We start from the raw sequence: 251,904 nt of genomic DNA, 5'->3' as shown, positions 1-251,904 counted from the left end.
CCAACATATTCCGCAGCGCTGTACAATAAGTGGGTTTCATACATTGGACATACAGAGTAACATATAAAGCAATCATTAACCGATACAAGAGGTGAAGAGAGCCCTGCCCAAAAGAGCTTACAATCTACAAGGCATTTCATAATACAGAGTGGTAATAGCCCTTTATAACAGACACAATTTGCCCCCCAACATTTCATGATACAAAATGGCACTTGCATTTCATGACAGACACAGTGTGGAACCAGTGTATCATCTCTCTTGCTGTTTTTCTACACTTTTATATTTTTGTGCTGTCTTTTTTAGAAGCTCTTCTTCCTGTTTCTGTACTCAAAACTACACACAGTTCACACCTTATATGGACGGAGTTAGTGTGGGCTGGTGTAGATGGTGAAGAAAATAACGCTGTTGTACTAATGTACTTTTGCCCTGCACTGTGTTTTTGCTTCAGTAATACTATTATATTTTATGTAAACAAGCTGCTGTGTAGGGGCAGCCATTTAGTCTGAATAAAAGGAGAAAAGGCACAGGTTACTTAGTAGAAGAAAAGTTCTGTAGAATACAATGGGATTTTATCTGCTTATCTGTCTGCCCATGCCTTTTCTCCTTTTTTCCAGACTAAATAAAATACTTAAATTTTTTGATGATACTGTTCCTTTAAAATGCCAGAGCCTATTTTAAATCCCAGTCCAGATCTGAAAATGGGCTCACATCTCCCTTAAAGAGATACTGATTCAAATTAAACTTTTTAAAAAATATATCATAACATTGTCTTTGCATGTGAGTAATAATGTTTCCATAAAAATATTTGCCCGATGCTTTTACATTACCTATCTGATCCCCCATGTTCCTCTATGAGGGGGCAGCCATATTTGTGCAGCAGGAGTCTGTTAGTATTAGAAGCTATAACTGACAGGCTGAGAAGGGCCAGTCAGGTTGGCAAAACAATCAGGTTTAGGGACTTCAAGTAACAATTACTTAATACAATACAAATGCAGCCCTATCTGTGAAAAATAATTTTTATGTAGATTCATATTTTTTAAACTATTTTTTTTGTGTTAATATTACTTTAAGAGTGCACACTAAACTGATTCTCTATGGCTTCTGCAAACTATAAGCAGCAACCAGTGAAAGTCTCTGGGGCTTCTGGTAACCGTAGTTAGCAAGTAGTGAGAGTCTCCAGGGATGCTGGGCATTGGAGGCAGCAAGCAGCTAGGGCCACTGGGAAGCACTGGAAGTAGTATTCACTTGAAACAGTAGAGGATGAAGCAGAGAAGCCATAGCAGAAGAAATCATCAGTGATGATCCAGCAACTGAAAGCCAAACTGAACCTGCCATGAAGCAAGTTGAGAAACTCGCTTTTCTAGTGCAGAGAGTATTATTGCGCTCTCTGCACTAATGATATGGGGGCGACATCAACTTGGCTGGTAAGGACCCTTCAGGCAGCACTGCATCAGCAGTATGGTCATGTCACAAGCTGTCCCAGAAACCAAAAAGCAGGCAGATCTGATAACCAGTAGGTTCAGCAAAGAGCAAAATCACAAGGACCAAATGGACCATGCATGGGAATACAAGGCTTGAGCTTAGTCTGAAAACACTGAATACTCAATAACCAGGCAATTACCTGGGACGAGGCTGTTCTAGAAATAAAGTAGGAATAGAACCAGGTTAAAGTCCAGTGCTGTCCAACTTACATGTAGTGGGCCAATTATATCTCATACAGCATGTTGGAGGGCCAGATTCAATAAAAATGATGATGCCATATATAATAAAGTCAATGGAGCCTCTGGATAGCCCTGAACTAGACCATGCTAAGACCAGGTCACATTCCATGTGTGCCATTCTGTGCTGGCTTTCTGTTTTATACATTGGGGTTGACAGCCTGAACAGTTGGAACTGCAGGATGAAAAAAAATTATGTGGATCCCCTTCACTTCGTCATCTGCCCATGTACTGGCTGATAGGGTGCATCAGTAAATTGCATTTTCCAGCCTGCCTGATTGACAACTTATACAGATATATTTGTCAATACAGATAAAAATGCTGCACTGGGGACCTATTTGTCTCACTGTCACACTGACTGTCTAACCAGCACAGTCCTTTTAATATCACCTCCTGGTTATCTAGCAGCTTGGCAGGGAACAGAATGGACTCTCTCTGAACATTTGGGGCTCTAGGCCTGGGTCCTCCTGGCCCAGCTCCACACAGGATAAAGAGAAAACCTGTCTACAGTGGTGGTTCTGGCTGGATGCTACATCAGGGGTTCCTTTATAACCTCTGGTCCAATCCCTGATTTTTGCTCCAAACCCTGGCTTTTTCTGGGTCCTCCTCTTTTCCCAGATGTGCACTGGGGCTCCCAGAAAATTGGATTGTTCCTCTGCCTGTTCCATTGTTACAAAGGAAACAGCCTAATATTCACCTTAGCTCTAACTCTCTGTTAACTAATGTAAATATCAGAGGGAAAAGTAGTAATCTCCACTGCATGCTGGCTAATGCACGGAGCTTGTCAGATACATTAGGAGAGCTGGTGGCTATTGCATGTATTAAATTAAGAATTAATTGGTATCATGAGACCTGGTGGAATGAAACACTTGAACATGTAAAGGCAAATAAAGGTCCATGACCGGATGGTATTCATCCCAGGGTATTAAATGAGCTTAGCGCTGTGATTGCCAAACCTCTTCACTTAATTTCCCCGTTATTTAAATAATACAATGAGGGCAAAATTGGGTCATACCGATTAACGCCCAGGCACCCCCCACCCCGATCTTCCCAATCTCAATGTGGGATTGTTCTTCAATTATGGGACCACTGGGAACATAGAGTTGAATACAAAAATACAACTAAAGGTAGCCACACACGTGACAGCCCTGATGGCAGATTTTGCTCAGCGCCTTCTATGGCGCCCGATCAAAATCTTTAAACCTGGCCGATCGGCGAGTCGACCGATATCAGCAGCCTCCTGCGATATCGGTCGACTCGCCGGGTTGCCATACACGCACCGAATATCGTACGAAACGAGGTTTCGTACGATATTATCGGTGCGTGTATGGCCAGCTTTATACAAGAGGGCCTTTCTTAAAGGAAAAGTAACACTAAATTTTTTTAAGTAAAAAATCTATTGTACCCTGCTCCAATAATTGCCCTATCTTGCACACCGTCTATTATTTTGAATGCTTTATTAGAAAATATATAGTGGATTTTGCAGAGGGAAGATTGCCGTATCTCCATATTTGAAGTGACTGGAAGCCACATGATGGACATAATGAAAAACTGTGCGTACCATGATGGCAAAAACCATAAGCATGCCCAGTTTGCAGCACACAGGACCTTTTATTATTATTATTATTATTATTAACATTTATTTATAAAGCGCCAACATATTCTGCAGCGCTGTACAATAAGTGGGTTTCATACATTGGACATACAGAGTAACATATAAAGCAATCAATAACCGATACAAGAGGTGAAGAGAGCCCTGCCCAAAAGAGCTTACAATCTAATGAGGAGGTGAGCAGGAACCTCGATGCTGGAATGGCAGTTGATGTCATCTGCTTAGACTTTGCTAAAGCGTTTGATACAGTACCTCACAGAAAGTTAATGAAAAAATTGAGGAATATTGGCCTAGAACATAATATCAGTAATTGGATAAAGAACTGGCTGAAGGATAGATTACAAAATGGAAAATGAGGTTTAATGTGGACCAGTGCAAAGTTATGCACTTTAGTAGAAATAATATAAACGCAAGTTATCTACTAAATGGTAATGTGTTGCGGAGTATCCTTGGTATCCTTAATTGAGAAGGATCTGGGGATTTTTGTAGATAACAAGTTGTCTAATTCCAGGCAGTGTCATTTTGTGGCTACTAAAGCAAATAAAGTGCTTTAAAGGACATTGGGCCCGATTCACTAAAGTCCGAAATAAGGAGTGCTATTTATAGCATGCGTTAAAAACCTTATCACTTCTTATTTTTCGCTCGATTCACCAAAAGGACACTTGTCATAATTAAGAAGCGATGTTCTTGGCGTTATTTATTTTGCGACGACATATTTTCAAGCAATATATTATGCAGCACACAACATATTACGCAGCACGTTGCTTGAAAATATGTCGTCGCAAGATAAATAACACCAAGAACATCGCTTCTTAATTATGACAAGTGTCCTTTTAGTGAATCGAGCGAAAAATAAGAAGTGATAAGATTTTTAACGCATGCTATAAATAGCACTCCTTATTTCGGACTTTAGTGAATCGGGCCCATTGACTCTTTATAGGTCTCTGGTAAGGCCTCACCTTGAGTATGCAGTGCAGTTTTGGGCTCCAGTCCTTAAGAAGGATATTAATGAGCTGGAGAGAGTGCAGAGACTGCAACTAAACTGGTAAAGGGGATGGAAGATTTAAACTATGAGGTTAGACTGTCAGGGTTGAGGTTGTTTTCTCTGGAAAAGAGGCACTTGTGAGGGGACATGATTACTCTGTACAAGTACATTAGAGGGGATTATAGGCAGATAGGGGATGTTCTTTTTTTCCCATAAAAACAATCAGCGCCAGAGGTCACCCCTTTAGATTAGAGGAAAGGAACTTTCATTTGAAGCAGCGTAGGTGGTTTTTCACGGTGAGGGCAGTGAGGTTGGGAAATGCCCTTCCTAGTGATGTGGTAATGGCAGATTCTGTTAATGCCTTTAAGAGGGGCCTGGATGAGTTCCTGAACAAGCATAGTATCCAAGGCTATTGTGATACTAATATCTACAGTTAGTATTGATATTCATGTATATACGGTTTATGTATGCTAGTGTATAGATGTGAGTGTATAGATAGGTCGGTATGGGTCTGTATGTGAGTGTATAGATAGGTCAGTGTGGGTCTGTATGTGAGTGTATAGATAGGTCAGTAGGGATCTGTATGTGAGTATATAGATAGGTCAGTATGGGTCTGTATGTGAGTGTATAGATAGGTCAGTATGGGTCTGTATGTGAGTGTATAGATAGGTCAGTATGGGTCTGTATGTGAGTGTATAGATAGGTCAGTGTGGGTCTGTATGTGAGTGTATAGATAGGTCAGTAGGGATCTGTATGTGAGTATATAGATAGGTCAGTATGGGTCTGTATGTGAGTGTATAGATAGGTCAGTATGGGTCTGTATGTGAGTGGATAGATAGGTCAGTATGGGTCTGTATGTGAGTGTATAGATAGGTCAGTATGGGTCTGTATGTGAGTGGATAGATAGGTCAGTATGGGTCTGTATGTGAGTGTATAGATAGGTCAGTGTGGGTCTGTATGTGAGTGTATAGATAGGTCAGTATGGGTCTGTATGTGAGTGTATAGATAGGTCAGTGTGGGTCTGTATGTGAGTGTATAGATAGGTCAGTATGGGTCTGTATGTGAGTGTATAGATAGGTCAGTATGGGTCTGTATGTGAGTGTATAGATAGGTCAGTATGGGTCTGTATGTGAGTGTATAGATAGGTCAGTATGGGTCTGTATGTGAGTGTATAGATAGGTCAGTATGGGTCTGTATGTGAGTGTATAGATAGGTCAGTATGGGTCTGTATGTGAGTGTATAGATAGGTCAATATGGGTCTGTATGTGAGTCTTCCCTGTACCGGCGCTTACCTTCCTACGCCATGCGCGTCATTTGAACACAAGGCAGCCGGGGAACAGAAGGCGCTGGGGTGCGGCGGTGGGTAGTTGTCCTGTGAAAACCGTCGAGGCCTGAGGCTGAGTGAGCAGGACTGCTGGCCTGGCTGGGACCTGGGAGTTTGCTGAGACGCTGATAATAGCTGCTGCTGGCACAGGTACAGATGTGGGGCAATATGAGGGGTTGGCTGCTGCTGGCACAGGTACAGATGGGGGGCGCAATATGAGGGGTTGGCTTGGTTGCTGCTGGCACAGGTACAGATGGGGGGGCAATATGAGGGGTTGGCTTGGCTGCTGGCACAGGTACAGATGGGGGGGCAATGAGGGGTTGGCTTGGCTGCTGTTTTGTGTGATTTATTATAAAAAAATATAAAATATAATACTTTAAATGCTGAAAAAAAAGAGTTAGAAATATTTTTTTAAACCATATAATGGTAAGGTGGGAAATTGTAATGCGGGGGTGGGGGGCGCTGATTGAAGCCCTTGCCTAGGGTGCCAAAATACCTTGGCCCGGCCCTGATAGATATGTCAGTATGGGTCTGTATGTGAGTGTATAGATAGGTCAGTAGGGGTCTGTATGTGAGTGTATAGATAGGTCGGTATGGGTCTGTATGTGAGTGTATAGATAGGTCAGTATGGGTCTGTATGTGAGTGTATAGATAGGTCAGTATGGGTCTGTATGTGAGTGGATAGATAGGTCAGTAGGGATCTGTATGTGAGTATATAGATAGGTCAGTATGGGTCTGTATGTGAGTGTATAGATAGGTCAATATGGGTCTGTATGTGAGTGTATAGATAGGTCAGTATGGGTCTCTATGTGAGTGTATAGATAGGTCAATATGGGTCTGTATGTGAGTGTATAGATAGGTCAGTATGGGTCTCTATGTGAGTGTATAGATAGGTCGGTATGGGTCTGTATGTGAGTGTATAGATAGGTCAGTATGGGTCTGTATGTAAATGTATAGATAGGTCAGTATGGGTCTGTATGTAAGTGTATAGATAGGTCAGTATGGGTCTGTATGTAAGTGTATAGATAGGTCAGTAGGGGTCTGTATGTGAGTGTATAGATGGGTCTGTATGTGAGTGTATAGATAGGTCAGTATGGGTCTGTATGTGAGTGTATAGATAGGTCAGTATGGGTCTGTATGTGAGTGTATAGATAGGTCAGTATGGGTCTGTATGTGAGTGTATAGATAGGTCAGTAGGGGTCTGTAAGTGAGTGTATAGATAGGTCAGTATGGGTCTGTATGTGAGTGGATAGATAGGTCAATATGGGTCTGTATGTGAGTGTATAGATAGGTCAGTATGGGTCTGTATGTGAGTGGATAGATAGGTCAATATGGGTCTGTATGTGAGTGGATAGATAGGTCAGTATGGGTCTGTATGTGAGTGGATAGATAGGTCAGTAGGGGTCTGTATGTGAATGTATAGATGGGTCTGTATGTGAGTGTATAGATAGGTCAGTAGGGGTCTGTATGTGAGTGTATAGATGGGTCTGTATGTGAGTGGATAGATAGGTCAGTATGGGTCTGTATGTGAGTGTATAGATAGGTCAGTATGGGACTGTATGTGAGTGTATAGATAGGTCAGTGTGGGTCTGTATGTGAGTGGATAGATAGGTCAGTATGGGTCTGTATGTGAGTGGATAGATAGGTCAGTATGGGTCTGTATGTGAGTGTATAGATAGGTCAGTATGGATCTGTATGTGAGTGTATAGATAGGTCAGTATGGGTCTGTATGTGAGTGTATAGATAGGTCAGTATGGGTCTGTATGTGAGTGTATAGATAGGTCAGTATGGGTCTGTATGTGAGTGGATAGATAGGTCAGTATGGGTCTGTATGTGAGTGGATAGATAGGTCAGTGTGGGTCTGTATGTGAGTGGATAGATAGGTCAGTATGGGTCTGTATGTGAGTGGATAGATAGGTCAGTATGGGTCTGTATGTGAGTGGATAGATAGGTCAGTATGGGTCTGTATGTGAGTGTATAGATAGGTCAGTAGGGGTCTGTATGTGAGTGTATAGATAGGTCAGTAGGGGTCTGTATGTGAGTGTATAGATAGGTCAGTAGTGGTCTGTATGTGAGTGTATAGATAGGTCAGTATGGGTCTGTATGTGAGTGTATAGATAGGCCAGTATGGGTCTGTATGTAAGTGTATAGATAGGTCAGTAGGGGTCTGTATGTGAGTGTATAGATGGGTCTGTATGTAAGTGTATAGATAGGTCAGTAGGGGTCTGTATGTGAGTGTATAGATGGGTCTGTATGTGAGTGTATAGATAGGTCAGTATGGGTCTGTATGTGAGTGTATAGATAGGTCAGTATGGGTCTGTATGTGAGTGTATAGATAGGTCAGTATGGGTCTGTATGTGAGTGTATAGATAGGTCAGTAGGGGTCTGTATGTGAGTGTATAGATAGGTCAGTATGGGTCTGTATGTGAGTGGATAGATAGGTCAATATGGGTCTGTATGTGAGTGTATAGATAGGTCAGTATGGGTCTGTATGTGAGTGGATAGATAGGTCAATATGGGTCTGTATGTGAGTGGATAGATAGGTCAGTATGGGTCTGTATGTGAGTGGATAGATAGGTCAGTAGGGGTCTGTATGTGAGTGTATAGATGGGTCTGTATGTGAGTGTATAGATAGGTCAGTAGGGGTCTGTATGTGAGTGTATAGATGGGTCTGTATGTGAGTGGATAGATAGGTCAGTATGGGTCTGTATGTGAGTGTATAGATAGGTCAGTATGGGTCTGTATGTGAGTGGATAGATAGGTCAGTATGGGTCTGTATGTGAGTGGATAGATAGGTCAGTGTGGGTCTGTATGTGAGTGGATAGATAGGTCAGTATGGGTCTGTATGTGAGTGGATAGATAGGTCAGTATGGGTCTGTATGTGAGTGGATAGATAGGTCAGTATGGGTCTGTATGTGAGTGTATAGATAGGTCAGTAGGGGTCTGTATGTGAGTGTATAGATAGGTCAGTAGGGGTCTGTATGTGAGTGTATAGATAGGTCAGTAGTGGTCTGTATGTGAGTGTATAGATAGGTCAGTATGGGTCTGTATGTGAGTGTATAGATAGGCCAGTATGGGTCTGTATGTAAGTGTATAGATAGGTCAGTAGGGGTCTGTATGTGAGTGTATAGATGGGTCTGTATGTAAGTGTATAGATAGGTCAGTAGGGGTCTGTATGTGAGTGTATAGATGGGTCTGTATGTGAGTGTATAGATAGGTCAGTATGGGTCTGTATGTGAGTGTATAGATAGGTCAGTATGGGTCTGTATGTGAGTGTATAGATAGGTCAGTATGGGTCTGTATGTGAGTGTATAGATAGGTCAGTAGGGGTCTGTATGTGAGTGTATAGATAGGTCAGTATGGGTCTGTATGTGAGTGGATAGATAGGTCAATATGGGTCTGTATGTGAGTGTATAGATAGGTCAGTATGGGTCTGTATGAGAGTGGATAGATAGGTCAATATGGGTCTGTATGTGAGTGGATAGATAGGTCAGTATGGGTCTGTATGTGAGTGGATAGATAGGTCAGTAGGGGTCTGTATGTGAGTGTATAGATGGGTCTGTATGTGAGTGTATAGATAGGTCAGTAGGGGTCTGTATGTGAGTGTATAGATGGGTCTGTATGTGAGTGGATAGATAGGTCAGTATGGGTCTGTATGTGAGTGTATAGATAGGTCAGTATGGGACTGTATGTGAGTGTATAGATAGGTCAGTGTGGGTCTGTATGTGAGTGGATAGATAGGTCAGTATGGGTCTGTATGTGAGTGGATAGATAGGTCAGTATGGGTCTGTATGTGAGTGTATAGATAGGTCAGTATGGATCTGTATGTGAGTGTATAGATAGGTCAGTATGGGTCTGTATGTGAGTGTATAGATAGGTCAGTATGGGTCTGTATGTGAGTGTATAGATAGGTCAGTATGGGTCTGTATGTGAGTGGATAGATAGGTCAGTATGGGTCTGTATGTGAGTGGATAGATAGGTCAGTGTGGGTCTGTATGTGAGTGGATAGATAGGTCAGTATGGGTCTGTATGTGAGTGGATAGATAGGTCAGTATGGGTCTGTATGTGAGTGGATAGATAGGTCAGTATGGGTCTGTATGTGAGTGTATAGATAGGTCAGTAGGGGTCTGTATGTGAGTGTATAGATAGGTCAGTAGTGGTCTGTATGTGAGTGTATAGATAGGTCAGTATGGGTCTGTATGTGAGTGTATAGATAGGCCAGTATGGGTCTGTATGTGAGTGTATAGATAGGTCAGTATGGGTCTGTATGTGAGTGGATAGATAGGTCAGTATGGGTCTGTATGTGAGTGTGTAGATAGGTCAGTATGGGTTTGAGTATGATGGGTTTACTTGGAACGGTTGAACTTGGTGGTCTTTTTTCAACCCTATGTAACTATGTAACTATATGTAACGGGGCTGAATAATGTCACAGGCAGAACAGAGGAAAGGGTTACCTGATCACCTACATTAGTTAACTGATTTATTAAATAATGCAAGCTTTTGACATTACAAAAATTTACAACCAGAATCTCTCAGGGCAAATACACAGGTATAAATCATGTTATTATTCAGTGTCATTTTGGGCCTCTACATGCCAATGTAAACCCATGCATATGGTGTATCAAACTGTTCACAAAACACATGGCATTCATCTCAATGTACTCTTGTCAATGAAATACATCTAAGTATCACCTGAATTCTCAGAAACAGAGCACATACTGCTATCGGGGGCATGGCCTGGGACAAATGGGGTGTGGAAAAGGGTATTTCTAGGGTGGACCAATGTCACAAAACAGCACTATGTGTCAGAATACAGGGCATTGTGAGGCATGTGAAACATTAGGACACGCGCTTCTGTGTGGGTATGTGCATATGGACCCTGGGGACTGGCATGCCTAGGGGTAGAAATGCTCTCCAGTCTCCAAGGGCCCTGATATTTTCCATTTGAAGTATGTTTAATTCTGTTGCATATTGTAGACATGGGGTTTTCCAGATCAATTTTATATTCATATGCATAATTATACACAATATATATATCTATAGTATGAAAAATAAGTATTTACAGGCATATGACTTGTTACAAAAGGGAAATTACACAAACATTCACAGAGGTTTTTAACACGCAAAAAGCATTAAAGGTGTTCCCCTAAGCTTAACTTTTAGTATGATATAGAGATTGATATTTTGAGACAATTTGCAATTGGTCTTCATTTTTTATTGTTTGTGTTATTTTAATTATGTAGCTTTTTTAGCAGCTCTCCAGTTTGGAATCAACCTGGTTTCTAGGGTCAAAATAACCCTAGCAATCAGGCAGTAATTGAAAAAGAGACTGAAATATTAATAGTAGAGGACCTGAATAGAAAGATAAGTTATAATAAAACAACAATTGCAATACAATTTTAGCCTCACAGAGCAATTGTTTTTTGGTTACTGCGGTCAGTGACCCCCAACTGAAATATTAAAAGGGTCAGAATAATAAAAATAATTTGAAACCTATAAACAATACAAAATGAAAAGCAATTGAAACGTTGCTAAGAATTGGCCATTCTATAAAATACAAATTAACTTAAAAGTAAACAAACCTATTTAAATAGTAGTCCCAGTTAAACAAAAAGTTCTTCCCCATTAAATTGGAAAAACACAAAATGTTAACGCAAGCTATGAAAGGATTAAGTAACACATATTCAGCCATTTAATTTACTGTCTTTAAATGCTTTTCTAGTTTGCAATTTAGCTTTCTTTCCAATTTAGTATTTAACCGGCCTCCCTAACTCCCATCTTTCCCCCCTACAGTCTATATTAAATACTGCTGCCAGAATTCTCCTCCTCTCATCCAGGAGAGTTCAGGCCCCTGCTAAAGTCCTTATCGTGGCTTCCTATTAAACAAAGAATATCTTACAAACTCCTTCTCTTAACCTTCAAAGCCCTCCATTCCTCTGCTCCTCACTACATCTCTTCCCTTGTGTCTCCGTACATTCCTGGCCGACTCCTTCGTTCCTCTCAGAGCAACCGTTTGGTTGCGCCCCCCACTACTACTGCTGTTTCCCGCCTTAAACCTTTCTGCCTTGCTGCCCCTTACATTTGGAATGCCCTCCCTGATTTCCTCCGGAGAGAATCCTCCCTCAGTCTTTTTAAAACTAAACTAAAAGACTACCATTTGGAGCACTCGCCCAGCACCTGATCTGGGAACTAGCACTTATATTGTAGTGTCACTCACTGTGACCTACAGCACTTATATTTGCCTATTTGTGTCTGTAAGTTACCCTCCCATATAGATTGTAAGCTCTACGGGGCAGGGACCTCCTTCCTTTTGTGTCCTCGACTCTTAACTTATTGCAGCTGTATTTATCTTGTATCTATCTGTATTTATTGTTGTACTTTGTATTTACCTATTATTATCTTAACACCCTGTCTGTATTAATGAATTCTACTGTACAGCGCTGCGTACATAAGTAGCGCTTTATAAATAAAGATATACATACATACATTTAGTATATTATGCTCTCCTTACAGCAAATATATGCATATGATGAACCTTCTGCATGATGTCTGATGTCTTACTGGTTTTATGTGGTTTCCCTCTATGTGGTTATGGGTGTTGTCCATGTGCCTTAAATCTCCCTAGAATGGGGATTTTTTTCTTTTCATGAGGTTTATCACAGAGCTTATGGATAAAGGAGGAGGTTGCTTTTTCATTTAAGAAGTAAACAGTTTGCAGATGATGCTGCTTTGTATGTAGGCCTGGAAGATATAAGTTGCTTGTTTGACCTCAACAGAAACATTAACGTTTTCTCCTTTGGGAAATTTTTGGCCACATCTCTAATAAACCTGAACTACACTTTAGTGGACAAAGAAATTTAGTAGCAAATAATTGACCATTTATACAGCCACAAGGACACCGAAGGAGAATACAGACAGCGGCAAGACTTCAACACAGCATTTACATCCATGCAAAATTAACCAAAGACTTTTACTATTTTGCAATGTGCTGTGTAGAGTAGTCCAAGAATAAATATATGCTTTTTGGGGATTAACTTTGTGTTTAGGGGCTTTAAGGACAAATTAAGTGCAAGCAGTATGTTTTGTTGCAGAGGCTGATGTGCAATTAGTATGCACTATTTTTATTTGTGGGTTTCTATAAATGATAATACCCTATAAATATGTATTGATGAGTTATCAGATGTTCTCTTGACTTATTTTGGAATCTGGTCCTTGTGCCTGGTAGCATGTGGCTGATATTTTAGTGGTTCCTATCAGTCCTCGTTTCAGAGGAACAGGTCCAGTTTTAGAACCATAGTTCCCGTAGAAATGTGTCCCCATACAGAGTTCCCACCTGCCGCATTAACAAAAGAATGTCCCTGAATTTTAGCATACCTTGCAACTGTCCTGATTTTCGCGGAACAGTCCCGATTTTAAAAGCTTCAGTCTGCAGGCCTGGATTCTTACTGAAAAGTCGTTCATTTCCCTTTGATCTCCTGCACTGAAGGCTAAAAAAGGTACAATGCCCAGAAAAGTTAACAAGCTAAACCTGCACTTAGATACAATTGTAACTAATAAGCTAAACAGGTCTCTTGGGGGGAACTGAGACTTGCAGCTTAAAGGGCAATTTCACCTTTTTTTTTTTTTAGCAAAACTGTAATAACACATAAAACAAACCCCAAAACTCCCAGAAATGTGTTGTGAGAGATGCAGTCAGTAAGCTGTGACCAAGTGAGGAGTCACCCAGAGAAGGGGTGATTGTTGACTCACACAGTGTGTTCACTCTCAGAGCAGGGCACAGAGCAGGAAGGTTGCCTGCCTGTCTGAGGGGTGCTGAAACCAAGTGCCAGGAGTCACTGAGAAAAGGTCTCTCAGAGCAGGAAGGCTGCCTGTCTGAGTGAAAAGGGCTCTCAGAGCAGGAAGGCTGCCTGTCTGAGTGAAAAGGGCTCTCAGAGCAGGAAGGCTGCCTGCCTGTGTGAAAAGGGCTCTCAGAGCAGGAAGGCTGCCTGCCTGTGTGAAAAGGGCTCTCAGAGCAGGAAGGCTTCCTTCCTGCCTGTATGAGTCATTGAGAAAAGGTCCCACAGAGCAGGAAGGCAGCCTGCCTGTGTGAGGAACTCCCAGAGGGTGTAGGGGTGCTTCCTGCCACTGCAAAGAGCAGAGGTAGCCGTGACCATGTATATGAGTGCCAGAACGATAAGGCTTATAGAGAAGCCAACGTGTGCCAGAAGCTGGTGAGCTGGTATCCCAGGAGGGGAGAGACAGCAGAGCTGAGTGAATAACCCAAGTGTTTACGAGTGCGAGAGTCACCATGGATGTGTGAAGGTCATAAGGGATAGTGAGAAGCCCCAGAAAAGGTTCCAGAGTTACCCTGGCAAGTGAGAGTCCCAGAGAGGGGACAAATCATGAACATGTTTGATGAACTGTTTGCTAATGTTTATGTTGGGAAGAATTTGCTCCAAATAAATGTATTTTGGCCTAAAGAAGTGGTGTCTTGGTCTCTGTGCTCCTGGTCCTCCCTGCCTACCATAGCTAATTTCCCCCAAAAATTAAGTGTACAGGCAGCCAGCTCACAGTGTTCCAACTTTAATTAATTTGGGGTATTTAGGGGGTGTGGTCGCAAAAATGGACATGGTCAAAAAAATTTCGCTGTGCTACATGCAACATTTTTTTTGTCCCCCTTTACATTTTTCAAATGTTGGGAGGTATGCTTTAGCTCACCTGCCCCTTTATTCTGTTGTGGGGAGCTGCATTTGTGCTGACAGCAAAAGCAGTGTAACAGCAGCGCAAAGAACAACATTCTTACGTTTTTATTTTCTGTTTTTCAGTGTGGTCAGTGAACAGTTGTCAAAGGATAGGCATGGCCTAAATAAATATTCGTGTAACCCACTTTGCACACATGACTTTTGAAGGTGTCCCTGGATTTTATTGTGAAAATGTATTAACGTTATATTTCAGCCAGTTAACCCATCGGAATTGCTTGAGGAAGTACATGGGGCACATTTACTAATCCACGAATCCGAAAGGGAAAAATTTGGATTGGAAACAAACATTTTGCAACTTTTTCGAATTTTTTGCGATTTTTTTTTTTGTCGCCGTCACAACTTTTTCGTAAATTGTCATGCCTTTTTCGTAGCCGTTATGACTTGCGCGAATTGTCGCAACTTTTTAGTAGCCCTTACGATTTGCTCGTATATTGTCGCGACTTTTTCATATTGAACGCTCGTAAACGGCGGGCAAACCTTTCAGACTTTGCATGATTTTGGAAGCCTCCTATTGGACTCAATGGCACTCTGCAGCTCCAACCTGGCCCATGGAAAGTCACGATACTGAAGCTTGAATGAATCTGAAACTTTCGTACTCGGCACAACGGCTACGAAAAAGTCACGGCAATTTACAAAAAAATCGCAAAATACTGATCATTATGAAAAAAACGCATTCGGGCGCTTTTCGGACGTTCGTGGATTAGTAAATGTGCACCTATGTGTAAGTATATGACCAAGAATTCTAGAAATGCATTGCTGACCACTATAGTATGCAAGTGTCTTTATTCAGCCTAAAGCAAACAAAAGGAATTCTGAGAACGAATTCCAGACTCTTAAAAAAAATCCCATTTACATGGGTTTATCCTATAGGCTACAGCTCACCCACTGGGTTTGAAGCTGAAGCCAGGACAATAGCTGATCAGATTCCCAACTACAGACCGGTTTCACCCTTATTGGGAGCTCATCAGTGTAGTGTAGGGTTTTCTGATCAGCTTAGGTAGAGTCACCATGTGGTTCTACAAACAAATAAATAAGGTTGAGAAGACTGCCTCACACAGACAAAAGCAAACAAAAGGAATTCTGGGAACGAATTCCAGACTCTTAAAAAAAAATCCCATTTACATGGGTTTATCCTGTATCCTGAGCTGTAGCCTATAGGATAAACCCATGTAAATGGGATTTTTTTTAAGAGTCTGGAATTCGTTCCCAGAATTCCTTTTGTTTGCTTTTGTCTGTGTGAGGCAGTCTCCTCAACCTTATTTATTTGTTTATTCAGCCTAAAAAATAAAATGTAATTATACAATATTCGTGTTTCATATTCTATACTGCCACCTAGTGGTTCTCCAACTATTGTTAAGCTACAGTTCCCTACTTCTATACACTAGCATCTAGCCTGGAATTTAGAGAAGATTGTAAATTGTGGAATGTGTATTGTGTATTGTGGAACTGTAGCCTCGTAAACCAGTGCTGTTTTTTTATTTTATATACTGCACTTTCTGTACCAGCTCAGAGCAGCTTTATAACAGCTCTGAGCCATGCCTTTAGAATTTTCCCACAGCAGCTCCCCTTAATGGATATCATTAGGACAGATTTTTAATATTAGTGGATTAGGAGTCTAACAGAAATTGAAGCTACATCTGTCATAAAAGCTAATGCTAAAGACTGATTATGAATACATTCTGATCTGGAAATAATGTAAACATGAATTCATTACTAATCAGTCTTGTATTGTGAATTGTATATTGCATATATACGGTATATTGTGAGTCAGTCCCTTAGCTCACTAACTGACAGCAGTTACTGGGGTTGTGGTGGCACTGGGATGGTAAAGCAGCCCAAAACATAATGGGGGTCGTTTACAAGTATAGTTGAGGGTCTGTGGGTTGCATTGAAAATTGCACTTTGCGCCATACACTTGCAGTTGTAAATGTATGTATAGCTGAATCCAGTTATAAATAACTGTATACATGTATATCAGTGTATTGCCTAATTCTGTTTTACATTTAGTCCTCCTTTAACTGGTTCTTGGTAAAACTGACCATAATGTGTGTGAATGTGCAGTGTAGTAGGGGCCTTAAATTGTCAGCTCCTCTGCTGCTAGGACTGCTAAAAGAGAATAGAAACCAGATTGGGTGAACTCTGACATGTCATCTCAATCTATAATATAACAAAACACTGCATTGTTAGATCTTGCGTAAAAATAAAAATGGAATTATTAAAAGTATTATTATTAGGACATTTGTGAGAAAATGTGTATCTTTATCCCACTACCCCACATTTTCCCTGAATTCTGTTTATCATTGGCATGAATTTTGCATTCCAACCAACTTAAATGGAAGCATTTTTCAAGCAAAAAAAAGCATTATAATAATGAACACTAGAGGGAGTTATTATACAAGGAGAAAGATTTCATTTGCGCTGAAAAACAGTGTAGGGCAGGAATGTGCTGAACATAAATGCTTTTCTCATATAGCAATCCGATAAACATAAATACTACAAGGGGAACGTTACTAGCTGCACAGCACTATGAACAGGACAATGGGACTTATATACAAGGGGCCATATGTCACTTCCTTTTGGCCAACCAATGAAATTTTTTTTATCAGGATAGATAATCATTAAGCAACTAGAATTGCAGAATTATTTGTCTGTACTGACCGCTGGCTTGACTTATATGTTCAGATTATCAGCCAATATGGTAAAAATTGAACAAAATATTTGGCCAAATCTAGACAAGTATGGGCAGCTTTGGGCTGAGGACCTCACCCCATTTTCCATCCCAAGAGACATAATACCCACCCCCAAACCAAAGGCCAGTATTATGCATAAAAGGTAGCAACCCTATGAATTTTTTTATGTGTTTATAGGAGCTACAGGAGTTAATTTCAGCTGGCCAAAACACACCAGGCCCAGAAGCACTGAATGTCCCATAACCATAATATTATGTGAGCATCATAATTCATCCACAAAAAAAGCAAATGGCACTCAGGGCTACAAACAAGGATAAAACCCTTTAAAAGTTTATTGCGGAGGTGCAACGTTTCGGGGCGACGTTACCCCTTTATCAAGCATTACAAAATGCTTGATAAAGGGCTCACGTCGCCCCGAAACGTTGCACCTCCGCAATAAACTTTTAAAGGGTTTTACCCTTGTTTGTAGCCCTGAGTGCCATTTGCTTTTTTTGTGGTTGTACTGGTTTTGGAGGGTGCCGATCCCTCCAGCAGTGTGCACCGGGCATATAACTTTGGAGTGCTAGGGTGTGCGGATAAGGTCTCTGTGGTACTACTACAGCATCATAATTCATTCCATTAAGGGCCACTGAATATATATATGTGTATTCTGTAACAATTGGGGCCACAGTTCTGGTGTAAGGCCAGTCGAAACAGCAACTTTGAAATACTCCAGAACAGTGCTCAATGGCCTTCCAACAAATGAAAATGACTCCCTCCAAAAGCAAATATTCCTGGCAAAAGGAATGTTGAATTCACTGCACGTCAGTCTGTGGCTTAATGCCAGAAGTTTAAATTGCGTGCAGCTCCTGATTTTCCTAGTATACAGCACTGAAGATTGCATGAAATGGAATGCAGGTGAGAACCTATATCGATAAACCATAAAGAAAAAATATTGCGGTGATCTAATTGTTATAAAAGATGCGAGTCATTGTTATTTATTGTAGGTACTCCCGCAAATTTCCAAAGTAGATCGGAGGACTCTCGAAAATGACCAGGGGAGCAGGGCAGGTTGCAGATCCCCTTTGTTGTGGTGGCAACACATTACCTGGCTGCATACTGGTTTAGGGGCTAGTGCTACTCCAGTCCTTGGGTGATAAAACGTTAACTACAAGACTGTGTATGTAGGACATTATGTGGGACATATTATACATTGCACAGGCTATGGCATGAACTGAAAGAATTCTGGGGAAAATCCTGTGCGTGCATGAGGTTTCCCTGTGGTGTAGCTTTACTATGTGATAATCCGTGTGTTATAGTTTATGGTTAAATTGTGCTGTAGCCTGAGTGAATGTTCCTCAGCACCCACAACTGCCTGCACCCCTGCTGGCATTGCCTGAGGTGCAGACACTGCCCTGAAGTACCAAGTCCTCTCTCCACTACATCACAGAGATCTCAGGCCTGCTGGGAAATGTCTCGACAGTGATTGACACCCAGAGAACTGCATGACTCTGCCCTCACAGAAGGATGCCGCTAAGTGGTGCAGGCTTTTTGTTTCCATAATTCTCCTTGTCTGTACTCAACATTGTATGCTGCATTGTAAGTGCATAGTATGGAGAGGGGTTTAGAGAACTAGAGGGGTTTAAAGGACTGCAGATAGCCTAGTCTCTAAGACTTAAGTAATGCAAAAATAAGATGTTGGCCAAGGGAAATATTGGGATCCTACACAACCAGCATCAGTGCTACATTGATAGTAGTTTTGACTCCCTGCCAGCTGTTTGAACATGGATATCTCCTATCTTTTACTTCAATCTGGCCCAACCTGCCTATCCCTCGTTATCCAATAAAGGGGTCCAAGCATCTGCCAGGAAAGAATAATATATATAAGAGATGGATGTTTAAGTGTGTTTAAAATGAGCGCCTTTCTGCACCTTTCAGCTTTGTCCTGGCACTGAGCACAACAATCTGGGCACATATCCGATTGTTCATGCCCAATCTATTGTGTTCCACAATGGCTGTGCCCAAACTATCATTAGCTAATACAGTAACCTCAGAACTTTTTATCCCTAAATCAACAGATATCCTGTCACAGTTTTAAAGTGATTATTAAGAAATATGTCATGTATTTATCTATATTAGGGGTCTGTGCACATTTCAAGGCCAGTGGTAAGCAACCCACCATGATACTGCAAGCCCATGAGACGAGAGAGAAAGCAAATAAAATGCACATTTGTTTGGAACAGACCTCATTGTCAGTCCTTTAAGCCAACTATAATTACAGCAAAAATGATCAAAAGCCAATTCATTTCTCTGTACAAAATGGTTAGGAAACTGGATGTACAAGATAGAACAGGAATTAAATCAGTACAGTATTTTTATTGCCCAATAACGGTATAACTGTAAAATAAATAGCAACTGTTCATTTCTGTCTATCATAACAAAATCAATTTACTCTATATCGGTATGTACTTTAGGAATCCCACACAAGTATGTATTTATATTATACCAGATTTATTGCAGGGGAGGTAGACTGTAAAAATGTTATGGTTTGTGTAAAAAGGACAGCAATATACATAAACTGAATGCATACTATATTAACCATCTAGCCTATGTTGTTTATATGTTGTAGAATTTTTCTCAGTACATTTTATTATTATTTTACTTTTTCTCCTATGTCAGCAATAGTTTTTTGTTAACCACTCGCTTGCTAGGCCCTGTCCCTGGTGTCTTGTAGTAAAGCCACTACTGCTGGGTGGCTGTGACAGGTACTATAGAAAGCTGTTGCCTGTACCCATTTCCCATTAAAGCAGATCAGTACTGGTAGGGACAAAACTTCACAGATGCTTAGAAAAAAGGAAAAATTAATTTTAATTTTTTTACTTTTTATTGGATTTTTGTCATTTAAAAACTTAAAAAAAAAGTAACAAATATTCAGTTAGTCAGTCATGGTAAATGTACATAGGATATTATAATCATATATATAGTTTAGGATATATAAAAAATATTCCAAATAAACTATTTCAACAAAACTAACTGCCAATGTACATAGGGGCTACCAAACAGCCAATCACAGTCCATATCTGGCACCCCCAATACATTTTTGCATGCTTGTGTTGCTCTTGAACTTTTTTGTATTTGAATGTGGCTCATGGGTAAAAAGGTTTGGGATCCCTGGTCTATGGCAACTTACCCCCAAATACCCTTTGGTATTTGCCAAAATCCACAGATTGCCAGCCCGAGCCTGCCTAATCTGCACTGGCCGACATGGTACATCTGCATATGAAATCTTCTAACCCAGTGCTGTCCAACTTCTGTTGTACCGAGGGCCGGAATTTTTCCGACCTACGTGGTGGAGGGCCGATAATGGAAGCCAGTTTTGACCACTCCCCTTTTTGAAACTGCACCCACTTGAAACCACACCCATGTTATCACATGACCATACCCATATTAATGGTTGTAGTACAGCAAAAACCTGCCATACTCTGCCTGCCCTACCCTGCCTGTGTGTGCCATACTCTGCCTTCCCTACCCTGCCTGTGTGTGCCATACTCTGCCTTCCCTACCCTGCCTGTGTGTGCCATACTCTGCCTTCCCTACCCTGCCTGTGTGCCATACTTGGCTGGTTTGTGCAATACTTGGCCTGTGTGTGCCATACTCTGCCTGGCCTACCCTGCCTGCGTGTGCCATACTCTGCCTGCCCTACCCTGCCTGTGTGTGCCATACTCTGCCTTCCCTACCCTGCCTGTGTGTGCCATACTCTGCCTTCCCTACCCTGCCTGTGTGTGCCATACTCTGCCTTCCCTACCCTGCCTGTGTGCCATACTTGGCTGGTTTGTGCAATACTTGGCCTGTGTGTGCCATACTCTGCCTTCCCCTACCCTGTGTGTGTCATACTCTGCCTTCCCTAACTGTGTTTGCCATTCTTGGCTGGTTTGTGCCATACTTGGCCTGTGTGTGCCATACTCTGCCTGTATTTGCCATACTCTGCCTTCCCTACCCTGCCTGTGTGTGCCATACTCTGCTTGCCCTATGATGCCTGTGTGTATGGCACACACAGGCAGCCTACAGTGACACAATGCTGGCACTGCTCCTACAGTCTGCACAATAACTATATATTAAAAAACTTTTTAATTGCAGTACCACCTCAGTATATGTTCTTTTTGTAGTGTGCAGGGATTATTTGTGGGTTTCTACTGCTCCTGAGGTGTGAACAGGGGAACAATGGGGGTGATTACAGCCTGAGCCTGAGGTGTGAACACTGCAGGGGGTGAACAATGCAGAGATTAAAAGGTGTGAACAACACAGGGAATTACATATTTAAACAATACAGCCTGATTACAGCCTGAATCTGAGGTGAGAACCATGCAGGGGGGGGCAGTTAATCTCAGTACTGATACCATTTAAAGCTTACACAAGAGTAAGCCATCAAAGCAGCCAGACAGGTGGGGGGCCACACAGAGGGGGGTCGCGGGCCGCCAGTTGGACAGCACTGTTCTAACCTATTTGATCCCCAAACCAACTGGTATCCATTCTAGAGGAATACTGGTCAAAAATGGGGGACACCATACACAAACAGAAAAATGTACACACATTGTATAGCCACCTTTACTACTGAAATTAGATGAAGCTGCCATTTTCCCCTCCACACTGGCTTAAATTTATATAGGTAAAAAGTGTGAAGCTTTTCCTGATAAAAGGAACATTTTTTAGAACTCAAGTGGTCATGTTTGGGGGGGAGCCCCACTACCCAACCATTTAGGTGGTCTACAGCCACAGGCACTTTGCATGGGAACTGGAGTGCAGGACATTAAATTGTTTTTAAAAAATGATTATCCTTTTCAGCAGGGCCACCTCCTGGGGGTACACTTTGTGGTTAAAGTGACCTTACACGAAGGGTGGGCAGTGAATCAGATTGCATTAAATTTCCTACAGATCAGTGGGATCAGGGCTGCGGGTTGGGTGTGGCTTAGCTCACAAAGAAGTCTACTTGATAAAGTTCCAAGCTATTAAACTAACATTTTTCTCTCTTTATTCATGATGAATTACATCTAGCTTTTTAGGGTGATGGCACGAGGGGCATTTTTTTTACCTTAGCTAAATTCCCAACAGCACAGGCAACAAAACGTCTGGGATAACCTTTCCATTAATGTCAATCAGAATTGTCGCCGGTATAACATTTGAATTGCATAATCATGCATCGCCTGTGCTGTAGTTGATTTAGCGAGGACAACAAAAAGTCCCATCTCACATCGCCCTTTTTAAAGGCATTGCCTAAATAAAGTTTGCAGCCTTAAACGCTTAAAAAATTGCATATTAGCCTTCTCATGTGATCAATATTTAAAGGGCAAATAAAACCCATAGTTAGGTGGTTAGGCTAGGTGGTTAGGCTAGGAATAATGTACCTTACTCATAGATGCTGGACAGAGATCCTGCACCAGAGTAAAGAACTTATTTTTCTTCTTCTTTCATAAAAGAGCCCCAGTGCATAAGGAGGTGCTTAATCATATCATAACCAGCAGCTTTGATAACATAACTGTGTATATGTTAATAGGGTTTGTGCACTTTTAGGTTAGCCTTCACTTTGTATATGTGTTTAATCACACTATTACAGGGTTTTGAATAAATTCATTTTCATCCAACAAGCATGCAAACCCCTATGAGCCAGCCTCAGCACTTCCAGTTAAACTGAAGCAAATATTTTTCCCAAGAAAATTCTGAAGTTTGACATTAGCCAGTGATTGCTTAACATCCTGAATGTTAGACGTAGCACTAGAGAAACCCAGGCCAAACAAGAACACATAACAAGGAGAGCTGGTATTTTGTTAGGAATTCTGTTTAAACTTGCATTCCATGTGTGAGCTATATTTAATTCGGCTCGTTTTCCAGTTCCAGTAATATTCTTCAGATGAACTGGAACCAAAAATGGTACTATGTATTTCATGTGTGAACAGATAAAATTATAATCTGACCCTTGAGTGTAGAGATGTGTTTATATGTGATAATTTCTTGGTTTTATAGTACATATTCGCCCTGAATACTGTTAGAGTCTTCTTATACACTTTAGCCCAAAATTTTTCTAACCCCCCAAAAAAATTTTTGCACCATCATCTATACAGCTGAAACTGTTCTACAGGAAAATAGTTTTGTTATAATTCCTCTTTTCTCCTGTAAAGAATGCACAAGTATCTTCAGAAACAAAGCCTTACATTATGATCTATAGGAAAGCAGAAATACTTCACAGTAAGACTCAAAAATGAGCAGGGATGGATTTGTGCCGAGGACTACTAAATTGCATCCCTTTAGAGTCTGTGTACTTACCCACTTGTGCTTCTGCTCATCTGCACACTGCACTTTTAAATACAAGCTAAATACTACTACACTGTCAGGCACTAAGTATGCCAGCTATGGGCAAGTGGTAAATACAGGGCTTCCCATTCCTTGACTTGCACTTCTGAAAGGCACACAGATTATTGTGTTCCATGGGACATCCCATGTAATGCCACATACCACCTCCCTCAGGGAAAAAACCCTGCCTTGTAGGAAAAAAAAAATGGCAATTTTACTCAAAACTGAACTTTGCTCACAGTCTTTGCTGATGTAAATGAGCCCTGTGCTTTAGGGTTCAAAGGGCAAGATGTAAATTGCAAAAATATGGCTTTGCACATCTTGTTTTACTTTGAATCTTGTCCTCTGTATCGTAAATGAGCCAAAATATCTCTTTCCTATAACAATCCAGCGGTTAGCGCAAGTCACGACTAGTAACGAGTAGGAGAAACAATAGTTTATCTGAAAGCAGTTCTGATGTGTGGTGCCGGCTCCTTCTGAAATCTCAGAATCAGGCACAGTTATCTGAGATGGCTGCTTACACACCAATATTACAACTAAAAATACATTTATTGGTTCAAGAATAACATTTTAAATGCTAATTTAGGAATAAAAACAACATCATAAAAATTTCCACTCTTACCATTTGGTTCTCTCATTCCCCAGCTGCTGTTTTTTTATCTTTTTCCCTTTCTCTACTGTGCACATATTTACTTCCTTGTTGGCTAATTGCAATGTGTGGTGAATTTTGTCTCTGTTCTTTTACACAGCATAATAAACAGGCCCCTAAGTTTCTTAGCTTGCCTCATATGGTATTACATCTCCACATCTACAGAATTGGTCAATATTTTAGCTGTCCTTTTCTTTCAATGAGAGATCCATCACATCCTGACTTTATCAGCCCCTAGAATCCTGGTCTCACGAAAATATCATGGACTGTACTCCACAATTTCAGCAATTGGCCCAGCCCCAACCCCTGGCTTATAAGGAGTCACAGGCCAGGTGAAAAAGAGCTAATAAAACACAGCACCATAAATCCCTCCAATAACTGAAGGGGTTTTAAAGCCCTGATATGGGAAACCTTATCATCTGTCATGCTACATACACACAATTGGTAACCCCCAGCTCCCCTCAAGGAGCAACTGCAATGCAGGTCATTCAAGGCACTCAACCAGAAAAGACATTTAATAGGTCATCATAATGGTTCTTTCTATAAAGCAAAAGAGGAGTTATGAACATTACTACAGTCATAACTACATTGTAGCTGCAATTCCTTAGCACACAGATAAAACATGGATGCAATTAATATATTTTAGCATTGGCTACAATTAGAAATAGGTGTACATGTGCCTGCAATGTAAAGCAGCATTTACAGCCCACATTCTGTGCCAACATACTAAATTTTCCAGAGATTTTCCTACTGCAAGGATTACAGGTATGATGTTTTCTGTGCCTGGGTTTTTTAAATCTCACCGCACTCCTACTCAGAACTTTCCCACCAGATAGTCAAAGGCTTTCCTCTCTCATCTGGACACTTTGCAGTTTTATTTGCCAACTATTGGTAGGCAGTCTGGAAGCCAATGACTAATGTCCTCCTCTATCCTTCAGTTTCTAAAGCCAAGATAGAAGCAGAGAAATCTGGCATGAGGGGGCGAAAGTAAAATTGCTGTAGGAGAACCCATGCAAAAGAGAACGGTTTCTGAGAACACTGTGTGAGATAAAGAGAGTATGTACTAAGCAGGAGGGACTACATTTACCTTGAGATGTTGGCAGTGGGCGTGGGAGTTTTCAAATCCTCTATAAATCCATATAATCACCTGTCTCTATTATGTGATTTTTATTTTGTATATACAAGATCATTCAAACCCCATATGTAATCTGAAAGGAATGTTATAGTAAGTCAACAACTTGGTCAATTATGAGAGCTTATATATTATTAAACATGATTAGTAGTTTGAGGCTAAGTACATCATTTCTTATTTTTCAGAAATGTCATCCATCCCACAGCATTGGGGAGATAATGATCGAGTCCTGTATTTTTCAATACTCAAACATAATTCCTCTTAACTCTAAATGGTAACATCAAATGAGTAAAAAGTATAAGCTGTTTTGTAATGCCACAATCTCCAAGAAAACCCTTTAGTCTGTAAGAGGATGGCTACCTGCCCCCCCCCCCCCACACCAATATAGAGTTTAATAACGCAGTAAGCATTGTATTTGTGGGGGATACCACATGCAACACTGAGGTTCCTTTGGAAGGGTAGAACTTTATGGAGTTTGGTCTTATACTAGGAAAGCAGAATGCAGTGTACAAAATGCAAAAAAAGAGTACGGACTACAGAGCTTACTTTATATACATAAAGGCAGGGCCGCCATCAGGAGGGAGAGGTGGTACTTCTGTGCTGGGCCCAGTGAGATTTGCTTCAGAAAGGCCCGGCTATGTTGCTAAAGTTATGCAAATTGCGTAAGGTACTTGTAAAAAATCATAGCTGTCAATCATATATTGCCTTTCACCATTTAATTATGTAGCCAGTGCATGGGCATGGTTCCATTCTATCACATACACAAGATTTTGGGGTGATACAAAGCTTGCCTTAATAACAATGTCCATCAAAATTGCACCTGCCTGATCTCTGTGATTGTGTAATTTCAAGACTTAAGGAGACAAGATTTATTTATTTAGTGTAAGTAAAGTTTATTTTGCAAACAAACACAGTAGAAATACATTTGCCATTATTTCTAGTCCTCTTTAAGAAACTTATGAAACTTGCCTACAGACTTACGGAACTTGCATATCAAGCAAAAGACAATGCAGAGAAGTGTGACAGGGCAGAAAGGGGCAAACTTATGGTAAGTTATGGCAAACTGACTTAGCATATGAATTATTCAATTGAACTATTTATATGAACTGCTTATTATAGAGTATTGTAAGATGTTTATATTGGCTATTTACTGAATTATGTGAGCATTTTCTACATGAACTTTCAGCAGTGAATTGACTGGTTATTGGGCCTCCTTAGCAAGATCGCTTAACTTATGCAAAAACTTTCAAAGAAACTTATGTAACTTACTTATAAAATTCACTGACCCCCAATTACAACAGTAACTTATTAGCACATTATATTTACTGTGACAGCCAGACAGCCAGAGCAGGGGCAGGAAGGGGTGTATGGTTTAACCTTAGGGCAAACTCCACTGACTCCCTGTGAACTGACTATTAATTGGCATATTAATCAATGGAACTGTTTGTATAAACTACTTATGATACAGTAACATCAGCTGTTTATGTTGCACACACAAGGTATGTGGCCAAAATATTGGTACTGCACCCTTGTGTTAATGTGGGGAGCCCATATGAATAACTTGTAGGGGTCACAAAGTTTCTTATGATGGCCCTGCATGAAGAAACCCTGATGCCCAAAGTCTGATTTTACCCAGTCCTGAATCACAATAACTAGTACAGTTTTTTAAACAAGATAGAAATAGTTATATATTAAATTCAGTATGATTAATATGTCACAGCAAAAAAGAATAGAAGTCATGAATGCGGCTAAGGACATGTTTTGCTCATTAATACTGTTTCATCTTAGTGGGGCGAAAAGAAATGAAAATGACATGTGTAATAGCTGTCCAGAAAATAAGGGTGCAGCATGTAACTATGGGTATAGGTGTGGCCCAACAGCTGCTGGGATTTGGCCTGCTGAACTCCTTGTAGAATTTCACATTAATAAACATTTAATTTTGCACATTCCCTTCATGGGACTGGCCAACTGTGTATATTGAACAACAGCAGATTTAACCAAGGTTTAACCAAACCCATCATCTGTGCTATTGCAGGGCATAGGACTTTCTAAATGTTGGGATTTGTATTTACATGATTGAGTTGTGGCCCTCTTGTTGTGTCAACAGCTGATGGGTCTAAGACTGGAATATACCAATTTATAATTGTTGTTCTTATGGACAGGTTAATTTGTTTGTCTCAGTGGATAGCATTTCTTCATTGCAGCAAGGGGGGCCTGGGTACAGTTCCAATTTGGTCACTCTCTACAAGGAATTTCTATATTCTCGCTGTTTGTTTCTTCAAAAACATATAGGCAGCTTAATTGGCTCCTGATTAAACTGTGAGTGAATATTATAGGAACCTTAGATTGAAATAGTAAGTTCTAGTGTGGCAGGGACTTATTAATAATCTTTGTAAATGTGTTATAAGAATGCTCGGGACCTGGGGTGTTACAGATAAGGGATCTTTCCGTAATTTGAATCTCAAAAAATTTAAGTAAAATAGAGTATAGATAATAGATCCTATACCTGTATAAGTAATTTTTCCCACATCTATTTTCAAAGATTATGTGATTTATTACTGTTTCAAGTTTATCCTTATCCAGGGATAAACTTGAAACAGTAGTTTCAAGAGTAAGATCTCAGCCTGGCAATTATAGGCCTGTAAGTTTGACATCCGTGGTGGGAAAGTTATTTGAAAGCTTGTTAAGGGATCACATACAAAATTATGTACTGGAGAATGCCATTATGAGCAGTAATCAGCATGGCTTTATGAAGGACAGGTCATGTCAGACCAATTTAATTGCTTTTTATGATGAGGTAAGTAAGAAGCTGGACAGTGGGGATGCAGTAGATATAATCTATTTGGATTTTGCCAAAGCATTTGATACCGTTCCCCACAAACGACTGCTTTCTAAGCTAAGGTCTATTGGTCTTAGTGAAGTCGTTTGCACATGGATAGAAAACTGGCTACAGGATCGGGTACAGAGGGTGGTTGTTAATGGCACATTCTCTACTTGGAATAAGGTTCTCAGTGGGGTTCTGTACTGGGTCCACTTTTGTTTAACTTGTTCATAAATGACTTGGGGGAGGGTATTATGAGTAATGTATCGGTGTTTGCAGATGACACAAAACTCTGCAGACCAGTCAATTCTATCCAGGATGTGACATCCCTGCAGCAGGATCTTGACCAACTGGCAATCTGGGCAGCTAAGTGGCAGATGAGATTTAATGTGGATAAATGTAAGGTCATGCACCTGGGATGTAAAAATATGCTAGCCCCGTATACCCTTAATGGGACTGCACTAGGCAAATCCATAATGGAGAAGGACCTTGGAGTCCTTGTAGATAATAAACTTGGCTGTAGCAAGCAATGCCAGGCAGCAGCTGCAAGGGCAAACAAGGTTTTGAGCTGTATTAAAAGGGGTATAGATTCACGGTAGGAGGGGGTTATTCTTCCCCTTTACAGAGCGCTGGTAAGGCCCCATCTAGAATATGCTGTTCAGTTTTGGTCTCCAGTGCTCAAACGGGACATTATTGAGTTAGAGAGGGTCCAGAGAAGGGCAACTACACTGGTAAAGGGTATGGAAAGTCTCAGTTATGAAGAAAGACTGGCCAAGTTGGGTCTGTTTACACTGGAGAAGAGGCGCTTAAGAGGTGACATGATAACTATGTATAAATATATAAGGGGATCATATAATAACCTTTCTAATGTTTTATTTACCAGTAGGTCCTTCCAACGGACACGACGGCACCCACTCCGTTTAGAAGAAGGGAGGTTCCATTTAAATATTCGGAAAGGATTTTTTACTGTGAGAGCTGTGAAGTTCTGGAATTCCCTCCCCGAATCAGTCGTGCTGGCTGATACATTATATAGCTTTAAGAAGGGGCTGGATGGATTCTTAGCAAGTGAGGGAATACAGGGTTATGGAAGATAGCTCTTAGTACAAGTTGATCCAGGGACTAGTCCGATTGCCATCTTGGAGTCAGGAAGGAATTTTTTCCCCTCTGCGGCAAATTAGAGAGGCTTCAGATGGGGTTTTTTGCCTTCCTCTGGATCAACTTGTAGTTAGGCAGGTTATATATAGGCATTATGGTTGAACGTGATGGACGTATGTCTTTTTTCAACCCAACTTACTATGTATCCTTGTTTGAGTGCACTGTGAATCCTATGTTTCCAGGAGACGGCCCTTAATTCTTAAAATGGAAGTTTTCTATTCAGGATTACCTAATAGCACGTAAAAGTATGTTTTTATGAAAATGGTGTTGCTCACCGGCCTTTTGGATGTTGCTCCCGGTGTCCCCAAAGCAGGTAGTTATTTTTGAATTTCTGGTTTACAGGCAAGTTTTGGTTGCATAAAAACAAGTGTACTGCCAAACAGACCGTCTTGTAGGCTACCAGTTCTGATAGGGTCTACCAAATAGCCAACCACAGCTCTTATTTGCAACTAAAAATTTGCCTACCCTAGGCCGAGCCTTTATGGCCTTCCACACATTTGTGCCCAAGCTCCACTGACTTCTTTGTATGACATTAATAATTGGCCCACTAAATATCCTCTACTGTAGAAAGATCTAATTAATATATTTGTAAAATTTTAAGTCAGGGAAATAGCTTACTGCCCTCATTTACTGCTGTGCCTTCAACATACATTCCATTCAGTCTGGTAGTTACAGAAAAATTTGTACCTACACCTGTTGCAGGTCTTTAGCTGCCATACACATTGGGCTGCTGCTTTTAATTATTAATAAAACCACAGTATGATGTAACCGGTTTTGATACTAGTGGTGCCATTTGGAAAAAGGTATTGCCCTTTGTTAGGTCTTTATATAGCGTATAATTGTTACTTTAAATCCATTACTGGAGCATCTGGTGTTAAATAGCTTGGTTTCTGAAAGCTTTTTTTCATTTACTGTCTTAATAATTACTATTCACGTTAGCACTGCTAGCTTAGGGCTCCTGGTGTCCCAGTTTGCTAAGCTCTGATGGCATTAATAGCCCTCTATTGCAGTAGCTTGCAGATATCTTTGTAAGTTGTTCCATTGTTTGCACTTTCTATTTGCAATGCTGGAGAAACTATTGGACTTTAGAAATATGAAAAATGAAATTGTTATGTGGAAATGCATATTGTGGAGGCCCTTCTTCAATCTGTATACCCTCTGTGTTGTTGCAAGATCCCATGAACAAAGGCCACTTCTCCCTAGGTTGGTAACTTGGGGTATGCAACAAAGACACCAGCCTAGGGTGCAACCACGTAAGACACTTTTTATTTGAAAAAAATAAACAAAAAAAAAACAATAGTCAACAAAGCAGCAGCACCACTTTTTGACCATGTTGCTTGTCACATAATTGAGTTGCTCGGCATCTGCCATTTACTCTGCTATACAGGGGGTTACAGTGTGGTGCAACTGCCATATTCAGCAAGTTGCCACCCTTGTCTTTGCTACCAAAGCTATTGGTCCTAGATTTAACTGCTACTCCTTCAGTCTCCTGTTATTACAGGTGGTAAATTTGTTGCATGATGTCACTGTGTTTATAATGCTAACATCAATAGTTGCATAACTTGCTGTTTCTCTCTAGCAACATTATGGTTCTCAGTTTAAGTTAAGGCTTGTTTGTTAAACAGCCCCACACAGCACTGAAACCCCTAATTTACCTATCACTGTAATCTGTAAGAATAAATACCATTTTATATGCTGAAATCCAGCTGCAAAACAGTTCTCTTTCTGCATCATTTGAAATCCTGGCTGGGGTAAAGGACTAAAACATTGATATTACAAATTGTAACAACTTCTCCACAGCTTACAGACAGCATGCAGGAACTACATAAACCACAATGCATTGCACTGCGATTTTCCTTTCCTTACTGATATCAGGTGTGCAGGGAATTGTGGGATTTGGAGGATGCAGGCTGAAGGCAGGCTGAGGAGAGTCGACTACTGTTACATTTTTTTTTGAGACTCAAAAGGGGAGATTTGGGAGTGACAAATTTCCTGAACTACTTCTATGCTGCTGTATTAGCACAATTAACAAAATAGTACCTTAAGGTGGCCACACACGTGGCGATTTTTGATCTTTCCAATCTGCCATTAACGTTCAGGGCTGAAACGTCAGATATGGAGGTAGAAACAATAGGATTTCTACCTCCTTCTGCCGATTCAGCCCTGAAGGCAGATTTTGCTCAGGCGCCTTCTATGGCGCCAAATCAAAATCTTTTAACCCACCCGATCGGTGAGTCGACCGATATCAGCAGCCTCCTGAGATATCGGTCGCCTCACTGACTAATACTGAGTATTAGGCTACCTACAGAGAGTTTCTACCTGTTCAGAAGATAGGAAGTGAACTGCTTCTCTTATGACATCACATCCCTATCCTTCTCCGCCCCCAGCCCGGCTTTCCCCCTCCTTAACTTATTGCTTCTCACTCAATCACAGATGCATCTGATTTTGCCAATCTTTAAAAATAAACCAGTGTAATCTGGCTACTGGTCATTCGGATCCCTTGTCATGCAGCCCCTGCGTTTATAGCTTCAGGGCTTCCTTTATTAAATCTTTATGTACAGGATATTATACACTTTCCACATAATATGTATATTGGTATTGGTATTAAAATACCCATCTTTAAAACACCTCCCTAATGGAGCTTAAATATCTTCAGTTCTGGACAAGAGAACTCAGTTCAGATATGGAAGAAGCTGACTGGGTAAATGCAACAGAACTAACAAATCACTGTTCAATCAATATTTACCCATTGGAAACTTCATACAAAGTACTCAGCAGATGGTACATGATACCTGTTCATAAAGTATTATGGGATTACATTTTAATCAGGACTGTATAAAATACCTATAAATATATGAGCACCCAAGGAAGGAGAATAACCCCCTTGGGTTTGCACATGATTACTACAAGAAAAAATTACGATCAAAGTTAAACAAAATCAGACACCGAGATTACCTGTAGCATTTGCAATTTGTATTTACTTATCATTGTACAACAGCTTCCATGGGGAATTTCAAAAGAGGAATATTATTTATGTAAAATATTGAAAATATTTTAATAAAAACAAATGTTATAAAAAATGATGCATATTTCTGAATCGGTGTATATTGCAAAGTTGCTTGAAATTATTATTCTTTCCAAAAAGCTTGTTGTGTTTGGGTAGAGTTCCCTTAATTGCAACTGTGGCTCCTTTATGTCTATAACTCACAGTGCCCAATCCACATGCAAAGAAGGGGATTTAAAAAAAGATAGGTAAAATCCTGGTTGGTGGTGCTTGTTTTTTTGGTCCACTGCACTGATCCAACTATGGGGTTGATTCATTAAAGTGCGTTAAAACGATCGCTATTTATAGCATGCGTTAAAAATTGTATCGCTTCTTAATTTTTGCGACTTAACGCACGATTCACTAAAAGGATTCTTGCATTAATTTGGACACAATGTTGTTTGCGTTATTTAAGTCGCGCTGAGCGTCTTTCTTGCGTAATTTTCCCTGAAAACTGGAGGATGCATGATTCTAGGGCCAACACAGACTTGAATAAATCCCACTGCAAAGTCCATGTTGTGTTGCCAAAAGCTCACCAACCACAATTTACTGCCTGCCCCAAGTAGGTGTTAATCTTCGCACAGACTAATGCGATATTTAGTGCGTTTAACGCTTCATATTTATTTGTGAATCATGCGTTAGTATTATTTCTACGTGTGAATTAACGCATGCGTTAAAATTAACGCATAGCAGTAGCACGCAATTTAAGGCATGCAAAATTACTTTGATGAATCGGTCGTTATTTATCACGTCAATTTGAACGCAAAAAACCATGCAATACCGCTTATTGACCTAGTGAATCAACCCCTATATATCCTGTTCCATAGATAAATATTACTACTAGATTTTATGAAATATCAGGGACACTTGCGCTGCTGTGTGCATCCAGCATGTGTTTCAGGATTTGGCCGAATACTCACCACAAAGCTCCAGAAACCTGAACTAACAATTTAAGGTTCACAGTTTACGTAATTTTTAAAACTTCTATAATTTCAATATACAAATGAGGGCTTGTGTTCAGTAGGGGAATCAAGCCAATGTTTTTGTGGTGAATTTAGTATTTTGCAAATTCTATGTTTGGACTACTAAATACTAAATCAAATTAAATCCAGGCACAGGTGCCCTAAATTTTTGTGATAAATGTCATCTTTTGTTGATAAAAGTGTTTGTCTTCACTTGTTTTTGGGTTAAAGGAGAAGGAAAGTCAAAGTCACCTGGGGGTGCCAAAATGTTAGGCTCCCCCAAGTGACTTAAATCGCCTACCTTTTACCCCGGGCTGGTGCCCCTGTTAGGAGAGAACAGCACCAGCCCGGGGTAGCTGTAGCGCTTCCTCCTTCCTGTATCGCTGCGCGCGCATGAGCAGTAGAGTGAAAAGCTGAACTTTAACAGAGAAGTCGGCTTTTCACTCTACTGTGCATGTGCCTGTCCCGGACAAACAGCAGCAGCGCGAGTAGGAAGGAGGAAGCACATTGCCCCAGGTACCCCAGGCTGGTGCTGTTTTCTCCTAACAGGGGCACCAGCCCGGGGTACAAGGTAAGCAATTAAAGTCACTTGGGGTGCCTAACATTTTAGCACCCTCAAGTGACTTTGCCTTTCCTTCTCCTTTAAGCTCAGTGGTGGACTGGCCCACCAGGATACCAGGAAAACTCCCGGTGGGCCCAGGTGTCAGTGGGCTCTCTTGCTTCTAACTATTTGGCCTATTTCATGGTTATTCCCTATTTCTGTAAGGGAACATGGAAGCTTGATATATGGAAGAATAGAGTATAATATGTAGAGAAAAGAGACTAGAATACTAAAGGGTTTGAGGGAGGAGAGTTGGAATTAAAGTTTTGAAAGTGGGCCCTTGGTCCAGCATTTTCTAGTGGGCCCCTGCCATCTCAGTCCAACACTGGTTAAGCTTTTGGGTTAAAATGAACCTTGCAATACAGTATTAGAAACAGTGGCGCGGGTCAACCGAGTGCCCCCCCCCCCGATGGGCCCTTTAGAGAGGGAGCAGACCCAGGTCCCCCCACAGCTGCAGGTTCTGCTTCTTCTGTGGTTATGTCACTGATTAGAAAACCCCAAATTAGGCAAAAATAAAAAGTAAAAGCCCAATAAAATGATAGAGTGGCAAGCTCAGGGCAAGTGGCGAGTAATTAGTCAGGACACATTGAACTCACTCATGGAATTCTGTAAATGACTATTTTTTGCCTAAAACAATTCCTAAATGGGATAACAAATAATATCTATAGTACAGTATGCTGCTAGGGGGTTTATACAGATGTGATCACCACAAATTTCCATTTAAATAAAACAGCTATAGAATTCATGCCAGCTCTCGGGGATTGCTAAAATATTTCATGCTCTCTAAAAATAAACTAAGCCTCTTTAATAGTGTTACCATAGCAACTTCAACAAGTGATTTCAGTGTGTCACTGCAGTCGCTGCTGTATGTACTTGGCACTTTGCAGGGGAGTTATCAAAGTGCTGTTTTCAAGTACTGACTAAGTAAATCACTATACAAGTTTTACAGCGTATTCCTGTGTAGCAGTTATTGTTATTATTATTTGTGCCTGACAAGCCGCCACTTGCATTAACTTAATATCAACTGATTTTAAAGTGAGTGGAAATGTATTTGTGCTTTAATTATACTTGATGGCACTAACATAGCTCAAAATAAAACATTTTCTGACTTTTAATTATGGGATGCACCGAATCCTGATTTGGTTCGGGATTCGGGCAAGAGTCGGCCTTTTTCAGCAGGATTGGGACGAATCCATGCCTCTGGCCGAACCGAATCCAATACCTTAAAATCATGCGACTTTTTGTCAGATAAACATGGAAGTTGAAAATTTTTCTCTTTGACCCTTCCCTGTCCTAATTAGTATATGCAGATTCGGTTCGGTATTCGGCCAAATCTTTTGCAAATGATTCAGTGTTCGGCCAGATCCTAAAATAGTGCATTCCGTGCATACCTATGATATATTTTTTTGTTCAATTTTTTTTGGCAGGATCAATGTTCTCTCTTATGAAGATCCATAATAGAAGTACAGTTTATTTTTAATTTTATTCAACTAAATGTCCACCATATGTAATAAAAGGCACTAAGGTGTCTGTTTACTAAGGTGCAATAGACAGAGATAATAATCTGCACTTCTATTATTGCAAATTTTCTGGCACACTTACATATTATCACCTATTATTGCATTCATGCTATGTACCGTATTTTTCGCCGTATAAGACGCACTTTTTCTTCCCCAAAACTGGGGGAGAAAAGTTTGTGCGTCTTATACGGCGAATGCGCAGCTCTCTGCCGCATACTCGCTTTTATAAGGTTGCGCCCGCGCGTACTGACGTCACACACACAGGGAGCAACCTTATAAAAGCACAGAAGCTGCTGGGAGCCGCGGCACAGAGAGGAAGACATCACGGGAGCCGGAGGCCGCTGGGGGGAAATGGAAGGTGCTTGGGGGCCCTGGGGGGAAGCTGAAGTATGCTGTGGGTGCCGTGGGGGAGCTGGAGGATGCTTGGAGGCCCTGGGGGACGCTGAAGGATACCTGGGGGGGGGCCAGGGGGAAGCTGAAGGATACTTGGGGGGGCCCTGGGGGAAGCTGAAGGATACTTGCGGGGGCCCTGGGGGAAGCTGAAGATACTTGGGGGGGGCCTGGGGGAAGCTGAAGGATACTTGGGGGGGCCCTGGGGGAAGCTGAAGGATTCTTGGGGGGGCCCTGGGGGAAGCTGAAGGATACTTGGGGGGGGCCTGGGGGAAGCTGAAGGATACTTGGGGGGGCCCTGGGGGAAGCTGAAGGATGCTTGGGGGGCCCCTGGGGGAAGCCTCATTATGTGCGAGCCCAGAGACAATTAACTTTATACAGTTGATATAAAATATTTTACTACAGTATTTGCTTCAAAATAGGGCGAAAAATACGGTAAATTGTCTATCAAGGTTTAATAAAGATTATCTCCAGAATGGTTGCCAAAGTCGTACAAAATTATCGCCAATTTTATGGCCACCCAGAGAGTGGCATTGTGTGAAACAAAGCCAGAAATTGTATAGTGTGAGAGATGTACAGTTGTTTTTTAAAGATGAGAAGTGAAAATTAGTGATAGCAGTGGGAAAGAATGATACTTGGAAATGTTTGAGAATTAATTAAGAATAATTCATAAAATGCAAACATAATTGATTCCTGATATTACTTTATTGGCCATAATTATATTTCATATTACATTAATAAATGGATAATAAATCCTATTTTATATAAACTACTGTATTCATTAGTGTGGTCACTGGCAGAGGTGCCAAAAAAATCCTCAAGATTTACCATGTTTAAAGCGAGTAACTTGATGCTTATTAAAAGACAAATTTGTCTCATCAAATTTAGTAAATTCGCTAAAAATTTGTCTTAGTAAACCAGCGATGACATGGTAAATTATAATTTACCATGACATTTGCAATGACATTTTTCAAATTAGAACTTTTGCCTTTTAGTGGATAGGGCCTGGGTCAACCACCAGATCCTCTGATAGGCAAGCCTGACCCTGTAGAAAACCCCTGCATTTATCTGATCACAATGTATCAGACTAACCTCTGGCTTGTGACAGGGAGAGAGGGGCCATTTAGGGGTAATAGCAACTTAACCCTTACATGTACCCCAAACTCTCTATTCAAAAGTCAGGATGTTTGTGGCCATGTTCTGATCCTGGGTAGTTGGTACACATATGAATACTGTAGTATGTTCTGTTTTATGATATGTAGTGGGTTAATAGAACATGCTACAATCAAAAAAATAGATTAAAGGGAAAGTTTACAGTGAAACTGTATATTTAAAAAGATATAAATGCATGTATAGCAAATACATTTTTCACTCAGCATCAAGTTAATTGCTTTACATACATCCTTGTGGTCTGACTAACATAGGCAATACACAGCATTGCTTCTTTCGTAAGACTAGCTTGCAAGGTGCTTTTATTCCTTTAAAGTAAACAGGTATCAAGTGAGGAAAGTTGTGCCAAAGCACACTTAAAATTGGCATAAATGGCAGCTGGTTTGGCTCACTCTTTTCATATGCCATTAGGTTCTGCTTTTTGCATTTAAATGTGGTGATGCAGTAACTTATATCTTCTGCAAAAAAAGCATACTCACTAAAACCTAAATAGAGTTTGATGCAAAAAAGGGTCCTTTAGTAAGGGGAAGTCACTTCACCTGTATATGAGTCGTCCCCCCCCCCATTATGAGAATGAGACAGTCCACCTAATAATGCAGAAGAAATAGACCCACAATTTATAAAAATTGTTTTTATCCTTGACTAATTGGATAATCCAGAACAGTAATCACTTTCCCCAGTTTACTATTCCCAGTAACTGGTTTAGGCATGGAGTTGCTATTACTGGAGTTTATTTAACATGATATTAAAGTAGAGAGTGAATGAATATTAATTCTGTGCATTACCATCTTGTTTTTTAATTTCATTTTTCACTTTGCAAGACTGTCCTGTTTAACACATTACAATCCTGTTGCGGACCCTTACAGTGGAGGAAATAATTATTTGACCCCTCACTGATTTTGTAAGTTTGTCCAATGACAAAGAAATGAAAAGTCTCAGAACAGTATCATTTCAATGGTAGGTTTATTTTAACAGTGGCAGATAGCACATCAAAAGGAAAATCGAAAAAATAACTTTAAATAAAAGATAGCAACTGATTTGCATTTCATTGAGTGAAATAAGTTTTTGAACCCCTACCAACCATTAAGAGTTCTGGCTCCCACAGAGTGGTTAGACACTTCTACTCAATTAGTCAACCTCATTAAGGACACCTGTCTTAACTAGTCACCTGTATAAAAGACACCTGTCCACAGAATCAATCAATCAAGCAGACTCCAAACTCTCCAACATGGGAAAGACCAAAGAGCTGTCCAAGGATGTCAGAGACAAAATTGTAGACCTGCACAAGGCTGGAATGGGCTACAAAACCATTAGCAAGAAGCTGGGAGAGAAGGTGACAACTGTTGGTGCGATTGTTCGAAAATGGAAGGAGCACAAAATGACCATCAATCGACCTCGCTCTGGGGCTCCACGCAAGATCTCACCTCGTGGGGTGTCAATGATTCTGAGAAAGGTGAAAAAGCATCCTAGAACTACACGGGAGGAGTTAGTTAATGACCTCAAATTAGCAGGGACCACAGTCACCAAGAAAACCATTGGAAACACATTACACCGCAATGGATTAAAATCCTGCAGGGCTCGCAAGGTCCCCCTGCTCAAGAAGGCACATGTGCAGGCCCGTCTGAAGTTTGCCAATGAACACCTGAATGATTCTGTGAGTGACTGGGAGAAGGTGCTGTGGTCTGATGAGACCAAAATAGAGCTCTTTGGCATTAACTCAACTCGCTGTGTTTGGAGGAAGAAAAATGCTGCCTATGACCCCCAAAACACCATCCCCACCGTCAAGCATGGGGGTGGAAACATTTTGCTTTGGGGGTGTTTTTCTGCTAAGGGCACAGGACAACTTATTCGCATTAACGGGAAAATGGACGGAGCCATGTATCGTGAAATCCTGAACGACAACCTCCTTCCCTCTGCCAGGAAACTGAAAATGGGTCGTGGATGGGTGTTCCAGCACGACAATGACCCAAAACATACAGCAAAGGCAACAAAGGAGTGGCTCAAGAAGAAGCACATTAAGGTCATGGAGTGGCCTAGTCAGTCTCCGGACCTTAATCCAATAGAAAACCTATGGAGGGAGCTCAAGCTCAGAGTTGCACAGAGACAGCCTCGAAACCTTAGGGATTTAGAGATGATCTGCAAAGAGGAGTGGACCAACATTCCTCCTAAAATGTGCGCAAACTTGGTCATCAATTACAAGAAACTTTTGACCTCTGTGCTTGCAAACAAGGGTTTTTCCACTAAGTATTAAGTCTTTTTTTTGTTAGAGGGTTCAAAAACTTATTTCACTCAATGAAATGCAAATCAGTTGCTATCTTTTATTTAAAGTTATTTTTTCGATTTTCCTTTTGATGTGCTATCTGCCACTGTTAAAATAAACCTACCATTGAAATGATACTGTTCTGAGACTTTTCATTTCTTTGTCATTGGACAAACTTACAAAATCAGTGAGGGGTCAAATAATTATTTCCTCCACTGTATGTGATCTCTGCCTACTTGAGCACTCCTGCTGTCTTCCTGAAGATCCTCACCTTGCAGCGGGGTCAGTTTATCAATGATATGGAGATTTGTTCAGCCTGTATACATACTGTATTCAACTAGAGGAGCCCTTCAGGCTCCTATGTGCCCTTAATCAAGCCTTACACAGCTTCTATCATTGGGGTGCTACTGGATATTTTCTATATGCTACACATTTAAACATGAGTGTTTCAGATTTTGATATTTATAGGTTTAAAAAGGATATTACAGCATTTACAGCATTGCCTGTGCACTATAACACAGGCAATAATAAATTAAATCCAAACCAGGGAGTTTTATCTGATGAAAATGTCACAAACTATGCCTAACATTGCCATTTGTTTGGTGTTCAGATCCTTCTACTATCCTCAGCTGTATTGCGCTATTGTAAACTGTCTGTACAGAGCAGCCTTATTTGACTCTGTTTCCATCTTCTAGCATTAAAGTTTTATCCTGGCAAATAAGGATCTGTCAGAGGATAACACAGTGGAAAATCTAATTTCTGCCTGAATATTTACTGCAGCACTGCCTCTGAATATGAATGGTTGTTAGCAAGAGCCTTGGCACAGAGTCCTAGCCTTTAGCATCACAGTGAAACATCCTTTGTCACCAGTGCCGTACCTAGCTATTGAAGGAGTGCAGCTAGAAGGCAATGGGCCCACTCCAACATTCTGTGGAGGGACTCCTCCTTATAGCACCTAAACACCTATGTCTGAACAATTCCTTAATCACCTATATTCTTCTCCAGGGTCGGACTGGGGGGTGCAGGGCCAACAGGTGCTGCCGCCCCAGGGGCCCTGCAGGTGCCCCCGCTGGCTGCGTCCCCCGTACCCCCTAGGGGCCTCCCTAACCCCACCGCAGGGGCCCCTGCCAACAAGGGTCAGGTCTGCGCCGCCGGGGCCCCATCCTGTTCTTCTCTGCTTGCATTTGTGTACTGTACTGTGGATCCATATTATTACAATTAATTTCTTTTTTAAATATTTATTTGGGGCCTTATGCCTCCCTAAATCCCTATCCTGGTTGTAGTTGCAACACCTATACCTACATCCTTATAGCAGTCTCTCAAGCAGTTTGCCTATAACTCTATTGCAGTACTTCCCATGGCCTTTAACATATAGATACAGTGGTAGGACCCTGAAATCTTAAGAAAACACAATAATTGCTCCACACTCTGCTATAAAGGGCCCTGTAAATCGTATATGTTCCCTTTTCCTGCACTACTTTATACAGCTTTTTCTTGGCTTCTCAAACAGCCCTGGTCTCTCATAGAGATGGCAGAGCCTTTTCACACCTTGAAGGGGTAGTTTGATTTTTTTTAAATTAACTTTAAATTAAATTTAACTTTAATTTAAATTAACTTTTAGAATTTTCTCTAAATTATCTAAATTATTTATGGTTTTTCGGTTGTTAAGCTTTTGCTTAGCAGCTCTCCATTTCAGTATTTCAGTGGCTATATGGTTGCTAGGATCTTATTTCCCCTAGCAACTAGACACTGATTTGAATGAGAGACTGGAATATGAATTAGAGAGGGCCTAGATGGGTAGATAAGTATGAAAGGTAACAGTAACCATAAAATAGTAGCATCACATAGCCACAGTTTGGCTTTAGAACTGGAAAGAGGCAGAAGAAGAAATCAAATAACTTAAAAACTATATAAAATAAACAATGAAAACCAATAGCAAAGTTGCTAGGAACTGGACATTCTATAACATACAAAAGTTACCTTATTCGCGTCGTTCATTCATTTCACTTGCTCTCATGTGACACCTCTGATAAAGACACATGTAAACAAAGGGAAAACAGGTAAGAGTTAACCCTAAATAAGAGAAGGCCACTGTTATACTGGCAGCTGTTCTCAGGTCTCTAGCCATCTCCAAAACCATTCTGAATACACATATCTAATTTCAACACAGCCCTGCATGTAGCATTCTTATATAGATCCTTATTAAAGATAACACACTGGGAGATTAGTCATCTGTGATAAACTTGTAAATGTAAATCGCCGGTGGAATGGCATACGTAACACTTAAGGCGATTTACATTGTTGCCGGTGGGATAGCATTTTGGGGATGATTAGTCACCTGCAGTAGCGAATATTTATTGCGGATGACTAATCTGCCCATGTGCCACGTCCCTTAAAGGAGAACTATACCCCCCGGGCTATAAAAGCCCCCTAACTAGCACTGCCTTGACCCCCCTCACCTCTCCCTTATCGCATAGTTTCTAACTTTAGAAACAGTCCCTATCGCTAACCCCAACCTAAAAGAGCAGAGTTCCGCAGCTGCTTACCTGGCCGATATCTTCCCTGCAAGGGTCTCACTGCCGACACGGACCCTGCTTGTGCATGTGCAGTTTAATCAGATTTCCTGCTACCTCCAACTGTGCAAGCAGGGTTGTTATCGGCGGAGAGACCTGAAGACTGTTCACTTGCAGGGAAGATGTCGCCTAGGTACCCAGCTGCGCAACTCTGCTCTTTTAGGTTGGGGTTAGTGATAGGGACAGGTTTTAAAGTTAGAAACTATGCAATCAGGGAGGGGTGAGGGGGGTCAAGGCAGTGCTAGTTAAGGGGGCTTTTATAGCCCGAGGGGTATAGTTCTCCTTTAAGGCATGTTGCTCTCAAGCCACTGATTGGGGATCACTGACCTAGGGTCTTACTGGGCCCCCTAAACTTCTGGGCCTCCCTGCAACCACAGGGTCTGCTTCCACTGCAGTTACCTCCCTGCTTTCCTTTAGTGTGAAGACACATGGAGCTACTAGTAGCAGCTACTTGTTGTGCCTACTAAAATAGACAATGCTGATCATTTACTGATAATTTTCTCTACATGTGTTTTAGCAGAGGCAATTCTCAGTATTGTCTATGGCAGTGTATTTTCTGGCGTTTAGTAGCCGTGAAAAAGTAGCTGCTACTAGTAGCTCCATGTGTCTTCACCCCTATACTTTGCATGCAAGTCTCAAGGCAAATTAAAATTAAAACACCCAGTAAGGGCCGTGACAGACGGGGAGACTAGTCGCATGCGACAAATCTGCCTTGTCGCGGGTGACTAATCGCCCTGAAATGCCATCCCACCGGCTAGAATGTAAATCGCTGGTGGGATGGCATACGCGGCACCACAATTTGCCAAAATCTCTCAAGGCTACTTCGGCTATTTCAGCGCCACATATGCCATCCCACCGGCAATTTACATTCTCGCCCGTGGGATGGCATATTGGGAAGATTAGTCGCCCGTGACAAGGGAGATTTGTCGCGCACCGACTAATCTACCCGTTTGCCATGGCCTTAAGAGTGGCTTGGTTAGCTAGGTCAGAATAATTATAAATGCAAAGAATGGTAATAGGCATGTCTGTTTGCCTTCTGAATCAAACCTTAGTTAACTGCAGGATGTTCTGTTTGACATTGATAAGGTCCAGGTAACCTGTGGCCTCATATTAGTGTATGCTGATACAGGCTAGTTACAGAAAGAATAACCTCTGTGCTCAGTTGAATGCCTATAAAAATGACATATTCCTATCATCTATACAGCATTGTCCTGCTCGTTACAGAACAGCAGCAGCAGCAGCACACGCAGCGACTACCTCGCTACTGACTCCAGGCTGCAGCACTGAATAAAACCCCGCGCTTAACAGTGGACCATTCCAGATCCATTATAATGAGAAGGGAGGGGGCTCTTGTGATTGGCTGCAGGATGCTACTGGCTGAATGAAGACAGGGCATGGAGACATACACGGCAGAAGACGGCAGCGTGCAGGCACAGCAAGGGCACAGCATTGTGTGTGAGAGGTAAGTTTAACTTGGCTTTTGTTGCATCAGGGATCAGCAGCGATCTGCATGACATATTGTACCTCTTGTGCCTTCTTTAACCCTGCGTGTCTTTTCCTCTGCTAGAAAATGTTGTGCATCCCTCTGCAGCATATGCTGTTCTTTATATACAATACCTTATCATGAGCATACCATCTTCTGCAGTGTAAGTCATTACCTGTATCTATAGCACAGCCTGGTCCCTTTGGATTTAAAGTTATGCCTTCTGGGGAATGCGGTGTATTTAGTAGGTATAAAATATTAATAGATTTTAATATCCACACTGCTACAGATCAATATGCATTGCTGCTACTGAAAGTAAATAGTAGAAGGGGCATAGCTTTAGTAGGCATTCAGTTTACAAATAGTGCTGCTTCAGATTGCAGATAATGTAGTTACAAAGTCAGCAATGTATGCTCTGCATTGAACTGGACAATTTCCTGACAGCCAGGGAAAAACATATTTAGCTTAGTTAACCATAGACTGGATTACATTTAATACAGCAGGGATGTTAAATGTGCATCTTATAAGTACAACTCAACTTTCAGCATTCCCCATTAGCAGGTAAAAAAAAAAAAGCTGAAGGAGAACAATTTTACTGCCTCTGCATCATAATGTGTAAGTAAATACAATACAACATGTGCCAACTAAATAGATCAATTTAACTGCTTAGAAAAATTGTATGTGACAGCAGGCAGCATAGAAGTAACAAGCAGGGGGCCTAGTGTGTGTGTTTCAGTATTGTTTGGGGACTGCTATATATGATATGGTTTGGGGACTGCTATGTATTATATTATACTGCTTCTGCATCATGTAAGTGGCTCATCCTTTACTGACTTGTGCTCATCTGCAGTGCCAGTGTATATGCATTGCATGGCGTTCAGCAGTGTGACATAAAAATGATGTATCGCCTGGTGTAATGAAAACGAGAGACAGATAATGAGCCTCTTGCATGGTTTCATGAAATTAGATTTTGCGTAGCGCGTTTCATTGTATAGGCTGCTGATAAAGAACAGATCCTGCATCGGTTTGCAAGTCATTTTGTAGGTTGCTCCCTGAGCGTGTGCTAGGCTGCTGTTCAGATGGCCCGAGCACCATTTAAATAAAACAAGAGCAGCTTCTGTATTCTGGATACTGATCCTGTAACTTCAGTGCAGTGTTTATTCCGCATGCTTGCCCAGCACTCTATTTACTATTCACCTGTATGGTTGCATTTCCCAGAGCTCACCAAACAATGGTAGTTTCACCAGAATAAAAAATACATGTACATTTCATCAGGCATTGTTAATAATAATTCACTTGGCAGTTGAATGTGTGTTTATGGGGCCTTTTTTGTTGGTTTCTTGCTGATATTTATATACAATATGTTTATTTGATTTAGAATGACGGTGTACCAGTGGCCTGCTCTGTTTTTATTGCAGGGCTGTTTTTATTGGTGTTGGGGCCTGGAGTAAACCAGATGTTTAAAGGCCATAATGTGTGCTGGGAGTTGCACTTTGACAAAATTTGGGCCACATTTTAGGCAGCCCTGATATTATTCCCTTACTGTCACCCTGGCTGTTGGCTATACCTTTTGTCCCACAGCCACCATCCGTTCCCAGAGGCTGGTCTGCCCATGGCTAGAGTGCTGCCAAGAGGTGAATCTATAATGCATTATTAAGCTTTTGTATAGTCTTCCTTCCTGAAGCTGCTGTTCAGTCAGGCCTCACCATATGCAGGACAGGTTCTCCTGCTATTGCCCATTGGATTTAGAAGACAGGCAGCAAGTTGAATACATACTGTTTAGATTTGTATTAGGTATTTATAGTAGTTATAAAATGTCTTAGTCATCTCCCAGCACTCCAGGGGGTGTCAGCATTAATGCATATTGTCTTGATAAATACATCACCCCATCAGACACTGATTCCATTGTTCTGATTCCGATGTTCTGGTCCAGGCCCTAGCAGGTCTGGTTTCAGAGCATGGCAGCTCGTAGCCTTCAGATCCTATAGCCAAAGCATTGCCAAAATACAACTGTAGATTACAAATAATTTTAATAAAACATGACTGTTTAAGATGTTTTAGATATATTTAGTGTTTACTTTAATTTATGACTATGTAATTTATGACATGTTGCCCTCCGGCTGTTGTTCCATGACAACTGGCATCATCCTATTGACCAGATTGACCAGTGAAAGTTAGAATGCTGGGAGCTGGAAGCCTGCAACCTTGTGTAAGTTTGCATTCATTTAGTTTATTTCTCAAATTTGGGGCTCCAACCATCCTACATTGTCCTTGCCCCCCTCTTTTGTAACTCTTGCCCTGGTGCATGTCATGTTTGCCCTAATGGCAGACACCTAAATGCATTTATTGTGCAGATGAAGGACAGGGAATTCAGGGGGGCAGGCAATTAAAAGATGTGTTCATCAAATGGACCCTGAAGCAAATGTGACTGTAGTAGGATTACTAGGGGGTGCAAAGTAAAAAAAAAATGGGTGCAGTCTGCCATGTTATTGTACATTGTGCCCTGCTTGCATGGTCTTTGTTTTAAAAAACAGAGCAACGATTAACAACAGTAGAGAAAAATTAAGTGATACAAAAATAATTGATTAAAAAAAAAAAATGAATTGATTGAATTGGCAGATTACTTGGTGGCAGTATTCCTTTAATACTGAATTGCCTAAATATCTATTTCTGGACATAACCTATATTTGTAATGTTGATAAATTCGAATTTCCTTCCTGTTATTATTCCTGTTATGGTATTATATTCCTTTGAATATTGCAACATTCTATGGAAACAGTGTATGTGTATATATATATATAATGTTCCCTGAATGTAAACTATAGGAATATTAGTAGTCACCAGGGAATTTCATGACCATATTAATGTAGAAGTCAAAGTGCCTTTTTTTTAATATAAAAAAAAATAAAGCCCCATTCTACTACAGATGACACATTATTTATTTATTTTTTTAAATAAATGATTTTCACTAAGTACTGATTATTACTGATGACATCACTATGGACCTTTCATACGGATATATTTGGTCTCTTTTGTATTATGTATCCAAAGTGTACTGCGTTGCTAAAGACTGCCAAGCCTGCAGCACTGTACCAAATCTCATCTAACAGTTTCTTGTATTTGTTTTCTTTTTTCAAGTCCCTTCACTGATGGAAATGAACCTTCTGAGAATATTCATGGCAATTAGGGGCTAATTAACTAATTACATGGTGCAATGACAATCAGCTTTTCATCTCTGAGAAAAAGGCTACTAGCCTATATGTTACAATTATCTAGCTGAATAAATGTCACTTTTTAATTGAAGCGGGTAACAAAACAATTTACGGTAAATCGAAAACAAAAAAAAGTTTTATTTTGTCCTGAAAGCAGGTTGTAGAGAGAATGAAAGAAAGAAAGAGAGGTTGAAGAGTGTAAAAAACATGTTTTGCCTTAGGTTGAAAAGCTTATATTCATTATTTACTGTTTGAGTACAGTTTTTTATAGCTGCATTACTAGAGTTCTGCCTGTCTTAAGGTGGCTATACATGGGCAGATTTAAGCTGTCAATCTGGCCCCTTCAGACCGATTCAGAAGCTTATCTGCCCGCATATGGGGCCCACGAATGGGCCTACCCAACTGATATCTGGGCGAAAATCGGGCAGATATGTATTGAGCAGGTTTGATTTTCCGTCAGTTTGAGGGCCGCATCAACGAGCCAATGCAGTTTGAGATCTGAGGGAAAAGCAAACCTGCCAGATCAACATCTGCATGATTTTGGCCCTGATGGTCTTTTCCTTGTCATTGTGCTCAGACTGATATTGCCTATCTTAGGTGCGCATTTAAATTATTATTAAATTAAATATAAAATTATTATTAGAAATATCTTATAATGTATGGCCGACTTTAAAGGTTAAAGCAAAGAGTGCATTTTCTGGTATTTTATATTTGTATTGTTAGTGTCCTCAGAATCTCCCAAAAAATGTTTTAATGGCACTCACCAGGGATTACAGCCTCAAAATCGTCATTATTTTCTCTTTCTTCATTCCCTTTTTGTGTTGAGAAGCAGGTGCTGGATTCCAAAATGTACCTGTTTGGGTTGGGCTCATTACCTATATTTATACATAGTGGGAATTTCAATTTGCCTTTACTCATTTTCTTGGGTTGCTTTTAAGCCTGCAACTGCTATACACATGGTTGGTTTCTGAAGCTTGTGCATGGGCATGTTTGCCTTCTAGACCATCACTGGCATGAGGATGTTTTATTATTTCATTCCCTGCCTGTACACACAGTAACAAGTCAATACACATAGAAAAACAGTTTATTTGCCATGTTCCAGCCAGATGTGGTATAGATGATCAAGCTGCCACTGACATTGTTACGTCAACCCTAGGTCAAAAATTGCCTGTATATATATTGGACTTGTATGAAAATCCCTTTGTGCAAGAACTGCATCAGCATGTTGATATGATTGTTGGATCCTGATGGATCTTTGTAGGGCCCCTTAATGATCCAATCAATGGCTCATCCTGATTTGGTGAAGCATGTTGGTGGCCAAATCCAGTTAGGATGTGCTTCTTTGGCAACATATATGTCCAGCTTTAAATAAGCTAATACTCAGACAACACATATACAATCAGCTGTGGGTACATTCATGAAAGAACAAGGAGATAATGATATCTGTGATTAAGCATGAAACACTAGGTGAGCTTCAAGCCTGTTATTTATGTTATACATACTGTATCCTGGATAACTGTTATGCCGTTTGGTGTATATAATGAAATAACTGATTTGTCACTTGCTGAATTACAAGTGATCCTGATGTATGAATAGGCAGTTTTGTTAGCTGCTCAACATACAAGTGAGACAAGTTTCCAATCAATAAACAACTTCTATTCATAAATGTTTCAAGCCTTGCAGAAAATGAACCTGCCTTGCCTGGCTGTAAGACCCAAGAGATCTATTCTTACTCTGTCATAACATATGGTGTTACACTCTACAAACTCCATTCCTTAATCTGCTTATCCTGAAGTTTTCGAGCGCAAGTGACAAGTAAACTTGCCATTTACCTTTTCCAAAATAAATGGTTTTTGAAGCTCCCAGGGTCATTAATAATGAAACATAGTTGGTAAATATTTTACATCTTTTCTTTAATATCAGTTTACCGGCTGTCTGGGGAACCAACGTATTGCTGCTTCACTTGCCTTGCTTTTCAGGTTTGACACCTTATTGTACATTCATTTCGGTGGCTTTTAATTGTATTTACACATTTATTAACTTTTGAGAAAAAAGTGCAGGTAATTATATGAACACAGATCGGGATGTGTAGAAGCGGGCTAACCTTTACCACAGTTATTTAAAAGTCAATGTCCTCTAACAATACAGATTCTTTTCTAGGTTGAGGAACTGGTAGTGATGGGCTTGCGGTGGAAGTAATGCATATAAAATGTAGCTATTTTTATAGGGCCCTAACAAGATTCCAAGCCAGGTACTTAATGAGCACCAGCTGCACCTATTGTCTCTTCTCCGAAGGGCTCCATTGTCTTCTCTTTAACATGTTCGCTGCTAGACTGATCTCAGGACATTTCAGTGCCACGTGCCAGAGAGCCCTGGATTAATGAGAAAATACGTTTGACATTATTATTAAGATTATCATTAATATAAATGACACAACTCTTTTTTACTTGTTCTACAGATTATCATGCATTATGTTACTAGCAAATGCAGCAAAACATTTAATCTTATTTTCTAGAGCTGTTGCAATTTTATAGTTAATATCTATATTTATATCTATTTATATATGCAGTATATATCCTTTTCTCTTTTAAATTGTATAGTCAATTTTTAGAAATATATTAATTGCTGTGCATGATTAGACTTGAGGCTCACAATAGAATAGCAAAGAATGACCAGTCTTGTGTTTTGGTGAGTAGCATTAATCGGCATGCAATTATGGATCGAGGTGCCTGGCAGCTGTTCATGGCGATGCCGCAGGCAGGGCCTGTGGCTGTATTGCATAAGTAGAAATAGGAAACCCCCCAATTAAATAAATGATGAATCACATTATCAGATATTTACATTGATGAGCATAAAAGCTCTGGATGTCTTTAACCCTTAGTTAACGTTATTGTGTGGCAAACAGACCCTGAATATTAGCCAGGCAGAATGCTGCTGCCATGGGGAGAGTTGAGAAAATCGACTTAGGTCACAGTGCCCTGCAAGTTACCCGGGGAGGCAAAAAGCTTTTCAATCGAAATTTATGCTCTTCTAGTGCAGAGAGCCTATTTGCTCTCTATGCACTTTTGATGCGACCCCCCCTGGCAAAAGAAGGCCAGGTTGTGTATATTCTTATCTGTGTCTGTGTGTATATAGAGTGGTAATTCTACAGATTTGCACTTTTGGGTTCCTTGGGCTGCTGGATGTTACCTGGATCACTATTGGGGTCATAAATTGCATTGGGCAACTTGTACTTTTCTCCACAGTGAGTTGCAACTAAAACCCCTTTTATGAAAGGTATTTGCATCAAAATGCGCACTTCCTACTTTATAGTTGCATATAGCACTGTATGGTTTTCCTTGCTGCCGATTAGTCCTTTCTTCCTTCTGTTCCAAATAAGGTACTCATGCACCTATTGATATAGCAGAAGCCTGGAGCTACCGCCACCTTCTGACCAGGCAGTAGCTCCAGGGTTCCCACTTTGCCATGCGTCTATAGGCGTAGCACACTTGTGCCAAAAGAATAGGGCACACACTTACATGCCGAACACTGGAAATGATGCCAGGCAGTCTTAGAAAATAATTGGCACATGTGCACCCTATTAGCAGATGAAGCTCAAGTGCAGTTACATCCATTTTGGCAAAATCGGACACAACTGTGATAGGCACAGTGCCATAGCATCAACAGAAAGAGAATAACCCATTTTCATCTGCAATGACCATGGCATTGTGGGAAAATATAATGCATTGTAAAAAACTGTCCCATTGCGCTCAAAATTGCTTTATGCCTTATTCATTTCTGATGCTCTTTAGGGGCATTTTGTTGTTGTTGCTAAAATACATGAATATTTACAATAGTGAATAAGTAAGCAGTAACAGTAAGAGAGAAATTATTTGCGGGAAATGGAGTCCCCTTTGGAAGTTGAATTATACTACTTGCCCTGTGTTTCCTTTTTACTTTCCAATATTAATTTTGACCAATTTGGACGCTTTTTTGTTGCCTTAATATCAGATGAAAATAGATTGGTAACTAAACTAACAAAACCCATTATTAAACTTAGAAGAAGGTATTGATTCAGAATGCTGAGAATGTGTTCTTTACCATTCTCTTTTAGTGGATTTTCTTATTACGATCCAAGAGCTGATTATTGTTGTTTTATTTAATGAACACATTGAAAATTAAGAGTTCATTCACTGAGACTGATTTCTAACAGTAGCACTGACTCCTCACTGCATTGTGTGCATCATATCACATGCTGCCTATAGGCTGTGTGCCAGGCACATCATCCCTCCCGCAGTGCCAGTCTGTGCTGTCATATGTGCAGCATTTGTCATATCAAAGAGCACTGACAGCTTAAAGGGAAAGGGTACATCATCATGAGCACTGTTTAGTTTACTTTCTATTTTTTTTTTTTAATTTTAATCAAAGTTTAGTAAAGGATATGGCCATTCCTTCTGTAGTGATTATAGCTAGGAGCTACCATACTGATTGCTCTAAAAAATGGTAGAAGTCTTGCTTTAAAATTATCAAGCAGACATAGGGGAGTTTGCATTTAGTCATTATAATGCCCCTTTAATTAAGTGCTAAACTTTATAGGGGATGATTATGGGGGGGAGAGAACTAACCATGTATCTTTATTCTACATCATGTATAAAAAAATGTATTTATTAAAAACTTCACCCTAGTGATGTGCGGGTCGAGGATTTCTCACACCCAACCCTAATCCGCCCGCTACCCGACCCTAACCCGCCCGCTACCCGACCCTAACCCGCCCGCTACCCGACCCTAACCCGTATATAATGTCCTATTCCTACCTATTTTGCAGTTGGTCTTCATGATTTTTTTTCTAGAGTTTTGTAACTATTTAGCAGATAAAAACTATTGCTCTGAGAGCTTACAATGTTATTATTGTTAATTGTATTCCTTATTGCATTATTCATGCCTTCTTCTATTCATATTCCTGTCTTGCATTCAAAGCACTGGCTGTGTGCTAAGGTAACCAGGACCTTATCATTCAGATAGCTAGGGAAATTCCAAACTGCAGAGTAGTTGAACATAAAACTAAATAACTGAAAAACAACAAATAATAAAAATAAAAACCAACTGCAGATTGTCTCAGAATATCAATGGCTACATCATACTAACAATTTATTGGAAGGTGAACAAACCTTTTTAATTGACACACCAACTTTGCATCTAAAGAATTGGGTACAGATGTTGCATTGCTATTTTGAAATATTTTTAGCTCTCTGAGAGAAAAAGAGGCTTTGAAAAGATCAGCAACACAGGGGTTAAATCTTTATTTCATAACACCTCACTTCATAGGCTGCGCTCAGTGCTGGCTTATTCACTAGGTGGGAGAATTGACATTGACCCAAAACTCTCACTAGGGTACCTAGGGCAACTGTGTTTTTCCTGATGTGTTGGGTCCAGTCTCTCTGTTGCTGCTTGATGACGGTCAAGCAAACTGAGAGCTGTGGTGCACCCTAATTTCAGCGCCCATTCACTAGCTAATAAACTGACTCTCGAGTGCAGCCTGTGAATAGAAAATGCAGCCATCTCCACAGCAATCACTCCAGTTCCTGGCTTTTAAATCCCCATTTTCTCTGAAAATCTGATTAATTTTAGTTATGACTGGAGCTAATCAGACCAGAAGTAGCAGAAATCATTTGTGCAGGGGACAGGCGTGCTTTATAAGACCCTTATTACGAGTTATTGAGGTGGTTTACTCCACGCTATGCTATTGTTTCCTTTAGTCAGATTAGTAATCAGTTTGGATTTGCTTTTTATAAGCCAAGTACTACTCATCGGTACTTTCCAGTCCATTTCCAACCCTCTTGAAGGCACCAATCATTGTTACAGCTTTACAGAATAAGTAACCTTTTTTAAATCTCTAAAATTACTCTGTACAGCCCCCAGAATAACATACCTTTCTCCCTACATCCAGATTTACTTTGTTTCTCTATTACAGCAAGTTCAACTTCAGCTCTTTTGCTGACTTCCTGTCTAGCATGAAGCCTCGCTTTCTGAGCACTCCTTCACTCTCTGACTATGATGACCTCAAAGAGGTGCCTACTGTGCATGCCTGATTAATTTTAATTGGAGCAGAGCCAGTGAGCATGCCCACTAGGCACCTCTTTGAAGTCTTTATGGGCCGAGAGAGAAGGAGTGCTCAGAAAGCAAAAGGGGGGGGAGCTTAGCGCTAGACAAGGAAGTCAGTAAAAAGCTGCAGTTTAACTGCTTGTAATAAAGAAACAAAATAAATCTGCATGCAGGGAGAAAAGTATATTATTTTGGGGGCTGTTTAGGCTAATTTTAAGGGATTTTAAAATTTTACTTATCCTTTAATATTCTTATTAAAGGATAAGTCCCCTCCTCCATTCTGCCTTAGGTGCAATGGATCTTCTCACAGCCCTGTTATATGAGAATACACATGGCAGCTGTTTGGCCTTGTGCTGTTGTACTTGATATCCGGTTTCTGAGCTACAAATCAAATAAGTTCAGGTTACCTTAGGAAAGTAGGGGGGTTGCTAAATGACTTTTTATTGAAAATTCTGGTTATAGACAACCCTTTTATTTCTATAATGCTGGTTATAGACATATATATCTTGTGGTTCTATTTAAAAAAAAATAAAAATGAATGGAATCTTTCCTTTGCAATCTGGCTGATCCGAGCCAAACTTTGGGTAATCCATATTTCCTCTTTAGTGCTACTGAAAAAAGTTAAGTGTACTTATTTGGGCTGTTCTATTATTTATCATTGCGCATATCATTCTGAACAGTCTGCAGTAAATCAGGTGTAACTGAACTTTATATGCCACCATCATTTTCCCAGCCACCAATGGGTCGTTACCTTTGGTTCTGCGCTGATTCTTCACTGACCAGTATGTTCTGATCTAGCTTTTAACTAGAATCTGTGATGTTTTCAGGCAAGAATAGTGAGGACTTGGGTATTTATTTTCTTAGTCAGTATTTATCACAGGGGTGGCTGGCCCATTATTTAAATTATTTTGTTTCTCACTCTTCCTGTGTTCATTGGTTTTTCATTATTGAGTAAAGGTGGCTCTTCTCCAGAGAGAATGAGCATTTTATTTGGTCTGTGTGTGTGGGGCCCACCAATAGGCCTGCCCCACCAATATTTTGGCAGAAATATGGGGCAAGTCTGATTTTAATGTCCAGTGCCTGATTTGGCTCAGTGTGTGGGTGGCATAATCAGGCTGAGATCCTTTCCTTAGGCAACATCGGCAAAAGAGTGCACCTGTCAGTTTATGGCCAATCAAGTGAAAGTTGATAAGGTTTCATACGTACATGGTAAGGATACATACCATTAGGTTGGCTGACTAGTCAAATGTGACTGAAAGTGACAAGACTGTTAAAGCTTGTGTAAAAATGTAAGGGTTAGGGTGTTAAAAATATCGGAGGGGTTATTGGCTCAGTAGTTATATAGTGGGATCACAGCACTGCCTATTTATCTTATCTACTGAGGTGCCCTTAGATGTGAAAATCGGTTCATCTTTCCTGCTCCTGCTTTCTGCATCCCAGCTGTTATGGTATCATTTGGGTGGCCCCACTTACGTTTCTTATATCTGCTGTATACAGGATACATTACAGATGCCCTGTGTATTGATACCAACACAGAACAAAGATGGCTTTGCATCTATAGTTAAAACATTGGTTAAAAACAAGTCTTAGAAAGATATTTTGAAATATTTTGAATATTTAGCAAGATATTGATTTTCACATCAGTTCTACTTGTAAACACCTGTGCTGTTTTCTTTAAATATTTATTGATTTGTAAACCCTAATCGTTCAGAAGCTTTGAAAACATTCCATGCAGTCATAAATAAATATATACTTTCACCCTTGTTACTTCACTAGTTTTACACTGCCGTACTATTAATAAATGACATGCTCTGTGGCTGAATTTACTGGAGTACTCACTAGCTTCAAATAAAAGGTAAACCACAAAGAAGAGAGAAACCTTTTCTATTCATTATTAAAGACAATCTTCTTTATATCTCATTCTAATGAGGGCAAATGCAGTCTTTTATTTAAGTAAATGATTTACTATAAGCATCCTGAATACAAAGCATACAAAGTTGCTCAGTTTGTTGCTTGCATTTTCTTTCAATATGCAAAAAATAGTTTTTTTGGTGGAGATTCACTTTAAATGAACAAGACCTATGTCCCAAGCAATTGTTTTTAAAAACTGTAACACTAAATAGAGAGGTATTTGTGGACCATGAGATGCCGATGTGGTCTACTGGTTACAAGCTAAAGATCTACTGGTAGATCATGATCTAACTTTTGGACAGCCTTGCTTTAGGCCATGCCCTGTCCACTCAACTCATATTCATGAATTGCCAAAAAACACTATATGGTTTTGATACACCCCAGCCATTTTGGAGCGAACAACAACAGTCCAGCCTAAATAGGAACTGGAAATTAAAAAATTCTTCTGACACCACTACATAAATCAATGGCACTGTTTATTAAAATGTTTGCTCTCTTGAAGTTATGCAGACTATGGAGCACATTCTTTAAAGTATGACAGGTCCGAATACAAAAAAATCGTATTTTTTCTAAAGTTAACAATGTATTTTCTGCAATATTTTGATTCATTTGCGTGACTTTTTCGTACTTTGCGACAATTTGTGCGACAAAATCGTATTTGTCGCAACGAGTACGAAAGTTTCGGATTCATTCAAGCTTCGTTATTGTGACTTTCCTTGGGCCAGGTTGGAGCTGCAGAATGCCATTGAGTCCTATGGGAGGCTTCCAAAATCATGCACTGAAGGTTCAAAATCAGAACGGTTTTCCCCAGTTTACTATCGTTTGGATATGAAAATTTTGTGACTATCGGATCGCCATACACAAACGAGCATTTCAATATGAAAATTTTGGAAATCTTTGTATTCAAATGAACAGAATTCGCAATTGGACCGATATCGCAAAAGGCTGCGAATATCGGTTGACTCGTCGATTGGCTAGGTTAAAAGATTTTGGTCGGACGCTATTGATGGCAAAATCTACACTCAGGGCTGATTAGGCAGAAGGAGGTAGTATTTTTATTGTTTATACCTCCATATCTGACGATTCAACCCTGAATGTCAGTGGAGAGTGGGAATGATCTTGTGCGACCAATGATCGCACAAAAGATCAAAATTGCTACGTGTATCCGCTATCTCCACTTGGATGTCCCAACGTTACCTCAAATTAAACCTCTCTAAAACTGAACTGGTTCTCTTTCCCCCATCCAACGCCCACATTGTTCCCGAGGTATCTATAACGGTTAACAATTCTACCATCACCCCATCTTCCCAGGCCCGGTGCCTTGGGGTTGTCCTTGATTCTGCCCTGTCCTTCACCCCTCATATCCAATCACTTATCAAATCATGTCACTTTCACCTAAGAAATATCTCCAAAATCCGATCATTTATCACCCAAGATGCTGCCAAAATTCTTATTCACTCTCTTATAATATCTCGCCTGGACTACTGTAACTCCCTATTAATTGGCCTTCCCCTCCAAAGACTGTCCCCTCTCCAGTCCATAATGAATACTGCTGCCAGGCTCATACACCTCTCCAACTGCTCCTCCTCTGCCGTGCCACTCTGCCAATCCCTGCACTGGCTTCCCCTACCATCCAGGATAAAATTCAAGCTATTGACCCTCACATTTAAAGCAGTCCATAACTCTGCCCCACCCTACATCTCTGAACTCATCTCTAGGTACCATCCAACCCGCTTGTTACGCTCCTCTACTGACCTGCTCCTCAACTCCTCTCTCATTCCCTCCTCACACGCTCGCATTCAAGACTTTGCAAGGGCTGCCCCCCTTCTCTGGAATTCGCTCCCACAAACTGTCAGACTTTCTCCCAATCTCTCTGCCTTCAAGAAATCTCTAAAAACACATTTATTTAGAGAGGCTTACCCTAATCTAGTTTAGCAATACCCTGTGCCCCACCTCTCACAACTCTGGTCATGCCCATTCCCACACCTTGTGTCTCAACCCTTTCTCCTTGTAGATTGTAAGCTCTTTTGGGCAGGGCCCTCTTCACCTCTTGTATCGGTTATTGATTGCTTTATATGTTACTCTGTATGTCCAATGTATGTAACCCACTTATTGTACAGCGCTGCGGAATATGTTGGCGCTTTATAAATAAATGTTAATGTAATAAAATGTGTATGGCCACCTTTTAGAATGAATACAGAGTACAAACTCTCACCAAATGAGAAAGGCAAATATTCTTTATGAATGCTTCAGCTGCAAATGTTAAAGACTCAAAGATCTCAGTGTGACTGTCTGTACCTGCAGACCATACACGTTCAGATTTTAGTCTTCTTCCAATGAACGTTCGGATATCGGTTGTACATTTAAATGCAACAATTTAAAACTAACATTCAGACTGAAATTGTAGTTCTAAAAATACCAAATTGAGTATGTTCTGAACATGAAATAGTTGGCAGACACCAATCAAACGAAAGTGACTTCCTGGAAATGCAATGACTAAAGTTTTCTAACTAATCGACTAAACAACCAGTCGCCATGGTATGAAAATTGTCAGGACGATAATTTGGAGCCCACACAAGTGGCCTGAAACCAGTATAGAACTCTATTCTATAGAAGCCTGTTAGCAGCCATGTTCTACACCATTACTGATTACCTCAATAAGCACTTACCACTATATCTCTGCTGTGCTTCTCCCAGGAGTGATGTTGCAATGGGGTTGGAGTGATATTGAAACATTTTGACTCAGTTCTGTACCTTTTCTGCAACACTTTGTCTCCCTATCTCCAGTCTGTCTCTCTACATGCAGGAGTCGGAGGCAGATTTGATTGATAGTTAGGTCAAATAAATTGGTGACACATTGCTGAGTGGGGGAGAGCGAAGAATAACTTAATTTTTTTACAAACTGTACAGGATTCTGTTCTGAATGTTTAACTGCTTGAATGTTAAAATGAATGATTGTGCTTGTGGGCAGTGCTGTCAACAGGAGATGTTTGAACAAGCAGAAAAACCCAACTATTTTCATATAATACTGCAAAAAAGCAGCAGAGACATTCTGTGCCCCGAGAAACAGTTGAGCATTGTTTCCATGGAATGTAAAACAGGTTGTGAATGCTCGATGCAGAGGAAGATAAATCTGTAGGTTATGTTACATAAAATACATTTCCTTTTAAGCAGAAGCAGTATGAACATTGTAATTCAGCATGGGATTAATCTCGCTTTAGTACTTGAGGTTGTATAAAAAAGAGCTGCAGTGTTGTACATTTGCTTCTAACTGTTTATATTAGAGGAATATCTTTCCAGAATACAACTTGGCATCAGGCTGCTTCAAAGCCTTTTCAGTCCATGTATGGTCCGGTTTTGACGAAGGGTTTTCCTCCCGCGTAAAATTTTATTTTTGCCCATTTATTTCCCTTTCATACTTTATTCTGAAAGCTGTAAATCTTGGCAATCTGTTCTGTATTATGCATATAAAATACAGTTGGTAGATACAAAGGTAATCTCTTCATATCCAGCCTACAAATATTTCTAAAGCAGATGAGTCCTAGCAGATAACATATCTGACACAATAGGGGTCATTTATAAACATCAGGTCAGGGTTCAAAATGCAAATAAGGGGCACTAACTGCCATATTTCTGCACACCTGTGTTTTGCCCTGCACTTTTCTAAATTGCTTCTGGTAATGGAGTGGAGAGATCTGGGTGCAACCCATGAATACAATGCTGCTTATGTTTAGCAGCACTATATTCATGAGTGACCCCCAACAATCAGACTGAAAACATGCTAAGAATAGGACATTTGGAATTGGACATTCCTACACTGCCAACTTTCAGCATATGTGTTCTGCTGCATTATTGTCTAAATCCATTGGTAGGTTGCATGCTCACAGGCATACAGTCCAGCTGGGAATAATCAAATTGTATTATATGTGTATAACTTCAGTCATGTTTCTGGTTTCAATGGTTTCCATTTATTAGGGTAATGGTGTTGTGTACTTCCTGTAAGGAAGCTTTAGCAAAAAAATGCTGAACAGCGTTTATTCTACATACAGCTTTATATTTATAATAGATAAGTTAAATTGTGATTTTTTGGGGGAAATTCTAAAGCCGCAATACCAAATTTGCCAGCATTTTCTAGTGGCATATTTTTTTAGTTGACGGTCATGCTAGTTGTATATGCAGGGGGGGGGGCAATCAAAATTTGTTTCTGACACCTTCTGCAAAACTTCAGGTTGGTTGCTGCACCAAACAACAATCTTAGATATCATTTGTCTAAAGTGGGAAATTACATACAACATCTGCCATAGTTTGGGTGTATTTTTAAAGCATAGTAACATAGTAAGTTAGGTCGAAAAAAGACATACAGTATGTTGACACATTCTTTTACCATGTAATGTCTCTTCCAGAGAAAAAAAAAATACCACAATTTGCCACCAAATGGCGCATGGTTTATGGCTATTGTGTTTTACTGGCAAGTCTTTGCACTCTAGCGCCATCTAGATGCATGATTTAACATTCAAAAATGGTGCCTGGACATGGTGAGACAAAATGTGAAAACTTGCTGGCTCCATCTGTATGTAAAGGAGACAATATAAAGGTACCTGGGACATTTTCTCAAAGTGATATACCTACTCTTATGGAATTGCTGTATCTTCATGTAAAAGTTATGGCAAATATAATTGAGCAGATTTAACTTAGGCCTGTTTTAATATAATAAAACCATGACCTCTTATTTTGCAGAAAGTTATCCAAATATTTGAATCCTAAGAAATTAAATTAAGTTATTGAAAAAAATCTGCCTTTTGGTTTGACCTGTGACGGGTTTATGTTAAACAATGGCGAAATTGATTTAATTTCTCTCTGATGAGATTAGGGACTGATACCCAAAGGCTCCGACACATCTGCCCTGGCCTGATTGGAAACAATAGGCAGATAATCCAGTTACCCTGGCACCTATACGTCTCCCCACCCCTGCATAGAAACAATAGGGGTTTGCTGGGAGGATGGGCCAACAGGGACATATAAAGAGCCCCAAAGAGAGCTTGGAAGTCAGTCCTCAGAGAGAGAGAGAAAAGGATTCTTGCACTTCAGATTAACCGCTTCAGTTACTCTTTGGCCATTATTTTCTCCAGACTGTGGATATACTTCTGTGGGACTTTGGAACTGCCTCTTTGCTATTTTACTTCCTTAGAAGAATTTGTCACTGTGTGATGTCATTGGACTTTACAAAAATAAAGTGCTGGGATGCTACAAGGTTTTTCTCCAGTGTTTGAGCATACGGTTGTTAGGTCATTTTCATGACATGACCCTACCCCATTGAGTGTACAAAATTAACATGGTATTTGTGCTCTCTTGGGAAGCTATTTCAAAGACTCTAGTTCTATAAGAGAGTTCCTGAAAATCAAAATTTTAGGAACAGAAGTAGGCTTCTGTCCCAGGATTCATGATGAATTGCCATTTCAGATTGTCATATGTGTGACCATATCTGTTCTGCAGCTGACTCACTTTCATTGAGTAAATCTTGGAATTGACAAGTAAAGGAACCCAAACTTTTTAAGCCACAATGAAACTAAAAAACTAAATATAGCTTACATTATTGGCCATTATGAATACACTTGCTTACCAGCAGCCTGCCTTTCAGCATCTTCCTGCCTGTTTGTAATACACTATCCACTCAAAAAATATTGAAAAATGTTTGCAGAGATGAAAAAATCCCTTGACAAGAGGACTCCTCAATTGACCCTTCGCCTTGAGGCACCCCACTGAACCCCCTTGTTACATATCTCAATGAAACACCAGGAGACAGAGGTGGAGAAAATGGCCACAGCATTTATTCACATTTTATCAAATAAATAGGACCTTGCCAGCCTAACCCAAGGCAATATTCTAAAGCCATAATTCCATAAGAGGTCGCTACTATGCTCTGCCGTTCCTCGCTGAAGACTTGAATGAGTATTAGACTGCCTCTACCTACAGAGAGGATGGCCCCAAACTTTGCTACCAGCAGGAGCTGCATTACCAACCATGAGAGAAGTTCAGCAGCCCTGCTGCCGGTCCTGGATCTGCAGTGTCTCGATGATAGGAAATCCAAGCAGGCTGCCACCTAGCACAAGCAGTAGTAGCGTCTGTATCTATCAATCCACCGTGCAGTCACAGGAGAGAACCTCCTTTCTCCCTCTGCTAAAATGACCTGTGCAGTACTCTGGCAAGGTCCTACCGCCACAGCGAGCTCAACTGAAAACCTTCAGTTGGGCTCGTCCCCACCATACCTTTATAATTATTGCTTATTAGATAATAAAACATGGAAAATGTATAATATAGTCATAAAATACACAAAAACATGTTCTATGTAACAAACATACTGTACCCCAGGATGGAATAAAACTGGGCATTAGCCTGATAAAATGTTTTTTAACATTATATGTATGCAGGCATTAGCCTGGTAAAATATTCTTAACATTATATACGTGCAAAAAACAGAAATAGATTCCTTTATTGAAATACAGCTAAAATAATCGGTGACCATGTGTACTGACAGCAAATCCAGCCACCTTCCTGTGGCTGTATATCGGGTGGGCAAGTTAAAGCAAGGCAGACCTACCCCTAGGTTACCTGCCATGCCAAACCAAACAGTTCAGTGCTAGAGGACTGGATGGGTACCAAAAAACCAAAACAAGAATATTTAATAAAAACCAAAGCAACTAGCATATTACATTGGATGGTAGCATTATCTTGCAACAAATTACCATTTACTCTGCCTATGTGGTAAATTAGGATGCTTAAACAGACTTTTTGATTCCAATTTGATTCCATCCTGGATACTAAACTTACCATTCTTTTACTGATAATGGAGTGGAAGTCAACCTGCCCATCTGGTCTGAAGGACCTCAGCTGAACATGCCCAGCTCGGAGGGTAGAGTCACTCAACCACCTTGTTATGCTGCTTCCTTAGCAGCCCATCCACTCTGTAGAGACTTCCCTCTAGCCTCAGGTGCCTAGCTCAGATGGCACAGCATAGAGGGTAAGCGCAACCATTTTGCAATGCTGCCTCCATAGCAGCCCATCCACTCTGTAGAGACTTCCCTCCAGCCGCAGGTGCCTAGCTCAGATGGCACAGCATAGAGGAAAAAGTCAACCACTTTGCATGCTGCTTCCTTAGCAGCCCATCCACTTTGTAGATACCTCCTTCGAGATGCACATGGCCAGTTTCGGAGGGCCAAGCAAAGAGGGTAAGGTCAACCTTCCTCCAGCCGCACAAGCCCAGTTCAGAGAGCCAAGCAAAGAGGGTAGGTCAACCTCCCTCCAGCCGCAGGTGCCTAGTTTAGAGGGTCAAGCAAAGAGGGAAAGGTCAACATTCCTCCAGCCGCACATACCCAGTTCAGAGGGCCAAGCAAAGAGGGTAGGTCAACCTCCCTCCAGCCGCAGGTGCCTAGTTCAGAGGGTCAAGCAAAGAGGGTAAGGTCAACATTCCTCCAGCCACACATACCCAGTTCAGAGGGCCAAGCATAGATGGTAAGGTCAACCTCCCTCCAGCCGCAGGTGCCTAGTTCAGAGGGTCAAGCAAAGAGGGTAAGGTCAACATTCCTCCAGCCACACATACCCAGTTCAGAGGGCCAAGCATAGATGGTAAGGTCAACCTCCCTCCAGCCGCAGGTGCTTAGTTCAGAGGGCCAAGCAAAGAGTGTAAGGTCAGCCTCCCTCCAGCCGCACATGCCCAGTTCAGAGGGCCAAGCATAAAGGGTAAGGTCAACCTCCCTCCAGCCGCAGGTGCCTGGTTTTGACGGCCCAGCATAGAGGGTAGGATCAATCAACCACTTTGCCATGCTGCTTCCCAAGCAGTCCATTAACTCTGTAGAGATCTCCTTCCAGCTGCAGGTGCCTAGCTCAGAAGGCCACGTATAGAGGGTAATGTCAACCAGCTGCTTTGCCATGCTGCTTCCTTAGTAGTCCATCCACTCTGTACACAAAACTCCCCAGCTCAGAGGGTAAGCTTACCTGACCTTTCTGACGTGCTGCTATCACCGTAGCCGTTAAGGAAATGTTGTGGCCACCCACCTTGGGGGTTAGACCATCACACTGTGACAACCCCCCTTGGGGTTTGACCACCACACTGCGGCCACCCACTTTGGAGTTAGACCACCACACTGCGGCCACCCACCTTGGGGTTAGACCATCACACTGCGGCCACCAACCTTGGGGTTAGACCACCACACTGCGGCCACCCACCTTGGGGTTAGACCACCACACTGCGGCCACCAACCTTGGGGTTAGACCACCGCACTGCGGCCACCCACCTTGGGGTTAGACCACCACACTGCGGCCACCCACCTTGGGGTTAGACCACCACACTGCGGCCACCCACCTTGGGGTTAGACCACCACACTGCGGCCACCCACCTTGGGGTTAGACCACCACACTGCGGCCACCCACCTTGGGGTTAGACCACCACACTGCAGACACCCACTTCGGGGTCAGAGCAACATACAACACTTTTCGTGAGATTAAACATGCTCCTTCTAAAATCATTAGTGTTGGACTTTGATATTATGGCCACTGTAGTGACAAGTAGCCACAGAAAGAATTATTGTAACTGATAGCCTTGCCATGACTGGGATGGGGGCTATTCATTTCTCGATTGCTTGCACCTATAGACCTTGTTCGCCCCCCCCATGTAATCCAAGCTTTCTAAGTAAACTAAGAACTAAAAATCTATCTAGGCATTCAATACCCAGACAAGCACTAACCTTAAGTCTAAAAGCATTCATGCGAATTTTGTGATAACTTTAACAAGTTATAAGCTATGCATTAGCTTTACTTTCGATGCAGTCTCTGGATGTGTTAGCCGCCTTACTATGTTACCTTATTCTATTAAGGGTAACATTGCCAATATTGCCAAACAGTCCGTAGCAAAAAAAAAAAAAAAAAATGTTTCTAAAAAATAAACCAGTGTAATCTGGCTGCTGGTTATTCGGATCCCTTGTCATGCAGCCCCTACGCTTATATCTCCAGGGCTTTCCTTTCTTTATGAAATTTTTGATGAGGGCTTACACATGTACAGATCTTTTTCTGTATTGAGATGATGTTTGGGTCACACAACCGCCCCCCCCCCCCCACGTCATCGCTGACATTTGTTGCTCCATCTGCCCAATCCGCCTATAGAAATTGGCGCTTTTGGTTATCAGCGATTTAATAGTTTAATGAAGTTCTCCGCTCTCCCTTATCAGGGAGTACTTTGTGTGGAGCTTGCATATTCGGAAGTATCCCGGGTGGGGGGAAGTGATGCTCGGCTAGCCAACATGGCCACCGCAAGCACTGGTTCTCTGAAAAATAAACTTGCATCAGCACAGAGAAAGTAAAGGAATTATTGATTTTTCAATCCAGTCTTTCAGGAGAGGGGCAGGGGAGAAGATTGCTAAGATAAGTTTCGGCCTCCTTTAAAGAAACTCAAAAACCTTTTTTTGTATTGATTTTAGAGCTGTGGAGTCGGAGTTGGAAGCAATTTTGGGTACGTTGAGTCGGAGTCATCAAAAATGTACCAACTCCTAATAAATTTAAATTATAATGTTTGTAGGAATGTTTGTAGTTCCTTTAATAAATAAAATAAAAAGTCAACAATATCCTCATTGAGTTGAGTGACAGGCTTGAATGGCTAATAGGGTAGTGTGTCTGCTTTCAAACCAGTAGTTCTTTGCTTTGTTTCCAAAAGCAGACACCATCTTCATATAGCTTTAAAGGAGAAGTAATAACTAAGTAAGCATTATCTGAAAGGTCTGTGAAAATATAGCCATAGACACATAGGCCCAGAACTACTGCTCTCGAGTCCTCAGTGAAAATAAACATCACATTTTTTTCCTTTTGTTCTATATACATTATCTTCTGTGTCAGACTTCCTGCTCTCTGAAAAATACTTCAGGGCACGGCACAAGCCTGCTCAGTTTGCTCCTCTCACCCCCTCCATTCTCTGTCCTTCCATCCTTTCTCTGCTGTAATCTGAGATGAGAGCTGTTCCCTGCCTGCAAGCTACTGCCTATACTATTTTGACAAATCTATTGGCAATAAAATGTATACTATACATTTATATAATATAAGGTAAAATATCATGTACTCTTGCCCTGCGCTGGTAAAAATGTCATGTTTGCTTCAGAACAATTTCTATAGTTTATATAAATAAACTGCTTGGTAGCCATGGGAGCAGACATTCAAGCTGGAGAAAAGGCACAGGTTACAGAGCAGATATACTCAGCTTATCTGTTTTCTGCTATGTAACCTGCCCTCTTTATTTTATATTTATTTAGTTTTTAAAGACATTTTTCTCCTCTTTTCAATTTAAATAGCCACCCCCATGGCTATACAGCATCTTTATTTATATAAACTATAGTAGGGTGAAGCAAACACACAACTTTTACCAGTGCAGGACAAGTGCACGACTGAAAGAAGCATGTGTATACAATCTCTGCAGATTTTCTACATTCTCTCCTGAAACTTTGTTGCAAGCCAGCTGTTACAATTATATTTACAGATAATTTACTAAAAAATGTACAGTGGAAAGTTGCTTAGAATTATATCTGCTTTCACTATACAAAAAAGGTTTTGCCCTTTAAAGGAGAAGGAAAGGCTAATAAAGAGTTAATCTCAAGCTGCAGCCATACCTTCAGTTGTTTCAATAGTGCCCTTAAGTCTCCCCGTATTTACTTGTTCAGATGATCAGAAGCCAAACAGGAAGAAAAAATGCTGAGCTGTGTAAAGAAAGTTCCCATAATGCCTCACTCCTGCACAGACACCCAGACCAAGTGAACGTGCTCAGTTAGTTAGACTATGAGGAAGCTTCCTGCTGATTGGCTCAGATCTCAGTTCTTAGCATTCTTGTGGGAGGGGGGAGCAGGAGAGAGCAGAAAGCAGAAAGCTGTGTGTCTCTGGCACAGGAATTACAGACACAAGAAATCTTTTTTCAAAGAAGTCAGTGCAGCGTTTCTGTGAGTGCTTATGGCTGTATTTACATAGACCTTTCTGATAAAGCTTACTTAGTTTTTACCTTTCTTTCTCCTTTAAGCAAAAGTGGAACCACTGTTATCACCAACATTGACCAGGGCTTATCTGTAAACATGTGCTGAGTAGACTTACATATTGCAATCCCTTGCATGTTTTTGGTTAGCTTACGCCTGCATTTGCCTTTGTCTGAATTTTATCCGAAATATAGAAAATAGTGGAGAATCCCTCAGTAATGCTAAAGCCAAGCACACAAGGAGAGTGACAGGGAAAATCTCAAAAGTATTATGATTATATTGTAGAAATACAAATAAAGACTGTCACTAAAGGGCACAGGCCAACACTCTTAAACCAGCATTGACTTGGAGCACAGTGCAAAACAGCCAGTAATAATATAGCCCTGCAAGGGTATCTGCCAGTTGTGGCTGAAGGTACACATTAGCAAGGGCTACCTACTAACTGGGGGGTTATGATTGCAAGCAGTATTTACCCAATTTGGCTTAACCTACTGTTATTGCTATTGAACATTTACCTGCTGAGTGTGTGCTTTTTAACCCTGGTAATTGTAATGAAATGTATAATAAGTATCTTGGGCAAGCAATAGTAGCATTGAGTGGCATTTAGCAACACATTTGCTTATTTCTCACGTTATTACAGTTAGTAATATAGATGGGGACATTTTATAGAAAAAATGTGCTTGTTATTCTAAACCTGATTGTAAGATCTGCTTTGGGCTATCCATTAAGGCACAGAAAGGTAAAAGAAATGAGCCAGAAACATAGATTTGTAGACAGCTATTTTGCATCAGTAGAAAGCTGGCTCCTGGCTACTGCACTGTGAGATTGTTTCTCATATCAAAACTATTGCATTTTTTAAATATGAATACAGCATCACTGCCATATTAGTTGATAAAATACAACAGTGTTTTATTTATAGTAGCAGTCCATAAAGCCATGTTTGCCTGGCCCTGGCAGAGGATGCATTAACAAAAGGTTATACACATGACCTTCCTCATAAACAGACAGAGAGCTGTAACCAGTGTGGTTATGACTCCAAGCATCTGTAGTCTCCGTAGAGAGTGGATAACATCGCTCAGCCACCCCTCTTAATTACATTAGCAGTTCCCACCAATATCATTTTTGTAGTTTGTTAAATATACAGTAATGCAAAGTAAGCAAATAGAATGGGATCTATCGGTTTTTGGTTCTAGAGGTTAAATAGAGACAAATCTTGCCGCTACAAGGGAGAAACTGTTCTGTCTTCAAGAGCATAGTACAGGTATGGGATCCCTTATCCGGAAACCCGTTATCCAGGAAGTTCCAAATTATGGAAAGGCCATCTCCCATAGACTCCATTATAAGCAAATAATTCTAATTTTTAAAAATGATTCATTTTTCTCTGTAATAATAAAACAGTATCTTGTACCTGATCCCAACTAAGATGTAATTAATCCTTATTTGTGGCCAATCCTATTGGGTTTATTCAATATTTAAATTATTTTTGGCAGACTTAGGTTATGAAGATCCAAATTACACAAAGATTCCTTATCTGGAAAACCCCAGGTCCTGAGCATTCTGGATAATAGGTCCCATACCTGTACAGAAACAAAAGCAAACTATTCAACAAAAAGTATTATTTGTGTTTTTTGGGGCTGTAATTATACATGTGTGGAACTAGCTAATGTGTATAATAAGAGGCCAGTAGCTGAAACCATACGATGGGCCTTTATACATGAAATTAGTGATTTAAACCTAAAGGTTCACAGTGATTTATGCATGATATCCTACATTCCCTTGCATTTCTTTTTAGCTGTGTGCGAACAAATTATCATACCCATTTTAAAAACTGTGTGGTGTGGGAGGGTTAAATATGTATATTTTGTTAACATGAAATTTCTTGCACAATTTCTTATATGCATTGGCCTCAACATTTGTGAGTTTGTGTGAACAATGTAGCTACATTTGCTGATGAGTTGAGGATAGGGTTGCCACTTCTGCTGTCTTCTTTCTATGGGAAGGGGGCAGGCAGGGATGTCTCATAGGGAGGGGTGGCCAGTGTGGGGGGGGGGGGGGGTAAGGTGGCGGAAGGGGCGGTGCTATGACATGACAATCGGTGATTGGTTGATTGTGTAGTCAATCTCAGTGAGTCCTGCCCAGTATTCCTAATTTTTAAAAACAGGTAGCAACTCTAGTTTGGGATTAAAAGTTCAGGGCATGTCTGTACCCACTCATTCTCTTCTACAGGATGAAGCTACACTGGGAACTGGAGATTTTGACATCTGTTTGATCTGTTTGATCTCCTGTCCAGTCCCCAATGTAGATACAGCCTTTGGCAGCATAGTACCCCTAAAATCTTATTTCAAAATGGGAAGGGAAAGTTTAGCTCACCTCTAAATGTTTAATCTTTGGGTTGCTGTGAGGCTGTGACCACAGAAACCAAATAGACAAAGAGAAGAGGTCCTCTGCACTCATTATCAATATATAATACACAAGAGCCATGGACATCCTATTATATACTTATAAGTGGTACATAATGATGGCATCAGTTATTATCGGTGCTTAGTGATGCCCTTAAGTAATAAATAAAGTACCCCCTGTTTTAAAATATGACAATATTAAAAGTCATCTCAGAGTTCCATCACCTGTATAAAGGTCATGCCTGCAGCCTTGGGCTTAATATGACCATGAAACTGAAATTGATTATAACTGATTCCATCACTAAGCAAAATATATAAGGATATTACATACCTCCCAACATTTGAAAAGGAAGGTATGTAAGGAGGGACAAGAATATCTGCCACGCCCACTTTATGGTCATGCCCCCAAAACAGGTCCATTTTACAAAACCACACCTGAAAAGCATAACATACACAAAGTGCACCAGAAGACAGACACAGTGGCCCCAATCATTTTATGACATATTGTGGCCCTAAGGATTTCATTACGCACTGTGGCACCTGTATATAATGACAGACTCACAAGCATCCCATGCTACATATTGACCCTCAGCATCTCTAATACCCATTTCTAAACTATTCAAAACTCAGAAAATCACCAGAGCTGTCCCATCAGTAGAAAGGACACACATACATTGGTAGCCAGGCCCCCTAAAACATTGGTAGCCAGGGCCCCCTTAAAACATTGGTAGCCAGGGCCCCCCTAAAACATTGGTAACCAGGTGTTACGTTTTGCATTGGTGCCAGGGCAGGGCCCCCCTAAAACATTGCTAGCCAGTCCAGGGCCCCCTAAAACATTGCTAGTCCTCCCCCAGTGTCCCCATACTATGGGCCGCTCCCCACTGCAGCATCCTCCCCAACATCCTCCAGCTCCCTCCCAGTGTCCTCCCCAACATCCTCCAGCTCACTCCCAGCCTCCTCCCCAGCATCCTCCAACTCCCCCTTAGCATCCTCCAGCTCACCCCTAGTATCCTCCAGCTCCCCCCAGCATCCTCCCCAACATCCTCCAGCTTCCTCCCAGCGTCCTCCCCAGCATCCTCCAACTCCCCCTTAGCATCCTTCAGCTCCTCCCAGTATCCTCCAGCTCCCCCCAGCATCCTCCCCAACATCCTCCAGCTCCCTCCCAGCATCCTCCAGCTCCTCCTTAGCATCCTCCAGCTCCCCCCTAGTATGCCTCAGCTCCCTCCAGTATCCTTCAGCTCCCTCCTAGTATCCTCCAGCTCCCTCCCTGTGTCCTCCCCAGCATCCTCCAGCTCCCCCCCTAGTATCTTCCAGCTCCCACCTAGTATTCTCCAGCTCCCCCCAGCATCCTCCATCTCACCCCAGTATCCTCCAGCTCCAGCTGATATTATTTAGAGGCTCTTGTGTATTATATATTGATAATGGATGAGTGCAGAGGACTTCATGTCTTTGACCTTAAAATCCCTAGGCCTGGGCCATTGTGATCTTGTCGCAGATCCAGTCTGGGTGACGGTTTTGCCATAATGCCAGTGTAAGTTATGAGCTGTAATATTCCATGCTTTAATCACCTGAGAATTTGATTATTTAATGACTTAAATATGGGATAAGAAAAGTAAGGGACTGGGTAGGAGAAACGAGTTAACTATGTTTAAAAATACATAATATAACTGAAAAATCTCCTATGCAACCCACTGTCTAATTGACTTTTTGTCACTGACCCTAGCGAGTAAGTGCAGGTAAAGTGCCACGGGACAGAAGGAGAAGAGAAATATAAATAATTATTTGCTTATTAATATATGTAATGAAACTTAGTTGTAGATTTTGCTAGATTATTGCTGTTTGCATCATTTAAGCTGAAATGAGGTTGGGAGAATTCCCTTGATGATTAATTATTTCTATGAAGAAAAAAGGGTGGATTGTTGCTTTCAAATGAAAAGTGATTTATTCAGTTGTTTATTAGAAAATGATTTTTTTTGCACACACACAATATTTACTCCCAGAATTACCGTCTCCATGTAGCTAAAAAGGCAGCTGTGAAATCACTAATTTTCCATAGAAATTCTTGGGTAGGGCTGGGAAGAAAGGGCATTTGCATTGGGCTAAAGAAGTTCAAAATATCATTGATAAAATACACAGTGTTTATTGCTGTTGCTGTTTTTTGGATGTTAATTGGCAATATTGGCTGACTTTCTTAGTCCCAGTGGAGGAATGTTGCACCATATATCTTACTATATGCATAAAAATGTGTTGATGGGCATACATTTTTTTGTATTTTAGTCTCTTTGTAGTATATGGCACATGTAGTATAGAATTCCCCTTTTCATAGAAATTGAAATGATCTTTTCTGCAGAGATATATGCATGAACAATTCATCAGTTGGCAAGTGAAATGCTCTGCAGTGATAGAGTAGATTAGCTCTGCAAAGCAGTTTGATGATACCCACAGCCAGCGCCAAGGGTACAAGGGGTTTGAGTTTTCTGTTAAGGGATTGCATCTGTTTCTGTGTGCAGCAGTATTGATCGGCTTCTGCTGAACTGTGTAAATAATATTATTTATTGATACAACAAATTGTTTATTATAAGGTCCTGGAACAAATTTAACAAACCTGATTTAGTTTGTAGAAAATTAGCTGCTTTTAAAGGAATGATTGGAGGCACTATGTGCCCTTTGTGACATGAATCTTATTCTCTATATTCATTTTTTAAAAACTTGCAGGCTTGTGCCTGCACACGGAACAGCTGTAGCCAAATCATACTGTGCCTTATTAATTGTGCTTAGCATTCTCAGATTGCAATATTGCAGTTAGTTTGTTATAAATTGTATATTTTCCTTGCAGATTTGTAAACAACACATTTCTTATTAAGTGTTCACATTGTCTCAGGTTTAATTACTGTGTAGGCGTGTTTTATTATCATACCTCAACAAACCAAAATGATTTTGGAAAAAAGGAGAATGTTCACATACAGTAGATGAAAAAAAATTTGAAATCAGTTACAATTACAGGTATGGGACCTATTATCCAGAATCCTCGGGACCTGGGGTTTTCCGGATAAGGGATCTTTCCATAATTTGGATCTCCATACCTTTGGGGGCACATTTATCAAAGTACTATTGTTTCCGAATACAAAAAATCGTATTTTTTCTAAGTTTTCGTACTGTGCGACTTTTTCGTTCATTTTGCGACAATTTGTGCGACAAAATCATATTTGTCGCAAGAGTATGAAAGAGTCAGGTTGGAGCTGCAGAGTGCCATTGAGTCCTATGGGAAGCTTCCAAAAACATGCACAGAAAGATTAAAGTCAGAAAGGTTTTCCCGGTGTTAACAATCGTTCGGATACAAAAATTTTGTGACTTTCGGAACGCCATTATGATATTATCGTGACTATTGCAATTTTTTCGTAAGCATTTTTATGACATTTCCGATCATCAGAAATTCTACATTCTCGCCGGTGGGATAGCATTTCGGGGAGATTAGTCACCAGCGTCAAGGGAGATTTGTCGCGGGGCAATTAATCTCCCCGTCTGTCACAGCCCTAAAGGTCCCCATACACAGGCCGATTGTAGCTGCCGATAACGGTCCCTTGGACCGATTTGGCAGCTTATCGGCCCATGTAGGGGCTTAAACGAGGGGCCTGTCCGACTGATATCTGGCCTGAAATTGGCCAGATATCGAGCGGCCAGGTTAAAAGATTCAGTCAGATCGGGGACCGTATCAGCTCGTTGATGCGGTCCCCGAACCGACTGCCCCATTGCCGCCAATATAATTCGATTGTTTGGCCCCAGGGCCAAACAATCAAATTTAGCCTACACGTTCCCTGATAACGCCCACCCGATATCGGGTGAAGATCTGCTCGGTTGGCGATCTCGCCAAGCAAGCAAATCTTAACGTGTATGGGGACCTTAAGTGTTTACGGCTTGTATTTACATAGACCTTTCTGATAAAGCTTACTTAGTTTTTACCTTTCCTTCTCCTTTAAGGGTAGCATAGGCAGAATTGATGTTTGCCAAATTAAAGTATAGAATCTGATTCTATGTGACCCTCTATCTTCTATGTGTATTTTGTGAACAATAAGAATCCAGTAAGAGGCATTTCCATCTTTTAAACAGCTCTACACAATGTTTGATACTCCATTTTTCTTGTCCTTTGCATGCTTTTGCCCCCCACCCACATTCCCCTTATTATTGCTACAAATCTGGGTTCCCTACTTGTATTGTTTTTCACAAGCTTGTATTTAATAATAAGCTTTGTGCTCTAACTGTATGTGTTTAACTTGCAAAAAGAAATGACTGTCCATGTTATTTCACCCCAGAGAGACTGGAGACTTTAAACCCCAGAAGCCGATCCTAGCAGCAGTCTTAGCCCTCAACCTAATGCCACCCTCGCACCTCATTTAAGTGTGTCTCCCAGCTGGTGTTATACAGAGTACAGCATGTGTGAAATTTGGGTGAAGTATTTGCCCAGGATCATTATTTACTGCACTTTGGTTGCTTCTTGTTTCTCTAATCTGTTCTGAAAGTATTTGTGAAGCCTGGCTGTGTGCTAAGCATGATTGCTTCAGCTCCTCTAATATGCTTATAAGGACGTAAAAAGGTTTCTCTGGACCTCTGCCGAGTCTTAGCAGAGAGCAGCACAAAACAGACTATCATGCACCAGTTAATCACAGAAATTAGTCAGCTGCTCTGGATGTCAGCTGGAGTGAGCTTGGAACATTGCAGAGTAAATTGACTTTGAATGCAAATTGTCTGAGGCAGAGGTTTGCCATAATCATTAGCTTCATTTAGAATATTAGTGAAAATAGTAGTCAGTGTGAAGGGCAAATATCCCATGGTACCAGGTTCTCAGGTTCAAGAAGGAACTTGCAAAGGCATCAAACTGCTTGCATTCTTTAACTCTTGTCTAGTTGAAACTGTAGATGACCCTAGAGAGTTTGTGCAATTAAAAGAGTGAAAAAGACATAAGTAAATATGGTCCAACACCCAGACAAGCCAGACTAATTTAGTCGCCTTTTATAAGGAGGTGAGCAGGAACCTTAATGCTGGAATGGCAGTTGATGTGATCTGCTTGGACTTTGCAAAAGCGTTTGATACAGTCCTTTACAGAAGGTTAATGATCAAATTGAGGAATATTGGCCTAGAACAAAATATTTGTAATTGGATAGAGAACTGGCTGAAGGATAGATTACAAAGAGTGGTGGTACATGGAACATTTTCTAATTGGGCCAGTGTGGTTAGTGGAGTACCGCAGGGGTCAGTCCTTGGTCCTTTGCTTTTTAACTTGTTTATTAATGACCTGGAGGTGGGCATAGAAAGTACTAAATTGTGACATCACTAAATTGTGCAAAACTATAAGTTCCATGCAGGATGCTGCCGCTTTACCAGTCCCGGGAGATTGAAGAAAGAATAAGCAGAAGAATAGGATCACTCAGTGGTGCTTTCTGCTAACAGAAGCACTAGGCTCACCGTAAGGTAAAGAAAACAGGAATTCAGTGAGGTTGCCATTACATTAGGTACCCCCCTGGAACTTATTTTCCCAGGCTTCTTTTCAGAAAAAAATTTGCACCAACCTGGGGAACTTTCTGTATGCAGAAATGCTTCCATGTTTTCCATGAGTTCACTTCTTCTGTGTGCATGCTTCAGAAATACATTCAAATATATAATAAGGGGATGTATCTATTAGTATTATTAGTATGTATGAGTTTACATGTGACAATAATTGTGAAAATGGTTATATTGGGGAATGGGTGAGCCTGAAACATTGAATTGAATTAGCCTGAAATTGTATTAACTATCAAATAAGTGAGCTATTATATGGCAAGTGGGTTTTTAATTCTTAAACTCCTACCATATCACAGTGGGCACTCTTGCATTAACAGAAGCATGTCAGTCTGTCCAAATATGATGTACAGTATATATGTTTTCAGGTACATAAGTATTACAGGCGGCTATTCTATAATGCTTGCTGGTTGAAGGAGACATGCTGCATTAAGTAGAGAGAAATACTTTACACAATGCATGAATCTTTCTCTAGAGTAGATGCATAATTTAGTAGTGGACAACACATTGGTTAGATTGCAGTTATATGGGCATCCAATTGGAGGCTAGATATTCATTTAGTTTAGTGTCACACAATGAAGGCTAAACTGCAGTGACCCCACATGAAGGACCACAAGCTGTTTCAAAGAGATTTCTTCGGGGTAGAGAGTGGAGGGTTGGCTCCATGCAGTTCTGGGTCAGCCAAATCTGATCAAGAGGTGACATTATACTGAAGTTTGTTCATCCAAGATGAGCAGGAGGGTGAAAATGCATACCAGGTTTCATAATGTCAGAAAAACAATTCAACTGTGTGAAATGTGAGAGAGTGTGGCTAGCATCAGGCTGCAATTGGTACATTTTCAAGGCTGGCAAGTCTGAATATCTGCTTGATCACTAAGCTAGTCACGTAACATGTAGGATGATAAAGTTCTTAGAGCTCTCTCAAATCCCTGTTTACTTTCAGAGCTTGATGTTTTCCCCATATTTGTATTCTGATGACCTTCTAAGACCAGAACGCTGACACATTTCCTAGGCTGGCTACACAGGTTATTGATGGCCTATGCACTTTTCAGATTAGCAGGTTAATGCATTTTTACACTTCCTCAAGAAGAATAGCTAATACACTATTAACCTAAACCAGTAGATTATTGCAAATTTTAGTCCAAGTTTCAGCAGTCTGATAAAGTTCCTAAAAACTAAATGTATAAAAAGACCACTCTTAGGGCTACATTCATGAAATCACGAGTTCGAATCCTGAATGACAAAAATTCGGATTGGATACCATCATTTCTGCTGATCGCAAATATCACGAAAATGCTTACGAAAAAATTGTATTAGTCACAATAATATCATATTGGCGATCCGAAATTTTCGTACCGAACGATTGTAAACAGCAGGGAAACCTTTCCGACTTTGATCCTTCTGTGCATGATTTTGGAAGCCTCCCATAGCAATCAGTGGCACTCTGCAGCTCCAACCTCGCCCAAAGAAAGTCATGATAACAAAGCTTGAATGAATTTGAAACTTTCGTACTCGGCGCGACAATACAATTCTGTTGCACAAATTTTGTCGCAAAGTATGTAAAAGTCGCGCAAGGTACGAAAAAGTCGCCGAAAATACTCACGGAGCGTTCGTGGATTAATAATTGTCCCCCTTAGTCATGAACTTGGGTCAAATAGCAGATGGAGTCAATAAAGGAATTCAATATCCTGAAAATAAATTCACTTGGATTAATTGAAATTCATGCATGTGTGTGTGTCTGAATATATATATCTTGTCTAGTGATGAGCGAATCTGTCCCATTTCACTTCGCTGAAAAATTAGTGAAATGGCGAAAATAACGCACGTCAATAAAAATTGTTGTGCACGTCATAAAAAAAATGTTTGCGTAAGAAAATGCAAAAATGTAGCAATAAATAACTTCTTTTTTTAAAGTTTGTTCCTTCATTTATACAATTTTTAGTTTTATGCAGTCATGTGAATTATGATACATTACTTACATGATATTACCATATTTTACACCAAAACTTTGTACTAGTTTTCTAAAAACCTATTTGTCGGCAATGTGATTTGATCATTAACCCTCGCCAGCCTTGGCAAACAAGCAGATCTGTCAGCATAACGCATATTATTGGAGTTCTCCTATGATCCTGCCATTCAGCCAAACTTTCATGCCATTGTTGCCCATATGCCCCTAAATTCACAAAGGATTTGGAGAGAAGCAGGAAGAAATTAAATTCGCTGACGTGCTTCTTGTACCCACTGTAATTGAGTAGGAAACTAAGAACTAAAAATCCATTATCTGAATATAATGGCTACAGGCTATAAGAACCTAGATGTGTTATGCAGATCAAATAAAATAACACCAAGGAGCTGATCTCTTATTCATAACATATTCATTATTGGGATCAGGTAAAATGACATGAAAAAAAGGCAAAGTGCTTTCTTTATCTCACTTACCTTTTTTTATTTATTGCTTTTTTTTTCTTCAAAACCAGGTACCATGCTTTTTATTTTGATAAAGGAAAAACAGGCTATTGTTTTTACTAAGATAAAGATTATTTTGTACCTTGTTTTAGCTGATACAGGTATGGGACCTGTTATCCAGAATGCTCGGGACCTGGGGTTATCCAGATAAGGGATCTTTCCATAATTTGGATCTCCATAACTTAAGTCTGCTAAAAATAATTTATATATTGAATAAACCCAATAGGTTTGTTTTGCCTCCAATTATGATTAATTATATTTCAATTGGGATCAAGTACAAGGTACTGTATTATTATTACAGAGAAAAAGGAAATCATTTTTAAAAATTAGAATTATTTGCTTATAATGGAGTCTATGGGAGATGGCCTTTCCGTAATTCTGAACTTTCTGGATAAAGGGTTTCCGGATAAGGGATCCCATACCTGTAGTAAATATGGACTGATAATAAATCAGCCCCAAGTGTATGATATTTCTGTGGCAGCATGCTATGATAAAAACTAAAGTGCATGTATAGCAAATGTGGGTTTCTCCTGTGATACTCCTGTGTGCTATAAAATGTGGCTTTTTCATGTAGCAGCAATCCATGTTACACCTTACCACTAAAACTTATTAACCCTGGCTTCTACAGTAGATTAAAAAATATAAATTTGCTCACAGAACCAGTTATTCAGCAGTAAGGTCATATAGATAGATCCGGGTATGGGTGGCTTTACAATTATCTTTTTGTAGGTATTGGCTGTGCAAAAAATAAGACTGAGTTGGCCTAGAAACACTCTGGAGGTTTTAACACTGTGAAAGTGAAGTTTTTTTGTGCTGTTTCTGTTATGTGAGCTGGAATGTCTTTTGAGACTGAGTGCTAATGAATAATTTAGTTTTCTTCCTTCTCAGGTAGACAGCACAATATCGTCTTGTTATGTGGTAAAAATACATGAGGTGAAACTGCATATAGATTTGGAAAGGATTCTGTCTGCTTGCACCATTTACTGCTTGAATATTCAGGCTAATATCCAAAAGCAGAATATCCAGCGGCGCATTCAATTTGTACAGACACTTGTAGCTGATGGGATCATTTTTCTGTACATGACATAGAGACCTAGTCAATGCAAGTTGCTAAGCTGAAACGGAATTAAGAAATGATTAACTCCTAATTGCTCATTGGAACGTAATGTAAAAGCAATGACAACATAATAGTCCTGTATAATTGATATAAATAGTGTCAAGTGTACTCAGCACCCTACTGCATTGCAACACAATGAGCAGCTTGCAAACCCTTGATAAAGAAAATGTACTTTGCTAATAAACGGTAATTTGCACATTGTTCTCTGCGGCTGAAAATAATGATTTATAATCTTTGCTGAAGTGCTAGATAGAATATTTACCGTGGAAATGGCAGCTTGTACAATGTAATTAGGGTTGTATAAACGTCATCAGTATCTGTCAGCTAAAATAGTGCAACCCCACTAAGTGCCAAGTTATTACTGACGGGAAATTCTATCCGTATTGATATTGAATTTTTCTCCATAGCAGATGTACAAATATCTATATTTTATCTCATGCTAACGTGCTTATTCCTTATGTTTCTCCTTTTAGATTGTAAGCTCTTTTGTTCGGGGCACTATTTTACTTTTGTATCAGTTTTATTTTTGCATGTTTTATTCTATGTTGATTGTATACACCTATGTGCTCTTCTTTTCTTGTCATTTTGTTGCTCTCATCATGGACCAGGTTTGTGTGTGTCCATAGTTGTTACCTTGGGAAGTAAAAGAGATTATACAGTATAAAATGTAGAACTGTAATTTTATTTCTCTAACTTTTGTCCTGTTAAGTGGTATGTAGTGCAGTCACAAAATGGGATCCTTGATTAGTGTATGAGGAACAGGGGCATAAATACAGAGGAAGCAGGAAGCGGTTGCAGGGGCACAGTAATGTTTGAATGAAAAGGAAAAAAAAGCGTTTTGGTTGCCAGAGATGTGGGTTCATTTAGCAAATTTGCACATGGGCAGTAACCCATAGCAACCAATCAGCAAATGGCTTTTTTTCAGCTAGCTGCAGGTAGAACAATTAATGCAACAATTTGGTTGCCATGGGTTACTGCTCACAGGCAATTTTGCCTACTGTTTATAAATGGCCCCCAGTACAGTTTTTTTTATGTCTGGGTGACAGATGCCCTTTAACTTTGACTGGTGACAGTATTTAAGCATGATAATACATGATTTAAAGGGGTTGTTCACCTTTAAGTTAATGCTACGTTATAGAATGGCCAGTTTTAAGCAACTTTTCAATTGGTCCTCATTATTTATTTGTTATAGTTTTTGAATTATTTGCCTTCCTCTTCTGACTTTTTCTAGCATTCAGATGGGCTTCTGGCTTTTCAAAAAACAATTGCTCTGTGAAACTACAGTTTTATTGTTATTGTTACTTTTTATAACTTATTTTTCTGTCCAGGTCCTCTCCTATTCATATACCAATTGATCATTTTAGCGACTGCCTCGTTACTAAGGTAATTTGGACCCTAGCAACCAGATAACTGCTGGAATTCCAAGCTGGAGAGCTGCTGAACAAAAAGGGAAATAACTATAACACAAATAATAAAAAATGAAGACCAATTGCAAATTTTATCTGAATATTACTCTATACAGCATACTAATAGTTAACACAAAGGTTAACAACCCCTTTAAGCACAAAGCAAAAAGGTGCTTGATACTAAATTGAACTGTATAGTACTCAGTACAATAATGGAGATACTGGAAAGGGCAGGGCTGCTCCTGCAATGAGGCAAGTTGAGAACCATAGCTCCTGTTCTTAAACCTGAAATTTAGCTCTTCTAGTTCAGAGAGTGCACCTGTGCTCTGTGCCCCCCTTTCCCCTTAGAGCACAAAACAGGTAATCACAATGGGTGTAGGTGGGGAAAGCATTGGGAAAATTGTGGGCAACAGAATCACCCCTGGGAAGGGTTTTGTACTGTGTGGCTTATTTTGTATAGTTAGAAGTGATTATCTCACTATGACAGACGGTTTTTCACAGGAGTACTTTGGTTGTACTGTACAATGTCCAACTACAATGAAATCTTGTCTGTGCTAAAATGTTAACGGAAGATATTGGGCAAATTAGCATCTCCTGTTGCGCAGCATTTCCTGTCCCTATCCAACTGAATGAAACTTGAGTCATTAGAAGACAAGTATATCAGAGTACAATCAGAGTTCTCCAGATGTTTTCTCTTGGCTCCATAGATAACTACAGGTCCTGTTCATGTTTATTCCTGGGCACTTGTTCTAATTACATTAAACACCAAATGTTCCTTTGCAAGTGCAGGTACTTCCTCTTTATTTTGGGTTACAATCGTTAAAGGGGCAGTATACCCTTAAGTTCAACATGAGTGCAATGCATAGGGTTATGTGCATTTTTTTCGCCATTTTGCAAATTTTCCAGAAGTTTTGTTAATTTTTCGCCGAAGCGAAAGGGGACAGATTCGCTCATCACTACTTTACACTTTATCCAAAGAAATTAAGAAAGTTAAAGTCAAAAGTCGGCAGGCAGCAATAAATTGTAGCCAGAATCAAAGCAGGAAGTCAGGACACAGGATTGCAGTCAAAACAGCAATTAAGGCGCACCCTGGAACTTTACAAACTTCACCTACATTTGGGCATTAAACACAAGTCTTTAGCGTCTAGTTACATTGATTTTCACGCTTGGTGTGATGGTGTCATGTGCCTCCACACTGACGTCACTGCACTGCCCCATGGGTGCCGCAATTTTGGACATGGCGTTGGAGAAGAGAGGAGCGCAATTGCGTTCTCCTCACAAATCCATACCAATGTGTTGCAGTAGCTGCCCAGACATATGGACTGCCTGGTGTGTGACATCTTTGGCAACTATTTTGCCAGACTTCTTTGGGGGTGGTCAGATTTCTTACAGACATGTTTTATGTCTAGATTAATACAGGTATAGGACCCGTTATCCAGAATGTTCGGGACCAAGGGTTTGCCGCATAAGGGGTCTTTCTGTAATTTGGATCTTCATACCTACATAAATTAAACCCAATAGGATTGTTTTGCATCCAATAAGGATTAATTATACCTTAGTTGCGATCAAGTACAAGGTACTGTTTTGTTATTACAGAGAAAAAGGAAACCAATTTTACAAATCAGAATTATTTGATTAAAATGGAGTCTATGGGAGACGGGCCTTCCATAATTTGGAGCTTTCTGGATAACGGGTTTCCGGATAACGGATCCCATACCTGTAGTAGATTTGTTTAAAATAGCAGGAATGCAGACACAATGTTTTTTTCCTCTGTTTTGGCCCTGTTCTGGCCTACCTACATTCTTGGCCACACCTCCAAGCTCTTCTTATTTCATGTTCCTGAGGTCTCATGAGATATATTTAAGTGCTTTTAATGCTTTTCAGTGAAGGAGGTCACAGGGGAATTATAGCCCATTCTTTTAAATGAGCTCCTTTAGTTGGGCTTATGTAGATAAGGTTCATAAACACCATCTGAACTACCAAAGATAAACATAAATGTATTTTTTGTCTCAGTAAATTTTGGGACCAGTTTCCCACTCCAATTACTGTGTAATGCATCCCCTCTCTCCCCTTGTTCCACTGTGATAGAATCTGGGACTTGAAGTTTTTTTGCTTTCAGAAGTAGGGAGAGACTTCATGTCCCAGAATCTATCACTTCACAATGAAACAAGGTGAGCGAGGGGTTGGAATATACTGTGAGCCTATGAGGAGTGGGGAGTTAACTTTAAGTATGATGTACTTAGTAATTATTTGTGGATTTTTTTTTCTTATTTCACTTTTTTGTTCAGCAGTTATCTGGTTGCTAGTATTCAAATTACCTTAGCAACTAGGAAGTGGTTTGAATAAGAAACTGGTATATGAATAGGAGAGGACCTGAATAGGAAAATAAATCATAAAAGGTAACAATAACATTGTAGCCTCACAGAGCAACAGCTTTTGACTGCTTGGAAAAAGTCATAAGACGATGACAAATAATTCAAATACAAGAAATAAGAAAAGAAAAGAAAATAAAGACCAGTTGGAAAGTTGCTAAGAATTGTCCATTCTATAACATGCTAAAAGTTAATTTGAATGTGAACCACCCACATGGTTGCCTTTTACTTTGTGGAATCTGGTATTTTACATTTATTTTTATTTCTGGACGTCCCCTAACATAATCCCAACTGAATGAGCCCATGTCAAGAAGGGGGTATATTTCCCTTTTAACAAATATTTGGATTTGCGGTAATTGCAGGTGACCAGATAATGGGGTGGGGTGGGGGAAAAAGAAGTAGAGTCTGTGTAAGTTGACATGTCTGAAGTATTTCCAATTAATCACTGGAAGCCAAAGTATAAAATAAAGCCGCTATGAGTTGGATTTTTTTCCCTAAGCCATCTAGAATCCAAAAACAATTGGAGACAATTGTCTTTAGAAAAGTATTTTGAAGTAAGACAGTTCTGTATCACACCAGTTTTCCTATAGACTATACAGGTATAGGACCCATTATTACATTACATTAACATTTATTTATAAAGCGCCAACATATTCCGCAGCGCTGTACAATAAGTGGGTTACATACATTGGACATACAGAGTAACATATAAAGCAATCAGTAACCGATACAAGAGGTGAAGAGGGCCCTGCCCAAAAGAGCTTACAATCTACCCATTATCCAGAATGCCCGGGACCAAGGGTATTCCGGATAAGGGGTCTTTCCGTAATTTGGATCTTCATACCTTAAGTCTATTAAAAAATCAATAAAACATTAATTAAACTCAATAAGATTATTTTGCATCCAGTAAGGATTAATTATATCTTAGTTTGGATCAAATACAAAGCACTGTTTTATTTTTACAGAGAAAAAGGAAATCAATTTTTAAAATCTGAATTATTTGCTTATAATGGGGTCTATGGGAGACAGGCTTTCCGTAATTCGGAGCTTTCTGGATATCGGGTTTCCGGATAAGGGATCCCATACCTGTACTAGACATTTTTGTCGGGGTGTCAGGTTTTACTTTGTGACTTTTCTTAAAGATTTATTTGCCACAAGTTTTGTTTTTTTTAATTTCATTAATCTTATAGGAATAAGGTATCTTCAGTACTACTTTATATAAAAATGAGTGTCACATAGTCTGTTTTGCCTCTGGGCCCACCACTACTAAAGATGTGCCTGGCCACATCTGTACAACCCTGTGGTTTGTGAATAAAGCTGCAAGGCTTTGGAAAGCTGTAATAATTATTACGAGTCAGTTTTTTGATGAAATAAATACTAAATACAATACCCAGCAGGCATAATAATCAACAGCAAGGCCAAGTATTTTGTCAAGGTCCTTTACTCCATCATGCTGAAATTGTTTCCAAAGGCAGGGCTAGCATATGATACTCACGCTATTAACAGTGCACATTATGATCTGTTTCCCGAATGTCATGAAAGATTTTTCCAACACTTGTTTTCATGTTTTTTACAAACAGCTTTGAAAGCTTCTGTACTAGTTTTGTGCGTGTGTGTTTTTGCAGCTGCAACTAAAGTAGGTTTATTTATACATTGGCTGGAAATGTAAAAAAAATCCTTCCAAATTCTAAAAGTCTAAATAAAAAATCTACATTGTATTATTGTAGCAACATAAAATGTTAATATGTATGGGATCTATTATCTGGAAATCTGCTAACCAGAAAACCCAAAATGCTTTGGAATGTTCCATTAACCATTTCTTCATTATTAATTGACTGGCTTTTTCTCTGTAATAGTAAGAAAGTACCTTGTAGTCATGAACTAAGATTGCATAGATTAATGATGAAAGCTAAACACTCCCATAGAGTTGTGTGCATTATGCTCCAATTTACAGAGGGATCCCGTAATCCAGAAAATCTCAGGTCCCAAACAAAAATAATTTTTCTGAATGTTTTAGAAGTGGGGGGGGGGACCCCAGAAGAAACCCACACAATCGCAGGGAGAATGTACAAACTGCTAGTAGAGATTGCTTTGGTTAGAATCAAACCTAGGACCCCAGTGATGCAAGACAGCTGTCCTAACAATTGCGCCACCATGTATATATTTTATATTGCCTTTCACTGCCGGTGAAACTGTTCAAACAACACTCCAGCATATATATATAATATATACATATATTTATTTATGTTCTTGAGCATTTTATGTCTGCCACATGAGGGCACTGTTTCCTCTAAGATTTTATAATGTCCCATTTCATTGAAACATTTGAACTCATGGACTTGAAAAGGGGAGGGGGCTTACTAGAAATTGAATGGAGTTTGGGGCCAATGAGCAGGTCAATTGCTTCTGTACTCATTTCATCAGCTAAGGGTACCCGCAACATCAAGGGGATCTCTTACCAAAGACTGGACATTGAAGTCAGGCTTGAATTAAAAAAGTTTGATAACCATTCCCTCAGTTAATCCCACATTCTACCTTTTCTGGCTATAGTACCATTTCAAAATGTATATATCCTCAGTTTGCCCACAGTTTATTTTAACCATACCATTACATCACAGGCTGCAATTACTTGATGCTCTTTTTGTCCTCAGCTTCTATTTTTGGAATCTTACAAGAATTATTGAATATATTTACTGCTGCAGTTTTGTTTCTGGTTTGGCCAGGACATCTTCTTTAATCTTATGTCACAAAGTTTCATCATTCCTTACCATAATCATCCTTACCCATCATTCCTTACCATAATCATGGCTGAATGGTTAATAAGCCATTGTTTCCTATATCTACAACCTTGGTTTAAATTAAAGGGATTCCTAGTTTCCAGACCTCCAACAAGGACAAATTGACAACCACTGTCTTACATAAATCATAAATCCAGAAAGGTTGTGGCCTAGCAATGTGAAAAAAAATTGCAGCGTATAGCAGTACTTTAACATCTGGCAAAAAACAGGACAGATTTAAACCTTCATCAGTTGTCCATGCCAAAATGTATTGGAATATTTATTAACTTGCAGTAATGAAACCTGACAAGTGTCATTAGGGGCTTGCTGTTTCTGTCCTTTTTAAGAGGTGAATTGAATCTTTGTGTGACATCTGTTTAGGCTGATGACTGTGTGTGTGAGATATGTTAACCAGTATCATGTGTAGTCAGCTACGCAAGTACCACACTAACTCTGCGCTGAATCATGGTGCTATGCGTTTTATTTAAGAAGGAGACTGACACATTGCTAGATCTGACAGAGTTTCCATACTCATAGTAAGAGAAAATAGCTTCACTCATCCATCTGTTTGGAAATGTAACTCTGCAGTTCCATAGTCATGTGTTATGCCCGGGGCAGCCTAATGCCAATGCCGCCAGATCATAAAACTCTTACATATTGCTGATTCTCATATTCACCCATTAGTTTGTAACACCACAAGAAAATGAAATGATGGACATTTAGACTTTCAACTGTGTTATTACAATAAGGGTCTGTTTTTTTATTATTCTTAATTAATACAAGTGTTAAGAGGCTTTTTTAATTTGATTATTCCTAGTTAATACAATTTAAAGGGTTCTAATATCAATCTGTTATGTTAATAGAACCATATCCTTTGGCTTGTGTATAGGGTTCTCAGGAGGCCCAGACCAGTAGATCTACTGTATTCGGCCAAGTTTATGGGTGGCCAAATGGGCAGAGATCTGCTTGTTATACAGCAGTGATCCCCAACCAGTGGCTCAGGGGCAACATGTTGCTCCCCAACCCCTTGGATGTTGCTCTCAGTGCCCCCAAACCAGGTAGTTATTTTTGAATTTCTGACTTGGTGCCAAGTTTTGGTTGAATAAAAACAAGATTTACTACCAAATAAAGCCTCCTGTAAGCTGATAGTGTGTATAGAGGCTTCCTAATAGCCAATCTTATTTGGCACCTCCATGAACTTTTATGATGCTTGTGTTGCTCTCCAACTTATTTTATATTTGACTGTGGCTCACTAGTAAGAAAGGTGGGGGATTTTTCCTTCTACATCCTCCTGGTTGCTATTCTCATATCTACCACTAGGTGCATGAATGCATTTTTTAGCAGTGCTCTAGTTCAGACAATTTATGAGCTAATTTTGACTTGTAGAATGCTGAAACATACTCTAACTCTCCAAAGGGTAAGGGTTGGTCAGGGGTGCCAGGTTCTTCTCATTGTATATAATGTATCTGGTGTTAAATTCCTCTGCTTCTCACTATATTTAATGAGAGACATTGCTTCACTGTATATACAGTATATATGTTTTCTTAAACATTTACGATGGCTTAATTTTTTTTAATATTTACTAGGGTTTTTAATTTAGTACTGGCAAATTTAGTAACGATCATCCCAGGCACCTCAAATATAGTCAGTGGGACACTGAGTACTAGCAACTGAAGCACATTAAATATAGTAAGAAGAAGTGGTCACTGGAAGCTCAGGAACAATAAAAGAAAGATTTTCCCCCCTTTTTGACAGTCAGCTTCCTTTTAACACAGACACACCTGATTCCACAGACTAAAAGGAAACTATGATAGTCTTTTTGTGTTCCAGGTAAGAGTAATCCAACACATCTTCCGTATTACTAACTTTCTCAATGACCATAATTTACTAGACCCTCTGCAATCTGGTTTTCAGCCTGCGCACTCTACTGAGACAGCGTTGTGCAGAGTTACAAACGATCTCCAGGTTGCCAAAGCCAAAGGTCACTTTTCCGTACTAATCCTCCTAGATCTATCGGCTGCGTTTGATACGGTTGACCACTCCCTCCTGATGCAAATTCTGCATTCGATTGGTCTCCGCAGTCAGGCTGCATCCTGGATCTCTTCTTATCTCTCTAACCGTTCATTCACTGTCTCCTACGCTAATAAAACCTCATCTCCAGTTCCTCTTAATGTGGGGGTACCCCAAGGCTCTGTACTTGGGCCGTTGTTGTTCTCCCTCTACACGCTGTCTTTGGGAGATCTCATCCGTTCATTTGGCTTCAAATACCCTCTGTATGCTGATGATATCCAAATTTATCTGTCGACCCCTTCATTAACAGCTGAAACTGAGACTCAAATCTCTAACTGCCTCCTGGCCATCTCTAACTGGATGAACCATCGCCACCTCAAACTCAACCTAACAAAAACTGAACTAATGATTTTTCCGCCTAAGCCTGGTCCTACCCCCCCCTTTTCTATCTCTATTGATGGCACCCTCATCAACCCCGTCGATTCGGCGCGTTGTTTGGGGGTGATCTTTGACTCCAGTCTCTCCTTTTCTAACCACATTAACTCCACTGTCAAAACCTGTCACTTTTTCTTACGCAATATTGCCAAAATCCGTCCCTTTCTTTCTACTGTAACAGCTAAGCTGCTCATGCATGCTCTCATCCTGTCACGACTGGATTACTGCAACCTGCTATTAACCGGCCTCCCTAACTCCCATCTTTCCCCCCTACAGTCTATATTAAACACTGCTGCCAGAATTCTCCTCCTCTCATCCAGGAGAGTTCAGGCCCTTCCCCTGCTAAAGTCCTTATCGTGGCTTCCTATCAAACAAAGAATATCCTACAAACTTCTTCTCCTAACCTTTAAAGCCCTCCATTCCTCTGCTCCTCACTACATCTCGTCCCTTGTGTCTCCGTATGTTCCTGGCCGACTCCTTCGTTCCTCGCAGAGCAATCGTTTGGTTGCGCCCCCCACTACTACTGCGGTTTCCCGTCTTAAACCTTTCTGCCTGGCTGCCCCTTACATTTGGAATGCCCTCCCTGATTTCCTCCGGAGAGAATCCTCCCCCAGTCTTTTTAAAACTAAGGTTAAAGACTACCTTTTGGAGCACTCGCCCAGCACCTGATCTGGGAACTGGCACTTATATTGTAGTGTCACCCACTGTGACCTACAGCACTTATATTTGCCTATTTGTGTCTGTTAGTTACCCTCCCATATAGATTGTAAGCTCTACGGGGCAGGGACCTCCTTCCTCTTGTGTCCTCGACTCTGAACTTATTGCTGCTGTATTTATCTGTATTTATTATTATACTTTGTATTTATCTATTATCTTATTAACACCCTGTTTGTATTAATGTTTTCTACTGTACAGCGCTGCGTACATAAGTAGCGCTTTATAAATAAAGATATACATACATACATACATCTTCACCTTTCTCCATTTTGAAGTGATGGATTCTGGGATTTAAAGTCCCTTTGCTTTCCAAAGTATGCTTGTTCCACCCACTATGAAGGGAACATTTCCTGACTGTCAAAAGAGTGAGCAAGTAGCTTCCACTGTGGGGAATGCTTCTGGATTGCCCAGTTCATTCTATAATTAAATAATTTTTTTTTGTTTAATTTTGGAAAGAATGTGCCTTCATTCCAACTCCTATGGTTTATGGCGCTTTCCAATAATACCATGATTATATACAGAGAATGTGAGTGACTGGTGCCAAAACAGAGGGCTAAAAAAATGTTTCATTGATGGTTTTACTGTCTGTTAACAGATGACAGTCAGTCAGTTCACTAACTGTGAAAAAACCTGTTTAAGTTACCCAGCAAACAACTGAGAGGCTTATATGTCTGATCTGTGTCCTTACAGAGACCCAGTGTGTGGCAATTGATGACAAAAATAACATTTCGATGTTAACATACCAGCTGCGGTTTTCTGTAAAAAGGAAGGATTCAGATTTCATTGCTTTAATTGAGGAATGAGTGACTTGCACTTTTTTGTATACAATTAGCCACCAATCATATGCCACAAGAAGCGAAAATGAGGATGCCAGATTAGATTTTGTTCCAATGCCCTTAACTGGCAAATTAACTGGGTTGGGTGTTGTAGCATTGCTATGATTTTCAATACTCCACAGCAGGATCACAATCTTATGTCCCAAACCTAGGGCGTCATAATTTTTTTTTTATATATACATATTTTAGATTGCAAACTCTATTAATCAGGAACCTCTTAAGCCATTGTGTTGGTGGTATTTTTTTCTGTAATCTTTATGTTTGATGTATACAGCCCTCTGTTATACAGTACTTCAAACTGTGTTTCCCCAAAGAAGCTGCCCTCTGTTTTGCCTAACTGGAGTTCAGGTTATATTGGTTATTTTTCGCCCCATAAATACAAATAGAGCACGCTATGCTTCCATCACTGCTCATGCACATAAATGAGTGAGCTGGGACTATAATGCTTCCCAACATGGCCTCCTGCAGGTGGTATAGTGCTCACTACAAGCATTTTTTGACAAAATAGAATGGTTTCCCCAACCAGAATAAAGGCACCTGACGGGTGCATTGTAATCAAGGTCAGACAGGGACAGCAGGACACCAGAAAAAAACCCTGTCCTTGTGGACCTTGTCAACTCAGGCCGGTTTCCCTGCTGAACTTTAGGTGCTTCACCACCCATGCCGGATTGTGGCCAAATGTAAATCAAATGAGATATGATGTGGTGTGCGGGGGGGGGGGGGGGGGGGGGGCAGTGCGCATAGCAGGTGTAGGCTGGTGGACTTTGTGATTGGGGTGGGGGACCCCTGAGGCGGCAGCCCCAGTGGGCCCTAGACACCCCAGACTGAAACTGCTTGGAAACTGGTAATAACTTTTACCCTTAACACTCCTGTAACTCTAGCAACTTTTTGTTCTGCCATATCTTTTATGGTCACTTGGTGAATTTTGTTTTCTTTTTTGGTGTAACAGCATATTCTGGTTGTTAGCTAGGATATGCTTCACGGTAACTTGTTTATTTAGTGCTAATGGGAGGTCTGACCTTTTGTATTAATGTGCAAAACCTGTTGCTGAATCTCAGCCATTTCTTGGCCTTCTGAAAACACAGCAACCCGTGGCGTTGCCTTCAGCCCCCATGCTGCAGGCTAAACAGAGATAAAAGTTTCTGAGTACAGTTTATTCCAGCTGCAAGGGAAATGTGTTGGAACCTCAGAGAAATCTGATCCTTATGTCTGTGTAGCAAGTGACAGATCCAATATGCCTGCTGTCTTATTTAATCCTCATTTCGATGTTGTGCCCATTGGCCCGGAAATACAGAAAGCTTTTGATTTCTGCGTGCCACACCTGGGGAAGGACCGGGCCTGTATGTTTTTGAAGCCAAAACTTGCGTTGACATATGTGAAAATAACTATTGATTCCGAAAGCTGGCATACAGCCGCTGTCTTTGAAAAGGAATGTAATAATGTCAAAACATTCTGACAAATATGTATCAGTTTAATGTGATAGTGAAGCTATAGAGTAGTTGCTGTGAAATACAAGTAGCATGGGAATACACAGACTAGGAGTGCAAAAGAAAATAAAAAAAGCTCTGGGATAATATATTTGGCTTGAAACAAGTTTATCCAGCGTCGTTAGCAGCCTTCAAAGCCAATGAAAGTGGATAAAGTGCGGCTTAGCTTTGGACTAATATCAATCAATGTTAGCAGTACATTTAAAGGGCTTTCATATAAATGGCCACTTGACAAGGCAGTTCCCAGCTGGTTTTGTGCTAATGGAAATAAAAGATAAAGGCTCTGCCCTATCTTTGGTGCTCTGTTTATTTTTTTCCCCAGTCCTTGAGCTGAAACTGAGTATACAAGGATGCTGGCTCAGTGACACTAGATCTGGACGTTGATATGTTAAGAAAAATCTAAATAAATAAAAAGCTGTCTTACCTAATACAGATGGCAGCAGGAGGGGATATGATAACGATGTGCAAATAAATAAGGGGGCCATATAATAATACCTCCAATGCTTTATTTACCAAGTTGGTCCTTCCAGCAGATTTAATTCTGATTACAAGAAAGGAGGTTCCATCTTAATATCCGGAAAGGGTTTTTTACAGTGAGAGCTGTGAAGTTGTGGAATTCCCTCCTTGAATCAGTCGTACTGGCTGATACATAAGATGGCTTCAAGCAGTGGTTGGATGGCTTTTTAGCAAGTGAGGGAAAAATTGTTTCCCCTCTGAGGCAAATTGAAAAGGCTTCAGAAGGGTTTTTTTTTTTTTTGCTTTCCTCAGCTAGTAATTGGCAGGTTTTATTTCTTCCTCACCTTATGACACTATCAGTCACCTTACCTTCCAACTGTGCACCTAATTTATGAACATATGCATATTTGTAAAAGAAATGCATATACTGTTTGTAAGTAACATATCACAATGTTTTTCTATAAACGTTAAGGAAAATTTGTCAAAGAAAAATGCAGATGGTTACATTATGCTATAATTTCTGTAATTAGCATTTTATGCATATCATAGTAAATAATAAACCTCAACCTGTAAATTCTCAGACATCAGTGAAACCAAAGTTCTTTAACTATTCATAGTTGTGTAGTTTTTTAAACATATATTATTCTCTCCACCACAAAACCAGACCATGTGGATCCCCATTATTCAGATGACTTAGTGCTGTCTAGCCTTATTGCCCTTCAGCTGTTGTTGACCTGTAACTGAATGGCAGCAGGTATTGCTGTCACTATGTTGTTCTGCATTCTTACAGCTAGGGGGTCTGTTATTCCTACTTTTACTATAGGCACTGCTGCACTAGTATTTCCAGTCATTGCGCTTTACAACCTTCTTTCTATGTTGGACTTCCATGGTCCCCTGGGGCTTTAGCCACATGTGGCTGAAAAATACAAGATGAAAATCCACCCCTAAACTTAAATCAGTGCTCTTCTGTATGTGCACCTGGAGCCATGGTGTCGGCCTGGGTGTAGGCACGTGGAGTGGATTTTAGCTCCAAAAAACAACTGTTTTTTGAATGGCAGACCTTTTTTTACTACTTCTAATTCAAAAAATAATTTCTAAAAAAAATTCAGCATTACCAATTTTTAGTAATGTGGAAAGTGCTGATATTTTACAGTGATTTTCTAAATTGGAACCTTACTAACATATAGGCAGTGGTAGATTACCATAAGGGAAATCAGGGTGGTCCCCAGGGTCCCATGATTTCCAGGGGGCCCAGCGGAAATGGGCTGGTGGTGAATTGGGGGTACAGCTACGGCGGTTTGGTGGTGCTGGCCACTGCCCAGGGCCTTCACAGAACCTAATCGGACCAATAGGAAAGAAGTAGTTTGTATAACAATATACTATATAGTACCTTCCAGTCTGCAGATGTCTTTCTAAGGATAATGCCACACGAGGCGTAGGCCGGATATTTTTGGCAAGCGTAAAAGCTCTTGCTGAAAATTCCGCCCTATGCCTCCTACATGTGTCTGCACCCGAATGAATGGAATACGCTCGGGTGCAGACACATGTAGGAGGCATAGGGTGGAATTTTCAGCAAGCACTTTTGCATGTTTTTTTAGTTCAGACTTTTTTGTAAATTTCAGAATTCATGGAAATTAGTTTATTTATTCTAATTTTTAAAAAGAAAAAAAATTAAAAATGTTAGAGTTTAATAAATCTGCCCCTTCATGTTTATTGGAAAGTAAATTGCAAAGTAATAATTACATGCACAATAGACAGTTTGCTTATAGTAATTACACACAAATTTACATTGACCAGTAGTATATACATTCTGTGGTTCTTAATGCATGTTTTGCAGAGATAATAGCATCAATTACAAGAAGCTTTAAAGGTTTAGCATTTGAAGGGCGTGGGGTAAGGCAGGACAATTGATGGTGGTTATTAAGGGCTCTGGCACACGGGGAGATTAGTCGCCTGCAACAAATCTCCTGTGTCTCAGGCGACTAATCTCCCCGAGTTGCCATCAGCTGCCATCCCACCGGCGAAAGTGTAAGTCGCCGGTGGGATGGCACACGCGGCGGCGTGATTTCAGTGAGATCGCGCAAGTTGTCTCGAGAGGAAACTTGCGCAATCTCACTGAAATAACGCCGCCGCGTATGCCATCCCACCGGCGACTTACATTTTCGCCGGTGGGATGGCAATCCGGGGAGATTAGTCGCCCGAGACACGGGAGATTTGTCGCGGGCGACTAATCTCCCCGTGTGCCAGAGCCCTAAAAGCCCTTTTAAATTATGGTGGTGAACCTTTATCACAGGTAGCAGTATCAGTTTATATAGAGTTTGGGCTTAGCTTGAGGTGTCTAACCAAGCTTGCCATAGTGTGTGGTATTTATTAATGTTCTGTTTGTTAATAGTCATTTGTTTTTCTGATTTGCAGTTATCATAGGTTATTTTTAGCCATTCTGTCACTGTGGGGGCATTTGATTGTTTCTAGTAGTAGTATCCAGTAGTAGGCAATTAGTCTGTGGGGGAAGAATAGTCCACATAGGCTGGGGATTGTTGGGAGCTTATTAAGATACTGTATGTAGCTTAGGGCAGGATAACAAACCTACATTTAATATCTTATGGAGACTAGAAACTTTTAGTGTAGCAGGGAAAGATTCCTCTGAGAGGTGTCATCCGAATGCCACAGGCAAGCTTAAAGGGGAACTATTGCGAAAAGAAAAATATTAAAACTGATTGTTAATATGTGCAAGTGAGTGAACTTATAAATGCACACGAGGGTTGCTGGGACCGCTGGAGGGTGTAATACGGTGGGGGTGGAAAGGGCACGGAATTAGGGTAAATGAAAGGAAAGGCTCCTGGCGCACCCCCCACCGTTCCGCCTTAGGCAGGTGCCTCTTCTGTCTGCGGGGGTAGTTATACCCTTTCTCCTTTGCCTTTGGGGAGCAATTGATTAAAATTTAAGATGGGGTTATTACTACAATTACATATTAACAAACAAAACTATAGAGGCCTTTCTCTAGAAGACAGGACAAAAACTGCTAGATAGAAAATAATACAAATCTGAGCTGTGTATCATATATTGGATATTACATAAATAAAAGGGGCTGTCATCTTAAAAAGGTTTACCTTACCTTAATTCTTAGTATATTATAGAAAGGCCAGTTCTAAGCAACTTTTCAATTAGTCTTCATTATTTGTTTTTTTATAGTTTTTGAATTATTTGCCTTCTTCTTTGCAGCTTTCAAATGGGGGCCACTGAGCCCTGAGCCAAAAAAACTATTGCTCTGTGAAGCTAATTGTTTAATTTGTTTAATTGTTATTGTTACTTTATATTACTTATTTTTCTATTCAGGTTCTCTTCTATTCATATTCAACCCACACCCTGGTTTTGGATCAAAATAGCTGCTGAAACTCCAAGCTGGAGAGCTGCCGAACAAAAACTGAAATAACAACTACAAATAATAAAAAATGAAGACTAATTTCAAATTGGTTCATAATATTACTTTCTGCATCATATTAAAGTTAACTCAAAGGTAGACAACCCCTTTATATTTACCAAAGGCATATTTATGTCCCCAGTCTGATTAAAGGCTGCATAGACTTCACTGTATGACATCATCATTTTTATTTAATCCAGACCCAGAACATGCTATATGAGAAATAACTGGCCCACTAAATGTAATTGGTTGGACAGCACTGTTCTAGATCATTTGCAAACAAAATGCTAAGTTATAACAGCCATGACATTACACACAATAACCACATTAATAGTACAGAATTGACAGATTGCATATAGGGGCCTTCTGTAAGAAATTATCTGTGGGACTTAGCTCCAGGATTTCAAGCCATTAATTATTTATAATAGTGCCATGTCTTTTTCTTAATCAGTCTTTGAACAGAAATCACATAAGCTGTTCCCACACAGGATTGTTAAGCCATAAAATATTGCAAATAACACGCAAGTCAATTTTTTTTAATATCTTAATTATTGTGTATAGTTAGGATTTTTGTTTTCTCATTTGTTCTTTTTGTCATCCTCAATATCACAGGCAAATGTTACACAGCAATTTTCTGATCATTAAGTGAAAGTGATTTATGTAAGTCTTTAAAGAATGTCTGACATTAAAATAAAATGTATATGAAAGACTTGTCTAATATTGAGTAAAACATAGGGGATTTTTACTCTAGGTATTCTAAGCTGTGTCACTGTAGCAAGCAGGACTGCGGGTATGCCCAGACAAGTGATGATCCAAAAACACATACTGTATAATGCAAATAAGTTTATTAGTATGTGATGCATGTTATTTGTAGTACAGGTATGGAACCTGTTATCCAGAATGCTCAGGACCTGGGGCTTTCCGGATAAGGGGTCTTTCTGTAATTTGGATCCCAATAACTTAAATCCACTAAAAAATCATTAAGACATTGATTAAACCTAATAGGATTGTTTTGCCCCCAATAAGGATTAATTATATCTGAGCTGAGATCAAGTACAACGTTCTGTTTTATTATTACAGAGAGAAAGGAAATATTTTATTTTTAAATTTGAATTATTTGATTAAAGCGCAGTTTATGGGAGATGACCTTCCCGTAATTCAGAGCTTTCTGAATAACAGGTTTCCGGATAACAGGTCCAATACCTATACAGGTATGGGGCCTGTTATCCAAAATGCTTGGGACCTGGGGAAATAAACCCAGTAGATTTTGCCTCTAATAAGGATTAATTATATCTTAGTTGGGATCATTTTCAAAAATTTTAATTATTTAATTAAAATGGACTCTACGGTTGATGGCCTTCTCGTGATTTGGAGCATTCCAGATAACGGGTTTCTGGATAACATATCCTATACATGTATATGTTTTGGCAGACACTGGGGGCCTAAGACTGTGAATAGATTTGCATAGAGTTTCTGTACATTGACCACTGTGCTTCTGGCATATGCACTAATGCAAAATAAGTAAGCTAAAATAATTTTTTTTTCTGAAATGTTGACAGAATAAAGAATAATTTTGCAGTAATATCCCAGAAGGCCGGTGGCTACATTTCTCTAATTTTTCAGCTCCAAAAATTTTGATTTTCGGACAATGAACTCAGTATTTTCGTTCGATCCTACCAACATTATTGTGACATTTAATAAATGCAAGGATGATCATGTTTACTAGAAAACATACCAAGTTGAGTTTATACGAGTTTCAAGACCAGAAAAATTCTAGTTTTAGTAAATTTGCCTCTTAGTGTCTTTTATTACATAACCCCTAAGGCTCATTTATTGCACCAGGGCAGGAACCCTTGGCGACCAATCCATTTTTGCTTCCACAGGTCTACTTGTGGCAGGCTGCAAAAAGCTAATCACTTATTGGTTGTTGTAGGTTACTACCAAAGTGTAAATTTGCCCAGTCTTGATAAATGATTCCCAGTACTTTGGACCAAAATGGTCATTTACTAATAGGTCTTAAATTGCTCCAGTTTAGTTACTTGTAGAAACCAATTAAATATTTACTTTCAATTTCTAACATGTAATAGACTAAAAACTACATTCCAGATTGGCTGCCACTGGTAACTGTATTAGTGCAGTGTAAATGAATTATATATCCATCACCTTGACAGGGTTACAATGTGATTCATTTACAGGTATAAGGGCTCATTTATGTTGGCAAGTGCAGTGAGCAACTCCTACTTACACTTTATCCCACAGTAAGTTGCGCCTAAAACCGCTTTCATTTACTTGCGTCAAAATACTTTCTGGATAAAAAAATCCATAATTGTAGAGCAGGTTATACAGTCTCTATTTGTCTTTGCTCTGGTGTTATACACTAATCAGAATTATTACATTGTAACATTGTAGTTTTTCTCATTTGTATAATAATATTGTAGATATGCATATTTTAACATGGACACCCATTTCGTTTATTTCATGCTCCTCCGTATTGTGCAGAACACATAGTTTCTTAGTGTTATTCCTTTTGAACTTTGCAGAATTGTTGACTTTTAGAGAGTTCAGAATGTGGCCAAGCAAGCCATCAATAGTAGGAAGTTTGGGTCCGGATAAGAAGGATGACCTCTTTCCTTTCTGTATCTTTATTTGCTTCAGTAAACAGACCATTCTTAACTCAGACCCACGCAGTGGGTTCTGCACATCATAGTTGTTACTCTGTGTATGGCTTTTGTACTTTTCAAATAAGTGTTTTTCATTATGGGGGCCCATGTCATCATCATCAGTGACAAATGGCTAAGATCTCTTCTTGGCCATTTGCTCAGCTTCTTGCTAGCGACAAAAATATGCAGTGGGTGGACAAGTGCACTATCCCTACATGAGGCATGGTGAGTAAAAAGGTTTTGTTTAGTGCAGTGCTGTCCAACTGTTGTTCACAACTAACATTCAGGCTGTAAACTCCTGATTGTTCACACCTGTAAGGTCCTGTATTGTTCACATCTGTAAGACCTCAGCCTGCATACCTCAGAATGCTTCCATTATCAGTCCTCCACCACGTAGGCCAGGAAATTCCTCCGTTGGTACCACAGAAGTGGGGTATGGTTTTAAAAGCTCTTGTGATAAAATGGGTGTGGTTTAAAAAAAGGAAGTGGTCAAACTGGCTTCCATTATCGGCCCTCCACCACCACAACTAAAAAGTCTAATTCATATCCAAAAAATATCTGCCAGCCTGGTCATTGTCTTGTTATTTTCGTCAAAGCTAAAGCCATGTATTTAAATTGTTTTGTTTTTTTTTATTTTACTGTTTCAGTAAATATAGATAATAGTTGGTGAAGTTTGTGTGACTGGGTTACTGATTACTGACCCTTTTTACATGTAACATTGCCCAAATCCTCCCTTTCATAAGCAGTTTTGTGTAGGAGTGTAAATTTTAACAGTGACCCGACATGGGTGGGGCCATTTTGCTATGTTTGCTACAGTATGTTATTACTATTAGAATTTTATATGCTATATGTGTGACTATTACAACTACCTGTTTTCAACTGTACTAGGTGTATCATTTTACTAGTTGGGCATACTTTGGTCCATGAGGACCATGGCTTAGTGCCTTCTAGCCTACATTGATTAGGTGATAAACACAGGTCCTATATATGTTGTGCCTATAGGTTCTTAGTGTTGGGGTATCTGAAACACACAGGGTTTAAGGATGCTTACATGTATGCCCATATCCTGCCTGCACGCCAAAACGTACCTTTTAGGTGCAAGTTGCACATCTAGTATCTAATGCAGAATTGTGCACTTGATTGCGATGGGGTGTTATGCTGGATTTTTGGAAAAGAATGCAGCATTATGGGTAAAAACAGGGCATGTAAATGAGCCTATTGCTTTAATTATATTCCTGTGTTGATAATTTTCAACAGTAGATGCATCTTCTAAAAAACGGTTTGATCAGTATTTACCTCTTATAAGAACTGCAAAATTCATTGCTGAATACCTAGCTTTGCAACAAAAATAATTGTCCCTGGATAAGGTGATGAAATAGGATTATGCACAATGCCAATGTTATTAAAAGGAAAGAAATATAGCAGGCTGGTATTTTTTTTCCAGAAAAGGTGACAAACCTAAATTTAGCTGAAATGTCACTGCAGTGTTTTGTATATGGTGGCAGAATTTTGTGTAGTGCCCCTGAAGGAGAGGTTATTGAAGTTAAATTTGTGAAAGCCTTTTGACAAAATTGGAAAATTGTGCAGCAATCTAAGGGGAAATAATTGTTTTTAATAAATCATTGTTGGTGGATCCAATTTTTAATAATTATTTTTAATAGTTGTAAATAAAAGTTATTTTTTAATTGCCAAAGGCACCAAATGAATTCTCACTTGTGTTTATTTATAAAGCGCCAACATATTCTGCAGTGCTGTACAATAAGTGGGTTTCATACATTGGACAAACAGAGTAACATATAAAGCAACCAATAACCGATACAAGAGGTGAAGAGGGCTCTGCTCTAATATGCATCTCCCTTAGCTACATTGACAAGTATAGCTTCTGCTTGCGTGCAGGCACATATAGCGGAGTGGAGCAGAGGTTGGCCCGAAAAACACGAAAGCAGACATTTTTGGGCTGACCTCCACTCCTCTAAGTGTGCCTGCATGCAAGAGGAGGCTGTACTTGTCAGTGCAGTTTTACTGAGGTACATATGGCAGTGGATTCGCTTCTCTCAGCCCGCAGAAAAACATGCAGCTGAAAGAAGGGGAAGAAATGTAGTAATGCCCAGGTTTGTGGGAAAGTCAAAAGCCTTAGTCCTGAGGTGGCAAGTTATTAAAGGAATTGTTCAGAAAAAAAAAAAAATCTAGGTAAAAGATTTCCAATATAGTTGATTAGGCATCTATTTACGCCAGCTTTATTACCTACTTCCTCCTTTTTAGCCCTTTAACCTGTTTCTCTAATGGCAAAATAAAGGGTGGGAGTAGGTTGCTTTCTTCCTGATGTGGGTGCTTCCGAGGAGACCAACCTTTAGAGATCATGTCTTATTTTTTTTTTTTAGGTGCTGCATTGCAAGTGTAATAAGGATAAGGTCATTTTGAACCATCAGTATTAACAATGGCTCCAATAGTTTAGAGAGTTAGGAACATGGCAGCAGTGTGAAAGGTTGGGGGTTTAATTCCTTAAACTAACCAAACATTTCTTTAATTTCATTTACAGTTATTCTGCATAACCACGATCCCGTTTGTTTTCTTCTTCCACACCACATATTCTTATTAGTAGTGCAACAGATGTGCGGTACAGATTTCACATATTGCTCATGATTTATTGCACTGTTTCTTCAAACAGATATGGTGGCAAAATAAATAAGACAATAAAAAGTAATGGGGTGCAAGGGAATTGAACCACCAACCTTTTATACTGCTGCCTATCCCACTAGGCTATTTAAGACACTGCTACAATAGAGGCTTCCTCTACAGTCAAGGCTTGTTAGAAACCAGTTAGAGCAGGGGTGGGCAAACTACGGTCTGCGGGCCATGTCCGGCCCGTTGGTCTTTTTAATCCGAGGATCCACCGAGGATTGGTGTGTCTCGATTTCTCCCGACTCTGCAAGTCTCATCACGCGAGACTTGGTGTCAAGACAGCATGAAAGCGCTGGCCCGACCTATCTGTCAAATTTTAAAAGTCAATGTGTCCCCTGAGCCTATAAGTTTGCCCACCCCTGAGTTAGAGACATACCGCATGCTAAAGAATCTTGGCTGCATCTGTATGTAAGTGTATAGATAGGTCGATATAAGTTTATGTGTGTGCTGGGGTTCACTTAGTGGAGTTGCACTTAATGAACCCAACTTAACTATGTAAAAATATAATCTGTAAATTAGAGATATTGACAAATGTTTGTAGAAGTGTGTACCTTAAAAATAAATTTAAAATACACCATAAACTGGTAATTGCTTACACTGTGATGATTTCAAATAAAACATCTTTTTTTCACATTTCCCTCTTGTATTATTCCCAGGCATCTTGGAAAACCCTGAGAATTCCCCCACACTGACAATTCCTTTGAGTCCAGGGAATTCTAGAACTTCCTCCTACTACAGCATAGAACAACTGTATTGACATGCAAGAGAATTATGCTGGTATGTGCTGTGCAGTTATAACATTTACAACTGTGACTGGCTTTACACTTTTAGATTCCAGATGATTATCTACTTCCCATTATTTCAGCCTTAAAGTGTTATGGACTATGATTGATCAACATACTATGGATCACGAGCCACATTTAAATGTTGAAATAGTTGGGAAGCAACACAAGCATAAAAAAGTCTCTGGGGGTTCCAAATATAAACTATGATTGGTTGACTGGTAATCTACAGGAGGCTCTGTTTGTCAGTACACCTGGTTTTTATGCAACCAAAACTTGCCTCCAAGCCAGGAATTAAAAAATAAGAACCTGCTTTGAGGCCACTGGGAGCAACATCCAAGTGGTTGGTGAGCAACATGTTTCTCTTGAGCCAGTGGTTGGGGATCACTTCTCTAGAATGTAAAATTTAATAGGCTGACTCTTATAACTAAGTTCTGGTTCTTAATTATTTTATGTGTTTAAATGTGTTAATATGATCCCTTGATTGCCTCTTATAATTCATAGACACCCCAGCATCATGTCCTATGTTTTCTTATTGTTCCCCTAGGCTATTCAGTTGAATGCTGTGTAACTTGGCATATGACTTGTCAGCATTAGAAATAGTTTAACATATTTCTTCTATGTCAAACTAAATAGCTGAATGATTTTCAATAGGTTTGATGACAATGATAACTCCAATGGCAGCCACCTTTTCCTTTTTTCCCCCGAAAAATGTGTAATTTGATTTGATTTGTTTCTATGCCTAAAACCGCAATTCCAATTTTCCTTTGTCAGCTAATTGTGATTAGTATTGGAAGATTATGCGACATTATAAAGACACTATGCCATACTGCACTTGCCAGATGGAACAGAATGGAATGAAGCTTTTCAAATATTTCCCAGCCAGCCCAGATTACTGTTACTTCTCTGGGAAAGCATTTAGCTGTTGCAAGGAGCATTGAGGCCAAATTTATTGTTACAACTTCAATTGTGACATTTTTAACATGTTGGTCATACATTTCCTTTAGTAAGAAAATATTAAAATTGTCATTTTGAAATGACAATCTCTGGCTGAAGTTGTTCTCATTAAGACAATCTTTGCATCATTTTTGTTGTTGTTGTTTTTTGTTACACAAATTAAGCTGCCCTTACAGTACTTTTTCCTTCGGTCTATGCAAAGTATCAACTAGAACTTGAATCTGACAGCCAGCTGCTGGGCATGCTCTGACTACATTTCTGTTGCTTTTTGGCCATGCAGCAGTAGGTTTATTTTTCTCTAAGTTTAACACCCTAAGGTGCCTTGACTAATGTTGCTTGGGAATAGCTGTTGCTGTGGTTGTGGAACAAGATGCTCTTAAAAAATGTGAAGTTTACGTTTGTTTAAATGTAAGTAAATAGAACTACATGCAAAAAAAGTTGTAGTTGGAATTCTTTTCCTGAGCGTATGGAACTAATTTAGTGGTTTCCGTACCAAGCATATCATGTCTGCAAATTGGACAGGAGCCTTAATATTCTAAGAACAAAGCCTTTAAGTAGCGCTGCACCAAATGTGCAGACTGAAAGCCTGATCTGAGCTTGTTTTCATGCCCGCTAGAGCCTAAATATCAGGTTTCAGTAATACAGGGACAGCTTTCTTGCCAGTAAGGGACTTGTCTGAGTGCTTTACATTGAGTCATTTCTGTGTATTTTCTGAATTATGTTTTTTTTTTTTCATTTTAACCAAAAGGAAACACAGTTAAATACAAACCACTTTTAACAGCACTCTGTTTCTTTAAGAGTACATTTGTGTTATTTTTCTATAACTGTTCAGTAAAGCCTACTAGAAACCTCTCAACATACCAGTTTTAAAAAATGGGTAATTTTAATCCAGGTACCCCATTCTTTGGAGACAGTAACCATTATAATCTGCCTGGACTCTATTAATTCTCTGGCAAGCTATGGACCTTTTCTGATTAGAACTATATTTGGAACTATGAAGGATGAAAGAACAGGTATGGAAGTGTTGAATTGGTATAGGTTACTTAGCCCAAGCTGGCTTATTTACTTGCATAGTTTGTAGCCATATAAGTTGCAGCTACAATACTTGTTACTCTACTTATGTTAAGAAAGTCTCACCCATGGTCTTTATTAAACATTGCATTAAACCTTTGTGCAATTCCTATTTGAATTTACTGACAATTAACATACCAAAAAAGGACTCTCGGACTGTGCATGGGTAAAAAAAATAACTACATAGTGTACTGTCTCTTTAAGGGCAGGGCACATATATCACATGACATATTTTTTCAATAGAAATCAATTGTTTCCTTGGCAGTCAAATTAATAGTGAGATAAAACTATTATAAACTCATATTGGAGGATAATCATATCTCTGTGCTAAAACACAAATTTTAAAAGAGGTATTTTGTGTAAACCTTCTTATGCAAAAAAAGTCTTTTTTTTAATTTATAATATTCTGTTTGTCTGTTTTCTGCTCCAGCTCTATGAAGTGGATTTGTTTTGGGGGCCCACAAAATTGCTTTGAGTAGTATAAAATATTTACATTGTAAGCTTTTTTAAGCAGGGCTCTCTTTACCTCTGGTATCAGTAATTGTTCTGTGTATACACCTATTTATTGCACAGCACTGCAGAATATGTTGCATTTAATAACTGGTATTATTCTTTAAAGCTGATACTCATGAGCGTCTGTTCCTGCATTCCCCTGTGGTGGATGCTTCCTGCATTCCACCTCCGGGAAACACAGGTACAGACGCAGTCAATTCTACCCTATCCCACTGTACTCACACAGGTGCATGTAAGCGGCGAGCGTAGTTGGAACTTGACATGCTGCGTTAAACCTGTGCTTGGCGCTTACTTGTGCGTGTGTGAGTACAGCATTTTAGGGAAGAAAGGGCTTTGTTTCGCAGGGATCTGGCTTAACTGTGGGAACATGCAAAGGGAGGTATTTATCTTAATGTTAGCCACTGCATTGGCCCAGAGGCGCAAAGGAGTATGCATTTTGGTTCTGACATTTTCATAGTGTGCCTGCATTTGCGGCGATTTAGTGGCTCTTGGTGCAGGGACACAAAATAGCTCTTCGGTGCATAGGGGCTGGTTCCAGGCCTGCATTCATTCACAGGCCAAGTTTCTGTAGCCTAAAGCTTTAACAATTAAGTAACTTTTAAGTCATTGTCCTAACCGTACCCTAGTTTTCTTTGTTATCAAGCACAAATAAAACATTTTCTTTTATGCCACCTCTGGTGTGGAGCCAGAATGCCAATTTAAGACATATGAAAAGCTTATTTTTTGCATATTTGTTGCCTAAATATAGAAACATTTTTCTTGCAAAGCCTATTTCAGGTCACTAGCAGTGATAAATGGACAACATTGTTTGCCGAGTGACATAGCAGCAGAAAGGCTAGGAACTGACTTCCCTTTATCTGCCACCTGTTCCTCCCAAAGTCTTTGGGGGTATGTGCCCAGCATTCCTTGGGTTCTTGTCAGAGGGCACACAATATTACAAGCCATGGGGTTGTTCATTGTAATTGGAAGCTGATTTATGGTTTTGGCAAGGTTAAGTTTGTAAATCACTCATTTATTTGACTCACAAGATAGAATGTGCATTTTATTAGAAAAAAAAACACATATTAGAAATCTCATTATTACACCAAACAGATGTTAAGAAAATTGAATAATTAAATTTTAAATTTCATCTTAAGTCAAGATAATTGATATAAATATTAAAATGAATACAGTATCTATTACAATATTAAAATGAATACAGTATCTATTACAGTACAATTCATTTTTGAATTAAACTATAATTCTTTTTTTTAATATTGGAGCATGCTGTTACAAACAAGGCCATTTTGCATCAGTGTGACTTTGTAAAGTTGTATATAGTTTTATTGAGCAGTTCTCAGTTCTTAATAGTATGTATAATTAAGATACTGTACTATATCTACATTTACATTTTAGTATTTTGTTATTTGCTGTTAACAAAAAGGACAAAACTGTCTATAGAGCCTTAAGATCCTTAGAGCAATGTTTCATACATTGAAAGATCCATTTGTCTGGCGAAGTCGCCAGACAAGCGGGTCTTTCCCTGATATGCCCACCTTGATGGATGATATAGGGTTGATCTGATCACTAATTGCCGTTATACAGACCATCAGACTGAGGGCCACATGCTGATAAGCTGCTGTATCAGTCCTAAGACTTGCGAGCATGTCTCGGCAAAGTATGGCCAACTTTAAGGTCCCCATACACGGGCAGATCCACTCGCTTGGCGATGTCACCAAGCAAGCGGATGTTCTCCTGATATCCCCACCTACGGGTGGGCGATATCGGGAGAACCCAGGATAACGGCGGGCATAGGAAAAGTCGGTCCGGGGACCGCATCGGCTCTGACTAGGTTTTCTAACCTGCCCGCTCGAAATCTGACCGATTTCAGGCCAGATATCGGTCGGGCAGGCCCGTTGGGGGTGCCTATACACGGGCCGATCAGCTGCCGAATCGGTCTAAGGGACCGAAATCGGCAGCTACTATCGGCCCGTGTATGGGGACCTTTACTGCCACTGCTGTGGGCTATAAGACTGTGTGTTTAAAATTCCCCCATTTTGCAATGGGAAGTGAATGATTTCCTATAAAGGGGTTGCTCACCGTTGAGTTTTATTATGTTTTAGGGCAGTGTTCCCCTACCAGTGGCTCATAAGCAACATATTGCTCACCAGCCCCTTGGAGGTTGCTCCCAGTGACTTTAAAGAAGATGCTTATTTATGAATTCCTGGCTTGGAGGCATGTTTTGGTTCTGGAAAAACAGGTTTACCTGTCAGTCCACGTAGAGGCTACCAAATACCAAATCATAGCCCATATTTGGCATTCCCAGGAACATTTTCAATGTTTGTTTTGCTCCCCAATTCTTTTTACTTTTGAATGTGGCTCATAGTTAAAAAAAAAAAAAAAAAGGTTGGGGATCCCAATTTAAGAAAGTAGCATTCAATTTTTGCAACTGGTCTTCCTTGTTAATTCTTATTTATTTATTTATTTATTTTTAACTATTTCACTTTTTGTATAGCAACTCTCTAGTTTGGAATTAAAGCAGTTATCTGGTTGCCATGGCTCAAATTACCATAGCAACCTAAGCAAGTGGTATGAATAAGAAGTATTTAGAGGAGAGGGCCTGAATAAAATCATTAATATAAAGTAACACTAACAATTAAACACAGCCCCACAGAACAATAGTTTTTTGGCTGCTGGAATCATTGACCCCCATTTGAAAGTTCGAAAGAGTCAGAAAATGACACATAATTCAGAAACTACTGCTCAGGGGTGTAACTACAAGATAGTAGGATTGTATATGAGGCCCAGTGGGATACTGAATGATAGGCAGTTTAGATACATATTTATGAATATATATCTAATTTATGATGTCTAATGCTGATGCCACATGGGCTGATTCTGAGCCTGCGGAAAAACGCTTGCCAAAGATTATTCCCTCCACTGGCATCAGCCCTCCTCTCTTTCTTGCACCAGGAAGCATTGTGTCTGCCTGGGCACACAGTACGGATATCAGCTCAAAATGCAAACTCTTGTGGGTTCTTTTTTGCCGATATCTGTAACGCTTGCCTGCACCAGGGTGGACACAATGCTTCCAGGTGCAAGGTAGGAGCCTGTTGCCAGTGGAGGGGATCATCCTTGGCAAGAATCAGCCCTGTGTGGCATCAGCCTTATTCCCAAACCGAGTTGCCACCTTTTCAGTGGACTTTAAATGGACTGTGAATTGCCCCGGAACCGTTCCTAATAGAGTTAGAGAATCTTACCCCCCTGCTGCCGTTCTCTGCTGTAATTGTGCTAACAAACAAGAGTATTACGTAAATTTGGTAATGGTAAATTACAGTAAAGGTTTGATGGGAGAGAGTGCTTTGATTCTCTTCCAGACACTGCAGGGGAGCCATTAAGTGTAGTAAGTGGTAAGTGTGCTTCTGTACTGTTAATGGGCTCTGGTACTGTTGATGGCTGCAATTTCTGAATGAAAACTACTCCCTAAATGTCAGTTATGCTGAGTCAGAAGTATAACCTGCAGGGACTCAGCTGCTGCAATTTCAAATAACCAGCTGAAGGCTCTTCTTAATGTTTGTAATTGTAAATGCTGGGGTAAATTTCAGGATTTTTATAAAGAAATAATTATGATAATATTTGAAACTAACTAAAAGCAAATTGAATTTTAGTGATAGTTAGTGATATAACTCAGATTTATATATAGTAAAGGAGAGTTAGTAGCCTGGCAGAGACAGTTCACTCGATGATAGCACTTTATCTGTTGGAGCTGTCTCACACTCAGGCTTGGAAGTGGCTGTGAAAGACATTACATGAAAGAGGACAGAGACAGGAATGTCTGACACAAAAAGACAGCATGACCTTGCCAGGGGTCACCCAGCAAGAGGGGTTTATGAGGGCCACCATCCAATCCTTAAATTGTAGGGCCATATAAACAAACACTAACAAACCTTAAATTATAACAAATACTTTTGCAACAACCACATTTTTACATTCAATGAACTCTAGAATAAATAATGTGCGTTTGTGTTCCAGTTCTGCACATTTATGCAGTATTTAGTACCAGCCTGATCCGTGTAGCACTAAACACATGCAGCCAAGGGCACAGGGCCATATAAACAGCCTGCAGCATGTGCAATATAACATTTGCTTTTACTCCAAGGGTAGGGGCAATTTTGGGTGTTTTGTAGTTCTGTTGGGAGGCGCAAACACTCCAGATCAGATGTCTTCAGCCAGAAGTCTTAAGCTGGCCATACAAGTTAAGATTTTTACAAGCTCTTTTTGTTATATAACTTATACTAAACAATCCTTTAAAGGAAAACTATACCCCCAGAATGAATAAACTTAACCAATACACTCTGACCAATATCGGAAGAAAGATCGCTCAATTTACGATTGTTCAGTGTACATTAACCTTACGATAATTTGATGGTTTTGTTGCATCACACTGAAACTGGTCGTTAAGGAAGGAAAAATCATTATGTGTATGGCCAGCCTAAGCCAGGTCTGGGATTCGAAATAGGCCCTGGCATTTCAAGTACACAGATGCCCAAACAGCCCCTCACCAGCCCACTAAATAGTGACTGTCTATGGCATCTTACAGCAGCCCCTCTCTACAGATTAATTTCCAAAATAGATTAATTAAATATGTTCAGTTCTTTGTTATTTGTAAATGTAACTCAATTTGAAAGTAGTATTTGTCATTAAACTTCTCGTCTCGTATGGTTCTAACTTCTGACTTTTGAAACAATGAAGCAGAAGTCAGTTCTCCTACAGGTTTGTTAAAGGTGGTTTTTTAAGTTAACTTTTTTATGTTATAGAATGGTCAGTTATTAGCAACTTTTCCATTTGGTCTTCTTTTTTATATGTTTTGTTTTTTTAAATTATTTGCGTTTCTATTCTGACTCTTTCCAGGTTTCAAAAAGGGGGTCACTGTCCCCGCCAGCCAAAAGAAAAAAAAACTATTGTGCTTTGAGGCTACAATATCTTTGCTGTTGTTAGTTGTTGTATTACTTATCCTTCTGTTCAGACCCCTGGTTTCTAGGGTAATTTGGACCCTAGCAACCATACAGCTGCTAAAATTCCAAACTGGATAGTTGCTGAATAAAAAAACTAAATAGAAAAAAAACAAATAAAAAAATGAAGAGCAATTGCTAGTAGTTTCAAAATAGCACTCTCTACACAACATACTAAAAGTTCATTTAAATGTAATCATCCCCTTTAAACAGCTGGCTTCTGCTGCTTTGTTTTGCAATCATCTGTTGCACCTGAGCCACACTTACTAAGGCTAATGCCACACCATGCGTATGGCGTATATTTTTTGCAAGCCGATAAACGATTGCCGAAAATACATGCCGTACACGCCATATGCTCCTACTTGTGCCTGCACCCGAATGAATGGAATATGCTCGGGTGCAGGCACATGTAGCCGTTATCCACATAAAAACGCAAGACTTTGCATTCGGGTGCAGGCACAGGTAGGAGTGTATGGCACGTATTTTCGGCAATCGTTTTTCGGCTTGACGAAAATATACGCCATAGGCATGGTGTGGCATTAGCCTTAGCTTCTACTTTTCCGTGTTTCTCTTTGATTGAAGAAGTGTATGTCTGGCCTGGAAATATTAAAATAATGGGCATGCAGATGGTTATGCATATAGGTTTGATATTTAGGAGCACCAAATGCTGAATTTTTGTCTGTTCATATCAGATTTTTTATGATCTGCTGTAGTAACGTGTGTGCATGCTGCTTAGAGCAAGGGTTTAGGGCTTTTTAAGTTGATACCCAATTTTGTGATCTGACATTTACATAGGGCCCTGTTAGCCTATTAAATGGGGTCTGTTAACTCCTGTTTTTCAGTGTGATGGTGATTTTGTGCAAAGGAAAAAGTAAGCAATTGCACACAGTACAGTTTTATGCCCATTCTTAATCTTCTCCAGCACTGCCAACAAAATGGTTGGTAAATGATTTTTCATTGGTGTCTGTCAAATCTCTTCTGGTTTAAATGGTGTTATAAGAGGCAATTTCAAGATCTTACGCGATTCAGATATCTTGGTAGTGGAGATTGACTTTGACACCAATGCAAAGGCATTTTCTAATGATTTGTCAACCTATGCTAAAGGAGATTAAGCGCACTGACATAGCATGATCATTAATCATCATCGTCATTTATTTATGTAGCACCAGCAAGTTACGCAGTGCTTTACATCAATTTATAACAAAAAAGTTCTTACAATAATTTAACGAACAAGTGCTCACAAGAGCTTGCCATTTTAAAATATATTGATATCTACTATAGACCAATGTTCCCTCTAATTGCTTCTCTGCTATGTGCACAAAACAAAATGTGCACATTTAAAACTTGTATGCACAATTAATGCTCTGGTCATAATGGATACAGAATTTAAGTTGTTCACACATTTTTTTGTGCGCCCCACAAGTTGCTTAGTGTGCTAGCATCACAATTAGGGGCACATTTACTAACCCACGAATCCGAATTGGAAAAATTCCGATTGGAAAATGAACATTTTGCGACTTTTTCGTATTTTTTGCGATTTACGACTTTTTGGAAATTGCAGCGACTTTTTCGTTACCAATACGATTTGTGCGAAAAAAACGCGAGTTTTTCATAGCCATTACGATGCGCTCGTATCTTGTCGCGACTTTTTCGTATTGAGCACTCGTAAGCGGCGGGCGAAACTTTCAGACTTAGCATGATTTTGGAAGCCTCCCATAGGACTCAATGGCACCCTGCAGCTCCAACCTGGCCCAAGAAAAGTCACCATACTGAAGCTTGAATGAATCCGAATCTTTCGTACTTGGCGTGAAGGCTACGAAAAAGTTGCGACTTTTCGCGCAAGTAGTAACGCTACGAAAAAATCGCCAGATTTTGCGCAACATTCGGAATGGCAACGAAAAAGTCGCGACAATTTTCCGAAAAATCGCCAAATACCGATCATTACGAAAAAAATGCAATCGGACGCATTTGGCCCGTTCGTGAGTAAGTAAATGTGCCCCTTAGTGTGTGCACACATGAGCGCACAGTTTAGAGGGAACACTGCCTTAGAACACTGTTAGCTGCAGCTTTTTTCAGGGAGCTTCAAATTCCTGCAGTAGCTGGTAATGAAGAGGTTAAAGTAAGCATGTGACAATACATTTAGTGCTCCCTGACAAACCTAGACTTCAGCCCTTCCACTTTCTCTGTCTCTTTATTGCATCCACCCAGGCAGCACAGCAGCAGCGCCTCTAGGAACTGGAGAACGTCTTTCCCCCCTGTCTGTATTCTAATGAGAGGGCTGAACAGCATTATCTGGGAGGTTTCCCTCTCTGGAAACTCGTCTGGTTTGTGTGTGTGAGTGTCAGACTATTTGTGTACTAATTGAGCAAATGTCCTGCTCCTGCACAGAGCAGTAGTACATGGAGCGGCTACCCTCTTAGATATCTAGTCCCGGGCACTTGGATTTGTGAGGTGATTCCCATGCGAGGAGAGGTAAGTGCTGTGGCTTGGGCTACACAGTTTATGTGGAGGCATTTCCTGGGAAGGCAAGCTTTCCGTTACTCGCTTCATTCCATACACCATGTGGCACTTACTATGCTGCAGTACACCACACAGGATATTTGCTGCTCCTTGCTGTTAAAGTGCTACTTTTTTCAAAGCAGTTTCTATGTGTGAATATCTAGGGAATTTGGCAGTTTTTATTGCTATTTCTTTCATGTATTTTATATAGATTGACGTACCCTGGAGTTCTTGTGTGGCTCATCTTGGCTTGTAGAACATGTTGTTGTACTCTGAGGATATAACTTTTGTGATTTTCTGAGAATCTCCCTGGGCTGCAGGGATTGGTTATGCTTTTATCTGTACCACCTCCTGTGTCAGTCTGGTATAGGACTTACGCAGGGATGGGCAACCTGCTGACCTCCAGATGTTGTTTATGAACAACTCCCAGCATGAGAGTCACAGCCAAAGGCTCTCAGGGGGTGCTGGGGATTGTAGTTTTGTAGTATTTAGGTTGCTGCTATGACTGGGCATATCTGTCTTGTTTTGCAATTTGGCATAAATATTGAACTGATAGACTATCTTTATTTTTTTTTTAAATGTTTTTCCATTTTTTTGCACTTCTAATTACGTTTGCAAAGTGTTCTGTTACTAAACACATGAATTTTTCATAAATGTCTGTGTTAACTACCAGGGAGTTGCTTTCTGTCTTACTCTGCCAATTAATCCTGTTAAGGGTCTGTTCTTAACTTTGAATACCTGAATGTTGCAGAACTACAATACCCAGAATGCCTTAAAAAGACGCTTGATTATATGTTTAAAGAATGCTGAAAGCTATAGTTCAGTAATATCTAGGAACCAAATGGATTAGGTCTCTGACCATTGAATTCTCTGTAAGTTTTCATGCATTTTCATTACTGTATTTTTACGTAACCTAAACACAAGAGGCTCCTTATCATTCCCACTGACTTCTGCAACAATCACATAAAAGCCAAAGGCTGTTCAGGGTGCTGGCAGATTTTACATATGGATGGCCCTACAGTTATCAGGGGATGCTATAGTTTAGCATCTAAAGAGCTACCTGTGCATAGTTTCAATGTAGCAACCTGGTTTTATTTGTATATTTTATCATACTTTACAGAGTGCCAGAATGTTACATTGTATTGTTCATAATTTACATCAGTCCCTACTGCAAAGAAATTTACAATCTGAGGTGTAATTGTAATATACGCTAGGGGTTTTTACATCAGGAGCCAATTAACCTATCTGTATGTTTTTGAGTGTTGGAAGGACCTGGAGGAAACCCCCACAGAGAAAACTAGTGACTTGTGGGTTGGCAAATTGTCAACTTGTGCTGTCCCTAACCTGCCCCATTTCAAACCCCATTTCTTTTATACCCAGGGCTGGAACTAGAGCTGCACAGAGTAGGCAGGTGACCTGCACCCAGCTGAAATCAGGACCGCAGCTCTGCAAGTTGGGCTACTATGCCACCATGCTGATTATTTAGTTCAGTGCTTGCATTCTCTGACACAAAAGTAAATAAACCATTTGAAAATATAACCAGTAAAGTTAAAAGTACAAGTCCTGAAACATTTTGGGTTAATCATTAACCATTTGGCCAATATGAATGTGCATGTTATCAGATTACAGGGTTAAGAACAATGTAATTTAGGTAATCCCTTGCTCACTTTCATACCCCATGACTGGCTAGTTATTAGCTGGGCATACAGGGTATCAGGTGTTAGCTGACTGCAGTTCTGCCCTATACTATCTGTCATTGTAGCCTGACAGTTTTTCTTTTTGCAGCAGCAGCCAGTTCCCAAATTTGAAATAACATGGCAGGAAACTGCTATAATCAGCGCTCATCGGGCAGAACTGGGATTCTAGCACATGTTCTGAATGGAACAGCCTGTATCTGCAGAACAGATTAACACCATGCAGCCTGTTACTTGCATTCAGGCATATTACTAAAAATTAAACACAAGGTTTACTGAAGGCAACTGACGTGATATACCCAGGGCCACAAGAAGGTGACACAGAACTTTACTCAGCAGCTGAAGCCAGGGTCCTCTGAGGCTAGTGATTTTTAAGGCGAAGACACACGCTGCCATAGGGCGTTGTAGAAGTCAGTTCTTCTAATCGTGCGTGATTTCCGCCTTGCAGATTAGTTGCTGCGACTTTTTAAAAAGCCTCGGCTACTAATCAATGCGTGTGTCTTTTTTTTTTCTTATGGCATCCCACAGGTGGTAACCCTATGCCAGTGTGGGACCCTATCTAACCATGGGTGTGGTGTGACATGTTTTACCAAACCAAGGTTTAGCTAACCGTGCATTACTGACTGGTGTGATCATAGCATTAATGGGAATTCATACTGACATGTATGGATTTACAAAATTCCTGGCATTGCGTTTTCTCAGCCTTAAAAATACACAGTCCCCTGCAGGTAGTAGGGGCCTAATCTCTTTGTGGGCCAATAGTCTAAATTGTCATGGGCGACTAATCTCCCTGCAATGCCATCCCACTGGCTAGAATGTAAATCGCCGGTGGGATTGCATACGCATCGCTTCGTTTTCCCCAAGTCGCCCGAAGTTTCCTCTGAAGACAATTTCGGGCGACTTGGGGAAATCGCAGTGCCGCGTTTGCCATCCCATACATTCTAGCCGGTGGGATGGCATCGCGGGGAGATTAGTCACCCGCAACAACGGAGATTTTTCGCGGTGCGACTAATCTCCCTGTGTGTCACTGCCCTAATTCTTAAGTAAAACAATATAAACCCTACTTTAGAAAGTAACTGCCCAATAAAGTCAGAGCTGTCAAACCCCCCTATTTGTTCAGTAGTTACCAGATTTTGGTGGCTCTCCCCCCGTCTCACATCCCCCAGCACCATTCTCCTGATTTTTACGAAACCTCCCAAAGTCCTGCTTCAAATTCTGGGTGCGAATGCTCAGTAAGTGTTCGGGGACATCTTTCAATGCATTTGTGCATGTGCAAGTAGATTTTTGCAGCTGTGATTTTGCACATGCGTGTGACGTCACCGCTGGACGCATGTGACGTCCCTTCTGGTTTTTGTAAAAATTTTTTCGAGAAGTTGACTGCTCTGTAACATTTAGCAAGCATTCTAACATTTTCTTAGGATATTTTTGCCCAGTGGAGGACACTGCGTATTTAGAGTCTGACGATCAGATTTCATGCTGCAGTGCCCAGTCGTAAGAACAAATTTTAACACAGAAAAATTAGGCTGCCAGTGTACAATAATCTGTTAGCATATGTTTCCTGGAGATGTGAATGTAATTGTACATATGAGGTATATATACCCTTTACTCGCTGAGCTGCAATGACTCCCTAAAGTGTCACACAGTATTGGTTGTACTGGAATCAGCGTTTGGCACAAGACCTCCTTCCCAGACTTAGCTTTCCCATAAAAAGCTGTGCAACTCTCAGATCCTTATTAGGCTCAGAGTTGGGAATTTTCTTCTGTAATCAGAGAACATGTGTAAGTGAATGACGTGTTTATGATTACGGCACGAGATCAGACCCTGCTTTGTGTGTTTCAGGGGATGCTGTGTAATCCACAGAGGTCTTCTAAACACTGGGCCTTCTCTGTGCTCATTAGTGCAAGGGTAGTGGGTGGGGGGGTTGGCAGTAAAACAAATGTTTGAAATCCATGACTGCTTATTTTTTTCACATCTGTATTGGTTAAGACGTATGACCAAAGTAAAAATGTTGTTTATTTTTTTAATTTATATAGGGCTGACATATTCCACTGCACTTTTACAGAGATGATACCTCTGTCTCTGCCTCAGTGGAGCTTACAATCTAAAATCCCTAAAACATACACGGCCATGCACGATTTTTGTGTTTGTCTCATCACACAGTTGAAATTCTCATCTGAGCTGAGGTTCCATCCTACTGACATCCATGCCTTTGTCAGAAACAATGGAGCACAATTTGCAAATCATTTTAAACTAGATAAGAATATCATAACTGAGATAACCAGTTCCATTAGTATTTTTAGAAGCAGAATAAAAGGGATTTGTATTCTTATTTTAAAAATAAAATTGTTTGATGATATCTATTGTTCAAAGAAAACTTGTTAGTCAGGTCTGTCAGTTGGAGTATTAGTCACTAGGTTATACAACCACAGGCCTGGCTGAGATGTCTGATGGAAAGAAAAGATATAATGTCCTTTCAAAAGATACGGAAGATGATATACACCCTTCTTTATTATACACACTTCTGCTGCTCATGGTACGGCATTCCTTGCAGTAACCTTGATACCTCTAGTGAGGCGAAGGCATCAACTGTGAGTACAGTGTGATGGGTTATTTCACTTGAACTCTGGTTTTATTATAAAGGAATTCTGCCATCTAGTACAACTCTACTTTTTGTTTACATATTTTTATGTATTATATAATTACTGAATATATTTGATATACCTAAATATTTCATTTTTGGGTTTGTCTTTATAATACATTAACTTTTTGCATGACGTGATAATTGTGGTACATTTGCCTATATACTTTACCTGCACCCAGGCAAGTGTTATTGTAAATATTTATTTGTATGTATGTGGCTTGTGGGATATGAATTTACACTCACAAGCGGCTAATCATCCCGAGCTTTTCAGGACACTGGAGTGACATCTATTATTTCCCTAACTGGATTTTATGATTCGTCTTACACATTATGGTACTATGGTATTATGGTATAGTATTATGGTGCTTAACATAAATTCTAAAAAAAAAATCAAAGTTAGGGTATCATCAATTGCAGTGTGGAATAAAGAAATGGGAAGGCGAGACATCCCCTAAACAGCACAGGGTGGTACAGTAAGGGACCTTTCTATCTGCTTATCAAAAAAAAAAGGTGGCTTAAAGTTCTGAAATCTTAAGGATGTTATATACAGGTGCTATAATAATAATAATAGCAACAACAGTAATAAAGGTTAATAAAGGTATTACATTTAAAAAGACAAACATCTGTAAATAGTGCTTCCCAAAGGGGATAGCAGTGCTGGGAGGCCTAAAGTCCATATGGCCAGCTTTATAGACCTTATCAAATCTTTATTTTAAAAAGAAATCATGCCATATTATGTAATTGTCTGTATAAGAGAAAATACATAAAAACTCTTTATATAATACATAAGGATATAGTCTCCTTTTAAAAACCACAACTGTAATTACCATTACCAATGTAGGCTTCTGGGAATTATTTCTGCACTCAGGGATACTGTTACCAGATTAAAAGCATTAGTAAAGAGTTGAACTTTATTGCCCTTTCCTACCCTTTTAAAAGTCATTGTCTAATGACACCACTCCCTTTAATCTGTACTCTGCTATTAAAAAACAAATAACACATAAAGAGGAAATTTTTTTTTACAACCATCACCTTCGAATAAACAATCTCATGGCAACAAATGTCCTATATTATAATAGAGACGATTTCATTGTATAGTTCTGTAGAGAGCCTTGAATGGCCATTGACCCTTATTATTTACCTGGTAAGTACTAAAACCATTTTATTCTACAGAGCTTATTTGTTGTTTACCATGTAAATGGTTGAACTATTGATCTATTGCCCAATTTCAATTTGAATGGTTACACAGGAGCTTATTTATAAGCAAACACACAATATATCCCACTGCAGGGTAAGGGTCATGGCCCACAGGGAGATTAGTCGCCCACGGTTAATCTCAGCTACCACTGGTGAAATGGCATTAGGCACCCGCAGTAGCTGAGATTAGCTGTGGGCGACTAATATTCCCGTGGGCCATCACCCTATGGTGGGCATACATGGACCTGTAAAAGCTGCAGCTGTATGAGGCCCTCCGGTAGGCCTACCCGAACAATATCTGGCCAAAAATTGGGCAGATGTTGATCAGGCATGTTTGAGTTTCCTGTTGGTTTGAGGACAGAATCTGCATGTTGATGCAGTCCTCAATCGATGGCCTGCATAGCGGATGGAGCTTCAACTGTCCCTTCCATCCAGCAGTAATCAGGGGTTATCAAAACATGTTTTTGCTATATTTCTTTTGCTGTCATTGCAATTAGGAGGAATACAAGTGGGTTTTATACATTGGACATACAGAGTAACATATAAAGCAATCAACAACTGATACAAGAGATGAAGAGGGCCCTGCCCAAAAGAGCTTACAATCTACAAGGAGATTCTCTGGTATTAGGAGAAGGCACAAGATTATGATCATAGGCTAACTTCAGTGACATTACTGATAACCTTGAGGGAAGTCTCAGCCCCAAGATGGCTGGGAAGAGGCAATAAAAAAGATCTATTGCAACCTTATTTTTGTCAAAGCTATGCTAATATAAACCAGAACGTTGCATCACCTTTACATCACACCTGTCAGTTTACACCATGTGGACCGTACTCCCATTGGTATCTGCTCCAGAAGTGGAACTGTCTCGGCTGACTTTTTCTCCACATCCTCTACTTTTGGGCAGCAGTTGAGATATTTTTGACCAACCTACCCTTTTTCCAGTGGTTGCTCCTGCTACTTTCCTATTGGGAGTCCTATTTTACCTTTATTCATCAAATAAAGGGGTGTGGGGTCTATATTTAGTAAAATGACTGCCTCAGGGTCTACCGCCTCAGGTGTTGTATTGGCATGGAGGAAACAGCAATGCAGGGAACTAGCTGAGTCTCAGGGTGTCCACAGTTATTACGTTTCAGAGACTGAAGTTGAATGGGAACAAAACCATAGTTTTCATGAATGCTTTGGGGGTCACTACTGCCTAAAATGCCCTTTGCATCCCTATATCTAAATTTCACATGGTTTGTGAACAGAAGTTTTCAGATCTTGCCACAGATTCTCGATTGGATTTAGATCTGGACTTTGACTGGGCCATTCTAACACATGGATATGTTTTGTTTTAAACCATTCCATTGTTGCCCTGGCTTTATGTTTAGGGTTGTTGTCCTGCTGGAAGGTGAACCTCCGTCCCAGTCTCAAGTCTTTTGCAGACTCCAAGAGGTTTTCTTCCAAGATTGCCCTGTATTTGGCTCCATCCATCTTCCCATCAACTCTGAGCAGCTTCCCTGTCCCTGCTGAAGAGAAGCACCCCCAGAGCATGATGCTGCCACCACCATATGTGACAGTGGGGATGGTGTGTTCAGAGTGATGTGCAGTGCTAGTTTTCCGCCACACATAGCGTTTTGCATTTTGGCCAAAAAGTTCCATTTTGGTCTCATCTGACCAGAGCACCTTCTTCCACGTTTGCTGTGTCCCCAACATGGCTTGTGGCAAACTGTAAACAGGACTTCTTATGGTTTTCTGTTAACAATGGCTTTCTTCTTGCCACTCTTCCATAAAGGCCAACTTTGTGCAGTGCACGACTAATAGTTGTCCTATGGACAGATTCCCCCACCTGAGCTGTAGATCTCTGCAGCTCATCCAGAGTCACAGGTGCACTCTATTTAGTCATTAGCACTCATCAGGCAATGTCTATGGGCAACTGACTGCACTCAGACCAAAGGGGGCTGAATAATTACGCACACCCCACTTTGCAGTTATTTATTTGTAAAAAATGTTTGGAATCATGTATGATTTTCGTTCCACTTCTCACGTGTACACCACTTTGTATTGGTCTTTCACGTGGAATTCCAATAAAATTGATTCATGTTTGTGGCTGTAATGTGACAAAATGTGGAAAAGTTCAAGGGGGCCGAATACTTTTGCATGCCACTGTATATTTGGGTTTTAGCAGAACTGTCACTTAGTAATGGTGGTGGAGATCTTGGTGATGGTGGAGTGCATTTTTCTTGGTCAGTTTTCAGTTAATTTTTTATTGGCAAATACCATTGCTCTTGCAAGTTGCTCTTGAGTGGTGCTGGTGCTAATGTTAAATAAAAAAATAGCAAGTGTGAAGGAGAGAAAAGGGAATTAAAACAAAATGTAATGTAAACGATTGTACCTATCTTCACTGGAAGACAGTACAGTACTGGTTTGTAGGGGGCTAAAAATACAAGGCTTTCCATTATACCACTTTTAATTATATATAAATATATAAAGGTTGGCTTCTTTTTTGGAGACCAAGCCTACCTAAATCTTCATTGTTCTTCGCCTATCTATCATTATTTTATAACATTTATGTATGATATGTTCCCTCTTTATAGGTATGTTTTGCACAAGGTTGTACATGACATATCTGTATTTTACAAACACTGGACTTTGTCCACATGACACATTCCCTTTTGGTTTCATTAAAAATACCTTCTAAATCTGCCCTCTAAAGGCAGAGCTAAAATATCTCCCGAATTCAGGTGAAAATGTGGGCTCTTATTTTTTATTGTCCATTATCACTGCATGCCAATCTTGGCTGCAAGACTTCCCCACATATTGTAGCACCCATACTATCAGACTATGGCCTAATCTGAAACTTTAAAAATGGGTAGTAATTTTAGTATGAAAATCCGCAGTATTCTAAGCCAGTTTAAATGTTCTTGGCTACAACTTCCATAAAACAAACAAGTCTGGCAGTGAGGTCCGAAGCCTGGGAAGTTTGCTGATTTGGATTTTTGTTTGCAATGTTAATTATTCCTAAAGGGATGGTCCTGGAACATTGTCCCACAGATTAGCAAAACACAATTTTACCACATATGGGAAATTTCATTGAGGGGTTTGGAATGTCAAACATTTCTGAAATGTATTTCCTAGTTTAGCTGATTCAAACAGTAGTGGAAATTCAGTTCCAGCCATTCATCTTTAATCCTATGGTATATAAACACAACATTCCTTTGAAAAGGGAGCTAATGGAGCAATATTACATTGTGTGACATGCTATTTCTGGAGTTTGAGGAGCGAAGCCAGCCTTACTAAAACTGCTTTACTTCATTAGCTTGTTCTGTAACTTCCAGACATACATTTACCATCGTGAATATGTCAGGAGTCTCTCTGGCCATGATTCTGTGTACCTTTTTATACCTGAATATTGGTTTGTTCCTCTAAGGAAGCCTATTTGTGTGGTGCATGTTGGAGTATTCTTATACATTGCTGGGACTCTTGCTATACCTCATAGGTACCAGGTAAGATTTGTTTTTACACCAAAGTGTATTTATTAAGCACTGACTGTGGCCTTTCTCAAGGTAACAAACCAAAGAGTGAGTGAGTTCCTCTCTAAACCTTATTATGTATATTGTTCATCTGGTATATATTTATGATATCCAGATTACTGTTAATACATGTTTGTAGTCTTTTTCACAGCATTACTTTGTCTTTGTACCCATTTCAGATGCTAAATATATGTATGTAAATAAATAATACACATACTGGTCTGGGTTTACACAACTCTAGCGAGATTTTGTAAACTGGACCATCAAATTAATTTAAAATATAGTATGTCAGAATTGTTCATGTCATCTTCAGCCATTTTCAAATTTTAATTTTTAACCGTAACCATCTAGAATAGATGAGAAATCATTTTTGGATAGTCCAAGCTCCATCTATATACTGTGGTACTTATGAGCCCAAGCTACAGTTTTTTTGTGGGTTGAGTTCTATGCAGTCAATCAAAAAAAAAAAAAATCTGTTTACTTTGTTGATGGGATGTTCTGTGAATTTCAGGCTAATGAGCAAAATGTAGTTTCCTTCCCAGGATTCCTGCAGTTCTGCCTACAGATAAGGATAGGGTCTGCACAACTAATGTGCTGTTCATGTGGAAAGAGTGGGGATAAAGCAGGAACAATTTTCTGTGACAAAATTAAAGAAATATGCAGAGTGTGCATGAACTATGCGCCTAGTATATATATATGAAATACCTTCCATTATGAAACACACATGCATTTCCTTTTAGAGCTGACATGTTTAGGTTACATGATGCATCTACCCTTTACTGTGCTGGTATGGTCTTCACAAAAAGAATTGTATTAATCATGCTGCATTAAGTGGCAGTTGTTAAGCTGTTTAATCCTCCTGCTGTCAACCACAAAGACCGGGAACAGGCTGATGTGTAATGGGACAGTGTGTAATGTAAGCTAATGTAAATAGTAAAATATTCATCTGATTTACATTAGTGCAAAGGTTTGGAAAAAGAAAATACATGTATCCTATTAACTGGATTTAGTCTTTGGGCAGAGTCTTATCTGATATGGTTGTACCAATTAAGTCAGTTGTTGAGACTAGTCTGATACAAATAATGACAACTGATGTCTGTGAAAGCCACATGGGTCTTTTCACACTGCAAACCATGATTTTAAAGGGGATCTAAGCGCAAATAAATGAATTGATGTAAATGTATCCAAGCACTTTTGCAGTTTACATAAATGTTCTATTTTTACTGGTTTCTGAGATATTAGTAGTTTTAGATTGCCAATACCAGGCTTTTGTCTCAACAGCTCCTTTTGAAAGTTAGAGAATCCACAACCCTAGGGTTAACTGGCAATACAGAAAGGGCAAAGCCTGTTAAAGTTATTGACAACATATGCTGTTGAGCTAAAAGCCTTCTATTAGAAAAAACTGCTACTGTCGCAGATACCACTAAAAATAGAAAGTTCATGTAAATTGCAAAACTGCTCAGAGTAAGTTTACATCAATTCATTTTATGGGTCCCCCTTTAAGTGTGAGGAGAAGATGAAGTAAATCATAGCTTTTGTGAATCGCCAGGTGTTGTGTTGGAATTTAGGTGTGCCTAATTGCCATTTGATTAGATCCAATTCTATATATATTGCATATTCAATAAAAAGCAGATGCAAATAGATCTGACATATTGTTCACACATCGATTCAGTCAGATACATTTAAAGCAATACTGACATGTTCCTATAACTATAACTAGGGTTTCCACCTTTCGACTTTAGCAGTTCCGGTCAGGCAATTGACATCAAGGGGTGGGACAGGGGCTAGGATGTGTTGATTTGGTGATTGGCTGGATCAGTCTAGTTTAGCTAATTTGGAAAACTGGGCAGGCAGTTTGACCTGGTTAAAACCGGACAGGTGTCAACCATAACTATAACTAGGAACGTGCCAGTATTATTAAAGGTATTGCACTGCGCTGATTTTTCAAATTACAGGTGGTCAGTCAAAACTGACCCCCGAGGTGGCATACATTCTCACAGTAAGGGGAAATCACGGCCTGAAACCTACTGACCTGTGGGTTTTAGGCCTTCACAACTTCACTACCACAGATGTAATACATTTTTATTTTGGAGTGAATTGATGTATAAAGCAAGTAAGCAGTTTAAATGACAGCTAAAGTATATACATTATGAAAAATAACTGTAAAAAACAAAAAAAACTAAAAAACTTCTGCATATCTGGTACATACTGCACATAAATCATACTGTTGAGTTCTATCCGGTGCATGCAGTTTACATTCAGCACAGTTAGATCTGATTTAAAAAGTAAAAGAATTGTCTAATTATTTAAACTTAGATCCAGATTTTGCCATTTTGCAAAACATTGTTGTATATGCTAAAGTTACAACACTACAATAGTTGATGTACCACCCAATACACCCAGAACATCTTTCAGGATAATGGTATTGCCAGTTTCATTTGTAATACCCCAAAGCAGATGACAAGATAAATACAGTAATAATTCAATATATAATGCCCCAAAACACGTGGTAGTATCAATACAGCATGAGTTCCATAGTGTTTGCTGTAAGGAAATTCATGTTGGTTTGGGGATAGGCTCATCCTTTCCAAGCCTTCAGTAAAATTCGACAATGTACTCACTTAATGTTAAACTACATATTTAGTATATATTCTTATATTCCTAATAGTGGCATAATCCCATACTTTGCAGAGTATTATTCAACTGTACTACACACACAAATGCATTGAGGTGAGGATGAGACTGTGATGTATGTGGTGGCAGTTATGCCATAAACTGCAGTCTCTGGAGGCTTTAGAAATAACTTCTGGTTATCGTCTATAACCCAAGGATTTGTTAATGGAAAGATTGAGGGCATGTGGGTGTATGCCAGAAGATATATTATATCTCTTGTGTATTTTCTCTTTCCTGCATTCTTAGGTCAAGCAGCCGCAACTTTTCAGATTTATTTTAGAGTTCCTCACATTGGGATCTATTAGCAGCTTCCTTTTATGGATTTTCATGCGTACCCTGAAATTGTGCATTGTCGTATGACCTCTAGGTAAGGGATCGGGATGGCTCAGATCCCCCTATGGTCTTTAAGGCTGAACAGACAAAATCAAAGTCAAGGAGAAGGAGGTTTTATTTTAAATTATTTAAGATGTCAGAGTAAGACTTGAAAAATACATGTGGCTAAGATTTATTCCTTCTATTTATTTTCTGGGTGATTCACCAGCAGTTTTTTTTTTCCAACTGCTCAAATACTTTAATTGGTTTGGCTTATCTCTGTGCTTCCCCCACTGACTCTACTGATACCTCCCTTGATCTTATGGTTTGCAGATTCTGCTCAATCTCCAACTTTAATAACTCCTCTTTCAGCCTCTCTGATCACAGTCTGCTCACATTTCAACTCACACTGGCCCCCTCCAAGCCCTCCTCACTTTCTCAGACACACAAATACTGTGACCTGCAAAATCCAGCTATGCCTCCTCTCTTTACTCTCCACATCATTACTATCTTTTGTCCTAATTTAGCTACCTAAGTTATTTGTATATATTATTGTTATTAAAAGCAGTGTTTGTCAGTCTTTTTCTATTCTCTGCCATGGTGGCTCTGACTTTTGAAACAATATAACACAAGCCAGCAGCTGGAGAAAACGGACTCCCCCACCAGAAGTGTAGCCAGTAGAGTGCACATTCTGGTTGGGGTAAAAAATAGTCTTTTTTTGTTTAAAAAAAAATAGCCCCCTACAGTGTAAAGGTGGCCATAGATGGGCAGATTTCAGCTGCCGATTTGGGTTCTTGAGACCGATTTGGCAGCTTATCTGCCCGTGTATGGGCACCCCTGACGAGCCTACCCGATTGATATCTGGCCTTAAATTGTCCAGATCTTTATTGGGCAGGTTTGAGTTTCCATCAGATAGGGGAGCATATTAGCTCATCGACGTGGTCCTCGGCCCAACAGCGCCTATGCCTGCCAGTGTAATTAGTCCAATATTGCCCACCGAGGTGGGCATATTGGGAGAAGATCTGCTCCTTTGACGATTTTGCCAAAGAAGTGAATCTTACACCTTTTAGGCTGCCCTTACCGGGAGAGAGCTTCCGGTTTGGGCAGCCATGTTGTGGCACATGCATGCGCATAACAAGCAAATGCCACAACTCACCCATTATGCTCATGTGTGTGATGTAGGCAGGGGAGTCACATTCACCGCTCCTAAGTCATGCGTATGCGAATAATGAGCGGGTAGGGAGTCTTGCTCATTATGTAAATGCACACTAAACTACATGGCCGCTGCATCCCAGTGCGGGTGGCCTAGTTCCACCTGGGACTGTTTTCTTAAAAAAAACTAATTATTGTTTCCAGCAATTGGAGTGTGGCTCTATAAGCCCGCACCTTTGGCGGCGGAAGCGAATTTAGGGTGATAGGTGCCCTTTAAGCAAATGCAGCTTTTAATAGCTATTATATTTACAGATAACCTTTAAAGCACTAAAACATTTTTAATAAATTCATATTGGAAACTTGCATAGAATAATGTTTTATTTCTTTATTAAGCAAAAAATTTTTGGGTTACCATGTCCTTTAAAAGGACTGGCTTTTATAAAGCACTAGAGATGTGCATGTTATTTTGAATAGTTCATTGGTAATGATCAGGCCAAGACTGGCAATCTGTAGATTGTGGCAAATGCCCTAGGGGCTGCTGTAAGATCCCATAGACAGTCACTATTGGGCTGGTTGGGGGCTGTTTGGGCCTCTGTGTACTTTGAATGCCAGTCCAGACCTGAGCCTTCTGGACATTTATATGTCATTTTTTAAGTCCAGGCTGACCAAAGTCTATATGCTGACAGAGCAGCTTTCATTATTTCTAGATTAGGCATCAAACCAATCACAAGTTCTCTATGTAGACATAAAGAACAACATAAGTACAAACAGTTCTTTTATTTACTAGGACTGATGGCATGCTGGGAAAGATATGCTTTAAACTACTTCTGCTGCCTCCCATTCACTTCAAAGGCAAGAGGCCTGTCAGATTTAGTGACGCTTTTCAACCAGAAAATGGTAACTGAAGTGAAACTGACATGTTCCTGTAACAGATAGGAATGTGCTAGTGTTACTTGTATTGGACTGTAGCAGTGTTCTTATTTAACCTGCCCCTAAGACTCCCCTAAGCCACCCCTAACCCAGCACTACCTACCAACCTGGCTGTACCTCACCGGTTCTGTCACTCCAGCTGGTCTAAGGACAACACAATTCTTCAATAAGATAATGTACTGTTTACATTTGTAGTCTGTTAAAGTATCACACTGCCCTAAGTACAACAAACCCCATTACATATATTTCTGTGCATACTGTGAAATCTACAGCTTTAGGATGCTGCTCGTTCATGCTAGTATTGTAGATCAATGGCACTTAAGAGTTTTCACAGTCCAAATTACTTATCTCAAATCCATTAACTGATCTGATCATTGTGTTATGTGGGCTTCATGCAAAACTGAGTCACATGATCATTTTACTAGTTGGAAGATATATAGGGTAAATTTGGACATTTGGAGGCAAACTAGCTCTTAAAAAGCTACAAGGTATTTCCTGACTGGTCAAAGACTATGGTCATTCTGAGTTTTAGTTCAACAGCAGTTGAGAGAAAATCCCTTTCAGAAGAATAAGATGCTCAACCTGCTGCCATTGAGGCGTTGTGCTGACAGCATGCATGGAGCCCAGAGTTGGTTGTATACAACTGTAGGGTTCAGTGCAGATATTCATGGCTTATTATGGTTTTGAGAAGCCATCAGAATTATCCTGACATTCATGTGCAAGCTCTTGCAAGTAGGGCTCTCTGTGTTTATTCTAACTCTGTAAACCCTTGTTTGTCAAATTATTGTAAGATCCCTGTTTGTTATAAATCAGTGTAAAGCACTGAGTAATTTGCTGTAAATAAATGGTGATGATACTGACAGAATTGTCCCATCACAACCAGCAGCAATGCATTGGTTACATCTTGGCTGGCTCTTTCACTGACAGAGGTACTGCCTTTTGGATAGCTTTTATAGAGAAAGAGAAATGTTGAGTTTTATTATTTTTCTTGTAATTTATCAAGTACTGGCTCCATCTGGCCTAGCTTTGAAGTATATATAATACATACCTTTATAAAAACATCATATTTTATGGTTTCCCTCCTTACTTAATAGAGGCTAAAATGTGTTCCTGCTTTCCATCTCTTTTGTGTTTTTATTGTCAAATATATTGGGCTGTCTGTAAAATTCAAAAACCTAGTCATAGTGAGCTATGCTTCCGATTGCATGAAAAAGTTCTTAGGGGGTCCCCAATAAGAGCTGTAAACTTGATCCCGTCTGGAGGATTAGAAAATAACATAATCCCTCTCTGCTGCTTGTTATGCAAATTGTGTTGCTTATGTACCACCCAAAACAACAGCAGTCCAGTGTAGAAGGTCAGTTTTTACTGGGTGCGAGCACACAATCCCACTGGATAACATTGGACCTAATTTAAATAGATACTCAAATTTAAAAAAGTTACCTTTCCCAAAAGCAATTATGGATAATGGGTCCTATACTTTTGTAACAAAGCAGGCAAATTATGTTTTGACAGTATCCACTGAAGTCTTAAAAGGGGTCCAAAAGAAGTCCCATAACTTTTAAATAACTCTTGGACTGTACTATTTTATTAGGCTTTGATTTTTGTGCACTTTCTTCAAATGTGATGCTTTGCATGCTGCATGGTTTTTAACGAATAGAGTTGGATCAGCCCCACAGAATACAGAATTCACAGACAATTACCTTGACCCGGGGACAAATTCCACTTCTCCAGACACTGGAAAGTTTTCCAAGCTGCCTGTGCTTACAGTCTTGCCAATACCCTGCCTCATTCTTCTGTCAAATCATTCTATTTCTCTGTCATTTTTCATGCGTAGAATTTATAGTGGCACTACGTACTGCACCTCTGTGATACATGCAGAGAAAAGGAGGGGGATCTGTGGTTGAGTGACCAAACATTGTACTCCCTTTTGTGCCTAATGTTTGGCTTGTTGGAAAATATATTAGCAATAATAGGGGGGCAAAATTATCCAAATAAGAGAGAAATAGTTTTGATGTTTTTCACAAACTTTGGTTTGTGCATAACTCTTGTTCTTTTTTTGTTGTTAGATCCAACAAGCATTAAAAAATGCAATACCTCTGCTTTGTGTATCTGCCTATTCCTGCCTGTAGTCCTGTGTTTGTAAAACTTGGAACGTTACAGATTTGTGCCGGGAACTTAAAAGGAGCAGATGGACAAAAGATCAGAGTAACAGAGGAAGCTGGATTAAGTGTGACAGCTAGAGGATATGCACAAGAGCACAGAAACAATGGTGGAATGTGTCCCAGGGTTACAGCACAAAGAATGGAGGCCATGCGTCATTTTAATTGCAGCCATGGATCAGTAATCAGTCAGTGCACTGTGCATTTAACTGCACAAGGTACAGAACCGGCCATAATGCAATGAGTTTGTAGTAAATTCAATTATTAACTGTATCAGTTTGTTTAAAGGTAAACTGCCCTGTGTTTATAAGGGATTTACCTCCACTTTCTTGTACCTTACAGGAAGCTTCGAGGAGAATTTTTCAGGTTCCATTTAAACTTACTCAGCAGTCTTCTAAGCATGAATTAAACAGAGAGCAGTCAAGAGAGCTACACAATTGTCTTTTCAGACACTTGCTCATGAACGCTGCCAATGTTTCCTTACCTAAATAATACTAGAAAAATGATACTGTGTGACCAGTTTCTTTAAAGGGGTTGTTCACCTTTAAATTAACTTTTAGTATGATGTAAAGAGTGATATTCTGAGACAATTTGCAATTGGTTTTAAATTTTCTATTGTTTGGGGTTTTTGAGTTATTAAAGGAACAGTAACACCAAAAAATGAAAGAGCTTTAAAGTAATAAAACTATAATGCACTGTTGCCCTGCACTGGTACAGCTGGGGTGTTTGCTACCGTAACACTACTATAATTTATATAATAAGCTGCTGTGTAGCCATGGGGGCAGCCATTCAAGCTGGAAAAAAGGAGAAAAGGCACAGGTTACATAGCAGATAACAGATAAGCTCTGTAGAATACAATAGTGTTTTATCTGTTATCTGCTATGTGCCTGTGCCTTTTCTCCTTTGAATGGCTGCCTCCATGGCTACATAGCAGCTTATTTATATAAATTATAGTAGACTTTCTGAAGTAAACACACAACTTTTACCAGTGCAGGGCAGCAGCACATTATATTTTAGTTACTTTTATATACTTTCATTATTTGGTGTTACTGTTCCTTTAAGCAGCTCTTCAGTTTGCAGTTTTGCAGTTTGCAACCATGCATTAATTTGAATAAGAATAAGGAATGTGAATAGAAGATCTCCTGAATAGAAAGACAAATAAATACTCGCAATAACAATACATTTATAACCTTACAGAGCATTTGACTTTTAAATGGGGTCAGTGACCCACATTTGAAAGCTGGAAAGAATCGGAAGAATAAAGCAAATAACTCAAAAACTATAAAAAAGAAAAAATGAAGACCAATTGAAAAGTTGCTTAGAATTGGGCATTCTATAATATACTAAAAGTTAACTTAAAGGTAAACCACCCCTTTAAAAGCGCTGATGCAAAGGGTGCCTCATAGGTTAGCAGGATTTCCTGCTAGCGATGAAGCACCCGACACTTCATGTCCCTCCCTTCACATTAGTTGGAATGCAGTGCACCAGTCCTGGGTAATCTCTGCATTTTTTGGCAATTACTCAGAATCTCCACATGTAATGTGTTTTACAACTAATGAGATGGGGCAGGTACTGTTTATCGCCTTCCGGAGAGGAGATTTTGCACTGAGTGATAAAGTGCCCCATGTGACAGGGCCCTAAAATATACTATAATTAAAGTAACAAATTCACACAAAGTGTTGCGTACTACTTGCTGAATAGTTAGTATGGATGGCTGCCTTGTTATCTGTGCAAACTTTGTGGCTTTTATTAAATAACCTTTACTAAAGGTGGCCATACACGGGCCGACTATAGCTGCCGATATCGGTCCCTTGGACCGATTCGGCAGCTAATCGGCCTGTGTATGGGGAGAGCAGAGCGGCCTGGCCGACCGATATCTGGCCTGAAATTGGCCAGATCTCGATCGGCCAGGTTAGAAAATCTGGTCGGATCGGGGACCGCATCGGCTCGTTGATGCGGTCCCCGATCCGACTGCCCCATTGCCGCCCACATAATCCGATCGTCTGGCCCCAGGGCCAAACGATCGGATTATTATTTTTTTTACCTAAATGGTCCCCGATATCGCCCACCCGTAGGTGGGGATATCGGGGGAAGATCCGCTCGCTTGACGACATCGCCAAGCGAGCGGATCTGCTCGTGTATGGCCACCTTTAGTTCTGGGCTTGAGGCAAAACAGGTAATAAAAAGAGAACTACACAAAATATAAACATATATTACCCCCTAATGACCGCACATTTTGTGTGTTCAAAGATGTTTTCACTCTTACTGGAGTTGTACTATCATCTGTACAAAGTAAATGCCATACTTCGGGTCCTCCAGTATTTGCACAACAATACTTTGCTGGGCAGTTCGTGTACAACGTGGGTTTTTAAAAGGCTTAGTAGTGAATAATTAGCTCATACAAACCAATAAACCTTACAAGGAGAAATTGCTGTAACAGCTTCTTCTGTGCAAACTGTTTTCACTGTTCCCCCAAACTATTTAGTCTGCTGCCCCAGAACGGCTCTGCTGGCACTTAGGGTTTATAGTTAAGGCTCTTGTGACATTTTGTCAACAAATGGCACACTGGGTAAATTAGGCTGCTTAGGCTAGTGGCACGTTTTACATTTTCTATGCAATCTATTGCCACTTGTTTGCACAGAACGGGGAGAAAATACATTGTGTGCCACAGGCCTTAGCTGTGGTTTCTTGCAACTAGGTAGCAGTGGCATATTGCCATCCATTGCCATGGTGATCTTGTGCAAAAAAGTGCCAGGAGTGCATCAAAATCATTCGATTTTATGCTTTGATTTTCTTAAAAACATGAAAGTGACTTTTGGTAGAAAAAGGTCATCATTTACTGGGTAGCTATTGGCAGAAATCTGTGCTTCCTGCAGACAACAAAGCTCAAATAGCTTTCAGTTGTGGCAAATAGGAATCGCCATAGGTAAAACTTTTCGTGTAATCATGGAGAAACCTCTTCTACTGCATCTTCCCTGACTATTAAAATTTTTCCCTGTGGTGATTACCATTCATTACAACTCAAAAGTATTTTGGGAACTTTGTGGAGAGAGCAGATTTCCTGCGGGTGACAGAGCACCCCTTCTGCTATCACCTTTTAACATAGCAATTCAGGATTCACAGCCAAGAGTGCAGAGAATGTATACAACTACACAGATGCTGCTTTAAATTTACAAATACATTTAAAAACAATTAAACCTTTGTATATATATTGAAAAGTCATTTTAAGTTTACATTTTATGTCACTTGTCACAAAGTAGTTTACTATTTTCTTTCTTTTTTTTTTTATTCGTTTTTTTTTTTTTTTACTATATTTGCTACAATAGCTTTATATTACCAGATTTCATTTCTTTCTGAAAAAAAAAAAAGTTAATGGATTTCTGCTTAGAGGGAAGTAGACAACTGTGTAATCTACTGGCTGCAGAACCATTGTACAACTGTGCTGAGTATTCTTATACTGCTTTGGCCTAAGCATTGAACTTCATGAAAAAGTAAATCTACATTTAGGAACAACAGCTCTGTGTAATAGTTACTATTACTCTGTTAAAATGAAGGAGGCTTATGCCAGGGAGAATAAAATGCTCTCAGAAATAGGTGTATGGATATCTTATTCTGCTTTGTTAAATGAAAAAGAAAGGCATTTTGGCATGTTATTTCCAGCAGATTAGTCACAAGTAGCTTATTCTGCAGAATGCTTTACCATACCAGAGTATACAGCCATTGTAGCTCCCTCTTTTTGTTTAAGATAGCAGCTGCCATTTTAGCTTGGTCTCAGTAACTTCTGTGCTGCAGCTCTGGCTGCTGGTCGCTCAGATTACAGAAGAAAGGGGAGTGGGAGAGCACAGAAGGGAAGTGGTGAGAGGAGCAAACTGAGCAGACTCAAGGAAAGGAAAGAAATGTGGTGTTTCTTTTCACTGAGGACTAAGAGAAACTGTGAGTGCTTATTGGCTGTATTTACATAGACCTTTCTGATAAAGCTTACTTAGTTTTTACCTTTCCTTCTCCTTTAATATCATTGCATAGCTTTCAGATCAACATACCTTTGTATACCCCGTGCTGGTGTTTTCCCAAATCACTCAATCAAGACAAATGCTAGAACCCAAAACATTCAACTGTATGCTAATATCTGCCTTACTCTGGGCCCTTGGCCTCTCCCACTGGCAACCATTCTAGTGCCTAGCTGTCACAAACATGTTTAATTGAAACTAGTCATACACACCCAGAAAAACACATCACCTATACACCTGACACATGGGTGCAACAGCTATAACAAAGGGTGGGTGTAGTGTTGTGTTTACTAGCTATGCTAACAAATAATTGAAAGGTGCAATACTCATTTTCACATCCCTTTTCTGTATTTCTCAGATGTTTCTTACCTTCCTGACACATCCCATACCATGCCTCTTATGCTTGTTACCTCTCTTGTTGCTGTAGTTTCTGGTCCATTGCTTTCTATACTATTGGCTTATGCCCATTGTGACCACGTGTCCATGTCTTCTGTCGGATCCACTCCCGCTGCCCCCTGCTGGAATAGTGAATACTTCACCCACCCTTCATACATAAGGCGTAGCTGCTATCCTACCTGTTTGATCACCTTTTTTTAAACTGCCTTTAGTATGCAATTTTAAACCCCACCCTAAGTGTTAAATATTCATTAACCATAAGTGGTAAATATTAAATCTGTTTCTTAATTGCTATATTTTATTCCTTTTTTGTTTACATGTAATACTTGCCAGATTGCCATAATCAAACACACAAATTATTAGTCGCAGAACCAGAAGTATTAGGAAAGCTAATGAGCTAATTAGGTGGAAAGGATTGTTGTTCTCATTTTGTGTATAACACCCAGATCTCATGTTAGAAATTCAACGTCTTGATTCCTTGTGGTCCGGAGTGTAACCAAAGATGGCTACTTGAACAGAAACACATTATGGATAGTCACTATTATATCTCCTTATGTAACAAGCAGTATGCTTATGTATGCTGCTATGCATGGGGCATATTTGCTGTCGTTGCTACTTTGTCAGTTTTTTGCTGAAGGGTGTTTCTGTACTTTTCTATGCCAGTGGTTCAGGTACAAATTACTTTGGGACGTTTCAAAGGGTTATGATCTCAGCTTGGAGGAATAGATAGCAGTTATTCTTTTAAATACATTTGTGTGGGATTAGGAGGTCAGTCCTAGACAAAGACAGCTTCAAAGGCAACACAATTATCAGCCTCTATTGGGTTTACAGCTCCTTAGGGAACATGTATGTGAGTGTTTTCTCTATTCCCTTTTTGATGTTTCCGTGACGGAACAACAACACATGGGAGCTTAACTAATATTGTTCAGCATTCTAACACTCACCCCTTATGTTTCTCAAAGGGGTTATATATTAATGCTGTAGCAGCACAGATGCAGCAAAACATTAGCACAGATTTACACAGCTCTTACTGTAATAACAAGTGCTGTGTAGCCAGAGGGCAGACTGATGCTGAACATGTATTTTGTGGCAGCTTGAAATTGCACCAGCATGGTGCATGCCCCAAACAGCCAACATGATGCCCAGACTAATGACAATTGCCCACTTGCTAATGGCACATGGCTGGGGTCTGCTTTCCTATTGCATTTTTTACACAGGTGGAGAAAAGCCAATCTACTCTCATTAGCTCTTGTGTGTATCTGCACAGATAGGAACTGACTGACACACACAGTAGATTATTAAACCAGTCAGCCCAGCTTTTAGATGGGCTGTGTGGTGCAAAGCTGCCTGCCTAGTATTTAGAAGTCTGAAAAACGGACAGGACTGTCCCCTGATTGATGTGAAGGAAGGGGGGGGGGGGGCAATCATAGGCTGCTGCATCATAGTCTGTCTGTCATTTTTTGGTGTTACTGTTCCTTTAATGTGTTGGTCACTCTTCCCCATCAAGATCAAACAGAAGGAAAATTTGGCAACCCAAACAGCTGTCAAATATCATGCCCCAGTCCCCAAAACGCTATCTTCTTTCTTATACTAGAAGTTTAGGGAGCCATGGTATTTGCATTTGTTAATAATTATTACAAGTAGCATTAAGGGCATCATATTGATAGCAGCTAAGACATGTATGTATGCATTTTGCGGCATGAACCAGTGGATGCTGACATGGTGCTAGGGTTGCCACAAGGCCAGTGGTTTACTTGCCTGGCTGGTAAAAATGATAGTTGATGCCATGCTATTAATGAGAAAGAAAGATAAAACTACAGGCCAGTCTTTTTTTATTTATGTTTAGAGAAAGTGAAAACCCTACATAATGCCTATTATAGTAGCTTATTGCAATACACAGTTCTCTTACATTGGTTATTCCCTGTTCGTACACAAACAGCAACATTAATTCTTTCCCTTCAGCAGTATTGAGAGGAAATCTCTGGCGCTGTGCGCGTGGTGCCCAGGGGAAACGCATGGGTTGATGAAATTTCTCAGGCAGCCAGGCATGTGACTCATGCACTGTCCCTTTGCATATTTTCATAATGATATCATGGTAAATGCTAAAGTTAGGCCAAATTCCTCTTGTGTACAAAACAAGTCATGTTTAGCAGAACTCCAGCCATCAAGCAGTTGTTTTACAACTCAAAATGCGCCTTCAGCTTTTCGTAAAGGAAACCAGAGAGCTGGGATATTCATTCCCCATCGGAATCTTTTGCTGACTAATTCTACCTCGCACTGTCTGCCTGCCAATATTTATCTGCTTTCTAAAGAGACCTTTCATTTCACTCAGAAACTGATAGGTTTGTGTTTTCTAGATTGGTGACACGTGTAATTAGGGTTTAACCTTCTTCAGATAGAACCCAGATGATATCTAGGAGTCAGCTTTGCACCTTAAAGAGACAGTATACACCCCTTTTCAATGTGAACTCAATGAATAGGGCTTGTGCTAAATATACTTTTTGCCCATTGTTTTAATTAAAATTATCTATGGTTTCTGTTATTTCTGAAACTAAACAAGAGTGGAAATGTGTCAACGCTATGTAAACAGGAAATAAATAAATATGAAGCCAGTTTTACTTTAGTACTTGTCACTTTCTTATCCCCAAGAGAAGGCACCGATAAAACTAAGTACCAATCCACTGAGATGCCCCAGATAATGAGCGGCTCAGTGGCTGCTGTTTGGAGAAAGGCGGCGTTTGTTTGTTTAAAGGAATATAGGAAGTTTGAACAAATTGCCCTGTTTAGAAAGGAGGGAAATAGAGCAACAGTGACAGAAAAGGGCCAACCTAAAGGTTTATTTGGGGAGAAAGCCTATTAACCTTGCTTTATTAAATTAGCATTGCTGTATTTCAGTGCTTCTGGATAACTGATTTTTGTACAATAGATGAAATTTCTAATTAAAGGATTGGACTTATCTATATTCAGGCAGAATATAGACCTGTCCAGTTTTGAACAGATGTCCCAATTTTTTAAAGGTCTGTCCCTTCAAAACTTTCTATTGAGAAAACTGGACAGAAATCTAGGCAATTGCGTTTAAGTGAGGCAATAACCCCGCCCCAGGGTTATCATGCCCACCCCTGATGTCATCATGCCCACCCCCCACTTTACTGCCTGACACCCAATACCATCAGCCTACGGGGGAATACTGATGAAGGTTGGAACTCTATGGCGGCTTAAACCCAAAACAAAATGTTTTGTTTAATAATGTAGCGCGCTAGGCCTGCTTCTTACTATTATAGTTTTACGCTGGAGAAGGCACTTTTAATGAGAATTTGTCAGAAAGCCTCTGTTCCCTGACTGTTATCATGCGTGCATGCCTGCAACATTTATCATAAAAATACATACAAATTAATTACATTTTAGTTGCAGATTGTAAAACTACCCTTCTTTATAACCTGAAAGCTTTTTTATTAACCTAGCAAACCACTACTAAGATCTTCTCTCCATAATTTAAACAGCAAACGTTGTGTCAGGATTTTTTTTACCTCCATAGCATGTTTGGAGAGGCATTTAAAGGAGTAAATAAAAGGGAAGAAACAACATGGTTAAAAGAAAGCAGCAAAAACAATCCCACATTACTTTTAACAATGTGTAATTTAATGAAAACTGTATGTCTGCTGGGTGTCATTCATTGATTTCATGTGCTGGGAGTGGAACATTCCCTTTAGAATTCTCTGACCTGTGTTATGTTGGAACAGATTAATTTTTTCCACTTGAATTCACCACTTTTCTTCTGAAAACGAATCTAATTAAGCAAGGTTTTCTTAAGCGCTTGTCTTCTGACTCCTTCATTCATTGTGTCTTTAATGGCTTCTAAATACAGTTAAATTTGAGTCTGTTCTGAAGCAAATTTATTTTTTCCATGCATGATTCAGACATATCAGCTCACCTGTAATTTTGGGGAGAAATGCAGATTTTATTTAACCTCATCTGTCAGTTATTTGTACACCTGGACCCTTTGCTTACTCTGCCACTATAATAAAATGATTTGTACTTAAAATCCTCTGAAGCAGCCAGAGTCATGATCAGGGGCATGGTCAGGGCCAGATGCACCCGAATCCCTTTTGGTCCAGGTTGGCCTCTCTGATAATAGCACTCTGCAACTGATTTCAGGCACTAAAGTCCAAGAGTGCTAAGGGACACCCTTTAATGCCAGTTAATGCTCACCTTGCAGCAGGGCATGAGTAGTGGGAGGAGGTATGGGGGCAAATAATTACCTCTTCTATCCTGCACCTCTTCTATCCATGCAATGCTGCATTCATGGTGGTGGGCTCTGGCCTCTATGCTCCTTTTTTAGAGCACCAGAATTCCATATTTTCTGCCATTACTAAATTTTTTGGGGTAAATGACAAAATATGTTGCGAGCAGAACAATTGCATGCAGTTTTACAAAAATGTTTAAAGGAAGTTCTGTATGACTCATCTATGGCATCTGCTGCCTAATTCACATTAATGATTTGATCCAAGGCAATTTAGGTGCAACAGCTGCATGTATGGCATATTAACATGCACAGACTTAAAGAGATACTGACACAGATACTGACACTGATACAGAAAGTAATTTTTTTTTTTACATCTATCATAACATTGTCTTTGCAAGAACTTTATAATTTTGGCATAAAAATATTTGCCTGATGCGTTTACATTACCTGTCTGATCCCCTGTGTTCCTCTATGAGGGGGTGGCCATATTTGTGCAGCAGTAGGCTGTTAGCATTAGAAGCTATAACTGACAGGTTGGGAAGGGACAGTCAGGTTGGCAAAACAGTCAGGTTTAGGAACTTCTAGTAACAATTACTTACAAAACCAAACCTGTCAGCGAAAAAACGTCAACACAACCTATAGGTAGTTTTTTATGTATATTCATATTTTGAAAAGTAGGTTTTTCGTGTCAGTATCACTTTAAGCACATTTTGGAATTAGTTGAGTCAAATTAGTAAATTAGGCTCTCTTTATACTGTTACTCTATCTTTTTATGTAATGATTACTGCATCTTATGCCACTTCAGATTTTAAAAAGGCACCAAGTGTCCGGCAGGTATACAGAGGAACGTTTTATGGTGGTAACAAAGTTGCAAAGAAAAAGTAGGCAGTTGTCTGGTAACTGTGGGTGTATAGGGAATATAGAAGTTGTGTAACACTTTTGAAATTGACAGTTTTATGACACATTTAAAGTAACCCATTACTATTTATGTTGCTCATATACATATATGACTTAAGTTCAAAGTTTGAACACTGCATACATGGTCATCCTCTTTATCAGCCATTGCTGTATACAATGCAAAATCATTTCTCTTGCATTAAAACTGCAGGTCCTGCCTGAGGTGTAGCTCAATACTTTTTGGGTCCAGGACTCTCTTGAGATGCTACGTCTGTAACTTTGCTTGAACTAAGGTGTCAGGCATTGCGGAACATTGATGTATCATCCGTATAGCCATAGTTTCTAGAATATATAAGGTGACAAATAAGTACATATTCAACCAAAATCCCATCCTTAATGACCTACTTGTAAGACCCCCAGGAGACTCTAGAGCCACAAAAAGGGAGAAGTTGGAGAAGCGCTGAGGAAACCTCACTAAACTTCAGCAGGGGTCTGTCTTTCTTTAACAAAACAAGTCTCAAGCAGCAACTGATACAACTACAGTCATGATTGTTCTAAAAAGACACAATTATTATTCCTGCAAAAGGTTCAAAATAATTACATTAGGGTATTTCGAGTCTATGGTTTAATGAATACAGGACAGAATGTGCAAGGCTGTAGGTACCTTACTTAATATGTGAATAAAATTCCTTTATGATTTTATGACACCTGGAATTTCATGAGTGCCTTCCTAACAGTGCTTTGTTTTTGGTTCATGAGCTTTCACTAAAAGTCTGGAGCATAACCACTTAGTCCCCGTGTCACACTCGGTGAGCATTAAACAGTAGTTCAGTGTCATACCTTCATACTTCATTATTGTATCTTTGGGTATTTAGAACCTAAATACTAAATATATGTCCAGGATTCAAATGAGCCTTTGACCTAATCCCAAGATTATTATTTTTGTTTTTAAGATTTAGACTCTGAATCTTTGGCTTTTGTCAGCTGAATCGGAAATTTTTTTTTTAAGTGCCTACAGCACCAGTAAAACAAATGTTTTGTAAGATGGCATTTTAATGTTTAAATGTCAAGTTTTAAATATGCAGTTTCAGATTCTGATTTTAGCTTGGCAGTGACCACATTTTGAAACTGGATTGTGTATTTTTAAAAAAAAAAATAAGCACCTAGGGAGAGCGTGGGCCCTAATACTCTTCTTGCACTGGGCCCCTTCTAGAAATGCTTAGAAATATTAGGTACTGAGCAGGAGAACAACTTTCTTTGGTGTAATAGTAACTGGAATAGGAATGTAATGTATTGTTTTTTGGGTTTGACTGAGGGACAGAGGGATTGCATAACATCTTTAATACTCTTTGAAGTCAAGTACTGGGTTCTGTGTGGTGCCATGGAACCTGTTGGCGGCAATACGGTAAATTCTTACACAAAATTATTAGCCAGTCATATCCTCACAGCAGTTCTTTTGTCATGTTCTCTGTCAGATAAAGGCATCTTTGTAGGAACAAAGTCGTCTTATGGCCCTAACAAGATATTGTGGTGCCTTTCCGTGTCCTGAGAGATCTGAGTTCTGTTCTCCATTTGCATTCTTATGCCTTATTAGGTCATCTTTAAGCAAACCTTTCACTAAATTGCCTGATGGACTCGTCTAGCACCCTGCTTTACTGTCAGTGGAGTTGTATTCTCTGCTGATAGTGCAACAATTCGCAGTGCAAATTCAGTAAGGTGACAGCTCTATAAAACGATAATTTTGTTCTTTCCTTTCTTTCCAAACTATTTCAAGTTGGCAAGACATAGCTGAAACTGTTTAATGCATGGCAATAGGTGTTTGTAAGGATAAAGGATAGACAAAATATACTGTACATCTGGATGAATGCTGCTATAGAAAGCACATATTCCAGAACACCAGAAGTATTTGGCACACTTTACAGTTGGGTGAAACTTAACCCTAAAGGGGTTGAATACTAAAGAATATGGAAAAGATAAATAACTCTGGCCTGTACAACTGGTGCAGGGCAATATTTAGTACAGGTATAGGACCCGTTATCCAGAATGCTCGGGACCAAGGGTATTCTGGATAAGGGGTCTTTCACTAATTTGGATCTCCAAATTACTAAAAAATCAATAAAATATAGTAGTAGGGTTGTTTTTCATCCAATAAGGATTTTTTCTATCTTAGTTGAGATCAATTACAAGGTACTGTTTTATTATTACAGAGAAAAAGGAAATCCGTTTTAAAATTCTGAATTATTTGATTGAAATGAGTCTATGGGAGACGGGCTTTCTGTAATTTGGAGCTTTCTGGATAATGAGTTTCCGGATAAGGGATCCCATACCTGTATTGTCATATGTATGTATGTATGTATGTATGTATGTATAACTTTATTTATAAAGCACCACAAGGGTACGCAGCGCTGTACAATCTTACAGAATACAAAATTACACACAGGGAGGACAAGTGATATAATAAATAAATACAATAAATATATATATATAAGTGCCATGTGGTATGAGACACAGTAGGAAGGAGGTCCCTGCCCCGTAGAGCTTACAATCTAAGTGATGGTCCCAAATGTTATCTTTGTATGGGACCCAAGCGGATATGGTGGATTTCTTATGGGTGCCTTGCATTTACATAGACCAGGTATGTCAAGCTCAATCACATAAGGGGGGTGAAATCTAAAACACGGGCTAAGTCGCCGGCCAATTAAGATACTATATGGTCGGTCACAGTGCAGTCAGGCAATTGGTGCTGTACGGTCAGGCACAGTCATCAGGGCCGTATTCGGCCCACTGGCCTTGTGTTTGACACATGTGACATATGAGTCAGAAAACTATCTGCCAGTAACAGAACTACCACTTGCTGGCCCCTACCCCCTTTAGACACAAATCTTGTACGGGACCTGCATGCACTCAAAGCTTTGATGGGCCCCAATGGGGTGCAGGCCTGGGTGCAGTTGCACCTGCCTCATCCCTTTTAGTTGCGCCACTGCTATCTGCAAGGGGTTTGTGCTGCAGAGAGGTTCATTGGCTCCTAATAAAACTGGCCCTACTCTGTGTGAATGTGATAGCAAGCTTAGATGTAAGCTCCACTGTGGCACAGACACATGTCCCATAAAAATGATCAATGCAATAGATTAGATCCTTTAGATTAGAGGAACGGAGCTTCCATTTAACCTGATTTCTATTACCTTCAAAAAGAACATATGCATGTCCTTTGCACTGCCCTCTTTAAGTATTTAAAGTATTTGATTCTAAACAACTTTGCATTATACCTTCATAAAAAAAAAATCCAGTGGTTTTGGAATTATTTGAGTTATTTTAAGTTTGCAGGTATAGAAAACAACGAGTCCTACTGTACTCTGCAAGGACTGAAATCCTAACTCTGAGCCTGTACTGATATTATTGCTGGAAAACTAACAGGATTTAGCACGAGGACCCATGACCCATTAGTAAAACAGCATGTGTTCCAAGGAATGGATTTATAGAAGGGTTTAGTTAACAAATGTGAGGTTTGCATAGTTATTAGGTAGAACCAGGGCTGCTTTAAGGTACCAGTGGGCCCAGGGCAAAGATCTCTCCTAGGACCTTCCAATAAATGTCTTATAGGATTACCCTAAAGCACGTGAACTTGAGTACAAAAAAGGCAGGAAATAAAGAAAAATAACCCATGCTTACTGAAATACACGTGGTCCAGGCGTGCCAGCCTTTACCAACATTGCTGGGAAAAGTTTGGAAAACAGTAATCCGAAATACCAGCTTTTTATTAAAAATATATCCTTTGGGAACATTTTTTTTTTTACCCCGCTGATTTGCTTTTTCCTACTTATTGAACCAAGAATTGTTTACATGGCAGCCAGTGAATACACACCATTAGGTAAAAAGCAAAAGAAAATATTCAGGATCTCTCTTTGATACTCTTAAGGTCCCCCATACACTAGCAGATCCGCTCGCTTGGGGATGTCGCCTACAGGTGGGCGATATCAGGAGAATCCAGGGTAATTCGATTGTTTGAATTATAATGACGGGCATAGGTAAAGTCGGTCCGGGGACCACATCAACGAGCTGATGCGGTCCCCGATCTGACTAGATTTTCTAACCTGCCTGATCGAGATCTGGCTGATTTCGAATCAGTCCAAGGGACCGATATCGGCAGCTACTATCGGCCCGTGTATGGGGACCTTTAGATATTCTGGACACTATTACCTTTTGTAACACTGGATTAAATCTGATCTTTCTTTCTTTTTTTAAGTAACTTTTTTATTTCTACCTCCTCCTCACTTCCTCCGTCTGTTGGTGTTCTTAAAGGCTTTATCTACTGCCCCTGCATTTTTCCTCTACTCAATCAAGGTTCAAGTGCCTCTTCATATTTTTTTAGAACTTGAAATTTTATTGAGAAAAAAAATCAGGGAAATCTGTATACAGGTACCAACTGGTTGATTTGCTTACAAAGAAACATTTTACCAGTCAGTGGTTAGCAAGTTATAATTGGAGGTAGTCAGGAAATTTGACATAAACCATTGGAGACTGAAGTAAGATTCATAGGGGGGAGAAAAGTATAAAAGGAGAAAGTGCCTCTTCATATTTTATGCCTACATCTTTGCATTAGTCACATCTGTTGATAGCACTGAATTGTGGTCTACTGATAAACTAAGATAAACAGTGTTTTTAGGCTAAATATGAAAAGAACATGGGAAGAGTTCACAGAATAAGGGGGTCAGATGATAGACATCAGCTATAAATGCCAAAAATGTGTTCTTATTGACAATGCATAGCTAGCTTTAGCACCTTGTTGGGCACACAGGTTTTACATCTAACAGATCTGACAGAGGCTGCCCAATTTGCCATAGATGATAATGGTATGTATAAATAATACCTAAATTAGCAATTCATTTTTACACTATGTGTTAATTTTCAATAGTCAGATACAACCTTAATCAGTGCCATTAATCCAAACTTGCAGACAGCTGCAGACATTTATGGTATACTGCAAAATCAATGCATTTTGTAAAGGTGAATTGCTCCTTTAGCTATTATTTATACATAACATTTTGGCTCTTTACCCAAACCTGTCTGGTTCCTCCAGTAAAGGACTTTATTTGCTTTATATATTTTTGTTACATTATAGAATCAATTAGTTTGTATATTCAATATCCTCCTAGCATTGTCTCTAATGCTAATGTTTTTTTATTGCTGTTTTTGTCTTCAGGTAGCCAGGATGGAGTAATACCTTACAAGGACTACTACCTTTAATCCAAGTTACCAAGCTTCCCTTCTGAAACTTCAAAGAAGCCCTCAGATAGCGTGAGTGCTAGAGCTTGTGTCTTTGTGTGGAACACATTGTGCATTAAATGGTCATGGTCTACAAAGGAACCAAAAAGCCTTTGTGATCCAGTTACGTGTGGGACTTTCCATGCTGTAATAATAATCTGATCCTTTACTCTTTTCGTGCCAGAAGGCTTCATGTTATACTGAATATTATGTCTGCTCCTCAAGATGCTCCTCAAGATGATTTGATGAGTAAACACATGATCTATGGCCAGTGTCTGCAGGAGATGTAATACTAACCGAAATATACACTAAAAGCAATAATTCTGCAGACACATACTGAGTTCTGGTATTTGGCCGTAATATTATATTGGTGGATGTCTGGATGAACATATCCGACAAATTGGAATCAATAGGTCCGTGTAATCTCCCCAGTGCCCTTTTGTGCTATAAAGAGCACAGCCTATTTGCATCTTTATAGTAGTCTCTGTGGCTTGTCACAGCAATAAAAATATATTCTACATTCTTGGCTTCTCTTTCTACCACTCACTGCAGTGTTGCTCTCTCTCATCAACATCCTTATTTTAAATATAGCTTTTATTTGCCTTCTGTTTTAATTCTAGCAATCTCATAAGGCTACTTGAGCAATTTTGTTATTCGGCCAAAACTGTAGTGTTACTGGCTGGCCTAAAAGCCTACGTTGGTAGTTGGTTGAACATTGTATGGGGCAAATCATAATTCTTCTTGACTGAAGGCCAGATATCTATGAGCAGGTCATAAGACACCATATCAAGCCATCGATACTGATGGGCTGACTACGGCCCTGTTAAGAGCCAATTCTGTGGCTAAACAACTGGATAAGTTTGCTTTGGCAGACCAAATGGTGGCCAAAGTAAGTATGGCTAGTTTAGTCCTTTAAACAACAACGTCAACTTATTGTAAATATAATTGCTGTTCATAGAACTATCTGTTTTTTGCAGTTCTCTACTCTGTTGGTTTTGACTACAGTTGAAAACAAGTTGCAGTAGTCAGCTCCCGTCCTGCCAGGCCAGGGCCACTGAGGAGAACAAATAAGCAGAAAAAAATTGACATGGTACTCCTACAGAGGCATTTGGGCCAGTGCAGTTTAAATCAAAAAGCGCCTAACATTTTAGCATCCCCAGCAGTTATACCCTTCTTCTTTAAAATAACTGACATTAAGGCTGTGTAATGGCATACAGATTGCTTTTTTCTACTTGGTTATATATGGGAAAAACTCATGTTCCTTATATGTATTGTTATCTGATGTTTGTATACATAGACTTGGACTGTAAAGTATCAGAAAAGATCACAAGCTAACGAAAGGAATTCATTAGTACTCCAAGTGTTACCTATTTATAGTGTTGTTTACTTATCTAGAAAATGACAAACATCCAGCTACACTGTAAAACCAATTGTTATGCAGACTGACAGATGTGTAATGTTTCAGGTGGTGGAAAAGTTGCTGCTAGCATGTGTTGTATTGTTTCCAGAACGTATTGCTAACTGGTTGCAGTCTTTGTTCCATATAATCAAAGTGACAGTGGTGTCATGTTTCAAATAGTTTTATTGGGCATTTTAAGTTCTCCATGGTCCAACAAACCTTTATTTTATCTTACCTAGCCCTCTACTAAATTACTTTTAAGGAATGGTTCAGTGTAAAAATGAAACTGGGTAACATAGCTAAAACTAACTGAACGGTTATGTCCCATATGCCCCCCCCTCAAGTCATTGATTGGTTACTGACTGCTAACAGCTTAGAGAGCTGTAAAGAAGGAATTAGTGTTCTGGGCATTATGTTAGACATCTGATGACTCCAGCCTTTATAGATTACATTTTTGCCTAACTATATTGAAAATGTTTTTATTTTGCACAGTCTATCTATTTTACCCAGTTTCATTTTTGCACTGAACTGTTCCTTTAATGCCATTTATATTTTGCAGTGCTATAAATGTGAATAATGGAAAATTTGGAGTACTTCATGCAGAGCAGTGGGTTTTATGCAGTCTATGCAGACTACAGGCCAGTGAACACTAATGTTCAGTCCTAGATATTCTTGGAACTTGACTGAATGAGGTTTAATCCAATCAACACATGAATGATAGTTTATATGGCAGATATCTAGCATTGAATACAGTGATGTTTAAATAGGTCTTTAAGGGAGCCCCCTGGACAAATCTTGCATCTCAAAAGTTGTGTTGACCCAAAAAAGTCTGACAACCTTTGATTTAGAGGATCATTGCTTTAAATGCTATGTATCTAGAATCTTAGAAGTACAACACAGGAGAGCTGCGTTTCTATACCACATAAGTAAAATGTGAATAAGAACTAGAAAATGCACTTTTTGATCCCTTTTAAAAATGTAAAGTAAATCACAAAGACTAATGTCACACATTGCATTTATTTGACTTGTCAGTGCACACACTGGGCACATTTTGGCCTGGAAATACTTGTGTGCATTTTTTGGCTCCTTGTGTGCACTCACAAACACAATATGATCCTGTTACAGTGTGTGACTGTAGTCTTATACGCAACTTGTTTTATTTCGATGACAGTATACCCTTTCAAAGCATTCCCTTCCTTTGTGATATTAGTACATTGTGCTGTTGAAGTACATATAAGATTTCTTGTAGTACATGAACCAGAATCTCTTAAAATTATGTCATAAAATAGAAGCTATAGAGTTCTCATGCATGCTTTATAAAGGCAAAACCCCATGAGACACATTTGGTATGAGGGCCACCAATTGTACATTGTTTTTCCCGATTCTTCCAATTCTTACTGTATCATATCTGTATTTGTGCCAGATGTTCTTCTAATCTCTCTCTATGTTTGACAGCAGTGAAGACTTAGAGGCTGTATTGTTAGAAAATGCTATGTCAAACTGATTAATGCTCATAGTTGTAAAATTATGCAATGCAATGTAGACTGGTTGGAAGAACAGATTTTAGGGTCATAAATATGTCAAATTTTAACTTGGGGCTTGTGGAATCTTTCTAAGAATGTATACTGTATTACACAATACCTTGTATGAATGCATTTAAATCCATGTAAAGCCCAAATGGTCATGGGGTCCTAATATGTTGTATTTGGGTTTGGAGTGGTTGTGTTACCAGCCTTTTGCCTGCAAGTATTTATCCTCTGTGACTATATCTGATCTGTAATGTAAACATAGACACGAAAATATCTCTGAGGTGATTTGAACTCTTGGCAATCATGTCTGGCTCCTTCCCTACAGAAAGTGAGCTCCCTGTCTGCATGTCACCTGCCAAACATGATAGCATGGTGCTGTGGCAAAAATTAGAAGTGCTTTTTTATTTTTCAAGCTGTTTATAGTGTTTGAGGTCATTTCAAAGGGGAGTGACTGAGTGGAGGCTTGCACATAGACTTAAGATGGCCAGTTTGTGGTCCTCCAGCTGTTACTGAATTACAGATCTCTTCATCTCCAACAGTCAAAGTACTAGGAAGTGTAGGTCAATCATTTCTAAAGAGCTGTATGTCAGATGTTTTTTGACACCACTTGGCCTGGAAAATGTAGTACATTGCATTGAGAAAATTACAGTAAATCATAGGAATTGGCAAGTTCAGCGATGTTCTTTGTGGATAAATAAAACATACTCTGGATTTTTTTTATATGCCTGGTTATTAAAAATCAGTTACAGTACCATTCTTATACTGATCAGTAATACATTCTAAGAACAACTGTTCATTTAGACTGTTCATTTAGAAATGTGTGAATGCAATGCTTACAGCTGGGTATAAATATGACAAAATATTTCCAAGCATTATCAAATTATTAAATGTACATTTCTGTCAGCACCTTGAATTAGTCTGCTAGTTATTATGGGAATAAGTTAAGCATCCTTGCTCTGGGGCCATGGATAGAAATAGAAATAAACCTCTTGCTTTTTCACTGTCAGCAAAGGTTAATTGATTGACTAAAGGTCTTAACCTTTACAAAGGAGTAAATTACCCAGCACAGTCATATTATTATCTTTATGTATGGAGAAGAATTCTACATCAGCTACAGATATCGTTATGTGTAAGAATTTGCTGGTGTAATTAAAGCTTCCTGCTGATGGTTTTATAGTCCGGATGAACCTACTAGTGTTACTGTGAGAGTCTTGGGCAGTGCAAATTATACTGCTGTCAACATAAGTTAATACTGGGGCATCTTATGCCCTCTCCAAGTATCTTGGGCTACTCAAACCAACTTTTCTTGTGGTTGACAAGAAGTTGCCAGTGACCCATAAAAAGAGAGACATTTAGGAAAGTTGTCAATGACGCAAGGACTATAAATTGCAAGGCCGTTAGGTTGTATAAGGCCAAAATTAAAGTTACCTATAAACATAGCAATAATATTGTACAAAACTTTGTCTTGTATAAATAGTGGCACATGTATGGTGGCCTGCCAATCCCAACCAATATCCCTGTACTTTGATATAGGGCATTTTGGGATTTGAAAATTATGATGTCAATTGATCTGGTCGACCATGCTGTTTGCCTCTACATTCAGAACAATAGAAAGGAGGTCATACAGTGAATGGCCCTTGTACATTCTCCACCCTTTTTTAACGTAAATATAGTACACCAGCCTGGAACAGAGGAGGGGGCCTGCAACACCGCTTGTCATCAACATACAATGTCGCTTTGACATCCTTACCCCAGCGGTTTCACAATAGTTCACACTTTCAGTCATGTACTTTGAAGGATTAACACCTGCATCAATGAGAATCATGGTACCATTGCGACTGGATCATACCATCTTACATCTGTCAGTTTCAACCAGCACCTAACTGGATAAGTTCAATGGAACCATTGTGATTGGATGCCTGTGACTGTACTACCCTCAAGGGTTTAAATGCCAGTGAATTCCATAACAGTCATTTAAACTGAAGAAGCCACTCAGATGAGTGGTGAAATGTTTACAAGAAAAACTCGGAAAAGTCCAGTTGTTTTAGACTTAATTCTACTACATTACATTACATTAACATTTATTTATAAAGCGCCAACATATTCCGCAGCGCTGTACAATATGTGGGTTACATACATTGGACATACAGAGTAACATATAAAGCAATCAGTAACCGATACAAGAGGTGAAGAGGGCCCTGCCCAAAAGAGCTTACAATCTACAAACTAGATACTGTATATCATGACCTGGACGAATGAGAATCTTCATAGACAATTTGATATATATATTAATTGTAAGTGGAGGTCACTGTGTGGTGTAGGATATCTGTGCAAAATAATGCCTACGCCAGTTTGCATTGACGGTAAATATACATCTCCCTGTATATTGTTGCTACATGGGCAGAATTCTCTTAAAGAAATATCAATAAATTTGCGATCTTTGATATTGAATAGTTAAATGTTAAAACATTTAACTGTATACAAGTAACTTTATTTCATTTGTTGATTCCAAATTAATAGCCTTGTAGGTTCAAGATGATTTAGAATCTATTGTTTGTAAACTAAAAGAAATATCAATAAAAGTGCCTTTTTTGGAGGGGTCACAATGTTATCCTGTTCCTAATGATATACAAGCTTTGGTGAAAACTGGGGAGTGAATTGTAAGCTTTTAAGCCAACACAGAGGGCATAATGCTTATGTTTTGTTCTGCTTGTTAAAAAGATCCTTCTTAGGTGTGTGGTGTCACTATACCTCTAATTCTTTACAGATTATCCCTTCAGTAATGTCTAATACCGGCCTTCCGGCTGGGGGTGGTGGTTGTGATGTCATTTGGGGGGGGCTATGTTGTATGGGGTCGGGAACTGGGTGGGCTGGGCAGGGGAAAGGTGTAATTTTGAAAATATCCTAAACAGTTTCTGTATCTAGTTTAAAGCATACAAATAACTTTACCATAGGTGCTCAGGCTTCATTAAAAAAATAATTTGGAGGTTAAATTGCAGCTATATGGTAGTTAGACTTAAATAAGCTTTGGCTTGCAATGGCAGAACTCTCTTCTGCACTGGAAAGAGTGCTGGGTGCCACTGGCCCACCACAAAGCAAAATCTTAACTAAAGGAATACAAATGTTGAGGTGGGGTGGCACCCAGTATGCATATCAATACTAGATACTTCATAAGTCATGGGTTGGGTTAAAAGAAATTAATAAGTTTTAGTAACTCGGATATAAAATAAAATGTAATAGTGTTTCTTTACTAATAAATAAACTGATCATATACATATAGAGCTAGAGGGTTCACCATCATGAAAAGTACAATGTTTTTCATTTCAGTGTAGGAATGCTCTACAGCAAGTTCACTTTGTAACTGGAAGCAGTACAATTGAAGTCATGTTGCCGTGAACTTTTCAACCTAAGCCCGTGTGAAGAAGTTTAACTGAACTGCTGACCCTGACTCCTGACTAACTGAGTGTGGCTTTGCCAGAGAATGGAGTATTTGCAGTGTAAGATTATAATTAGCTACTCATGATGTCACAGTTAGGCACTTGGGAGAACTTGAGTAACTGTATGCCACCCAATGTAAACATAAGTATTTAAAACAATAACACTCAGAGAGGGGAGTACATTATTTCTTGTAATATATGATATGTGATATCACTATGTTAATTGTGTAACTGATAACCTTAAAATACATCCTATAAATGATGTTATTTTGTACAGGAATTTATAAAATGCATTATGGTATAGTAAGACTATACAAGCCTTGTGTAATAAGTGTGCAGCACACACAGGTGCAAACTGCCATGTTTTGTGTGCATTGTTTATTACAAAAATTAGAAAGCACAAGGTGCAGGGAAATTTAGACCAGGATTACACTGAAGCATGTTAAGCAATTGTGTTATAATTACTTTAATGAGCGTATAAATTAATAATCATGCGGTGCAGCACAAGGAACCATATCCTAGTATGTTTTAATGGACATGATGACACTTGAGATCAAGTCAGAGTCAAGGAAACCCGGGGCGGGTTTAGTTACAGAGCATAGTTGACATTTTTGTGCCAAATTAGTAATATACATTAAAGAGATACCAGAGGAAGATAAAACACCAACGTTTCATCTGTGCAACCTTGCTGACCTGCTCATGTCACAAGAAAATGTGGTGTGGGTCTTACTGTCTTACTTTATCTAAAGAGAATCTAGACTCTGCTTTATCCTAAGCCTCATTGTACATGTTGAATTTAGTCTTATATTTTGTCTGGTTTAAAACGTTTAAAGAGAAAATGTAAGGGAGTTACCAAATCCAGGATCTGTTTCTGGATTTGGCCTTTTTCAGCAGGAGTCAGATTCAGCTGAATCCATGCCTCTGGCCGAACCAAATCCGAATCCTTAAAATCATTTGACTTTTTGTCATATAAACACGGAAGTTGAAAAGTTCTCTAAGCCATTCTTATGCTAATTTGCATGTGTAAATTAGGATTCGGTTCAGTATTCGGCTGAATCTTTTTTTAAAGGTTTCGGGTTTTGGACGGATCCTAAAATTGTGGATTTGGTGCATCCCTAGAAAATATACAGTATTAAATGTAAAGGAATGTTCACCTTCAGAGAATAGTCTGTTGTTGAACAGGTCATGTCAGAAAAAACATTTTTGTAAAGCATCTCTATTATTCAAAATGTGTAGTTTTAAAGCTACAAACCAGTATCAGCGCTGATAAACAAGATTCAGCCAATCAGATCAGTGAAATGCCAATAAAGTAGGATTGGAAAGGCATGGGTAGTAACCAGTTCAGTGTCAACTTGTTGGGTCTGTACCTTCAAAAGATTTTAAATAATAAAGATTAGTTACAAAAATGTTTTTTTGTGCCAATTATAAGTAGTGAGTTTAGTATTCCCCCTGGTGACAAGGATCCTGCTGCCATGAGGCGAGTTAATAAACTCACCACAGGCGGCAACATCCGGCACATTAGCAGGGGTGACAAAAAGCTCTTGGTAACTTAAAGAGCTGAATATCTGAATAAACTGAATATTGCCCTCCCTGCACTAGCAATGTGCCCCCCCCCCCCTCCAACGCAAAAAAACTAAGCGTGGTGGAGCAACTGGGTGGCATTTACTTGGCTACCCTCAGGAAGGCTAGGACCCCTGAGGTGGTGTTTCCTGGCAACACCCACCAGAGTATGGACTTCAGTATGGTATGATTTAGGGTAGAGTAAATTCTTTTGGAGAACCACTGGATATGGGGAACACTAGGGCAGACACCTGTGGTGAGTTAACCATTTATGTACCTGATGTATTTCTGAATCCATTTGCTTCAATAATTTACCAAGGGAGTCCTTTTTTGTGGCTAAAAATAACAGGTGCCCATTATTGTAACAAGGGTTGCAATATAATCATGTTAAAATATTCATTAATTTATTTTAGAATTGTATTATTACATATGTCCTCCTACATATTTTACATGTCTACCACTTAAACACTGTATAATAGGCATGGTTTTTATTTGATGTTTCTCTCACCTCGCCGTACATGGTGACACAGCAACATAGTAGCACAGATCTGTGAGGCAAGTGTCATTCTACGGCCTGCAAAGCCTTATACCTCCTTGTGTTCTATATGTTTTCCCTGGTTATATTCTGAGGTGGGTTGTCCTGCAGGACATGTTTGATTGGGCAGACTAGGAAACCTTAAGAACAATCAGTTTTTGTTCATGGGACAAAAATGTCGATATCTAGTGAGAATAATTTTGCATGCCTTTCTCACTTTACAACATCATGATTCCCTTTTAAGCTGGCAAAAATTAGGTATTATAATAATTTATTTATTGTACAATGCTGCAGAATATATTGTCCCTTTTATTAACTACATGGTAGTAATAATAATAATAACTAATCTTCTGTTCTGTAAAGGGATTCTGCTTTGTTGGAGTATTCACTTTTTTAATGGTGGCCACCCAGCAAAGAACTGACCATGTTATAAAGCGATGGTGCTGCCACTGAAGGCAAAATATAGTCTACTTATAAGTAAAGTTATATATTCATATTATCTGAAAGATCCTGTATAGTTAGTATGATCCTTTATTGATATGGTGCTTATCCAGAAAACTCCAAATTACGGAAAGGCCATCTCCCATAGACTCCATTTTTAAAAATGTTCCTTTTTTCTATATTATAAGTAAACAGTACCTTTTACTTGATTCCAACTAAGATAGAATGAATCCTTATTGGAGTCAAAACAATCCTATTGGGTTTAATTAATGTTTAAAAATTTTTTTAGCAGACTGATACTAAAAGACTACTGTTCAAAATAATAATGTACATTAAAAGTTACCTATAGATCATGTTGATCATTTTTCACTGATAGGGCTGCTTTTGGCGAAAATTGTTAAGTGAAGTTCCTAAACCAATTGCCAATTTGACTGTCCCTTCTCAGCCTGTCAAAGAGACAGAACTAGATGAAGAGATGTGGACGGATGCTCTAAAATTGTTATATTATGCTTAGAAGGCCATCCTAATGCAATGTAAATCTCTTGACTCTCCCAGCCACAATTCTGGCAAAAGCTAGTACAGGTATGGGATCCCTTATCTGGAAACCCGTTATCCAGAAAGTTCCAAATTACGGAAAGGCCATCTCCCATAGACTCCATTATAAGCAAGTAATTCTAATTTTTTTTAAAATTATTACTTTTTCTCTGTAATAATAAAACAGTACTCTGTACTTGATCCAAACTAAGGTATAATGAGCCCTTATTGGAGGCAAAACAATCCTATTGGGTTTATTCAATACTTAAATGATTTTTAGCAGACTTAAGTTATGGAGATCCAGGTCCCGAGCATTCTGGATACCAGGTCCCATACCTGTAGATGATTAACTTCCACATCAGAAACTTACCTTATCTAGCATGAGGCTGTCTGAAAAATTTGGAGCTATTTGGGACACTTGGTTGAACATATAGAATATTTGATTGTATATAAACCTTATTCTGTCAAAGTACACTAGACACACTTGCCTAACTTTAGTTTTCTTCTAGCTTCTCCTTTCTCTGTAATTGTTTAAATATTTGTTTGAAAAATTCTCAATAAAACCTTTAAAAAAAAATGTGTACTAGTCTTATGTTGCAAATGCTTTATTTAAAATGTTGTTGCTTGTTAAAGTAAGCATTCTGATATTTTCTTGTCAATTTTGCTAGTTCTAAAATTCTCACTTGGACACAATCTTCCACTGAGCTCTTTTAGTTTGCCCCCTAGCCGTCAGAATGTTTACTATCAGCAATGTATTAGCCATATATATTAGTCATTTTGCCTTAGGGAAAGTATGTTGCAGTAATCAAAAGAGCTGACATATGCAGTTTAGGAGTTCCTTGTTAGAATAAAATATGTTTAATATCTCCAGCAACAATTGCAACTAGTGGCCAATGCGATTCTCACTGGATGTTTCTCTTTTGTTAAGTAGACTACTGATGCTGTAGAGCAGGTAACATTTTTCTAAACACTATTGCTTTAATTATCTATCCTTCAGATAGACTACAGCTTCCAGCATGCCCTAACACTTTTATGATATGCAGTATTATGGTGGTAGGTGTAGTTTAGCAACATTTTGGTGGAATAACACCAGAATCTTTATGTTATCTTTAGGTATGCTGGTAATAAATATTCACTGGGAAAAATAAGCAAATATAAATGCATATAAAGTGCATATAAATATAGTATATCTTCTCTTTACATATAGTATGCTCTTATCATTTTTACATTTATCTTCTTATATACATTTGACCATAAGGCAGCCATATTTCTTAGCTTTGTTTAAGAAAAAATGGCAGCGATCATGCCTGCTGTCTCTTCCACTTATAAACGAGATACCCTAGAAAGACTGTTCTATTAGCTGTGCCCTCATATTTTCTGTCGGTTTTAGAGGTCATAGTTAAAAATTACTAATTTGAAAAAGGGAATATTTTCCCTTAAAGGATTGTCTGAGTGACTCGTGCGACCCCTGCCCCCCCATGTGCCCGTGATATGTACCATCCATAGCAGGACGCATTTTTACAAACATGAAAGGGAAGAATGTGAGTGCCTGGAAAGTAGAATCCACATTGTAGAAAGCTCAAGGCAGAGGATGCTTGCAGATATATCTAGCGCTACATAAAGCACAAGTCATCAGCCACCAGGACATTTAATTATTCTACCCAATGAACAGGGTACCCCTTGACAGACAACATTTTCCTGTACAACTTGACATGAAACCCTGTTCCAACCATTATGTACCAGCAATATTTTCAGCTGTGACTTCTTGTAGTATAAGTGATAGCCCAACACACTGTTTGTTCGGTTTTCAGAAGTGTGAAACCTGAACAATAATCTGGCCAATAAATGAAAAACACATATTAAGATACTCACCTCAACATGGCTTAGTTATCATCAAGTACAGTTACTTTCTTACAAAGAAGTGTGGAAGCAAAAGACATAGCTCTGTCCATTCACTTGCTAATGTGACCTAACATGTATGTTTGCCCTTAGTTTGTGTGTCAGCACAGAGCCAGAGTGGTACTTACCGGTAGTTCTTTAATTGGCAGTGATTACATATAGGAAAATCTAATGGGGCATATTATTTCATAAGTATATTTTTCATTAATAAAACTACTATATACGAAACAGTATTCTATACATGAGCTGTTATACGTGAGATTTTGTATATATTACATAGACCTGCAGTGTTAAGGGGTATAGTTACCTTTTAAGTTCCACTACTGTAATTGATACCTTAATGCTGAGCTACAGGTTTGTGGACCGTTTGTACAAAGGACTTTCTGTCAGCGAGCCTTCAACTGTAGCTATTGTTGTACTTCTACATCGACAGGGGCAAAGTTTATTCATCATTTCTGTCAAAAGGTAGCCATGTGTATCAGACAAACACCATGTGTCCCTACCCATCTCCTGTACCAACTGAAATAAGAGAAAACAATCCAGGCCGTTTATGAAGGGCAGGGTGAACCGTGCAATAACAGGGCAAAAACTATATATTTTGCACTTTTCAAGGGTGCAAGTCTTATCACTTCAGCTTTGATGCTATAAAGTGTTCTTGCACTTGCATCCAGGACATTATTTGATGACCCTTGTATTATCAGTCTTAGGGGCACATTCATTGAAGTACGACAGGTCCGATTACAAAAAATTTGTATTTTTTCTAAAGTTTACAACTTTTGCGTATTTTCTGCAATATTTTTGTTAATTTGCGGGACTTTTTCGTACTTTGCGACAGCAACGAGTACGAAAGTTTCAGATTCATTAAAGCTTCGGTATCGTGACTTTCCTTGGGCTAGGTTGGAGCTGCAGAGTGCCATTGAGCCCTATGGGAGACTTTCCTTGGGCCAGGTTGGAGCTGCAGAGTGCCATTGAGCCCTATGGGAGGCTTCCAAAATCATGCACTAAAGCTTCAAAGTCAGAAAGGTGTTTGCGCCGTTTATGATTGTTCGGATACAAAAATTTCGTAACTTTCGGATTGTACCACAATATTTTTGTCCAAGCACGATGCGGCTTTTTGCAAAATTAACAGACATCAGAAATGTACGTATTTAATATGAATTTTTGCAAATCGTACTCGTAATTCGTACTTTAATGAATCTGGCCCTTAGTATTTTAATTTATCAGCCAATCAGATAAATATTATTTGTTCATCCTTCGCTGTAGCCATATTACTAATTAACCTAATCTTTTGGTTGATCTACTGCCACATTTGCCTGTATGTTGATGGCTTTATGCTATTTGGTAATAATGCTCTGTAAATTCTTTCTTTTGATTTTTTTTTTCTCTATAGTTATGCCACACTGTCAGTGATGTCACGTGCCACTCACTGGGCAGTGAGATTTGAACTGGAGAGCCACTTGAAAAAATGGGTTGGCCAGTTCAAACCTGGACAGGTGCAACCTTACTCTATGTATATATTTGATATAAGGACAGTTGCTCATGGGCCTCAGCTTAAATAAGTAGGTTCTTTGCCCAGAAAATGCCCTGGCTAATTCATGATTAGAGAAAATAATACAGACTAGATAGGTCCTCTGCGCCCAGCCAAACCTCATGCATCAAACCCCCAGCAATAGAGCCACACTCTCAGCTAATGTGTTGCAGCAATTTTGCATTTTGTCTCGTGCTCCCCCCCCATATATATTTTTCAATAGAAAATAATATAACACCCTTTATAAAGTATAAGGTTATTAGACAGGATGGAGTCTCATGACTGTATGTATAGAGCAGGGATTGTAAACTTTGAGACAGAGACCCAAATATGGGTCTCAATTCTTTTATGGGAGGGTCTTTGTAATGCTCTTTCTATAAACAGTAGTATATTGGGATCAAGTATATTCCCAGGCTTAATCTGGGTGCATGAATATAATTTAAAGCAACTGTGATATAAAGGTTACGAAACTCTGTAACCTTTACAGAAGGTATATATAGTAAATAAGGTGTTAGTAATTTCTCATGAAGCCCTTTTTATAAGGAGGCATGCTATATAATTTTTCAGACTTTCCACGTCTATTGTTTATTATAAGCAAATGCAGTGGTATGTATGAGTCCATGTAACATTACACATCGTTTGCTTCCTGTTTCTGTTACTTTTCGTAATATTAGGGACAATAATAACAATGAACACAACACATCCCTCTACATGTGCAGTTTGGATATGTACATCTGGAATTGACTTTGTTTTTGTTAAAGTTGTTTATCGAAAATATTTTTAATAAGATTTATCTTTCATTGTATTTGAATTATGGAATATGCAAAAATGTGTTTGACTGTTAAAATGTAGAAGAGGAAGCAAAGTAAAGGATAGTAAGACCAAAAGGAAAAACCAGAAAACACTTACGGTAGGTTCTCGGGCACAGTGAGGCGAAATGCACCTACAAAACAATGTTTGCATTGAAACAATTTTGCTTAGATCTCTGAAGATGTGATGCTCAGCTGATGGGTTTTTGTGCCTGGCCCAGTGAACATTTATCCAATACTTGACATTGATTGTGGAAGTAGTTTTGAGCCAATAAACTTTCAGATTATTCAAGTGCACCCTATATGCTCCATAGACTCTACTTTTTCAGGTTTCTGTTTTTTCCATACCTGGCAGCTCGCAATCCAGCTTGTGTGAAATTGAATTAAAACCCTGTTGCTGTTGTAGCATGATCACAATCAGAAAACGTAACTACTAATTGTGTTGATCAATCAAATTGTTGTTGTAACCTGGAATGTTCAGCATTTCATGCATTGTGTGTAATCTTGATTGCAATTGTCTGGTTATATTAAAATGTGCATACATGTAAACTTATAAGACACCTTGAAATGTTGCAGCTATACAAATATAATCTCCTCATAAAACTCCAACATGTCGTGGTAGGGTTATAGCTAAACTTTTTTTATTCCCATATCCATACATACTGTATTAAAGCATTATAGGCGGTTGATTACTCATTCCTGGCAATCCTTTAACTTTTATGTTCATAGATTTTGTGACATCAGTGTTTATAGCTCAGCCGAGGGCCAGAATTTCTCTAGCATGCATGGTGGAGGGCCGCTAATGGAAGACAGTTTTGACCACTCCTCTTTTTTAAACCACACCCACTTTAAACCACACCCATTTTATCACTGGTGGTAGTGCAGCAAAAAAAACAAATGTTTGGTCCTCACTGCGGGGATATCAACTGTCATTCATATGTGAAAGAATTATATTATGTCATATTAAGACACACCCTTAAATCCATATGCCTCCTCCTCCCCTGTGGATAGAACAGCAACCCCCAGCACATAATGACATACCTTAGGGACCATTTAATGGCTATTTCCAACTGCTAACAAACTCCCAGGACAAACCCCTGCCAGGTTCACCTCCTATAGGCAGCATATGGCAGGCAGAGTATGGCACACACAGGCAGCACTCTGCCTGTCCTATGCTGCTTGTGTGTGCCATACTCTGCCTGCCCTATGCTGCCTGTGTGTGCCATACTCTGCCTGTCCTATGCTGCCTGGGTTTACCATACTCTGCCTGCCCTACCCTGCCTGTGTGTGTGCCATACTCTACCTGCCCTATGCTGCCTGTGTGTGCCATACTATGCCTGCCCTTAGCTGCCTGTGTGTGCCATGCTCTGCCTGCCCTACCCTGCCTGTGTGTGCCATACCCTCCCTGCCCTATGCTGCCTGTGTGTGCCATACTCTGCCTGCCCTATGCTGCCTGTGTGCGCCATACTCTGCCTGCCCTACCTGTGTGTGCCATATCCTCCCTGCCCTATGCTGTCTATGTGCCATACTCTGCCTGCCCTATGCTGCCAGTGTGTGCCATATACACAGGCAACATAGGCCAGGCAGTACATACAATGTCTGAAGTGAGAACAGGTGAACAATATGGGTGATTACAGCCTGAGCCAGAGGATGCAGGGATTAAAAGGTGTGAACAACAGAGGGGGATTACATTTTTAAACAATACAGGGGGGTTACAGCCTGAATCTGAGGTGAGAACCATGCAGGGTGCCAGTTAATCTCAGTACTGATACCATTTAAAATTTACACAAAGGTAAGCTGTCCGAGCAGCCAGACAGGTAGGGGGCCACACAGAGGGGGGTCGCGGGCTGCCAGTTGGACAGCACTGGTCTACATCATCTAACATTGGGCTCTGTGACTCCATCACTTCACAATAGAACAAACTGAGTGGCAAGTTGCATGACACTGTGAGCCTAAGGGGGTTGGGAAATTGTTTGAACAAGTACCTTGGTTACATTTCAACCTGTGGAATCGGGTATGTCTGTGCAAATGAAACCAAGCATCTGAATGAGCTCATGTCAATGAGGGCCCTATATTTTCCCTTTAAGAAATTGTATACTGACACCATCTGTGAACACATAAGTATATTTTGCTGCTTTATTCTTTCCGAGAGGTATCCTGTACTGGTGTTAATGGAGACTGCCAATGATAAACTACATCTCTGCATACACACAGCCTAATATTACTATCTGTTTAAGGCAACATGTGAATGGAAGGTAAACTCATTTTATAAATAGCATCCATTTTTCCCTTCCATCATAGCAGCTCTTAAAGTGTGATGTTATTTGGATTACATCTCTCCCTGTATACTAAATATACTTGTAAATAACATCTCATGCTTCACTGCAGAGAACGATGAACAATAAAATACATTCCATAAAGATGCTTTGAAAATGGAATCTATGAGGACAGTTCTGCCATAAAACATAATCTGGTTGCTGTGTTGTGATCGGTGGCAGTGAAAACAAGTCTCAGATCACATGATTCTTCATTCATATTTTCCACTTGGGAAGTGATTGATAGATTGCGGCATTCTTCAATGCTTAAAATATTTTCCTCCCTGCAAAACTCCTGGTGTGCTGTTGACACAATGCTACCATGCTAGTTAAAAATAAATATAGAGCTTGGAGTGGGCAAGAGAATTAGTTTGAAATATCTTTAAATATCTTTGTTCTGCAAGTTGGTGGCACAGTGACTAGCATCATTGCCATGTGTTTAATTCAAACCAGGGCACTGTCTTTGTTAGGAATATATGTTCTACCCATTTTTGTTTGGATTTCCTTCAGGTACTGTGGTTTTCCACCACAGACAAAAAACAGGTAGCAGGTTGTCTAACTTATGTGTGTTTATATGCTGCTATGGTAGGGGGTTGAAAGGAGGAGAGTGACATTTTGGGCGAAGACACATGGAGCTACTTAAATAGACAATGCTGATCATTTACTGATAACTGTCTCAACATGTGTTTTAGCAAAGGCAATTCTCAGTATTGTATATGGCAGGGTATTTTTTGGCGTTTAGTAGCCGTGAAAAAGTAGCTGTAACTAGTAGCTCCATGTGTCTTCACCCTTTAGTTTGGGAAGCTACCAGTAGAAGTCTTCCCACTGCTCAGTCCCATGCAGCTACACAGTCTCTAACTGAACTGCTGGATAATGAGACTGACCACATGATATTAGTGTTAGTTTCAGGTTCAGAGGTTACATATAAACAGAAGAATCTGACAGGTTGTTGACTGGTTTGCGTGGGTGTTTCCTTTCTATAACATTAAACTCCCAACTGCTGAGTGTCTATACGCCCAAACTATTTCAAAGACATCTTGTTTACAAATCCTACTTGATCTATCCTAATGGGACTCTAATCTCATTGCCCACTGTGCAGCAGATATTTATACTTACAGAGTGGCGTAGGGCTGTGTGACATCTAAATGTGCTCATTTGAACCTCTTGGAGACAAGCCGTCATAAGCCTGTTTACAAACTGAGGACAAGGCGTTCAGTAGATGTAAATTGAATCCTCCCTTTTAAGGAATGTGTCACCTGGCCAACTATTTCTAAAAGTGCTCAAATGATACAGCAAATTCTGGAATATTTTTTTTCTTTAGAAAAAAACAGTATTAAATAAGAGCAGATATTTTTGGATATCAAAGCTGTGGTATCTTCTGGACCCCAAACTGATTTTTTTTTCTTGCTTACATCCTTTTTCTTGCTGGTATCCACCTGTTTTTTTACTTGATTTTTTTGTGCAGTTGGGGTTATGTAGACAAGGTACATAAACAACTGAATTTCCAGAATTATGTATAATTTTATATTTTTCATGCAAACATACCTAATTCCACTGAGAAACCACAAGAGTGTCTCTGTGCTTGCTAGGACCAGTTTCCCACCCCCTTTTGGACATATTTTATTTTTGCGTCACAGGACTAACATGTTTCTTTCATTATGTAAAAAACACTTTCATCTCCTTTAAAATGTTGCAGCTTTCTCTATATATATATAATTTTAAACTTTTAATGTCACTTTTTAGCAGTATACTGCCATTTAATTCCAGAGGCATTCTAATGAAGATCTTTAAAAGAATCTTTAGCAAATGTCGACAGCTAAAGAAAACACAGGAAATTATCACATTGTCAGAAGTTCATAACTACATTTCAGATAGGTGTTATTTGCTATTACTAAGGTTGCCATCCAGCCTGTATTTCACCAGCTGAGTTTGGGGCTAGTATTAGAAATTCACTGGATGTACTTGCCACTATGTATAATACCCTGTCCTTTCTCTGGCTAAAAAAATCTTCATTAAGGCCACAAAACTGCATATACTAATCTATTAAATATTTTTGGTTTCAAACCTTCCAGCTTAATTTATTATTAATGATGTAGAGAAACCATGGTGTGTCAGCCACTTTGCTCTATTTGCAGGGGAATCCAGTATAGCAAATAAATACTCCAAATATATCTCTATCTGCCCTTCAGGCCAAACTCCCTTAGCTCATAACAAGGTTACTGATAAACAGAAACTTGTAAGTGTAATAAACACCCTGCTATAGTTGAGTGGGGAAGGGGGGTGGGTATCAAGGTCATCAAATAAGCAAGGGCTGTGACACACGGGGAGATTAGTCACCACGCGACACATCTCCCTTGTCCCGGGCAACAAATCTCCCTGAAATGCCATCCCACCAGCTAGAATGTGAATCACTGGTGGGATGGCATACGTGGCGCCGCGATTTGCCGAAGTCGCAGAAGTTTCCTCTCAAGGCAACTTCCACGACTTCGGCAAATCGCTGCGTCGCGTATGCCATCCCACCGGCGATTTACATTCTAGCCGGTGGGATGGCATTTCAGGGAGATTAGACGCCCGCGACAAGGGAGATTTGTCGCGCAGTGACTCATCTCCCTGTGTGTCATAGCCCTAAATGTCGCCCAAACTGGCCTTCATGCCAATCACTTGGGCCCTGTCCTGTGGTTTCAGAACATCTGGCACCCCATGCCAATCACTTGGGCCCTGTCCTATGGTTTCAGAATATCTGGCACCCCATGCCAATCACTTGGGCCCTGTCCTATGGTTTCAGAACATCTGGCACCCCATGCCAATCACTTGGGCCCTGTCCTATGGTTTCAGAACATCTGGCACCCCATGCCCAGCACTTGGGACCCTGTCCTATGGTTTTTGAACATCTGGTCTAACCTGATATGTGAGTAAATAATCAAACTGGGAAGACTTTATATATTACAGGGCCACTATTACATTACTACATTGCGTAAGGGACCATGTTTTGAAGAAAAGCAATTATTAAGGAATTGTAAAGAATTGGCAGCTCCTTCTGATTCTTCAATGCACACAACAAGCTGTGGTCACATAAGTTATAGTTTGCTTCAAGGAAATGAATAAAAATATATAATAACCAGAATTATTTTTTAATTATAAAATACACTTAACTTACACTATACTGAAAAACTACTTTTTCTGGTACCTATAAGTTCTTGGTCTTTGCTTTTCTGGCCACCTGGGATTCATCCTTCATGCGATTTCATTGTTTTACCTACATGCTTACCAACTGAATTGCACAAGGAATTTCCTATGCGAATAGGCTATTGCCCTACCTTGATGGACATTATTGGTGAACTGGAATTTTCTTGGGCACATAGTAATGGGAAAATGTTATGGAAGAAAATATAAAAAAATGTTTAGACTAATACCAGACAGGACTAATTTCTGGCCTGTGGTTAAACGTGGTTAAACGTTTATCCGCAGCCCGGTTTGGCATTATCCTTAGGTTGTGTAGTTAAGGTGCCTGGCAATGCAGGAAGACTGGTAGCTTGTGTTGAGCAACAACTGGAGAGCTTTGTACTTTTTTGTGATCTAATCTTTTTTCATGAATAGTCCCTTATGATGCCGGTTCCTAGGACAACTGCCATTTCTGATCATCCCTAAAACTAGCCCTAACAAAGGTCACAGAGGAGGCTTACCTTTTTTGCTATCCCACAGAGCTTGTATTATTTATACAGATCTCTTTTCTCATGTATGTTGTGGTCGGCTACATTAGAGAGAGGTTATTATTGAAAGATATTTTACACCTTTTTTTCCCTTTCGTCTGTTTGATGTTAACGTCAAATGGAATGTTATGCTGCTGAAAGGGCTGGTGCATTGTAAAGCAGCCAGTGACATCACTAAGAAACAAAGCTAATTTAAGCTTCAAGGAGGGTGGGTACGGAGTAGATATTTAAATGTACAGAGGGAGGAGAAGCTTGTCAAAGACACTTTTCATTTTGTGAAGCTCAGACGTTTTCTTTAAACTCGCGGTTAAATAGTTTGAAACATGCGGCACAAGCAGATCACAACCTTTAAAGAGGAGTATATCGAAAGGTAAGGATCTGGAATGAAGGAAATTAAACTTTGCTTGTCAAATACAGAGCTTTTTGACTCAGGAATGTCTCCATACTGCAATTCTTCTTTAAGAAGATATGTTGCAGCTTATCATGGTGCAGTGTTTCCTAATGGTGACAGTCTATATTCACTTTCTATGTGGATGTTGTGGTTGCTGGGAGTTTTAATTGAAGATCCTTCCATATTGCAATGTCTAGATCTGTGATTAACACTAAGTTTGCTTAACGGAACAGTCAATAAACAAGACCAAGTGGGTTTTCTGATCAAAGAAAGTCATAGAATTACCTGAAACAAGTGCTAAAATTGCGTGATCCTCTTGACATCACACAGACTTCACATTAAAACAAACTCTTTAATCATGTTAATACCCCTGTGTTGTAGCCTTAAGAGAGACTCCTATGACAGCTGTGTAGCAGTTGCAGTTGTGGTGTGGTTCACAGATGTTTGTTAGATTAGCATGTGGTAAGTGCTAAACAGGCCACTGAAACATTTCCAGATTTGAAGAGTAATATGTGTTGCATTATTAGGAAAAAAAAAGGCAGTCAAAATCCATAATGTTTAACGATAAGCATGTTTTGTGTTTGGTTTTAGTAGGTGATGTTGTTAAAAAGACCTAAAAATATATAACGCTTTGAATTCTTAGAGATCTTCTTTCATAGTTCTTTGTTTTGACTTGGCTGCCTTAAAGAAAGCAAATCTCCCCTTTATTGAAGTAAGTTAGCAGTACTGAACGACTGCATGTACCACTGTGGGTATCAGTTGGTCATAACTTTTTGTAATTTTTGTTCAGGGTCATTGCCCCGCAACAACCAAAAATTGTTTCCCTACGAGGCTACATTGGTTATTGTTATTTTTCACTGCTTATCTTTTTATTTATGTTTTCAGCTATTCACTTTCCAGTCTGTCATTTGAACCTCTACCTGGTTGGACCCTAGCAACCAGGTAGCTGGCAAAAATCCAAACTGGAGACCTTCTGAGCAAAAAGCTAACTAATTCAAAATCTAAAAATGATAAAAAAAAATGAAAAACAATTGTATATTGTCTTAAAATGTCTGTCTACACCATGCTAAAAGTCACATTTTATTTTTGTTGAAACTGCATTTTTTCAATTGCAAATTTCAGTTATTCCTATGCCAGGTTAGGGCAGCTTTTAGACACGTTCATATGAATGTTCTTGTTTTGCTTGCTGGGAAACAAGTCATGTCCATCATGCTTCCTATCTCTGTGTCATATTTACTATGCTTCCTATACCAACCCCTGTAATATCAGCACATATTTTCAAGCTTTCACAGGTTGACTTAACTACGGATGATTGATTATTGTACATTTATTTATTTGAGCTTAGAGGACTTTGATCTTATGGCTGATGATTATTGCAAGTGCTGGTATGGAATTTACTATCAGAAAAACAGCATTGCTATTCTGTCTGCATAAGCATTTTTATATGATAAGACAGTATCTTGTATCTAATGTTACCTGAGCTATCATAAATCATAATTTTGATATTTTAAAGGCATGGTTCACCTTTAAATTAACTTTTAGTACATTCTGAGACAATTTGCAACTGGTTTGCTCATTTTGTCTCTACATAGAGAAGAATACCTAAACTGGTGATACTTCTTCAAATCGCTTATCGCTCCGAATCGCCATGAGATCCTTTTTCGAGCGATTTTACAAAGAAAGCATTGTCATTCAAAACTATTGGAATCGCTGAAAGTAAAACCAACTAGGTGTGAAGTTGCTGCGATTTCCCCATTGCACTGAATGTAATTTCTAATTGTGGGAGAGGAATATGACACCTTTGTGGGAAATAGAATCACTCCGTTGTGGAAATCTGTAGTAATTGCTTGTTAGGAAAATATGAGCGACTTTTAAAAATCGCAGCGACAAAATCTCCCCATGGGACATTAGCCTAAATGGTGACTTTCTATTGCATCTTACAGCAGCCCCACTGGCATTTGCCAGAACCAGATTGCCAGTCCAGGCCTGGTTGCAAGGTTCCAGTATACCCTAGCTACCAGACTGTGGTTTAAATGTGAGACTCGAATATGAATAGGGGAGAGGCTTGAATAGAAAGATAAGTAGCAAAAGCAGCAATAACAATAAAACTGTAGCCTTACATAGAAATAGATTTTTGGCTGCTGCGGTCAGTAACCCCAAAATGACAGCTAGAACGAAGTAGAGGACAATTTTAAAAGTATAAAAAAATTAGGGTAAATTGAAATCTTGTAATTAGGGTAAATTGAAATGTTGTTAAGTATATAACATATTATAATGGAAATTGGAACCATTGTGAGGAATGTTGATTTACAAGCTAGTGTATTGTGGGTTCAGAATATTTTTTTGCAGGGGGCCCACAGATTGTCTTATTCCCCTGCTAATAGCCTTAAGGCACTGTGCTCCTTGACGTCTTATCCAAAACCCCAGTTCCCAAGAACTCCAGATATATTTCATACCTGTGCCAGAATAATTTTATTGGAACAGGGATTCTTAACCTATTTGTCCCCAAAATGGGCTATGCACTATCTCCCTAATTACACTGACAGAGAACTTAACATATCTGTATGAAAATGTTCATGTAATTTTAAACAAATCAAGATATTCAATGATCATCAGCAACCTGGGAGAAGTGACTTTAGCTTTGCTAATCACGCTATCATAATTTGCTGACTTGGAAATGAGCAATGCAAAAGAAACTTTGTCTGCCCAGACTGCACATGAGCACAATTAGCAGCATATTACTTATCTACCTGTAAATATTACAATATATTTTTTGTGTAAAGGCACTTTATAATGTAGCATCTAGCTGATTGGCTTATTGGGTTGATAACTGTAATTGTTATTATAGTAATTACTTATCCAGCAACTGTTATTGAATCTTAAAAAACAAGATAATAGGTTTTTTTTTCCGCTTTTCTTGCCGAGTTAAATGATGGTACTCCAAAGCCTTAAACTGGCCGTATTCACAGATAAAACTATATGAAGCTGGTGCATCAAAGAAAGTCCCTTGTACACTAGGGGGCCCATTTATCAATGTACGATTACAAAAAAAAATATTTTTTCTAACTTTTAGAACTGTGCGTATTTTCTGCCATTTTTTTCCGTGACTTTTTCGTACTTTGCGACAATTTGTGCGTCAAAATCGTATTTGTTGCAACGAGAATGAAAGTTTTGGATTCATTCAAGCTTCGGTATTGTGACTTTCCTTGGGCCGGGTTGGAGCTGCAGAGTGCCATTGAGTCCTATGGGAGGCTTCCAAAATCATGCACTGAAGGATCAAAGTCAGAAAGTTTTTCGTACCGTTTACTATCATTTGGATACGAAAATTTCAGAACTTTCGGATCGCACCACAATATTTTTGTACGACCACGATGCAAAATTTTTACGCACATCAGAAATTATCGGATTTAATACGAATTTTTTTCTATTGTACTTTTAAATGTCCGAAATTCGGACTTAAATCAGCTTTATATCGAACTTAAATCAGCCCCTAGGTGTCCATATGGCCCCTGGCCAATCGATTAGATATTGCATGTATTATATGGTCGCCCTAAGGTTTTTTGGAAGTAATTTAGTATGAATTAGGTGTCCACTATGCTCTTTTTTGTGGTTGAATCGATACTGAAATGGACCTGTTGGTATGATTTGCTTTTCCATTCTGACTGTATCCTGCCCGGTTGCTAGGTTCATTGACCCTAGAACCATCAGACATATTTTTGTACTGTACAGGAGAAGGCCTGTATAGAAAGCTATGTAGTTATCTGACTGTGACTAGGAACTGAAGGGAAAATGTTCTGTTTCATAAATATTGTGTGTTGGTTAAAACATTTTTGAGAGACACCCATTTTAATTTGTGGAACAGGGTTCCATTTGCACTAACGTTGGTCCTGAATTTTTTTTTTAAAAAAAATGAAATAGTTCAACACAAATTGGTTGAATTGTTCAGTAGAATTAGCGATATTCTTGAAGCTTGTCATAGGCTGGTTTGAATATATGGCTGTTCTTTTCTTGAATGCAAGTAGCATTGTAAATGTATTCACTGATCCCACCTACCCAAAGCCAGTGATATTTTCAAGCTGTTCCTGAAGGCACTAAATGTAAGATGATAGGTCCCCCTTCTGCTTTATTTCTACGTTGAGAACGGCCAGACATAATTGCGTGACTTCATATCCTCTGATATTTTATAAGCAAGTGTATATTTTTATGAGCCTGGTGCCTGTGAAGTCAAGGACACCATAAATGGGAATAAGATCGGAATAAGGCCCAGGAAGTTCTCTTTAAAAATATTTAGCATACCTTCTGGCTTATGGAAGATGATGTGATGACTTATGCTGCAGTTTGGCCCCTAATAAACATTTCTCTGGTCTCTCTTTTGTCTTTAAACAGAAACAACCAGAAGCAAAGTCAATTACTGAAGACCAATACAGCTCCCATAATGAGTTCTGGTAAGTTAGTAATGTGACATGTACAAACAGTGTAGAACATTTATTCTAAGATTTCTAGAATTAACCCTCTATGTGCCAGGGATTGTACAATTGCAGGTGCTCCTATAAAAGTATCAGTGTGCCAACTGTGTAGATTCTACGGTTCCATGTTACACTTTTATCTGGGCTAAGTCTGGGTTAATTGGTTATCAGCCATCCAGTTCCGTGTCTTATATTAGAAATTTAGCATCTATTGTAATTAGGTTTCTTCTGTTTTTCAGAGAATGAAGTAAGCATATCAAATAACGTCGTCAATGGAGTGACCCCAAGGTGCAACATGCCAGAAAAAGGTGGGGCTTGATTTTTACATATCCTTGTTAAATCTGATCTCTCAAGATTACCAATTGGCCCAGCACATCACAAGGCTGTAATTTTTTATAGTCATAGCTAGCATTTGTTAGAATTAGATTTTTCTTGCACTAATGGGATTATTAAATAAAAACGTGGTGAGTTTATCATTTCTTTTTCCATATACTATAAACTATAATATTTGTCTGGTCAGCATATTTCTTTTCTGTTCATCTTTATACATGTGATTGGCAACTCCTATACTTCCTTCCCTGAGAAATTTAAATGGCACTTGGGTACTTGTACTAGTATGAAACTTGGGTCCACTCTGACTACATTATCGTATTTGGAGGTATTCTTATTGAAATATGTAGCAAAAGCACCCCAGGATCATAGAGTAGGGATGTTCCAAGCATATATTATGAGTTCACTAAAGGAAAAATAAAGAAATACTATACCACAGTAACAAATGGTTGTGTTTTTCCTTAAACATGTGGTGAATTGTAAGCACTTGGGAAATAACTTTAGCAGTGCTTGTTAGTATTATAAAAGAATCCCAACCTTCTATTTTAAAAAAGTACAACTTGAACTTGATATTACTTAATATTAGATCAGCCAAGAATATAGCAGGTCCTATTATAAACGGGCCTAACCCAAGTCTACGTCACTGTGTCAGTTATATTTAGTTTTGTTCCTTGGCATTCATGGCTGTTGTGCTGTTATGTTTTCTTTTGTTGTGCTCCTTATTAGCAAGCCATGTACCCCTTCAGCTAGGTTGTTGTAATTTATAACATTTTAAGGCCATATTAAATGAATATTACATGTATACAGGCTGTTTATATGTGTTACTCATATCAGGCTCTCTGTTGCAATTGCACTACAGTTAAATATCCACATATACAGTATTTACTCATCTCAACACAGATAGGCTGGAGGGCATGGTAACACTTAGGATTCACTTCTATAAATGAGCTGTTAAATTGTTTGTTGTATCTCTGTGCTAGATTTAAATTTCCATCTAGGTTTGTCAAAATGCCAAGCTGAAAGCATAAACTACAAAGTTACATTACATAATGTTTAATCGCACAAAGTTTAATTGCCCTATTCACATAATTGTGTATTACTGGCAATTATTGAAGTGTAAATTAAAATCTTCAATTTACACTGTGACAGTTACTGCTCTAAGATGTTACTGAGCCTGCCTAATAATGGAGATTACTTTGTGGCCTACCAGACAATGCCACCAGGACCCACTCGCACAACAATTAGATGAAGACAATGTCAAATGGTATAGACATTATGTTAGCTTAGCATAAAAATAAGACATGGCTGATGGACGTTGTTCCGAACCTCACTAGTGCCTGGGCTCACTGGGAGATCCTCTGGTACACTGACATGCCAGTACAACCATGTATTGTTTAGAAGGTGCTGTAGTTCCTTTGTGGCGCCCAATCAGCAGATTTTAAAGCCATAAAAATGTTTGATGAATGGCTCCGTTATACTATAATAGACAGAAACTCGGTGCCTCTCCCATTAAAGCAAAACTAAAGCCTAACTAAAAAGTAGAGCATAAATGTTGTACATTATGTTTTGGGATTGTGAACCAACCCAAGGCGATCGCAGTCCTTTAGAAGAGAAGGTCTGTGGCCCTAGTATCTACCCATCTCTCTATATGAAAAAAAAGGAAACTTTGCTCATGCCAAAATGTGCCCAATGGCTAATATGGCACTAAGTGTTACAAGCATGAAACTGGTGTCTAAAGCACCCATACTTAGTAACTATGGTTTGTAAGTAAGTAAGATGAGACTGAAGTGATTTCTGACCATACAGTCACTAAAATCTTGCTGGGATTAAACAAAGTAGGATATTTCCAAGCCAAATGACAGAGAGTCCATGATTTGGAAATCTTCTGTTGTGACAGGTACCCTGTTTAATTCCAGTTCACAACAAAGAAGCATGAGTTACAAAGTCTATTCTAAATGCTTTATATCAAACCTTTTTATCAACCTTTATATCAAATTTTGTTCTCTGTGGAGAAGGGAAATAACAACAAAGAGAACAATAACCATTTGCATGGAAACTGAGGACATAGCTGGTTTCAGGTTTAGTTTATTCTGGCCCAACACATTCTGCCCGCCACTCTGATAACTTTACTTATGAACAGGTCTGACTTGTTCTCATGTAGTGACACTGCACAGTGGATTAACTGTATATTGGTTTACCGTCTCTCCCAGCAGTTTCCTTATCACAAAGTAAAGGTGCAGGTGAAATAAACTGCAACCTGTCTTATGAGAAATTGCACACGTGGTGCCCCATATCTCACTTTCTATCAGAGTTTGGCTGTTGGAAGATGCTGGGATTTGTAGTTTAGCAACAGTTGCAGATCCCTGCTGAAGAAACTGTCCCTCTAGTAGATCTTTAAGACATTGCAATCCACGGTTCTTTACTTTCTATTACAAGAATGGTGAGTCCCTCTTGTTACCAGCAAAGGGAAAAAGTAAAAAATATCTGCTTTTATCTTTTTTAGCTACTGTCAACCTTTATTTATATTAATATATCAAAGCATAGGGCATTCCATTTTGCCTGTATAATTTTATTGTGTTATATCATATTTTTTGCCGTAGCTGAGGCATTTTCCATAAGAAAAATGACAATCCTATAAATACCAATATGCAGATAAGGATTTTACTGTGCATACATAGGTATTCTGCATGAACCAGCCTTATGCTCATGGCACACAAGGACTTCCATGCGAAAAATGCCAAAATCCACTGATGCCATCTGTCACTGGCTAAAATGGAAATCCAAATGACACCAATGGTACAGTGGCCAGATATCCATTATAGTCGGTGTGCATTGACTAACCATTGTAATAAAATGTTTTGCTACTATGCAGAAGATATACTAAAAATGTACTCTACTTGCTTTAATTGTATATACACAAAGGAAATCTTTATATTTGGAGACAGCTAATGCCTTGTAACAAAATAATCTGGAATTGTTGTTGCAATTTGCAGCTGATAGAAAATTTCTCTTGATTTTGTTTTGGTTTTGGGGACACACTCTTTACACTTTTGTGTTTGCAGCAGATGATTCTCCCTTAAGTGTACGTTCAGTCTCTGCTGTTAAAATCATTCCGGTGAAGACGGTGAAAAGTTTTCCCGATCTTGTTCCGACTGCAGGTATATGTTTGCCATAAGATTAAGTAATGTGCCTTGTTTGTATCCTGAGTCAGCATTCAGATCACATTACCCTAATTTGATTTGCTTGCTTTTGTACGACCTTTGCCATAATCATTAAGCTTGCTTTATGCTGCGAGCATACCTCCCAACTGTTTCCATTTAGTCTAGATCTGTAGACCCAAATGGGGTAGGGATTACAGGAAAGTGCTTGGGATTTAAGGGAATCTGGGGTATAGCTGATGTAGATGAGGTTTGTGGTCTAAATTATCCCAATTTTTAAGTTGGGAGGTATGTGCAGAATACATAAAATCATAATGTGCTGATTTTGAGTACATTGGGGATTTTTTTTAAGTCTGATTATATTTTCACAGCATTTGCATTAGTTTTCATCAGATCCTCAGATAAATGTTGTGAGTTTTGTTTCAGGGCTTTCCATTTGTTTTCCATTGTACAACAAAGGAAAAAATAGGAATTTACATTTTACTGCAAATAGATTAGCCACATTAGAGCCACCTAGAACCTAGATTTAGCCTGCAGAAAGAATTCTAGAGCCCTAGAAGCTTTCTCTGTTTGCTTAAGATTGCAGCTGCCATTTTAACTTGGACTTCATATCTTCCTACTGTATAGCTCTGGCCTTTAAAACTCAGATTACACATTCCTAAGGGAGGGGGGAGTGAGTTTTATGAATTCTTATGGGAGGAGGGAGAAGGGAGCATAAGAGAGGAAAGAGCTGATCAGACTCAGGCCCCAGGAATAAAGGACTTTTCTGAGAGAGGAAGTCAGATACCCAAAGAACATGTTTACAAAAAAGGAGACCAGAAATGCTGTGTTTCTTTTGATAGAGGACTCAGTGCAGCTTTTCTGTGAGTGCTTATGGCTGTATTTACATAGACCTTTCTGATAAAGCTTGCTTAGTTTATACCTTTCCCTATTCTTTAACTAGATCTTGTCTCCTGAAATAACTGTCAGTGTGCTAGTTTCTTTTATATCTCTGTAGCTTTTTCCAAATAAGTTTAAATAACAAAAAACAATCACAATCCCATGAGAATTATCTGTTGAGGTCTCCTTCACAATGAGGCACAGTGTGATAGCACTGCCCCCCTTTTGGGGCCCACTAATAGTTGACAATTGAATTATGTAATTTCCTATAAATATTGCCAGGAAGTAATGCATGAATCTGGTGGCAGCTTTCTTATAAGTCAAGTAGAGGCTTTTTACTTTTTTCTGCCACTTGTCCCATTGTTATTCGGCAATATTTGTGGGCCAAATGATCAAATTTAACCAGCGGGCATAGGTGTTGTTGGACCGAGGACCATATTAAGAAGCCACTGTGGTCCTCGATCTGACGGAAAATCAAACCTGCACGATCGAGATCTGCCCAATTTTAAGCCACATCTCGGTCAGGTAGATAATCTGCCAAAATGGTCTAAGGGCCATGGTAGACGGGGAGATTAGTCGCTGCATGACACATCTCCTTGTCGCGGGTGACTAATCTCCCCGAAATTCCTTCCCACCGGCGCAAATGTAAATCGCCAGTGGGATGGCGTACACGGCGCCGAAAGGAAACTTTGGCGGTGGCATATCGGGGAGATTAGTTTCCGCGACAAGGAAGATTTGTCGCGGGTTACTAACCTCTCCTTGTGCCACAGCCCTAAAGGTCCCAAATCTGCAGCTAAAATCTGCCTGTGTATGGCCACCTTTAGTGGGAGTGTAGTTGTAGTGTCAGTGTCGTGTAGTGAATGAAGGCAGTTTCAGACCCTGCTGCTAAAGCTGTTAATAAGCTTTGAAATCCTACCAATGTTATTTGCACATGGGATTGTGTGGTCTGAACTTGTGGGCTTTAAAAGAACAATTTCTTTATACCGCCTGCTGTGTGTCCAGCTTCAGTGAATAACAATTGTAATGTTATCACACTGACTTGTTTTAGAAGCAATATGTTAAGTGCAAAAAGATCGTATGGCACTCATGTAGGCAATGGATTTTAAAGCAAGGGATTTCTTTTGATTTTAACAGTTAGTTAATGTATAATATTGAATCTTCTTTGTGCACTTGAACTCTGCATGTGTGACTTTAAGCTGTTTTACAATATCAGCAATTATATCAGAATAATGGAACTGAACAATCAGTTTCTGGCCAGTTGATGGTTCATTTGTGTTTGTGTCTCTAAATAATGCATCCAAACCCAAATGTTCAGTATGCTTCTGAATCATTTGCACAATGAACATGCCACTTAAGTTGTGGGTTCCTTATGCAAAGCCTGTGGATACTGCCAATGTATAGCTTCAATTCATTGTGATCACATTTTTTTTTTTTAATTTTTGAAATTTTTATTGGGTTTTATGTACAATCCAAACAAGCAATAGACATAGTCGAGCATTGGTTCAAGGATAATGAGAAAAAGCATAGTGAATATCACAGAAAGTGGTTTGACGATGCTATCTATTATACATAATAAAATTGTATTAGGGAAGAGACTGTCCGTTGTTGTGTATTGCTTATAGCTGTTGGATTGAGTTAAGGTAACCGGGGAAGGGAGGGGGGAAAGGGGGTATCAGACAGAAGGAGCGTCAGGTGTAGAGTATGTGATCGCATTTTATGTAAGTGTGATGGAGAGTAACATGTTTCTATGTTTATCTTATACAGGATTCCCCCTCCATCCCATATTCTGTGCTTTTGTGCCCTTAGCTCTGCTTACACGATTTCACTTGTGATAATGTTGACATATGGGTTTCACCAGGGCCATAACATTGAGTCATTTTTGCCTTAATCCATTTCTCTCTCATCATTCTTGTGTCTTCTTGAAGTTTTTGCATTGGCATTGATGTGCATCTTCACGAATATAACCTTTAAACTAACACTGCATTTTTTAAATTATTTAAATTTCCTTAACACTAACTATAAATATTAAAGAGAATTTGTGAATTTTGTTGTGTATAGTAAGTGGTTTCAGATGAATTGCAAGAAAAGTCACAAAAGCAAATAAATGCAAACAAAGTTCCTTATTGATATACAGTGGAGGAAATAATTATTTGACCCCTCACTGATTTTGTAAGTTTGTCCAATGACAAAGAAATGAAAAGTCTCAGAACAGTATCATTTCAATGGTAGGTTTATTTTAACAGTGGCAGATAGCACATCAAAAGGAAAATCGAAAAAATAACTTTAAATAAAAGATAGCAACTGATTTGATTTGAAATAAGTTTTTGAACCCCTACCAACCATTAAGAGTTCTGGCTCCCACAGAGTGGTTAGACACTTCTACTCAATTAGTCAACCTCATTAAGGACACCTGTCTTAACTAGTCACCTGTATAAAAGACACCTGTCCACAGAATCAATCAATCAAGCAGACTCCAAACTCTCCAACATGGGAAAGACCAAAGAGCTGTCCAAGGATGTCAGAGACAAAATTGTAGACCTGCACAAGGCTGGAATGGGCTACAAAACCATTAGCAAGAAGCTGGGAGAGAAGGTGACAACTGTTGGTGCGATTGTTCGAAAATGGAAGGAGCACAAAATGACCATCAATCGACCTCGCTCTGGGGCTCCACGCAAGATCTCACCTCGTGGGGTGTCAATGATTCTGAGAAAGGTGAAAAAGCATCCTAGAACTACACGGGAGGAGTTAGTTAATAACCTCAAATTAGCAGGGACCACAGTCACCAAGAAAACCATTGGAAACACATTACACCGCAATGGATTAAAATCCTGCAGGGCTCGCAAGGTCCCCCTGCTCAAGAAGGCACATGTGCAGGCCCGTCTGAAGTTTGCCAATGAACACCTGAATGATTCTGTGAGTGACTGGGAGAAGGTGCTGTGGTCTGATGAGACCAAAATAGAGCTCTTTGGCATTAACTCATTTTGCTTTGGGGGTGTTTTTCTGCTAAGGGCACAGGACAACTTATTCGCATTAACGGGAAAATGGACGGAGCCATGTATCGTGAAATCCTGAACGACAACCTCCTTCCCTCTGCCAGGAAACTGAAAATGGGTCGTGGATGGGTGTTCCAGCACGACAATGACCCAAAACATACAGCAAAGGCAACAAAGGAGTGGCTCAAGAAAAAGCACATTAAGGTCATGGAGTGGCCTAGTCAGTCTCCGGACCTTAATCCAATAGAAAACCTATGGAGGGAGCTCAAGCTCAGAGTTGCACAGAGACAGCCTCGAAACCTTAGGGATTTAGAGATGATCTGCAAAGAGGAGTGGACCAACATTCCTCCTAAAATGTGCGCAAACTTGGTCATCAATTACAAGAAACGTTTGACCTCTGTGCTTGCAAACAAGGGTTTTTCCACTAAGTATTAAGTCTTTTTTTGTTAGAGGGTTCAAAAACTTATTTCAAATCAAATCAGTTGCTATCTTTTATTTAAAGTTATTTTTTCGATTTTCCTTTTGATGTGCTATCTGCCACTGTTAAAATAAACCTACCATTGAAATGATACTGTTCTGAGACTTTTCATTTCTTTGTCATTGGACAAACTTACAAAATCAGTGAGGGGTCAAATAATTATTTTTTCCTCCACCGTATATATATATTTATATTTAGAACAGAAGTTAAGCTATAGAACTTATACAGTAATGCAGGAGCAGCATGAAAAGCTACCAACTACAATGAAGTAGAAGAGAGTATTGTCTTGATTTCTGTTTTTTTTATATTCTATGTAGATGTGAATCCTGGTAAGCTTTGTGCAGGGAAAGGAGCAGTCACTCTGCGGACCTCCCCAGTGCAACTGGAAAGTCAGAAAAATACTACAACACTGGACATTGAACTCTCTCCATGTAAGCTAGAAACAAAATTGCGACACTAAGGGGTGTTTTTATTAACATTGGAGACAAACATCACCAGTGATGCTACCCATAGCAACCAATTAGTTGCTAAAAAGTTAGAAATCAAAAGCAAAAATCTGATTGGTTGCTATGGGCAACATCACCAGTAATGTTTGATTCCAGTATTAATAAATAGACCCCCATGAAGGCTTATTCTGAATAGTATCAATAAGGTATATGAAACCAAGAATGCTGAATGATTGACTCAGATAGGATAAACTGTGACTTACCAATATATCTGTGACTTGGTTCAAGGCAAAGTATGGAACTCTTTCACCAAACTGGACATAAGTAGGCAGCATCATGTATTATTCCTTTAGAGATGGATTCAACTGTCAGGGTTGATATTGTTATGTGGAATCTGTACATCAGGGAATAGAGGCAGAAATTTAAATTAATTCATCCTGTTCCTTTCCTTTCTGGTAGCTTGATTATGGGGTGGGGGCATTTTTGTGGCATGAGTTAGAACTTTGCATACCCACAGAAAGCTTAAATGTTAAATAGGATTGAACCCAGGGGGAGTAATGTACTTCTTGTGTAAGTAGTGGCAGTGTTCCTACGGCTCTGGGGCTCTTGCCTATTTTTATTTACCTTTGGGGCAAATATGACATAAGGGTAAACTCCCCCTTCCCCCACAAAAAAAGTAATCCTCTTGTTCTGTTCTAAATCCTTTCTAATGTCAGTGAAATGTCAACAGCTTTATTGGGAGAGCACCAATGGTCATTGATTGGTTTAATGAGACAAAACACTGTAACACCATATAACATAAGAATTGCAGTCACATAACAAACATTAAAGGAAAACTATACCCCCGGAAGGAATGCTTAATCAACAGATTATTATATTATGTTAAGTGACCTATTAAAGAATCTCACCAGACTTGAATATATATATCAGTAAACGTTGCACTTTTACATCCTTTCCCTTGATCCACCATTTAGTTATGAACTTTAGTGTGCTCCCTCAAGAAATAATGCAGCTCTAACTGCAACAGGAAATAGTGTGGGAGTAAAAGACAGAACTCTGTCCATTCATTGGCTGATGGGGCCTAGCATGTATGTGTGCCTTGGCTTGTTTGTGTGCACTGTGAATCCTATGATCCCAGAAGGTGGCCCTTAATTCTTAAAAAGGCAATTTTCTATTTAGGATTACCCAATAGCACATACTACTAAAAAAGTATATTTTTATGAAAATGGTTTATTTAGATGAAGCAGGGTTTTACATATGAGCTTGTTTATGCAATATATTTTTATAGAGACCTGCATTGTTTGGGGGATAGTTTTCCTTTAACAGTGATGGGAGTTTCTGGAGCATACCTGAGAGATTTTTTAACACCTCAAAAGCAACAAATAAAGATATTTCTGAAGGATTACTAATTGTTCCTCCCTGTAGTAGATGTTACAGCGTGTAGGGTCACTGAAACTGTTCTGGTTTCTTGTGATGCAGTATCCTTTTAAGAGATGCTTTATTTTGGCAGCTACATGTAGCATACACGTCAGATTTATTGCTGTCACTATACTCCATAAAAACCTCTGAAGATGTATAATTACAGAAGGAGTGAACTGTATTCCTATCTCATATTTACAGGTATTTGTGCTATATTTCCAAATATGTCATGTGCTTGATGTATTTAAAGATGTGGTGGGAAGGATACATTGGCATCATATTAATGTAGGGCTCACATATCACATATAACAGGCAATTCTATTGTAGCATCACTACATGTAGTGGTGGATGGATATGTGCTAAGTATTCAATTAATAGGGCTAAAGCCACTTTCCCCTATCCAGCCCCTTGTCCTAGCACCCTTCTGTTTCCTAGAGTTCAGGACCAAACACATACTCCATGTCCAGACATTTATCATAGGTTTTTAAAAATCCATTTGTAACCTCCATACATTTTGCAGAATGAGATTCACATCATGTTCACAGCTTTCCAACTACTCAATTGTGTTTTGCTTTTCAAACGAGGAGAGTAAATGCACAATCCTTTCTTTATTTCACTGAAAGAATTCTTTGTGTCCAGAAAGGTCAAAAACTCTGGGACAGGATCTGCCATGGCAGTTACTATGGCACTTTGCATTAACAATCCTGTTTTCCGTCTCTTCGCTGCTAGAAGCTTTCAGCTATCAGTGGAGTGATGTTTTCTGGATGTTTAACACTTTGTTTTGTTTGCTCTTATGTATTCGCTGAATTGAAAAGATGATGTCCCAGCTGAAGATGTGACAGGTAAGAGAATTTTGACTCAATCCCTAGGAACAGCTGTAGCTGCATTGCTACAAATATATGAGCATTAAATTTTGCTTGGTCTGTTTAGATGATGACAGGCCTCCATCAGTAGCTGAGTCCAACGGAGATTCCCAGCACTCATCCTTAGCAGCTAAAGGCTTTCGGAGTGTGCGCCCTAATCTCACTTTTGACAACAAGTCACAGGTAGGAATTTTGTAATGGTATTGTCATTAGCATGCAAAATATAGTCATTTTATGTTTTCATAGCTTTATAGTTTATAGATTACAATTAAACAGCTTGCTTGGAACTGTAGTTTAGCAAAAACTGCAAAAAAAATTTCTGGGGGTTATTCCTTTTACGGCCTAAAACTTTGCACAACTAAAACTGTAAAACTTAAGTGTCCGTTACATTATTATATTAATGCAAGAATATGCTGAGCTGAGTCAAATTCTGCATTATTATACAGCTGTAAAGGGGCAGTTGCAGAATGACTGTGTTATATGAAAAATTGACAAAGGATGGCAAATAATATTCTAGTGCTTAGAGCCTCTAAAGCAGTACTTTGGAGTTCATTTGAAGTCAGTGCCCCCCATTAGTTCATTACAAGTTTGCAGATATGTGAACACATTGTTTGTATGTGACTTCAGCCTGGGCTTCTAGAGGAATCTTGGAGAGAAAATGCACATTCTCCCCAAATCTCAACTTAAGTGACCCTGACTGGGCCACTTTTCATTATATTTCTCTGTGAACAAAGACGGGAATCATACAGAAATGGGACGTATATTCAGGTTCTAATCCTTCTTTCTTTCCACTTAATGTTTGGAACATTTGATCGAAAAATTTGTAAAATGACTGTTTCATCTAAAGTTTGATCTAACACTGAAAGCAAAAAAATCTGACACAAAGAAAAAAAACATGATAGAAATGTTCCCATACTGAGGCAGATATTACATCTTGTTCATACATGGCTTGAAGCTGAGATCAAGGGGTTAGTTATTTTATATATTTATATTATATGCTCTAATAGCTCTCTGCTGTTTTCTTCTATAGACTTGCATGTTTGGTTGATATGTGTCTAGTGCCTTGTAGGTTAAACCAAAATGAGAGAATTGGTCAAGCATCTGAATACTTCTTTTACAGATGGTGGAGCAGGGTGCAAAGTGCAAAAATAGGTGCAAGGCACCATGTTTTTTTTCACTTTTCAACCACCCCCTATGCAATATACAACTGCATCAGTATAGTCCAGATTTCTCGAAGCACCATACGTTGAGGGACACCAAAACTGTAAAGAATAGAGGTGAATTTAGTATCACCAAGTCATTTCTCATATTGGGGATTATCAGGAAGTTGGATAATCACTGAATGAAAGGTTTGATGGCCTAACCTTTGCGCCGGGGGTCCATTTGTCACTGTAGTATAGATTAAACTTATGAGTAAATGCAGGACAGTGCCGAGGGCATACTCTAGGCAGGGACCAACAATTGTGCCCCTGAGACATGTCTTCTGAAATCCCACATTGCAATTGCGTTGTTATTTGTTACACAGTCAGCTACCCTGTATCTATATCTACCCCTTCTGACCCATGAGCTGCTGACACCTGAATATCTCTGGAAACTTTCTAGCAGCTAGAATTAAGCTGGCCTTACATATCTAGGTTTGGTCAGTTTGGATTGATTCCAGCCATGTACCAGACAGCTGGGTATGTAAATCAGCTTGTGGGTAAGTTTTGATGGATCAGATTGTCAAAGCGTCAATGTTTTGTCCAAACTAAAAAATGTCATCTGCTGTTGTGCGATGTTATCAGGTGCTGTGTATGTTGTGTATCCACAAAAGGGAGCTGCAGCTTCTCTTTGCATTGTGATGTTAGTTTGGGCAGACAGCCCAAACAGTAGAATTTGGCCATCCTTACGTATGGCAGTATGGTTTCTGTCTACTTCGCCCATGGTCCCATAAGTCAAATACTATGGATGTTTAGCCATTGTGGTGTGAGTGCATGCCTCAAATGATTTTGTATTTGGTCTTATCAGTAGTCTCATGCATCATATGCTTAGGGCAGTTTGTCTTTGTTGGGTAGTGTTTTGTGTTTTTCATCGTTTGCTATGGGTGGGTTGGGGATCAGTGACTGCTACCAGATAGATGATATGTAACACAGAAACAAATTTGTAGTATTATTACTAGGGATGCACCAAATCCAGGATTCAGTTCGGTATTCACCCAGGATTCTGCCTTTTTGGGCAGGGTTCGGATTCGGGCGAATCCAGTGTTAAATGTTCACTGCAAAGTTTACCGCTTCCGGATCCTAATTAGCTTATTCTGATTAGGATTCCGATTGGTATTCGGCCGAATCCCTTGGGATGGATTCTGGGGTTCGGTGCATCCCCATTACTTATTCTGCAGACTAACTATTATGCCTATTTGGAATGCCATATATAGTGTACATTGCATCTAGGCAACTATGTTAATGTCTTTATTAATGTCTGCAAAGGTATCATCAAACATTTCCAGTCCTGTATATCAGGTGATTTTATATTTGCAAGTGTATTCAATAATGCCCTGCCAGGTGGGATCAGCAACTAAGCTATGACTAAGGAAAGGAAAGAGAGGGTGTTTGGCTCAGGCATGTTGTTTGTGTGAAATGTGAAACAGGGTACAGCTGTCTGGGATTTGAGATATGGACATACTTGGCGATATCACCCAGGGCAGTGTGCCTAGTGCTTCCTCGTCTGGGGTGCCACTGGCTATATTCCATGTGTAACAGAAGATTTAGAGCATAGAGCATGAGCACAGGCATAGCTCTGTGTACAGCCCCTTTATGAGAGGGTATGAGAGGGGGCCCTAGGCATGGAAAAGGGAGGCTGTGCTGTTTATTCAGGAAAGGGCCGTGAAGGGACAACAAGTGATGTCAGACCACCACCCTTCAGATGAAAGGTTCCCTGTTTTATAGAGATTTTTTACAGTATATGTCAGCTTTATCTTGTTTGTTTCAGTGCAAAAATCATATTACTGCTGCTCTAAACAGAATTCCTTTACACTACTCTTTTTTCCAATCTAATTAGACTGAAAAGAATTTGCTGCCAGTTTCATTCCATTTCCATTCATTTTTTTTCCTTTCTTGCAGTACAATGCCAGTTTCTCATTTGATCCATTACTCATTTGTTGACCGTTCTTCCTTTTCCCCCCCCTTTTTTTCATATTCTGTTTTAATCCAACCAGAAAACTCATCCGCCCCCAGTCCCACCTCCTCCCAAAGAGGAGAGCTTTGCATGGCGACCAAATACTAACACTAAACTCTCTTACTTAAAACCTGTGCCTATCTTGGACTGTATTTACCTGAGTTCTCCCAAGCCCTACGTGCCATATGCTGCATCATGCACAAACGCAGAGCTGTCTCACCCTGCCTGTACTCTAAGTGGAACCCAGGCTATTCCGGGCGATCACACTAACACCCCAGCTTCTTCCATCCCCACTGAAGTGCAGCACACTGCTTTTAGTTCCTTGTTATCAGACACGTCACCAAAACACTGCCCCAGTGAGGCTGGCAATGTGGATAGAAGTGTTGCTGGAATGAATTCCAGTCATGAGACTAAAAAAGATAAAAAGGTCAGCAGTCTATATGTAGCTTGTTTATCTAACAGCACTGGCTCAGCTGCATCTGAAAATCCCACTGGCGTTGCACATGATAAAACAGAGAGTGCTGAATTGGAAGCTGATGTAACTAAATCACCAGCCACAAACATTGTTCCTTCGATAATAGACACCGGAAAATCCCCTCCTCCTGTCCCTCCCAGGCCATTCTTTGACCCTGTCCCAAGTAAAGATTCCGTTAGCTATGGTGACATAGACACTTTCTGGAGTCCATGTCCTCTACATCAAGATATGGGACGCACAGAGCTAGAAACACAGCATCCAGCTGGCCATGTGAAAATGACTGCAAAGGAGCCCTACTATTCATCAAAGCCACAATATCCCTTCCGGCCACAGGGATACCGCCGCATGGTACTTCTTTTCTTTATTACGTCTCATTCAGTGCTGCTCAGAACTAACTCTGTCTGTAACTATTACCTTCCTGCTGCAAGCTGATAACTCTCGGAATTCTGTACGGCTCATCCGGTGAACTGCTAACATTTTGTATTCTGTTAATTGTTATTGCTGTAACACTGCACTATTTGTTATTTCAATTTCTTATTGTTGGCTATAACTTAGCTGGAAGTGAGCCCAGTATCAGCACTGTTGTAGTGGAGCAGGAATTATAGCAGAGGGTTCCAAGGGCAACGCAAAAAGGGCTGGCTCCCACCTAAAGTCCATGGAGACTCAACATAAAACAAATATTATGATGCATACAGAGGTGTTCCAAGACAATTTCTACTTGGTCTTTTTTGTGGTTTTTGAACTATTTCACTTTTTCATTCTGCAACTCTTTGGTCTGGCATGTAAGCTGTTACCTGGTTGATAGGATTACTCTACCTAGAAAACAGTAGGTAGTTGAGATGTCAGGTAGGTTTAATTAGGAAAAACCTAACTGTATGCCTCACATTCAGATTTATGGGTGCTAGGGTCATTGACTTTTCCCGCTGAGATTACACTTCAGAATCCAGGTTAGAGAGAAGCTTTATATAAAGGCTAGATCTGTTTGGAAACCCATCATCCAGTAAGCTTTGAAATACAGAAATGCCATTTTACATAGTCATATTTAAGCAAAAAGTTACAAGTAGCTTATACTTCATGCTAAGCTGCATTAATCTATATTAGTGGCAAAACTATTCTACTGGTTGTATTTAATGTTTGGAATAGCTTTAAGAAATGATGCTCTTAGTAGCAGAAAGACATCTTATGTATAAAAACTCAGAACTTAAGCAATTAAGATAATAGATCTCATACCTGTAATTCAAAATCCACAAAAAATGAAGACCAAGTGTAAAGATGCTTAGAGTAAGCTCATATACAGTGTATTAAAAGTTAATTTAAAGGTCAGTTGCCCCCTAGCTGCACCCCCTCAGCTGCTGTTGAAATTCACCCCTTGTGCATGCTAACAGGCGGATGCTGTGTCTGTCAGTGTGCACCAAGACGTAATGGGTGGGATCAGATCTGTCTTTTTTTTACACTGGTGTACAAACACTATGGGGCACATTTACTAACCCACGAACGGGCCGAATGCGCCCGATTGCGTTTTTTCGTAATGATCGGTAATTTTGCGATTTTTTTCGGCGTCTTTACGATTTTTGCGTAAAAACGCGAGTTTTTCGGCGTCTTTACGATTTTTGCGTAAAAACGCGAGTTTTTCGGCGTCTTTACTATTTTTGCGTAAAAACGAGAGTTTTTTGTAGCCATTACGAAAGTTGCGCAAAGTCGCGATTTTTTCGTAGCGTTAAAACTTGCGCGAAACGTCGCGCCTTTTAAGTTTTAACGCTACGAAAAAGGCGCGACTTTGCGCGCAAGTGTTAACGCTACGAAAAAATCGCGACTTTGCGCAACTTTCGTAAAGACGCCGAAAAACTCGCGTTTTTACGCAAAAATCGTAAAGACGTCGAAAAACTCGCGTTTTTACGCAAAAATCGTAAAGACGCCGAAAAAATCGCAAAAAATACGAAAAAGTCGCAAAATGTTCGTTTCCAATCGGAATTTTTCCAATTCGGATTCGAAATCGTGTCTTAGTAAATCAGCCCCTATGTGTGCCACTGGCCTTATGCCACAGCAAGGGGGCTGCATATAGGAATTTTATAATCATTATGGATTTTTTACCTTTACAAATGTCATTTTGTGACAATGGGGCCCCCTAGAAAGCTTGGCCCAGCATAGTAGGAAGGGCATATGGCTGGGGAATCTGGAACACTGACTTTTTGAGTAGGATTTTTCTGGGGAATACCTGAATTTGCTGATGACCATTTTGTTTTTTTTAAGCTCCTTAGAACACAGCTATGGCATTCCTGTCTCAGTCAGAGCACCGTGTATTATATTTTATTTTATTTTATTTTTTTTTGGACATGTTACTGCACGTCACCTCACAGCTGCACTGTTTATGTACAGTGTATAAATTTCCATTCTGCGTAACAACACCTTATTTCCCACAGGATGGCACTTCAGTCACAGCTCAGCCTGAGGTTATAATAGTCCCACTCATCCAGGTTAAAGCTGAAAGAGAGCAAGAAGGCACCTCGAGCACTCCACCGCCACCTCTTGTACCTGCTGGCAAACTTTCAGCCTCCCCAGAGCCTGACACCTCCCAATTGGCTTTTCCTACACTTGATGATTTTATCCCCCCTCATCTGCAAAGGGGATCAAACCATAACCCGAGCTCTCCCACTATTTCTATACAAAACAATCAGCCACCACTCTCTCCACCACCTTTACTGCATCCTCCAGTAACGGAGGATTTGCGCAGAGTCTCGGAACCTGAAATCAGTGGAGTCATCTCACCCACAGTAAGCTGCAAATGCTCTCACCGTTTCCTATCTCTGTACTGACAGTAGGGCTTTCTTGCTAAAACACTGACAGGAATACAACCATCCTGTGATCTAGAGCATGAATAACCACCTTCATTCCAGCTCCTCTTGTAATGCATGTATTGTGAAGATGAAACAAGTTTGTTCCATAGAGGTTCAGATTCCTTCATAGACTGGATGTTTCACTTCAGGCATAACTGGGCTTTGCAGAAACATGAGCTTGTTACCCACAGCAACCAATCAGCAGTTAGCTTCTACTAGCTTTGTGCATGTAAAAAAAGGCACCTAAGTCTATTTGGTTGGTATAGGTTTAGGTGGTGGTGGCCATAGATGCAAGAAAATGGTTGGATGTTTCGGACAATATCGTCTTTGCTGTCTGACAATATTATTAACTGAATAGCCACCTTACCTACAACCATTTGATGATTAATTACTTTAATGTATCTAGATCATTATCCCATTTGATTATAATAGGTCTGTCCATACAGAATGTAAAATCTGCAAAAAAAAAATCTTTGGACGAAGAACCAGCAGATCCTTATGCAAGCAGCTCTTACTGACTTTTATTCATATGTCTATGTTTGTTTGGCCCTTGTTGGGTAAGTGCCGAGGGATCTTATATGACTGTTTAGCCCATAATCTGATGATCTGAAGAACACAATTATTGACCCTTTCCTGGCTGGATTAGGGCAAAGTCTGTCAATTCATCTTCATAACCCTGTAAGTGTTTTTGTTGGAATATTAAGACATTTGGTATAATTTCTGCCAAAACCAACCTGATCATAAAAATAAAAGCCCGTCACCATCTGAAGGCTTGTAGCCAAGACATCGTGCAATGACTATCATGACGTTTCCAGCTCTGGCAGAAAGCTGATGATAGCACACCTGTTGTACATAGTTCCACTAGCTCCCCAGGCGTCATGGTGTCTCGTCCGGAGTGACAGTGCAAAGCTTAGTTTTCTACTCGGCCCAGGGAAGCCAAGGGAAGTAATCCAGTTTCACTTGATACTGCATGTGTTTTGCATGTCTCACTACTTGCTGTTAAAGAAAACCTGTCACTGCTTTTATAAAGTAGGGAGAATCCCTTTTTAGAGTGATACTTACCACCAAGTATGAGCCTTTTGGGACTTCAGTGCTACTTTGTTTATTTTGGTGCCGAGCAGCAGAACTCTTCTAAGGAGGGAATAATATCAGTTCTCATGTTCTGATTGGGGTTTGTAGATGTTATAGCTCATATATGTACAAAAGGTCAATCACTGTGCTTTGCTTTTAGGAACCTGTGACAGATGAAGCCATAACCGCAAGCATAACCAATGATAAACTTTCTTCATTTGCACCTATTACAAAACCCTCTGTGTATCCTTCAACAACCATTGTAAACCCTACCATTGTACTCCTGCAACATAACAGAGGTAAGTGATGCATTTGTCTTTGCTTATTGGAACCTAGTTTTATTTATTGTCTCCATAATTCCTGTTAGTGGAGGGGACAGGGGCTTGTACATGCCTAGAACAAGTTAGGTTATTTGCATTACAGTTTTGCAAGAAAAAGCACATTGCCTGACTTTTTTGAACAGTGGAAGCAACCCAGAATTCAGTGCAAATGAAAGCTAGTTATTATTGTTCTAGAGTGTTGCACTGACCCTATTCTACACTATTCCCTTTGTAGTCCTTTTTAGTGTGTGAACATGTGGCTCATAGGGCTGACTGATATATGCAAAGGTTAGATGAGTTACAGATGGTGAGGCCATTCAGTGGCTGACAATAGAGGTCTGCAATTGTGTATAGCCAGGTCGAAGAATTTCGTAAAATTATTCCAAATGTCTGAATTTATACTTTTAGTAATCTCTATTCTTTGGAAAAGGCTTCGGCTAGTTCCTACAGCTGTAAATGATTCTTTGCATTTTCCAATTAAGATAATTTTTCACAGCCTGGTAAAGTTGTTTTCTGGATAATATATTACATACAGTGCATTGCAGTTCACGCATCCTTGTCATATGCCTAATTGTTGTCCATTTCACACACATTCTATTTTGGAAACACTCAGCACCTGCTCAAAATAAATGGGGGAGAAATTAAAGGGGCATCATTGTTAAGAACAATTTTTAATTCTGCAGTTTTAATTTTTGTTTTTAATTGTTGTTTGTTTTTTTAAAAAAATATTATCATTTATAAATTCTAGACCTGTTTAAAGATATCAAGTATTGATTCCCACTCCCCCCTCTGCAGCATTGACTCTGCTTCTGTTACCATGTTTAATTGACCTGCTAAACAGAGCACATACTCTCCCTTGGGTGCCTTTGGAAGGCTTATGCCCTACTTGCTCTACTGATCTGCCCTCAATCAGACTTCCGATGCTACCTGAGATAAAGTGGATTTTGGTCAGACTGGAACAACAAGCAGGGCACTGGAGACTGTATTCTCTGCATTGAAGGAAAATCTGGTGCAGCAACAGAAGCAGATGGGCAGAGGAGAACAGCGCTGATTAGGCGGGCAAAAGTTAACCCTTCATGGCTATAAAAGGGTTTTTAAATTGATAGACAAAAATACTTAGTTACACAATAACATATGCAAGAATGTGACTCAGAACAGTAACACAGGGTCTGGTTAGTTGCTTTATCACCTGATCGGCTGTGAATCCATCATTTGCACTGCCTTGCCAGCCACTGCTTTTTCTGGTATGTTTTATTATGTCACTGTCCTCTCTACAATCTCACAGCAGCTTGGGGGTGTGTTGCTTATGTTTTGTGTATGGGAGATTTGCACTTCACGTTTGATTCACACTTGTTGTTAATGCGTTTTTTCCTTTTATCACAGAACAGCAAAAACGGCTTAGTAATGCACCAGGTATGAAATTAACAGCTATCTCACGCTCATTATTTGCTTGTGCATATGAATGTATAGAAATTGGTTCTAAATCACTTTATAATAATTGTGGATATTTACGCTTCTGTCTATCCTAGCCACTCTGCTCCCATCTGGGTTAGACCTGACTGGCTTCTAGAAATTTTCAGTGTGGATAAATGATTCACCTGTTGTTAGATTTACCATCATTTCCCAAATTGGAATGGTACATATAGTTTGGGATGGAGCAAGGGGAAATGGTCAATTCAACAATATCTGGTGGGCAGAAGATTGCCCATTACTCACACACTAATTAATCTTAATCTTGTCTTTATTCTTCCATAAAAATGCAAGTTTTAAGCCCTATAATGACTAATTAGTCATCAGAACATGAAGTCCAACCAGAAGGCCTCATTCTTTTATAGTTTCTAGGGTGTTTTAGGAGGATATCCTGCACAGTCCTTTGTGCTTTTGGGGCATCTTTTATGGCCATTTCCATATATAATACCTATAACACCCAGCAGGATAAATGCAGTGGAAATGTCAAGTAAAATACCTCCCACAATACGTTGCAGGATAAATGTTGGACCAGTTTTATCCTGTATATCTAATACCCCAGAACACAGTAAGGTACAGTGGTCCTTCCATATATAAAGGCCCCAGAACACATGACAGAATAAATGCAATGCCAGCTTAATACTTGGCTTTACTGGGCAAACTATAAAAATCTGAACTGCAATCATAGAAATAGCTACAGTATTTACTACAGTTTAGTGCTATTTGGTTCATAAAGCCTTATTTACTATCTCAAGCAGCTGGACTGCCATCACTACAGACGTATTTAATGCCTTGGAAATTATAAAAGGTATTTTAATCTCTCACAGCTCTGAAACATTATATATCATATACCAGGGTGATGGAGAGAAACCATTTTGTGCCCTTGATTTTTTGGCAGTGTTTTAGCAGATATCCCCTGGTGCCAGAAATAATAATTTATAAAGTAGTAAACATCCACGATTAAATACACACATTATACAGTCCCTTTGGCATAAGTCAGAAGATAGTTATAGTTATTGCTTATTTCAGCTAAATGTCATAATCAAATGTTATCTGTTAATCATATGTTGCCCTGTCTCTAAATAAAGCTGTACTACTTTCAAAAATATTGAAAGCTTGTTAAGATTATTATGGTCAGAGTAGGGCTGTGAAAACAAAAATGCAGTTCACAGCACCCCCTGGCACTTAGAGAGAAAAAAAGTCTAAAGTATTAATTTTCTAAAGTACTCTCACACCACCCTTCAAAAATCTGAAACTACCCACTTTCCAGTAAGCACAATTCTGTGTGGGTGCTGACTGTCCCACATAAAGAAAGGGTTTTTATCTTTAAAAAGGGCTAAAATGAAAAGTTAAAGTTGTCTGTCTGTAAACCAAGCACCCCCTAGTGGTACAAAATGTTATGGCCCTAGCCAGATATATTTTAAAAAAAACACATAATGGGTTATTTACGAGTGCAAAGTGCAATTTCAAACACAATCATGTGTTTTCCATGTAATGCACAATTTTGTTTTTTTTCCAGAACCCCGGTGTTGTTGTAGTTGCAAGGCGGTGTTACACCTGACACAACTGATCTGCTGTGGCAATATTAAAATAATTGCGCTTACATTTCCCCATAAATTAGACTCAGTTGAACTCAGTTGACATAATTTCTGGTGTTCACTGCATGAGCTAATTCTTTAGATGCAAGTGCGCTTCACCTATTGATGCAGGGCGGTGTGGGAACCCTGGCAGTAGCTCCAGGGTTTCTCTGTGTCAGTAGGTGGAACTCAGCTCAGAATGGGAGGCAGGAAGGGCTAAGTGGTATCTTTACGGAGGTGCAAACAGCATGTTTTCACACAAGTACCTTTTAATGAATGGGATTTAATGTGGATCTGACTTTGGGGAAATTTGCATGAGCTCAGCTACACTTTTGGACTTAAATGAGCCCAAATTTATTGGCCCTAAAAAATAAAAGCCAGTGATAACCCACAGACCTATATCATTCAGCCAGGTTTAATCATGCTGCATCTAAATTGACCCAAACAAGAACCTATATTTATATGTAACATGTAGAATCGGTTGAACAGGTGTCTGAAATCTGAAATTAACTGACTGATAAAAAATTATTTCCCTTTCTAGGTTTACATCATTGTCCAGATAGTGTTTACATGTCATCTGTATCTTCTATACACCTTACTGTGATAAAGAGGTTTCCAATTTAAGGACCATGCGGAAACCAAGCCTTAAAGCTGGCCATACACGCATGATAATATCGTACGAAAACTCGTTTCGTACGATATTCGGTACATGTATGGCAAGTCGACCAATATCGCAGGAGGCTGCTCATATCGGTTGACTCGCCAATCAGCCAGGTTAAAAGATTTTGATCGGGCGCCATAGAAGGCGCCTGAGCAAAATCTGCCGTCAGGGCTGAATCGGCAGAAGAAGGTAGAAATCCTATTGTTTCTACCTCCTTATCTGCTGTTTCAGTCCTGAAGGTTAGTTGCGGATTTAACGATCATTCGTGCGACCGATCGCAAATCGCCATGTGTGTGTCTGTACAGGCTACTTAAGCCCAATAGGATTGTCTTGCTATCAACATGGATTTCTGCTACCCTATAAAAAACAAATGTCCTGTTGTTACAGAAGCAAATCTGTCAAACAGTATTGCTTGTTTAAAAAGTACAAGTGGGATATGACTTTTGGCCATTTGAAGCCTTCTGAAAAACAGTTTCTGCATAATGGATCCTGTACTTGTATAAGGAGTTCCAAGACTCCAAAGTACTTAGCTGCAACCTTGTACCTTTGATATGTTGGTGGAACTGAAGGGGGCAATAAATTTACTATATTAGCTAACACTCAAACTAATACATTTTTAGGAACACAGACAACTAAAAGCCTGGGAAAGGAATTCAGTATACAGTATTGTGTAATATTAATATTTTGTGCTATAAAAAGCTCACGTGAGTACAGCATTGGAAGAACCTGATTTTCATACTGACACTTTGGAAATTTCCAGACCCTGTGGTAACTAGATCTGCTGATGAGAAGCTGGAGTCATTAACTGCACAAAACAAGCAATGTCAGGATAATACTCAGAGACTGAAGCCAGCCATGGATTACACGAGAAGAGATGCCCGAAGCCCTCAGTTTCCAGAAGACTCAGTAGATGAAGTAGGCATACCCCTGCGGGTAAGGATGCCCTTCTACTTTGTGTGTGTGCACTATACTTCCCTAAACTGTATTCATGTGTGGTTACTGTAGGAGGATGTTAAATATCTGAAGGGGAGGGGTAGGTTTTTTTCGGGGAAAACAGGTATTGCGCCATACAGTAGGGTGTAGATTGTGTGTGCCCATTTATTAGGATCTGGTTGCAGATGGCATTTGCTGTATCAATTTTACTGGCTCTCTCTGTCTGTATGAAGGCAACTGTATGTATGTGAGTGGTTAGCTGTGTTGGTTACTTATCTGTATTTATCAGTTTTATTTCTAAGTGTGTTATAGGTATCTGTGTCGGTTGTTTAAAGAGAGGACCTTTAACCTGTCCCTTGCCACACCTTATAATAGAGGTGGTGATAACAAATATGTAGTTAAACTCAATATGTTGAGTGTTTCAGAAGCTTAAAACAATTGTTTTAATATTTGAAAAGGATTTATGTAGGTCATTTTTTTTGTAGAACACAGAAAGGTCAAAGGATTGGTACAAGACAATGTTCAAACAGATTCACCGGCTAAATAAAGGTAATTCTTCCTAATTCCTTATTTCAGCATTCCTTCATCTGCCTTAATCTATCTCTTGTTGTTGATGGTAACCCCTATATCAAGCAGGACCACACCTTTATCTTCTCACAAAACATATGTAATAACTCATTCCACTAGCTTGCAAATTAGAAGGACTGAGAAGACCTGTGAATCCTTCCCCCCTCCCTGCACTGTCTTTTCAAATATGCCAAAATTAAGATATGAAGGCAGCCACAGTACTAGGGTTCCAATATAACTGCTTATTCAAACATTGGGGTTCTCCAAAGTGGTACTCTAATAGACATAGATAAAACACAGTTACCGGTTTTGTGCATTTGATATATCCATGAATAGTCTGCGTAAACCTGAATATGATCATATGCAATACATTATTACCTAGTGTATATTAAAAGGAAGCTTGGCAAAGGCTGACAGTGACAATTACAGAACTAGTTAGGGTCTATGTGCATGTTTATTCCTCTATAAATACACCAAACAGTGCTTTGATTCTGTTTCTTTCCTTTAATCTCAAGCTATGTTCCATTCCTGTATATATGACACACATCTCCAGAGGGAAGACATCATTTCTGATATTCCCTGATTAATCAAACCTGACAGTTACAGAAACATTTAATTGTGTTAATTTTTGCTCGCACATTGTTTTTTTTTCTTATTGATTTTCACTAAACTGTAAAGTAGGGTGATATTGCTTGTGACAAAAAGATTTCCCCACATCTGCATATTTACCATTTCATTTCTGGGCAGACACTTAACTAGATGTTTCTGGTTACAGCATAGCACAGCTATATATTTGGCTCCCCATAAAAAGAAAAACATTTATCTAACATGATCAGGCTAATAGAAAGATCCATTATACTGTATGGTCACAAATATCTAGACCAGTGCTGTCCAACTTCTACGGTGCCGAGGGCCGGAATTTCTCTAGCATACATGGTGGAGGGCCAGTAATGGAAGCCAGTTTGACCACTCCCCTTTTTGAAACCACACCCACTTCAAACCACACCTATTTTATCACAATGGTGGTAGCACAGCAAAATCCCAAATGCTTGGTCCTTACTGTGGGGATATCAACCATCATTCATATGTGAAAGAATTATGTCATATTAAGATATACCCTTAAATTCCATATGCCTCCTCCTCCCCTGTGGATAGCAGAGCAACCCCCAGTACATAATTACACACCTTTGGGACCATTTAATGGCTATTTCCAACTGCTAACAAACTCCCACAACAAACCCCTGCCAGGTTCACCTCCCACAAGCAGCATAGGGCAAGCAGAGTATGGCACACACAGGCAGCACTCTGCCTGTCCTATGCTGTCTGTGTGTGCCATACTCTGCCTGCCCTACCCTGACTGTGTGTGCCATACTCTGCCTTCCCTACCCTTCCTGTGTGTGCCATACTCTGCCTGCCCTACCCTGACTGTGTGTGCGCCAAACTCTGCCTTCCCTACCCTGACTGTGTGTGCCATGCTATAGCTGCCCTACCCTGACTGTGTGTGCCATACTCTGCCTGCCCTACCCTGACTGTGTGTGCCATACTCTGCTTGCCCTACCCTGACTGTGTGTGCCATACTCTGCCTGCCCTACCCTGACTGTGTGTGCCATACTCTGCCTGCCCTACCCTGACTGTGTGTGCCATACTCTGCCTGCCCTACCCTGACTGTGTGTGCCATACTCTGCCTGCCCTATCCTGACTGTGTGTGCCATACTATGCCTGCCCTACCCTGACTGTGTGTGCCATACTCTGCCTGCCCTATCCTGACTGTGTGTGCCATACTCTGCCTGCCCTACCCTGACTGTGTGTGCCATACTCTGCCTGCCCTATCCTGACTGTGTGTGCCATACTCTGCCTGCCCTACCCTGACTGTGTGTGCCATACTATGCCTGCCCTACCCTGACTGTGTGTGCCATACTCTGCTTGCCCTACCCTTCCTGTGTGTGCCATACTCTGCCTGCCCTACCCTTCCTGTGTGTGCCATACCCTCCCTGACCTATGCTGCCTGTGTGTGCCATACCCTCCCTGACCTATGCTGCCTGTGTGTGCCATACTCTACCTGCCCTATGCTGGCTGTATGTGCCATACTCTGCCTACAGTACTTATGTCTGAGGTGTGAAGAAGTGAACAATGGGAGTGATACAGCCTGAGCCTGAGGTGGGAACACTGCAGGGGGGAACAATGCAGAAACTAAAAGGTGTGAAAAACACAGGGGATTACATATTTAAACAATACAGAGGGATTACAGCCTGAATCTGAGGTGAGAACCATGCAGGGGGCCAGTTAATCTCAGTACTGATACCATTTAATGCTTACTCAAAGGTAAGCCATCAAAGCAGCCAGACAGGTGGGGGGCCACACAGAGGGGGGTCGCGGGCCGCATGCGGCCCGCGGGCCGCCAGTTGGACAGCACTGATCTAGACAATACCCCAGACCAAGGGTATTAATATGAAGTCGGTCCTTCCTTTGCTGCTATAACAGACTCTACTCTTCTAGGAGTGATTTTCACTAGATTTTTAATATTGTTGGTGATATTTGCTTCTATTTAGCCACAAGATCATTAGTGACGTTGGGCACTGATGTTTTGAATCAAGCTTGGTTTGCAGTTGGTTTCCTAATTCATTGGGTTACAGTCAGGGCTCTGTGCAGGCTAGATGTGCCAAAGCCCTGACCAGAATTGAACTTTCACACCCATCTCAGCTAACCTATTATGTACAGACCTTGCTTTGTGCATGAGGAAATTATTGTGTATTTTTTTTATTTTATCTTAGATAGTATCAAGTACATGGCACTGTTTTATTATTACAGAGAAAAAAGAAATACCATTTAAAAATTACATTTATTTGATTAAAATTGAGTCTGTGGGAGATGGCCTTCCCATAAGTCTGAGCTTTTTGGATAATGGGTTTCTGGGTAATGGATCCTACACTAGTACTACTTATAGGAGTTTCCAGATGTTTTACACACTGAAGGGCTTATAACTTACACAGCATATGCAGTGGAAACAAGTCAATCATTCTGCTGGTGGGACTTGTACTGAATGTATTGTAACATAGGTAAAGAAAACACATTTAGGAGCTACAGAGGTTTATTTAAAAGTCTAACAGCCTTTGTTTTTGTAAATGCAGTGATGAATCTTTTCAGAGTTGGTTAGTTGTTCATTATTATTCATTCCTATCCCTTGTGTCACAGCCTTAACGCATAGTTGAAGAACGGAGGCTGCCTGAACCACACCCAGTTAGCATGTCTAGGATGAGATTCAAAAAAGAGCCCTAAGTAGCCCTTCATAGACCCTATAAAATAATGAATGGTTATGGCATCTTTAGCAGCCCCTCTCGCATTTGCTGAAATATACAAATTTCCAGTCAGTGCCTGCCAGTTAGCATTGTGAACGTATGAAGCTGTGCTGTGCTGAAAAGTAATAATATCACTGGACAGTTTAGGATCGGTGCTGTTGGGAATATCATACAACTTTTCATCAACATTGTGCATAGTACACTCATTGATGATAAATATCAGTGTAAATTAGACAAGGACTCCAGATGTTCAACTCAACCACTAGCACACTCCCACATACAAAAATGACAAATGAATGTCTAAAACTTGCCCACATTTTATGTACATATTGATAAATTCCCTATCTGTTCCTTTTCTTTTTCTTTTTTTAAATCTGATTAGACTTTCCAGAAGAAAACCCTTATTTTCCCACTTATATATTTCCTGAGCTCCCTGAGGCCAAACCCAAGATAAAAGGTACCTCTTGGACTTGTCCTGGTGCATTTATAATCTTCCCTTTATTTTTATTTACTTTCCGGCAACCTCCAAAATTTTTAATTTTTACCTGAAAGTAAATTGTAGTTTTTGAATTGCTTTATGAACTGTAACCTATTAATATTTACATTATGAGTGGCTCAGCTTTGGTGATTTGATGTGTTCAGTGTAGACTTGCAGCTAAATGTAGACATTCTTAAAGTTCACTGCTTTTTTTTGCTGCAGAACCCAATCCTTACACTCCTACATACCAGTTTCCTGTCTCCACTCCTAGCCCTAGCTCTGAAGGTACTGTTATTGAAAGGATGTAGATAATCTTTTCTGCACAAACATTGCCTTGACTGTTGGATTTTCCACTCCCAAATCTGTAACCAGTTTGTCTTTACCATGTTTGATGTAACAGTTGGGTGGGGTGTATTTGCAGTGATGCTTTTAGCTTGTCTGCTAGTGTGCAGTGGTTGCCCAAAAACCCTGTATAACATGGTGGAAAACCCCATGGCTTCTCAACTGCTATTGAAGGTCTCCAAGTGTCTGGAAGGATTTGGGTTGAACATTAGTTGTTGTGCCACAGTTTGGTCATCTGGGCTTTGTGGGCATACTGTATTCATGTTTTGGCAGTTACCATTGAGTGGCTTTTTATGTGTATATATAGCAAATTATTTGCTGTTGCAAATATTTTCAGTTCTTAACAAATTAGAACAAATTAGTGAAAGTGCAACAAGTGTTGGTGGCCATACACGGACAGATTTTAAGCTGCTGATTTGGGTCCTTCAGTCCCATATATGGGGCATTGTGTCGGGCCTACCCCACTGATATCTGAGCAGCTTGCACTATATATTTGAAATCCCTGTAGTCTGTAACCGTAATATTTTGTATGTGTTGGAAAAAAAATGCTTTTAGCCCTGCATCTGTCACTTTCTGTGCATTCTGCCTCTGGCTTGTGTGCTCGAATCAAAAGGAACATAGCAGCCAGTGTTGCTCCCGAGAATCTCTTTCCCCTATCCCAAAATGTACTTTTTGTCTCTGTGAGAGAGAAAATAACAGTGGAGTGTAAAGAGTGCAGTATACACTGGTACAGAAAGGGGCGGTATATAGAAGGTGAGTATCATAAGTTGGATTTTGTGTGTTTCACTGATGTTCGCTGCTATTGGAAAACACAGCAAGAAGTGCAAATAAACATTTTTTGGAGCAGCCTGAGAAGAATAATATAGAGAAATGGAATGCTTTCATCTATTGATATTCCTGAATGTCGGCACTCATCTGTAGTAGAACAAACAGATCCATGTGTGTTCCAAAGTTGCAAAGAACAACCATATTCACAGGGCTTTTAAATGTACTTTTATTTGAGGGATTGTCATTTTGACTGGGTCCCCAGCCTTTGTTAAAATGAAATCCAAACATATACAGTGTCCTAAAAACAAAGATATATCAGCTATATATTTCAAGGAAACTTTAGGTTTGTGTACATTTTTCTTTAAAAGTTCGATTTTTTACATCTGCCATACTGCGTACTCTTTGAAACAGTGTTTCACCCAGTGGCCAGATTGTCATACTAAATTATAGGATGCTTGACTTCATGAAACACTAATTGTCGATTTATGATGAATGTTTGCCAGGTATTATAAATCACAACAACCAATCAAATTTTAGTTTTTAGTGGTGTTATAATCAGACTTGTGACTAGTTGCTAAGGGTTATTACCCCTGTCATTACATATCTTTCAGTATTAGACTCATAGTAACATAGTAACATAGTAAGTTGGGTTGAAAAAAGACATACGTCCATCAAGTTCAACCATAATGCCTATATATAACCTGCCTAACTACTAGTTGATCCAGAGGAAGGCAAAAAACCCCATCTGAAGCCTCTCTAATTTGCCGCAGAGGGGAAAAAATTCCTTCCTGACTCCAAGATGGCAATCGGACCAGTCCCTGGATCAACTAGTACTAAGAGCTATCTCCCATAACCTTGTATTCCCTCACTTGCTAAGAATCCATCCAGCCCCTTCTTAAAGTTATATAATGTATCAGCCAGCACGACTGATTCGGGGAGGGAATTCCAGAACTTCACAGCTCTCACTGTAAAAAATCCTTTCCGAATGTTTAAATGGAACCTCCCTTCTTCTAAACGAAGTGGGTGCCCTCGTGTCCGTTGGAAGGACCTACTGGTGAATAAAACATTAGAAAGGTTATTATATGATCCCGAGAGTATCCATTAAAATACTGATATGATTTCAAAATCCATAACTGTTCAATATGTTTTTGTTGCAAATAAATTTGACATGTATTGCATTCTTAATTAATATTGGAGTTAGAATGGCAACTTTCTAATGGTCTGAAACCACCAAGGAAAATTCACCCCAGCAGGTGCCTTGGACCTGGAGGCAAAGAACTGGAAGGCATAAGCAAATACTGTTTCTAAGTGTAAATCATTTTACAGATAAACTTTAAACCCATAGATACACAAAAATGTTTAAATAATGTATACTTGAAAGTATCACATTTTCATAAAAAAAAATTAAAAACAGGTTTTAAGGTACAGATCACTTTGAAATCAATGTAACATTATATAACACTATTATATTACACTAAGAAGCAAGAATTAATGGGAATAATTGATAATCGTGGTAGATCAAGAACTCCTTGTTGCAGTCTCTTATAGGGTAGTTTTACTCAAGTCAAGCAAATCTACATATTCACATGGCATCATGGAATCTAAAGCTGCATGCCTTGGAAGCCAGTAATGAGGTCCACCAAAGTGGGACCCCACTTGTAGAAGATGCTACATGTAAAAAGTATAACATCAGAGTACTACTTCAAAAATTAGCACCATAGCATAACCTTAGGGCCTTTACACTACTCTGTGTGCTTAGAAGTTCAATTTAGCGTTACAGAGAGCCCATTGTGTGGTGATTGGTTTTGTTATATCTGCCTTTGCAGTGCTACTTGCCTTCTAATTATCTAGTACTCCGCCAAACCCAGAGCATCTTTTTCAATGTTATGTTTCTCTTTCAGATGATGAGTCAGACTCCTACCCATCCTATGGGCGCCATTCATATTTGGAGGATGGTGAGTTAATCAGGTTTCAATGCTAAAGCTAATCTGTTTCAGGGAAAATCTGTGTATTTGCCAAGATCATGCTCTCTAAACTTTTATTTAAAGCCCTATTAATATGATATTTTGGCTATTTCTATATGCTACATACAAATTATAAATTCTTAAAAATACATTATACATTTCTAAATTAAAAGGAAAATTTAAGGCTCTGTTCTATTTAATAATAGCACATGAGATTAAACTAAAGGTTGCCGTACATCTTGAGATTCTTCTGTTTGGTGAGGTTTTGCACTGATTTGGTCATATTGGGCCAATAATTTGTGATCTTGGTCTGGGCCAAGTCAGCAGCTTTATTGCCACCTTATCCTCCTCTTGCTTAAATATGCAAAGCATTTATAGGAGAGAGAAAATTGTTTAGTTACACTTCCTTCCCGTGTGCATTAAAGTGTAATAAAATGTGCATGCAGATCTGCTTCCCCTCTCTGTGATGCCTTGTCTCCACAATATCAACCGCAATACCTCTTTCCAGCCAAACCACAAGCTGGGGTGCCTCGTTCCAAGAGCGAGATGGATAATATTGATATTGATCAGAACATGCGGAGATCGGTCACTCTGCCTTTGCCAGCACGCTCCTCTTCCTTGAAACCAAGCCATGAAAGGTAAGTTATTACTGACAGCTGTTTTATAGTGCAAATTCTGGTGATTATTTTCAAATATTGGGAACTTATGACACTCATAGCACATATGGCTCTTAGTTTCCTAGATGTCCATGTGTCATGCTGCATTTCCTTGAGCATTTTTAAAGAGCTACTATACCTTTGGGCATGTGTTTATCATTTGTTCAAGGAAATTATATATGTTTGCAGTTTTTGGATGGATCCAAGTGAAATAAACCTACTTTAGCCAAGAATGTGTGGATTATTGTGTGCCAGATTTTATTGCAAACCATATTGCAAGTGGCTGCAGATCTATTAGTTTATAGAAAACTGTGTTTGTGGCTCTTTGGATAATATATTCGAAAAAAATCCATAACGTAAATGCAAAATCAGTATTCAGTTGCTAAAAATTACATTCTATATAAGCATAATCTTTAGCTTCATGCATGTTTTCCAGTGAGCAGTCAGAGTCATGGGAGAAATTGAATCTGAGGGTTTAGTAGGGGTCATGCATATATTATGTATACATATACAAACTGAATCCAGAACGCCGGTGCATGTCTTTGCACCCCACATGGAAGCACAAACCAGCACTTATGGGTACTAAGCATTGGGCAGGGTGTGCAGAAAACATGCCAGTTTGCACTACCAAGTTTTACATACCTCACAACTGTTCCGATTTTGACAGCTCAGCCCACAGTCCTGGATTCTTTTGAAAAGGCCCTCATTTCCTTTGATCTCCTGCACTTAATGCTAAAAAAGATACAAAGTTTCTTAAACTTAATTAAATAAGTAGCTTTTGGCAGAGAGCTAAAAATTAACAAACTACACCTGCACTCAGATATAAAACAGGTCTCTTGGGGGAACTGAGACTTGCAGCTTAAAGTGCAAATGGCATCACTGTAATAACTCCTAAATCAAGACCCCAGAAATGTGTTCGAACTTTAAATAACCTGACAAATTTTGTAAAATGGGAGTGGTATTGATGGGGGTGTGGTCGCAAAATTGGGCGTGGTCAAAAAATTGCCGCAGGTAGCACACCATTTCTTTTTGTCCCTCTTTGCATTTTTCAAATGTTGGTAGGTATGCAAGTGCTGTGTAAATGAGCCCACTTCTTGTTCTTTCCTAGCCCATTTTAAGTGACCTCTATTCAGTTAATTATTAAACTACAACAATCTTTGTATCCGGTCCTGTTTCTAGCATCAGATTTTCTGTGAAGTCTGGCTACATACGCACAACTGTTTAATCATGCATTTGCCATGGGGACCAGTTTTATGTGTTCCACTAGTGCTCTGCAAGCATAAAAGGGATATTGTCATCATGTAATTACATTCTTTAGTATAGTGTCAAGTGCTTGAATCAGTGATTGAGGGCAATAGAGAGCAATTTGAGCATTTCTGCCTTGTGTGTTTGGGCTACTAAAAATGCAGTAGAAGGCTGCTCTATATTCCACTGCCCTTGGAGGTTCAAACATCATCTGTCTTTTGTTAAAAAGATAAGTGGCTCTCTATACTTTGCTAAGCTTCTCTTATCTCTTTCGCCCTCAATTTTAAATCAGCGACAGACATCTCTAATATAAATGCAGATTAAACAGTAATTGATTCTCCTTTACCTATGGGGGAGGATGCAGGCCTCAATGCTAAGTTCATCTAGAATATGTGCATGGGTTATGTTATGCAGAAGGGTTATGTTGTTTGCCAGAAAGTTAATATAAATAGTGGTACAAGTTCTAGAAAATGCATTCCTCTATGGAAGCTTTAAAGGAACAGTAACACCACAAAATGTGTTTAAAGTAATTAAAATAGAATTCACTAATGCTACTATTGTATATATTACATTATATTACACTGCTGTGTAGCAATTTAGGAATTTGAAGTAGGACTAAGCAGCACTGGTTAGATCGCAGATAAACTCTTTAAAATATGAAAGTGTTCTACAGAGCTTATCTGTTATCTTCTATTTAACCTGAGCTTTTTCTACTTTAGCTGGCTGCCCCCATGGCTACACAGCACTTACTTATATAACCTATAGTAGTGTTTTTGTAAAGTTAGCCAAGTGCAGGGCATCAGTATATTCTAATTACTTTAAACCACTTTCATTTTTTAGTGTTTGTATTCCTTTAAAAGAGATAACATTTTTTTAGAAGCAATGACAGTATTCATTCAACTAATTTAATTAGGTCCGTGTGCCCACAGGAGTAGGCAAAAAACGGCGGGTATGAACACACAGGGCAGAATTAAATCTAAGCATTTATGTGTAGAACTGAACTTTAAGGCAGCTGCTTAATCAGATTCCAATGCATGTGTATCCTTACAGGAGTAGCTTGTTGTACTACCACTCCCATCAACCTCTGTGACATCCTCCAGCGGCTGGAGAGCTGTAGGATAGTCATATCTAGTAATAAAAAAGTTTAATATTGTTTTGACATTAACCGAGAGTTTACTGGACAAGCCAAGGTCTCTCTTGTGCTCCTGATGGTCAGTGCCATAAAATGATGACTTGTGTACACAGGTATACAGACCCTGATACATACACTGTGCCACAAATACTTGTGGAGCAGAGTTGGGAGTAATAACACAACCAGGCACACACTGGGTTAAGTCCAGCTCAGCTCCTCCTTCTCTTTATCAAGTTAATTCTATCCAGGGACTGAAACAAGACACATCTGTATATCTTCTGCGCTCTGACAGAGAATTAGAAATAATTCAATATGTTCTCTAGGAAACCAAAAACTCAGTTCTATTTCTGTACTTGCGATACGCAGGGAAACTGCCAGGGGAGAAAAAAAAAAGAGGCATAAAATGCTCCCAATCTCCGGCAAATTTCCTGTTTAGAGATGAAAATGCCTGGACGGAGGATTAGTAACTCTGGAGCGTTTCCATCCAAAACATGCGTTTCCCTGGTAACAAGGAGGCAGGCTCATGTTAATTGGTTTCCTTGTCCTCAGGAATGACTGGGATCCCCCAGACAAAAAGGTCGACACCAGAAAATACCGAGCCGAGCCAAGAAGCATTCATGAGTATCAGCCTGGGAAATCCTCAGCCCTTGCCAATGAGAAGATGGTAATGTATTTAAATACTGGTCTCTGAATTCCAGCAGCTTAACGTGTCTGTGCAATTCTTGGTTGATGCAATCCTGTTACTAACAACGAGTTCACTAGTACAGATAAACACGAGGAAAGGAAGGGAAGGACTATGGATAGAAATGTGTAAGTACTGGATGTTTTATAACTTGGACAAAACCCTTCTGGAGTTAGAATACTTTATATATGAGGGATGCCCAGGTCCTAGTCGTTCTATACTTGTTCTCACGGCATGTAAAAACCTGAATGTACTGAGCATGACATGCCTAATCTAGATAATTCCGCAGATGGGTCTTATCCGCTTGTGAACTGCAGAGCAGCACCTAATAGTTAATCTTATGGTGTCAGAGTCGGCATGGAGATGGAAGAACAGCTTTTCTGTGGCACTGTAAGATTTCATTGTACGGAACTTTCTCTGTAAATGTCCTTGAACAGTTTTCATAACTGGGAACTGAGTCTGCAGCTTCAAAAAGCATTAATTACATGGAGGGAATCTACCTGTTTTATATGTTGCATTTTAATTTTCTTTTGTTGCTACTGCAAACCATGTTTCATTTAATTTACTGTGTGTCTATGGCTCATTGTATATACCTAATGCTTCATAGATCTAAATTAGGATTACTCTGTGTATTAACTGTTGATTTGTGTCTGACTTACATTGCTGCTGTGACGAAAATTCCTGCCGTAATTTGCTTAGACTGCTGCTGGATCAATGAGCTTGCTGTTTTGTCTTGCCAGTTCCTCGAAAGTGTTAACTCTCTCTTACCGCCCTGTTTTCCATGACAGAGTTTAACTCTTGTTTTTCTGTCCTTTGTGTGGAAGGAAAACTTGGAGCCAAGCCTTCTAAGCAGCATCTGTGTGATGTCAGTGAATTCCTTTCCATTTCCCTGTTGTATTGAAATGCCTAATCCTTTCACTGTTAGGTTTGTAAAAACAGAATTACCTTTTATTGAATTGCACAAGGAAACTTTGCAACTAGTTCCTGTGTTATTGTTGGGCAGGTGTCTAGCGTAACTGATACAAGATCTTTACGTACACAGTAGAATGCATTGTACCATTATGTATCTGTGTTACAGAGACTGGTATTGACATCGGGATTTTTTGGAAACTTGCTAAGAAGCATATAATATATATTGGTAACACTGAGGGTGTTTTTCATTCATTTGACTGGAGTGATTCTCTTCCTTTGCTTGCTTTCTAAAATTGCCTTACCTGTTATTATTGCCATAACATCAGATTAAGTTTTTAAAAATTGTTTAATATTTTAATAAATTCAGCAAAAGATATGTTAACTAAACCAATAATAGCACTGTGAGAAAAAAGATATGACTATTTAATATGCACACATTGTTTTTCAAGTTGTCAGTGAAGTGTTGCCTCCCACCCCACCCAGAGCCCTTCTTGCCCCAGGGAATGCTGGGTATAGTAGGAACAGAGGCCAATGGTTCTTTTTCTCAGGGAAACTGCCATGACATGTTAAAGTCTGGGCATGTGTGCTACAAAGGGCTGCATACCACGCACAAGCCTGTCAGGCTGAGAGAAAGTAAATCATTCTGTAGCCAGTGAACCCCTAGGGGTAAAGCATAATTATTCTTTAAAAAATGTAAAAAAAAAAAAAAAGTTAGGGTCCTAAGCTCTTCTGTTCTGACCTAGTTCTGTTTACAAAAATGACACCTATTTACCTTTCACAATCCCAAAAAGCATTGAGTAAGGGCAGTAGGTGCTGCTGAGACATAGTTATAGCAACTGTGATGCCTGAAAAATACATTACAAATGAAGCAGATCATAATATATAAATATCCTATAGGAACTGTAAAATAGGGTGACCAGATTAAATGAATAAGATCCTAATACTATAAGAACTATAAAAAAAAAATGAGGGACACATATAATCAAAAATGTGTTGCAGGACATCACTAATTGCAGCCTGGTTAACTGGATTTTCTGTCTCTGAATTTTCAAGTGATCTGGTCACCCTACTATAAATGTAAGCTGTAAATAAACTTACATAGAGGTGCAGTGCTGTAAGTGTCCTCACTGCTACACTGTCAGAAGGCACCAGGGGAGATGTTCAATCGTTCTCTGGGCACATCAGCAGGAAGGGATAGCTAGAATTATTACCAGCCAGGTGCAGCCCGTAGCCCTATATTAACTTGCCAGTTATTAAAGGACTCTTTGTAAGAATACCCTGCAGAAAGGAAGGCAGATATAAATAATTCAATAACTATGGACATTGTGCACTCACTGTATATAAGGAGCCATAGCTATGGATGTCTAACCTGCAAACTCTAGTTTTCAGCACTAACACTCCGTGCATTCATCAGTCAGCATACAAGAGCTTTACTGAGTCACTGACACAATCACACAAACTGTATTGCTTTACTGTGTCACTGGCAAAAAAATCATACAAACTGTATTGCCTAACAGGGTCACTGGTGAAAAATCATACAAACTCTGTTGACTTATTTTGTCACTAACAAAAAGTCATAGCCAAGTCAGACAGTTTATTTGTCAGTTTTGGCAATTTGGCAAAGTTTATTTTAATTTGGTGTTAATTCAACACTGCAAAACATATCAATATAATTTTACACAATGGTGATCTCCAAAAATATAAACTAAGGTATTTTCCCCCATATATATGATAATATATTTTCTCTGTTTGGTATGTGTTTCTCATGTCTAGTCTTGTAACAACCATTTATTTTATTATTATCTTTGTTTTATTTATATTTGACATCGCTCTAAAATAGAAGCAAAAGTGTTATTGCGTGTCTCACATGCCAACTAGGCAAACAATATTTATTTAGTTTGAAACGGTATCCAGTTAATTGAGTCACCACTAGATGGCAGCAAAATAAGGGTATTGCATTTGCTCATATGTTCTAGCGTTTCTCATGAACTTCTACCCGTGTATGTTTTATATCAAACATAATATAGAAAAAAATGGGGATTAGCTCATTTGCATCAGCTAAAAATGTTTATGAGGAGGGTTAAACCATTGTTAGAATTCTCAAGCATTGCCTCAAGCTCGGCCTTGTTACACTTTTTTTAAAAGTTGGAAATGCTCTAGTATCATATGGTTTCAGTGACACAGAAAGAAGCATGTTTGTTACTTATGTAGCTATGATTTACTCTTGTTTGGAAGGAAATACATCTGGGGCTTGAGGCATGATGCAAGGCCTACTTGGTTGCCCCCTCCCCCCCGCCTCCCGTTAAAACAATTCTGCCAGATTCCCTGCTAAGTACTGTAGAGTGGATATACAGAACAGAGCTTTTTATTTTAAAAAAAGATTTCCATTTCTTAATGTTGCATTCATGCACACATTCTGTAAGGAACAGAATAATAAGGGGCATATTTATAAAGGTGTGCAATGTTTTATGCAAATATTTGTATATAAAAATTCTAAATGATGCCATTATTTTACATCACTTCGGACTTGGCATAACTTATTTATGTCAATAGGACAAATAAAGGCAGGAAAGAAATTCTGGTATGAAAAGCGCTGGCTGCTCTGCTTCTTTCAAGTAAATACCAGTGTTTTACACCCAGCTTTTTCTATACTCATCCCACAGCTATAAATATCCATGGTTTTACTCAGAGTTTGAAGGTGTTAAAGTGGCAGTGTTGTTTGTATTTGAATGCTGTTTATGTACCTTTATAAATTTGCTGCTCTCTGCAGGCTTAAAGGAGAAGGAAAGGTAAAAACTAAATAAGCTTTATCAGAAAGGTCTATGTAAATACAGTCATAAGCACTCTCTTCGTAGGCCTTTATCAAAAGAAACACAGGATTTCTTGTTTCCTTTTTTGTAAAGATGTTCTTAGGGTATCTGCCTTCCTCTCTCAGAAAAATCCTTCATTCCTGGGGCCAGAGTCTGCGTAGCTCTCTCCCCTCTCCTGCTCCCCCCTCCCATAAGAATTCATAAAACTCACTCCCCCCAGGAATGTGTGATCTGAGCTATAATGGCTAGAGTGCAAGAAGGAAGCTATGAACACCAAGCTAAAATGGCAGTTGCAATCAGAGAAAGCTTCTAGGACTCTTAACGCAGGTATAATAAAGTTTTCTGTAAAATAAATATAGTGGGACTAATGTGACAAATCTATTGGCAGTAAAATGCCAAAATGACTTTCCTTCTCCTTTAAAGGAGCAATAACCACATAAACTCTTCGCTTCATTTACATATGCAAGATATACTGTATGTTCAAACCCTGTGGGTTGAAAGAGGTCTTCTCTGCAACACCAATGTCAAGTTTCTTAAAACACAAACTATATAAATACAAAGGGAAATTACCAAATTAAGGTGTGGGAGTTGTGACTTGAATTATTGCCGTAGCAGCAGAAGAGGACAAAACATATATCTAAATGTATTTTCCCTATGTATTTGTCCACAACAGATAACTTGGTAAGTGAGTTCAGCTTTGATCTGCTCAAACAAATCTGGGCTCATATTTTGGCTGCAAAACTCACAGCTGAACTAATTCAAACAAAATGCTATAGCAAACAATCTCTGTCCCTGCTGCTGTCCCTTTAACAAGCAGAAAGGAGAATCCCCTGTACACGTAACACTGTATTTGTAGCTGTAGGTTCCTTTTGTGTGGCTTTCCAACATACTGTATGCTTGCTGTCCCTTTATTCATTATATGAGTGTCCTCTGTATATTTCTGTTCCATTGTACTATCTAACTGTCTGGCTCTGCTGGGGACTTTGTTTCTGTCATCCCCTTGTACTGTTACAAATGCAGTATTCAGTGAGCTACATAATGGATTACGTCTGCCTTTTGGACCCCAGCTCTGGCAGTAAAACTGCTTGGAATGACTGCATCTCTAACAGCCCTTTCTCTGTGTTCCTTTCATAATCTTCTTTTCCTTCTTCCTTCCATTCCCCTGTCATAAACTCTGTAGACTCGGGATAAAAGTCCTGAAGAGATAGATTTAAAGAATGAACCTTGGTATAAATTCTTTTCGGAGTTGGAGTTTGGGAAACCGGTAAGTAGGATAGAACTGTTTCTGGTTACTTTTGCATTGTTTCACACCAGAACACTAAAATATATTTGTGGGTTTGTTTATTTCTAATACAGTGTGTGTGTGTGTTTGTGGGGCTGGGTTGCACCACATTTGTGTGATACATTTCGCTGACATTGTATTGAGTTGCTATAATAAGAAATTCAGAGTAAGGGGAGTGCTATAATAATTCATAGAGGTGAAGGGATACAGTTGTTTTCAAGCAAGCTTTAGTTATTATCACAGTATAGTATTTTCCACCCAGATGCAGGCTGTCATGCCACCCTAGAAGGTCAGACAAAACCACCAGACAAAATTTACCTGTAACCCTGCAAGCATTAATAACTATCTGTATGGATTATAATAAAAATAAACTATTTCCTAAACAAATAGGGGGTAAATTAAAAAAACAACTTGTAAATGGGGGACAAAATAAAATTAAGAATAAAGATTTTGCAGTGTAAATATTGTTCAGTAGACAGATATCACATTGCTATGGGCCTATGGAGTCTATGGGCCATCTCCCATAGACTCCATTGTAATCAAATAATTCAAATTTTTTAAAATTATTTTGTTTTTCTCTAAAATCATAAAACAGTACCTTGCATTTGATCCCAACTACAATATAATTAATCCTTATTGTAGGATAAGCAATCCTGTTGGGTTTATTTAATGTTTAAATTATTTTCTTTTTTTAAGTATGGAGACCCAAATTATAGAAATACCCCTTATCCAGAAAACCACAGGTCCCAAGCATTCTGGATAAAAGGTCCTATACCTGTACTTGTTTAATAAATAAAGTCTGGGTATTTCATTTTTTTATTTGTAAAAAAAAAAAAATCCACTTACTAATGATGTTCTAATTTGTGAATCCTCTTCTCTCCGACAACATTCAGATTTATAGCAGTATATATAACATTTGCCACCACACACAGATTCACATCAAAATGTGAAAAAAAATCATTTAATCCCTTTTATATCCCACATAAATAAAAAGACCCATTTAGTATAAGTCCCAATTATATCTGGATCAACTGTAACAAAAATGAGGCCAGTTCTGTAAGTATTGCTTAATGCAGAGGTTTCACGTTAACTGGAATGTTAACAGAAGAAAACGAAGGTCTTTCAAAGGAAAAGTAGAATCCTTGCTGACATCCAGCTTGCTCTCCTAATAACCTCCAATAAAACAGGGCCCCCCAGTAAACAAATTACTTTTTAAGTCTTGTTTTGAATAAGAAAATTATCATAAATTTAGTTTGCTCTTGGACTGAATCTTTTACAACGGTAAGAACATTACAATACCTTTACAGGGAAGCGTTGTGCCTAGTGATGTACAACAGCAAGATGAGTGAAATAGTGTCTAAATACTGCCCGGTGCTGCTACTTAAAGGGATGGTTTACCTTTAACTTAACTTTTAATATATTATAGAAGGTTTATTCCTGGCACCTTTGCCTTCGTTATTACTATAATTATTTTTTTTTTATAGTTTTTGAATGATTTGCCTTCCTCTTCTACATCTTTCCAGCTTTAAAATGGGGGTCATTGATCCTGGCAGCTAAAAAACTATTGCTCAGTGCGCTTACAATTTCATTATTATTGTTACTTTTTATTCCTTATTTTTCTATTCAGGCCCCCTCCTATTCATATTCCAATCTGTCATGCAAACTACTGCCTGGTTACCAATGTAAACAAGACCATAGCAACCAGAAAGCTGCTTAAATTCCAAACTGCAGAGCTGCTAAACAAAATAACTAAATAACTAAAAAAGCACAAATAAAAAAAAAATTGAAAGCCAGTTGCAAGTTGTCTCACGATATCATTGTCTACGTCATACTAAGGGGGAGATTTATTAAGACACGAACGCTCTGAGTGTATTTTCGCTGATTTTTTCGCACTTGCGAGACTTTTTCGTACGCCTGTGCGACTTTTTTCGTATGCTTGCGCGAAAAATTCGGAAAGGTTCAGCCACTGTTTACAATCGTTCACTACGAAAATTTTGTGACTTTCGGATCGCCAATACTATATTATCGTGACTAATACGATTTTTTCTTAAGCATTTTCGTGATATTTGCGATCTTCAGAAATGATCGTATCCAATCCAAATTTTTCCCATTCAGGATTCGAACTCTTGTTTTAATGAATCGGACCCTAAAAGTTAAAGGATATACAATGTCTTTTAAAGTTTTTAATGGTCTTTTTTGGATTTAAATTGACTTCAGCTAGCTCCACTATTTCATCCAGCTTCTTCATAGTTAGTTCTGCCATGCATAGGATATGTTATAGGACCAGTATTAAAGGGTAGATCTGGTAGTGATTCAGCAGGCTGCAGCACACACAGTGGCCATATTGTGTGGATCCGTGTTATCATAGGTTTGGAATGTGCTGCTCATAAGCTGTTGAACCTAGAAATGTAGGAAATCCCCATTACATCACATATGTGAGTCTAAATGCATTTTATTTTGGATTGTGGAGTGTAATCCCCAACTGTAGGCTGGTGGAGGATGCTGGAAGTTGTTAGGTTAATAATTGTTCAGATTTGCAGTTCCCCTTTTTATTGATTATTTATTATAGCTAGAAATGGGCTGTTTTTCCTTAGTAGGGAAGAGAATATGTAGGACTTCAAAATTAGCTGGGAAAGTAAACCAGAAGATGAGTGAAACCGTTGCAGATGCTGTTCTGAAAGCTCCAGATATAAAATGATTTTAGGAGCCAGCATTTTGTCACTGCCAGTAGCTTTGTGTGCTGGGCTTTGTGGCTTGGTTCCTCTGTACAGAATACAGGGCAGATAAATAAAAGAGCTCATACAAGAACCTACAAATACTGAGCTGCACAGAAGGCATGTGAGCACTACAATATATTGTACACATGTATAAACATATTGCTTATAGTGAGCATCACTGCTATGTCATCAAGTATTGAAAAGGGAACTTAAATACAGTAGTTATGTTAATAATCATATGTTGTGCATGGCGTGAGCACAAATATATTCCCGCTCTCATCTCTTGCAAAACGGATCCACCTTTATGTGGTTGGGTTGCCAGGAGGGCCAGGCTGCCCCAATATTTTAGGACCCTCGGGGTAAGGGTGTATTCTAACTGGGACATGATACTTCTGTTAAGCTTTTGTTCTTTTTTTCTACTGCTGGTTGATATTAAGGCATAACAGTTGCTTTATAATTTAAATGCAATATACTGTATATATTTTAGTCTAAACATAAAGATAAGGGTGCTGATTTCATATATTGTTTTGGGGCACCATAAAGGCAAGTGCTGCTTTTTTTAAATGAACAAATACAGTTCAGTCATATATTTGATATGGTTTGTGCCCCTACAAAAGAATTCATTTCTTGCCTTTTTCTTTTTAGTGTTGTTATGTACACAGGTTCAATAAAGTGCTGTTTGTGCCAGACTCACAACCACAACTCACAACCACATGACTATTTATTATTAAGCAATGTAAATTAAATTTCTAGTTACCATATGGATCGTGTTTCTCCACAATGTCCTCTGATCTGTCTTATCAGTGGCATGTTTGAGATTGCTGTAATTACATTTCAATATATCCATGTTGTTCCTCTTGCTATTTTTCTTCAACTTTTTTCTAGCATAATTAATTAATACAGGTATAGGACCTGTTATCCATAATGCTCGGGACCTGGGGCTTTCCGGATAAGGGATCTTTCCGTAATTTGGATCTCCATACCTTAAGCCTACAAAAAAATCATTTAAACATCATTTAAACCTAACAGGAATTTTTTGCATCCAATAAGGATTAATTATACCTTAGTACCTTAGTTGGGATCAAGTACAATGTTCTGTTTTATTACTACAGAGAAAAAGGAAATAATTTTAAAAAATTAGAATTATTTGCTTGTAATGGAGTCTATGGGAGATGGCCTTTCCGTTTCTGGTTAAGGGATCCTATACCTGTATTCTTATATTATACAGGTATAGGATCCCTTTTCTCTGTAGAAATAAAACAGTACCTTGTAATTGATCCCAACTAAGATATAAATAATCCTTATTGGATGTAAAACAATCCTATTGGGTTTAATTAATGTTTTATTGATTTTTTTTTAGCAGACTTAAGGTATGGAGATCCAAATTACAGAAAGACCCCTTATGCAGAATACCCTTGGCCCCGAGCATTCTGGATAACGGGTCCTATACCTGTAGTTACATAGGGTTGAAAAAAGACCAGAGTCCATTATGTCAAAAATAAGGCACCTTTAGTCTGATTATTTGCTTTTTAATTAGATTGTCAGGCACCATTTGTTTATTTTCCTTGTGTCTTCAGTAAGATTGAAAGTTTTGGCCAAGACTAAAGTTTATAAAGCTCCCACTAAATTGTTTGAATACAATGGTGGACCCTTTATGACCCATTCGTAATAAAATGAGGTGCTGACCTTTTAAGGTGGCAAAGGATGATATATTTCCTGCAAAAAAAGCTGAACTCAGGAGAGGAGGTTAGGAGAAAAAAATAGAAACTCGGCTTTAGCTGTCTTCTCCTATGGGAACCAGCAATGTCATCCCTTGATTGGCTGCTAGACTGGAGGGCGTGTTTGGTAACCTGAGCTGAGAGGAACTGAGCATGCCCAGGAGCCAACAGCCAAAGTCAATTCCTGAGGGAGGGGGCTGAGTGGGTTAGAAGAGGAGAAGGAAATCTAAGTGATTAATGGGATGCTGCAGCCTTACTATTAACCTTTGAACAACCAGAGTGGCAGGTATTGAAAGATTTCAAAGAGACTGTTCACTGATTACATTTTTTGTTTGTGGGGTTTACATGTCCTTTAATTCAGTTCTGTATAATTGTTATTTTCTCCAAACCGACTGCTATTTATTTATATTAATTTTAAATTTTGAATGGAATTCCTGCTCTAAAAGCATTTTGTATCAGTGCTGTTTCCTGATAGGTGTAGTGGAAAGCTGATTTTAAGAATTCCTGACTCCTTAAAGAATTCCTGAAAACCACTATCAAAATAGATCTTTTTTTTTTGCAAATGTCATGTGCTAGTCATAAGGTGGGCAGGCCAACTATTATTGTGCAGTTCGAGCTATTGTGAGCGAAACTTATATCTCATTGTCCTTCACTGCCAACATGGAAATTCAGCCTTTTGTAAATGTGGTATGTATCTGAGCTTGCAGCCAAATATATTTTGCAGGGCAAAGATTCTCTGCAAGTTATTTCTATCTCCACTGTTTGTTCCTTATTTCCCCTTAATAGCCTGCTCTCTCCTGGTTTCCACCCACCTCTAAGACAGTTCATTGAAACCTAATTTCTAACAGCTATGGGGCCCGAGGGTGGGACTGTGGAGAGGTCTATTGCATGCATGATGCTTAGCCTGGCAAATTTGTGTAGGACCTGCTCTTGCTTTTTATAATTTTCTTCCTAGTGCAGACTCTTGCCCTTTGTATGATTTCTGTATTCATACACTTTGTGATGTCTTCTTTCTCTGTCTTCATTTCCTCATTTCTGCTTTCCATCAGCCTCCCAAAAAGATATGGGATTATACACCGGGGGATTGCTCAATCCTTAAAATAGAGGATAGGAAGGTAACGATGTTTTCTTAATTATGTTTTACTGTAATTGCTTCATTTGCAAGTCATACTTTATGTGTGTGTCAGATTGTGTTTTGAAGACACTGCTCAGTAAAGCTGTATTATTATTGGATTACAGTGAAGCTATGTTAGGATTTCTCTGACAGTAAACTACTGCCTATTAGCAGATGCATGCCCTGTGAATTGACCTTCAGAAATGTAATATTGTAGCCATGCATCTGTAAAAAGGCTAGTGGAAATTGTTAGGTTCATGTTTTAACATGATAGGTACAATGTCTGCTTCCTTATGCTTAACCAGACGCACGGTACAGTTCACAGCCATGGGTGCAGGCTTGCCACGACATATTCTCTTTGTAGTGGCTGCATTAGACAATCGAAAAGATTACTAGAAATTGCAATAATAAAGATCATTTATAATAAATTAAATTTATAATAAATATGCATGATCTCCTAGGAAGATTCATTTTCCATATATTTTCACTTATACAAAAGTGTATGATACAAGGGCATAAATAAACTTTCTTTATCTGAGTATTTGCATTTAAACATTAAAGGGTTCCTTCAAGTAGTGCTAGATACTGGAAATTACTACTTTAACAGATATATGTCTATTAAACTAGTAATTTCATAAGAGTAATAGAGATAGTGGAAACCCATTATCCAGTAAGCTCACAAATACAGGAATGCCATTTGCCTTTAATCAAAATTTCATTTTCTCTGTAATAATAAAAAAAGCAACTTGTATTGATGGTAACAAAGCTGTGTAAATCCATGTTTATGGCTAAAGAATCTCAAATGTTTCTTAGAAGCTAATGCAAATAATGAAAAGAGCCATTATTCTGGGAAACCCCAAGGTCTTGTGCATTCTGACTAATAGATCCCACACCTGTATAGGAAGATAAGGACTAATAAGATAAGTTTAATAATGATATTGAGTAGGGAGATTAGAAAAATGGGGAGACAGTAGAAAGGAGAGAATTTATATCCATTTTTTTTCTGCAGAGATCTGTTCTGCAGAATGTAAAATGACTACCTATCAATAAGTCAAAGTCAGTGATGGTCAGCTGCACAACTGTATTTAGGTAATCCTTTCACCGTTTGCAAAACAGGGACATTGGAATTGATGTAGCTACCCTGATGCTGCACTGGTGCACACTATGGCCTGTTTTTGACAGGAGCAGGCTACTTCATATGTGGCTGATTTGGTTGCGCAAGTATCTGCCCTACTTGCAGATATATTTGATATTTCATATAGACACCCTCTCCATTCATTATTACAGTTGGTTTTATTTGCATTCTAGAGAATACATATGCATGACTTTGGCCCAAGAGCCCTAGAAGGTAAAAACATTTTTAGATAAACATAGTCAAAATCATAAGTGATATAAATGACACAAATTATACATTTATGTAACTGCATAAAAACAATTAATATGGTCACCTGATATACTACTACTGCTAGGAACAAGGGATCAAAAGGACCTCTCCGTATATGAATTTTTAGTAGAAATGCCCATCTGTATTGTGTTCTTATTGTGCCCATGCACCATGCAAAGAACTCTATTCAAAGTCTTTTTAAATGAGAATACATTTATTGCATGAACTTGCAATAAATATGCCACCTAATGTGCATAGTGTAAAATCTCACAGTAAGCCTAATTTGTATATCACACATCCTGTATGTTTTAATTACTCTGTAGACACATATGTGCAAAATTTACTGCCAGAATTTCAATACATACAGAAAAACAAGTAGATGATTTTGCAGGTGACCTTATTTAGGTACTTTTACTTGGACCCCCTTTATGCCAGTACTATGCTTGTTCTGTAGTCATTACGGGCTTTTTAAAATACTAGGTGAATAATAACTAGCATGCACCATAAACTGACCTTAAATATGAAAAATATGAATTTGATGCATTCAAGTTTTGTTTCACAGTTTAATTAGGTCGAGTTTTTTATATTCAGATTTCTAATAAATAAAGGTACATTCAAGTTTACTAAAATTTTCAGTTTATTTGAATTGAAAATAAAATAAATCTAAGATTCACAAATTCAAAACAGCAGGTTGCTGTGTGCTATTAATGTTTGTAAATGTGCCTATATTCTCCTTCAGGCATTGTTGGCATATGTCCTAATGTTTCATATTTAGCCATTAATGACTCCAAATGCATGCGCATTCTCTTGGAGTTAAAACAAAAATGTATTCCGTGCCTATGGAATTGCTCTGTGTGTGTTAATTATCTGTGTTTCTTATGGATCATGGAAGCTGCTCTATAAATATCCCTGGGATGCACAAAAGCATACATTATCAGTAGATATGGCAATTTGCAATGGGAGTTGCCTACATGAACACCAGCTGTTAAAGGGAGAAAATAAGCAAAACACACATGACATCAGTATCGTTTTCTCAAATGAAGCACATTAGGCCAAACACAAATGTGACTACTGGTATCTGTATCTTTTAGCCTTACATTGTTTTATGTATGAGCTTCTTGTGTTTCAGCATAATTGTTCCTGTTAAGTTCAGTGTTGTCTATGACCTACTTTAGATCTCCGCTTATTCAAAAGTGAGCAAATCTTTGTGGCTGGAGCTGGAGAACTTCCTTTTTCACCTGATGTTTTGCTTTCTACAGGGATTTCCTGTTTCTCTCTAACTGATCCCTTATTGTCCTGTTCTTCTTCTTTAACCAGACTGAGCTAGAGAGAGACCTCTATCAGTACGAGACTGAGTTAGATGCAGATTTAGAGAGAATGGACAAGTGTTTTAAGGCTCCCGATAAAAGGGTATGACTTTTCTGTTCTCAATTTTCTTATGAAGTCTGTTTCTTGCTGGTTTTGGCACTGAATCAGAGCTCTGACATAACACAACTAACCATACTTGCTGTGGCTTGCAGAATGTTTTACCATTGAAAGATAATTAAATCAGGGCAATATTGTGTTCTGTATATTTTCTTTTCACTTCAGGGACCTTCTTTGTTAATTATTAGTAGATACTCCCTGACTTTAGCATGACGTTGCTCTGCATGGGCGGTCTGGGAGGATTTAGACCTGTGGCTGGTATGACCCCATCAGCCTGTGTCTCAGCATCCAGACACGTAAAGGTGCACTCCTCCCGCCTTAATGACATGGCATGAATGTGATGGCTGGGTTGTGTTAATACTTTCTGAGAAATGTGAGAAGATATTTCATGGTCTGTTAAAGATGTACTGGAAATGTTTGCACAATTTCATAAAAGTGAACTTGGTATATTCTGTAGAGATACTTTAATTAAACAGGTCCCAGAATTACACAGTTCTATGGTAACTTGCACATTCATTTCAATTACAAATACATATAAATATCACTGACATTGTGTTAACTAGTTTATTGTCCCGCTTTTCTCTAGTAATTTTTTGAAGGAACTCACTCTACCCCTAAAATAATGCCAGATGTGATTTAATTAGTTAGTTTCATAGCAGCTGTAGATTGCCCACTCATGTGCTAATAGTGCCCATTATGATTATATGCGATAAAAGCTTCAACAAGTTTCTAACAATTATTGGCCCAGGCTACTCCCATTTAGGGCTTGCATGTTTATTCAGGTGTAACTAAAATGCCCCCATGGCATTAGCCCTTAAATTATAGCCTTTGGGTTGACATTTTAAATGACACTGGCATTTAAGAATAGAATTTTATTAGCTAATCTGATAACCTTTAGGATTGCTTTTGGGGTGACAATAATGCCACCATGACTTGTGAAGACAAACATGTTCTAAACGTATCTGGCCGATTGGCCCCTTATAACTCTTATCAATTAACAAACATTTCCATGGTACACTTTAAGGATTTATTCATTTAGTCTTATGTAAGTGTGTTGTGGGCAAACCCATTTCCAAGATTTACTGGTTTCTTCCTCTTTTATTCGTCTTTATTGGCCAACTTTGGCTCAATATGTGTCTAGGGATGTAAATTATCAGCTACTATATGCAAATAATGATGATCTGCCATAAAACCAAATTGCTTGCAGTTGTGCTTGAAAAGCTTTGGCTGATGAGTTAATTGCTTTTATAATCGGCTGCTAATTGTTTCAGTTACATCATTGGTACAGCAAAGTATGATTATTATCGTTTTTGTAAAAATGTTTTGCTAAGGAAGAATGTTGGACCCTCTCTCCCCATTCCATGGGTTCAGCTGCAATGGCTGGCCTCGAGGTAAAGTTGTTCCTGGGAAAGAAAATGGTGGTAAGAGCCAGGGGAAAGGAACAGTTCTCCATTACATAATATTGATCCTTTGCATGGCCTCTTTAGAAAGCACTACAAAGACTTTTGCTGATTATAATTATGTATATTAGTTAATAACTATAACTCATTTCAGAATTGGTTTTGACTAAATGATCAGCTTTTCAGATATAAACATATCTGTCCACCCCAACAAAAAATATTACTGAAGATGGAGGACCCAGTTAGTGCTGATGTTTACAATTTGCCCAGTATTCTGCTTTTTCCCTCAATCATGTTAGTTGGTTTAATTATGGTAGTGCAAAATGCACTGAGTGAGGAGTAGCAGTATGCCCTAGGTATATGAATTTGGCTTTCTCTGTACTCTTACAGCACTATGCCAGACTTACACTTCATGCAACACGCCAGGAACCCATGACAGAAACATGTTTAGTAAATAGCCTGTAGTAACTTAAAGTACCTTTGCCATGAGCACATTGTTGTATGTTTTGGACCCCAGTTAACACTGGTAATTCTATTTACCTTTATTTATCACTAATTTTTAGTTATGATGTCTCTTCCCATTTATTTTTTATAATGCAATAGTAAAGTATGAAGCCATAAAATAATGTGTACACAGACCAAACTTGTCTGCAATTTGTAGTCATATGAGTGGGGTCTGTCTTATTGTTCACCTTATAGTACATAAAATTATTCCTAAGACCATTGGAAATATGTGTTTTCCGATGGTCTTAGGCGACCCCCAAAAGGGTCCCGACCCACAGGTTGAGAACCACTGTTCTAGAAGAACATGGCTGATGCTTCTTATGGAATCATGGTTTGTGATGCTTTAACATTTTAAAGAAAAGACATCAAGCATGAAGTATGTCCTCTTCATGTTACATTTACATTCACCCATTTTAAATTAATAGGGAATTTCAGGTTTGTTCTAACATTCCATTGCACTTGTGTTTGAGTGCGATCGCACCCTTACAAGGCGATACCCTGGCATAAACTATTATAGGCTTGCTACTCTCACATCAGCTACTTATCATTCTTGGCTTCATCGGCAGTGACTCACCTGTGGGTTAAACCAGCTCTCTGGCTGACGTGAAGAATGTGTCTCTTTCCATAAGGAGATTTGTGGAAGCATTGTTTCCACTGACATGCTTTTTTTTTCTTTTGTTCAGTGTTTTAGCAGGTGTTGATGCTAGCTAACATGGCCCCTAGGGCCGTGTGTCGGTAACTCTCTTCTGCTTGCCTGTATAACAATCTTCTCTGTTTTTGGATTCTTGCAGAATGCAACTGTAAGTCGTCCAGAGGAGATTCCATCCTAGTAAGTCTGCCTCTAAGTTTTTAATAACTGTACAATTACTTATTAACATATAGAACTTTTGTAGCTATGATATATCCTTAGGTATTGGTCTAATGTCCCACTGAGAGGTTTAGTTTAGATCCCTGCTATCACAGGCGACTAATTTCTCCGAAATGCCTTTCCATCGGCAACAGCAACAAAGGGAATTGTCGGTGGAAAGACCTACGCATTGCTTCAGCTTTCTAAAGCCGAGCAAAGTTGCCTGCAGGAGGAATGTGTGCACTTTAAATCTCTTTAGTCGTATAAACACCCTCTGACTTTATAATTCACATTATTGTAATCTTCAGTTAGAGAATTGTGTTTTTTTTTTATATATTATTTATTTTTCAAATAGTAACACATAAACAGGGTAGTACACATAAGGGAGGGGAAGGACAGAGATATCAATGGTCCGTTAAAGTTATCACAGTTGATATAGTTACAACATTGCGCATTATTTTGCTAGTTTACTGCAATTAGGACCATGTAGAATTGTGTGTTTTTATCAAGATGAGGTTTATCTGATTGTGAGGATTCTCTAGAAAACATCCTAGAGAGTACAGGCTGCAAGGCAGAGTCTTGTGTTTTTCTGATCATAAGGGTGAAGACACACAGAGCTACTTAGTAGCAGCTACTTGTCATGGCTACTAAACTCCAGGAAATACCCTGCCATAGACAATACTGAGATTTGCCTCTGCTAAAACACACACAGAGATTGTTATCAGTAAACAATTAGCATTGTCTGTTTTAGTAGCCGTGACAAATAGCTGCTAATAGTAGCTCCATGTGTCTTCGCCCTAATGGCTGTGACAGACAGGGAGATTAGTCGCCGCGCGACAAATCTCATCTAAATGCCATCCCACTGACTAGAATGTAAATGCACGGCGCGTTGCCTTGAAAAGAAACTTCACGGATTTCGGCGCCGTGTATGCTATCCCACCGATGATTTACATTCTAGCCGGTGGGATGGCATTTCGGGGAGATTTGTTGCCCCCGACAAGGGAGATTTGTCGTGCGGCAACTAATCTCCCTGTCTCTCACAGCCCTAAAGGTTGAAAGGACCATTGCCTTGAACTCCCCAGTATAAAAGGTTGGTGTTGCTGACAAAAAAATTCCCTTATTAATGTTACATATTGCCAACTGTGACTCTCCCTCACAATTGTGAGTGTGTAACCATGACTATTGCTCGTCTGTATACTGTGAGCCTTCCTAAGACGTTAGTAGTGAAAGCACATGGGCTTGCCTACTAGTATGTCTGTCTGTGCCACCCACAGTAGCTCAACACATAGCTAATGTTTTCAAGTGCTACAACCTCCTTAGTAGATATATAAAATAAGAATCACACTGAGCAAATTAGATAACTGTCATCCCTACCTTAGGTTAGTGCATTTAGGAGGTAATGTAATAAATGGAATAGCATTTTCTACAGGTGTATTTACCCCAGGGGCGTTTTTGGCCCCTGAGCGGCCCTAGGCGGCCCCTCCAATCCTCCCCCCTCCGCTTATCTTTTTAGTGCCAGAGGGGGTCCAGGGGGGGCTGCATTGCTAGTGTAGAGAGTGCAGTTTTACTCTATTTACTAGCAGAGCCGAATTTACGTTTTGAAAAATGGAAATTCGGCTCTTAAAGTTACCAGGAGCGTAACTTATATAATCATTAAAGAAAATATCAAAGAAATGGCTTTTAAGATAGTGTACCTTTAATAATATGTTCTGCTCTAAGTGTGTTTGATAAGGTATGTGCTAAAACAGATTGATTTGGCAAACTGGCACTTGAGTAAAGTAGGACAGCAGCTCTGTGCTCGCTTCTTGCAAATATTTGCATTCTTTAGGGATTATAAAGCAGATTAAATCACAAAAAACAAATGAGCCGGAAAATTAGTTCTTACTAAATTTGTCCTTAATATTTAAGAATGACCTGGATATGAATCTCTGGTACAGATTTTTTGATGTTAACTAAGAGCTGCCATTTCAGCAGGGGGACAGAGGGCGCTCTGGTGGATCCCACACTCTCTGAAAATGAAAAGCAAATCTACAAGAATGTTTTAGAAGGTGGTGATATTCCATTTCATGGACTTAGTGGCCTAAACAGACGCCCCTCTAGCTCAGCATCTAATAAAGGTATGTTCATAAGTAACTACTACTCTACAGCTCTTTCCAGCAACCTAGAGCAATACTACTGATAAGGAATAAAGTGCAAATTTCTCCATTTTAATATTATTATGTGCACGTACACTACAGTTATTCTACTGAACCTAATTGTTATCTCTGTATATATCACTGTTTCTTTTGGGAAATACTGAAACATTTAATCCAAGTATATTTCTTTATATTAGTATCATATGGTAAGGTTACCAGATTGTCCATATAAACAAGGACTTTAATTTAAACTATTTTGTAAATGTAAGTAAATCAGTGTGGCATGAGGTATGTTAGGGCTGGATAAATGATGGTCTTTGGACCTTATTTGTCAAAACACTACTCTTTCTCTGCGTACACCATATAAATATACAACTGTATATATATATATATATATATATAATATACATATACAGTATTAAAGTATTAAAATGATGCATTCCAAATAAATGAATAGCCCAGGTTCTGCCCAGTGTTTTGGTGGATCAATCTGACATGTTGATTTTCTAAACAGGTTACTTTTTTTACTTAAAAAGCCACTTACGTGCTTCTTCTGTTCCTATTTGTGATATATATTGTACATGCTGTATGAATATATCTATATATATATATATATATATATATAGTAGAAAGACCTGCACCAAGGGCATTTGGACTTGTATAGGGTGTGCTCCTCCCTGTATACATATATAATGTTTAGTCATGTATTGTATTTATTTACCATTTTAGTGGAACGTGGATAATGGAGTTGGGCTATTATCTGATGCTGAGCAACATTTATTATATAACGTTATCAGCAGTGATATCAGAAACTGCATTTTAGTCTTGGATTGGTATCCCCCATCATATCCAGAATTATAAATAACATAGGTTGTTTTGTTCTTAGTAATAACTAGTATTATTCTAACAAGCTGCCTTTATTCCATTCTGCACGCTTACAAATGGATACCACAGGTGGGAATGCTCATAACTTGTCATATACAATTAACAACCGAACATTTAGCACTAGTAGCTCTTTAGGCAATATGTATAAACAGAAGTCCTCTCTGACAGCTGCAAAAGCCTGTATAGGAGAAATCCTACCATCTCGGTTCAAACCGATGGTCCCCCTGCCAGCTACATCTCGGCACAAGCAGAACTTACCATCAACTCAGCAGAAAGCGCAGAGTTGCGAGGACTTGCTTGAACCTCAGACATCATTTCAAATCAAACAAATGAGCAGTGGAAAAGTAGGAGGGAGCATGGAAAATATTTTGTCAAAATCTTATACAGATTATAAGGTAAAGTCAGGCAGTACTATCAGTTTGCAAGAATACAGCCTGAATGCCAGCAAATGCGCTTTCCCACCTAATTTTAGGTCAAGCAATACAGATTTCAATGTGATGTACAAAGACATGCACCTTATTAACCGTTCAACATTGCATGGTGCATCATCCTGCTCCAGTGTTCGAGACCTCGCTAATAGTTTTGAGAAAGAGATGAGGAGCAGATCTTCTGTTGAAGAACTTGATAGCTCAGAACGTATCCCCAAGCACACAGTATCCTCCCGTGTAACCGCCTTTGAGCAGCTGATACAGCGATCCAGATCATTGCCTTCCTTAGACTGTTCCAGTGGCCCAAGTACCTCTTCCACACCATCACAGCCTAGAAATGAGATGCTGTCTGCATGTTCTGCGGAATCACTTTTAGAGCCATCAGTGAAAGAAAATGAAGACAAAGATGTCCAGGTCACAAAACACACAGACTCTACACCTACCAGTAATGTGGAAGAGATGAGTTCTGAACCCACTGACACTGCCCTTGTAAATAACCCTTCTGGTCAGACTGAAGAGGCTGACAATATTTCTAACGCATCTAATGAAAGTTGTGCTAATTTAAACAAAGTGCCCCATAAATACAAGCTTAACACATGCAAGAGCTCCTGTCCTGCCTCCTACACAAGATTTACAACCATTCGGAAGCATGAACAGAAAATGTCAAAAACCTTGCAATCAAGGGTAGATAAGCAAGTGGATCAAATGATTTTTCAGAGAAATTTATATCTTATAAGCCCACTTCCATTCAAGGTACAAAAGCCCTTCCACAAGAACCCCAAAATACCTTTCAATAATGCAGTGGAGCAGAGGGACATGGTAGTTGTAGACAGAAAAAGCCCAATAGATACAGCAGTAGAGCCTCCAAAGGGTACTGAAGAGAGGCCTAGCCTTCCTGCACGCCAATCTTCATTTGATATTGTTGGAAAGCTGAGCTCCCTAAGCCTAGACAGCCTTGAGCAGGACAATTCCACACTAGAATCCCATTGTCCTGATTCTCTAAATAATGGAGATATTGTCTCATTTCCTTTATGTAACAATTTGGATTCTAACAACAACAGTCAACTGAATGAACACGGAACATTTACAGGAGGTGGAGTTTTTGTGCATCTTGCCAATATGTGACACTTCATCTGTGTGACAGATCCATCTACCTGTCTTACCACATTGTTTCATCATTTCTTAAAACATTTGTGCTTGTTTGTTTGCTTTTACTTCTAAGCTTCTAAGCTGACATTTACATGAGTTATATCAAAAGGGCAGTGTGCAAACAAGCAGTTTTCCACTTTTACATTCTGTTCTTGTAGTGCCAGATAAATATCAAGTCACTGCCAGTCTGAATATATTACATTGCTGTTATAACTATTGTGTACGGGCCAGAATAACAGAGTGTAATATAAACATTGACAGTGTTTTTAAGAGTTTTAGTTAGGATAGTGTCCCATGTAGGACTAAACTGAACTTAATTACTTAATTGGTTGTTATCATTATCTATTTTTTGCTACTGTACATTTTTATAATATGCTCTAAACATGCAAAATGTTATTTGTATTTGAACTTTTAATTTAAACAAAATGTCTTTGCACAACATGTGGTTTGATCTTTTGTAGGTCCTTTCAAGGCATTGAAGCTTATGTAGGGCAACGGGACATGTTAAACAATACCCTGTTGCCGGGGAGGTTTTCACCTAATTAAACATGTCTACCTGGAGCCAAACTTCCAATTTCAGTTTTAGAATTACAAATGAAACTGGATTTGAGTGCTGGCACCAAATTTGAAAGACTTGTAGGAAAGGAAAAGTTCCCTTCTCTTTCTGCATTGTCCTAGACATCTTTTTGAACAGCATTGGTTGGTTACACTCTAATGTGTTTTACAAGTGTGACGTATACCCTGTATCACAAAATCATTAGACTTGTTAGGATGGCAATCCAATATAAGTTCAGTTTATTCTTTTTGGGATACACCCTAAACATTGCATTTATTGTACCTGCATTTACGTTGAAGTGTGCCTTTTGTTTGGGCCTGTGGAAACAGTCACAAACAAAGAGTTCTCTAAGTCTGGTTGCAGTGATTCTGTCCCTAGAAGCCTTTGCTGATAATTTCACACTGTTCTGTGTGCTGGTCAGTGTTTGTCTGCGCCCTGTGCTTATGGTTTTGTATTAACTGCATTGTGTTGTTTTAAAGTAGATTCAGAATCTCCAAGACACTTTGCCCCTGTTGAATATATGGATGTACCAGAAGAGCGTCTCCGCAAGAGATATGACAGCAAAGAGGTATTCTGTCACTTCTTATTTCTATGACTATTACTGTGATAAACTGTTTGATATTCTGCATGAATAGTATGAGAAATATGCAGAACAGAAAACTATTGTTTTACATTAAAATCTGTTAAAAAGGGTGGATATAAAAAAATAGATTTCATTTAGAACTGCTGTATGTTGCACTTATTAAGTGGCTAAAGAATGTCAGCCACTTAATAGCCTTAGAGAAAAATATAATGATATGAAAATACTAACTGAATATTTGTTTTCTAGGACCATACAAGCCTGAAACAGATTTTACAAAGATGCTCAAACAGGCTTAGACTGCAGAACCTATTCTCCTTGGGAGCTTATAGACTCCTAATAAAATGGCTTTTGCTGTTCAGGGGTCAATGTGTCCATGTTTACTTCAACAGTACTTATGCATATATTTAATTTAGGCAATAACTTCTGGCATTGTATGGATGCAGTTACAAAGACTACTGGTGGTGCTTTTAATACACTTTAGTTTGTGAACATAGCCACATATGGTCTCAGTAACTTTTGAATTTAGCCCATTTTGTAAAGCTGTTTATGTGCCAAATGACAATCTCTCTTGCCACTGCTGTGGTGCTGCACATGCTCTGTACCTTTGGCAAACTGGAGATGTCTCTATGCACCAGAAGTATGTAGGGCTACATGATAGTAATATTCTTATGCCATAGGTCTCCTTTCCCTCTGAACACAAACAGCAGCCCTATGACATGAATAAGCAGGAACATTTTAATACCAGGGTACAGAGATCTTTCACTGCAGTCTATATATTGTTGATGACAGGGCTATGCCCATCCTAGGACACCACAGCAACCATCTCTGCTCAGTTACGGTGAGCGGTCAGCTGCATAGCAGTCTATATGACTATATATACTCATGGTATATTCACTCATGGTGTATGCATAATAGGGGAATCCCATATACCCCCTGTCCCATATCTGTCACCATTACTTGAACGTAATTTAGGTAGTAGCCAAACAGCTTGAAACAAAGGAATCTCTTTATTAAAGTTATTATTCATTCACCTCTCTGTATTTTTATTAGGAATATATGAAGGGAAAATAAAAATAAAGGTTTAGTGGTTCATCCAGTAATATGGCCATGCATCTAATGCTGTTACCATTTTACTAGTCCCTATATGTTAAATGCATCCATACAACTTCACCAGATATTCTGATTTAATAATTCTAATTGTATTGGAACAGATAGCTTTTATTTTCGTCAGTAGGGCACAGCATGTATGTGTCTTCTGATTCATGTTCCGGTTCTCAGCCACGACTGCATAGGTGGGTAGTAAATGTTGTTGGCAAGAGGATGCAGTCTGTAGCTGCTATTACAAAAACTTAATGCTGGCAATGAAATATGTTATATATTTTATATCTGAATCTAATAGTCTACATGATCTTTGTGTATAGGATTTATGTTAATGTATTTTCACATAAAACTAACCAAAACTAAAGTCTGTTCAAGGGACATTCATCAGCATTTTAGCATGAGGCATGTCAGTTAGGGGAAGGCTTTCTCATGGTCACGCCATACTCTACATAAGGAATTTTGATGCTCCATATTGTCACAGAATGATGGAACAGCTGTGGTTTGTAGGAGGCTATATGGAAGTCTCAGGTTTATAACTGGACACATATGGGCCAAATGTGTTATCAGGCAATGCTCTCACACACAGGTGAATTGCTCCAATCTACCAGCTGAGTTGTTTGAGCTAGGGTGATTGAATTACTAGAAACAGGACTTCTAGAAATCATACTAATGGAAGGTGGAATTATTTAAACAACATCATCTGATTTTTAGTATTAAAGGCAATGGCACTCTGGCATCCCTAATAAATGTGTTACTTATTTAGACTTAGACTGTTGTTCCATCTGGTGCAAATGGCACAGAAGAAAACTAAGGCTATCCACATTTCCCCTTTTTCATTAAGACAGTATAAAAAAAAAAAAGCATGACAGCACCCTCTTTCTACTCCTGAGTAAAAGTGATGCAATAAAAATGTATTTTTGCTATTGTATAATTCATAAAATATAAAAACAGAAGGAAGAGTTTGCTTAGGCCTGTGCATTGGAATTTGTTAGTGCAATTTTTTTTTTTGGTTTGCAAGGTGTTTGTTCTTAAGGGGAAATTGTGTTCATATTGGCCATCAAAAACTGCTGACTTGGTCCGTCCAGACTGAATCCAAAACTTGTTGGCCCATGTTTGAGGCCCACCGAAGGGCCTGCCCTACCAACATCTGGATGAAAATAAGATAAATCTCAATCGAGCAGGTTTATAAATCATAGGAGCACATCAGTTAAACTTATCCACTTATTTGGCAACCTTTCCAATCTGGATCTGGACATGTATGGCCACCTTAAGTGTTTTTGAGGGACAGTCCTCTGTCAACTGAGAATACTAGAGCCTGCAGGCAGTTGCCATAAAAGTGAATTGAGGAGATGTTTAGTAGTTGCCTGGGCAACAAAATGCCTATAGCTCAATTGTCCATAAGGTACAGGAATATGCTGGCTTCTCATCTTAATATGAAAGTTTTGGTCGACCTGGAAAAAAAGCTAAGCATTTATACAAGCTGTTTTAGGCACTTTTTTTTATATCCCCCTTAACACTGGTTACTGACACATACTGTAGCTATTTATTCTGTATTTAGAGGTTGCTGTCTATGAAATGACCTTATGTTTTAAGGGTGTAAAGTTTTGACTCGTTTCCGTGAGTTGGTTTGGAGTACAGACCCAATAACAGCAGATGAGATGGAGATCTAATGAAGGCATAAGTAGGAACTATTCATGGCATCTATCAGGTGGATAGTTATTGGTTGTCTATGTATTGATTAGTGGGAGTGAGAGTAAAAATTTAAATACATTTATTTATAACGACCTGATGAATTTCCCTTTATTATCCCAACACTGTGTAACATAATTAGTTTATGTTGTGGTACCATCTAATTTGTGTTGCCCATACCATGCTATCACACAGGTAATTCATGGACCATTTTATGCAATTTTATCTTAGAAACTTATAGAGGATCAGAGAAGACTTAAGCGTGAGCAAGAAGAAGCTGATATTGCCGCCAGAAGGCACAGTGGGATTGTCCCATCACATCATCAGTTTATTACTAATGAGCGATTTGGGGACCTCCTTAATGTAGGCGATTCATCAAAAAGGAGATCTCGGTCTGAGGTCTGTCCCAGTAACCTCAACCTGCTGCTTGATCCCAAGCAATATTTTCCATTCACATCTTCTTAATGTAGCCAATCATTAGTAACGATGAGAATGCTGCCACCTAGATCTATGTAGATTTGCTTCCTATCTAATTTGGCTTGTAGAGGGGCAAGGGACAAACTTTATGTGACGGCATGTTGGCTGGGGAATAATGGTAACAGCGCTCTCTGCATGCTTTCATTTCATGTACATATACTGTAAATTCATGTAATCACTGGTGTCTGTGGTGTCTTACTGATTCCTATACTCTCATGATCATAGTATTACTAATATGCGTAAGCCATTCATTCCTCACATTACTGTTAGCATGGTGTGCCTACTAACAGTCTACTAAATGTTTCTTGTGTGTCAAAACTGAATGAAAACAAACCCATATGACTAAAATGTTATTGGAGGGGAAGATTCAGGGTTAACTTTTACTATTTCATAGAATGTCCTATTTACCAGATTTTCATTTAGTTTTCATTATCTTGTTATAGTTTTTGAATTATTTGCCTGTCCCTTTTCATTTTTAGATGGAGTTCACTGAGCCTGAGCACCAATAAAAAAAAATGATGTATCTTTCTGTATGCATCTTTTAGGCTCTCATTCAAATCACTACCTATTGCTAGGGTAAACGTACCCTAGCAACAAGGTAGCTGCTAAAACAAAAACTGAGCTAAACAAAAAGCTTCATAATTCAAACCACAAACAATGAAAATAAAGACCAGTGGAACATTGGCTTAGAATATCAATCTACGCCATATTAAAATATATGTACCCCATTAAATGTATCTTTTTTTAATTACATTTGGTGGTATATTTAGAATCAATTCTCCCCTCCCCAATTTATTTGCAGATCAAGCATAATACTATATGTGAGATTTTTTTTTGTATTAATTATGAGGAACAAGCATTTTGCATATTTCTAGGTCTCTTTAGGAATTCATATGCCAATGGGACTATTCTGATGAAGTTTTGACTTACTAAACATGTAATTTGTATGTCTCAAAAATCATGGTTTATCTGTGTCATTTATGAACATAAACAGTTTATAATTCAGTTCAAGAAGAATGAACCCCATTAGCTTAGAGTGAGGATTCTCTATTAGACAGTCTTATATTCCAGGAGCCAAGTCAATCAGCACAAAATGTAGATAGAAAATAAATAGTGATTAGCAAGTTATCTTTTTTTGTTACAGTTTTGGCAGTGTAGCGGTGATTAGTGCTTGCCAGGTTGAAAAATTGTAACAGGTCGTTCTCATTTCGCTCTCACTTTGTCCAATTATCTTTCAGTGAAATAACCGTCTCTCTCTTCTCATTATAGATGAAGCAGGCAAGAGCCAAGTATGATTTTAAAGCACAGTCTGGAAAGTAAGTACATCATTAGCATATTATATCTTTCTTCAGCTACATGCTGGGATTCAGTAGCAGTTTGTTACGTGTTTATTTTAAATTTAAAACATTAAGGAGAATTAAACCCTAGCCTCCACTGCCTCCCCTTTCAAGCAACTTCCTTGCAGCTCTTCTTTTTAGAAGTCTCCCTGTGTCCTGACCTGCCGTAAATTTGTGCAGTGGAGTTCAAAGGGGCCATCTTCCCCTGTCTTGTAATCTTCTTCTGTTAGAGCACCAACACGGATCTTGGAGGAGCATTCACAGTCCATATCCTGAATCAGCTTCAACTGTGCATGCTTCCACAAGATCTGTACTGACAGCTGAGAGAAGAGGATCAGAAGACAGACAGAAGATGGCGCCATTAAACTCAGCATGCAGCTCTGAAGGTGTATAGCAGGTTAGCACACAAGGAGACTTCTGAATAGTATAGCTCTACCAGGGAGAGAGCTTGGAGGGCGGCGTGGAGGCTGGTAATGGAGTAGGGTTTAGTTCTCCTTTAATTTATAAAAAAAAATGTACATTTCCCATTTTTAGTAGGCCCAGAATGGTAGAAATACCATTATTCTATGACATAAAACCTTTTTGGCAAACATGTCATTTGTATATAAATTCTACATGAAGGATTTTGGGTGATCCACTATGTAGGAAAATCGCTTTGCCCATGAAATTGCTTTAACAGTTACTTGTGACCGTTGTTAATAAATGTATTTTCTCTGTGTAGGGAGCTACCCCTTCAGAAGGGAGACTTGGTTTTTATTTATAGACAAGTAGATGAGAACTGGTTTGAAGGAGAGCATCATGGCAGAGTCGGGATCTTTCCAATATCATATATTGAGGTATATCAGTTATATATATGTATTTAAATATACAGTTTCTTGTATTTCTATTATGTATGGGCATAGAATAAAAAGGGAACCTCAGTCAGTGTTCTCACAATGATGTCAATTTGTTTTCATTTTTGCTTCAGAAAGACTACTGTGGTTTATATAAATAAGTTGCTGTGTAGCTATGGGGCAGATAACAGATAAGCTCTGTAGAATACAACAGTATTTTATCTGTGATTTGCTATGTAACTTGAGCCTTTTATCCAGCGTGAATGCCTGCCCCTGTGTGTATGCAGCAGGGTATATTATAAAATATAGTAGAGTTTCTAAAACAAACACACAATATATACCAGCACAGGGCAACAGTACATTATGTTTTAATTACTTTGATACATTTTCATTTTTTGGTGCTACTGTTCCTTTAACCCTACATAACAATGTGAAGATATGGCTTAAAGGGATTCTGTTACAGGAAAACATGTTTTATTTACAAAAATGCAAGTTAATTACACTTATCCTGCATTGAAATGCATTTTTCAAAAGAGGAAAACATTTTTATATTTAATTTTGAAATTTGATATGGGTTATTTGTTTTCCTTATCCCTTTCATTATTATCTTCATTATAACCTTTATTAATTACATTAATTAGCTTTACCTTCATTAGCTTGTTCATTGTAAAGTATAAAGCTGTATAAACAGAAGATGAAAACAAGACATTCCGCCAGTGAAGATTTATTACACAATTGTATGGACCAGCAATACAACCAGATTGCAGATCCTGAACATACCTTTAAGACACAAATTTATACCATTTCAACAAAGTTCCAAATTAACATGTTCTAAAATTCATTAGATTGAGATAATGTGTTATATTCTGATTGGCAGTCGTATGTAGCACAGACTGAATATGCATACCTTAGGAATGTGCCTAGTTCAAAGGTGAATTATAAGCATGAATATGTACATAGGACTCCTTTTAAAGAAAGCAAAGCCCTGCTAAAATTTTTAACCCTAAATCTGGCCATACACGCACCGATAATATCGTATGAAGGCTGCCGATCGGGCGGATTAGAAAATTTTGATCGGGCGCCATTAGAGGCACCTGAGCAAAATCTGCCTTCAGGGCTGAATTGGCAGAAGGAGGTAGAAATCCTATTGTTTCTACCTCCATATCTGACAATTCAGCCTTGAACGTCAGTGGAGGGTTGGAACGATCTTTCCTGCGACCGATGGTCAGTTTTATACATATTCTTAGTTTCCCAAGGTGCCCTTAGCCATGTAATCTGTGCTCTGATAAACTTCGGTCTCACATTACTGCTGAGCTGCACCCGCCTCCCAGCAGCCGATCAGCAGAACAATGGGAAGGTAGCAAGATAGCAGCTCCCTGACACCTCAGAATCTGGCACAATGCACTGAGATGGCTGCCTACACAACAACATTATAGCTAAAAACATTTATTGTTTCAAGACAAAAAAGATAAATTGTAGAATCAATTATTTCTATAAACATAGTAGCTGAGGGTGACAAAATCCTATCTTCTAGCTGAACCAGATTAATGTGGAAAACCCATTTGAAGCTAAAGGGGGGAAATTAAACCAGCCCCTTTTATTAATAATGTACTAAGAGAAGCAGCTGTTTCAGAAGAGTTTCACAAATTCCCATCCTCAGAGGGTTTTATTGTTTAGTCCACTTTTATACTTTCAGAGATCATATCTACATTTTTTAAGTGCCTCCCCTGTAATGAAAAGAATCCCAGCTTGTCTTCTATCATAACTATGATGTCTAATACCCTTTATTAGCTTACTTCTGTGGACAGCTTACGTCTGTGGACCAACACCGCAGGACATATTCTAGATGGGGCCTTAGTAGTGCTTTGTGAATCTATAGCCTTTTTAATGCAGGGCAATCCCTTGCCAGGTCTTGTAGATGACTGGCATTGAGTGCTACAGCTAAGGTGGAGAGTGACCCACCTGGAACAAGCAATAAGGAAACTCATACTCGTGTATCAAATATATTTTTAAAACTGCAGGAGCAATAAAGCCATTTGAGTATCTCTCTCACAATTGATGTCAGTTATGCCAACCTGCATATGTCTATATAAACTTGCGACTATTTGTAGGTAATCCCAGAAACAGAGAAAGCCCAGCCAAGAAAAGCCTCGCCACTACAGGTTCTGGAATATGGAGATGCTGTTGCCAAGTTTAACTTTAATGGAGATACTGCTGTGGAGATGTCATTTAAAAAGGTAATTCAGTAAAATATGTGTAAGTCACTTGGGAGAGAAGGGAGGCAGCACACCTAGTTGATCGGATAATAGAATTACAAAAATCTGGATAGGTACAGGTATGGAATCCTTTACACCCAGTAACCCGTTATCCAGAAATCTCCAAATTATAGAGAGGTAATATGGTGCAGACTCAGTTTAAATCAAACAATTCCTGATTTTAAAACACATTTCCTTGTTCTTTGCAATTATAAAACAGTAACTTGTATTTATTCCACCTAAGATATAATTAATCCTTATTGGAAGCAAAACAATCCTATTGGGTTTTATTTAATGTTTAAGTGATATGGAGATCCAGAATATGGAAAGATGAGAGATAACAAACCTCATACCTAAAGTAGTATTATGCTATTTCTCATTTAAATATTGTACAGTAATGAATTATACCATATTATACAAATTGTTCTTGCTAAATTCAAAGTAAAAGCTGTAGAATCGATGATTCTACAATTCAGTGTTGTAAATTCATCATCTATGGCACAAAAAGGGTATAATATGAAGTTTTGTATTTTTATGGGGTTCAGTATTTGACACAATCTGTTTAGTTTTGCACTTCTTCCCAACCTCTCCCCACTTTACCCAAGCTCACCCAGTTGATATGTTGTATCGGTTACAAAAGGGGACATTTACATAACAGGTTTAATATTTAGTCCGGAATAGGAATCCATAGCGGTTAGCTCTGATCTATTAAATGTTTAATGACATCATAGCAGTATAAATATATACAGATTTCTCTCATACCTTTCCCGAACTGCAAGGAATGTACTTTAGTTGCTGTTGAGAAAATAGTGCATATAATTAAGCTTTGGTATCGGGATGGCAGCCTGTAGCCCTCCAGTTGTAGATGAACTGCAGGTGCCATCATTCCTGACAGGCTGTGGTGATGCCAAAACTAGTTGCTGTAGGAAAGCAAATTATATTGACATTTGAGAAATACAGCTCTTATTTTAGTTCTCCTTTAATATAAGTGTTTCATGTCTTTAAGGGTGAGAGAATTACATTGATTCGGAGAGTTGATGAAAATTGGTATGAAGGCAGGGTATCTGGAACAAGCCGTCAGGGTATATTCCCAGTCACATACGTTGAAGTCATCAAAAGACCACGACTGAAGAATTCAGTAGATTACATGGACCTTCCAGTTTCTTATTCACCAAACAGAAGCACGAGTGCTTCCCCACAGGTAACAGCTGCTTACGTTGGGGGTTTTGAGTCAGAATCTGGTGAAATTCAAGGGGCAGGTTTAGAGGCTTTGTGCTTTTATAACTGTTTCATGTGGCAGATCGGAATGTACAGTACTTCTGCACTGGATCTTTACATTCTGCTGCTTTGTGAAAAAAATGTCTTGTACAGAAGTGAGTGGTTTTCTTTTTGCATAGTAAAAATGTAAATACAAGCATCCTTCCAATTTATATAAAAACATATTTATTATTAAAAATGTTCACTTATTTGTAAGTGTAATTGCTTTTGAAAACAGGATCTTTCTGTTTCTGTCTGCGCTGCTGGCGCTGATTCTTGAAATGGTATAGCAGAAGCCAGTATATTAACAAGCCTGTAAAGTTGGGACTGGCAGGTTTTTGGCTTCAGCTACAATGCTTTAAGATTCAGAACCAGCATAGCCCAAAGAGACAAGCTAACACAGCTTACAGTTGCAATTCTATTTACAAATGGCTTTAAATCCATTTATTGTACAAATTATATTTTCTTTCATTATACAGATAGTATGGGTGCAGTTCCATTTTCATTTATATATCCATGTAAAATAAGATAGAGAAATTGGACTTCTTTTCTCATTTATATTTTTAGGGTTTTTTTCCTTTTTTTTTTTTAATTATGAGATTAAAGGAGAAGGAAAGGTAAAAAAAAAGTAAGCTCTATCAGAAAGGTAATGTAAATACAGCCATAGGCTTTCACAGAAAAGCTGCACTGTGTCCTCTATCAAAAGAACCACTGGATTTCTTGTTCCTTTGTGTAAACATGTTCCTCTCTCAGAAAAATCCTTTATTTCAGCCGAAGTCTCCCTTCTCCTGCTCCCCCCTCTCATAAGAATTCACTCCCCCTCTGATCAGAGTGTGTGATCTGAGCTACCAGCCCCTAGAGTTTCAGCAGGGAAGTGCCATTAGACCAAGCTAAAATAGCAGCTGCTATCTTATACAAACTGAGGGAGCTTCTAGGGCTGTTTACTCAGGTATGGTAAAGCGTTCTACAGATTAAATATAGTATTCTAGGTTGCACTGATGTGGCAGATCTATTGGCATAAAAATACCTTTCCTTTTTCTTTAAGAAAAGCTTTGCTCTTATAGGAAATGTTAATTCTGAAGAAATACATTTTACATGCAATGTAATACTGTAGATATACTACACTACACTATACTATATTTGTAATGCCTCCACAACCAAAATGGTCCGTTTTATTCTTATTTGATGTCTATCTGTGTTAGTAAGTTGTTTAACTTCAGTTGTACAGTGACAAAATGCTTTGGTAAATAATCAGTGTTTTTTAGCCTTTGCCTCATGGACCATTTAGGTGCCCATAGGGGTTCTGTGACTCTAAGCAAGTGGTTGTCAGACTTTTCCAGTTCAAGTCCTCCATGGAGGTCCAACCTTTTTACCTTCAAGTGGTTATTTGAATTCAGATATATATCCAAGATATATACAGATAAAAAATAAAATCTTTTATACTTAAAGCCTTTGCCCAGTGCCTTGTGTACAGAGGCTTAGCTCTCATCTTCTTCCATCTTCCCATTGTGCTGTATTGTATAAACAGAAATGATAGTTTAGAGTGTTCCTTTTGGAAATATATGCATGTATTTTTCATTAAAACAAATAAAGACAAGCTCTTGGTATATTTTAATGAACTAAAACCCCCAATTATTACTTGAGAAAAAACTTGAATTCCAGGAATTTCATTTTTTTTATTTCTCCTTTTTTTCTTTTAAGTTTTCTGGCTATACCAGGCCACGTACTACTACTCCACCCACTGCCATACGTAGAGCCTTCTCACCAGAGGTGCAGGCTATCACATCTGAATGGATTTCTCTGACAATGGGCGTATCCCGCAATAACACTCCCACTGTCACCCCTCCAGTCCCGCCTTTACCTGAAGCTATGCTTTGTACCATAGACTGTATCACCCCATCTGCGGCCGCCAGTCCCACATTATCAGTTACACCATCTGTCAGTCTCCATAATTGCAATGTCTCTGAGAATTCTACCCCAAACTCTGCCATGTCTCCATTGCCTACATATCCATCTAGGCCTCAGTCTGCAACGCGAATAAGTTACGTTATTTCTCCCGTTAGTGAAGAAAAGTTGGCAGGATCCAGTTATGGAGGTTCCCCTGTGCAGTTTTCACAGCATGATAGCTTGATTTCAGAACTGTGCGACGTTTTACGCAACCAATACAAGTTAAGGGGTGATGCTGGCCCTGTAGTCAATGGCGAGCCGAATGATCTAAGGATCCCCAGTTATACAATGACAAAGGCCCCCATCCCACCGAGCAGAACCCATGGGGTGACCCCAGCAAGTAAAACAACTTCAGATTCATATGAGGAGAACCAGTTGTGTAAGGAGCTACTTAGCATTGTAAATAGTGACCAAGAAGAAATGAAGGGAAATGAGTGCAGTTCCCCCAAGGTACAGACTGCACGTGTGTGTATGTCAGCCTTGTGGCTGTGATTCAGAGTGTTGCAGTGGATTGGATTTTCCTGGTGATACCTCTTATGAGTTGACACAGTGCATAAGGCTACTAACCTGACTCTTTCTCTCTCTTCCCTCTGTGTTGTGTTGATCTGCACATTGTGACTGTGTGTGTGTGTGCATGACTATAATTTGCTACAGTGATAGGCCATAATCTAACTGCATGCTGAAAATACTGAATGTCTGTGATTTTCTGATCTCTGATGTTGTACCTGACTAGCGTTCTTTCCTTTAAAGACTGCCGACACAATATCTGTCTATCCTTATGTGCTGTCCTCTTGTCCTGTCACATACCAACCACCTCCCAGACTTAAAGGCAGGGTCATTTTGCCACAGGTAACGTGCTGTTAAATTTCTGCCCTGAGGCGCATACTAACCTGCATTGCCTGTGTCCCAGTGAAACACCCTCCCCTTCTATTGCATGCACTGCCTGCCACTGAGTACTTGTTGTGCACATTGATTGGGCATGTAAAGTCTTGCAACGGAACTTTTCATTTGTAGCCTGTGAAATCATATGCAAGTCATAGGTTGTGGTATGAACAGTGCCTATATTGTATTCCTAAATATATTGCAAACATGATTTCAGTAAGTCAACATGACTGTAGCAGCAATAGTTAACCCTCAGAATTCTCATGCTTTTGTTGAATCACAACTTTGCAATCCTCTGTCGCTTATTCAGTAACAAATAAACTGCAAAAAGCTTGTTCCTGCTTTAAAGAAAAGTAGTTGGATTGTAAATTGGACAACCCTATTATGTAAATAGGGAATATTTTCCCTTTAAGTACATATAAAAAATTCTGTTTGATTAGGAATATCAGATTATTGTTAGGGATGCTGGGAGTTCAATATGTGTGTAAATCAATATTGTTACTGGCCCTGTGCTTAGGTAGAAATTGCTGGAAATACAGTGCAGATCCAGTATTATTTTCATATCACTACCAATAATAAGTAGCACTGTACACTGTGAGGCCATGCCCCAAAGAACCAAATTCTACATTTTGTCTGACTACAAAGGCATCGTCACACCAGTTGAAACAGACACCGAACCCACAGCAATTTGAGTCCAAGTTAAGTGACTTAATTACCCTCCCCCTTTAATCAGTCAAAGCATTTTTTTTAAATATGGCATGCTATCCCTTTATTTTACCTGTCCACTACTCAGTTGCATTGGCCTTTAACCTTAAAAAAATAAAATAAACAACAAATACCTGTTTAGGTATTCCTATTAATAATATTGGCATCAAATACCAATTTTCATGCTGGGCTAGTGAAATACCTCCCATCTAGCAGCCTTTTTGCCAGGCAACATATTTATGGTAGTGAACTAGTTATTGACTAAATGTTTGCAGGTGGATTATACTAAAAGGATATTTAAATATATAGACATCTTTGTAGGCTTTTGGAAAGTTGGGGCTGATGCTGTGCTCACTCCAGGTATTAGCCAGACAGGCTTTTGGCAAGGCCCCCCCCATACATGCGCTAATAAGCTGCTGGCTGGATGTGGAGATGCCAGGTCACCATCAGCTTCTGTTAATTTTCCCTATATGAAGTGAAATATATGACACAGTAATGAGTAAATATAGGCGAAGGGGAATATATTTGGATTTAGTGCTTTACTGTTGGTTAGTGCAATTCACATGTGTGGACATGCTCATAGATTTCCTGCTAGTTTAGAATTGGAAGCTGATTACACAGCTTATGGTACATACTGACTATCCTATCACTTCAATAAGATAGCTGAACAGGCCAGGGCCATTTTAATAAATGGGTATTTACCAAGGGCCCACTAGGACTGGGGCACTTTTGAGTGTTTCCCAAAAATGGCAGATCCCTCACTTGTTTTAGCTGAATGTTCTGCGACATGACCAAATTATTTTGTTTTCTTTTCATTTCTTTATTGTTTTATTTTCTTTTGGGAAATAAAAATCAATAAGGACATTGCAGGCAGAGAAGCCTATATTTATAGCTATTTAGCTGTAGCTATCTTTTTCAGCCTTTGTTATTTGTAAAAGCTTTTGGCTGGGATATGTCAGAATTTGCCAAATGATAAGTCATTTCCAAATTATACCTAAAGTTAATTCTATTTCTAATTAATTCATTTGTAATTAGTAATTGTTACTCTTACAAGGTACACATTAGGGCATATGGCTGTGCCAAAAACATTTGCAGATGTCCTATAGGTATTGCATTGTCATCTGTCCCTGCTGAGAAGCTCTGGGCAGCATTTAATGTGTTTCTCTTGTTAGTAGTACACTGTGCGGTCTACTACTATGTTGGTTATGCTCTTCTCCTGCTGATAACAGGCCATCCTAGGAAAGACCATGGAAATAAGGAGGCAAAATTATTGTCGAAATAAATATCAGGCTAATGTGATTAATTTGCCTGAGGACCAAACAATCAAATTACAACAACAAGAGTACCGGCCATTGGAGCGAGGACCACATAAGTGCGCTGCCCCATACACAGGCAAATAAACTGCTGAATTGGTTTGAAGGGTCCAAATTGACAGCTTAAATCTGCCTGTGTATGGCCAGTTTTAGACAGATATAGGGGAAATAAGGCAAACTTGGGGGAATCAAATAGGCAATGCTGAAGAGATTCAGTATTATCTAATCCCAAATCGCTGACCACTTTTCTAGAAAGACCACACTTATAATTGCTTTATCTTATTTACTTAACTCATTACTTGTCTCATCTTTATATGCTTTCACTTTATATTGTATATTATGAGGAATTTGATGTTATTACCCGCAGGAAATGTTAGCAGTTAAAGTTCAGCATTTACGTCAGTGCTACAATCTGGCTGCCCCTGATCTAATTATTGGCTAACACATCTGATTGTTACTGTACAATAGCTGTGATACAGCGGGATACATTTCCATGTCTATTCTTGCATGTGCTGTTTTATAGATTTGAACCTGGCAGTGTGTATAAGTAGGTATAAATATAGTAGTGCAATGTGACCTCTGTTTGGCATGACTCCTTGTATGCTGTGATTTCTGATTTTCTTAATTGTGCTGACATTATTCATCCCATTCTCATTCTATTTTCTTTTTCATTTACATCATTCCATTAGCCTTGCAGATCTGATGGTGAACAGACAGGAAGGGAGTCCAAAAGTCCTGTAATGATTACAGGCTCCCCGGTTAATACCCTCAACTCAGATTCTGTTGTGGTAAGCCCATGCAAATAACTATTCTAGGATTTAAGCTATAAAATAAAACATACACTACAAGCCCGGATTCAAATATTTATTTCCTTCTAATTCTTCTGTACTGGTTAACAGTAAAACAAATGTATTTTGATTTATTAAATTATTGTTCAATACATAGACAATTAAAAAATATTAGTAAATGATTGGCAAACCTCTTAAAGGGGATGTTCACCTTCAGACAATTGTATGAATTTGACGAGCCCCTATCGGGAAAAAAACATTTTTGTAATTCATCTTTATTAGTATTTTGTTAATCTGATTGGCTGAATCTTTCCAGCCATAGAGCCTTATAGAGAGAGCAGATCAGTGAGAGTTTTAGCAGTGCTGATCCTAGTCGGTAGTTTCAAAATGAAACATTTTAAATAAAGATGTTTACAAAAATGTTTTTTCTGACACGGGCTGTTCAAATTTGAACTTTTGTCTGAAGGTGAAGATCCCCTTTAACATTCTCAGCTGGAAAATGTAGGCCATGTCCCTGATTTAACTTGTGCACAGCCATTAATGCCTACAGGTGCCCCAAGCCAGCCTTGTTTTAGGGTAATCCCTGGCCCAGTTGACAGCCCCAGCATTGTCCTCTTGTAAAGTAGACCATTGTATACAAGCCTATGGAGTGTCCATAAAACAAAGCAGATCCTTCATGCCTGAGTACTAAATCAAAATAAAATATAATGCAGCTCAGGTTTACTTTAAAGTTGCCATGTGTCTGTGCAATTAGGAGGCAGTTTGTAGGTCACCTTTTACATTTTGTATAGTATGCTACTATAGCTTAGTAATATGGCATATAGCATAGTTGGAAAACCAAAGATTTAAATGGAACCAAGGATTGACATATGTCCCAGTCAGGATGAAGATCCCATCATATCTATCTACATTCAGAATTAACTGGTAGTGTATCAGGGTTTCAGTAGTTTGTTTGACCCTATAAAATCATCTTTAGTGATGAGCAAAATTTTTAGTAATTTTTCACAGCTAAAAACACCCATAGACTGCAGTGGCTGCAAGAAAAAAAAAGTTGTGCAGTTGCCATTCACTTCAATGCGTAAATTTTTTGGCAAAGTGAAACAGGACAGATTCACTCATTACTAATCATCAGCAATTAATTTCCTCAAATAGGTGGGTGGCAGATGTTCCACCTTCCAATTTCATAATTTCCCAGCTAGGTATAATCATCCTATTTTCAGCAGGAGCTAAGTCCATTCTCTGATCTTTTATCTTCCCAAATGATTAAAATTCTTTTAAAATACTATAATAAAATCCCGGTGACGAAGGGTGATAATATCATAATATGTAACATCTGTCCCTTACAAGATAAGATAAACTGTCTAGTCTTACAACTCTGTTCGTCTTCAATTGGTATCATGTCTCATTTTCAGCTTTTAATTAAACATCAGTTCATTGTAAAATTTCATTTTATGTTTTCATTGCCATTGTGTATTCTTGTGATTATATCTATATATGAAATAAAAATTATTTAAGAATGGTATAGGTATGGCGTATAATATCCAGAATGTTTGAGACCTGGGCTTTTCCACCTAATGGGTCTGTCCGTATTGGAACAACAGGACCTAATGGGGAACTGTTGCAAAAATAACAATTAGATAATGACTGGCTACATTGAGTTTTGTGTCAGAGTAATTCTGCTTTGTAAATTGTTTAGACAAAGGGAGCAAACAGGGACAGATTAATTCTTCCTTGGGACCTAGGCTGTGCCACACCCTCTCCCAAACTGGATAACATATTTCTGGATAATAAATCCCATAACTGTACTGAAAAGCAGCTTTTATATGTTTTATTTATAGTGAGTTAGTCAGGCACGGCACTGTTCTCTAGGTCATGCAAACACAAGGTTGTTTCCACTATTAAAACAATGCATGCAACATACAAAGAAGCCTATAAATTCTATGAGCAGCATGGAGGCAGTGTAAATACTTTAGAGATCCACATCTGGTTCATGAGCTTCGGGCTGGACGGTCCTGCTCTGCTGAAAAGTGATCTATAGCTATTCAGTTCTCCAGGCAAGGGTCCAGAGATCTGTTGAGAGAAACTATAAAGATCCTTGGCAGGCTCATTCTAATTTGTTGTTTTTTTTAACAGGGTAAAAAGTAGTCAATAGCTTATGTGACAATTTAGCAAACTTAGAATAACTTCAGACCTCAGCTAAAGTAAATATATACTTAGCTAATATTACCCATGGTAGAATAGTCTGTGCTTTCCCAATAGGAGTACACAGTGCAGCCTGCTAAATGCTCTATCCTGCAAGCATTTCTACACCCACATGTGAAAATTTAGTGTTCTATTGGGGTATGGAAGGATTCACCTATATATCAGTTTTAGGATTTGGGCCCCCACCCTAAATTACGATTTTTTCTTTAAAGGAGAAGGAAAGGCTAATTCACTTGGGGGTGCCAAAATATTAGGCACCCCCAAGTGACTTTAATCGCTTACCTTTTCTCCGGGTGGGTGCCACCGTTAGGAAAAACCGCACCAGCCCGGGGTAGCTGCAGCGAGCGCTTCCGTTTTCCGTGTTTCTTTTGCTGGCAAAATCCCTGGCCCGGCGCATGCGCATTAGAGTGAAAAGCTGACTTTGTTGTTAAAGCTCGGCTTTTCACTCTACTGCGCATGCACAATCGCGCCAACAAGGAAGAGGAAGCACTCGTTGCTACCCAGGGCTGTTTTTTCCTAACAGGGGCACCAGCCCGGGGTACAAGGTAAGCGATTAAAGTCACTTGGGGGTGCCTAACATTTTGACACCCCCAAGTGACTTAGCCTTTCCTTCTCCTTTAAAGGGGACCTGTTAACCAGACATCAAAACTGTATAATAAAATTCCTTTTTAGATTTAACATGAAACCCAAACTCCTTTTTTTCTTAACACATATATATATCCATTATAAAAGCATATAAAAATCCCAGCTGTCAATCAAATATTGCCTTTCCCGCCTTTATGCCTTAGGTGTAGAGGCAGGGCAGACAATTACTTTCACTTTCCATTCAGCACTCACTTCCCCCCTCTCTTCTCACCATCTAATTGCGTAGCCAGTGCATGGGGTGATACAAAGCTTACCCTAATAACAGTGCCCACAAAATGGCTCCTGGTAGATTTATATTATTTAAATAGTGATTGTTATTTTGCTTGACAAACACAAAAGAAAATAATTTGGAATTATTTCTTAGGGTTACAGGTCCCCTTTAAGAAATACTGACTATTCAAGTTTGTTCGTCACAGTTTTTCTCAAATTACTAGCTCGAATTTTAATAAATCGGCCCCTTAACGTACACTGTATCCAAAGCCTTTGCAGTTTCTTCTTAGTACCTTTATTTAAATAGGAATAATGTATTTATAACACTTCAAATAGATTATGTGTCATTCAGATTGATCCCTGGCCCAGTGGGGCTTTAAATTGAGTTTTGCCACAGCGTAACCCTCAATATTAACACCCAGTGTCCGAAACTTAAGGGTTTCCTGCAGGTTTTTTTTGTAGCAATGTCTGTCTTTATGTCTTAGTATAATCAAATAACCCTTGCTAAATGTGTCCCTTGTAATTTGCTTAATGACCGCAGCGTCCTCATCACACACTGAGCACAGGACCAGAGCTCACAGAGTCTGAAAAGAGCTATGTGGTAAGAGATTTGTGATCCGATGGCTATTGAGGGGTCACTGGTGCATAGGTTTGACTTCTGTCTGTGTTAACATGTGGATTTGGTCTCCTAATAATAACAATGTGCTTTCACTTGCTATGCCTTCCCTCTAACTTCTAACCATGTTAATGCATGAATTGACTGCTGCTCACCAAGTATTTCTTTGCTTGATTTCTGTTTGTTTTTAACAGTGATGTGCCAAGTGCATCCTGCTCTGCAGTTACGTCCGTCTCTGTACTAAACTCTACCTTATTCTGTATCTTGCCTGTCTTTCCATGCTTACCTGGATACACTCTGCACTCCAATCCATGGATTTAACCGGATCTACAACTGTTGTATTGTGGAATTATATGCTACAATCTGGAATGTCCCCATCTCTTCCTGTCCTTTATTTTCCTCTTGCTGACTGTCTAATGGTGGTGTGACCTGATGGCAGGAAGCTGTTTGCAATGAGATAATAAGCATTGCAGAGAAATCTGTCCGTTACTGCAGCACTATCTCTCATCCTTTTGACTATCGACACCAGGTTTCTTCCTATGACAATAAACAATGTTTAATCATTTCCCAGCAACCGCAAGCGCAACAGAGAAGGGACAGCCTAGAAAGGAGCCAGACGCCACAGGATGCGTAAGTGCTATTTTCTCATATTTTCAACAAACTTAACCAAATATCTGTTATTGAAAGGGATTCTGTTTGATTTTTATGGTGTACTTTTCATTTTTAAATTACACTGTTTACATAGCAAATTTTAATCTTGGCGCAACAAATGTATTTTTTTAGCTGTAATATTGGTGTGTATGCAGCCATCTCAGTGCATTGTGCCTGAGTCTGAGCATTCAGAAGGAGTCAGCACTGCACAATAGAACTGCTTTCAGACAAGCTATTGTCTCCTATTGTAACTGGAGGAGTCAGGACTTGGCTGAGCCAGACTTGGATTTTTACTATTGGGTGCTATTCTCATATGTACCATTAGGGTGGGAAATTTATAGCTCCCCTTTTGCAATGCATCTGACATGTCTTAGGCAAGCCAGAATTTGGGGGTGCTTTTCTTATGCAGTCTATAGGTAATATTAGATATTGGCCAAAACTGTTGAGAGATGGTACTGCAGTTTATTGCAATGATTAATTAAATGAAACCTCCCGTTGAGGTGTCAGGCCCTTTGGTTTAATCATGTATTTATAATTACATGTATTCCCTAATTACTACTTGTTTATATTCATTTTTTTGTATAAAAGAAAATACAGCTTTTAAAGAACAGTGACTTTTTTTTTTGGATTGGGGATAAAAATGCTTGTAAGAAAGTCTGATGTATTTGTGTGCTGTTTGATTTTTTGTGGTATGCAGAACAGCAAGATTGTAACAAAAGGCATTATGTCAGCATGCCTTAAATAACCCCTGACATAACCACTATTACTGAGCCATTCTTAGCATTGTGTCCTTTCCTGGCTTTCCAACATGACTTCATATTTTCCATTGATTGAAAAGACTGCATATCAGGACGCAAGCAAGATTAGTAGCCACACAGCCTGGAAATGTGTACGATATTCACACAGCTTCTAGGAGGAATGTCCAGCTAGCGGTGAGATCAGCTCCCTCTATTGTAGAAGGTTGCGCCCCTTCCTTAACAACTACCCCTTTTATTAACTAACTTTATTAACTCTACACAGTCAGGCCACATTATATTCAGACCAACACTCACACTTATTGGGTGCAAGAGCAATTTTTCACAGATTAATAATTTCAGTAAATAAATATGCCAGATAATCAGAGATGAAAAATCTATTTTAGTTATAATCTGTATAATGCACTGTGTGCATTAAATCTGAATATTTATGTGCTGCACAGTATATATAAGGGTAAATATCCCACATTCATACAGATGCTCAGTAGAATAATATATGTAAGTTTATCAATAAGTAGACATGTGGATATTTATAGCCTTTGTTGTGGAGCTCACTGTGTCATATTAAGTGAATATTTTAATTCTTTGCTGTCTAGATATACCTATCAGGCTTTGTATAGCTATGCACCCCAAAATGAGGATGAGTTGGAGCTCAGAGAAGGGGACATTGTTGATGTTATGGAAAAATGTGATGATGGCTGGTTTGTAGGTAAGTTCAGTGACCACCCTAAGATCTGTGTTTTATTTACTTAGCAGAAAATAATCTACATAGTTCCCTGGCTTTTTGATTTCTCCAACTTTTCTACTGAAATTGAGCTTTTGAATTATATCTGCATAAGTGGCTATATCTCATAGTAGTAATAGCTCATTTGTAAATTGTAAGCTCTTTTGGGCAGGGCCCTCTTCACCTCTTGTATCGGTTATTGATTGCTTTATATGTTACTCTGTATGTCCAATATATGAAACCCACTTATTGTACAGCACTGCAGAATATGTTGGTGCTTTATGAATTAATGTTAATAATCTGTCAGTTTATCAATGCAGTACCGAGTGAGATATTTTTTTTGCCTCCAGTCAGATAACTTTGGTGATATTTTCAGCTAAACCTCTATCACTTAATTTATCAAGCAAAATAACATATATAGAGTACACAAATAGTGTACCCATTTTTATCATATATTTTAAATTGCGAAAAAGCCACTTTTTATATTTATTTCTTTATTCAGAAAGCTCTGGGAAGGTCAGCACCCATAGATTCCATTTGAATCAAATACGGTTATCGGATCCCTTATCCGGAAACCCTTTATCCAGAAAGCTCTGAATTACAAAAAGCCAGTCTCCCATAGACTCCATTTTAATCAAATAATACAGAATTTTAAAACTTTCCTTTTTCTCTGTAGTAAAACAGTACTTTGTAATTGATCCAAACTAAGATATAAATATTTTATATTATTTTATTGATTTTTTTTAGTAGACTTTAGTATGGAGATCCAAATTATGGAAAGACCCCTTATCCAGAATACCCTTGGTCCTGAGCATTCTGGATAACGGGTCCCATACCTGTAATTCAAAATTGTAAAATGAATTTCCTTTTTCTCTGTCATAGTAATACTGTACCTTGTACTGGTGTGTAATCCGTTATCAAGAAACCTGTTTAAAGCTCCGAATTATGGGAAGACCATCTTCCATAGACTCCATTTTAATCAAATAATTAAACCATTTTTAAATTATTTTTTTCCTCTGTAATAATAAAACAGTTCCTTGTACTTGATCCCAACTAAGATATAATTAATCCTTACTGGAGGCAAAATAATTCCATTGTGTTTAATTAATGTTTAAATGATTTTTTAGTACACTTAAGAAATGGAGATCCAAATTACGGAAAGATCCCTTATCCAGAATGCCCCAGGCCCCAAGATTTCTGGATACAAGGTCCCTTACCTGTACTTGATCCCAACTAAGATATAATTAATCCCTAGACACCTTATCCAGAAAACAGTGTATACCTGTGTAAAAATGATATTGCATATATACTGTATAATTGTGTATTAAAAAAAATATAGCTGAATAAATGATACAGCCACAAATCCTTTTCATTACAGACCGGTATACTGAAGCCTGGTCATCTCTGTAATATAAAACAGAGTGTTTTCCATTGTGCCCCTAATTTAGAAAATTATAATTTGTTCTGTTCCTGGCCTGTTTTAATGGCTCTGATGTAGCTGTTCTAACAGCATAATTTTGGCAAACCAGGTCCCTGTACTTAACCCCTAAACATATCCGGTAAGTAAAAACGCTCACTCCACACGTATAGTTAATACCTGGAGCAGCTAACTAAAATGTCCTGGTCACATGATATGATCACAGAGCTCCCCCATTGATGTGCATGTAGTGGAGACTATCCTTTTAATTCAGAAGGGCAGAAAAATGCTTTTTGCTGGCCAAATTAACATTGAAACATGGTGGTAGCTGCTAAAGGTTGTTTTTGGGGACCATGTTTATGCATTAGTACTATAGTAAATCTCATCTGTGTTTATATATAAAAAAAACAGCTGCCTTATATCAGTATAAGCTTGCTAATGTTCTGTTTTTACCACCTTTCTAGGTACTTCTAGAAGAACCAAACTCTTTGGTACTTTTCCAGGCAATTACGTAAAACTAGTATTTTATTAAAGAAGATGGTGTTCAGAATTGCTGGGTAACATCCATCCGGAGGCTTGCTTGTGGGAATGATGCTAACCAAAAGCCTTTGCTGAATGTATTAGATAAAGTTATTTATAGAGGTATATGGTTTACACATGTCAGTTCTGGGTTTAAGAAGTGGCCCTCTGATTCCTTTATATATGATGAAGTTAAGACATATTTCTTAAAATTTATATTGAACTTGTTGCCTTGGAAACATTTTATTTAAGTTCTAAATTTAAATATCACTTTTATTTTTATTTCAAACATTTTAATCAAAACGAGGAAAGACATATTTTTTTATATTCATTTCAGCTGTTACATTTGTATATTTAACAGCCTAAATGAGACAGTGAGAGGCAACAGAGAATAGTTATTTTTCAGGAAAACAAGATAAGCCCCCTGAGCTAAATACATTGGTTCGTGTATGCCCTTCTACAGCCCCTCAGCTGTGTTGGGGTATAACCCTCCCCCCCCCCTTAGATTGAAGCTGTTTTATTTCAGTAGTAGCAGAAGAGTGCAGACATTGGTCAGCCAGCTCTTACCAACTGTTATAAACTAATTACTGAGCAATCAAAATTGATGTGATTTTTTTTTTACATGGCAGGAAAAATGATATGGTACAATATATGACATTGTAATCGTCTATAGGAAATTCTGTGTACTATAGATAACATTCATGCACAAAACCATGGGGAAAAAACTATTTTCAGGCATTGTTCATAATGGTGCTCTAAATGCTCAAATGCGCCATCAGTGTTAATGGGAGTCCGTTGCCTTTATTGCTATCTGAACAGTTATAAGGGTGAAGACACACAGAGCTACTAGAAGCAGCTACTTGTCGAGGTTACTAAAATAGACAATGCTGATCATGTACTAATAATTGTCTCTACGTGTGTTTTAGCAGAGGCAATTCTCATTATTGTCTATGGCAGGGTATTTTCTGGCATTTAGAAGCCATGACAAGTAGCTGTTACTAAGTAGCTCTTTATGTCTTCACTCTAAAATAAAGATTATTATAAGGTGATTGCTATAAGAAGTAGTTGCTGTATTTGCAAATTAGAGGGGTGGTGGTACCCATTCTGTTTTGAGACAAAAGGCCATTGATTGCAAATATCTCCATAATAGTGACAATGCATAATTCTGGTTGGCCCCGGACACTCCTTTGCTAGAAGCACTGCTTTTGTGCCTTGAGTGCACGTAGGGGCCCTTATTCTATGATTATCACTTAGTTGGTGCCTCTCTTATAATCTTTGCATATCATCTAAATTGCCTAAGGGACAGATACGGTAATATAAACTGAAATAGAAGGTTTTCCCTTTGTTGCTCTTTCCTTTAGCATGAGAGCTCCTACAGTAAGAGCTTGTTGCTCTTTCCTTTAGCATGAGAGCTCCTACAGTAAGAGCTTGAACTCTATGGATGTAAGTTTGTTATCAGAACACTTCACCCTCTGGATGAGGCACAAGCCCAGCATATAACCAATAAGATCACTAGCTGGGTGTCCAGTCAGAGGAGACCACCTGAAAAAGGCCACCTTATAAAATGTAATAGATATATATATGTGTGATAAACTGAGAAACTCAAGACATAATAGAAAAAGGCCGTGTTTCAAATCAGAAATGATTAGAATGATCCTGTTATTGCCAAACTGGGCTCCACTTTTTTACAAAAAAGATGATGATGCAAGAAAGTATAATCTTTATAATCTGCCTATCAAAGCAATCTCCCAAACTGTAAACACCTGTAAAATAAACACATTTATGAAAAAAAAAAAAAAAAGTGAGGGCAACATTGTAAGTTTATAGCTTATGGTCATAAAAGAAAAAAAAAAAAAAAAGATTGAGAATGTTCTTTTGTCATAACAAGATATATTTAATATAAGATGACTATTTTTTTGCTATTGCTTTTATACAGATTTATTAACAATTGCAGCTGCGTTGGCATGACTAGCAATATGTTTTGATATATTACCCATGTTACTGGTATTAAAGTTTTTTTTTTTCTTTTTCCATGTACACAGTACATCCACATTACAAATGGTTCATAAGAGACAAACTGTAAATATGTATATTTGACTTTGTAAAGAACATGTATGTTGTATCTTGTATAGAAAAAAAGAGTAATTTAAGTGGACTGATGGATAGAGAAAAGCATAAAATTCAGGAAAACGAAGTCTTGAATTTAATTTAATGAACGATTTTGTTAACGACACAAGGAAAAGTTAAGCACAGAATCATTGGACACATGAGGAAATGACACTGAACACCTTTTAGCAAACATATCCATTGTTTTATTAATGTTTTTTTCTTTCAACAGAATTTTTAGCCACCATATTTAGAGTTATGTTACCATTTGGCTAATTCACAATAATGCTTTCCTTACCCAACCGTATAATCCAATACACTTTAACAGCATTGTTCAGTTATCACCATACCAGTCACTTTTCAAGTTATGTTGTGTTGTTTTCATATTGCAGTGCATTATATTTTGAAGCCTAATAAATTAAAGCATTGAATAATTGTTGCCTTTTGTCCTGTATTTCCAAAAATATCCCTGGGGTACAGGTACAGAATCACTGGAAGTTGATTATGAAGTATACCAGTATAAAAAATATAATGCAGGTTCATTCAGGGTATTGGTTCTGTGCAAAGGTCTCTTGGATGCTCTGCTCTTAATGTTTGAAATGAATATGATTGCTCCATTTTTCTGGAAAAAATACCGGCCTTTTTCCCTATTAATAATATTGAATTGGAATCATCAATTTCAAGCAGCAGTATATGTAGGATTGAGGGATATGGGTGAATAGGGACTGATTTAGGAAAGTAATAGTGACTGGGGGAAACAGAGCAGGCAAACACATTGCCCCTTGGCTTCTAGTTTCACCCTTGGGTAGAAGACATTTAGGATCATTGGCAAGTTCCATAAACAAATAAATGCTAAATCAAATCTAGAAATCCATTTTGCTTCTGTGAAGAGTAAGTGCATGCTTTTGGTTCGGGAAAGAAGACAGTGGGAGGGCCACCAAAGTTGATGGGGCCACTCCTACCTTGACACAAGGTTAGAACCTACCAGGGTGTAACTTAGGATAACTTTCAGAGGCTATTGCTCCCATGCCTGAAAAGACCGACACAGAAGGGGGAGCTTCCAGGAGTTGTCCTGAAAGAATGGGAGCAAGACTATATGGCCACAGAATACATCTCTGACTCACTGTGGTCTTTGGATAATGCAAAAGTCTGCCAAGCTTGTATGATATCTGAATGGGCCTTGATCAGACACTGACTGTGGGGCTAATATATGGCCATAAACGGCTCACTTCATAAAAAGGCAGCCCAGGTCTGTCTGCGTACAGGTACCTCAGTACTGCTGGTTTATTTGAAATCTGCCCTATGTGCTTACTCTCAGGTAGATGCCCGAACACAGATTTTCCCACAAACTTGATGAAAAGCTTTAAGCAAAATTATTTTATAAGGCTGAAGTACAACTTTTTGTGTTTTTAGGGTGTAGTATAATCTCATACTGTTAAATTAAATTAGGCTATATAACACTCTATTATTGGATTTAACCTATTGGATTTAAGCTACTTAGAGCCCTCTCCTTTAGGGCAAAGACATATGGGGCAATTAGTCGCTGTGACTTTTAAAAAAGGCAGTTGAGGCGTCTAATCATGATGACTTTCCCACCACAAGCCACTGTAAAAGTTGCTGTGACTAATCGCGTGTGGTTTTCACGCATGTCTTTGCCCTTAATGGCCTTTTGATGTCCGATATCAGAAAAAATTATTTCCTTCTATGTAAAAATAAAACAGTACCTTGCAGTTAATCCCAACTAAAGGTAGCCATACACAGGCCGATTGTAGCTGCTGATATCAGTCCCTTAGACTGATTCTGCAGCTTATCGGCCCGTGTAGGGGCAGCAAAGACGGGCCTGTACGACCGACATCTGGCCTGAAATCAGCCAGATATTGATTGGGCAGGTTAAAAAATTCAGTTGGATTGGGGGCCACATTGCGCCCATTGCTCCCTGGGGCCAAATGATTGAATTAGCCTAAATTTGCCTGATATCGCCCACCCGTAGGTGGGGATATCGGGAGAAGATCTGCTCGCTTGGCGACCTCGCCAGGTGAGCGGATCTTTACGTGTATGGCCACCTTAAGACTGGCCACCTTAATCTTTACGTGTATGGCCACCTTAATCTAGCCACTTTAAGATTAGGTCTGCTAAAAAATCACCCCAATGGATTTAAAGTTTGGAGAGCCAAATTATAGAAAGACCCATTATGTGATAACCCCAGGTTGCAAGCATTCTGGATAACAGGTCCTATACATGTATATGTTTCACAGGTAAATACTGTAGAATTCACCCACTTGTTGCACAAGATGCTACTAGAGACAGTAACAGCCATGGTAATGTTATTTAAAAGCCACAGTAGAAGTAACCACTGAAATGGTATAACAATTTTTGAGAAAAGGCTGGTTATGTTCTGTGCAATTCTTTGTGTTTTGTGATTCTGTATTAAAGTTCAGAAGTGGAATATTTGAATGACAAAATAAAAATAAATAAAGCCAGGAAGAGCTTTATTTCCGGCTGGAGTTCACACTAATTATATGGGAGTAGTTCATAGCAGGGCTGGAACTAGGGGGAAGGCAGAAGAGGCACATTTCTAGGGCGCAATAGTAGTGGGCGCCAAGTACGTACCTCTTTCGCCTACCCCCAGTCTGAGCCTTTGTCCCCACACTGCACCTATGTCCCCCACACTGTTGCTGTATTATTTCTCTCTTTATCGTGGGTGTGCGTTCCATTTTGTGCATGCATGCTCATGCCCTCACATGTGCAGGGAGAGGGGTGGGCTGGCCAGCTTGGCCCGGCACTGGTTCAACATTTTACTCAAACTCAAATACAGGCATGAGATCTATTATGATGATGATTGAAGACTGGGGTTTTCTAGATAACGGACCTCTCCATTATTTGAAGCACCGTGCCGTAAGATCTATTATCCAGGATGATTGAAGACTGGGGTTTTCTAGATAACGGACCTCTCCATTATTTGAAGCACCGTGCCTTAAGGGTCCTAGAACCATTTACTCAGTAGGATTGTTACTATCAGTATGGATTAGGCAATGTTAGGCACCCCCAAGTGACTTTAATCGCTTACCTTTTACCCCGGGCTGGTGCCCCTGTTAGGAAAAAACTGCACCAGCCCGGGGACCTGTAGCGAGCACTTCCTTCTTACGTATGTCTTCTGCCGGCAAAATCCCTGGCCCCGCACATGCGCATTAGAGTGAAAAGCTGACATTTTTGTTAAAGTTCATCTTTTCACTCTACTGCACATGCGCAATGCGCCAACAAGGAAGAAGGAAACGCTCGCTGCAGGTACCCCGTGCTGGTGCTGTTCTCTCTTAACAGGGGCACCAGCCCGGGGTAAAAGGTAAGCGATTAAAGTCACTTGGGGGTGCCAAGTGACTTAATAGGCCCCAGTAAAGTCTTATTACCCTAGAGTACCCATCCTATACTCTAGAGAAGTCTTGTAAGAGCACTCTCTAGGAAAGTGAGATAGAAAAGGAAAGTAGCTGGAAGTATTCTTCCATGCAGGCCTCAGCATAGGGCCACGGTTAAGACATACAGTGGAGGAAATAATTATTTGACCCCTCACTGATTTTGTAAGTTTGTCCAATGACAAAGAAATGAAAAGTCTCAGAACAGTATCATTTCAATGGTAGGTTTATTTTAACAGTGGCAGATAGCACATCAAAAGGAAAATCGAAAAAATAACTTTAAATAAAAGATAGCAACTGATTTGCATTTCATTGAGTGAAATAAGTTTTTGAACCCTCTAACAAAAAAAGACTTAATACTTAGTGGAAAAACCCTTGTTTGCAAGCACAGAGGTCAAACGTTTCTTGTAATTGATGACCAAGTTTGCGCACATTTTAGGAGGAATGTTGGTCCACTCCTCTTTGCAGATCATCTCTAAATCCCTAAGGTTTCGAGGCTGTCTCTGTGCAACTCTGAGCTTGAGCTCCCTCCATAGGTTTTCTATTGGATTAAGGTCCGGAGACTGACTAGGCCACTCCATGACCTTAATGTGCTTCTTCTTGAGCCACTCCTTTGTTGCCTTTGCTGTATGTTTTGGGTTATTGTCGTGCTGGAACACCCATCCACGACCCATTTTCAGTTTCCTGGCAGAGGGAAGGAGGTTGTCGTTCAGGATTTCACGATACATGGCTCCGTCCATTTTCCCGTTAATGCGAATAAGTTGTCCTGTGCCCTTAGCAGAAAAACACCCCCAAAGCAAAATGTTTCCACCCCCATGCTTGACGGTGGGGACGGTGTTTTGGGGGTCATAGGCAGCATTTTTCTTCCTCCAAACACAGCGAGTTGAGTTAATGCCAAAGAGCTCTATTTTGGTCTCATCAGATCACAGCACCTTCTCCCAGTCACTCACAGAATCATTCAGGTGTTCATTGGCAAACTTCAGATGGGCCTGCACATGTGCCTTCTTGAGCAGGGGGACCTTGCGAGCCCTGCAGGATTTTAATCCATTGCGGTGTAATGTGTTTCCAATGGTTTTCTTGGTGACTGTGGTCCCTGCTAATTTGAGGTCATTAACTAACTCCTCCCGTGTAGTTCTAGGATGCTTTTTCACCTTTCTCAGAATCATTGACACCCCACGAGGTGAGATCTTGCGTGGAGTCCCAGAGCGAGGTCGATTGATGGTCATTTTGTGCTCCTTCCATTTTCGAACAATCGCACCAACAGTTGTCACCTTCTCTCCCAGCTTCTTGCTAATGGTTTTGTAGCCCATTCCAGCCTTGTGCAGGTCTACAATTTTGTCTCTGACATCCTTGGACAGCTCTTTGGTCTTTCCCATGTTGGAGAGTTTGGAGTCTGCTTGATTGATTGATTCTGTGGACAGGTGTCTTTTATACAGGTGACTAGTTAAGACAGGTGTCCTTAATGAGGTTGACTAATTGAGTAGAAGTGTCTAACCACTCTGTGGGAGCCAGAACTCTTAATGGTTGGTAGGGGTTCAAAAACTTATTTCACTCAATGAAATGCAAATCAGTTGCTATCTTTTATTTAAAGTTATTTTTTCGATTTTCCTTTTGATGTGCTATCTGCCACTGTTAAAATAAACCTACCATTGAAATGATACTGTTCTGAGACTTTTCATTTCTTTGTCATTGGACAAACTTACAAAATCAGTGAGGGGTCAAATAATTATTTCCTCCACTGTATGAGACAGGCAGTATCTAAACCCTGTTCCACAGTCGGTTGTAGGACTCTTAAATCTAGAGGTTATCAACCTGAGGACTGAGTTATCTATCCTGACTGCTTCCAAAGGGGTGCCAAGCTGACCAGGTGCATTTACCCAGCCCACACTCTAAAAGGAGGTGGGATAAACCACTGTGCATCCTCTCTTTGCTATCCTCAGAGTGCACTATCTGTATGTGAGTATATGCAATAACCCTGTTCATCCATTTGTCTCTGACAATAAATCTGTCTATAGTTCAATTGCAAAAACCTTCTGGCGTCCATCTTTGCTAATCTGCACTGCACACAGCTATAGTGAGTTGTAGTTCCTCTACACCCCAGCTCCGCAGGTCTCTTCCATATAGCGAAGGCCCATCCTGTTTGAGAGTCACATGTACCCCATGCTCTAACACCTACACCAGCCTGGGTTTTGACTATTTTATAGCCACATTGGGGTTACACACACAACACTTGCAATAAGGCAAAGGAGCTTACTGCATTTTTATACCTGTGTAAAACCACAAATTGAGTTATGAGTAATGGCTAGCATGCTATAAATTCTTCCAGTTGGCAGTTTATTGCTAAGACACAAGGAGTGTAAAGTAAATATTTTATTGAATATTATTTCTTGAAGAGTGTTCTTGAATTTTTCTCAGAGTGATAAAAAGGAAAATGTTTTTTAAGGGGGTACAAATTGCAAGTTTAGCCAGTAAATTAATAAACACCGCATGATATTAATGCAAATGTGATAAGCCAGTAGCTACAAAAGCATTATTATAGGGAATAATATATCCCTACTGTAACTTACAAAGATATTAGAAGTCACCAAATAGTTCTGTGACTCTATAAAAGTCATTTTTATGGGTTATAGAACAAGTACAACCCCTCATGCCCCATCAGTCTGTTCAGCCCACTGGCCAATCAGTGAAATAGCCCACAGGGCCGTTTGTTCAGGGCTGCCTTTTGTTTTCTGTGGGCAGGAATTTCCTGCACTGTCGATGCCTCAGGCCCTAGCTGTTACACACAGCATTTTTTGCAAGTGAAGAACACTCCAATCTGGCCAGCTACTACTCCCCTACTTTGCCGCTACATTCATGACATATTTTGTTGCTGTCTGTGTTACATTTGGCTCATCCACCCTTTCTATTGCAAATAGAGGTGATAGCCCCAAACACTATGGCTGTACCCAAAACAAAATTGCAAAAATATATACTTTTTTCAGTTGTTGGCCATCTGCCCAATGAAATTGGGTCATTTCGAAATATTGGAGGCCTACAAAAGCTAATTGCGTCAAGGAACATGATGTCTACCTAAAAGGTGTAAAAGATGCTGAGTTTGGTAATGGGAGTCCATTTGCCTGGGTACAGGCCCTACTTCCAATTGAACCAATGACTCTTGCAACATTTCATAGTTTTGCAGAACGACTCAGTAGTGCATTTGGACAAACACAAAACATGTTTGAGAATGTACAGAATAAAAGCACAGCTTCAATATAAACAAAGTTGTGTAGCATTTAATAGATAATAAAACCTAGACTTGTGTCATTGAGGTAACAGTTTGAACAGGCTATGCCAAAGGAGATAGATTAATATGATCATTACCCATGATTCCTGCAGCCTATGCTATTTGAACTTTTTTAGTGTAGACTAGGTGCCATCCATGTGCTAAATGCTAAAGCAG

At 39.2% G+C, this 251,904-nt stretch overlaps 1 protein-coding gene across 33 annotated transcripts; it reads left to right on the top strand.

The window, feature by feature from the left end:
* Positions 1–43,043: 43,043 nt before the first annotated feature.
* Positions 43,044–245,494, top strand: sorbs1 (sorbin and SH3 domain containing 1). 33 transcript variants are annotated; one of them, XM_012966789.3, is made up of 36 exons: positions 43,044–43,132; positions 98,808–98,928; positions 139,979–140,073; positions 164,514–164,572; positions 164,833–164,901; positions 167,986–168,081; positions 172,749–172,862; positions 175,112–175,138; positions 175,227–175,342; positions 178,353–179,135; positions 181,208–181,558; positions 182,853–182,991; positions 184,396–184,425; positions 187,478–187,650; positions 188,136–188,199; positions 195,003–195,056; positions 195,574–195,703; positions 198,648–198,762; positions 203,683–203,766; positions 209,269–209,334; positions 212,035–212,127; positions 214,838–214,875; positions 216,865–217,010; positions 220,526–220,614; positions 223,651–223,818; positions 225,166–225,212; positions 225,955–226,069; positions 228,178–228,303; positions 229,328–229,522; positions 231,280–231,975; positions 232,276–232,374; positions 235,115–235,213; positions 238,812–238,871; positions 239,458–239,516; positions 240,889–241,001; positions 242,898–245,494. In XM_012966789.3, the coding sequence occupies exons 4-36, from the start codon at positions 164,563–164,565 to the stop codon at positions 242,963–242,965; spliced, it is 4,632 nt and encodes a 1,543-aa protein (XP_012822243.2). In that variant the 5' UTR covers positions 43,044–43,132; positions 98,808–98,928; positions 139,979–140,073; positions 164,514–164,562; the 3' UTR covers positions 242,966–245,494. The 33 variants fall into 33 exon arrangements, with proteins under 33 accessions (XP_012822243.2, XP_012822266.2, XP_012822267.2 ...); XM_012966790.3 differs by lacking the exon at positions 98,808–98,928 and having other exon boundaries at positions 43,071–43,132; XM_031906737.1 differs by lacking the exons at positions 43,044–43,132; positions 98,808–98,928 and adding an exon at positions 108,626–108,799.
* Positions 245,495–251,904: the final 6,410 nt, after the last annotated feature.

Source organism: Xenopus tropicalis, chromosome 7 (genome assembly GCF_000004195.4).
Source record: "Xenopus tropicalis strain Nigerian chromosome 7, UCB_Xtro_10.0, whole genome shotgun sequence".
Taxonomy (NCBI): Eukaryota; Metazoa; Chordata; class Amphibia; order Anura; family Pipidae; genus Xenopus; species Xenopus tropicalis.
The sequence above is the reverse complement of the archived record's forward strand: the minus strand, read 5'-3'. Positions and strand labels throughout refer to the sequence as shown.

Bases quoted from the DNA above. Each gene is read 5' to 3' on its own strand.
- sorbs1 (XM_031906731.1), top strand. From the start codon at position 160,060: ATGCGGCACAAGCAGATCACAACCTTTAAAGAGGAGTATATCGAAAG. The intron at 184,426-187,477 runs GTATGAAATTAA...GGAAATTTCCAG, and splicing joins ACGGCTTAGTAATGCACCAG to ACCCTGTGGTAACTAGATCT. The intron at 209,335-212,034 runs GTAACGATGTTT...TTCTTTAACCAG, and splicing joins TTAAAATAGAGGATAGGAAG to ACTGAGCTAGAGAGAGACCT.